Source organism: Neovison vison, chromosome 13 (assembly GCF_020171115.1).
Source record: "Neovison vison isolate M4711 chromosome 13, ASM_NN_V1, whole genome shotgun sequence".
Classification (NCBI taxonomy): Eukaryota; Metazoa; Chordata; class Mammalia; order Carnivora; family Mustelidae; genus Neogale; species Neogale vison.
Genome location: NC_058103.1, coordinates 30,680,492 through 30,906,835, shown reverse-complemented (window position 1 = coordinate 30,906,835; position 226,344 = coordinate 30,680,492). Strand labels below are relative to the sequence as shown.

At 49.6% G+C, this 226,344-nt stretch overlaps 1 protein-coding gene across 2 annotated transcripts; it reads right to left on the bottom strand.

Moving 5' to 3' along the window:
- Positions 1-35,633: 35,633 nt before the first annotated feature.
- On the bottom strand, positions 35,634-209,332 carry SLC24A4 (solute carrier family 24 member 4). 2 transcript variants are annotated; one of them, XM_044230999.1, is made up of 17 exons: positions 209,203-209,332; positions 207,189-207,299; positions 103,190-103,266; positions 99,806-99,880; positions 97,376-97,460; positions 96,731-96,834; positions 95,893-95,967; positions 93,056-93,081; positions 91,264-91,317; positions 89,592-89,734; positions 84,792-84,961; positions 80,230-80,434; positions 49,056-49,222; positions 45,154-45,268; positions 41,173-41,285; positions 40,680-40,745; positions 35,634-39,514 (listed from the first exon to the last, which is right to left on the bottom strand). In XM_044230999.1, the coding sequence occupies exons 1-17, from the start codon at positions 209,330-209,332 to the stop codon at positions 39,362-39,364; spliced, it is 1,869 nt and encodes a 622-aa protein (XP_044086934.1). In that variant the 3' UTR covers positions 35,634-39,361. The 2 variants fall into 2 exon arrangements, with proteins under 2 accessions (XP_044086934.1, XP_044086935.1); XM_044231000.1 differs by having other exon boundaries at positions 89,649-89,734.
- Positions 209,333-226,344: the final 17,012 nt, after the last annotated feature.

Here is a 226,344-nt window from a genome sequence, read left to right as displayed (position 1 = left end):
GCACCAGGAGGACAGGACGGACTACTTCATCTGGAGCTTAATGAGGGCTCGATGAACAGTCGCTGGTGACATTACTCATCCTGGACAGCCCAGTGGTGCAGAAAATGCTTTGCCCGGGAAAGGGAGATGGGGTCTGCTCTAGGCTCTCCTACAGGCTTGCTGTGTGACCTTGCACAAGTGTCTGTCCTTCTCTGGGCCTCCATTCACTCAGTAGTGCAATAAGTGGAAGACTATCCCTGCCCTACACTACTTCAGGGGGTTGCTGGAAGGGTGAGCCGTGATCACCCTTGAGGACGTGCTTCGACAAAGTGAACCCCATTTCTAAGCTGGAAGTGGGGTCTGGCATGGAGACAACCCAGGGCTCTGGGGCCAAATAGGGTGCCAATGGTCACCTTCCCTTGAGGCTCTGGCAAAGCAGGGGGCAGCTGTGGGCTGCGGACAACGGGCCCAGACAGCACCTTGCAGGAAACTCTGGCAGCCTCACACTCCTTCCACCCCTGGTGACACTGAGTCACCCTGCAACCCACCCAACAGTTGTCGTGACCACATTTCCTCTACTGGAGGATGAGCAAGTCATGTGAACAAGCCAGCCTCACTCGTCCTGGGGCTTCTTGGCACCTGCCGCCTCCTGGGCCTAGGCCCACCTTGCAACACAAATGGGAAGCCCGGCTCCCTGCCTGAAATCCCACCCTTCGGGCGGCACCTCACTTAGGCTTTTGTTCTCTGCAACCAACGAGGCCCACCTGTCCTCGTCAGACTTTACAGTGTGCACAATCCCCAATGTTTTAGCATGAGGGAAGTCATCAGCGCTGAGTCCTCTAGAGCAGGAGGCTGGGGGAAGCCCAGGACGCCGAGTCCTTGACTTCAGGGGCTGTGGGGTGCACAAGCCGTCCTGAGGCCTGACAGGCACCTGCCAACCCACCCAGGTTAGACTGTCTCTCCATGACTCCAGGATCGGGTCCCAGGGTGGGACTATGCCAGAGGACGACAAGGGAGACACTAGCCAGTGGGACCGGGCTTGCCTATGGGGACAGGGCCGAATCAGGGAGGGGGCAAGGAGGTCACCCTTCAGAGGGGCTCCAAAAGCAGGGGAGGGTCTACACCACACCTGGCTCTAGGAGATGCAGCAAGGTCCCGGAACCTTGGGATGCAAGGAGCTCAGGGGCTCAGGATGATGGCTCTGGACTCAGACAATGCTGGATCCAGATTTGGGATCTCCCACTGACTGCTGAGAGCTCTGATCAAGTCACATTATTCCTGAACACTGGGCACTGTAACCCCAGCTTCCTAGGGCTGTGATCAGGAACTCAAAACAACAAAAACAAAAACAAAAAAACTCTCAGCAAAGGGGCCTGATGTACGCCTTCCAGACATAATGGCTCTAATTATTAGGGACACATCTATGAATGCCAAGAATCCTCCCTTTTTACTTGCTTTGAATGATATGCTGCTCCCTGATAAGTTCCTTTTCTTTTACAAGATTGACTGATCTTAGAGAGACAGAGAGAGAGAGCAGGCATGCACGTGTGTGGGGAGGGGCAGAGGGAGAGGGAGAGAGAGAATCTCCAGCAGACTCCCCACTAAGCGCAGAGCCCACCACGAGGCTTCATCTCACAACCCTGAGATCATGACCCCAGTCAAAACCAAGAGTCAGACGCCCAAACGACTGAGCCACCCAGGCGCCTCTGCAAAGATTCTTCTATCCAAATCACAGGATATGAAACAGTAACACAGACCACTCCCCTTCCTGGAAAACTTCCAAGTCTTGAATTTTGTTGGAGGGGAGAGGACCAAGGGGGTGGGAGTGGACAGAAGGAGAGGGCCAATCCCAAGGACCTGTGCATTTGAAGGACAGACCATACACAAAATAGGGACTTGTTAATTCCACCGAGTGCCGACGGTCCAGGGGAAAGATGTGGGACCAATTTCTCTGCACAATGTAGCTATAATCAGTTCTCATTTTTTGTGGTCGTTCTGTTCTATAAAGTCACCAAGAGCACTGAGTTAGCGAATACCGAACCACTCTGTCCAGGGGAAACGCGGGGTTGGGTGAGGTTCCTGTGAGCCGCTGGTCACAACATTTTGTCAACTGATTAACATGTAACCTTCCTTTTTTTGTTTTGTTCTTATTAAAGATTTTACCATTTGTCTGACAGAGAGAGACAGCAAGAGAGGGAACACAAGCAGGGGCAGTGGGAGAGGAGGAAGCAGGCTTCCTGCTGAACTGAGAGTCCCAGGCAGGGCTCGATCGCAGATCCCTGCGATCATGACCAGGTCTAAAGGCAGATGCTTAACGACTGAGCTGCCCAGGCGCCCCGATACATAACCTTCCTTATGCGCCTTTCTTTTTAAAGACACTTCACTTAGTATATATTCTCGACGCACGAATATTGAACTCACAGCCAACAGCGCATATACTTCGCCTGAAAGAAGCTTCTCGAACACTCGCATTTTCTTGCAAGGCCCTCACGGTGTTCTTGCATTTCGGAGCGCTAGAAAGCACTTCAGCTCTGTGGTTGGGGGACACTGTAAACAGTGAAATCACCAACAAAATGCGCAGCAAATGGGAAAACCATGGCACCCAGCAGACCACAACAAGGGCCTCGTTAGAAGGGTAAGCACTGAAACAAGAAGGCAGCGTCTCACTTTATCCGGCCTCAGGTGGCAACGTGTGCATCAGGGGAATCCCAATTTATCGCCACTCTGAGCACGACTGCAAACGACTTCCGAGGTGCTACAATTTGAGGGTTATGAATAACTTTAAGTGGGAGAATGTACAAACAGGGACTCTGTGAGTCCTGACGGCTGACTGCAAATGCTCCTTCATTAGGCCCGGCACCGGTCATGACGTGGACGTGAACCCTGGTCTCAGAGCAAGGGTCTCCCACAGGCCCTGGGAGGCGTCTGAACAAGGACCCACCGCACCTCTCCCTGCGGAGCCCCAGCCAGGCACCCGCTCCCCTCCAACTGGACAGCCCACACGGCTGCCGGGTCAGCTCTTGTCAAAGGCGGAGGATGGGTCTGGGAGGACAACAGGAGGATGAGATTTGCGGCAACTACAGGGGAGCCTCTGCCAGCCCGCAATCCTGGGAAGGCCCCCAGAGTCACTCACCTGGGCCTTGTAGGTCACCTGCACATCTTTTTTTTTTTTTTTTTTAAAGAGAGGGAAGGGGGAGGGGCAGAGGGAGAGAGAGAACCTGAAGCAGGCTCCAGGCCCTGTGTCCAGCTCCACACAGGGCTTGATCCCATGACCCTGAGATCATGGCCTGAGCTGAAACCAAGAGTCAGATGCTTGACGGAGCCACCCAGGCACCCCTCACAGGCGTGTCTTTACGAAGTTCCTACTGTATGTGGCAGCCATGCTGCCGTCATTCTGCACAGAGCCCCACACACCATGGGGCTTTGCACCTCCACATGGGGTGAGCAGAGGTGGCGACACCCAGAGAGGTAAAGGAGGCAGCTCATGTTGTCCCAGCAAGTCAGGGCAGACCTGGAGCAGGCCCAGATGACAGGGTCATCCACGGCCTCACAGAGCCATTAGAGGCACCACAGACTGGCTTGTTGCCAAAGGGGTGAGTGAAGCAGACAAGAGGATGTGGAGCTGAGGCCCCTCAGAAGGCCAGTGACCAGGGTTCGGGTTTCTTGAACACTTTCTACGGGTCAGACTTGGTCCAAGCTCCTGACAGGTAGTAACTCACACAACCCAACAATGGGTCTGTGAACTGGGAGCCATTAGCATCCCCGTTCTACAGATGAGCAAACAGGCGGAGAGAACGTGAGTCCTGGCAGTTTGCTCCAGGGTCCACACCCCTCCCTACCCCGTTACACTAGTGCACCCCCCCACCCCCGTAAGCTCCTCAGGTCCAGACTGTCCCACGGAGCCTCAGCAGCTGTCCTGCCCCGGGGAAGGCAGAGGGCAGGCCTCCACACCGGCACAGTGGCCTCTACAACGGCACGGCACCCACCCTGGCCACCCCCAGGCCCCGTCCACTCTACTCTCCAGTAGGCCCACTTCTCCCCACCCCTGCTGCCAAGATACTTGTCCAGGCCACCATCACTGCTTGCCTAGACCTCTGCTGTCACCTCCTTTTGGTCTCCCCGCATGCTGTCTCCCCACCCCACGTCCTTCTTCACGTGGCAGCTGCCATATGCAAGCTGGCCCACGGAGTTCCCTACCCAAAACCTATACCCTTTATGCCTATGTTGGCAGGGGCTTTATGTGTCATTGCCCAAAACCGGAACGACCCAAATGTGCTGCTGTGGGTGAATGGATAAACAACGGGGACACGTCCAAAGCAATGAGATCCTCTCAGCAATGAAAACGAACACGATACTGAGACGCAGCCACAGCTGGATCGCAGACGCTTTCAGTTAAGTGAAAGAAGCCAGATTCACAGGGCAGCGTGCATGTGACATTCTCGAAAAGGCAGAACGTAAGGACCCAGGAGAAATGAGTGACTGGGGAGCAGGCTGACTACAAGAGGGCACCGAGGAATTTTAGACAGTGACAGCCCATTCCATATCGTGGTTGGGGTGGCAGTGACCCAGGCCACCTACGTGTGACAAAGCATATGGAAATGGACACAAAAGAAGGTGAATTTTACCCTACATAAATTTTAGTTCATTGTGGGTTGAACTGTGTCCCCGCAAAAGATATGCTGAAGTCCTTACCGCCAGCACCCCCAAGTGTGACCTTATTTGGAAAGAAGGTTGTTGGAGATGTAATGAGTTGAGATGAGGTCATCCTGGAGCAGGCTGGGCCCAAATCCAGTAGGACCGGTCTCCTTGGAAGAGGAGACTAGACAGGGACAGCCACACGGGGAGCAGAGGCTGGCGGGCAGCTTCTAAGCCCAGGACTCAACGGGAACTGCCTGGGGCCCCTGAAGCTGGGGAGAGCAAGAAGGGGTCTACCCAGTCTCAGAGGCAGTGTGGCCTGGCTGCCACCGTGAGGGAGGACTCCTGGCTTCCAGAATCATGAGAGAATCAATCTCTCTTGCTTTAAACCCCCTAGCCTGCACTACTTTGTTACAGCAGCCCTAGGAAATGAATACACAGTTCAGTTTTTTAAACAGGGAACACACTCATCTCTTCAGGATAAGCCAAAGGGCCCCTGCTGTCTGGTCCCTCTCCTGCATGCCTCCCCTCCATCTGGGCGGAGTGCAAATGGGGGTCACACTGAGCCTGTAGCACCCCCCCGCCCCCAGCCCGGACATGCTGGCTCCTTCCCTCCGTGTTTACCTGGGAAACTCCCACATATCGCTTAACGTGGCTCTGCCCTTCCCTGGGAAAGCTCTCCAGACACCCTTGTGTCTGAGCAGGACACCCCTCAGTCAGCAGGGGCCCCAGAGCTCTAGGTGACATCCCACATCCTGTAGGCACAGCCCCGCACATCCCTCCTGTGTCCCCACAAGACAGAGGGTCCTTGTGGCAAGGAGGAGCCATTGGGCCACTGCTGGACCAGCGCTGGGCTCCAGGACACGGTACTGGGTGGGCGTCAAAGGGCTCAGAGCAGTCCGGGCCCTGCAAAGGTGGGGTCAGGGGCTAAGCCGGGCATGCCTGTGGGCCTCTGGTTTCTCCAGCCCCAGCTCTGCTCTTCAGGCCTCCCACCCAAAGGGGGCCCCGATGGCTCGTCCAGTCACTCCCTTATAATACTGGTTCACCTCCCTCCCAAGCTGCTGGCCTCCTGGTGGCCCCCTTCCCTCTCCCAGATACCCTCTGTCCCGGTCAACCTCCCCTTACCTCTCTCCTTGTATTAACCTGCTGCATAGTCACTCAACAAACATTTCTCAATATACCCTGAGCTGGACACTCTTCCCCACTCTTGCTCAGCACTCGTGCTCTGGGAGCTGAGGACCAGCCAGCAGCGTGCTGGGCTGACAATGACACCTGCCAAGGGAAATCCCTCTTTCTGCCCTTGGTAGTTTATAGTTTACTGGGGCCACGGACTGAGAGCACACTGTGACAGGTGCAAGGAGCAAGACTTTGAGGGTGCTGACGGGTCTACTGCCATCCAGGGTCCTTGCCAGCCTGTGTGGTTCCTCTGTGCACATTAGAACGTGGTGTCATTCCTCCCCATGAATGCAGGCATGGTGGGCAAGAGAATGAAATTTCAGCCCCCATTGGTTTCTCTCTCAGCCAGGTGCCTCTGTGCAGTGAACAACCCGCACAACTGTATGCAACAGCCCTAGGGGCCGGACAGCCCGGGAGATTTCTTGCAGGAGCTGGAAGTGGGGCCTGTGTGCTCTGAGGCAGGAAAGGCCTCACATTTTCCAGAGGCTGGAGGGAGAGGCAGCCAGTGAAGACTGATGTGCCAGTCTCCCCTGCCCCCATCTCTGATGCCTCATGCAAAAGAGTGGCCTAGGAACCTTCACGGAGCCTCGGAAAGAGCCCAGGTCCAGCTGTAAGGCCTCAGGACCATCCCTGCCCCTCACTGTGCCACAGAATCATCTGTAAGCAGGGGCTGGATTGGGGAGGCGCCAGGGAAACACTGAGCTCTGACATTTGACCATGCTAGCGGCAGGGATGGGGGCTGCTCTGGCCTATAAAAAGAAGACCCAACGATCTTTCAAACCCTTTCCAGGACCACTTGCTTGCCTGTCAAGGCGGCCCACCACACTCCATCCCAGGCCACACGTAGGACCTCCCAGACCCAGCCCCGAGGGCCTCCTCGTGCCCAGCGGGCAGTCCTGGGTTGTGCAGGGCAGTTCAGAGCAGGCTCTTAGAGGCTGCGAATAATAAGCCTAGGGTATCCTCAGGAGGAGATGTCAAAACCAAGCCCTTTCAGGACAAACCTATCCCAAAGCCAGGCAGAGAGGTTAAGGTGATCACTCCAGGCCTCCAGTGACCAGTGTTCAGCACAAACCCAGCCTGGTGCCCAAGAAGTGCTCAATAAAGAGGCAGTGAGGAGGGCGCCTGCGTGGAGTCCAACTCTTGATCTCAGCTCAGGTCTTGATCTCAGGGTCCTGAATTCAAGCCCCAAGGCAGGCTCCACGCTGGCTGAGTGTGGAGCCTACTTAAAAAAAGAAAGAGGGGGTGGGGAGGTCCTGGGTGGCTCCGTTGGTTAAAAGTCTGACTCTTGATTTCGACTCAGGTCATGAATCTCAGGGTCCTGGGATGGAGCCCTGCGTCAGGTTCCCTGCTCAGCAGAAAATCTTCTTCCTCTGCCTCTGCCCCTCCCCCTGCTTGCACACACTCTCTACAGTGAATAAATAAATCTTGAAAAAAAAGAAGAGGTGGGGAATGGATGAATGGATGGATGGATGGACAGTGGCAGCCAGCAAGGTCACAGGCACTGCTCAGACTGGGCCCAGCCTTTCTGGTGCTGGAGTGACAGAAGACTCCTTCTCAGAAGGAGCTACAGAGGGTCAACACAGGGAGGGTTAACCTGCAAGAGGTTCTCTATGGCAGAGATGGGGAAACTGAGACTGGAAAAAGAGACGCGGTTGGTCAGCAAAGTTTTGCCCTATAACAAGTCTGCAGCTTCTGGTGAAATCTAAAGCTCACAAAACACCCAAGATGAAGAAAGTGTTTGCAATCTAGTCTTGCAAATAAGAGCCTGGGTGGACACAAAACTCTCTTTTCTCTCTCCTCCTTTCCCTCCTTCCAACCTCTATTAGGAATGAAGACCTACAGGCAGCCCTGCCAAGCAGCTTTATTACTGTTGACATAATCTGGTACTATGTGACAGGAAAGAAAACTTTTTATGTTAGTTGGGATTAAGTCTGTCCATGTCTGAAAATCTAAAAGAACAGTGATTTAAATAAGACAGATAGGTATTCCTCTGTCATATAAAAGTCCAAGTCAGTAGTCTGGGGTGGAATGATGCTCCAACATGTCTAGGAACCTCCATTCTCAGTTCACCTCAGAGTCCAAAATGACTGCTTCAACTCCAACCATCACATCTGCATTCCAACCAACAGGAAAGAGGAAAGGAGAGAAAGGCATGCCCCTTCTCTTTAAGAATATCTCCATGTAAATTAAGCTCCCCACTTAAATTTCTCCATCTTGAACTTAATCACGTGGCCACATGTAGCTTCAAGGAAACTGGGACGTGTTCAGCTAAAATTCTCACCCAATTAAAATTCAGGGGCCAATCAACAGGCTCTGCTTTACCCTTGAATTCGAGTACTCCAGGATAGTGATACTTCTCAAGGAAATGGTCCTCCAACTCTAGACCCTCCTCCAACTCAAGAACCACAGAAGTTTCCAGGAGCTTCATTTAAAACAGAGGGAATGAGAAAGAAGCTGACACAAGTCAACTCCAACAATAAAATGGTCATTATGTGATAAGGCCATCCAAGATGGTATGTGGGTAATGTATGTCCATAGCACAGCATATAAAAAGGCATATAAGGAACACTCAGTGTGAAAAGAGGCACACAGACTAAAACACACATACACACAGATTAAAACTGTGCCCACAGACCGAAATCAAGTAAACAGGCACTCAGACTGGGTGTAGCTTCAAAGATAGAAATATGTTTGATGCTTTAAATGTTGCTATTTTGGTGTGTTGGTGTGTGACCTTTTTTAGGTATATAACAGACTTTGGGAGGGAAATCAATAGTGCACAAGTGCACGCATGCACACACCCCCTCTATGGATAGGTGTAATAACTCCCAACTAATCTCAGCCCACATAGCTAAGAACCAACATCCTCTCATGGAATGGTGACAACAACACTGGGAGGCAGGGATCCCTCCCTGCTCTGTGTGGCACAGAAGAAGGAGAAAGATGTCCTGGCAGGTACAAGATTTGCCTAGAATTGCCCTGCTCTAAGTGGTGGTTTTCCCCACCATGGTTAAATCCAAACTCTTCCATCTGTTGCCAAGCGGGCCCCAAGTCTCTTTCTAGGTTCACTACACACAGAACTCCTTGCTGCCCCCAGATGAAGCTCTTGAGGGCTTCCCCACACAATTTGTCCTTTCCCACCTTCCCGCTTTGTGCTTTTGCTCGATCTGGGATGCCCTTCTCTGTAAGTGCCCTATTTCAACCGTTAAAATCCTATTCATCCTTCAAAACTCAGTCCAGATGCTGCCTTTGCCAGAAAGTCCTCCCTGTTCATCATAAGCCAGGTGTAACAGAACACAGGCATGATCTTATATAGTGCCCTGTGATTTAATTATGTGCATATTTCTCTTATTGTCTGTAACAGATAAACTGGAAACTCCTAGATGTTCAACAAATGGATAGATGGATAGATGGGCGGACAGATGGATGGGAGAATGAACTAGTGTTTGGACAGGAGGGTGGGAGGATGGATGGATGGATGGATGAATGGAGGATGGATGGATGGATGGATGGAGGATGGATGGATGGATGGATGGAGGGAGGATGGAGGATGGATGGATGGATGGATGGAGGATGGATGGATGGATGGAGGATGGATGGATGGAGGATGGATGGATGGATGGATGGATGGATGGAGGATGGATGGATGGCAGGATGGGAAGATGAATGGGTAGATGGGAGGTGGGGTGGATGAGTGTATGGATGGATGAATGGATGGATAGATGGGTGATGATGGATAAAGAAGCTATTAGCCCAGAAAAGAATTTCTGAATATATTTTAGATGGATCCTCCATCAAAAATGTCAAGAACAGAAAGAAGCAAGCATAATAAATGAATAAATGCTATCATCAGATGCCATCTGTAGGAAGCTAAGTCCTTGCTTAGAATTGCAATATCCCTAGAGAAATCTACAGTACCCATTGGATATTGATTGAGATTAAGGAAGCTGGAGACATGGAGGTTGGGGAGAAAAGTTCCTGGTGAATTTCTTCTTGAGAGCTTGCTCCTTTAACCAGAGATCATCAGACTGAATTTCAGATGCAGAGTCCTTTATTTCTTTAGTCTCCAGAGGTGGGTGAAAAAGCACACTTCAGGCCCAGGGAATAATTTAGCTCTGGGACAACCTGTGTGGAAGCAGAAGGCTTCTCTGCCACTGATGTGGTCCCTTTTCTTCCTCCTGGGCTATTCCTCCCCCTCCCCTTCTCGCCTCTATCCATCTTCAGAAAACAGGCTTTTTCATCAGCCCTGAGATCTCCTCTCAAATGTCAATCAAAGAGTTGGGTTGGTGTTGACAGCTCAGGTCCCATCTCTTAACTAGGGACAAAAAGTTCTTGGCTTTGACAAAGATCCCAGAGTCGGTGAGGAAATGGGGGCCACCTTCATGGGGGGAGATGGCCCACAGGACGAACTCCTCTAGGGCAGCCTCTCACGGATTGGCTCAAAGTCCCTGCTTTGGTCTCCCTCTCCTAGAATCCTTACCTCCCCTGGGCCCCAGGTTTGTGAGTAGAGCCAGGTTCTGTGGGAACTGTCACTCTGCCTGGCACCAGGATGGAGGGTGCAGGGGGGGCCCTGGCCCCTGGGCTGGTGCCCTTGGCCCGTAGGATGTGGCCTGAGTGTGCGCTCAGCCACGGTGCACACGGCAGCAACAGGCCTTGACCACAACCGCTCTCTAGGCTGTTGCTTTTAAAATGGAACCGACATTTCACAGCGGGCTGGTTCGTCTTTCAAACAAGTACCGATTGGGGTAGGAACACTCCCAGGAATTCCTGGCAAGATGGGGGCAAGGAGCTCTGTTGACCACCAGAGCTGGTTCTGACCAGCAGAAGTTTCGATCACCAGAGCTATTTTAGCCACTGGGGTAGTAGCCTCCTTAAGCTCCACTCCCTGTGAACAGGAGATGGGCTTGAGGGAGGAGAGGACGTACTGGCAGGTGGGGCGAGCCGGAGGTGGCGGCCATGTTGGTGGCTTCCAGATTCTTCTATCAGAGGCAGAGGCAGACAGCCACACAGGTACGGAGTTAGTAAGGCCCTCCCCACTGCTCTGTGGAACCTAAGCAGAGGGGAGGGTTCCTCTGTATCCACTCACCACTTATTCCTCCTTCTGGGCCCTGCTGACAAGAGGGAAAGGTCTGGGTTCACTGTATAACACAGTGTGTGTGTGGCGGGGGGCACACTCTGTCACCTGCAGCCCCACCTGCACAGGGACAAGCCTGCTACAGGGAGCCCCCCGACACACAACACCAGCCTGTCTGACATGGAGCCCCTTCTCTCGGGCCTCATCCCTGTCAAACCCTGACAGGACAGTCTTCCCACCAGGAGCTCTGTTTCCTGACGCTGCCCAGGACCTCCTCAGCATCTCCTCAGCTCGCACACAAAATGGCGAGAGCAGCCACCACCTCATGAATCCAGTCACACTCAGAGACGCCACTCCAGAACGACCTTCCCGACCCACCATACAGCCAGCAAGCTCTACGGGGTACCAGGCACTCAGGCCCCATGTAGGCTTCCAAAACCAACGCGCTTTTTTCAAAAATGGCTTTCCAAAAATAAACCCACAGAAGAGAAAAAGCATTTCCTTCCAGGCACTTGGTCAGGGTGACGACCCAGAGTCTCCTTTCGGGGTCTTTGTTCCTTATGAAAGTGTACCCCTGTTTTCTAGACTGTTCCACAGGCTGCCTGCCCTTCTAGCCATCAGAAGGAAAAAAGGTGAGGTCATCTCCAGCTGGCACATCAATCCTGTGAGCTCTAACATTACTCTAGGATACCAACTTCTGCTGCCTTTCAGCCAGGATTTGGGGAATCACTGAACATCAGACCAAGCAGGGACCTGGAGATCACTGGGTTCATTTCTCAGATGGGGAAAATGGGGCCCAGAGAGAGTCAGAGACTTGCTTCCTAGAGTATGCTCCCAAATCACCATGGGGTGGGACCCTAGAGACATCTGCCAGCCCTACTGATGTCCTCCAGCCAGCAAGGCCCCAAGCCTCTTCCAGATCAGCAAAGGACGATACAGTTAGCTGGGCTCTCTGATGGCCAGGTATGTGTTGGGGGAGGGGGGGAGTGGGTGTGAAGGGGGCACAAGAGGGATAAATCCCACTGAAACAGAGCAGCATTCCTCAGCCTCTCCTTCTGCAATCTTTTATTTTGCCGAAAAGACATGAAAGACTAACAACCACCATCCATTTACCCATCATTTCATAGAAGAAAGGAGGCTTCCCATGCCAAAAACAAACATGTAAACAAACCTGAGTCTCAGAATCAAAGACAGTTCTGCCCAAGAAGAGAGTGTTTGGTGATCTTGGCTGATACACACACACACACACACACACACACACCCCACCACCAGCTGATTTTCCTAGTCTCTCAGAGGACCACAGACCTGCACTTGGGACCCAGTGACCCAGCCTGGGCTCCCCCAGATGTTATCTACCCAGCTAACTCCACTCTTTCTGCTGAGGATGCACTATTGGGGGTCCAGAACAGGCCTCTTCCCCCACCCTCTCTCCCCAAGAAGCAAGGGAACCCAGCTAGAATTAGGGGAATCCAGCGAGTGAGGATAAAATCAAAGATCCTTTTATTTGGAAATTTGACATCTAAGCGAGATGTGACATTAAAGGAGTTTTGGTGTCTTGCTCGGTAAATAAGTAGTTGATGCCAAATGTGTTTTGAGTATTTAAAAAGGAACAATGTCCAAGAGCTGCGTGGATGGAAGGTTTCATGGGGGAGATGGCAGCATCCCGGTGGGAAGGAGCATTGTGGGCAAAGGCAGGAGCCTATGACAGCTGTCTCCATCAGGGAGGACAGAAAAAGTAAAGCTGTGCGTCGAATTCATGCAGACCTAGAAGAGTGGATGGAGGACGGTGGTGATTAACGGTTATGGGGGTTACGTTGTTTTTCCCATGCAGCCTGAGGGACCTCAACAGTGGCTGCATGGCTGTCTTCTGTCTCTAGCAGCAAAGAGCCATTCCCATTTGGTACCCCCCAAGTGGGGGGGGGAGGATGAGCTCAAAGGGAGATCAACAGTTTAGAAAAGTCACTGGGTGAACAGTTATACAGCCGAAAGTTCCAGAGCTGGCTGCCAGAGCAGCACTCACTCTCTCTAAGCCAGCTTGCCAAGAACAAGATAACTCCCAGGCCCTCACTCCCTTCTGAAAGGGTCTGAAAGGGGTCTGAAAGGGGGTGGGTTTCCCAGCAGAGTGCCAGCCAGGACCACCTGGCTGCCTTAGCCCCTGAAGGCAAGGAAACAAGGAAGCCCTGCTCAGTTCATCACTGCTGGGGGGGGGCAACCCAGAAGAGCCCCCAGTCTTAGAGCCTGGAGCACTTGAGGGACCCCTCTCAAGGGGTTCAGGAGGACACCTGCATTATGTCAGGCATGAGGCAGAAAGCCAGGGATCTCCCAAACCCCGGAGCTTGGCCCAGGCAACCCCTTGCAGGCGCAAGGCTCAAGAGACCCCATTTCTAGGCCCAGCTCCTAAGACCTTGGCTAAGTCACTTCCTCTTTCTGGGACTCCTTTCCCTGGTCGCCAAATTAGGGGATTGGATTAGATCCAAGAGTGGAATTCTTTTTCAAATAAAATCTTCAGCAGACTCTCAATTTATCAGACATATAAAAGTGTGGGCTCTGAGTGTCCACATCCTCCACGACCCCTGCACAGTGTGGCACCTGGCCTTTCAGCAGGTCACAGTTTCCCGTCACCCTCCATGCCTCTCCCGCTCCCCCACCCCCACCTCCAATTCATCCCCAGATCCTGTGGCTCCGGCTTCTCCCCTCACTGCCCAGCCCCCCAGCCCGCAGCCCTCTCCCTCTGAAGAGCTTCCTTCCCTACAGTTTCCCTGACTGTTCCCTCTACAGTCTGCCCACAGTCCGGCCCCAGCCCAAATCAGCTCACCTGTCTGTGCAAACCCCATCTGCGGCCCCCTGCACGCTCCAAAGCTGTTACCCGACCAGACCGCCTTCTGTCCTCCTCTCCCACACTCTACTCCAGGTTCCCCGGCCCCGAGGTTCCCAACACGCCAGGAGTATCCCCCAGGGACTTGCCTTACTTGCCCACTTCCTTTGGGTCTCTCCCAAACGCCACCCCCTTGGAGGAGCCTTCCCTGACCACCTGCTCCAGGACCACCTCCCTGGGGTCCCCACACCCCTTACCCTGATTGTCTGTTTCTTCTGGCAACATGAGCTGCAAGCAGGCCGGGGCTTGCTTTCATGCTCCCCACTCTCCCCCGCAATGCAGACACTATCTATCGAACAACAAGGACAAGAAGTGTCCGCACCAAAGTTACTGGGCAGCCCGTCTGCCTTTTCTTTTGCCCCAGCTGATATTTTCAACAAGAAGTAGATAGAGCTTGTGTGCCAAGATCCTCACACTCCTCTTCCAGGGGCTGATACCCAAGCGACACCATCCTAGCTCCCAGGGGGAGGACAGTGGGAGGCATTTCCCTGGCTGTCTGAACATCATCTCTGGCCAGCGAGAAGGAGGGGGCTTCCAAGAATCCTCAGCCTAGGACTCAGGTGCAGGGTCTGCAGGGGTGGCCTGGGGGTGAGGAGTCCTAGATGATTTCTCCTGGTCATCTTTGGGTGGGAAGGTGCCCGCCCAAAGCGTGGAGGTACGGCCCAGGGAACGGGGGATGTGTCGGGGTGCATCCAAGAACTGCCTTTTAGGACCTGAGAGTCAAGAAGGACTGGGCTCCTGAGGGGAGAGCAGGGTGTCATCATAAGGTAGAAGTTAGCAGGAGGCAGGCTGCCACTCAAGTTCGGGAATTCCTTTCTTAGGTTTGTGCCTGGCCCAGTCCCTGAAGGTATGTGAGTACCTTCGGGGAATGTTGTCAAAGGGATTCCTGTACCAGGTCCAAGGTTCAGTGAGATACTATTTAGGAACCCTTCCAACACAAGAGGTCCTCTTAAGTAAAATGTTTTTAGCAACAAACTGATATTCCTTGGAATGTGCCAGCACTGTTCTAAGCAGGACTGAGCTGGTATGTTAACCCTTAGCTGCCTCTAGGCAGCTGCTAAAATACTAAGTCATCCAAATCTCACAACAATCCCATGAAGTGGGTGTTACTATTATCCCAAACTTACAGATAAGGCAAAGGCCAGGTCTCTTGACCAAGGCTAAACAACTGGTAAACAGAGATAACTACTATTATCAAAAATAACTATTAAGAGTTTACAGGCGAGGGGTGCCTGGGTGGCTCAGTGGGTTAAAGCCTCTGCCTTTGGCTCAGGTTATGATCGTAGGGTCCTGAGATTGAGCCCCCCATCCAGCTCCCTGCTCAGCAGGGAGCCTGCTTCCCCCTCTCTCTGCTTCCCTCTCTGCCTATTTGTGATCTCTGTCTGTCAAATAAATAAATAAAATCTTTAAAAAAGAAAAGGGGGGGGAGTTTACAGGCAAATGTGCAAAACTCTATTTTTTTTTTTAAAGATTTATTTATTTTTAGGGAGAGAGAGCAAAAGAATGAGCAAGCAGGGGGAAGGGAAAAGGAAAATAATCTCAAGCAGACACCCCACTCAGCGGAGAGCCCCAGGTAGGGCTGACCCAGGGCTGCATCCTGGGACCCTGAGATCACGACCTGAGCCCAAATCAAGAATCAGGGACTCAAGCAAATGAGACACCCCGGTGCTCCAATGTGCAAAACTCTTCTATGCATTATCTCATTTAATCCTTGAAACAACTGTGTGAGGACGATTACTATTATTCATCTCCATTTCATAGAGTAAGTAAACTGAGGCGCAGAAAAGTTTAACCAAATAAACGCAAGAGGAAGTGGGTGAGGCCAGGTCATTCCTTTGGGGGTGGGAAAAGGGAAGCTGGAGAGGTCAGGACCCTGGCCCCCCACCACCCCTTCCTCCCTGGGAAACTCCTCCTAGCTCCACCCTGCAATACTGGGTGTGGTACATACTTGCCCCTAAGGGGCTCCTTCCCCAACATAATTTCCAGTTCTTCCCACCGGATGACATTTGTCTTTGCAGAGGTCACTTTCAAGGGAAAGCATCCAGAAACAGAATTTCCGGGGAGGGGCAGGGATGGGAGAAGAGGGAGGAGGGAGGCATTCAGATGCAAAGAGTTTAAGGGCCCCTCCGTGCCACCCCCCTTCCACCAGAGAGGGAACCAATCACCTCCAGTTGCTCCCCAATCCAGAACTGCACAAGATCAGCCCATTCCTCTTGCTTTACAGAGTAGAGAACTGAGGCCCTGGGAGCTGAGGTCAGGGAGCTAGGCCAGGGAGTATCTGGGTATCCATCACAGAAGTAGGCCCGGGATTTTTAGACCAAACAGCCAGGAATGGCAGCCCCGGGACGGGTGGGTGGGGGCGGGGGCGCCCATAAACCTTGACACCCAGAAGGTTCCAAGAGGCTTTCCCGGGAATCTGCCTCCGGAATCCGAGCCTCTTCGACCCCCTGAAGTTTCCCGAGACGCCCGCTGGGCTGGGCGGGACGAGGGAATCCTCCCCCCGGAGCGCATCCCTGAGCAACGTCCAGAAGCAACTTAGGGTTCTTAGGAGGTGGGGGGCCTAAAACGAGGCACCAGAGATCCCCGCCTGAAAGCCAGTTCCCAAACAAGTTCGGCTTCACGTCCGCCAAGCAGTGTGCCATCTCCCCGGGATCCCGCAGACCTCAGCGAAGCCTGTGCGTCTTAGGCCCTCCCCAAGCACCAGGCTCCACAAAGGCCGGTCCAAAGGTCACTGTTCCCGGACCCGCCTGAGGGACAGGGGAGGGGATCCCGGTGGGTCCGCGGTGTAGCGGACCTGTCAGCCGCTGGGCGACGGGCGCCCAAAGTTTCGGGGACCTTGGCCCCCCAGCCGGCGCCCTGCTGGGCGTCAGCCTCCGAGGACGCGCGCGGTGGCGCAGGCGGAGCGGCGGGTGCGAGAGGCCGGCGGGATCCGGACCCCCAAGTGATCGCTTCTGCAGTTCGGGTGGCACAGGAGCCGAGGGGAACGGGCCGCGTCCACGCAGTCCCTCCGCCCCGGCTCTGACAGGTAGAGACGCCCTTCTAGCACCCGCCCGCCCAAGGCGCCTGGGCGCCGAACACGCCGGTTGGTTTTGCAGCGAGCAGTGACGTCTGGGCTTCAAAGTTTAGCCAAGTCCCCGGGTCCCGCAGTCCCCAGCGCGGCACCGTTCCGCGCAGAACCGGAGTCCCGCCCTGGGGAGGCGCTCGGTGTCCCCCGACGCCCTGAGGCCGGGCAGCCGGGGCCGCTCCTGGAGCTCCGAGCACGCCCGGGGGCGGGGAAGCAGAGGGGCACTCGCCCCGGACTTACCCTGAGGGGTCCCCGCGCGCGGGCCCGCCGGCCCGTCGGATCATAACGCCGGCAGCTCCGGGACGGTGGACGGAGGGGCTCAGGCGCCAGGCGGCGCGGGCCGCGGTGCCCCAGGCGCCCGCATTGCCCTGGCGCTGGCCCTCGGGAAGGGCCCGGCCGGGCGCCGCCGCCAGCCCCGCGCCGAGTGGGAAGCCGCCGCCGCCGCCGCCGCGCTCTGGGCGCTTGCTCGCTTCCACTTCCTGTATCGGAGCGAGCGGGGCTTTCAGGAAGAGGCTGGCCTTGGTGGTCAAGTGGGTTTTGTCAGAAGCCTGGCGGCGGCGGCGCACGGCCCCGAGCCCCCCTGGGCCGCACGGAAGCCAGGCGGCCGCGCCCCCGGGGCCGGGCCTGGCGGCGGGCGTCCAGCGGCCCGGAGCCGCCTCCTCGGGCTGGGGCCGGGAGGAAAACTTAGGGACGAGTCTCCCACGGGGCGATGAGTCGCGTGGGAAGGAAGGCGCTCACCGCTCCCGCCCGCGCTGCCGCGGCCCGGCAGGTGGGGAAGCCAAAAGCTTTGGGCAAGGAGCACTCTGTCGCCGGGCAGGGAGCCACAGCCTTGCCTCCCGCTCGCAGGAGCCTGAGACTCACCCAGGAGCAGCCCCAGACTGGAGGCAGGTCGCCTCCTCCACCTCCCCGACAGGTGACCGGGGAGCTTCCTCTTGGATGCCTCCACGAACGATGAACTCACTACTTCACCAGGTAGTCTGTTCATCTACCAAGCCAGGCGTGCAATTCACCTATCTTGGCTACCACACTAGGTGGGATCAGAGTGGGAAAGCCCGTGAGCTCGCATAGATACAAGAGCCACAGCAACTGCGGAGGGACCAGGAGGCCTCACTTATAAGTGCCTGGGCACTCAAAAATGCCTCTTTAGCCCAAACTGCTCTCAGAGCATTTCACAGTGACTAGACAGACTGGACCGTACAGGGCCACCTCAGTCTAACAAGGGTTTCCCAGCCTTGGCGATGTTGACATATGGGGCCAGGTTGTTCTTTGTTATGGGGACTTCCCCGTGCACAGCAGGGTGTTTGGCAGTGTCCCTGACCACCAAACACTAGATACCCGGAGCATCCCTGGTACATCGTAACAACCAAAAGTGTCACCAGCCTTTGCCAGATGCCCCCAGTTAAGACCCACTAACACCTTCATTTTACGGATAAGGAAACTGAGCCCTGAAGAGTGGAGGAGACTCGCCCAAGGCCACACAGCAAGCTGGGAGCACTCGGGACTGAAGTCCAGGGCTCTGGGTACAAGCCACACAAAGACTCTTTGCGCTCCATGACTCTGCCCTGCTGCTCCCCTCACGCCCTCCTCCCCACCTTTCCGGACATTTCCACCAAATCAGCCTGGCAGAAACCAGAGAGGCAAGATTCTCTGCGCATGGATGGAAGTGCAGCCTTCTGGTGGGAACTGGCGGTGGGGCAGCCACTTTTGGAAAATCCTTCCGCAGTTCCTCAAAAGGTGAAACGTGCAGTTACCATATGACACAGCGGTTCCACGGAAACAAACATGTTGTCACAGAAGCTCATGCGTGAATGTTCATGGCAGTATTGCTCATGTCAGTGAAAAAGCGGAAAACAGTCCAACTGTCCAGCAGCTGATGAAGAGGTGAACAAAACACAGTGTATCCAGGCCATGGCATAATATTGGGCCATAAAAAGGAATTCAGTGCTGATACAGGTTTCAATGTGGATGCCCCCCCAACCCGGCTCCTGGAAGAAGCCAGTTCCAGAGGACTGGGTAAGGAAAGGGTTAGGGTGTAGGCCCCTGACTCCTCTGACTGGGCTCACAGGAGGTGGCTATGGGACCAGCCTCACAGAAACCCCAAATGTGGAGAAATGCTGAGGTGGACAAAACCAGAGATAAAGGGAACAAAACAGACCTCAGAGAAGTGAGCCTTTAAGGATATCATCAATAGTCTTTGCTCAACCCAAGATGGCGCCAGAATCTCAAGCTTCCTGGTCAGGCCTCACCAGAAGATTGCAGGAAAAGCCCCCAGGGGCAACCCATTCCTGGACCCCCTCACTCTAGAGAGCTTTTTTCCTTTCCTTTCTGTTCTCACCTTCCCCTAATAAACTTTCACTTCACTTTACCCTTTTGTGTCCATGAGATCCATTCTTTGACTCTGTGAGACAAAAATGCGGCAGCTCTTTATGGGGCCACATGGTGTAGGATTCCATTTATATAAAATGTCCAGAATAGGCAAATCCATAAGAGAGAAAGTAAACTGGTGGTTGCTAGAGGCTGGGGGGAGAGGCGAGTGGGAATGACTGCTAGTGGCTACAGGGGCTTCTTTGGGGCTGAGGTAGTGAAGACAATGTTCTAACATCGATTCTGGTGATAGATGCACAATTTTGTGGTCAAACTAAAAACCAGTGAATTATATACTTGAAGTGGGTGAATGATACGCTTTGTGAATTCTATTCTTAATTAAAGTTATTTTATTTAAAAATACAGCCTCCAGGAGGCTACACTGACTGCTCCAGCCATATTACTTCCTCCTCTGCCCAGATCCCTGCAGGCCTCCCTTGTTAGGTCATAACCATGCTCCTGCTGAGCTTTCTTCTCCTCCGGAGGCTCGACAGTCTCCTTCCTGGATGAGAATCCTTTCCACATCTCCTCGGATAGGACTACAGCTCCTGGTTGAAAACCTGAGCTTTGAGGGCAGACACCTGTTCAAGTCCAACCCCAGGACCTCTCAGCTGGGTAGGTCCTGGCAAACCACATCCTAGTGCCTCAGCTTGGTCATCTGTAAAAGTGACGAGTGCAAATGGACACCCACCCCAGGTGCCAGTATGAGTCATTTGCTGTTGCTAAAACAAGCTTGTGGGCTACTCTCAGGCCTCCCTGGGCCCCAGGGGAGAGGTCTATCCAACTATCACACCTTCAGACCCTACCATGCTGATCGGACTGCCAGTAACTCCGCGCTCCCATACCCCGCCCCTCAATAAAGGCTTTTGTCAGCTTCCTGCGCCACTGCTGAGAAACAGGATGAGCCCCTCAAGGCCTGGTTCCATGGGACCAGCCCCAAGGTTCTCACCACATCCCCAAAGAGGTCTCCACATGGCCCGTTGCTCGCCAGCTCTGTGAAGACAGAATTCCTCAGGTAGACACAAAAAGAGGTCCCACCTTGCCCATGTGGCTAGGAACTGACTGAAAAGGAAGTTGCCAAGATTCCAGAAATCTGAGCAGCTTCTGTCAGCTGTGGCCTCTGCCAAATGTGTCCTGAGTGTCCTTCCTGGGACCCCCTCTGACTCACTCAAGTCCTCACATCACAGCCCCCCCACTTAGACACAGATCTCAGGACTCCTGCTGGGGAGGGCACATCTGCTGCTCTTGCGCCCGCGTGCTCCTTCCCCCTACCCTAACCTGTGTTTGTTAATACCCCAGCACTTGGGTTCCCTTTAAGGAGCTACTCCTTGAGGTTGGGTTCAGGTTGACCTGACCACTTTCCATCCCCATTTGAGAGGGAACACATTCTAGGCTGGCCAATTAGAACCCTACACTAAACGGGCACAGTGGTTGGTTCATGGATGAACACATGACCCAAGTTGGGCCAATAGGATCCCGCCCTGGGAGTTTTTGTTGGCACTGTCAGGAAGAACCAGCGTTTTCCTCCAACCCCCACCCCAAGCTGGCTGAGCTAGGAAAGTATGAACTTGGGGTAGCAGAATAGCCATCTGGGCCATGGTGTGGCAAAGTGGTACTTGGGAAGAAAGCCAAGATGGAGAAAAGAAATGCAAGGAGAGACCATGCCCTAGTAACATCCCTTGAGGTCTAGATTCTGATGCACTTAAAGCCAGCTGCACCATTAAATATCACTGTTGCAAGAAGGAATACAGTCCTTTTTATTTTCCTTTCCTTTCTTTAAAGAAAAGATTTTATTTATATATTTGAGAGAGAGCAAGACAGAGAGAGTGCACATGCACATGAGCAGGAGGGAGGGGCAGAGGAAGAGGGAGAAGCAGACTCCCTGCTGAGCAGGGATTCCCGACCTGGAACTTGATCCCAGGACCCTGGGATCATGACCTGAGCAGAAGGCAGACACCCAGCTGACTGAGCCACCCAGACGCCCTTTCCTTTCCTTTCTGAAAAACTCAAACACAACTGGAGTCGGGCTTCTGCTGGTCATCACCCGAATATTTCAGGCCTCCGTGACTGCAGCCCTTCTCCGTCTTCACTCCTCACTGGGCCTGGAGGATGTTTGCTTGTGGCAGGGCTGTAGGAATGAACAGGTAAACTTTTCAACTTATTACCCCAAAATAGAAGAGGCTGACTTGCCTCTCTGGGATCCTCAAGGGGCAGCTCTCACCTCTGCCTCCCCACAGGTGAGGGCAAACAGACTCAGCCCCGAGGAGCCCCATGGGAATCAGGCTTCTGGAGTGTGGAGAAGGGCTTGGAACAGGGGCAAGGGCAGGAGAGCAAAGCTGAGGAATCAGACAAACTGGGTCAAATCCTACTCGGCCTCTAGCTGGGGACTCTGGCAAATCAGCCAAGGCACCAGACACGTGAACAAAGCCAATTTGGGTTCTCCAGACCAGCCCATCTGCTGGCCGAATGCCATGCAGCGACCTCGGTCAATGTCTCGTGGAACAGGAATGACCACCAGGCAGGCCCTGCCCAACCTCTGGACTGGTAAAACGGTGACATACAATGAAATAGTTGCTATTTGGGATATTTTGTTTTGCAAAAAAAAGCTCTTTCTGTGTTCTTTTCCATCCTCTGAGCCTCCAAAAAAACCCATCATCTCATACCCCATTACTTTGGAGAAAATTATTTTTAAAGAGGGGGAGAAAACACTTTATTCTTGCAAAATCAGTCTGTGTCCTCAGGGGTCAGCCAGGAAAAAACTGTCTGAACTTGGGGTAGCAGGATAGCCATCTGGGCCATGGGGCTGGGATGACCCGGGAGCAAGGCTCTGGGGAGAGCAGAGGCCTCTTCTCAGTTCTCGCCCCAGCTGCTGAGTGAGAAGGAGGGCCCAGGCACACAATACCTTACAGTACAATAAATAAATAAATAAATAAATAAATAGTGGAAATCTGGAATTCTCTAGGACCATCTCAGACTTCTAGCACCTCGCACTGGCTAAAGAAACACTTCTTAGGGCTGTGTCACCTCATGGGGCTGGTTTGGGATCTTCTGCCTGTCTTCCCTGAAATGCCATGTGCCAGAAAGGGGCAGTCCCCAAGGGTGGAGATGTGCTTCAGAAACTCAGGGGCACTCCGGGATTCCCCAGGCTCTAGAAAGGTTGGAGCCCTGACAGACATGTCCTGGACGTCTCACCTGAGACCACGCAGACTACCTTTGGCACTGGTCTCTGCAGAGAGAGGGTGCTCATGAGACCCTCACCCCCAAAGCTTTTAAAGCAGACCTCAACATGGATTTTTTTTTTTTAAGATTTTATTTATTTATTTGACAGAGATCACAAGTAGGCAGAGAGAGAGAGTGGGGGAAGCAGGCTCCCCGTTGAGCAGAGAGCCCGATTCTGGACTCGATCCCAGGACCCTGGGATCATGACCTGAGCTGAAGGCAGAGGCTTTAACCCACTGAGCCACCCAGGCACCCCTCAACATGGATTATTGAGTTGCTTTTTGTCCCCTATCCCACTCCCAGTCAGCCAGTTCCATTCATCACTGAGGCAGAAACTAGGGGCTTCGAAGATCTTCCTCAGGGAATCCCTCCTCTGCCCAGACAACAAGCTACCCGTGTTCATTTGACTCCAAGATCTTCCCTGAGCCTCTCTGCTCCCAGCTGAAGTGCCCTCTTCACCTGCACTTGTTACGTGTTTCTAGACACAGATGTTCTCACGCTTCAATTATCCTTAGTGCGAGTACAAGCTCCTTGGGAGTGGGGAGGACACTTTGTTTTAAAATTCTGTTCTAGGGCGCCTGGGTGGCTCAGTGGGTTAAAGCCTCTACCTTCGGCTCAGGTCATGATCCCAGGGTCCTGGGATCGAGCCCCACATCGGACTCTCTGCTCAGCCGGGAGCCTGCTTCCCCCTCTCTCTCTGCCTGCCTCTCTGTCTGCTTGTGATCTCCGTCTGTCAAATAAAAAAAAAAAATAATAATTTTTTTAAAAATAAATAAATAAATAAAATAAAATTCTGTTCTACAGCCCCCGCCCCACCAATATTCAGGGGAGGAGCCTGCAAACAGTTGGCCCTTAAGACCCTTATGGACTAAATGAAAGCAACTTGCTACCAGGGAGAAAGGGTTCTCCATTTCTCAGTTCTGTGCCATTGTGAGGATTCCTGTTCCATGCTGTCAGAAGATGGGCTAAAACTGGGGCCAAGAATGTCCTTAATTCATACAGTCTCCACAGTGATGACACCAGTGAGGTACTGGGAGGTTGTGGGAGCCCTGTGCTTGAGGACTTCTCACACTAGTGGGATGAGGCAAACCATAGGGGGATGCTCTTGGGTTTAACTGACAGAAAAACTCTGAATCTGAGTGGCCAGAGTACCCAGGAATGGATAGTCTCATATGAATTGAAGTGTGGAGAGAGGGACGTGTGTGAGATAGCTTGCTGTGTAACACATGACCCCCAAGTAGAGCAGCTTAAACAACACATGAATATCATCTCATGGACTCTATGGATTGGGAGACTCCACACAATTTTGATGGTTGATTCTGCCTCAGGGTCTCACAAGACTGCACTCAAGTTGTTGGCTTGGGCTGGGGACTCATCCGAAGGCTCGACTAAGGGGGAGTCTTATTCCAAACTCAGATGGCTGTTGGGATTCAGTTCCTTGAAGTGCCTCAGTTCCTTGACGGCTGTTAACTGGAAGCCATCTTCAGTGCCCTGTGGACTGAATGTGATCTCTGCTTCATTGAAGTGTGAAGCCGAGAAGACAGTAGAGCAAATGCGCTGGCCAGATGTAAGGAATCACAGTCTTACATAAAGTAGTCATGGAAATGGCATTCCAGCATTTTGGATCCATTCTATTAGGAAGAAAGGCACAGGTCCTGCCTATACTTGAGGGGAGGGGGATTCAACAGAAGGCAGGGATCACCGGGGCCATTTTAGAAGCTATGGACTATAGGCAGCTCCATGTGCAAAACAGTCAGGGACTCAGTGTTGCCGTCAGTCACTCAGCTCTCTTTCTCTGCTTTGACCTCCTCGGCCTTGACTTCATCCTTAGGCTGGTTCTCCTATGATTCCAAGACTGCTTTCAGTGACATTTGGGAACCCACTCTCTAGGTCCAACCTGCAGAAAAGGGGGAACTGCCTCTCTCCTAAGCCTAGAACAGAAGTCCATGTGGTGTGATTGGGCATCCCAGGCCCTATGCCTGCCCCAGTCACCTAAAGAATGTCATGCGCTGATTGGCTTAACTGGGATTCATGGTTGGTCCTGGGTTTAGAGGTGACTTTCCCCACATCATGGTGGGAAGGGGTTGGAACCTGATCAAAGTTAAGGTTCTGTGGGGAAGGAAGGAGAGAATGGATGTTGGGTAGATAACCAACATGGCCCACAACATCTATATAGAAATGACCAGAAAAACAAGACCATGTGTGAAGAAACACTTGGGGTTGATTGGTATATTCATTATATTGATTGTGGTGGATGTTTTGTGGATATTTACATATATAGAAACATCAGATTATCAACTTTATTTTTTTTAAGGTTTTATTTATTTATTTGACCCAGAGAGACACAGTGAGAGAGGGAACACAAGCAGGGGAAGTGGGAGAGGGAGAAGCAGGCTTCCCACTGAGCAGGGAGCCTGATGCGGGGCTTGATCCCAGGACTCTGGGATTGTGACCTGAGCCAAAGGCAGACACTTAACAACTGAGCCACCCAGGCGTCCCCAGATTATATACTTTAAATATGCTCCATTATTGTACATCAATTATACTTTAAAAAAGCTGTTTTAGAAAAACATGTTAGACCTTTAGTCATTATGTTGTGAAAAGCACAGAAAATCAAGCAAACGGTCTTCCAGTTTTCAAAAGCTATTGTTTGATTCTGCAGAGAAGTTATTCATGTCACTGACAAATGAGTAAAGTTCTGGCCTATGTCTTTATTGTTTCACTTTGGTTGTACCTGTTAGTGTAAACACAAATGGGGTAATTTACCACATTCTTGTCGTTGACCAGATGCAACCATAGGTGGGTTAGAGACCCAAGAGTCTGGCAGAAATTGGTGAAAACATTCCGTGAGAATCCATTGGCCATGTGGAATTTATGGTAGAGTATTCTATATTTTATCCCCTCCCTCCCCCCGCCAGTGATGGATGACCAGGGAGGCCTCAAGGAGGAGGTGGCCCTTGGTGGGTCTGGAAGGACTCAGCCTTCACACGTCTGCAGGCGGGGGGTGGGCGACTGCTCCAGAGAGACTCACTTCCTTGTTATCATGTCCCTCTTGGCAGCACCTGGAGTGTGGGAATGGAAAGCCTTTAAAACAGTGACTTCTGGGAAACAAATCCACATTTTTGACAAGAGGCCAGATGATAGAACACTAGCAGCTCATCAGATCTGAGATGGCTCATCTAGCGGAAGGCAAGACAGGAGGCCGAGGCTGTTCTTTGGGCAATGGAGTATGCCCTGTCCTGTGACCCTGTATGCCAAGGTGGGGAGAGAGCTCCAGGAGTGAGGATACCTACAACATGATTTCTGCCCCCTCCCCCGGGAACTCATCATGTTCTGGTAGGCCATCCTTGACCATGTCTGATTCATCCATGTGTGCCCAGGTTAAGGGTTCAGGACAGTTGAATAAATGAGACAAAACCTGTGTGCAGAGTATATTACCTATCCATTGATGTATAAAAAATTACCCCAAATTTAACAACCTTAAACACAATAAACACTTTTGTTTGTTTGTTTTTAATAATCTTACAGTTTCTATAACTCAGGAATCCTGGAGCAGCTTAACTGGTTGGGTCTGACTTGGGGTCTCTCATGAGGCTGCAATTGAGATGAAGGTAGGCAGCCATTTTGTACTCTGAGGCCATATGCTGAGGAAGACAGGGCAAAAATAGAGGAGGCTGGGTTTACCCCGGCCGTGGAGTGCTACACCAGTCTGGACTGAACACCTCTGTCTTCTCGTGAAAGAGAATAAAATCCTACCCTGTGCAAGCCACGGGATTCTTCTGGAGTAGGATCTCAACAGGTAGAAATAAAGGAAGGGCATCTCTTCCTGTGTGAATAAAGGCCTGGAGGGAGGACCCTATTTACCGCTCAAGACAGTGTTGAGGAAAAAATGAGTTACTGCCTCAGCAAGCTTACATGCCCATCTTTGAGAGGTGCTGTAATGTGGGTAATTACTAATCCTCCTTGTTTATCTCTGGCCTTGCAGACCAGGACTGTATCTTACACTTCTTTGTATGGTGCGTTTGGCAGAAAAAGATGTTCCTTAACTACTTGGCAGTAAGGCAGTGATTTATTTCTATCTCACTTCTCCCTTTAGGGGATGCTCACTTCCTCTGAAACTCAAGTGTGGTGTCCTCAAGCCTTCTTCCTTGTGAGTAAAACCAGGGTGGTTCATTTAAACTCATGGGTGGCAACAGGCTGGTCCATTTGAAAAGAAACCTGACCCAACACTGGTCTTCCAGTCTCAGCCTGGGCCTCTGCTGTCAACCCAGGAGAGAGTCCATGACCTGTGGGCACTTACCAGGAATCTCTTGGGACTTCAAGTAAGAACATCTCCAAACATGGACTCACTTCCTTGAAGAGTTGCTGTGAAGGTGCCTGGAGGCAGGGGTGGGACCTGGGAACTGCTGGCTACTTCAAACCAAACAGCCTGATTCCTGGGTCGTCAGCTCCACGCTTGCCTGCTATGTGACCTTGGACAAGTTTCTTAGCCTCTCTGGGCTAAACATCCCTCTTCGGAAAGATGGGTGGAGGCACACTTACCTCACCTCTGCTTTTGGAGATGAAGGAAGTTGGCTAACAGTGTCTGTTTAGTAGGCTTGTGACAAACGTCAGTTTCCCTCCACTGGTGTATTTTTTTTTTAAATTTTTTCCTTTATTGGCTTTATATAAAAGCAGAAAAGATGCCCAGCTCCATGGGCTCTGCAGCGGGCTCTGCAGAACCTTCCACCTTGAACCAGGCCCTGCCCCTGCCAGGGGTGCCAAGCGGTGTGTTTGGGAAACTTTGAGTTCAATTTTGCTGCCAGTAATTCTTGCTGCCTTAGCCAAGGTGATGTTGGGACCGGAAAGGAAGGAGTAGCATCTGTGTTCTCCAGGGGTCTCTCCACGGAAGCCCCAGAGGCTGACCCTGCCGGCTGTGGTCCTCACAGGGACCTTGGCCCAGGGCATGGCAGGCTACGTGATTTCTGCAAAATGAAAACATGAGATTCCTTGCTCAAAAGGTATTGCTGATTTCAAGGCAGCAAGAGCAGCAAGAGCAGCACGAGACCCTTCTATGTGTGGGACCCTCTGAGCATGGGCTCTGTGACTGCACGGGTGACGGAGGGTGGCCAGCATCCTAGTTTGTCACAGCCTGATGGGTTTCCCGGGACTTGGGGCTTTTGGTGCTGCTCTGGATGGTCCCAACGTGGTCCCAGCACTCTGGCTGGCTCAGCCCCTCAAGGAACCTCCATAGCTCTCGGATCCCTCAGCCTCCGCGGTGTCCAACTTCCTGGCCTCAATGTCCGGGTCAGCCCCGCGTGCAGGGCTCCTATGGGTCAGGAGCCCTGCGAGAGGCACTCTGGGTCCCCTGCCTGGGGACCAGCCTCCCTGCGTGCCTCGCTGTGCTGCCCGCCCTTGACCCTGTGGACTGGATCCTCAGACAACAGTGCACAGGGCCTCCTCCTCCCAGGGGCCCCAAGGGTGGAGGGTGTGGCAAGCATTTTTTTTTTTTTTTTTGGCATGCTTTAAAGAAAAAAATCATTCATGACACTTACTAAAGAACAAGGAAGACTTTATTCAGGGAGGGTCATTGCCATGGGTGCAGGGATCACTGCAGTGGGAGAGAGCGATGGGGCTTGAATCCGAAAACAGCAAGGAAACGTGGGGATTTATATCCAAGGAGCAGGGTGGGGTCAGTGGGTGGAAAATTACTGAGAGGACACATTAGGGGGACAGGGCTTCTGGCTAGACTGACCTAACAGGGCTCTTGCTAAAAGTGGGCCAGGGTAGTCAACATCACCTGGGCTTGGTGGGGGACAAGGAGCCTGCTCATAGGTGGAGGGTGACCAGTGTGGAGGATCCGGGGTTCTGGCTAGACTGACTTGTCAGGATTCCTCCTGAAGCTGGATGAGGTGGAGAGAAACATGGAGCCCCAAAGTTCAGGGCCTGGCGGTGAAGACAATTCAGAGGAGCCTGACCAAAGCTTGGCCAGGAAGAGGCTGTCACAAAAGCCTTTGGCTGTCTTGGTTCCCCTTAGCTTTTATCTCAGGTGCTCTCTCTCCCGGGACAGAGGTCCCCAAGGGAGAGAGAGCACCTGAGATAAAAGGTGCTCTCTCTCTCCCTCCCCAGAGGGAGGTGGGGCACAAAGTCCCCTGTGCCCCACCTCCCTCTCCCTGTCCTTCTCTTCCTGCCTTTCCCTAGTCCCAGGGCTGAGCCTCAAAACAACAGGCCATCTCCCCACTATGGGAGAAACCATCATTCCTGACTATAGGCTTGGTTCTTAATGTCCTAACTGAAGTCCCTCAAACCCTCAGCAGTCCCAACCCCATTGTTTCACCTTCAGGAGATCAAGGATGCGGCTTCCTCAGCCAGTCAGGATGGTGGGTTCCCCAAGCGAAGCAAGTTGTCTGTTCCTCCCGCACTCCCAGCTGCCTTTCCTGGGTGGGGCCTAGATTGGAGGCACTGGGTGTGGGCTGGGACCCACCATCTCTTAGTGGGCTCAGTAGCCCTGTGTGATAAGCTTCACTATCCCAGTGTGGCCTAAGAAGGGGCCATCTTCGGAGAGGCTAAGTCCCTTAGCCAAAGTCCCGGACTCCCACCTGCTCCTGCTCCCGGGGCTTCCTGCCTTCCTCTCTTGACTTTCTCCTTTCTCTGACAATCGGTTCCCAGGGCCTGCAGGTGACTTGAGCTGACAGATCACTCAGTAAGCATCGAGCACATGCGCTTAGCCATCCCCACCCCTGCCCCTCCCCCGCCCCCGTGCCCGGGATCCTCACTTCTCTGGGTTCCAGACTCCTGGCCAATGGCTCCTACTCTAGCCTTACCACCCCGCCCCAGGCCAGCACTTCTCCATCTGCAGAGAGAGGGTTCCGAGATTGGAAAGCAAGGCAGCCTCTGTCCTGTCAGGCAGGCTCCGGTGGTGCCCCAGTGCCTGACCCGCAGCGGCCCCAGCAGACTTGGCCTCCCTCAGCCTCCCCCTCCTTAATGTCATTCAGGCTTGGCACGGGTTTCCTATGGCTGCTGGAATGAGTGACCGTACAGCTAGTGGCTTTGAACGCCTCAGGTGTATTAGCCTGCAGTCCTAGAGGTCAGAAATCCAAAATGATGGGCTAAAACCAAGCTTAATTTTCCTTCTGGATGCCCGAGGAGGAAAATATGTCCTGTCTTTTTCAGCTTCTGGAGGCTGCTGGAATTCCCTGGCTCATGGCGCCACACCCCTCAGACCTCTGCTTCTATCATCACATCCCTGCTTCCCTCTGACCCTCCTGCTTCCCTCTGATGAGGACCCTTGTGAATATATCGGGGCCACATGGACAGTCCAGGAGAGTCTCCCGTCTCAGGACCCCCTAAATTCATCACTCTGCAAAGTCCCCTGTGCCACGTAAGGGGCCAGAGGCATAGGTTTCCGGCACTGGGACGTGGACTTCTTTGGGGGTTTTTGCTCTGCCTCCCACAGGCTCCATGCTTTTTCCAGCTTGAGTTATTTGAGCATATCTGAATTATCTCCAAGTCATATTTTTTCCTTCTTCATCGCCTCTTTTCAAATCGGAACTATCTGGTGTTAAATGTGTTTCCTTATGCATGGCTCATGCTGTGTACATCTACTATCTCCCACTGCCACTCCTGACTCCGTCCACTGAGCTGCACTGTGAGTTCTGTCTTCCCTGCCTGCCAGTATGATGGGGTGTCCTTCTCTGACCTCCCATCTCCTGAGCTTTCTCCCTCCCAGAACTTGGGGGCTCCTTGCACTGGTTGGGGGGTGAGCCTTCCATCTCTGCCACCTGCAGTTGGCTTGATGCTTGGCACAGAGCAGGCCTTCAACATGTGTCTGTTGGATAAATCTGTGAATGACAAAATGTGCTCTTTTTCACTTCCAGGGCCCATCTGAGACATACAGTTTAGAAAGCCCCAACTTGGTGCGCTTCTGTGGTTGGTGGGGGCCGTGGGTGAGTATATCTCAACTTGAGACTACTCTAGAAAACCCCAAATGCGTAATTGTCTAGGGAGACCTTGAAGGCAGAAGTGAAGCTTCTTCCGCTCCAGGACAAGGGCTGGGGGAACTCTTAGAGGCAGAGGAAACAGCACGAAGACAGGCAGATAAAGGGTCTGGAGGGACGGACACAGTCTGGAGTCCCTCAGTCCCTCCACAGTCTGGAGGGACTGAGCATCTTGGGGCTGGTGCTTTGGGGGACAGTTGTGAGGGTGCTTATCCTCGGTGCATCTGGGAAGGCTGAGCTAGATCAGTGGTGCCTGACCTAGGTTGTCCGTTAGAATCACCTGCGGGTTTTAAAACCCTGCCAGCTTGATCATTCTGAGGCAGGGCCCTGGGCAGCTGTGTGTTTTAAAGTTCTAAAGATGGCTCCAATGGGCAGCCAGGATTGAGAACCACCAGACAGAAGAAAGAGAGGCTCCAGAATGGAATGCAGGGAAACACCTTCATTTAAGGAACAGGTAGAGGAGAAGCCAGGAGACAAGATACAGAAATAAAGACATGGGGACAAAATTCACAGTATGCAAATCTGCAGAAAGACTGAGGACAATGACAACCCAGGGGTATTGTGGTCTGATGACACTCCAGGGCAGAAGGTGGGATGTGAGACCTCAGAGGTAGTGAGGGGAAGCACAGTCTCAGAAGAGAGTGCTTTTGGAGGGATGGAGAGAGATCAGAATCTATTCCTTCCTTCTGCACTGGCTGGTGGACCCCAGCTAGCAAAGACCGTATCAGTGGACCACCAGGCCACCTGCATCATGCCCACAGTGAACTTGGAACTGCCTGGGGCAACTTCTAAAAACATCAAAAGCAAGTTGATAGAGCCTGAGTTGTGAAATCAACTAGGAGGTGGGCCCCCAGGAGGGGACAGACTCAGCCAAACACCTGCTACCTGGTCTGGTGTGGGTAGCCACGGGCAGTGGAAGGAGACTTGGCTTCTAAGCCAGCTCTCCCAGTGAGTAGCTGAGTCCCCGTGCACAGCCAACACACTCTCTGTACCTCGTTTCCCCACCTGTGGCATGGAGGCAACACCTGCCCGTGTTTCACTGGCTTCCTAAGTCATGAAGCACCAGATGGGCTGAGGGATGCCGAAGTGCTCAAAAACAAGGGCACATGCCTGCTGGACCCACAGAGACTATTGGACTGGAATTACTAAGACACTCATGGATCAACTTTCAACAGGGAAGAGTTCAAACAAAAGGGGTTTCCGTCTCTCTTTTATAAGTAGAATTTCTACCGGTGGGAAAGATTTTTAAAGCATATTTTAAAATTACAATTCATGGTTGGTGCACACTTTATAAAGTGCAGTGAATAGAAAATGCAACGAGAAAGCAGATTGCGGCATAACATTATCCATTGTATTGCCATGAATATGTGTATGTGTATTCTGTTCCTGTTTTTGTCTTGTAGATCAGTACTAGTCGGTAAGCCGGCACAGGTGCCCCAGTCACACTCTGAGTAGGGCTGGTCTCCTCACTTCTCAAAGTAGACCAGTAGCCTTGGCATCATCTGGGAACTTTCTAGAAACATACCATCTTTGGCTCCATCCCCTGCCCCCTGAACCAGAATCTGCCTTTTAACAAAACTCCCAGGTGGTTCATGTGTGTGTTCAAGTTTGTGGCAGCCCCTGAGGCAGCTGGGTCTCGGGAAACTTGCAGAATGAAGGAATTAACCAGGACCTCCTCTCCTAATCTCAATTTCTCATAACACAGGAGCCGCTGGCCTAACCTAGTTCAGATGAGCAGGACCGGCTACACAATAAATTATTGAACACTACACTGGAAACTAATGATATACTATATCTTGGCTAATTGAATTTAAATAAAAAATTTAAAAAAATTTGCAGGGCTCAGTGCAAAAATGAGAACGTGGGGCCCCTTTTTAAAAAATCATTAAGTAATCCGAAATGGTGACAACCAAGCCTGGCGCCCTTCTGAGTGTGAGCCCTTTGTGACTGCGTGGGTCCCCTGCCCATCAAGCTGGCCTTGCTGATGAGATAGGGAATGGCTGAGGTCATTCGGGACTAGCCAAGATAAGTCACAACATTTCTGTCTTGTTTGGATTCATGCCCAAACATTATAATTAAAAAGCTCCAACCCTCATCCTTTTTGAAGTTCATTTTTTTCTCGATATGCCAATAGAAATGGTTTTAAGTGGCTGGTATTCCAATGGAAAGAATCCTTCCAAAAAGCAATTTTGTAAGCGTCTATTAAAACATGAATGGAAGCTCTATATAGGGAAAGCCAACTTGTGCTCATTTATTTTATTGACGGCGTACAGATTTGGATAATATTGCATTACAATACTGACTGCTAGATTTCTTATAAAGATTTAGTTCATATTTACTCTAGATTTTTTTCTTCACAATAAAAATAAACTCATGCCAGTGAGTAACCAATAATATCAATTCATTCAAATTTAATGACAGTTTTATTAAACTAAGAATCTCATATCACAGAGCATTCACAGTGCGGGAGGTCACAGTTATTGAAAAAATAAATAGTAAGATAAATATATTTAGTATTTACAACTTTTCAACTCATTGCTCCTGCTTTGCCTGTTAGAACGAACAAGGTTGGTGGTGTTCAGCCCAGCATGCCAGAAATGTCTGGGGGTGGGGGGCTCAAGTGACATATGAGAGCCCCAGAAGTTCTCAGTTTAGGTCATTTTTAAGGGGGCTCTTTCTGGACATGAGAGCCCCTGATTGTATCTACCTGCTGTTTGGTAGGACATGGCCGGACCCCAGGAAAGTCCCATGGTCCTGCAGAAACTGTGCCCAGCTTGCCTCTTGGGCATCTGGGATGTGCCCAGCCTCTCTCCTCGCTTATCCCTTTTCTTAGCACCACCTGCCTCTGCCCACAGGCCCCCCGCCATCTGGCAGCCTTCTCTCCACTCCAGGTCATCAAGGCTCTCTTTGTGTTCCCCAGCAACCACTCCTGGCTGGCAGCTGCTGGCCAGGAGACACAGGCAGAAGGTCCTTTGCTCTGAATGGGACATCCAGCCTGCTGGACTAGCAGCCCCCTGAGGAAGTCCCCAAGAGCTGGCCCCCAGAGGCTCAGCCACAGCTCTGTCTGCTGGGTCTCCAGAAATCCATGGGTCTAGGCCATGTGCAGGAAGCGCTCAGAAGCATTCTACAACTCTCAGAAGGGTACTTCTGTAGGTGAATACAGGGATGACCCGTGGCCAGAAAAAACAATAACCACCACGAGAACATTTGATTTGGAAAAATGGGAGCTGCCTGGCTCACAACACAGTCATTTTCAGTGTGAGGAAAGGCCTTGCTCCTTCTGTCAAAGGAGACTGTCCATCTGGATAATTGGGAATACTTATCTTGGGAATTCTGGGGGTGGGAGCAGGGAGAGTGCTGTTGTCTGGGACCCCCCTTTTCTGATCACACCAGACCACGCAACCAGAAACCCCAAACTGCCCATACTTTCTCTCGATAGCTTAAAAAAATTGTTTTCCAGCGGTGGGATAGGGAGGGTACATACCTTCTCCAGGATTAAGGCTTTTTTAAAAATTGGCCTTGACCATGGAAAAGTCCCAACCAACATGTTGCATAAAAAGCAACTGTTTAAATTCTGGCAATGGTGGGAATATGTGTCGATTATGCCCAAATTTGTCATCAGGCTTTTAACCAAGGAGCAACCAATCCCAGACCCACAAATCTAATGGTGGTTTGACCTTCACAGGGTGGTGGGGGCAGTGGGCATCTTCCACTCTCAGAGCTGCCCTCCATGACCCCCAGTCTGTCTCAGGCCACAGACATTTCCTCAGACTGGAAGGGGGCATGTTTTCAGCCCCTGCTGCAAAGCATGTGGAGGACACATGCCCTTGAGCCCTGGATACCCACACTCCTGTACAAAGTGAGGGACAACCCTGGAAACATGAAGATAAAAGATGAAACAAAGCAGGGCCACCAGCCCCTGGTGCATGTGTGAGGGTTTAGCAGAGAAAATGGGACCAGGGTGACATTGTCATTGAAAAATTAGAATTAAGAAAAAAATCTCCAGGGGCGCCTGGGTGGCTCAGGGGGTTAAGCCACTGCCTTCAGCTCGGGTCATGATCTCAGGGTCCTGGGATCGAGTCCCGCATCAGGCTCTCTGCTCAGCAGGGAGCCTGCTTCCCTCTCTCTCTCTGCCTGCCTCTCTGACTACTTGTGATTTCTCTCTCTCAAATAAATAAATAAAATCTTTAAAAAAAAAAAAAAAGAAAAGAAAAAAATCTCCATACAATATCAAAGCTCTAATACCAGCAAGCTGGCTTCCTTGTCTGATGGAAAAAGCCGCTCCACCCAGGTGGGCGAATAGGAGAAAAGCCCCTGTTCTCCTGATTTTATGCCGACACCTGCTTCCTCAGGGTTAGGCAGCATTGTAACAGGCTGGATGTTCTCCCGCCGGCACCCAGGCTTGAGGGATGGCCTGACACAAAGCTAGTCTCCCAGCCTGAGATTCCTCATTAAGAAGCAAATACAGCAACCTAAATGTCTTTGAAAACTCCATGCCCCTGTGGTCTGTGCCCTTTGGGGAACAATTTCTAGCGTGTTCTGCCTTGTAGGGATGGATCCATGGAAAGACCGCCTTGTTCTACCGCCCACATGACTGGTGCAGTGGGAAAGGCTCACCAGTGCTGGAGGGGCCCCTCTCTGTGCTTTGAGAAGGTCTGGAGGGAGCCTTGTCAGGTGATCAGCTGCAGCCACCAGAAGAGCCGGGCAGCACTTGTCCACACCTGGTGGGGGTGAGGGTCCAGCCACTCTGGATGAACCCACATAGAGAGGGCAGGAGTCAGGGAGGCAGCACTTTGGATGCATGTGGGGGAGAGTGGTGGGGGAAAATGATGGGTTTTCTGCCACCCAAGAGCTGCCCAGAGAGCATTTTCAGAAATTTCTGGAAGTTTCTATGAGCACAACGTGGCAACAAAGCTGCCAAGATGTGATCCCTCTCAGGTGCCCTGAACACATCTGCTAACTGCCCCAAGGGGAGAAAGACACCCAGAGATCATACCCCGATGGCATTAAACCTGGGAATATTTAAGTCACTGCATGTGGGAACAATCTCCTAAAGATTTTCACCCTAACTGGCAAGTTCCTAGTTTATTCCAGCAACAAGCGCTTGCTGAAAGCCTGTCACATATGCAGCCCAGCCATCTTTTCCAGTCAAGGAGGAACATGGCCTGTGAGGGAAGGAAAGGGTGGGGTGGGGAAGAGAAGGGGCCACCCCTACCCTCAATGTCCACTCAGGGTCAGGGTCATGGCCCCATCAGAACGCCACACCCACTGAGGAGCACTAGCCCCAGCTGTGGGGTCTCTGCTTCTGTCCTGCTGACCCACAGGAGAAAGTCTCCACGCATGGCAGGCAGCACTTGCACTGTTCCCGTGCCTGAACCCCACTGGCCCATCTCATGCCAGGGAAGGAGGGCAAGGCATGGAAGCAGCTTCAGCCACTGGGGCTGGGGCTCTCCTTCACTTCCCACCTCTGTACGGGGGGGAGGGGTACAGAACTGACCCTTCCCCAGGCCATCTCACCCATCTCACCTCTGTCTACCCCCACCTTAAGGAGAGGGCGGGGCCCTAGGACTCTGGCAGGAGAAATGCTAGGAGGACGGAAGGGCAGCAGGCAAGCAGCTGCCCTCACTCTTCCCAGATTCCCAGCCCGTGTATGGAGTCCGGCATTCCCTGAGGGCTAGGCTCCAGCTGATGTGGTCAGGCTTGCAATCCTCATCAAAAGGGAAGAGGAGGGTCAGTTTCTTTCTTGGGGACCTAGACTGCTGGGCAGTCCAGGAGGGGGTCTCTGGTTGGGGTCTGCAGGATTGCCCTAGAGTGACGTGCATGCTGGCCACCTGGTTTAACCTGGCTCGGGGGGGGGGGGGTTCTGCCTTCTCAACTGCTTGGGTCTGTAAAAGCAGGGGATTGCCAGGAAGAAGAAAGACGTAGCCCTAACAGATGTGTGTGGGGCGCAGACAATGAGCAGCGGGGTCTGTGCCCATGGGTGAGATTCAGAGACTAGCAGACGAGCAGGTTCTGGGAAGGATAATGACTCTGCCCTGCTCTGCTCGCCGTGCCCTTCACCATGAGTCTTCCCACCAGCTGACCCAGAACCTTCCTCCAGGGCCAGGCTTTTAGACACTGCACCCCTAACAACCCTGTCCCTACTCGAGCTGGTAAGGGCAAATTCCAGACTAGAAAAGGGCAGGAACTACCTGCTACTGATTCTACATGCATTTTCCATCTCAGTACCATGGTTCATTTTTTCTTTTCTGCTCCCAAGGAGAAGAGCTAAATTTATTTTTTTAATTGCCTTTTTTATTTTATTTTTTTTTTTGAAGCAGAGTCATTACCTCATGCTAATTAGCTTCGGGAATAAAATAAAGGATATAATCCTGCGTAGTGATAAAACTATCATTTGAAAATGAAGGCCTAATTAATTAAGCAATCCTTTAAACTTGTGATGGAAAAATATTTAGTTAAAAAAGAGAATTATTCATCTACAGTGTATATATAGTTTCCTAGATACAATAAATACATAGATCCTTTAAGGAAGTTACATTGGCACATTAGAGTCAAAAGAGAATTTCGCCAGCAGGAGTGCTCTAGGTCCTAGAAACACTATATATATATATATATATTTTTTTTTTAAACTCTCAAACTGCAACTGTAGGCTACTGTGTCATCTCAAAGGGACCCTACTGAAGGAAGAGGCAGGTAATTAGGATGCTTTTCTGAAAGCCACACAAGGATTCAGAGACGTGAACACCAGCACGGACATCATCAGGGTCCACGTGGCCTGTGCCTTGTAGTTAAAAATATCTTTTCGTCTTTATCAGGAAAAAAAACAGGGACAGCTATTAGGATCTATGCTGGGCCACCAGGAGTCAATTAAATATTTGCTGAAGTTTTAACTTAAACAATGAGAACTGAGCACAAGGGCAAGGCTATGTCTCTACCTGCCCCCCGCCAAGGATGGCCAACCCACTGGCTGCCCAGGGAGGGGTGATGCCTGGGAGCTTGGCTCCTGGTCTGCTACTTACTGAGAACTGGCCTAGAGTCATGTGATCTCTCCCAAGTCTGCATTCTCTGTGAAGCGGGGAGAATCATCCCTCCTTACAACAAACGGCAGTTCCGGCCACGTCCAGTTTATACCAATGATCCCACTGACTCCCTGGCCTCCCACTGAGCTAATTTCTTAGGAAAATCACCTTCAGCCTCAACTTGAAGACCACTGAGCCCGATCTAGGTAGAGAAACAATAGAGGAGCTTTAGTATGGTGTAGCTACTAACACTGATAGGATCCAGAACAGAAGCCTGGTGACCGAGTTCCCTCCTGTCTTAGGCTGTGCTCACTGAAAGAAGCCGTGAGCACCTCCTCCTTCTGAAATTCAGGAGGCCTTAGCAGGCGCAGCAATAAATTCCATCTCAGGTCACAACCTTTGGGTTTCAGGAAGGAATTAGCTATTGCATTTTCAGCTCATCACCCATGACTGATCCTTGGTGAGTCGCTAAAAACCTTCTTTCCTCACCCTGTCCGGGGCAGTTCCCAAACATTGTGCAAAATACCCCAGTTATTAAAAGTGCATCAACTCTGATAGACTTTTGCAATAGAAATATTAAAAAAATAAGAAAAAAACCCCTCTATATAAAATGAATTGTGCTTTCTTTTCAGAAACCACGAATGGTTTGTGTTCATAAATCTTTTTAATATAGATCTGAGAGCTACGAAGCAGGTGAAAACTGTTTAATATTTTTTCTATCTCTTCGTGATTCTGCCTCCCATCCTTGGCCCTTCACAGGCAGCCAACTCTAAGGCTCAAGAAACCGAGCCCGAAAAAATGCCAAGTTATGGTTTTCATACTTGCCTCCGGGAACTGAGAGCGATTCTTTGTGTTTTAGGCAATCTCTCTTCTTGCTCTTACCTATTACGTGTGGCATGCTCGTTCCAGCTCAGCAGGCTACGAAATTTGCTGGGCACAGAGACAATTGAGTCTTGCAACAGGGTAGCTTATGAGAGGAGAGCATTTAACAAAGGAACGACAACCCCACCTGGACGTCGCGCCGCATCACACGGAAGGTCTGGAATGTATGGGTCCAGGCAAGCATCTCTGCTGTGTCTCTGAATTAGCACCCAGATCGATGTGAGTCTTTCATGCTTTTCTACATTCCAAACCAAACGTCTCAGTGTCAGTGCAACACGGTACACATAGGGTTCGTTTTCCATGAACGGTTACCTTTTTGGTCCCCAGCATGACCTTTTTGTATGGAATGCGATTTTTTTTTTCAAGTATGATGATCTATAGGACATTTTATTTTTAATATTTCGTTGCTCAATCTCTGAACACCTCAATACAAGTGATAAGAAAAATTCACGCGTGTTTCCTCCTTCTGGCTGTGAGACGCTCTTTCCATGCTTCCGAGTTTTCCAGAGAAAGGGGCAGAATGTTTGTCCTTAGGGGCCCCCCAAAACCCTCAGCAGGGTAAGGCCCTGTCCCCTCAAACTGTGAGTGTTTCCAGCCGAGGTCAGAGGGCCTGAGGAGCATATGAGGCCGGAGGGACTCACTCCCTCTGGCCCAGAGGTGACACTGGAGAGTGACATTCCTGTTTTGCACTGGCCCCCAGGGACCTCATGTTCTCCCAGCCGCCTCACTTCTGAGGCCACCTGGCGACAGGAAGACACATTGCATACAGAAGTCCTCACTGAAGTGTCTGAGAGAGGCAAGGCACACGCCACATCCCTGTGGCTGCCCGCTCAGGGGTCTGCCAGGTGGCCCGGACGGTGCCCCCTGGATCTTGCCTCGTGTGTGGAGGGCAGAACTCCGAGGAGGAGGAGAAGGACACCCAGTGGCCTTGCTCGCGCCCGGACAAAGACCACGACGGCTCTTCCTTCCAGCATGTGGCAGAACAGACAGCGACCACCGAGGCAGGAGAGGTTCGCGGTGGGGGACAGGGAGAGAGCAGGGACACCGGTGCCAGAGTCCAGAACAGCTCCCGGGGCAGGGGATGGGGGGGCAGTGCCTTTAATCGTCTTCTCGGCACATGGGCAAGTTGACAAAGGTGAAGACGTTGAATTCTATCATTATGGAGAAGCACAAGAAGACGGCATAGAGGGCCAGCACGCAGATGCCCAGCTTCCGGTCCAGTCTCCACTTGTTGAGGTGGATGCCGAGGACCTGGAGGGACAGAGGATGGAATGCAGTTTCCCAGGCATTTTCCCTGGAAAACTAGACACACACTACAGACCCCAGAACTGTCTCCAAAATGTGCACAAGGGTAGAGCGGCGCTGCAAGGCACACCCATGGTCTGGTCAGATGGAGCCCCATGGGCTTGAAGACCTGTCTGACAGAAGGGCCAGCCCGTGACCCAGGCCCGCGGGCTCTGAGCAGGCACACTGCTTCCTTGGGACCCGAGTGTCCTCAAGGCCCCTTCTGCCAGCTAGAGCCTCCCTGCCCAGACCTTCTCTTGGGAGAACAAGGGACATTCTCGGAGTCCTCCCTTTGCTGCAGAACTTGCCTCCTCTTAGGCAAAAGTTCCAGTGCATCTGTTGGCTCACAGCCTGGCTAACTTGAGCTTGGTGTGTTAGCCAAGTGTGTGTGTGTGTGTGTGTGTGTGTGTGTGTGTGTGTAGACGGGCTTGGAGCACATCCTCATTCTACATTCCTTGTAGACTCTCCCACACTTCATGCCTTACTTTCTTGTCTCCTAATCCAGATTCCTAAGGGCTGGGTCACATTTACCCCATCAGAGCACAGCCATGGACTCTGTGGAGACAGAACAATCTGGGTTCAAATCCCAGCTTTGCCGTTTCCTACCCCTATGACCTTGGGCGAGGTACTTAATCTCTCGGCTTCGATTTCTTCTGCAAAATGGGGATGGTCTCATCAGGTGGCCATAAGGACTGAATAAAATAAGCAGAGGCAGAGTTATAGAATGTATAACTCAGGCCCAGGCGTGTGGAAGATGGTGGCCTCAGTAGTACTCTTGTGCCTGCCCTGAGGCCCAAGAGTCATGCCCCCTCCTCCACCGCCTTCTGTCAGCTCAGTTAGGCAGGGGGAAATTTCTCTCCTCCTGGCATGAATGAGGAGAGACGGAAGGGGCAGTGGGGACCCAGCGATGTTGTTTACTTTCTCTGGTGACTTCTTAGTCACTGAGGGAAAAATATAGTGGCGGATGCCAATATTCTTGGCACACACTGTGTCCGGAGGGATCTGTGAATTTGTGTTTTCTCATTGTCAGCCCTCACGGCCCAAGGGAAGTGAGGGGGGTTTCAGAGACTTTGCAAGTGGCGAGGCAGGATCAGATGGAACAAAGGGCAATTCCAGAACCAGAAAGACTCACTGTGAGAGCGACAGAGCCCAGCAACAGCACGACGGAATAGACCAGACCCCGGCTGTTGATCTTCACCTGAAAAAAACAAACACATGTGCCCTGAATATCGGGGCTGCTCAGGGCCCTGTCCTGAGAGCCTAGGGCACCCCAGTGTATTCCTTCTGGAAAGCATAGGTGGGTGTTCATGGGGGGCACATAGTGGGGGTCGGTTGGCTAACCGTGGATTTAAGTCTCCACTCCGTGTGAGGGAACACATGAGGAGTGGACGCGCATGCCCGTGAGCACAGGTGTGGGGAGGCTGCACGTGGGGCTTCCCTGGACAGGTGCCCCTCAGGCCGTTCCAGAGGCCCTCATGGAAAATGGGTGCCAGGGTGCCAAGGAGAGGGGGGCAGTGCGTTCCATGGGGGCTCTCTGCTGGGACAGGGCCAATGCCACTGTCCATTCCCATCAAGAGCTTGTGTCTGGTGTCCCTGTGGCTTATAAGGCGCGGGGAGGAGCTTACCGTGGACCCATAGTTAATGACCATGGTCTGCAGGCCCCACGGTATGCCGAGTCCCACTAGGATGTCAAACACGTTGCTTCCTATGGTGTTTGAGACTGCCATGTCACCAAGGCCTAGAGTAGATAATTGATGCGTGTCATTCATGGAGATAAGGTGGCCAGAGACCCCTATTCGGGTCCTAGTAGTGCTATTCTTCAAAGGAGTTCCTTCTTCATGGACCCCACATTTCAGAAGCTTCCTGTGAGGTCTAAGTCCACTCCATGAAGTCCAAGGGGGTCTCCTAGGGTGTGAATGGTGACTCTTAAGATTCATATGTTAGAGTCCTAACCTCCAATAGCTCAGAATGTGGCATTATTTGGAGATAGGGTCTTTGCAGGGATCATCAGCTTAGAAGGAGCCATTGGGGTAGACCCTAGTCCAATATGACTGCTGTTCTCAGAAGGGGACACCTGGACACGGCACAGAGGGAACATGAAGATGGCCATTTTTAAGCCAAGGAGAGAGGCCTGGAACAGATTCTCCCTCATGGTGTTCAGGAAGAGCCAACTCTGTCCCACCTTGACCTTGGGCTTCTAGCCTCAGAACTGTGAGCCCACACATCTCTGTTGTTTGTGCTACTTTGTTATGGCAGCCTTGGGAAAGGAACACAGGACCCTTCATCATTTCTCCTGCCCGGCCAGTCCGCTGATCTTCTCCGAGGATCCACTATGTGCTTCACCTCACTGAATCCTCCGAGGTATCGTCCTCATGCCAGATGATGGAACCAAGGCTTGGGGCATACCCAAGGTCACACAGTTTGGGAGGGGCCCAGCATCCTTCAAACCGAGCCAGGATGTGTCCTTGGGGCTCAGGTGATGGCCTCACCACCTGGGCTCAGAGGATGAGGCATCAGGTCTCATGCCCTAGAGCCTTCTGCAGGGTAAATAAACTCTTTTCTCCCAACTAGACTAGAAGCATCTTAGAGCCTAGGGCCTCACCATCCTCCTCTGCGTTCTGTCCAGTTGGCCGGGATCATGCTAGCCACACAGTCGAGGGACTTAACAGATCAAGGGGTATTATAAGTTAGAAAACAAACTTGCGAAGATAAGACTCCTGCTGGGTGCCATCTGCTTGAACCTGGCCACCCAGCTTTACGCTGACATGACCATCAGAACCCAGCACGAATACAAGTGCGTGTGCAATGAACGAGCTGGGAACAGCTTGCAGTCCTAAGACTGCTGGGTCCCTGAGAAGCTTGCAGCCGCTCAGCCTGGCACCTGGACAGCTGGTTTGAGGCCGCCTGAGCACGGGCCCGGCGGGGGTGGGGGTGGGGAGCTGGACCACCCCCTCCTCCTGTCCTGTTGCTGTCACCTACAGTCCTCCAGGACACAGTGCCTCCCTCAAGGACCTCACGTTCTTCCCCCTGTCTCAGCGCCGTGCTGAGTGCCTTTAACATCTCGGCACTGACCCTGGGGCATCACCCTCCCAGGGTCTCAGTCTCTGGAACAACATAGGGACATGCAACAGCTATTTTGGGGCAGTTACTCGCCTCTGGAGAGGACACAGCCCTGGCTCAGTGGGTCAGGAGGGATGCAGGTGACCCATGCTTGAGAGGAGAGGTGGAGACCTCCTAAGATTCCCCAGGCTTCCCGCCCTGCACAGGTGCACAGGTGCACAGGTGCACAGGTGCTGTGTATGGAGGAACCTCAGGGCAACCTTTCTCAAGAGCATGAGACTCACCTGGGGGCCTGGCTGAAATGCAGGTTCCAACTGAGTGGGTCTGGGGCAGGCCTGAGATGCTGTGTTTCCTTTTTCAAATTAATTCATCGATCAATTAATTAATTAATTTTAGCAGGAGAGAGAGCAAGAGTGGGGAGTGGGGCGGGGCAGAGGGAGAGTGAGAGTGAGAGAGAGAGAGAGAGAGAGAGAGACTCCTAAGCAGGTTCCATGCTCCGCTCACTGCGGAGCCCAACTTGGGACTCGATCTCACAACCCTGCGATCACGACCTGCACCCAAAACCGAGTCGGACGCTTAACCGACTGAGCCACGCAGGTGGCCTGAGATTCTGCATTTCGTACAAGCTCCCTGGTCGAGCTGCTGTGGCCACCAGCCCAGACCACACTTGGAGCTGGGAGGCGTTGGGGAGCCTAGGATGTGGGATCTCCGCGTTAGAGCACATGGCGTGGTCTGCTGGGGCAGCGGATTCTGTGCAGAGGTTTCTGGACCCTTTTCCAGGAAGACACTGTCCATGCTTTACCCCTGTCTGCTGGGTCCTCGGCCAGGGACCCCAGTGTCACCTTCATGAAGAGGCACTCCACCTGCATCTTGCCCTCGCTTACTTTCTGTGGCTCCACGTTCCACAGGAGTCACTCTGATAGGATGTCCTCCCTCACAACCCCACTTAGCCCAGGTTCCCCTTCTTGACTTCATCCCCCACCCCCAGCCCTTCACCTTCTAGCATCATGACCCCAGCCCCCAGCCAGCCAGGACTCCAGGGACGGTTGTTTCAACAGCCTGTTCTCTTGCCCCCTCTTGACCTTCCCTGCATCCACCCAGCAACCCCAGCTCTCGTGCATGTCATCTCTCGTGCATGTGTCCCTGGAGCTGGTGGGACGGAGTCCTGCCTAGCCAAGCTGATGTCACTGAACAACAACCAGGCCCTTGGTGCCCGGCAATGCTCCCATTCCTCACTGCACAGAGATGAAAGTTCGGATACAGACACACGCCAAGGGATAAAAACCATGTGCTTACGGAGGCAGAGATGATGGTGACGCAGCTCTAAGCTGTCCAGCCCCCACTGGAAGCTGGGGGACAGGCCTGGAACAGACCCTTCCCTACAGCCTTTGGAGGGAGTGTGGCCTGGCTGCTGCCTTGATTTTGGACTTTCAGCATCCAGAACTGTGCAACAGTCTCTTATTTTAAGCCACCCCATTGTGGTGTGGTTATGACAGCCCTAGGAAGTGAATACACTCACCTCAGAGGTCACTCCACTAAATCCCGTTCCCCTCAGCTGCTGTCCCCACCGTCCCCACTCTCTTCCGATCCAAGAGCATGGAATGGTCTTCCATCTTTTTGTGTCTTCTTCAATTTCTTTCATGAGTGTTCTGTAGTTTCTCGAGTACAGATCCTTTACCCACTCTCTGCAAGCCTCCAACCTATGACAACCACATTCCCACACTTCTCTCCCCGCATCACAGGTCTTCTCAGGACTGACCGACATCTGTCCCCAGCTCAGTCAACACTTTCTCCTAACCTGGGAGGAATAAAATGTCACTTTCCACGTTCCAGAGTCCACTTTCTCCTTGGGCACTTCTTTCCTCTCCTGTCTCCTTTGAAGTGTCACTATTATTGGCCCCCCATGCCTGCCCCCACCCCCATACTTTCACACTCACATCTGTGGAGGAAGATGTGTGGAGGTCCATGCTGGGTTGCAACCTCATCAGCAGAAACACCACAATCAACAAAGGTCAGCCCTTTACGGGGCTTTTGTTCTGCATTAAAGAGCACATAGGAACTCCTTCCCTTGCTTATTAACCCATGTCAGGTGGTGAGCCCCAAAGAAAACCACTAACCAGCCAACCAACCAGGTAACCAAACCTGTATCCATGTTCTAGAACCTTAAGAATAGGAAAACAGTTGGAGGTACAAGATGCTCCTCCCCCATTGCCTTCCTGGGACCAGAAGACGTCTCATTACTATTGTATTTTCTGGGGTTTGTTGGGGTTTCAGCACCGTTTAATGTCACACTAGTGATTCCAGAACAAGTTCTTTTGATCCTAGTCTGCACAAGCAAATGCTTCTAGAGATCCGGAGGTGTTCATCTTGGTCATGTTCTCTCCGTAGATGGGCTCTGATGCATGATGCTTTCCCCTCATCTGCTGGCTCCATAGCATGACGTAAGAGCTACCAGTCTGAAGGGCCATGAACTCTAACCCCAGTAGGGGCAGGAAGGGCCTGCCTGGTGGTGCTTGCAGCTAGGGGGGCCAGCGCATGGCCCTTACCTTGTCTTGCCACAATTAAGCTGGCCATGCAGTCTGGAACACTCGTGCCCGCTGCCAGGAAAGTAATGCCCATGATGACATCTGGGATCCCAAGCGTGTATCCAATAATAGTCACCTGCAGAAGAGCGGGGGAGGGGCCGTGAACTCCAGGAAGAACACCTAGGACCTTCGCTGACTCTGAGGGCTTTCAACTGGAACGTAGGACTGATGTTCCTGTTGCTGTTTTAAACCGATGCATAGGTTTCATGGGCATAGCTGTACGGCCCGTCTCTCACCCTCCCATAGCCATATGGTCTCTTTCTTTGCTCTCACGACCTCAGTGCATATAAGTAACATGTACTGAGCATTTACTGTATATAGGCACTCTACCAGGTATGTTGTGTACACAATCTCAGGTGCTCCTTTATCACCACCCACTGGTGAGGGGGCACTGCGGTTACACTCATTTTACGCCCAGGGAAACTGAGGCCCAGAGAGGTGATGGGGCATGGCCCATGGGCCAGAAGGTGGTGAGCAGTGGAGCAGGGATTCGGGACCAGGTCTTGCTGACTCTAAAGGCCATGTTCCTACCTCAGTGTCATGCATCTTGTGTATATGACTTGGGGTCCTTATCTTACTGACTTCTTAGCATAAGCTCCAAGAAATAGAATGGTCGGGTGGAAGGATCTTGATCTGCAGTCACACGCTCTACTGAGAAATGCCTGATGCTCCAGAGATGGCTGGAGCCCTGAGCAGCACCCAGATGGAAAGCCCTAGAAGCATTTGGATAACCCCATTCGTTCTGGCTTGCTCCCCACTTCTAAAATGGGAACTGTGGCACCTCTTGGGGTTGTTCACATTTCGATGGGTGGCTCCAATCCCAGTGAATGGTTGTGTGATTTAGGACAAGCTGGTGTCCTTTTCTGAGCCTCAGTTTCCTCACCTGTAAAATGGGTCTGCTAATAAAGATTGAGAAAATGTGAGGTGACAGTGCCTGTCCTGAGAAAGATGGTCACAGATGTAGGTTTCTTTTCTCTTTCAGACACCGAGGAGGGCAAAAATGAGCCACTTATCCATAGTGTTTAGTCCACGAACAAGAACTTCACAAGTCCAACCAGGCCGTGGCTGACATGCTTTCCACGGGGGATGCCAGACTTTGTACAGGAGCCTGGGTTGTTTTGGTATTGTGGAGGATGCCTCCATTTCCCCCACTTAAATCACTGAACTACCTGGCTAAGAAGCTGAAAGATGGAAGAACAGAAGGAAGGTCTGTGGGTGTGTGTGCGTGCATGTGTGTGTGCAAACGCACGCACTATCCAGGGTGCTTCAGACTAGAGATGCTGCCTGGGTGCTGCGTTGCCCCGGACTCCAGCCCTGGGCCCTCTGAGCCCAGCTGATACTTAGGCACCAGATAGGGGAGCAGACCTGAGTCCCAGCTCTGGGGCTGACTCTCTGTGCGACCTTGTGGAAGCCGTGGCCCTCTTCTTGGTCCTCAGTCTCCCCAAATGTGCAAAGGTGCTGGACAGGACCATCCCTTTCCAAGGTCCCTCCCTTTTCACAAGGACATTCAAGAATTAGTTTCTCTGAAGCCTTAGGGGTGAGAGATCCAAAAGGTGACAGGAGTAAGGGGTGGGCAGGTGGGACATCACTGCTGCCTGGTGGCCTCCACTGGGGCATAAGGAAAGCAGGCTCGTGGCCCCAAATGAGGGCTAACACGGGGTGCTATTGTCTTGATCAATTTCTACTATCAGGGTCATTCCATTTACCCCAAACTGAGGCGGGCTGAAGTTCAAAGCCACAAGTAGGGATGCCCTGGCCAAGCAGTTCCTGTGACCCCCACTAAGCTGCCCCCATGACTCTCTCTGCTTTAAGCAGCACAAGAGGGCTGAGTCAAGGTGTGGGGGGATGTGAGTGTTGCTAAACGTCCTCACAGAGAATGAGCAGAGCTGATTTCCTAATACTGCTGTTTCCAGTAACTGGAGGAAACGTTTCACCCATTCATTAATTTGATGTTTCCTAACTCCCATACCTACTCCTTCGATGTCAGGCAAATACTTTTTTTCCTCCTTGCAGTGTTGTTTTGGGCATGCACTTCAGTAAGAGAATTCCCTGGATCCTTTTATCACATATAAAGATGGGTTGGTATTTACCTTACTCAGAAAGATGTCAATTTACAAGTGCGATTCATGTAAGGCATCGTTTTTGTGATCCTTGATTGTCCTTCACTTGGGGGGTTGGAGAGTAGCTATTTTCTTTCTTTCTTTTTTTTTTTTTTAAAGATTTTGTTTATTTGACAGACAGAGATCGCAAGTAGGCAGAGAGGCAGGCAGAGAGAGAGGAGGAAGCAGGTTCCCTGCAGAGCAGAGAGCCCCATGTGGGACTCGATCCCAGGACCCTGAGATCATGACCTGAGCCGAAGGCAGAGGCTTTAACCCACTGAGCCACCCAGGCGCCCGAGAGTAGCTATTTTCAACTCTTCCCACACCCCAGTATGCACACACACGTGCACATGCCCCCCCCAACACACAGACACACATACACACATTGGCATGTGTAAGAATTTTAACCTTGATCTGAACAAAGCATGGATGTAGAACTGGCTACATCTCATGGTGAAAATAGTTGCTATCGACAGTTATTATCCATCTGTCATCCTGCCAGCTAGGGCCACAATGTCTGAGCAGAGACTTCTCTCCTCCCAGTGACCTTGTGAGACAGGGATGGCCATCCCTCTTCTGGAGAAGGGGTGACCGTGGCTCATGAAGGCTGAGCCACCTGCCGGCACTTCATGGCTGGCATGTGGGAGGTCTAGGATTCAAATGCATTTCCATGTGACCCTACGGCCCTTCCCTCCCCACAGGGTTGTACCCAGAGCAAAGGGAAAGGGCCTCCTGCTTACTGCTGCCCCACCCCCATGCCCTGGCCAATGAAAGGTTTGTATAGGAAGCTGTCACTTGTGGCCAGTACAGCTTACAAGGAGCTATGCCAAAGCCTCTTTGCCTGCAAAACTTGGGTGCAAATGGGGGTGCCTGGGTGGCTCAGTGGTTTAAGCCTCTGCCTTCAGCTCAGGTCATGATCTCAGGGTCCTGGGATCGAGCCCCACGTCGGGCTCTCTGCTCAGCAGGGAGCCTGCTTCCCCCTCTCTCTCTGCCTGCCTCTCTGCCTACTTGTGATCTCTCTCTGTCTATCAAATAAATAAATAGAAATCTATAAAAAACAAACAAACAAACAAACAAAACTTGGGTGCAAATGGCCTCTGAAAACTCCAGTAAGAAACTGAGGGACAGCTGAGGATAGCCATTGAGATCATGACTCAGGAGCCCAAGTTTAGAATTCACTGATTGTGGAACTAATCCCATAATAGTTGATAATTGTGCAGCCGGGCTAATTACTCAATCTGGATGCCTCACCTGTGAAATGGACAAAATAAAAACACCTATCCCACTGTTGTTGTTATGAAGGCTGAAAGAGTTTACTGGCAGGGGTTACAATGAAGGCTGCCTTGTGTTCATCTCCCACTGACTCCAGTCTCCCTCACATTCCCCCAGGGGTCCCAGAAAGGAAGGGGGACTAGGCCTAGCCCTCCAGAGATCTTCCCAGAGCATCCCCACTACCCTGCCGTATTCCTCTTCCCATTGCAGCAGCAGCGGGTCTCAGAATCTCATCTCCCGCCCCCAACTCTTGCCTTGAAGGCTGGCGCCATACTGTATCCATCCAGGAATCTGCAGTGCCCAGCACAGTCCCAGGCGCCTGTGATGAAACCCCTTCTACGGAGAAATAAGCCAACGTCTGCAAAGGGAGGTGGCTTGCCGAAGGTGGCACCACCGTGTCTGAGGTCGCTCTTGAACCCAGCTCTCCCATCTCCGGCAGGGGCTGGGCAGGGGCTGTCTGTGTGGCCCACCCCTACTTCCATAACCACTCACCAACCACACCATCAGGTAGGAGAAGACAGCGATCCACAACGTGGCCGTGATGAAGGTAACCATGAAGTACTTCTCCCAGCGGGGCTTGCTGCAGTTAGGGATGGTGACGCACAGGAGGAAGATGAGTGGCCAGGTAAATACCCACTTGGCCTTGTCCCCTCTTGCCTCTGCAGTGGGAGGGGGTGGAGCCCGAAGGGGGAGGAGAGAAACACATACCGGGTTACACATCTGCCAATCTACCTATCACCGCATTTTAGAAGTTTCTTCATCCATTAAATGGGAACATTTTCTCTTTCTTGGTTGGTGCAAGAATGACAAGATATAATATACATAAAATACGCAGCACACGCTGCAGCACATAGTTGGTACTCTGGAATTCTCAGCTCCTCCGTTCCAAGGTCATATACTCAGCTTGTTGTAGATACAAGACTAAAATGTAGGAGGGCTCGCCTGGCAGGTGCGATCTCACTGGCCCCTAGCAGCAGAATCCACAAACAATTCAACGAAGGAAAAGTGGCCTCACTATGTAAGGGCTTATTTAGCCAGAGTGATTCCAACTGGTTAAACAGTAATTTTGTTGTTTATGCAGTAAAACTTAAACTGACCCTGCCCCCCCCCGGGGAACTTACTTAAAAGCAAGTCTGGGAAACCAGTAAAATATGCTCAACTAGTCCCTGATAACAGAGCCCAAATACAAGGGCATGTCAGGTAAGGTGGAGATAACAGAGCCCGAATGCAGGAATGAGTCGGATCTGGTGGAGACATCCGATCAGTGGGGCACGCATACTGTCTCCCTAGCTACCAAGGAGTGTGGGCCCTACCTTTTGGGCACCAATTCCGACCAAGGTGATAGGCTAGTTCAAATAGCTACTATGGGGTGAATTGTAATTCAACTGGCCACCCATGTGTGACCTAGCATGACTGCGCAGCTTTCTCTGTGTGTTACAATCTCATTGGTCATCTACGTGTGGCCAGGCTCAACCACATGGCCTTTGCTCTATAAAAGTAGTCTGTGAGGCTGGGAGGGGTCGCCCTCTCTGTAAGAGGCGGCAGCGAACGGTCGGTTTGATTCTCGATGCTTGGAGCGAAATAAAGCTTTGCTTGACCTTCGCTTTGTATAAGTCTTGCTCCTTTGATCACAGACCTATCATTGGGGGACCTATCAACTAAGCCACTGAGTGCAAGCATAGTGTCCTTAATTAGCCACTAAGTATGGTGTACACATGCAGGCTCAAAATTAGCTTGTTGGCCACGCCAATAAAATAGTGGCAGACGGACTTCTGAGGATTCTCTCCTCCAGAAAAGCAATGAGAACATTGGCAAGAATGGTCAGAAGCAGCCTTTTTCAGAACTCTGGAAATTAACCAAAGGCGTATAGTAATTCCAGCGGAGTTTACTTTAGAAAACTGGCTGGATCTCAGTGAGAACAGTGAGCTTTGTGGAGTTTTAACTTGCTCTATTTTCCAGGTCCTTCCACCAGCTCTGGAGTCACCTTGAGAAACAGCATCCTGACATCCACCATAGTGGGGGAGGGCTGGAGCTCCTTCCAAGTCCATTTTTGGAGAACTGGCATTATTTGGCCTGTCCGGTGGTTTCCTGGAAGATCCCATTGTCAAGGCTATCTATTTTTCCTGAATCAGAGCTCAGCCAGTGTGAATAGCCTTTTCCTTGGGGGCATTTGTTGAAAACAATCAGAGGCAACTGTTGAACATCCCACTGTCCAAGGTGGTAGGTAACCATTGAAACAAACAATGCACTAGCCAAACAGCTTGAAAGGAAAAACTGGAGAAAGGGCTATCCACAGAGGGCTTTGCAAAGCTCCCACATATTTGGGAATCTAAAAGACCATGAGTATGCATCAGACTGTGCCCATAGATATTTGCATACTCAGTAAAGAGTTGAGGATGTCCTAAGCTTCCACCTTTGCCTGATGTTGAGGCTCTGAATAAGCAAGAAAATAAAAACTAAGATACATTTGTTAATTGTCTGCCTAAGTGTTGAAGGTGTGCCTCCAAACACATACAGAACTTATTGCAAAGACTGAAATACTTATTTGGTCCTGGATATCAAAGGAATTCTCTATGCAATCATTAGGTGGCCTTAAGAGAATCTAGCAGATATTTCAGGGGCCACACACAATGAAGACAGATTTTACAGAATTAGCTAAGAAAATTGACTAAACAAGCAATAATAATAAATAGCAATAACAAGAAGCCCAGTAAAGGGAGAAGAATCTGATTTGCAGCATTGTCAAATCTTATTATTTTAAATGCCCAGTTTCCAACAACAAAAAATTATGAGACATGCAAAGAAATAAGAAAGTATGTTCCAGGAGGAGTCAAGATGGCAGAGAAGTAGCAGGCTGAGACTACCTCAGCTAGCAGGAGATCAGCTAAAGAGCTTATCTAAAGATTGCAAACACCTGCAAATCCATCAGCAGATCGAAGAGAAGAACAGCAATTCTAGAAACAGAAAAACAACCACTTTCTGAAAGAAGAGATCCTAATCTCTTCAATCTTTTTTTTTCTTAATTCTTTTTTAAATTCTTGATTGAATTTTTAATTCAATCTCTTTTTTTTAATTCTTTTTTTATTTTTTTTCTTTCTTTCTTTTTGAACCTCTTTTTATCCCCAAATCAGAAGAGATCCCAATCAGAAGAGATTGGGAGATCCCAATCAAAGGAGATCCCAATCAGAGGAGATCCCTCACCCAATCGTGAGGGAGGAGAAATCCCCCCTCACGATTTGGGATCTCTTCTGATTTGGTTAAAGCATATTTTCCTGGGATTGTTGCCACCCTTTTAGTATTTTACTTGCTCCTTCATATACTCTTATCTGGACAAAATGACAAGGCAGAAAAATTCACAACAAAAAAAAGAACAAGAGGCAGTACCAAAGGCTAGGGACCTAATCAATACAGACATTGGTAATATGTCAGATCTAGAGTTCAAAATGACAGTTCTCAAGGTTATAGCCGGGCTTGAAAAAGGCATGGAAGATATTAGAGAAACCCTCTCCAGAGATATAAAAGCCCTTTCTGGAGAAATAAAAGAACTAAAATCCAACCAAGTTGAAATCAAAAAAGCTATTAATGAAGTTCAATCAAAAATGGAGGCTCTCACTGCTAGGATAAATGAGGCAGAAGAAAGAATTAGCGATATAGAAGACCAAATGACAGAGAATAAAGAAGCTGAGCAAAAGAGGGACAAACAGCTACTGGACCATGAGGAGAGAATTCGAGAGATAAGTGACACCATAAGACGAAACAACATTAGAATAATTGGGATTCCAGAAGAAGAAGAAAGAGAGAGGGGAGCAGAAGGTATATTGGAGAGAATTATTGGGGAGAATTTCCCCAATATGGCAAAGGGAACGAGCATCAAAATTCAGGAGGCTCAGAGAACGCCCCTCAAAATCAATAAGAATAGGCCCACACCCCGTCACCTAATAGTAAAATTTACAAGCCTTAGTGACAAAGAGAAAATCCTGAAAGCAGCCCGGGAAAAGAAGTCTGTAACATACAATGGTAAAAGTATTAGATTGGCAGCTGACTTATCCACAGAGACCTGGCAGGCCAGAAAGAGCTGGCATGACATTTTCAGAGCACTAAACGAGAAAAACATGCAGCCAAGAATACTATATCCAGCTAGGCTATCATTGAAAATAGAAGGAGAGATTAAAAGCTTCCAGGACAAACAAAAACTGAAAGAATTTGCAAACACCAAACCAGCTCTACAGGAAATACTGAAAGGGGTCCTCTAAGCAAAGAGAGAGCCTACAAGTGGTAGATCAGAAAGGAACAGAGACAATATACAGTAACAGTCACCTTACAGGCAATACAATGGCACTAAAATCATATCTCTCAATAGTTACCCTGAATGTTAATGGGCTAAATGCCCCAATCAAAAGACACAGGGTATCAGAATGGATAAAAACACAAAACCCATCTATATGTTGCCTCCAAGAAACCCATTTTAAACCCGAAGACACCTCCAGACTTAAAGTGAGGGGGTGGAAAAGAATTTACCATGCTAATGGACATCAGAAAAAAGCAGGAGTGGCAATCCTTATATCAGATCACTTAGATTTTAAGCCAAAGACTATAATAAGAGATGAGGAAGGACACTATATCATACTCAAAGGGTCTGTCCAACAAGAAGATCTAACAATTTTAAATATCTATGCCCCCAATGTGGGAGCAGCCAACTATATAAACCAATTAATAACAAAATCAAAGAAACACATCAACAATAATACAATAATAGTAGGGGACTTTAACACTCCCCTCACTGAAATGGACAGATCATCCAAGCAAAAGATCAACAGGGAAATAAAGGCCTTAAATGATACACTGGATGAGATGGACATCACAGATATATTCAGAACATTTCATCCCAAAGCAACAGAATACACATTCTTCTCTAGTGCACATGGAACATTCTCCAGAATAGATCACATCCTCGGTCCTAAATCAGGACTCAACCAGTATCAAAAGATTGGGATCATTCCCTGCATATTTTCAGACCACAATGCTCTGAAGCTAGAACTCAACCACAAGAGGAAGTCTGGAAAGAACACAAATACATGGAGACTAAACAGCATCCTTCTAAAGAATGAATGGGTCAACCGGGAAATTAAAGAAGAATTGAAAAAAATCATGGAAACAAATGATAATGAAAATACAACGGTTCAAAATCTGTGGGACACAACAAAGGCAGTCCTGAGAGGAAAATATATAGCGGTACAAGCTTTTCTCAAGAAACAAGAAAGGTCTCAGGTACACAACCTAACCCTACACCTAAAGGAGCTGGAAAAAGAACAAGAAAGAAACCCTAAGCCCAGCAGGAGAAGAGAAATCATAAAGATCAGAGCAGAAATCAATGAAATAGAAACCAAAAAAACAATAGAACAAATCAACCAAACTAGGAGCTGGTTCTTTGAAAGAATTAATAAAATTGATAAACCCTTGGCCAGACTTATCAAAAAGAAAAGAGAAAGGACCCAAATAAATAAAATCATGAATGAAAGAGGAGAGATCACAACTAACACCAAAGAAATACAAACTATTATAAGAACATACTATGAGCAACTCTACGCCAACAAATTTGACAATCTGGAAGAAATGGATGCATTCCTAGAAACATATAAACTACCAAAATTGAACCAGGAAGAAATAGAAAGCCTGAACAGACCCATAACCAGTAAGGAGATTGAAACAGTCATTAAAAATCTCCAAACAAACAAAAGCCCAGGGCCAGATGGCTTCCCGGGGGAATTCTACCAAACATTTAAAGAAGAACTAATTCCTATTCTCCTGAAACTGTTCCAAAAAATAGAAATGGAAGGAAAACTCCCAAACTCATTTTATGAGGCCAGCATCACCTTGATCCCAAAACCAGACAAGGATCCCATCAAAAAAGAGAGCTATAGACCAATATCCTTGATGAACACAGATGCAAAAATTCTCACCAAAGTACTAGCCAATAGGATTCAACAGTACATTAAAAGGATTATTCACCACGACCAAGTGGGATTTATCCCAGGGCTGCAAGGTTGGTTCAACATCCGCAAATCAGTCAATGTGATACAACACATCAATAAAAGAAAGAACAAGAACCATATGATACTCTCAATAGATGCGGAAAAAGCATTTGACAAAGTACAGCATCCCTTCCTGATCAAAACCCTTCAAAGTGTAGGGATAGAGGGCACATACCTCAATATCATCAAAGCCATCTATGAAAAACCAACTGCAAATATCATTCTCAATGGAGAAAAACTGAAAGCTTTTCCACTAAGGTCAGGAACACGGCAGGGATGTCCATTATCACCACTGCTATTCAACATAGTACTAGAAGTCCTAGCCTCAGCAATCAGAAAACAAAAGGAAATTAAAGGCATCCAAATCGGCAAAGAAGAAGTCAAATTATCACTCTTCGCAGATGATATGATACTCTATGTGGAAAACCCAAAAGACTCCACTCCAAAACTGCTAGAACTTATACAGGAATTCAGTAAAGTGTCAGGATATAAGATCAATGCACAGAAATCAGTTGCATTTCTCTACACCAACAACAAGACAGAAGAAAGAGAAATTAAGGAGTCAATCCCATTTACAATTGCACCCCAAACCATAAGATACCTAGGAATAAACCTAACCAAAGAGGCTAAGAATCTATACTCAGAAAACTATAAAGTACTCATGAAAGAAATTGAGGAAGACACAAAGAAATGGAAAAATGTTCCATGCTCCTGGATTGGAAGAATAAATATTGTGAAAATGTCTATGCTACCTAAAGCAATCTACACATTTAATGCAATTCCTATCAAAGTACCATCCATCTTTTTCAAAGAAATGGAACAAATAATTTTAAAATTTATATGGAACCAGAAAAGACCTCGAATAGCCAAAGGGATATTGAAAAACAAAGCCAAAGTTGGTGGCATCACAATTCCAGACTTCAAGCTTTATTACAAAGCTGTCATCATCAAGACAGCATGGTACTGGCACAAAAACAGACACATAGACCAATGGAACAGAATAGAGAGCCCAGAAATAGACCCTCAACTCTATGGTCAACTAATCTTCGACAAAGCAGGAAAGAATGTCCAATGGAAAAAAGACAGCCTCTTCAATAAATGGTGTTGGGAAAATTGGACAGCCACGTGCAGAAAAATGAAATTGGACCATTTCCTTACACCACACACAAAAATAGATTCAAAATGGATTAAGGACCTCAATGTGAGAAAGGAATCCATCAAAATCCTTGAGGAGAACACAGGCAGCAACCTCTTCGACCTCAGCCGCAGCAACATCTTCCTAGGAACATCGCCAAAGGCAAGGGAAGCAAGGGCAAAAATGAACTTTTGGGATTTCATCAAAATCAAAAGCTTTTGCACAGCAAAGGAAACAGTTAACAAAACCAAAAGACAACTGACAGAATGGGAGAAGATATTTGCAAATGACATATCAGATAAAGGACTAGTGTCCAAAATCTATAAAGAACTTAACAAACTCAACACCCAAAGAACAAATAATCCAATCAAGAAATGGGCAGAGGACATGAACAGACGTTTCTGCAAAGAAGACATCCAGATGGCCAACAGACACATGAAAAAGTGCTCCATATCACTCGGCATCAGGGAAATACAAATCAAAGCCACAATGAGATATCACCTCACACCAGTCAGAATGGCTAAAATCAACAAGTCAGGAAATGACAGATGCTGGCGAGGATGCGGAGAAAGGGGAACCCTCCTACACTGTTGGTGGGAATGCAAGCTGGTGCAACCCCTCTGGAAAACAGCATGGAGGTTCCTCAAAATGTTGAAAATAGAACTGCCCTATGACCCAGCAATTGCACTACTGGGAATTTACCCTAAAGATACAAACGTAGTGATCCAAAGGGGCACGTGCACCCGAATGTTTATAGCAGCAATGTCCACAATAGCCAAACTATGGAAAGAACCTAGATGTCCATCAATAGATGAATGGATCAAGAAGATGTGGTATATATACACAACGGAATACTATGCAGCCATCAAAAGAAACGAAATCTTGCCATTTGCGACAACATGGATGGAACTAGAGTGTATCATGCTTAGCGAAATAAGTCAAGCGGAGAAAGACAACTATCATATGATCTCCCTAATATGAGGGAGTGGTGATGCAACATGGGGGCTTAAGTGGGTAGGAGAAGAATCCATGAAACAAGATGGGATAGGGAGGGAGACAAACCATAAGTGACTCTTAATCTCACGAAACAAACTGTGGGTTGCTGGGGGGAGGGGGGTTGGGAGAAGGGGGGTAGGGTTATGGACATTGGGGAGGGTATGTGCTTTGGGGTAAATTGGAAGGGGAGATGAACCATGAGAGACTATGGACTCTGAAAAACAATCTGAGGGGTTTGAAGTGGTGGGGGGGTGGGAGGTTGGGGTACCAGGTGGTGGGTATTATAGAGGGCACAGCTTGCATGGAGCACTGGGTGTGGCGAAAAAATAATGAATACTGTTTTTCTGAAAATAAATAAATTGGAAAAAAAAAAAAAAGAAAGTATGTTCCATACACAGGAAAAAAACAATCAGTCTAAACTACCACTGAGGAATTCCAGACATTGTGTTAACTAGACAAAGACTTTAGTTTTTTATTAAAGTTTGTTTATTTATTTACTCATTTATTCATTCGTTTTAGTAATCTCTACACCCAACGTGGGGCTCAAACTCATGACCCTGAGATCAAGAGTAGCATGCTCTTCTGACGAAGCCAGCCAGGTGTCCCTATACAAAGACTTTATATCAGCTGTTTTAAACATATTCACAAAGGAGTTGTCAAAATGTCTAAAAAAACTAAAAAGAAGGAGGAGAATGAGTTCTCACCAGAGACTACCAATAAAGAACTAAAAACCATAAAAAAGAACCAAGAGAAATTCTGGAGTTGAAAAGTAAAATAACTGAGAAATTCACCTTTGGGGCTTAACAGCAGATTTGACTAGGAAGAAGAAATCAACCAATGACCTTGAAGATAGACCAGCTGAGATGATCTAGTCTCAGAAACAGAAAGAAAAAGGGAAAAAAGGCAGGAAGAGTACTTAAAGAACTCACATTCAAAAAGTTCCCAAACATTAACATGTGCATTCAAAAAGAATGCACATACTTCTCAAGCTCACATAAAATGTTCTCCAGGATCGACAACATGGTAGGTCATAAAACAAGCATCAGTACATTTGGAAGGATTTACATCATGTGAAGGATGTCTTACAACCACTCTGTAATGGAAAGAACTTAAAAAGCAGTAACAGGGGGCACCTGGGTGGCTCAGTGGGTTAAGCCTCTGCCTTCCGCTCAGGTCATGATCTCAGGGTCCTGGGATGGAGCCCCACATTGGGCTCTCTGCTCAGCGGGGAGCCTGCTTCCCCCTGTCTCTCTGCCTGCCTCCCTGCCCACTTGTGATCTCTGTCTGTCAAATAAATAAATAAAATATTAAAAAAAATCAGTAACAAAAGAAAAACTGGAAGTTCAAAATATGTGGAAATTAAGGAACACACCACTAATAGCCAGTAGGTCAAAAGAGAAATCACAAGGGAAATTAGAAAATACTTCAAAATGAATGAAAATGAAAACACAACATACAAGAACTTATGGGATGTAGGAAAAGCAGTGCTTAGACATTTATAGCTATAAATGACCATATTAAAGAAGAGGAAAGGTCTTAAATCAATGACCTAATCTTCCTCCTTAAGAAACAAAAAAGGAACAAATTAAGCCCAAGGAAAGCAGAGGAAAAGAAATAACCAAGATTAAAGTGGAATAAAATGGAAAATTTTTAAAAAAGAGAATCAATGAAACTAAAAGTTGGTTCTTTAAAAAGATCAATGAGGGACACCTGGGTGGCTCAGTTCATTAAGTGTCTGCCTTTGGCTCAGGTCATGTTCTCCAGGTCCTGAAGTCAAGCCCCAGGATGGTCTCCCTGTTCCTTGGGGAGTCTGTTTCACCCTCTCTCTCCATCCCTCCCTCCCTCATTCTCTCTCAATAAAATCTTTAAAAAGATAAAGAAGTTCAATGAAATTGACAAACTCTTAGCTAGACTATGACAAAAAAGAGAGCAGACTCAAATTATTAAAATCAGGAATCGAAGAGGTGATGGTTATATGCCTCACAGAAATTAAAAGAATTATTAAAGAAATACTACGAACAACAGTATGCCAACAAATTACATAACCTAGGTGAAACAGACAAAAGTCCTACAAAGACAGAAACACCAAACCTGGCTAAGAAAGAAAAAAAAAATCCAATAAGACTTATAACAAGAGATTGACATAGTAGACAGAAAGCCAAACAAAATAAACAAAAAAATTTTCTCTTAAAGTAAGGCCAGGATCATATTTCTACCAAATGTTTATAAAAGAATTAGCATGAATCTGTCACAACTCTTCCAAAAAGTATTAGAGAGCGGAACATCTTCCCGTTCACTCCATGAAGCCAGTATTATCCTGAGAGCAAAGCCAGACATCAAGAGAATGGAAACACGGACCAATATTCCTTATGAATATAGATACAGAAATCTTCAAAATTCTGGCAAACTGAATCAAGCAAACATGTAAAAAGGGACCATGGTACCATGACCAAGTGGGATATCCCAGGAATGCAGGTTTGGTTTGAATATGAAATTTAATCAATCCAGTATACCATGTCAATAGAATAAAGGAAAAAACAAACAAACAAACAAAAAACCAACCCTGCACAATCACGTCCACTCAGGCAAAAAGAAAAGGCAGACATTTAACAAACTCCAACACCTTTTCAAAACTCTCAACAAACTAGGAAGAGAAGAGAATTTCTTCATCTCGTTAAAGGGCATCTTTAAAAGCCTCAGCTAACATCATGGTTAACGGTGGAAGACTGAAAGCTTTCAACACAATGAAGATGTCTGCTCTGATCATTTCCATCCAACATTGTACTGCAGGTGTTATCCAGGAGCACTAGGCATGAAAAAGAAGTCATTAGGCTTGGAAAGAGAAAGTAAAACTATTCCTATTTGTATATGGCATGATCTCATAAAGAGAATATTCTAAAACTCCACACACACCAAAAAAACTATTATAGTAAATGAATTTAGCAAAGTTGCAAGATATAAGATCAATATACAAAAAAGGTTGTATTTCTATATGCTAACAATGAACGATCCATTATGAAATTAAATTTCTTAATTTCAAACGAAGGTAAGAAAACCAGTTCCATTTACGACAGCAGCAAACAAAACCAAAAACTTAGGAATAAATGTAACAAAAGTATAAGATTTATTGCTGAAAACTACCAAACAATATTGAAGGAAATTTAAAAAGCCTAAATAAATGGGAAAATCCCTATTAAATCCTGCAGACCTTTATTTTTCTTTAATAGAAATTGACCAGTGGTTTCTAATACTTACATGGAAATTCAAGAGACCTAGAATAGCCAAACTAATCTTGGAAGAACAAAGTTGGAGGGCTTACATGCCCTGATTTTAAAATTTACTTGAGAGGGGCGCCTGGGTGGCTCAGTGGGTTGAGCCGCTGCCTTCGGCTCAGGTCATGATCTCAGGGTCCTGGGATCGAGTCCCGCATCGGGCTCTGTGCTCAGCAGGGAGCCTGCTTCCTCCTCTCTCTTTCTCTGCCTGTCTCTCTGCCTACTTGTAATCTCTCTCTGTCAAATAAATAAAGAAAGAAAAATTTAAAAAAAAATCTTAAAATTTACTAGAGAGCTACAAGCCATCAAGAGAGTATGCTACTGGCATATGGATTTATAAATCAATGAAAGAGAATTTTGAGTCCAGAAATAAACTCATCCATTTAAAATGAACTGATATTTAAAAAGGGTGTCCAGGGGCACTTGGGTGGCTCAATGGGTTAAGCCTTTGCCTTCAACTCAGGTCATGATCTCAGGATCCTGGGATTGAGTCCCACATTGGGCTCTCTGTTGGGTGGGGAGCCTGCCTCCCCCTCTCTTTCTGCCTGCCTCTCTGCCTACTTGTGATCTGTCAAATAAATAAGATCTTTAAAAAGTAAATAAAAAAATTAAAAGGGTGTCAAGACTATTTAATAGGAAAAGGACAGTCTTTTTTAACAAATGGTGCTGGGACAACCTATCCACATGCAGAAGAATGAAATTAGACACCTCCCTCACACCACATACAAAAATTAACTCAAAACGGACTGAAGATCTAAATATGAGGTGAGACCATAAAGTTTAGATGAAAGCGAGGGCATAACTCTTCCTGATACTGGATCAGACAATGGTTTCTTAAAAGACACCAAAAAACACAAACAGAAGAAAAAAATAGATACACTGGATTTTACCAAGATTTAAAAGTTTTGAGCTTCAAAGGACACTATCAATGAAGTGAAAGACAATCCACCTGATAGGAGAACACATTCAGAAATCATATAAAGGTCTAGTTTACAGAATATATAAAGGACTCATCACTTGACAATAAAAAATCCCAAGTTGAAAAATAGACATAGGATTTGAATAGCCAGCTCTCCAAAGAAAATATAAAAATAGCCAATAAGTATATGAAAAGTTGCTCAACATCTTTAATCATTAGGAAATGACAAATAAAACTACTCTGTACCCACCAGTATGACTATACCAAAAAAGACAGATGATAATATGGGCAAAGATGTGGGGACAATGCGGACCCTCATACCCTCCTGGTGGGAATGCAAAGATGCACACACAGCCTCTTGGAAAAGAGTTTGGCAGTTCCTCAATATGCCCACACAAAAATCTGTACTCAAATGCTCCTAGCAGCGTTACTTATAATAGCCACAAAGTAGAAACCACCCAAATACCCATCAAGTAGTGAATGAACAAAATGCAGCATATAAACACAATGCAATGTTATCCGTCCGTAAAAAGGAATGAAATACTAACCCGTGCTACAGCACAGATGAACCTAGAAAACCTGCAAAATGCATGAGGTCAGACACTAAAGGCCACATGTTATGTGATTTTACTTATATGAAATGTCTAGAATAAGCAAATCCAACAGAGACAGAAAGACCAATGGTTGTGGAGGGGGATGGCAGAGATTGTTCATGGATGTGGGGTTTCTGGGGTGTAGAAATGAAAATTTTCTGGAATTGGAAGCCTGGGTGGTGAAGTCAGTTAAGAGTCTGACTCTGGGTCTCAGCTCAGGTCGTGATCTCGGGGTCGTGAGATTGAGCCGGGAGTCGGGCTCTGAGCTCAGCACAGAGTCTGTTTGGAATTATCTCTCCCTCTCCCTCTACCTCTCCCACTCGTGCATGCACACATGCTCTCTCTCTAAAAAGTAAATCTTAAAAAAAACCAAACAAACAACTTTCTGGAAATACATAGTGGTGATGGTTGAACAACTTTGTAAATATGTTAAAAACCACTGAACTAGACACTTCATAAGGGTGAATTTCATGATCTATGAATTATATCTCAATAAAAAAACTGCAAAGTAGGCTGGCAGGAGCTGTTTTAGCTCTGTACATCTGGGTTTGAATCTTCCTAAATCATTAAAAGTGTATTTACTAAGAAAAAAAAAAAACAACCCAGCCTGCTTGTAATAATGAACAGACTATGGTTAGCTCAAAAAATCAGCAAATCCATTCATGTATTCATCCTAGAAACTTCATCAGAAAGACATCTGTCTTCCCAAATCTTTCTCTACGTACCTTTCTGTGCCTTGTAATCCTTGCATAAAGAGCAGAAGGGTTTCCTGCTTGATTGCCCAAAATTCCTGGCTCTTCCCTTATCAGCGCACACCCTACCCCATCTAGGCAGTGAGGGCTCTCCACAATTGACCTAAAACTCCATATATGTGGGAAGAATCCACTTCAAGGAATCGCAACCCTGAACACTTAAATTCTCGGGAGCATCTTTGGAGATATATACAAACGCCACAGTGGGAAGATTGTTTCTTATTTTCAGATACAAACTTGTGTTGTTTTTGTCTGGTACAGGTTTCACATCTGGTTTGGACATCTCCCCAGGATCTGGCCCCACCCAGCTGGCAAGCCTCAGGGCCCACCGTTGTTCTCCATGAAACAGTGCTCTATCAGACCTGTGTTGCTGCTGTGATGTTCAACCCCTGGATGCCATCCATTAATGGACGGTGAGAGCAATTAAGCGGATGGCAACCAGCATTTCTTTAAAAGAAGTAAATAGCAGAGTTATGGTATACAGTAAGAATGAAATATCATCTTATGAGACTCCTGTTATATTTGACAGATATCTGTGTGTAAATTAGCTATTGCCGCAGGTCATGGTCAAAATAGGGCTCATGCTATGCCCCCCTCCCCCTATCTGCAGCCTCCCCATTGTTCTGACTCTTCCAGAAAGCTTTCCCTCATTAACTCAGTCCATGGTGATCTCTTTCTTCTGTAACTGCTTTGAATTGTAAGAGTATTTATGAACTATTGAAACCAGCGAAGCTGACCTATGGCTTCACTGCCCAAGTCCCCCACCTACACTTTTTGGGACAAGGTGCCAACGCAGCTGGTGACAGCTTCGGGTGACTTCTGCACTCGTCTGGAGCATATGATTAGCGGGAGGTGACACGCTGTCCTATTTGCTAACGGCCTGCACTGTGTAATTCAGCACTTTATTTACTGTTTTGTTCCCTGACAGCTGGGTAGGCTGAAATGCAGTGATTAAAGGCCAGAGACCAGACAGGCAGCGAGCAAAGCTCTGGCATCCGACACGGGGGTCCAATCCTGCTGGGTAACTCATGAGCTACGGGTCACAGGGCAAGCAGTCCCCCAAACCTCTTTTTCTTACCTTAGAATGGGGGTGATGATAGCAAATTGGGGGCTTGGGGACCAGATGCTTTCAGTGCACACCTCATCATTACTATTTGGGCAACTAATATGGAGCCAGTTCCGGATACTTTAGGGAGATATCAGACCATGGCTTTCGGTGTTAGCTTGGGTGGTACAGTCTCGTGGATGAGTGTTGAAGCCAGAATTTGAGCTGCTCATAGGCAGGGACCTGCTAGATCCTTACATGCTTATGCCCTCAGCAGAGCCCCAGTACATGTGAAATGAATGGGAGGCCAAGGACTAGGACAAGAATAGGAAAAGGCCATCAGAAATAAAAACGAATTTAAAAATACCTCACATAGCAGGAGTGAGAATTCCCACTTGAAAGCCTATTCCCAGGAGAGGATTTCTCTCGAGCACGCTCAGGAAATGAGAAATTTTCTGAACTTCTCCAAGAGAATAGAACACATCATGAGGACGTGTTATTGGAGTAGAAACAGAGAACCCAGTCGCACCTGCTTTGGGAAAGGAGGTGCCAATGTCCTGGAACCACCTCCCTAGGTCTTGCTGGGTGGCTGGGCATGGGAGTTCAGATTTGGTGAGATTCCTGAGACAACTGTGGCAGTGATCCCAATCACAGGGCTATTTTCTGCCAGCCATGTTTGTGCCCTGCCTATGACTGACCCAGCGGTGGTTCCAATCACACTGAGTTACCACAGTCTGTTTCTCAAGACACTGAACTTGGGACTGACGGCAATGAACATGGCGGAATTGTGAAGCGAGGATAGGACAGGCAGAGGAAGCGGGTCTGAGGGGCAAAGGTTTACATAGGGACGAGGAAGAGGACAGGGAGAGAGGGGGTCAGGCTGACCCTGTATTTCCTGGCTCTGCTTTGTCCTGAGACCCACCTGCACCAACTCCAGGAAACACCTGTGTACCTTTCTCATAAAATCTCCTTTCCTGCTCAACTGAACACTAGCTCACTCGTTACTTGCAACTGAAGTGTCCTAAGCAATAGAGTTACGAAGACAGGAACCACCCCGCCGTGGGAGGGGCTTCTCTTCAGGCCGTAAGCATCTCGCTCCCTGTTTTAATTCTGTGCTCATCACACAACCTCCTGCCCCAGGATGTGGTCTCCTGACATGTCCACCAGGCTGGGCCCCAGCCTTCTCATCTGCCAAGTGAGAGGATGAGACTAGATCATTGTTTCTGGGTTCTTCCTGACTATCCACATCACCTGGGGTGCGGGCAGGGGTGGGTGGAGTTGCTAACGGATTCCTGAGTCCTACCAAGATTCTTTAATGTCTCCAAGTTCTAATACATATTATCTTACCAAACCCACGCCTAGTGTGTTGTAAAAAGCATCTAACGTTGATTTTAATTAGGTATAGTAAGATACACAAAAGCAATAATCATGAAAAGAAGTTTCATAGTCACAGATCCCTAGAAACAAGGGGCAAGATATGTCATGCTGAGTCACAGGGAGAAGCACGAGGGTTGGTCAGGAAGCAGGAGGAGTAGGAGGAAAGCATGGGCAGGAACATTTATTGTGATTTCCATGGGAAAAGACAAGGCACAGCAGGAAGGCTTCAGATTGGCTAGTGTGAATCATTTCAGCAGGATCTGGGGTGTAGAGGCCATCTCTAGTTACCTGGTACTTGACCCAGCAGGAAGGCTTCAGATTGGCTAGTGTGAATCATTTCAGCAGGATCTGGGGTGTAGAGGCCATCTCTAGTTACCTGGTACTTGACTCAGCAGGAAGGCTTCAGATTGGCTAGTGTGAATCATTTCAGCAGGATCTGGGGTGTAGAGGCCATCTCTAGTTACCTGGTACTTGACCCTGGGGTGATTGCGGGGGGAGAGGAAAACTGCCTCCTGCAGCGGGAGAGGCAGACAGAGGAGGTGGCTCAGAGTACTGGCATCTGGACTGGTGAGTCTGCTTTGATTGGGTTGTGCTCCTGGATGAGTAGTTGGTGATCTCTAAAAGTTGGCAAATCTGAGCATGTCTGGGTTGTACTGGGCATGCGCTGCTCATTTTGGCCAGCATTCATTCACTCCTTTACTGGTAACAGCAAGCTAACGTTCCTTTCAGGAGCCAACCCTCCATCCCGCATCAGTCTACATGGTTTGAGGGCTGACTCCACCCCCTACTCTTTGGGTGTGGGTCGAGCACAACTAATCATGTATCCCGTAAATACTTGGTGTGTGCCTATTCTGGGCTAGGCACTATTCTAGGTACTGGGACTCCCAACAGTGAACAATGCTTGCCACTAGGAGGTTTACATAGGTTTGGGGCTGGGTGCATGACTAGAGTGTCAACCCTGGGAATTTTGCTGGTAATATCTTCCTCTAATATCCATTGTCCCTTTCTTATTAGAGGAACCTTATTTTGCTTGTAATAGTCCTTTTTCCAGCTAAAAATCTTAATTTCCTAGGCTTCCTTGCAGGTAGGAGTGGTCACAGCTCTTACAAAGAGATGTAATTGGAAGTCTATATGGTGGAGCTTCCAGGAAGGTGAATATTTTTGTGATAAGACACAAGTTTTAGGAGACACTGGGTAGCTCAGGTCATGACGCTTGGGTCCTGGAATTGAGCCCTGTGTTGGGCTCCCTGCTCATCGGGGAGCCTGTTCTCCCTCTCCCTCCCCGCTGCTCCTTCACTCCCTACTCAGGTTCCTTCTCTTGCTCTCTCAAATAAATGAAATCTTTAAAAAGAGGCAAGCTTTAGTGACATGTGTCTCTCGCCCTTTGCCCTTTCTCTCTGCTCCCGGCTGGAACACAGGCACACCAGAGGGGCAGGACCAACTGGCAACCTTGAAGACAAAAGCCACCCACTAAGGATGGAGGAACAGAAATGGATACTGGGTGAAGGATAGAGCTGCAAGACTCCCTGATTTCAGGACTCCTTATGAGGTAACAAAAAATTCCTCAAAGCAAATGTCCTGTCACTTGAATTTTCTGTCCCATGCAGCTTAATTCAATCCTCAACTCAGAGGCACCACCTGTGCTTTGAATTAACCCAATGGGATGGAAGTCTGGATGGCTGGTGGCCATCTTTGCAAGCCGTGCAAGGATAAAGCCAGCCCAGGGAAAGCACAGCTGAGAGACAGTATCTTGTAACCACTGGAGCCCCAGGTTCAGCTCTGCCTGAAGGTAGATTCTCCTAGGGAACTTGCCACAGTGGGCTTTTTTGGCTTAAACCAGCCTGAATTGGGTTTCTCTAACATTAAAAGAGTGTGGACTGGGCCACCTGGGTGGCTCAGTCAGTTGAGCATCCGACTCCTGATTTTGGCTCAGGTCACAATCTCAGGGTCATGGGATTGAGCCCCGCATCAGGCTCCAGGCAGGGTGTGGAGCCTGATTAAGATTCTCTTTTCCTCTCTCTCTGCTGCCCCCACACCCACAGCATGCATGTGCCCTCTTTAAAAAAAAAAAAAAAAGTCTGGACTAACTCATGGGTGAAAGGAGTTTGGGGGTGGGTGGGTAGCTACAAGGCTAATGAAAGTGTCTACACCCAAGGACATCTCCCCCACCACCAGAAGTCCCTGCTGGCCCCCACTGCCTTTCCTTCAAGTGTAATGTCAGGGACATCTGAGAGATGCTCCCCATGGACTCCAATCGATTTACAAACATAAGAAAGAGAAGGGCTGTGTCATTTGTGTCACTCAGCTCTCAGGTTTTCCTTTTGAATTCAGTAGAAAATTACAATATAATGATGTGGGGAAAAAACCTTTAAAACCAATGGTAACAAAACAGATGGCTAATCGTACTGGAGGCAAAAATTAAGAATGGATGCAGTTGTTGATGGAAAACTACAAACAAATGAATTGAGACAGTGTACTAGGCACTCCACCTAAGGGAGTGGTTAATTCGTGGGATGTGGGGCTGTGTCACTGTGTAATCAAGATATATACATGAACCCTGGAACGAGGAGTGTCTTCAAGATCTAGGGACTATAGCTCTAGACCAATGGTCCTCAAACGTGAGTTTAAATCTGAATTCCCTGAGGAGCTCATTAGGTGCCACCCTCCCCCACCTCCAGAGCTAATGGTTTGGCTGGTCTGGAATGGGAGCCCAAGAATTTCCATTTCTAACAAGATTCTACGTACTGCTGCTTGTGCTTGGACCACACTTTGGGCAGCACCCCTTCTGGTCGGTTCTATATGTAAAAGCAAGTGAGATACAGTTAACATTAAAAATTCACCCCCTTAAATGGATAATTAGTGGGTCTTCATATATTACAAAGCTGTGTAGCCCATCACCGCTATGTGATTCCTACGTGCTTTTCATCACCTCCAAAAGAAAATCTGTTCTCATGGGCAAGTCTTCCCCATTCCCCTCCTCTCTCAAACTCTGGCAACCACTAACCTGTATGTAGCAGATTTACCTATTTTAAACATTCCATATAAATGAAATTGTAGTACATAGGCTTCTGCATCTGCCTTTCACTTATGTATGTTTTCAAAGTTCATCCATGTGGCAGCAAAGGGAAGTATTTCTTTCCTTTGTAAGGATGAATAATGTTGCATTATATAGACACACCCATCAGTTTGCTTCCCTGTTCATCGTTTCATGGGATTTTGGATTATGCCTATTTCTTGGCTACAATTGATGCTATGAACATTCATATAAGTACCGCGCGCTAACCGATTGCGCCACTGGAGCTCCGATGCTATGAACATTCATGTGTGAGTTTTCATGTGGACATAGGTTTTCATTTCTCCTGGGCATATAGCTAGGGGTGGAATTGCTGCCTCATAGAGTGATTCTACATTTAACTCTTTGAGGAACCGACAGATTGTTTCCCAAGAAGCATACCATTTTACATTTCCAACAGCAACATTTGAAGTTTCCAAGAGGTCCAAATCCTGGCCAATACATTGCTGTCTTTTTCAAATCGAGCCATTCTAGTGAAGTGGTAGCTCACTGTGGTTTTGATTTGCATTTTCCTGATGACTAATAATGTTAAGGATCTTCTAACATGGACTTACTACTCATGTATCTTCTTTAGATAATGGTCTATTCAAATCTTCTACACATTTTTGAAATTAGTCTTTTCAGTGTTAAGTTCCAAGAGTTCTGTATGTATTCAGGAGACTAGATCCTTATCAGAAACACAATTTACAAATGGTTCATTTCATTCTATGAGTTGTCTTCTCACGTTCGATGTCCTATAAATCACAAAAGTTTTAATGAAGTGCAATTTACGCTTTCCTTATGGCTACTTATGATTTTGTTATATTTAAGACTCCATGGTCTAATCCAAACTCATGAATGTTTTCCTCTAAGAGTTTCACATTTTTAGCTAATACCTTTAGGTCTCTATTTTGTATTGAATTATCTTTTGTATACGGTGTGTTTGGGATCCAGATTTTTTTTTTTAATGTGGCAATCATTTTCCTAGCACCATTTGTTGAAAAGTCTGTTCTTTCCCCATCAAATGGTCTTGGTATCCTTGTCAAAAATTATTTGACCTTATGTGTATGGGTATACATCAAAAGTCTCAAAGTCTATTCCATTGATCCATAACTTCTACCCTTATTTCCAGTACAGTCTTGATTACATCTTTGTAGTAGGTTTAAAAGTCAGGAAGTGTGAGTCCTTCATCTTTGTTCTTTCTCAAGATTGTTTTGGCTATTCAGGGCCTCCCACATTTCCACATGTAGTAGGATTAGCACATCAATTCTTTAAAAAAAAAAAAAGCTAGTGATGATTTTGATTGCTGAGAATCTGAAGATCAATTTGGGGACTTGTGTCATTTAAAAGGTTTTTATGTCTTCCTATCCATATACATGGGATGACTTTCCATTTAGATCTTTACTATCTTTCAACAATATTTTGTAGCATCATCTTGTACTCCCTTTGATAAATTTATTCCTCGGTATTTTATTCTGTTTGATGCTATTATAAATGAAATTATTTTGATTTCGTTTTCAGGTTAATTGCTCATGTACCAAAATACAACTGAAATTTGTACATTGTTCTTGTATCCTGTAAGGTTAGTCTTACAGCTTTTTGTGGATTCCTTAGAATTTTCTATACGCAAGATGTTATTTATGCATAATTTTATATTTCCTTTCCAGTCTGGATGCTTTTATTTTTTCTCGCCTGTTGATCTTGCCTAAAGCCTTCAGCACAATGTTGAAAAGAAGTGGTGAGAGCGACATCTTTGTCCTGTTCCTGGTCTGAAGGGGAAAGCTTTCAGTCTTTAACCACAATGTAGGATATTAGATCTTTATGCCCTTTTTTCACATTAAGGAAGTTTGCTTCTATTTCCAAGTTTGTTGTGGGGTTTTTCATCCAGAAACAGTGTTGGATTTTGTTAGGTGCTTCTTCTCTACTGAGATAATCATGTGGTTTTATTAACAATGTGGTATTGTTTTTCATACATTGAACCAACCCTGCATTCCCAGCGTAAGTTTCACTTGGTTAACTACATTTCATAAAGAGGAAAACAAAGTCCCATGAAAGTTAATGAACTGTGCCAAATCTCACAGAAAATCAGAGGCAGAGCCACAAACAAACTCTGCTTCCCCAATTGGGGGGTGGGGTGGAGAGGAGGCTCCAGGCTGGCCTTTGTGGAGAGGCTGGGGGGCAGGGAAGGTTTGAAGAATGCAGGGGAAGGTGGAGTGTTGTCAAGGAGGGATTGATGACTGACTACCTCACCATTACCCAACATTCCTGCCGTACCTCACATCTTGGAGGTGATTTTCATGCTCTCTGTTCTTCATGTCAATTTTTAGGGCACATTGTCCCTATTTTATAGGTAGGAAAACTGAGGTTTGATGGAATTCAGGGACTTAAACATCTCAGAAAGTGAGAGATGGTGCCAAGACTTGAAGGCGGGTCTTTAAAGTTTAAAAATCCTCAGTCCATGGTGCTGTATTGCTTGCCTGCCCCCGAGTCCCATGATTTCAAGACCTGTGGAAGTCCTTTTGCTACCTGCCTCCTGGCGGAGGTGTCAACCATCCAACTAGGGCGTCCCGCCCTTAGCTCATGGCTCTGATAGAAACAGAAAAGTCCTCTTGAGAAAGGGAACCACTGAAGTTTTCTTATTCCTTGGGGCAAACAAACTTCCAAATAATTTTTAGTTTTTAGTACATTTTTGTTTTATCCTGAAATTTAGACTTATCATTAAATGGATTGCTTCCTGAAGGGCACAGCAGTTCCATGGTTAGCTGCAGCTAGATTGCCAGGTTCAAACCCCAGCTGTGGCTTATGCTACCTGTGTGAACTTGGGAAAGTACTGAGCCTCTCTGTATCTGTTTTCTCATCTGTAAAATGGACGAGAACAATGGTTTCTGCCTTGCAGGAACTGAAATAAAACTGAAAATGAGCCAACACACATGATGTGTTTATGATAAGACCTGGTACACAGTAAACACTAAATGTTAACTATTGTTGATGTTAATGACCACATTAACTTCCACTTCACAGGGACTCTTGTCAAGCACTGGCTTGGGGTTTTTAAAGGAACAGTCTCAGAGAGGTTAAGGCCGTGTGCCCAAAGTCACACAGCGAGGAACTGGCAGACCTAGAAGTCCAACACCAAAGCCTTGTAAGGACCCACTCCTGAATTCTGGGGGGTGGATTTTGATCCTGAGGGCACTAGAGGGGTAAGCAGAGGCCCCATGGGCAGCAGATGAGGTCAGGACTACAGTCATGCTGAGACGCCAGGCTGAGGCTTGGGAGGGAGGGGAAGAATGGAAGGAAGGATGAGAAAGCACAAACTAGGCTTCAGCCAAGTCAGAGGCAGGCCCCGCTCAAGGCTGACATGGAAATGCAGGCAGGGCTGGGCACACAGGGACTCAAGGTCCAGGGAAATGTATCTGGCAGTCTAGGGTAGAGGCCTGCAGGGCTCATGGGATCTGTGGGAGGCCTTCTGCAAGGGAGAGGCCTTGGTTTTGTCTCCCCTCCCTCAGACACTGGCACAGTCAGGGACCACAGTTTGGCCACTAGGACCCTATTCCTGCCCCCACCCCCACAGAAGGAGCTGCTTTTATGGGGAAGAGGGCACAGATCTGATCCACAGATCAAGAGTTCCCAGGCCATAGAGAAGTGGGGCTGAGCAATCTGGGCTGGTGCAGGTCCCTGGGTGATGGTCCTATGTCCCCCACAGAGCTCTGTGGAGGCTCCATGTCCAGCTCAGACCGGATGTAATGGGTCCCAAAGCTGGAAGGTCGTCTGGGGTTGGTGCGTCAATGCCCTCATTCTGAAGACCCCAAGTTACAGCCAGCTCTGGGCCTCACTTCGGGGATCTTAGGGCATCCAGCAGAAAGAGCTGTTCTCCCCGCCACTTGTCACTGTGTGTCAGTGGGTTGATGGTCAGCCTCTCTGAGCCTCTTCTGTGGGATGGTGGGGAACCGCACCCCCTCACCCACCTCCAGGAACTGTGGGGAGACCATAGGAAAGCAGAAAGTACAGAGCTTACTGCCCAGCTTATTGCTGAATTTGGAGGCCCTGGGGGGCGTGAAATTAGAGACTGCTAATCCCAGAAATACTGAGAAATAACACTCACTGGCTCTCACGCCCGCCGACATGCCCTCTAGCCTTAAACATTCCACAAAGCCTGCAATGACAGGGTGGGGTGGTTGGGTTCCTGCTGTCTGAAAACCATGCAGACCCAGCCACTGGCCACCTCCCTCCCCTTCCTTCCTGCCACCCCTGGCATCCTAGAGCCTACATGCTGGCTTACTGGAGGGCCCTCTCGGCCAAAGTCAACGGTGGCACCAAAGGACAGCACTTCGGAACTGGGCAGACTTGGAGCCAGCCCCAGCCATGGCACCTACCCACCTGAGTCTCAGTTTGTTCATTTGGGAAACGGGGACCAACACCAGCCACCCCGTAGGTCATGCTGAGCCGGCCCTCGGCTCCCATGCCAACCTCCCTCTTCTGGTGTCTGCAGACGCGTGTCCCAGGTTCCCTTGAAGCTCCAGGTCTGGACTCAAAAAAGTCCCCCTCAAATCTGAGAAGAATGGAGGTGGGGTGAAGTTGCCTTTCAGCTGTTCTAGATGACTCCTATCTAGCAGGGTCCCTGGATACTGGGATTTGCCACGGGGCGGGGGGTGGGTAGTCTGAGCCCAGACACTACCTGTGTGGATATCCAAAGGTCTGGCGACCATCCCTGTGCCCTGTTTGTGCTGCTGTGGGGGCTGAGACCCAGCTGTGGCAGCAGCCTCCTGGCCCCTGGATCACAGCTCTGACAGGGAGACCTGGGACTCATGGTTCCACGGTGTCCTGGTCCACACTGCCCTGATTCTGATGTGGCACCCGTAGAAGCAGGTATGGTGGGGAGGCTCTGGGGTCGCTCCTGGTGCCCAGACTAAATAAAGTGTCCTTCCCATAATCACATAAGGCACCTACATCTCTGTATTTTTGTTTTCCTGTGTCTCAGATGGGCTACACCCTGCATCTCCTGGTAACGCGAGAGGCAGCAGTCATGGGTCCTACAAGAGATGCAGGCGCGCATGTGCGCAGATGGTCCTCCCTCAGAGCTACCTTCTTAGGGGCCACCAATGCCTCGTTGGCTAGCACAGTGAACGGAATGGAGCCAGCCACCTGGCTTCTGGGCACATGGCATTCTCTCTTGCTCTCCAGACCCTGGAATTCAGATGCGGCACCAACGAGCTAAGGTAGGGGGGTTGGGACGGTCATAGGCCACTCTGGGGTCCACGCGAGGCCACAGTCTGCCATGTGGACTGACCAAATCTGCGAAAGCCAGTCTCACAGGCATCTGTGGAGAAATGAAGACAAGGACCAGGAAGAGTCCTGACACCCCCCCGAAACCCCACGTCCTGCCCCTGGAGGCCTCCAGCTGTTTCTGTGCCCTGGGATCCATGACACATCCCTATAGCCTTACTGTCAAAAAAGGTCCCCCTGTATCTTGTGGGAACTTGTGTGGTCTTTGTGTTACCAGCAAGTGAAGAGGCTCTGGGACCCCAGAACAGGACAGGTCTGGGTCCCCTCACCCCCACACTCCCAGCATGCACCATGCTGGCCTGGCGGCAGGGACCCCACAGAGCAGCATCTGGGGTGGATGGCCTGGATGCCTGGTTCTTTCTGGTCTAGGCTGCCCCTTGGGAAAGCCCATGCCCCCTCTCTGGGACTCAGCTTCCCACTCTGTAGAAGGAGGTGGCAGGTCTTTAATTCCCACCCTCGCTTCCGATCCATTTGTCACGAACCACAGGGACCTGGAGGAAAATGGTTTCCACTTAGATTAAAAAAAAAAAAAAAATTGAGCTTCTTTCTCCACTATGTTCTATTATGTTTTTTCTAAACCACCCATAGCCAGAAAGTGAAAATGATCCAAATGTCTAGCAACAGATGGGTATCCATACAAGGGATTAGTCAGCCACACAGAACAACGTACCGACACAGGCTACCACACAGATAAACCTTGAAACGATCGTGAGGAAAAGCAGCCAGTCACAAAAGGCCACCTACGACACGATTCCATTCCTACGAAATGTCCAGGCAGATAAATCCGAAGGGACAGAGCAACGGTTGCCAGGAGATGGGGGGATGTGGGGGAGGGATGGGGTTGGTTGCTCAGGGGGAGGGGTGGTAGAGAGCGGCTAGAGTTGATGTGATGGTTACACAGCTCTGGGCATCTCCTAAAACCCACCCATGGTATACTTTAAAGGCGCAAGCACTAGGGCAAGTGAATTCTAGATCAACAGTGCTGTTATAGGGTAGGAATCGTGTGCCTAGCACAACGAGCAACGTGCGGAATTGCTGAATCACCGTATGACACACCAGAAACAAACACCACATATTAATTACACTGGCGTTAAAATGCAAAAAAAAAAAGGTGTTACATGAAAAAAACAAACAAAGAAAAATGCTCTGCCAGTGTTCCTTCTGATCGGGCTGTGAACCAACAGCTCAGCAAGGACAAGGACGCTCCCTTGAAATCCTGACTTTGACCTATGAGACCTCTTCTCTGGTGGCTCCGGAGACAAGGCAAGAATGCGAAGCTTTCCGCCCTGTAGAGCCGCACGCCTCTGGGGGCCTGGGACAGACGGGCACCGTGTCTGGACCGTCACATGTACACGAGCCCACGGCACCTGGTTTCTCCGCCGCATTCACAGATGGGCTGAGGGGCTCCGAGGCGAGAATGTGCCCACTTTCTAGGGCTTTCTAGACTTTCTAGAGCTCTATTTTGGCAGCACACCCCCGCCCCCTCCGGGTTTAAAGAGGCCAAACAGACCACTCTCATCTCACCTGGGACAGCCTGCTCTGGTGCCACATAGAAGCAGGGAAGATGGCCTGGCATGGGGAGAATAAGCCCTAAAAACATCCCCAGATTTCCAGATTGCCTGTGCTGAATGTTATTCTGATAAAGGAAGAGAAGGTAGAGCCATGCCATCCAAGGCCCGAGGAGGGCACGTGTGAGGTCCCCAACACTTTACGCCCCCCACACACATCGTTTGGCAGTCCACTGGCTGGACTACAGTGCTGGCCCCTGAGCACGTCTGCCGTGAGAATGCCAGTGTGCAGATCGTGGTCTGCCCCTTCTGCCCGGATGCCCTCGGCAACTACACCTCTCTGTGCCTCAGTTCCTTCACATGGGAAATGGGGAGCATGGCACCCGCCTTCTAGGGTGTCATGTAGACTACGGTGGGTGGCTATGTGAAAAGCCCCCTGCCTGGCCCATAGTAGGTGATCGGTAAGTTTTACCTCCTGTTCAAGCCCCTCCAAGGGTGTAGACTTTGGAGAAATGCACATTCACGACAGTCTCTCCACTGACAGGAGCTGCACAGCCTCGCAGATCCCGGATGCATATACCTGAGGTCACCCGCCAGCTGCCGGACAGCCCGGCGGCTCACGGTCTGGGACTCTGCTCCCCAGTGGGCCAGCCTGTGATGGTGTTCACAGCTCGGGAGGCACAGGATGGAAGAGCGGATCCCCCCACTCAATGGCCGTGTGACTTAGGAAGTCACTCAGCCTCTCAAGGCCTCAGTTTCCCTCTGCAAAATGGAGATAAAGATGTGCCTCGTCTAAAGGGTGCTGTGAGGAAATATAAAATGCTCAGTGCACACAGGTGGGACAGCACAGTGGTGAGCAGGGCTGCACGCCCGGACCCCTCCCCTCCTCCTAGGAGCTGGGTGATGGCGTGAGTGGCTCAGCGTCTCTGCCCTCCCCTTCCTTCTCTGCAGAATGGAGAACATCATCCCCACCTCATGGGAGGATTCAACGAAAGCAAAAGCACATAAAGCTCTTAGGACAGGGCACAGCACCCGGAAGTCCCCAGAGAGCCCTATAAGGATTCCAGGCCTGACCTACAGCAAGTCCCCAGAGCCATCACGACAGTGGCAGACGTGAAGGCCAGCATCCCCGCACATGATGGGATTCCCTGACATGTCGGCAGGCAGACGAGAGGAGTCCCGTTGACCCCCTGGGCTAGTCAACCCACAAATCAGCCACAAAACAACCTGCACTATGGGTTTTTCCTGGCCAGGCTGGGACTCGGGGTTTCCAGCTGGCAACCTCAGAGCTCTTCCCTGGGGTTGCAGACCACAGTTTCCGTGGGAGAAAAAGCTTCTCCCCACTTGCTTCTTCCCTAGGCAATGGCTGGCCTGGGGAAGCCTAATTATCAGCCTCTGCGGCCCAGAGTGGGAAGAGCAGGCTGCCTTGGGTGTCCAGCAGGCCAGGTGAGTGCCAGGGCTGGGCTGCTGCTGAATGTCTCTGGGCTACAGTCCACATCCCCGTGATCCTGCATGCGGGTGACAGAGCCCAGGGGCCACAGGCTGGGGCCACCTCCTCCACCTGTCCGCTGTTTGGGAAAGGAAGACGAATCGTGACGTGCATCCTGTAGTGACCTGCCTGCATTTATCCAGCACATCTGCAAGCTGGCCAAGGATGGGGACCATGGCTGTCGTGTTCCCACCCATATTCCCAAAGCCCACAGTAGTCTCGTACCCAAGTAGTTCCTGAAAAGAGGGATCTTATTGGCAGAGTGCCCAGAGGTGGGTACCTGGCACACAGCAGATGCTCCTGGACCCTCAGGATGACCATGGCTCCAGGCCTCCAGGAATCCTGACCTCTGTGACCCTTCTAGAACATAGCTTGTGGTCCAAACAAGGAAAAAGGTGTGAAAAGCCAGATATAACAGAAACCATGTGATTCAAGCCCATAATACAAACAAGCATTTCCCGCACACCTACTATGCATCCGTTAGTGCCCAGAGATGGTGGTTAAGTACCTTACACACTACTTAGAGCAACCCTGGGGTATAAGCACTGTTGCCCCGATTGTGGGGCTGAGGCACTGGTTCAGGGACGTGAAGCTGTTTTCCCAGTGCTTCCTGCCGGGGAGGAGTAGAACCAAAACTTGAACTCAGGACTTCTGGACTCCAGAGCCTGCCTCCCAGGCTGCCCCCGACCCACAGAAGGACTGTGCACAGAACTGGCAGGCCCCGATTCATCCCGCCACAGCAGAAAGACTGGCTCCAAGCTGACCGGAGGAATGTCTCCCTCCCTCCTCCCATCCCCACCACTGCTACCACTTTCCTCACCCCTGGTGACTCCTTCCGGGGTCCAGCTTAGGGGATGGCTAGATCCCTCTGGCCCATAAGTGCCTCCGGAGCCATTGGCCAGCCTCAGATCATCGCGAGGCCCCCACCAGAGAGGTGGTCCAGGGCCTGGTGCCAGACTCACAGACTTTCTCACAGGTGCTGCATCCCACCATCTAAGTTCCTTTAAACCTCTATCCACACCGGTCTCACTTTTCCGTGCCCACTATGCGGGTCTAAATGGCAAGTCAGAAGAAGGCAAATCAAAAGCCTACAGCCACAGGGCCCCCTCTTCACACCCCAGTCCTTAAAGAAGGTGAGCAGAGGGAAGAGGAGGAGGAGCAGGAAATAACTCGCGGTTTCCAAGGGCAACTCCTGGACATGCATCCGCATCCGCAGGGACACAAAGGGAGAGGGAGCTTTCCATAGGGACGCAGGAAGCCCGGCCTGTTCCTGAGAGCAAGAGGCAGCAAGCTCGGGGCGGAAGCTCCCAGCATTTGGCTCTGCTCTGAGCTGAGCCCTGGGGAACGTCCTGGAGCCTCTGGCTGGACGGTGGACCAGCTGTTGCAGGAAGCGGGGGGCTGCCAGGCAGGGTCGTGCTCCGAGCCGGAGGACTCACAGGTCCACAGAGCCTGGGAGCTCCAAGGCCCAGCCCTGGCAAGAAAAGCAGCCTTTGAAGTCCCCCAACCCACCCCATCCCCAGGGGCTGAGCCCCCCAGACAGAGTCCTGCAGGGAGCTAGACCCCATTTCCCACGGCTACTTGTCTGAGAAGCGCCAGGTCCCCAGAACAAAACCAAGGGAGGGACGGCAGGCTTTGGGGTCCACCCAACCCAGTCCTGCTAAACTCAAGGGTGCGAAGAAACGCAGAGGTGAGCGGTCCTTACACGTGGCTGCCCAGAATGGCATGTCCCTTCTTTGGTCCAAACCCTGGACAATGGGCTGCACCTGTACAAGGGTCCACACAAAGTGGCCGGGGCAGGGTGGTGGCTGGGGCCCCATCAGGCCCCACACCTGCCAAGTGGGAACTCTGCCACGTACCTCCTGGGACTGGAGAAGACAGCTCACAGCACAGGAACTCCTCCCCAGAAAGTTTGGTGGGGCCACGGCCGCCTCTCCCTCCACATCCCAGCCCCCGCTGCATCTGGGCTTTGGCCCCTGAGGAACTGAAACCCCCGGGGAGCCCGCTGCCCTGAGTCCCCATGCTCACCCTGTGTGGACGCAGGAGAGGAAGTGGGCTGCTGGTGTTACAATGAATGGCTGGGGCGGGGATTCGGGGTTCCGGACTCCAGGTCTGTGTCTGGACTACTCATGAACACAGAAGTGAAAAATGCTAGGCAGGGCAGGGCCCTGTCCCTGCTTTTCAGACTTGGAGCAGGTTCTGCTCTGGGGGGACACACTGCCGTCCCGGGATCTGGCTGCACAGGAGAAGGACACCCGTTCTTTCAGTGGCCCAGACCTGGCCCAGGGGCCAAGCTCCCACCTAAATAGAGTGTGACCTTTAGCCTACAAGACAAGCTTCATGAGCATGACCTCTACTCCCCAAAGTCTTCCAGCAGGTGTGCTGATGTGTCAGGGATGTGTCCGACACAGCTTTCCTCGCCCCTCTGGTCGGCAGGGAGGTCCCGGGGGGTGGTGGTTGTTGGACCCCAGGGCTGGGCCCCTCTGTGACGTCAGTGAGGAGAAAAATGTCACTTTTCCGGTCTGCCCTTCATGTGAAAGAAAGCTGGGAGGTACTCACAGGGATCAGCACCTCCTAACCTAGCCAGTTCCCAGGAATCACCCAGAGAAGGTTAGAAAACGCTGATTCCTATGTCCTGTGCTAGTCTTTGAAATGTCCGTGTTTCAGAACCAAACCCTGAATTTTGGGAAGTGCCAGGTAGCTGGAAGCAGCGTGCCCCTGGAGATTCTGATCGAGGAACCTCGAGGCAGCCCTGTGTTCCCAGATGGAGCCTCTATATTCAGGATGAACCATAATGGCAGAGTATCCCAGCCTGGCTAGGCCCCCCGCCATCTACTTGGGGGCAGGAGTCTTCCCGTAACAGGGGGATAAGGGCCTGGACATCCTCTCTCCCCACAGAGCCATCTCTTAAATTATACGTTCTGTGATCCCAATGCTAAACACAGAATTCTTTTCAGAAAAACATCAAATTCCAGATGTGAAGATTCTGGAATTCTGCTCTCTCTCGGGATGGTAGGACACCGAGGTAAAAGCTCTGAGACCCGGACCTTCAGCTCCCACTGAGGACTCAAAGGCCCACACAGAAAGCTGGTTAAAGAGGAAGGTACACTGTGTGTGTCTGGGGTTCCTCTTGCATCTGAACTCGCTGCACAGATACCTGCTAATCCCCTCCCGTGTGTCAGGTAGGAGCGAAACAGACAAAGATCCCTGCACTTTGTGGAGGTGACATTTTAGCTGGGGGAGACACACAAGGGAAAAAAAAAATATATATATAAAATATTTCACTCTGCCTGCCTCTCTGCCTACTTGTGGTCTCTCTCACTCTCCATCAAATAAATAAAGAAAATCTTAAAAAAAAAAAATAAAAGAAAGAAAGGGCACCTGAGTGGCTCAGTGCGTTAAGCCTCTGCCTTTGGTGCAGGTCATGATCTCAGGGTCCTGGGATTGAGCCCTGCATCGGGCTCCCTGCTCAGCAGGGAGTCTGTTCCGCGCCCCCCCGCCCCCCCGCCTGCCTCTCTGCCTACTTGTGATCTCTCTCTCTGTCACATAAATAAATAAAATCTTTAAAAATAAATTTCAAACAGCATTGTCAGGGAAGGCCACCCCAAGAAGGTGACATTTAAGCAGGGATCTGAAGCAGGGGAGAGAGCAAGCCCTGTGGCCCATGGGGGAAAGTGCATTCCAGCAACAGGCAAGTGCAAAGGTCCTGAGGCAGGGCATACAAGTGTGTTCTAAGGAAAGGAAGGGGCCCAGTGTGGCTGGAGGAGAGGGTGCATGAAGGAGAAGAGCAGAAGCTGAGGTCAGCAAGGAGCTGGCAGTCAGAGGTCACTAAGCTTCAGAGGTCACACTCCAGTGAGATGGAGGAAGCTGAGGGCTTATGTACAGGTAGGAGATGCTGTCAAATGGAGAAGGTGTAACTGTCTGTGGGTAATTTCTGGCCTTAGAATATCCTGTCAGTGAATGTTGGGTGGGAGAATCAAACCAGGTCTGTGAAAATAACAGACTTACTACAAAAGAAAGACCAGTTGCCCTGGATATTTAAATGCAGTCACTAGGAGTTACTGGGGTTCCCTACGTCTCTAGCTGACCTGCTGTCTGGCACATGCCAGTGACCTAATGTCAACCCATTGCACAGCCTTCCCCAGCCCTTGTGGGTCCAGGTCTCTGACCGGAAGACCTCAGCTTAGCCCGAGGGCCCCGCACCCCTAGAACTCACCGGGCATGGAGAAGGGGGACAGGAAGGCAGACTCAATTGGCTCCGGCTCTGGAGGAGGCGGCGGTGGTGGGGGCTGCGGCTCCTGTTCCCGTGGTGGGTCGCTGGGGTTTTCCACGGGAACATTCCCATTCTCAATGTTTTCGTGTCTCCCGTTCTGAAGTGGCTTGCTGTTGGCACCGTTCGCTGAGTTGATCAGTCTCTGCCGCTGCGTGGATAGGAGGCAAGTCAGATGCCAAGACATGGGACGAAGTGTTCCATGGTGGTTTGTTCCTTACAGATGCATAGCCCTGAACGGCTTCTGGAATGCCATCCCTGTGCTCCCTGAGAAATGGCCCAAGAACCTCGGGCTCCATCTCAGTTTGCTCATTTCCGGGTGGACTGATACTGGGAAAGCCTTTGGGGCCTGGGCAGAACCTGGGCCTCCCCTTCTTAATGCCAACCAGACCACCTAGCCCCTGACTCTGGAAGACAGTGACCATTCCAGATCCTTCACTGGACATTTATAAGCTGCCTGAAGATAGCCACAGGAAACGTCCCACATCATTTTTTTTTAAATGTTTAATTTTTTTCAGGTCTGTTGTGCAAAAAGACACTCAAATGAAGCATATAGCTCAATGATGTTCTCCATCAAGGTGTGGACCATTTCCAGCCCCACAGAAGAGTCCCTCAGGCACCTCCCTGGTTTATACGCCCTTTCTCTCCAGAGGTAACCAAGGTAACTGCTATTCTGACTTTTATAAACATCAGTTTGCTTCTCCTGAACTTGAACTTCATATAAATGGCTTCAAATAATTCGTATTATTCTATGTGTGGCTTCTTTCCACTCAATATCTGTAAAATTCATTCGTGGTGTTGCCTGACTGAGTAGCTATTTTTCATGGCTGTCGACTATTCCACTGTATGAATAACCCATGATGCATTGCGCAGTTTCCCTTCTTTTGTTCTTATGTTCTTATGAAGAACATGGCTATGAACATTTGTGCACCAGTCTTTTTCTGGACAAAATGGACTTGTTTCTTTCGTGTATTTGGGAGTGCAATTTCTGGGTCACACAGTACCTGCATGCTGAATCACGGCACACTCGTATCAGCAATGCATTATAATTTCCTTTGTGTCCTGTTCTGGTCAGCACTTGACCCTGGCAGCCCTTTCCATGTGAACCATTCTGGTGGGTGTATGATGGTATCCAGCCATGGCTCGGCATTTCCCCACTGACCAACGGTGCTGAGCACCTTACTGGGTCGCTGGCCACTGGGATGGTCTCCGCTGTCGCAGTGCTTTGCCATGTCTAATGGGTAAGTCCTGAACCAAACTGTCCCCTTCCCGGCCCCATCTTGTAGTGACTGACAAAGGCTGCCTCCCTTCCACACGCGGAAGCTAATCTTCCTCAGTAATTCCATGGGCTTCTAGAAACCAGGGAAAGGCAGAAGCCACGTTTCTAGAAATCAACAGGTTTCCATTTTCCTTTGCCTTTGCCTTTGCCCAGCTCTCATTCATTTGGTTCTGATTTTAAATACCCATGTGTCAGCCTGAGTTAGGCCTTGGGGCTAAGGGCTGTCACACAATGGACAAATATAGATCCTCCCAATTCTTTGCTAGGAGACTAAGAATGCATGAATGTGTCCCCAAGTCACTATTCTTTCTACCTGTGTGTGCAATACCTATCCTCATGGTTACCTGGAAGTTAAAACATCATTATTAAAACACATGCTATTTCTCTTTAAAAACAACAAAAACAAAGGAACTGACCGTTTAACTGCCTTCATGTTGGTTTTAGGTAGGGACTCCTAAATCATGAAGCCTAGGGTGGGATGAAAATTTTAAAAAATTCTTTTTTTACAAGTGTGTTCACAACACTTAGCCTACCAAAAGAGCAAAGAGATCTGTGTCTGAGACAAAAGCTCAGATGTGGAGTCATAATAGTTTGCTACCCAAGTAGCAAACCTAAGTACTATTAAATGACAGGTGATTCCTATATTTAAACAAAAAACCTGGTTATGCAAGGACAGAATTGTAAGGAGGGAGGCATGACTTAATGGCAACATGAATGGTAGCAATGGAAAGGGGTCATGATTCTAGCTTAATAGGAAACAACAGAGCATTGTACCTAGAAAAATATCTAAAGTTACCTGAGGTTGTATTAAAAGAGGCATAGATTATAACACAAAGGAGGTGATGGATCCACATGCTGAGAGAGACAAGCTGGAAGATGGTAATGACAGGAACCCTGTTACATCAGGGAGGGTGGGAGGTTCTAAGGATATTTCAGTTCAAGGAGAAAATCAGGGGGTGGCGATGTTCAAAGAGTTACCACTTGGAAGAGGCAATTATAAGCAACTCAAGCAGGGGCTGAACATTATAGAGGGAATAAAGATATAGAAAGAAGGGGGGTGCCTGGGTGGCTCAGAGGGTTAAGCCACTGCCTTCAGTGAGCCACTGCTCAGGTCATGATCCCGGGGTTAGGGGATCCAGTCCCGCCTTGGGCTCCTTGCTTGGGCAGGGAACCTGCTTCTCTCGCTGTCTCTGCCTGCCTCTCTGCCTGCTTGTGTGTACTCACTTGCTCTCTCTCTCTCTCCGGCAAATAACTAAAATCTTAAAAAAAAAAAAAAAAAAAGATATAGAAAGAAGGGTCTGAGAAGGTGGACTCACTGACCCCTGATAATCTACGTAGTCCTATTTTTGCAGTCTAGATGCAAATTTGGGTGGGAATTCCTGTTCTGCGTTCACACTAGCTGTGTGGCTTTGGGCAAATTACTTTGCCTCTCTGAGAAACTGGAAATCTCATCATCTGTTGCAGAAGGTCATTAAGAGGTAAGATATCCTGCACCTGGCCAGGCCTCAGCAGTCGAATGGACCAGCTCAGAATGACCAGCACCCTGGTGTGAGATGCATGGAAACTGAAGGTGGGGGAGATTCGGAGCACCTCGGCAACTCACTGCAGGGGCTCTGAGCGAGGACAGCCAGGTGCAGCCTTGGAGTGCAGGAAAACCCCTCGCACGCCCTCTCCCATACACCTGCGCCCCCCCCCCGCCCCCCACAAACCCCTCTCAGCGGCTCTGTCCTCTCCGGTGAACAAACAAGGGCATCCGTACCACAAGCACTAGACTCTAACACGGCTTAATTGCGGCTTTACAAACATCTCTAACATTTTGGAATTAAAATGACTGAACATTCTAATGAGACCCAGGGTCTTAAGAAACAACTTTGAAACTGGGTATTTGGGTTGTTTTTTTTTTTCCTCCCCCCACTCCCATTCTCTGATGAAATTACCCCAAGACACAGCTTTGCTCCCACGCACAGTTTATCGGTTTTGTGCCACTGAATTTTTTAGTGCTGTTAGCATCTTCCCAAACATTCTCATTAAGAGAAACTGAGGCCCAGGAAGATCAAACCAGTTAGTGGCTAATGTGAGATTAAAAGCCCATCTCCTCTCCCAAGCCCAGCCTCTCTGTATCCCTATGCTCCCTGCCAGGGCACTCAATCCCAGCCTGGTGGGGGGGAGGGGTGGAGAGGACACAAGGTCTTCCCAGCAGCCTAAAACATCTGGGGTGGGTGACCATCAATATTTTACTAGCTCCTCAAAACCCCAATCATTTCCCTGGTGGGTCTGCCATGAGAAAGCTACCATGAACCCACTTCCTTCAGAGTTGTCCTCACCCCCTTCGGTGGGTACAATTATGCTCATGAAAGATAACCAGGATTCAGTAAAATTTCACCAGTTCCTATTTAACTGACCTGGGTCAAAAAGATTCAGAATGGTGCAACATTTGCAGTGTTTCTCTTTCTTTCCATATCTTCCACAGGGAAGATGTATTATACAAAAAAGCAGAAATGTTCAAAATACAGAACTTTTCAGCCCTGGGCGATATCATTTCTGCATACCTCTGATGTGCTAACCACGGATTATTAGTTCTCAAATTTCCAAGCTCTCTGAGAACTACCTGGGTGTGAGGGTAAGGACTTCAAACTCCCATATGCACATATGTGGCAAAGCCTGGAAGAAAGTTGGAAAGCCATTAGAGTGGGGGCATCTTTGCTATAGTTTCTGGACAGGAAATAGCACTAAAACTGATTTTTTCCCCCCAAGTGAGAAAGAAGGCACAGACTTCAAGCAGAACAGGAGGGTGCAGAGTGAAAGGGAAGTGCTCAGGGGTAAGTGACCTTCGCCAGCGTTCTTGGTTTTCTAGAGTTGTCTGTCTGTAGAGAACAAGTGTGTGCTCATCTTTTTTTTTTTTTTTTTTTTTTTTTACTAAAGAACACTTTAAAGAAACAAGCCATACTTCCAGCTGGCCTTTCTCCACTTAGCTTTCCTTTCGTGCCTGACAAAAGTCTTAGTGGCACATCTTAGAAATTGTACTTGATTGCTGCCTGCCTTGTGCCACACTTCTGGAGAGGATCGTGTGCTGCCCGCTGGTAACGTTTGGGCCTCCTTCCATAGCAGGGACAGCAATAAAGGCCAGCCTGGCTGAGGATATCCTGGTGGCTCAGCACCAGCCCGTGGCTTCAAAGCACAGCAACACACCCGAGGCTACTCTCTCTCAGTGCCCTTGACACAGACTGACCTCATTAATTATGATCCTGCTGGCCATCCGCAGTCGGGTCCTGGGCCCAAATTTGTTGGTGATCATGATGCGTAAGCCCGCCTCCGGGAAGCTGAACTTGGGAGGACTGGAGCTCATGACCTCGTCCACCATCACCACTGGGTTTTTGCTGTACTGAGGCTCCTCCTTCACTATATTGAGCACAACAGCATGATTAGTGCTGAGATCTCCCTTGGGAAGAACACCCCAGCACTGGGCTGGCTGACCTCCCCTCACACGGCAGACCACCTGGGGCTGTGGTCTGGGCAGCTGCCAGGGGACTGCCTGCCAACTGGGAGTGTTAGCCGAGGCCCCGTGGTCCCATGCTACAGGATGCCTCACGAGCAAACGCTTCACGTCTAGCCCCTCCGCCGGGTGATGCCCCTCTCTTTGGGGTCCGTCTTGACTAAGGCCTCTCTGTTCCTCGTCTGCACCTCACTGGGGGGCCCGGCTACAATTCAGACAGTGTCCCTGCCCCCTCCTAGCCCATGAAGGCGAGGGGACCTTTCTTCCTCTCTGTTGACAGAGGCTCAGATAAAACTCTGGAAATTGACAAAAGCCCTCCAGGATGGAAAATGCTAGAAAGTACCAGATAGCACGGGCTCTCAGCTTACTGTAAGGCCACCTGCTCCGTTTGAACAACCATCTCCGCCTGGCGGAGAAGGATAGGGGCCTGGCAGTGAGGGCAAGGATGAGGACCACAGGGGCTGGATGAGGCAAGAGAGACACCAGAGGAAAGCCTGCTCGCTAAAGGCTGCTGGCCACATCCCACGTCCGATAAAACACACACCCTCCAGCAGGGAGGCCATAGTCTCTGACCCTTTGCTTCCCACCTCCCTCCCAACCCGCACCACCCCAAGAGGCTGAAGAGTAAGTGTCTCCAGGCCTCAGGCCTCTTCCTTGCCACCTTCACAGGCTCGCTCAGGGCTGGCCTCCCGGGGGATCTGACATGTAACTCTGGAGCCCTGGGGAGGCCAGGAATGGAACTGCTCAGGAACACAGCACACAGAAGCAGGTGGTTTTTCCCTCTGGGGAGACTGTCGAAGCGGGTAGGCCTGTCCCTCTACACTGGTCACCGGCTCCTGGAGAGCGGCCTTTCCCGGCAGGAGTAGCCAAGAGCACACCCTCAAGAGTTAATGGCACCGACACGAGCAAATGCACACCCGACACGCACACCCTCACCAAACAAGCAGCAAGGCTCAGCAGACAGGAGGCGTGGAGGTTAGAAACGAAGCCAGGAGGACCCCGCATTTTTTGGGACAGACGCTAACCTCTAAGGAGGTGTGCGCGGGAGGTCCGGGTTTGTTTTGTAATGCGTGTGTTACCGCGTGGGTGAAAGCAGATTACTTACAGTTCAGAAGAGAAGAGTTAAGGAGACAAAGGCCAACAGAGATTGCCAGAGGTGATTAGCGTGCGGTGGGCGCAGAGAGCCTGGGCCAGCATTCTTGATGGTGGTCAAGATGCCAGGGGGTTATTTGAAGGAGGAGTTAGTAGAGGGGTTCCTGCTACAGGGGGCTTCAGTGCTCAGGGCTTTGGGAAGGGCCCCTCTCCTGGCCGATTTCTATGGCTCTGGCCCGCTTGGAGGAGCAGGACCCTTCACTGCTGAGAGCCTGAACCACTCCCTCCTAGGGAGGAGATCTGCCCAACCACCCGCAGGCTCCAGGCTCTGTCCTATTTGTAGAATCAGCCCTGATATGGGCATCCCCTGGGGGACCCCTGGGATCAAAAGGAGGGAGCCTCTGGAGCATCAGTTCATTGAGGCAAAAGCTGTGATAACTGGCTTCCCCAGCGTGCGGGGGTGGGGGGTAGGGGTGGGGTGGGGGATAGGGAGGACTCTTGTCATGGTGTCACCAAATGACAGCAGGAGGTGGTACGGCCCAGCCAAAGGGGGCTGCCCAGAAAATCACTCCATTAGAGAATGTCTTTCTGGCAGTTCTTCAGCCCCAGGCCAGGTGTCTACCTCCTTTCTCACTGCTGGAAGCCCAAGTCGGATCCAGGGCCAGGGCAGCCTAGAAAGTTCCACCGTGAGCCTAGCGGTTAGCCCCAGGAGCCCTGGCTGTGAGGCTGTGGCAACCAGCAGAGAAGGGGGACTCCTTCAGCAGCTGGAAACGGGGAACGGGGGGTACCCTCCTCCTCTGCCCTGGGGACCTTTTCTTGGACCTTTCTCTGCTTTCTTGAGCAGAACTGAAGTGTCATGTGAAAAATTTCTAAGAGTTTTAGAAAAACCTGAACATCTGAACAAAGAACAGAGCAGGAAGATATTATGTTCTGCCACCCCTCAAAATAAGAAAAAAAAAAAAAAAGCCCCAGAGGATTTGGTAAAAAGAACCTCATGACCTTTAAAGAACATTTAAGTACTTAAAGGCATTTTACAAGAGTGGTAGTAACAAGTCTAAACACCTGGGAAGGGGTCGGGTTGAACAGTTGGACTTGGCACAGGGAAACACCAAAACTGGTAACAGGAAAAACCAGAGCTGTGTGTGCCTGTGAGCTCTTGACCGAATCCACCAGGCAGCAGTCCTGGGCTTTCTCGGGTGGGTGGGTAGATGGGGACCTGCCCGTAGGCCAAGGAGCAGGGAGGGGGAGTTCTGCCTTAGAAAGACTGGTGACAACTACACCATTAAGAAAGGCAAACTCCTGGGCGCCTGGGTGGCTCAGTGGGTTAAAGCCTCTGCCTTTGGCTCAGGTCACGATCCCGGGGTCCTGGGATCGAGTCCCGCATCGGACTCTCTGCTCAGCAGGGAGCCTGCTTCCCCCCACCCCGCCTCTGCCTGCCTCTCTGCCTACTTGTGACTCTCTCTCTGTCAAATAAGTAAATAAAATTAAAAAAAAAAGAAAAGAAAAAAAGAAAGGCAAACCCCTGAGACCCCTTCTCAGTCCCTGTAGGGTTCCTGCAAACACCTTCCTCCTGCCTCAGTCTGTTTCTTGGGGGACGGTGCCCTGTGGTGACTTACACACAGGGTCCTCCACCAGCCTGAGCTACGAAATCCTGAAGCCTCCATCTCTGGGACTACCCTATCTCAGTTTTCAGCCCTGCAGCCTCCCCCTGCCCCCCCAACCCCCTGTCCAGACCTCTGTCTCCTTGGCCTTTATCCAAATGCCTCCTCCTTGATGAAACTTGGAGGGAGGCCCATCTGCCTCCTTTGCCTATGTTTGGGGGGAGGGGTCTAATCTTCCCATTTTCTAGACATTTTCCCAGACTTAGATATTTGGGGGAAAATAAGAGACTTGTGGGGGAGGTCCTACTGTCCTGGGTGTCAAAGGAATGGAGACAGTGGCAGGACAGAGCCCTAGGAGAGGCCCCACATGGGCTGTGGCTATTCTGCAAGTAAGAGATGCTTCCCATGGGACACTAGGGAGGGGCCTCCTGCACGGGCCACGCAGGTGGTAGGGAGCTCTCAGGGCTGGCACCAGAGGAATGAATGACCACCGCCACCACCACTTGGATCTTTCTTCTTTCCCGGAGCACTCATCTCGGTGTACAAGACTGGGCAGGAATCAGCCTCTGTCCTGAGACGCTGTGCTCAGGGATCTGCAGTTGGGACCTCGGGCCTGCTCTGTCTGTGGAGCAGCCACATCCGTCCCTCCCCTCTGCGGAGGTTGTCCTGGAAACCGGCTCTCTCCTGGGGGAGGCTGCCGGGCATTTTGGCGACAGGACACAAGGCTACAGCTTCAAGCTCTCCAAGCCTCCCCTCTCTGACCATCAGGGACCGGTGGCATCTGGCAGCCGGGCCGTAACCATGACTACACTGATCCTCCCCCAACCCCAGTGGGCTTCTTCCTTTTGGAAGGGCTTCTTTTTTTCCATATGGAGACATTCATTCCTCTGTCAAGCACCTGTGACAGGTGCCTCCATCGGGCGTTTGCCTGAGATGGAACAGAACAAACTTGCTGGACATCCGGGGCTTGGAGCCCCTACTCAGATCTGCCCCACTAGTGAAGACTAGTGAGGGGCCAAGGAGGACAGATTTCAGCCTCCACACGTCCCAGACATGAGCAAACCAGCCCCCGAGACCACCGGGGCTGTCACAGACCCCATGAAGGAGTGAAAGTGGCCTGAAAGAGGACACGGCTCGCCTGGGGCCACGGGGAACATGGAATAAAGACCCTCACGTGGCCTGTCTACCTGTCATGCTGGTGAAGAAGGCCTTTACCAACCCCGTGGGTGGGACAGGAGATGCCAGGCTCATCTGTTTTTCCATAATCCTCATTACAGAAACCTGTTCTGGCCTTACCACTCCCTGGGGGCCCAGAACCCCAGACAAGGGGGCCGCCCCTGGGGTCAGGGCTCCCAGGCAGGGCTCTCTGGGGCCGGTCTGGCTGTTCCTGCTCAGCTCTGTGGCTGCCCTCCCAGGCCTTGCCGTTCCTCTGGGTGACGAGACAGAGATCTCTCCAGAACAGAGTTCTCCACCTGAACTGGGCCTGGGATGTGAGAAATCACAGGGAGACCTGAGCCTGCTTTGCCACCCCAAGTCCTCCGCCTCCTGCCACTGGCCTTTTCCGAGGGTCAGACAGGTAATTTGCTGCATTTCACAGAAGCCCAGCAGGCCTGGAACGTTCCTCAGGAGGCTTGGGGGAAAGTCCCCTGGGCACGACTGTTGGCTCTCTTCATCCTTCTCCCCTTTACGCAAACACAAGTCTGAGCCACATCTCCTTGTTTAGGGCCTTAGTACCAAAGGTAAGAGAGTGACAATTTAGGTGGGGTGTGTGTGTGTGCAAGAGAGAGAACGGGCGATGGTTTCAGTGACACAGCATGGGCCGCTCCTGTCTGCTCAGCCTTACCTCGCCCCAGCAACGGCACGGAGGGGTCGTCAGAGCTACTATCACAGTAATCATTACCATCCTCCAGCTCACTGTTGACGGTATTGCCATTGGCAATGGTCTTTTGTTTGATGGTGAAAAAGGCCTGCATCTTCACATTGTACCTGGAAGTTAAGGCAGGAGGTCAGAGCCCGGGGAAATGCCTGGCATCCCACCCCCACCCCATGCACACACAGTCAGAAGGCCCTGGGAGTGGCCTGTGGAGGCGGCGAGGGGGAGTGGAGGGCGCTTAGCGGAGCTGACAGTCCCCTGGCAGGACCCCGAGAACATCGTGCTGTCAGAGGCCTGCCCCACTGTGCTGTTAGTGGCTTCCCTGGGCAGGGGGTGAGGAGGGGGGCATAAGGAACCTCTGGTCCAAGAGCATGACCCATGTCTACTCATGCCCGTCCCAAGCCTGTCCTAATAGAGGAAGTTCAGGCCAGTGTCAAAGGCAGGCTCGAAGGAAGTGTCACCAGATAGGTCTTCCCTCCCACAGCCATGAGTCCTGCTCCCATGGGCTGCCCGGCAGGCCAGCTTGCACCCCTCACAGCCAGGCACACCCCCCAGAGAAGACGCCATCTCCGGCTCGGACCCCAGGCCGCCTACCTCCCTGGAAGGTGCTCAGAGAGAGAGTGGTTCATGTGACGACAAGCCTCCCGCACTCGGACAGGTGATCACCCATTTGCACAAAATACCATAAACATCTGATATAAATGTGGGGACTCAGAGTCTCCTACAGTGTTGCTTTTAACCCTTTCTGGGGATGTGGACAAGACGGCAAAACCTGAAGGGGACTCAGCTCACAGAGAGGTTGTTTTTTAAAATGTGGAAAAATCTGCTATTTTAACTCTTTTTCGTTTTTAAGTGTCTAACTTGTTGGCACTCATCACAGTCCTAGGATGTGTCGGGTGACTGTCAGCATAATTTACTGTCAGGTTGCAGCATCCCAAACGAGTCTGTGTCTGTTCATCAGTTAGCCAGTAACCACCCCCCACTAACCTACTAGCTCTATGGATTGGGCTCTCCAGAGTCCCTTGCCCAAGCGGAACCATATTGTCTTTGTCCTTTTGTGACTGGCTGCTTTCCCTTAGCACGTTTACAAGGCTCATCCCAGTCTGATGTCCCTGCCTTGTTAGGGCTGAATGATATTCCTCACCAGCACTTTTGAGATCACGCTGAGCCAGGTGGTTTCTGGAGGCGGCAAGCGAGCCCAACTCTGACCCAGGGTCTGCACCTTCTTTCCCGAGTGGCGTGCCCTGGAGTTGCACCAGGCTTAGCCCCTGACAGGTGGCACCGTACAAAGCCTGGTGCGAAAGCCAGGCAGCCTGGCTCTTTGAGAAGAGGGGATTTACGGCGACAGTGAGAAAGGGTGGTGCCCCAGGGCAGCAAGGAGCCCCCCGGGAAAGAGTCTTGCCGGCCACCTGTCTTTGAACAGCCCCATCCTCTACCCACCAGCCCAGGCTCCCCTGGTCCAGGTGTGGACAGGAGCCCCCAGTGTCTGAGCACCCCAGTGGGTACCCCCAGCGAACCAGAGCTGGCTGGAAGTAGCTGGAAGGTCTGTCCTCAGTTCTGTCTGGGCTCTAAAGGAAGGCTAGAGCAGGGAGCGGAACAAGGCGTCGGACTGCCCAGCAGGGAGAAGAGAAAAGCTACTTACTTCATGATCAGAATGTAAAACGCGTACAAGATGATGAGAACCAGGCCTTCCCACCTCAAAGAGAGAAGAGAGATTGTGGTTAGGACAGGGTGCCTGTGGCCGTGGGGTGTGGGGCTGACGGCGAGGCCCTGGCGGAGCAGGGCAGAAGGTCCTTTGACCCTCCCCAGCCCTGGCCCTGGCAAACAGGGACGCCATCCTAGGCTGTGGCCAGCTGCCATCTGAAGCCCTCTTGGGGACAGAGAAGTTGAGGGTGGGTTCTTCTCAGCGATGGGGGTCCACGGGGATCAGGCAGCATTTCCATGGGTATCCAGAACATGGAGGGACCAGGGCTGCCCCATCCCAGGACCCACAGAAGGGAGCAGCCTGGAGTCCTACCCACTTGGTCCTAAGAGACCTGTGTGCTCACCTTAGATTCTGGCTGGGGACCAGAAAGGCTGTGGGTACAGGTGGGGAGGAGCCTGGACAACTGCAGGGAGAAAGAGGTGGGCACAGGAGCCCGCAGGGCGGGGTTCCAGAGGGGCGCAGGGGCGGGGCCTTCCTGGGACACTCACCCCACTGCCCAGCAGGTGCAGCGCCCAAACCCACCTGCCCGCGGGCACCACAAGCTTCTGAGGAGCCACCCAGCTTAATCTGTCTGGTCATCTGACAAATGCGTCCTGAAGGCCTACTATGCGCCAGGCATGAGCTATGGTTGTTTTCGGGAACTCTCCCTCTGCTGGCAGAGCCTGCAGCCCAGCAGAACTGCGGTGAGATGGCGAAGACCCCACTGTGGCCACCCCCAGTCCATCTAGGAGGAGACCCTGGATGTGGAGTGGCTGCCTGGCTCACAGGGTGGGTTAAGGGCCAGGTGGGGGCCGAGAGCAGGTTTCTCTGGGCCCAGAGCCCCCGGCTGCTCATGTCCTCAGCGGACTGAGCACAGTCCCACAGAAAGACACTGATGGGATGCCACTTTGGATCACCGTCATGAAGAGAACGTCTCTGTGGCTTATGGACGTATAACACTGACACAATGAAAATGCCAACCTTTCAAGTTTCTGCTTTATGTATCTTAATTAAGGCATCATTTTCTACCTGGAGGTCACTAAGGTGAGTTCCTACATTTTATTCTGTTTACCTTTGCTTTTTACAGTAAGATCTATATTGCTTTTAAGAAAACATTTTATTTCTTTGAGAGAGAGAGAGAACGAGCATGAGAGGGGGGCAGAGGGAGAGGGAGAAGCTGACTCCCTGCTCAGTAGGTAGCCCAACCTGGGGCCTCATCCCTGGGCCCTGAGATCATGACCTGAGCTGAAGGCCGATGCTTAACCAACTGAGCTACAAGGTGCCCCTACAGTGAGATCTTTAATTCACCTGGATTCTCCTCTTGCATAAGGTGTGAAGAAGGGATCTGATGTTATTTTGTTCTGCATAGCTCCCTAGCTTCCCCAGCAGCATCTGAGACTCTCTCCATAACTCACTGCCTGTTGTGACTCCTGTCATATCCCCCAGCCAAGAAATGGGCCCATGACTGGGTTCTTGGTTCCACAGTCCATTTTGGCCCATGCCAAAATGCCATACCGTTTTCATTATTTTAGCTTTATAATATGTTTCATTTGGCAGAGCAGGAACACTGAGGGAAACAATCTTTGTCGCTCTGAAAGTATAAAGACGTGATTGTTTAGAATGATGCCTTTTTACTTTCACAAGGGCATAAGTTCACGTCTGTAGTAGTAATCTCAAGAAAGATTCAACACACCCAACAAGGAAGGATAGGAACAAAAAAATGAACGATAAGCAAACATTTAAAACTTACCACACAATTTCTTCATCATATATGAACTGGAAAGCAAAAGAAACAAAGGATGGGGGACATTATTTATTCCAAAAGAGCACACACAGACCCTTAAACACTCGGAGCTCACCCACACTGCCTTGTTATTTTTACACAAAACTGGGCTCCTCTCTCCATCTCTGGGTTTCTCAGCTGCAGGTGACCTTTCCTTGGATGAAACCCCTCCCAGCAGATGCTACCATGTGTTAGCACGGCCTCCTGAGAGAAATGGCCTGCATTTCATTACACTGCAAGTCACAGGTGGCACCAGCCTGGCAGGGGTCTGCCATCAATAAGGGGACAGACTTGCTGAAATCAACACCCTGAAAAACTGAAAAGACCCCTACCTGTCTGTCTCCCTACAATTCCTACCTGTCTATGATACTCGTGTAGGTGGAAGGGAAGGGATATTATTTTCCTTTTTTTTTTTTTTTAAGTATTTATTTGAGAGAGAGAGAGAGAGTGAAAGCACAAGCCGGGCGGGTGGGGGGGGCAGAGAGTGAGGGAGAAGAAGACTCTTCGCGGAGCAGGGAGCACGACATGGGACTTTATTCCAGGACCCTGGGATCATGACCTGAGCTGAAGGCAGATGCTTAACCAACTGAGCCACCCAGGTGCTCCAAGGGATATTATTTTCTTAAAAAGAGAGAAAACTCTTGGGCGATTCTAAGAGCAAAGGACCCACTTGTACCATTTGAAGGGAGCCCCGGACTGATGGTGAGGGTGCCACGGTTTCTGCAGAGGGCACGGACATTGCCCCACAACCCCACCCAGCATCTTGGACACAGGCACAGATGAATGATGCCCCGAGGTCCAGGGGAGGAGGCCTGGGACCACCCCAGCCAGGCCCAGTGTGGATGGGAATTTGGAAGGGCTGCACCCACCCACTGGCCTTGGAGACAAAGAGGGCCTGCACAGGATGTGGGGAGAAGCCAGGGACCCACAGTGCTCCACTGTCCTGGCTGTCACGGCAGTCAGGCCACCAGATCTGCCATGGGGAGGCCACTTCCGAGGGGGGGGGGTCATCCTGACCGAGCATCCCTGTGAGGCTCCCCAAGCTCCAGGCTCTGAGGAAGTGGCACTGAACATAGCAGTGCCCAGTGCCCCCCTGGGGAACGTGAGGACATGTGTGGGGGATATTTTTAGTTTTTACAGCCCAGCGGAGGGCTGTTTAGGGACAGGGACAAGCAGGTGATGACCAGCCTAGAACATGTGACATAGTCTGTCAGAAGGTTTCCCCACACGTAAAGACCTCTTATTTAAATGTCTGGCTAAAATTCAGACATGTAGTGGCAGCGGGAGGTGGGGGGGGGAGAAAAACCTGAACCCAGAACTTAACTGTGTTGTAAAAATCAAAATACTTTTACACAGTTGTAATAAATATGTAATTTCCTAGTGTGGTAGCAAATGGAGAAACAGGTGGACTTGGCTCAGCCTAGGATTTTTATCAGGAGTCATTTATAATTTTGGAAAATTGGGTCTTCAATGTCGGCACCCCCCACGGGGCCCAAGGGGCCTACCCAGCACCCGGCCTCAGTCTGCACAGGTCAATTTCAGGCTCAGAGATTCTTCCATTCGGGGGTAATGATCATATCACCTGGGGTTCTAGCATCTTCTCGCCGAAGCACTTACCACGGAGAGTTGTAATCTCTCTTATTATCAAGGATTTCTGTCTTTGATAGTTTGGGCATCATTTGATTCTTTTTTTTTTTTGGAAACTGCATATAGGTATATTATTTTATCTATGACTTTCCTTTTTGGGATTGTGTAAACAGGGGTCCCTGTGGTCTCAAATGGTCCTAGTCATGCCCCGCCTGACATTCATGCTGCCGGGCCTGTCTCTATGGCCTGGGCAGCTCCTGACAAACAGAATGTGGCGAAAGCGATGGGTTACAGCCCCCATGATCAGGAGGTCACAGGCTCCCTTCCACAGTGGCACCTTCTCACCCCTGCTCTGAGGGCAGCCAGTCAGCATGGTGAGCACAGCATGGTGAGCCAGGCGGCCAGGAAGCCTCAGAGGAGGCCTATCTGCAGCCCTGCGAGGGGACCCCTCCCCCAGCAAAGCAGATTCTCACTGCGGGAGTCATGTACCCCGACCACCATCTGTGCGAAACCCTGAACTCTGATTCACAGACAACAAGAGCGAGAACTATTTGCTAGTTGAAGCTGCAGAGTTTGGGGGAAATTTGTTACCCGCAGATAATACAAGGGATGGGACTGTCCTGTACAGTTGGCTCTAGATCTTGTGAGGTCGGGAGCTCTCTGGGGCACATTCCAGAAAATCTGGGCACACCACAGTCCTCGGCCCTCATGCCACTGCCTGGACTGAAACGTCTCCTCTGGGGGTGGCATGCATCTCGGCAGTAGCCTGTGCCTAGTGCTTCAGTGTCATAGGCATGATGCCACACTAGCCCTCGGGGGACCATGGGGCTAATCTCTTGTCACTCTCCCCTACACTAACAGACCCAGAAACCCTGTTCCAGCTCTTCTGCCTTTCTCCGTGTTCCCTCAGCTGCCTGTTCTGCCTGCCTCCAGCCAGCCTCGGTCTCTCTCCTGCTCTGCGGGAAGCAGTGAACCCAGAAACTCCGATTCTCAGGCATCGGGCTCTAACGGAGGCTCTGAGGGCCCCTGAGGAGCAAAGGGCTTGAACTTAACTTCACGGACCATGGGACATGTGCTCTGACGTTTCCAAGGCCTTTTTGAATTCAAGGTGCTTGTTGGAGTTGCTCCATAACCAGGGTGTCAGGCACGAGGTTTTCAGGCGAGGGAGGCAGAGTGGAGAGGGGATGGGGACAGAAACGGGCAGGGAGGTAACTCACCGCAATGAGCACTATGACAGAGAGGGTGTAGTACACGGAGTCTCGGCACACAGCCCACCACGTCAGACGGACCACCTGCCAAGCAAAGGGCTGTCAGCTGCTGCTGGCTGGGGAGATGGGGGGTGGTGCGGGGACTAGCTTTCTCACCAGCCCTGAGCCCCGCAGGGGCAGGGATGCACCCACAGAGCTCCTGCTAACTATGTCACCGGAAACAAGCCTCTCCCGGCTGCTCGAGGCCACCCAGTGCTCTCCATTGTATTTCGGCAACAGGACAAAAGTACACAGTGTTTGTAAGTGAGGGCCTAGCTGTTCCCTCTCCTCTGAGGTAACAACCTGTCTCACAGCAGAAGCCCAGGGTCAAGGCAGAGCCAGATGCTGGAAGCTTCTGGTGGTAAACTACCTCGCTTGGCCAGGTAGGGCCGACTCATGAGCCTGCTTCTTGGTGGGCGAGTGTAATGCCCCCACAGCCCTGAGGACCAGGAAGATGGTCATGGGGGATCAGCAACAGGCCAGCTTCAACCTCCTTGCTAAGGAGGCCAAAGGCAGGCCTCAGATATTTCCAGAAAGGTTACAGGAGGGACCTCTCAAACATCTACTGCTGCTCAGTGAATGCTCACCCTTGGCCCAGACAAGAGAGCCAACCCTGTCCTGCCCTCGGATCCGATGGTGCTGGTCATGGACAGAACGTCAGATACCACTCGTACCTGGGAGGACCCAAGCCTGGAGGGGGAAGCTGACTTGCTCAGCCTCAGTCGGTCAAGGGCACACCCAAGGTGAGGTCCCAGGTTCCCCTGCTGCTGTCCCTATGTCACTCTACAAAGGGAGACAAACCACTGACCTGCCCCGCGAATAATCCACAAACGCCGATTATACACAGGATGTTGAACACCGCAGAGCCCACGATGGTCCCCACGCCTACGTCTCCATGGGTGATGAACACACCTATAACGGGAAAGGCAGAGACCTTCCTGTGCCAGTCCTGCCCCCGCCCGCCACGGGCTGCTGGGAGGGCTGTGTCCCCAACCCCATGGACGGAGGGAGTTGTTCTCCTCATCACATGCCTGGGGGGCTGAGGGGGATGGCAGAACCGGAGACGAGAAAGGGTCCTGGGCGACCAGCTAACTCCATTCCTCCCCCCCCCCCAACTTTTTTTAAACACAGCTTTATCAAGATCTGATTCATATGCCATAAAACTCACCCATTCAAAGTATATGATAATCCCGTTTTTTGGTATAGTCACAGAATTGTGCATCCATCACCACAATCTCATTCTAGAGCATTTTTATCCTGCTCCCACAAAAGGAGCCCTCTACCCACCCGCCCTTTGCTCTCCCACACGCCCCAGAGAACCCGACTTTACTTTCTGTCTCCCCAGCTCTCCCGCTCTACAGTTGAGAAAACAGAGGCTCAGAGCTGACAAATGCCCTCACTGGTCAGGGGTGGGGGTCGGGGTCCTGTGTCCCCCGCTGGGGGCCTTTCTTACCAATAACAGAGGCAAACAGCTCGGGCGTCGAGCTTCCTGCGGCCATGAAAGTGGCTCCCGCCACATCTTCACTCAGATGGAGCTTCTGAAACAGAAGTGACCACAGACACTCAAGCGGCGAGGTGGGGACAGCGGACACTGTCACCGGACACGTCCACGATCATGGCAAGCGTCGGGGACTGCTGTGGCCAGAATCGGGCACCTGGGCTGGCCGTGTCGTCTCCCGGCACCCTCAGCACATGCCTCCTGCTACTCTGTGGGCCTCCCCACCCGGAGTCCCCTGTCCCCTTCCCCTGTCACTTTCTGCTCAATCGCCAAGCCCCTAAATGAGGTCACCTCTCGAACTGTACCCCCAGAGTCAGCTGTTCCCCTTGGAAGAGTCTGGTCCTCCAATCAATGAAACACAAACCACCCAGTGAGGGTCTGAGGACTATGCTTGTGCCTTCCCCACTGGACACTGAAGGTTGGTCTTTTTCACCTCTGGATTGCCAGTGCCTAACTCAGAGTCTGGGACACAGTGGCGCTCAGCCAGCAGCCGCCTCCAGGGCCCATGTAGAACTTGGGTACCACGCAGACTTGCCCAATTCAGGGCTGTGGGACCTAGAGGTCCCAGAGGCATAATCTGGCCCTTGCATTCCAGAAGACCTTCTCCGTGGCAGCCCTGATGCCTGGCTGCTCACAGACCCAAAGACCCAGACAACCTAGTTCCGGGGATGAGGCTGGATCTCTGACAAGGCACACTCTCCTTAGCAAGGCCATGCTCCAGCCACAGAGGCCCATCCTCTGATCGAGAATATGCTGTTGGGGGCTTTGGATGCTGGGAGAAGCCACAAAGATTCTGGGTCCCCCTGAAACTGAACTTGAAGGCACTTACTCTGTGGTGCCCAGAAGGCACCTGGGCAGAGCTCAGTCTCCTCCTGCACCCACCCTCCCAAGTACCCTGGGCAGTCTAGGGTCAGCACAACCTCCCTGCTGACCTTGCTACAGGAAGCAGTCCCTCAGAGGAGTCGGAACTCTGGGCTTCTGTCAAGCACTGACCCCCCAGGGCAGAAGCCTGGCCACCCTGACCTCATCGATCAGGAGAGGGTTCCACAGAAAATGATCTGCCATCAGAGCATTTCTGGTATCTTCTAGCACATTACAAACCATTACAAACTCAGGTGAAGGCTCTGTCTTCACCTGAGCTATTCCTTCCTCCTAGAATGCCCTTCCTTGCCCTCTCTGCTTGGAGAAATCCTGACCACTTCAGAAGTTTAGATCAGATACCACTTCTTCATGAAGCCCTCCTAGGCTTCTCCCCAACAGACACATTGCATTCCTCCTTTTGGCTCTTCAGTCCTTTGATGACTCTTACTGAGCCCCTTCCAGGGGACTTGCCCATAGGGCCAGGACCATCCCCCTTTGCTCACATCTGTGTCCTTACAGAGATAGGTAACCTGGAGGGGCCTTTCCACTGGGTACTGTCCTGTACATTGGTCACCCATCCCCAGAGGCCATCTCCTGATTCTCTCCATACACTCTTTCTCTGGCTCAACTCGCTCATTGACCCACAGTTCAGTCTGAGTCGGGGGTGGGGGGGTTGGGGAGGGAGATGGAGAGGTGAGTGAGAGGAGACTGGGGGAGGGAAGGCCTTTGCACCTTGCTGCCACATTCCTCACTCCTCAGGAGGCCCTATTCTGTGCTCAGCAGCAAGGAAGCCCCTGCCCTAACAAGCTCTGCCCCCAGCTGCAAATGTCACAACAACGACAAGGCTTCAAACAGGTAGGAGATTTCATGGGGGACAAAGTGTGCCAAAGCCCAGACCGGTCTGCACATAGTAGGTGCTGGAAATGGAAGTAGTTATCCTTTCTTGGTTAGCGGCCAAGGGTAAGGCAGAACAGAGAGACACCCTAGAGCCTTTAAAAAATTTTTTTAAAAAATATTTTATTTTTAATCTCTACACTCCATGAGGGGCTCAAACTCACAACCCTGAGATCAAGAGTTACATGCTCTACTGACTGAGCCAGCCAGGCGCCCCAGCACTGGAGTCTTACATGTGAGAAGAGAGAAGACAAGAAAGTCAAAAGCTCACAGAACACTGAGGAGGAGAAAACTCACTGGACCAAAGGGCATTCTTTGCTCAGCCTCTGGATCCTCCCCCGAGACACGGATCCCCACCTGGTCCCCACCACCTGCAGCTTGTGGGAAATGCTCCCATGGCACATGGGAGACCAAATCAGGGAGAGAATGGCCCCTGCCGCCTCCGCTCTGGGGGTGTCAAAGCCAGGCTTTGCCACGGCCACAGTAAGTGCGTGGCCAGTTGTCACCACCAGAGTGCTCCCTGCTTGGTCCTTCTCCATCTGGCCCTGATGCGCCCCATGTCCTTGGTTGCCCCAGGCCCCCCAGCCCCAGCCTGGCTTTTCTGTGAGATCCCAAGTCCCCCCTACTTACCTCACAGATCTTCTCCAGAGACGGAACAAAAAAGTCATCACAGACTATGGCCAAGGCATAGAACATGTACAGAGCCTGAGGAGGAAATGGGGGAGATGGTCAGCAAACGCACCTGCTGCCGAGGAGGCATGGCTGGCCCGATGTCACGTCCTGAACCAGGCAGCTGTCGCACACTGCCAAGGCAGAGGCCGGGTGCACAGAGAGAGACACAGAGGAAAATTCCAACAGCACAGAGATCTGCTCCCTCACGAGCAGATGGGGAAACTGAGTCCCAGGGAGGGGAAATAATGTGCTGGCAACAAAGGGGATGAGAGCTCAGGTCACATGGTCTTGGGCTCCTTCTCCTCTTTGTAAAGCGCCAGCTCTCTCCCCAGCACCATTTCAGGCTGCTCTCAAAAGGCAAGCTCTAAGCCTTAGGGCTAAGAAGGAAAGCATTTAGAATCACCAGTTTAAGAGTTTAAAATAAGAACAATCCCGATCTTCCCCTTTCATTTTAGTGAAGGCACCATTTCCCTCTTACCACCCGGCCACCCGCTGCGGGAATGAATGGCAGTGAGCAGGCGAGCCAGCAGTTCCGGGGTTGCTACCTAATGGCGGCAGAAGTTAAAATACACAAGCCATTCACACACAGAGTTTCATGGAACAAAGCGTCCAGATGCTAATGCTGATTCTGGGACTGATTTGCCATGTGCCTTTGGATAAGTCGCATTTCCAGGGCTCAGTCCATTCATCTGTTTGATGACCGAGTGAGAACAGATCAGTAGTTTCCAAGTGGTTTTATATACATGGTTTTATATATCCCTGTCCTGTTCATCTTTCCACTCAACTCAACCTATGGGCCAGGCACTATTCTAGGCATCAGGGATCCATGGCTAACCTGCCAGGAAATGCCTCTGCCTCCTGTAACTGACCTTAGTGGGGCAAATAGACAAATAATGTGTAACTGTTGGAGGAAAGGCCAGTGCAAAGGCCCTGAGGTAGGAATGAGCTTGATGTCCATGAGGAATAGCAAGGTCACTTATGCAGGTAGACCAGAGTGATAGTGATGTGGAAGACAGAGGATGTGAGGTTGGAAGGACAGGCCATGTCCAGGGCCCATGGACAGATGGGACTTTGTGCTGAAGGCTGAGGGAACCATTTCTTTCTTCAAAGACAAAGGGCTTTGTGAACAGATGCTCTGTTCACAAAACTGGGAAAGGCTGGGCTGCTTCAGCAAAAACAACTGTGAAGTTGTTGGAGTAGCACACCAATGAATTGTGATTAAATAGACTGGAAGATCCATCAGCTGTGGCCAAGGCCTCTGAGGCAGGTGTCTTCTGCAGTCCAAGCATGGCTGTTCTTGGATCTGACTCATTACCTTTTGGTGTGGGGGGAGGGGAAGCAAAAAGAAACAAATAATGGGGGTTATAGGTGAAGGGAGAGAGAATGAAGGGAGAGAGATCCTGATGTGAAAATCTCAGGATACAGACTTGAGTTCATACCCCCAGGAATTTCCACAACATCCTCTACCAGGAGAAGGGGAGGCTGCATAGCTCTCCTGATGGCCTTGGAAACACATAAGAGAAAAGGAGGCCAAGTTGGTCCCCACCACTCTGGCTGGGCAGCTCTGAGAACGTTCCTAGCGCTGCAGAAAAAAACTGGCTCCAAAGCTTGCGCCTTGTCTTTCTCTTTTTTTTTTTTTAATAAAGATTTTATTTATTTATTTGACAGAGAGAGATCACAAGTAGGCAGAGAGGCAGGCAGAGAGAGAGGAAGGGAAGCAGGCTCCCCACTGAGCAGAGAGCCCAATGCGGGACTCGATCCCAGGACCCTGAGATCATGACCTGAGCCGAAGGCAGCGGCTTAACCCACTGAGCCACCCAGGCGCCCCTTGTCTTTCCCTTAAAGAAGGTGTCAGCAAGGTTTTTCTGAAACAGTCAGACAGTAAATATCTCGGTCTTGACAGGTCACACAGTCTCTGTCACAATGATTCTGCGGCTGTAGAATAGAACATGGTGTGTGTGTGGCTGGATTCCAATAAAACTTTATTTATAAAAATCAGGAGGTGGGCTAGATTTGGTCCTCTAACCATCTGTTTGGCTCATGTCTGCTCTAAAGGCTCCTGCAAAAACCCTGAGGTGTTTTCAGGTTCGGGAGAGAAGGTTTTGTCTTAGCAATGCCAAGACTTTCCTGAGGCAGAGCCCTAGAGCTATGGGATTAATTTGCCAAACCCACAGCCTCTCAGTGAAAGAGGAGGGCGTGGGAAAGCCAGGGGAACTAGAAAGATAATAACTCTCTTACGGAAATACACAGGCCTGTCATTCAATATTTGCCTACAACTTTCACTGTCATTAACGGTTTATCCTGTTAATTAAAACTTCACTCATTCATCATTCTCAGGGGGCTACTCTCTCCACAAGAATCCCAGCTTTCGCTTTCTGAATTCTCTCTTGCAAAGGCTAATACTGGTGGGGCTTATAGAAGCAAATAGTGCTGGATGGTCAGGGAACCTAATTAAAGGAAAATCTGCCGTGTCCCAAGTGGAAAAGCAAATCGCAAGCACTTTCGTTTCTCCACACCATACAAAAGGACTGGCGAACCTTTTCTGCAACGGGACAGATAGTAAATATTTTTGGCTTTGTGGACCACGTCACTGTATTATACCTACTTTGGGACTGAAGCACAAAAGCAGCCACAGAGAATACAGAAACGATGGGAAGGGCCATGTTCAAATAAAACTTCGATGGGAAGGGCCATGTTCAAATAAAACTTTATTTACAAACAACAGCCACGGCTTCAGGCTGCAGTTTGCTTACTCTTGTCAGAGAAGAGCAACTTGTGCCTGTACTTGAGGTTTGGACCTGCTAGTCCTTTTTAAATTGGTGTCTGAGGATTCCACCATTGTCATCAAGTCTCATCTGAAGACAGAGGGAAATTTGAGAAAGGGTGCGCCGAAGTTTTAAACTATGGTTACGTCAAGGTGGTGAGATGTGGAGTGGGAGTGGAGGATCATGGGAATTGTGGCAGCAAGTGTGCACAGAGCACTTCTTATCTGTTGTGCAATGTCTAGGGCACTTTACTCACACTCACGCATGGCTGGGAATGTTTTCGCATGGCTAGGAAAGATGCTGTCGCTCCCTTTTCAGGAAAGCAGAAAATGGGGCCCAGGAAGACTTGGGAGTCTTGTCTTGGCTCTGGGGTCACTTGCTGGGCAACACAGAGCCAGTCACCCGACATCTTTAAGACTCTGGTTTTTTGTGGTTAAAACGGGTCCAGCACCTGTTCTCCCAGATGTCATCTTACAAGGATGGGACATCTTTGACGTGCTATGGCTTGTCCGTGCTCTGCAGACACGCTCTGGCTGCCCGAGGTGTAGGAATAGCCTATCCCACCCAGGCCACTTACACCGAGGATATGCAGCAGGACGGCTCCGTGTTGTCGCTCCTTGTTGGAGAACAGGTCTGTGGGGAACTCGTGAATCGCTGGAAGACAAGAGGACACAGCAGGGGGTTAGTTATCAGTGGGTCCCGTGATGGCCTCACTGGCAGCGTGAGAGTCCCCTGTGAATCTGGAGAACCTGCTAGGCTTTCAGCTACCCAGGAGGGGGCCAGCCAGCTACAGCTCCCACGTCCACAGCACGCCCGCGCTTTTCAGAAAACATTGCTGAGTACCGAATTATCCACAGATGCTCTAGAAACTTGGAATTGACCTAATTTAACATATCCCTTGCAATTTTTTTAAAACATATGAAACACTTCCTACCCACTAGGATGGCCAAGAGAGATAATAACAAATATTAGCAAGGTCACAGAGTGGTTGGAACCCTCATAACTGGTCAGGGGGTACAGCCACTGTGGCAGGACAGTCTGGCAGCTCCTCAAAAGGTTGAATATCGAGTTACAACACCACACAGTGAGTCTCGTCCCCAGTATCTGCCCAAGAGAAGTGAGAACATGTCCACACAAAATTTGCACGGGGATGTTCATGGCAGTATTATTCATAAGCACCAAAATATGGAATCAACCCAAACACCCATCAGTGAATAAACGGGTAAATAAAATGTGGTCTATTCCAAATGTGGAATATTCCCATACAAGGGAATATTCAGCCATACAAAGACAAAGCACGGATGCATGGAACAACACAGAGGAACCCTCACAGAGGAAAACGTGATGCTGAGAGGACTCCATCCTGCGGGACCACATATTGTAAGATTCCATTAATAGAAAATTCCAGAAGAGGCAAATCTAGAGAAACTGAGGTAGATTAGTGGTTGCCTAGGGCTGGAAAGCAGAATGGTTTGGGGGATAACTGTTAAAGGGTGCAGGGTTTCTTCCGGGGTTTATGAAATCGTCCTAAAATTGTGGTGATGTTTGCCCAACTACCAACACCCTAAAAGTCACCCAATTATATACCTTAAATAGATAAACTGTATGGTATGGGAATTCTATCTCAATAAAGATGTTAGAGGAAAATGAAGTAGAAAAATGTCAAAATACACCAAAGAGAGAAATCAGGGGATGGTTCCTTGCTTTGTCTGAGGATTGTGATGACATTCCCAGCAGACAGCTGGATCCCAGTGGCTTCAACCCCCACTTGGATCTGCTACAAACACAGTCCCGTTGGCAGTCAGGCCGAGGCTGGAGACGGTCAGTCCCGCTCGGGAGGGCAGGCTCTCTGCACTCACACTGCCATGAGGTTCAGATCCTGCCTCAAATGTTCACAGCCGTGTCTACACGGACAGTTCCTTAACCTCCGTGTACCTCAGTTTCACCATCAGTAAAATGGTAAGATGGACCTTAATAATATGCCTCACTTTTTCAAACATTTCCAGCCTGTGGCGAATTTCAGATGTGCCCTCCCAGGATTCTGCAATATGATTCTCTGGCCACTGCCAAGTCAGAATTCCCTCACACTGGAGTCATTTCTGGTCCCGTCTATCCTCCCAGAGCTCAGGGACAGGTGTTCTCCCGCAAAGCACTTCTAGCTCCACCCAGGCCCACTGACTCCTCCTCTCAACCTCTTCTTCCACCCATGATGGAAGGAGATCCATCTCAAGATCCCCAAAGAGGTCAAGTGACATCGGCTGGGTTGGGGATGGCAGTGCTGGCACATCCATCCCCGCAGTTGGATATACTCGCAGCAGAACCACACACACAGGGAACATGATCAATGGGAGAGAGGCTACCACTGGCACACCGCCATCTTGGGTCATCGAGTTCCACGTCACAGTCCCTCCTTTGGCCCCAAGAATGCTCCTGTTGGGGTGGGTACCTGTTATGGGCTTTCATCATCCTAGACAGTGGGTGGCCCTGTGACGTGCAGAGCCTTCTGCATTAGGAATCACACACTCAGATTCTATGGTATCACCCCTAACACTCCCGAGGGATCTGAGCAACTTATTTGCTTCTTGACCTCAGGAAGTTCACGGGGAATGAAGGAGTAATTCCTTCTCACCCCACTCTCCCCTTCGAGATGACCGATGGATGAGATGACTGAAGTCATTTATGCAAGTCCTCAGTTGGACACTCCCATAGCCCCACGTCTTCATCCCATCAGCTAGAATGGAAGCTTCTGGAAGGCAGGGATCCACACTGCCCTGTATTATCACATCCTCTGTGCCTTAGCCAGGCATGACACTGCAGTGGGTTCCCAAAACACTTTAACAGTTGGTTGAACTAAAAAATGTTAAAATACGAATAAAAATGCCCGTCTATATCCTCTCATCCTATTAGGATGCTCTTATTACCCTCACAAACTGCTTAAACACCTAAAAGGACAACAGCTTCATGGTGGGTGCTCCATAAAGGCTCACAAAGAAACTTCCAGGACAAAAAAAAAAAAAAAAAAAAAAAAATAAATCCTTTCTCTGTAAATACAATTTGGCCTTCAGCTCTGAGAGTGATGATTTTCTCCCTTACGTGGAAAATCTTGTTTTCTAAGACTAGATTCTCCCGCAAGGCCTAGAAAACATCAGCTTCCCCAGACACCCAGAAAACGTTCCCACTTTAAAACAAGCAAATTTAATGAAATATGGATTCTTTCACTTATTTTTTTCCTGTAATCAAAATTCTTTAATAGAACCACTGCTGTCATTTCAAGAGCGGGGACCTGCTCCCAGGTCTGTGGGCTCAGAGATGCTCATTATAAAGGGGGGGGGATGCTTGGCATTCCTGGGGCCGGACATTTTTCCAGGAGAAATCCAACAGTTTGGGGTATTTCAAGGCAGATCAATAGATGCTTCTGCCCTGAAAATTCGAGATGGTTCCTGATTCTCCATGACAGTGTGCTGAGAGCTGCTGATTTATTCAATCCTGGGAATTCTTTTGAAAATTAGAAGAAAGTAATGTGCATTTCTGCTGTGAGGATGTATCATCTGGGCTCCAGCAGGGGGTAGATATGGATGATAAATGGCTTTGTCTTTGGTAGGAGCAGGCTTCTACTGGTTCAGCCACTGTACCAAGCTTGCTTTGCAACCCTGCATAGAAACTGGATGGTGGCAGAGGAGAGGGCAAGCCATCCAGGACTTAATTTTGCCAGCCAAGACAGAGTTACCAGCAAAGCTATCAGCGGCCCATGACCCATTGACCTCTGTACCCACCCGAGTCTTCTGGACATATCCTGAACCCATGAGGCAGGTCCTGCAGCCATAAACGTCCAACCCTGTAAGGCTCAGAGGGGAAAGCGACCAGCTCAGGGATCCCAGCTATAGAAGCCTGGACTCACCGTGGGACCCCATGTTCCTTGTTTGATATTAGGGGGTGTCTCTGACATCCCACGGCAAAGCGGGAAAGAAGACCTGAACTGGAGTCTTGGCACAATGACCCATAAGCTTTCGGGACCCTGGCTGAGTCTGTCCCTCCATTTCTTCAGTGGTACCCTGCTGCCACGCGAGCTGGTAGAATGGTCATTGTGTCTGTGTGGTTGCTACAGGTCATAATGGCCATACTGCCCTTCCCAGTTGGCAGCTGGTAGCGGAGACCAGTCCGCTTCCTGGTTCAGGAATCAAATCTTCTAGAAACTGACATCTGGGGTATAGGCCATGGAGCGCACCCAGCAGGAATGCTGTCCATCCCACCTCTGTCACCAACAGCAGCAACTTCAAAACCACACACAGTGTATGGAGCTGCTCAGTACACGGGTTCTGGAAGCAGCTGGCAGGGTCCAGGAAGGGCCTCTGCCCCTTGTGTGTTATTTGCAGGACCTTTGCAAGCCGCTTAACACCTCTGAGGCTGTCCTCTTGTCTCTAAGTGGGGATCACTGCAGAGCCTGCCTGCCCCCCCCCCCACCCGCCAACGCCAACCAGCTGCTGTAAGGGTTAAAGGACACTCAGCACTCAGCCCATTAGGCGGCTGTCCTACAGAGCCTACCCTTGATGCAAGGCTGTCGCCGTGGCTCCAGGGGCTGAGCCTTGGGTTTGTGAAAGCAAAAGGGGGAACCAAACCAGCTTAGTGGGGGAAGAGCAGGAGACGGCTACATGAGATCAGACCAGCCACATGAGGATCTGGATGCTGGGTCCGCTTAATCCCAGCTTCCTGAGAAAAACTCTCCTCCTGGGCTTGCTGGGATCAGGAACCCCTGGCCATGTTCAAGGGCACGATGCTTGCACGGCTGCAAGGGGCCGAGCCACTCGGTCTGCTCAAATCCTCACCAGAGGAATCAAGGGGCAGGCACACACGGCTTTTGAGGTCATGCCTAAGCCTTTAAGCTGCAGAAATCTGGCAGGTGTGGGTGTGGGGAAAGGGAAGAGATGCATCTGCAGGTGGAAACTAGGGATGATCCCAGCACCCTGATACTAGGGGATGGGTGTGGGGGGAGCCCAGGGAAGAGGAAGGGAAGGACAGTTGCCAAAGACTCAGCAGCCTCTGCCCACCTCCCTTTTAAGATTCTCTCCTTTGGACTTTGGTGCCTAGAACCAGCTTCTCCATTACTTGTGGTTCTAAACACATCCTTCTGCTTATACCTCACATGTCAGCCTCTCTCCCATTCACCCAACTCTACTGTGTGTGGGCAGGTGGGAGCTGTGTGTGCATGTATATATGTGGGTGTGGCGGGGTATCTTTCCCACCAGGTGCCTTCCTGGACATGGGAGGGGAAACTGTAAGGCCCATGAGAACAGAAGCACCTGCAACCCCCCTCTCCACCACCAGTTACCTGGCTAACACCCTATAAACGAGACCCCTGGGGCACACTTGACCTTTTCTTTTGACAAACTTACCCGGATGATGCCACTGTATTTCAGAATCCCTGAGTCAGTGTTGCCCTTTCAAGGCTCCGTACTTCTGCCAACATCGCTGCTCATTTTCAAAATGTATTAATTTGTTCAACAAGTATTTGCTAATAGGTGTTGGGCCTTCTGGGAAAGGGCAGACGGGAGCCTGAGGCACCTGTGGGCTTGGCGCTCTTCCTCTTGGAGGGTGACTTGACTTTCAGAGAAAGCCAAAGTCATCCAGAGAACAGCAGGATGTTGAGATGGCGAATACCCTGACCCTGAAAGCGTATAGATCAATACATACTTCCCGAACATCACCGTGCGCCAGGCACAGGCATTTACTATGAGTGTCGCAGATGGGCCACAAGGGGCTGAGGCAGTAGGACAAGTAAGTAAATGATTGAGAGACAGTGAGAAGCTTGCAGGGATGGTGGTGAGGGAAGCCAGCCAGGCGGGTTACAGACCCGAGGGGGCATGAGCAGGAAGCCCATGGAGAGTGGGGCACCCACATCAAGTCTTGAAGAAGGCATTACAAATCTTTCAAAGCCCTCCCGTCTGCCACATCAGTCCCACATTGCCATTCTCTTGAGGAGGAAATGGAGGACCTGAGAAGCTGGATTTGCCCAGCCAACGCCGGGCTCTTTATCTCAGAGCATTTTATCTGAAACAGAGACACATTGGGACAAATGCCTCCTTTACCCAAGGACAGGCTCTGTCCTCCTGAAGCTCTAAGGGCCAGGGCAAGACGTTGTGCCTTTGAAAAGAGGGCTGCAAGGGCGCCTGGGTGGCTCAGTGGGTTGGGCCGCAGACTTCGGCTCAGGTCATGATCTCAGGGTCCTGGGATCGAGTCCCACATCAGGTTCTCTGCTCAGAAGGGAGCCTGCTTCCTCCTCTCTCTCTCTGCCTGCCTCTCTGCCTACTTGTGATCTCTCTCTGTCAAATAAATAAATAAAATCTTCAAAAAAAAAAGAAAGAAAAAGAAAAGAGGGCTGCACACGCAGGCCATAGGCCAATTCTGCTGACAGTCCGTGGCCCAGCCTGGCAGAGGTCTTGTCCATTACTCCGTGGATCTAGGAAAACCTGTCACTCCTCTCCTCAACCTACCTGAAATATTTAATAAAACTGATCACTTCCTGTTTATGGATGTATGAACATATGAATGAATGAGCAATATATCCACCCATCCACTGACACAAGTTACATATAGAATTCATTCTTTGGGACATACACTCCCATGGGTCTTGAGAGCCACCCATCACATCCCAAGACAGAACATTCCATCACCCCCAAAATTCCCTTGTGCTTTCTGCAATCAATGCCCCTCTGCACCCCAACTCCTAGTCACCACTGGTGTGTTTCCTTTCCCTACAGCTTGCCTTTCCCAAAATGTCATATCAATGGAATCATACAAGATGCTGCCTTGCCTTCTGGTTTCTTCTGCCCCTTTTGGTCTGGCCTCTTTCACTGGACAAAACGCATCAGGATTCACCCATGTTGCTGTGTCAGACCCACCTCCACACGATGTTCTCTCTTAGTTTCTTGGACTCCCCCACTCTCCTCACTTGCCCCGTGACCTTTAGAGGCCCCTCCCTCATGGAACCCCAAATACTGTGATTCACAGAGCTCTTCCCCAAGCCCTCTTCTCTCCATCTATGCACCTTCCCCACATGATTGGTTTTGACTTCCTAATCTCTGCAGACTTCTTCCAAATCCCAATCTTTCCCAAGTTCAAGACCTAACCCACCCAGCTACCAACTAAACGTCACACCTTCGCCATCCTCGAAATACCTGAAACCTGTCCCCAGTGAGTGGTCCGCCATCCATGTTGGTTTGCATGAAAGAAATCCTGGTGTCTGTCCCTCCTCCTCCCCCATGCTCTGTGATGGATGGACAGGGCTAACTGGCACCCAGCTTCCATGAGCCTTTCCATCAGGGACGCCAGTACAGTGCACGAGGCTATGCGTTGCACGGTCACACATACCAGCTCTGTTCCCTGTTCTCTGGAGTCTGGACAACCTTGAAGCTGGGGCTCTGCATGAGAAGTAGGTTCTGCCAACCTAGGAGACTAGGAGGAAGGACAAGAGGCAGAGGAGTTCCTCCTCTGACAACCTTGGCTACAGAGGTATAAAAGTAGAGAGGCTTTCCTGGCAACAGGGCACATTTCCTTATTCCTGCCAAGGTTGTCTTTGAACTTGATCTTCCCCGTTCCAGATCCTGTTCCTTTAGCTCTTCTTACAATTTCATAAGCACATTGTTCCCTGAAATTCCTTTCTGTGTAAAATGTGGAGAAGGGCTTCTATTTCCTGTACGGAGCACTGACTGCTTTCAGCCCTCTGCCCGCCTTCAGCCATGCCCCACGCACGGGGTCCTGGCAACCTCACCTCCCATGTGGCTTGGGTCCACCCACCTCTCCAGCTCCATCAGCCTCTCCAGTGTGTGTCTTCTCTCGACCTGCCCCCTTCTGTGCTCCGCCCGCAGCCAGACCAGCTCCTTCCCAGGCACGGGGAGCTCAAAGCCCTTCAATGGTTCCCAGCTGCTCTGAGGATAAATGCCCACACCGGCGGCACAGGGCGGCCCCACCATCTCTCACCTCCTCCCACCACCACCTGCCACCTGCCACCTGCCCTCCCACGCTGGCTCCACGCGAGCCTGTGAGCCGCCAGGTGCTGGCACCAGCTGGGTGTTCGGGAAACATCCATGGGGTGAATGAGCATTTGGACTTCGACCTCCCTTCGGACACAAACCTGCTAGAATGAGCTCTGCCCAAGGGATGCCCCAGAGGTGGGCTGGCCAGCCCTGCTTCCTCGGCTCTGGTTTTCCAAGGTGCTGCCTGGATGCTAAGCTGTGACCTTTCCTAGGAGCAAAGGGTTTGACAGAAATGTGCCTCCATAAAAGGCAGATCTTTGAGAGACTCTAAATCTGACAAAACAGGGTGGCTGGGGGGAGGGGACGTGTTGGATAGGGTGGTTGTGTTATGGACATTGGGGAGGGTATGTGCTAGGGTGAGTGCTGTGAAGTGTGTAAGCCTGACGATTCACAGACCTGTACCCCAGAGGCAAATAATACATTATACGTTAATAAAAAAAATTTTTTTTTTAAAAAGGCGGATCTTTCTTCAACCTTTCAATCAGCTGACTCTCTTTGCGGAATATAAACTGTGAAATGAATTTTTCAAAACAGAAAAAAAATATCGCCTCAAAACACGCCATTCTCTTTCTCGCTCCCTCTCTGCTTTCTACCTCGGTTAAAAATAACCCCACGTTCTGAGCCCTGACGTTTATTCTGAAACGATGTAAGCTAGACTGTGAGGACGCGGAAGGAATTTAAATAGTTTCAAACTTCCATCATTTCAACTTATGTGTTTTAGAAACCACCCGAGTGCCAGAAACCAAAAGCAAAAAAAAAAAAAAAAAAAGAAAGAAAGAAAGAAAAAGAAAAAAATCGTGATCCCCCCCCCAATTCTATGATTTAAAATAACTTCGCAAAGAATTTTATACCTTTCATGGGCAAGAGCTGGGATGTCTAGGTTTTATACCATCACCCTCATATCTCCACCAGGAGCAAAAATAATTAAATCACTGGCCTAACCAGCATTAAAAGGAGTTTAAAAATCCTATCTTTTTTTTTTTTTTTCTCCCAGTACATTTAGAAAGAGATTAAGCACCGCAAAGAAATAAAGATATGACTGGAAGATCCAGCAGGAGGACTGCTCTCTCTGGAAGCAACCCCCGTGGGATTTTAGGGCTGGAAGAGGATCCAGATGCTACCTGGCCCCGGGGTCCTGCACCGAGGACAGGGCACAGGCTTACCAAAATCACAGGGGCAACATCGAATCCAACACTGCCGTCCCTCCCTCCCTCCCTGGCCTGACGCTGAGCATCCTTGTCCTGATCACGAGAAGCACCTGAGCCCCCATTTTAAAGGGAAGAAAAGGACACTGAAGTCCAGGGACATTAAGGGCTTTACTCAGCATCACAGCTACTTAGCAATGGGATTAAGAGCCCAGATGGACGCATGGACATGGCCACAGCATACAGGACAGCAGGACTCCGACTCATGTGTCTGGAAGCCCTAGAAGCCCAACCATGACAGGCCCAGATGGTCAGATCTTGGCCAGCAAGGGCCGGCTTCCCTGCTGCTCGTCCCCACTTCCAACCCAAGACCACCAGTGAAAGCTAAATATGTCCCCTAGAATGGGCTGAATAAAACTCATGTCCACCAGGAAACTTATTTAGAAATTAGATAAACAGATAAAGATGAAGAAATACACACACACACACACACACACACTGGAGTATTACTCAGCCATCGGAAACAATGAAATCTGGGCATTTGCAACAACGTGGATGGAACTAGAGCATCTTAGGCTAAGTGAGACAAGTCAGTCAGCGCAAGAAAAGTTCCGTATGATCTCGCTCATAGGTAGAATTTAAGAAACAAAGCAGATGAACATTGGGGAAGGGAAGGAAAAACAAAATAAGACAAAACCAGAGAGGGAGACAAACCATAAGAGGCTCTTAACCATAGGGAACAAACCAAGGGTCGTTGGAGGGGAGAGGGGTCGGGGGCTGGGGTAACTGACTGACAGGCATGAAGGAGGGCACGTGGTGTGAGGAGCGGGGTGTTCTACGCAACTGATGAATCCCCGAACTCTACCTCTGAAACTAATAATACACCATATGTTCATTAAATTGACTATTTTTAAAAAATATTTTATTTATTTATTTGACAGAGAGAAATCACAAGTAGGCAGAGAGGCAGTCAGAGAGAGAGAGAGGGAAGCAGGCTCCCTGCTGAGCAGAGAGCCCGACTCGGGACTCGATCCCAGGACTCTGAGATCATGACCCGAGCCGAAGGCAGCGGCTTAACCCACTGAGCCACCCAGGCGCCCCATTAAATTGACTTTAAATTAAAAAAAAAAAAAAAAAGAAATGAGGTATGTGAGCTCGCTAGGGTTGCCACAACAAAATACCATAGACGAGGGGGCCTAAACAGATAAATCTAATCATTAATGAAAAAAACACACAAAATCACACACAAAATTGCAGCTACGAACAAATAAGCCAAAGAAAAGATCCGGAAGAAATACACCAAAGCCAGTCCAGGGGGGTGCAGCAGGTGGAGGAATCCTAAATGGCTTTCTCATGTCTGGTCCCCTCCCCGCCCCACCCCAGTGTGACCTCCTTCTGACTATGCAAAGACCCTATTTCCAAAAAGGTCACATTCAGACATAACCAAGGATTAGGATCACAACCTATCTTTTGGCGGGGGCGGGGGGGAACCAATTCAACCAACAACAACCCTCATATTGTTGACTTGATTAACTCTCGTGGAACACAGACATAGAAAATAACTCCCCATAAAAGAGCTCTTAAGAAGACAAAGAACTGGGGGCACCTGGGTGGCTCAGTTAGTTGGGCGACTGCCTTTGGCTTAGATCATGATTCCGGAGTCCAGGGATCGAGTCCTGCATAGGGCTCCCTGTTCTGCAGAGAGTCTGTTTCTTCCTCTGACCCTCCCCCCATCTCATGCTTGCTCTCTCTCTCATCTTCTTTTTCTCTCTGGAATAAATAAATTTTTAAAAAATCTAAAAAAAAAAAAGATGCAGCAATGGCCATGATGAAGTCTTCTATATGCTCTGCTTTCCCCAGGACCGTCTGGATTCACATCTGCTGTCCAGAATGATTAACAGTGCCCCTCCACTCTCAAAAGTGTCCTAGTCTGGATGATAAATTTCATGGCCACTCTGCTCATTAGGAGTTCACTGACCTGGAGTAAAAATTAATATCAATTAGCTAAGAGAGTTCAAATTAATCTGTGCTGACGTGCCAGGAAGGACCTCTATCAGTTCCAATATGGACACTCAGTACATCCTTCTCCTTGTCAGCCTCAAGTTCAATGAGGTAAGTAAGTAGTTCTTGGGGAAAGGTAGTTGCTGGAACACCTCCCACCAAGGACACTCAGATCTAGGTGAGGTTGGATGACCTGCCAACAGTGAGTGGTCCAGTGTCCCCACTAACTAGCAATGGACCTAGAGGAAGGTGGGAATGCCCCCCGCCCTTACCTCTATCTGGTCCTGTGGTCCCTGCTGAGCTGCATGCTGGATGGAATGGTTAATTTTGTGAGGCAACTTGGCTAGGCTATAGTGCTCAGCCATTTAATCAAGCACAAATTCTAGGTACCAGCATGTGGATATTTTGTGAATGTGCTTAACATCTACCTTCAATATGACTTTAAGTAAAGGAGACTGCTTGAGTACATTGGAGGGCCTCATCTAATCAGTTGAAGAACTTTAGAGAAGAATTCTGCCTCAAGACTGAAGCATCAGCTCTTGCCTGGAGAGTTTCCAGCCTGCCTGGCCATTTTATAGATTTCAGACTTGCCAGTCCCTATAATCACATGAGCTAATTCTGTGACATAAATCCCTTTATGGGTGTATGTGTACATATGCCTCCTATTGGTTCTTTTTCTCTCAAGAATTCTGACTGAAACACTGGACCTTGGCCAACTAGGCTTGGGAAATAGAGAATGAGAAGCCATTCCTGTCCCCTAGATGAGGGAGAAGCGAGAGCCCAGGTGATGGAGGGACAAGCTCATAGAGTTCACAGAGGGACGTGCCAGGCTGCTCTATTTCATAACCCACCACTGTGGGTCAGGGTCAACCCTTTAGCACTCTTACTCTGCCTCCCCACCTCAACCCCTGGGGTCCCCTGTTTGGCCATCTTTCTCTTTGGCACCATTCTCTCTCTCTCCCAAGTGGCCTCAAGGCAAGAAGTGTCAGGTGGGGATTTAGCAGACAGGGACAAAGTTTATCAGTCCTATATGGGAAGGCACAGTGAGACCCTCCCAGGAGGAACAGAATGGCTTCTCCCCTCCTGATAAAGGCATGGAAGGTGGTCCCTCACTGAGCACTGGCTGAGGAAATATGTGGTCCTTGGAAATATTTACACTTCTTTTTCTTTCTTCAATTCAAGTTAGTTAACATAGAGTGTAGTATTGGTTTCAGGGGTAGAATTTCATGATTTAGCACTTACCTACAACACCCAGTATTCATCCCAACAAGCACCCGCCTTAATGCCTGTCCCCCATTTAGCCATCCCCCACCCATCTCCCCTCCCAGAAACCCTCAGGGTATTCTCTATATTCTCTTTTATGATTTGCTTCCCTCTCAGTTTTTCTTACTTTTCATTCCCTTCCCCTGTGTTCATCTGTTTTGTTTCCTAAATTCCACGTATGAGTGGAATCATATGGTAATTGTCTTTCTCTGACTGCCTTATTTTGCTCAGCATAATACCCTCTAGTTCTATGTATGTCATTGCAAATGGCAAGATTTCCTTCTTTTTGATGGCTGAGTAACATTCCAGGATGTGCAAGCACGTGCACACATGTGTGCGTGTGTGTGACATCTTGGACATTTGGGCTCTCTCCATATTTTGGCTATTGTGGACATTGCCACTATAAAATTGGGGTGCAAGTGTCCCTTTGAATTACAATTTTTGTACCCTTAGGATAAATACCCAGTAGTGCAATTGCTGGGTCATAGCGTAGCTCTATTTTTAGCTTTTTGAGGAACCTCCATGCTGGTTTCCAGAGTGGCTGCACCAGCTTGCATACTCATCAGCAGCACAAAAGGGTTCCCTTTTCTCCGCATCCTCGCTAACATCTGTCATTTCCTGGGTTGTTGATTTTAGCCATTCTGACTGGTGTGAGGTGGTATCTCACTGTGGTTTTGGTTTACATTTCCCTGATGATGAGTGATGTGGAGCATCTTTTCACGTGTCTGTTAGCCATCTGCTGTCTTCTTTGGAAAAGTATCCATTCACATCTTCTGCCCATTTCTTACCTGAATTATTTGTTACCCTTCTAAAGAGACCATCTAGTGCTTAACTAAATGGTGGTTGAATGACTAATAGGTAAGCTTTGGCCACAGAGCCTCCACTTTCCTAAGATCTCAGAACAAAACACTCTGCCTAATTCCTTCTAGGCTCTGTGCTTATTCTCATCCTTGGCTTCTGTCAAAACATTTCCAATAAAGAGTCACTAGGGTCTGAATTTTATTCTTGGCTTTCCTTTGTGAGCTGGTGGAAAATTACTTAGCTCCTTAGTTTCCACAAAACACCATGAGATTTGAGGAAGCTCTTAGCTTGTTATAAATGGGAGATTCATCCAAATCACAGAAGAAAATCTCTCCTTAGATGTTTTCCCAGGCCCATCCCTCCCTCTTCAAAACATCAACACAGGAGGCAGTCAAGAATGAGACTACGTACTCCGTACTGGGAGTCTAGAAAGTTCGATGCTGGCCTCAGGTAATGCAGACACTAACTTTGACAGACCTGACCTCAGTTTCCTCTTCAGGAGGGGGAGAGCTGAGGTCATTGGAGCCATGGACCATGATCATTTCTCAGCTCAGTGTCACTGGTGTTGAGTGCCCTTGCTAGAGAGGACCCCACACGAGGCAAGAGGAAAGCAATTTCTTAATGCAGGAGAGCAATGGCCCACTACCCCCCAGCCCCTCTCTTTCTCCACTTCACTGCCCAACACTTCAGACTTTTATCACAACTTGTGTTGAGGATAAAAAGTTAGAAATGTTGACTCTACACAGGTCACTGACCTTCCTCACTTCTCATGTGCCATGTTGTGCCACAAACAGACACACACAAATACTGAATACTTCTGTTTCCCAGAAAGGATGGCAGGATTTCTCTACATCTCCACAGACTTCAAGGCTTCCCATTTAAAACCCACACAGCCCTCAACCGCAACTTCCCCATTTACAAGCCTAGGCTGGGCCACAGGATGAAAGGCAGGGGCCTTGAATTTCCAGGCTGACCACCTAACACGGGAAGAAGCCACCCAGACTCTGGGCCAGAACTGGGAATGTAAGCGGCCTATTTGCAGGGAAAGCTGGACGGAGGAGCGTGTCAGCACAGGGTTTGGAAGATAGTCAGGGAGGGGAACGACTTATAAGACAGCAAGGGGAAAAGCAGGACTCCAGCCATTCCTCAGGAGAATTCTGAGCAATGCCGTTCCCACAGAGCTGCATTATTCAGGAAACAGCCAATGAGCTTGTTTCCACACGAGGTGAGCATCACCTTTCAAGGGGAGTCTGGCCAGCATCCTCCCGTGGGCTTTTCAGAGGGTCAGTCACTGCACAAGATGGTGAATAAATGTCCTACCAAGGGCCTACGAGTGACAAAGTCCCAGCACATGGTGAATTCTATACAAGCAGAGAATGTTTTCGGACACATTAGTGTTTTCAGTTTTGGGGAGTAGATACCCGTAGTGGAATGACTGGATCATATGGTAATTCGGTTTTTAACTTTTTTTTTTTTTAAGGATTTTATTTATTTGACAGACAGAGATCACAAGTAGGCAGAGAGGCAGGCAGAGAGAGAGGGGAAGCAGGCTCCCCGCTGAGCAGGGAGCCCGATGTGGGGCTCCATCCCAGAACCCTGGGATCATGACCTGAGCCAAAGGCAGCCGTTTTAACCCACTGAGCCACCCAGGTGCCCCTGTTTTTAACTTTTTGAGGAACCTCCATACTGTCTTCCACAGCAGCTACACGAGTTTGCGTTCCCACCAATGGCGCACAAGGGCTCCTTTCTTTCCTCATCCTCGACAGCACGGATCTTCCTATCATTTTGATTCTAGCCATTCTGACAGGTGTGAGGTGAAATCTCATTACAAGTTCGATTTGCATTTCCCTGATGAGGAGTGATGTTAAGCATCTTTCTGTGGGCCTGTTAGCCATCTATATGTCTTTGTATGTCTTTGGAAAAATGTCTTTTCAGATTGCCTGCCCATTTTTAATTGGTCAATTTGGGGGGTTTTTTGGTGTTGAATTATGTAAATTCTTTATAAGTGTTGGGTATTAACCCTTTATTGGATATATCATTTGCAAGTATTTTCTCCCATTCCGTTAGCTGTGTTTTCATTTTATTGGTAGTTTCCTTTGCTGTGCAAAAGCTTTTTATTTTGATATAGTTCTAATAATTTATTTTTGCTTTTGTTTCCCTTATCTCAGGAGACATATCTAGAAAAATGCCAGCAGCCCCCCATTTTAACTGATTTTCTCCCTTAGGTTAGTGTTTTTCAACCTGGACACTATTGGCATTTGGGGCTATGTGATTCTTTATTTGGGGGACAGTCTGACACATTGTAGGGTGTTCAGCATCCTTGGCCTCTACCCATTAGATGCTAGGGGCACCCAGACCCCCAGTTTTGCCAACCAAAAATGTCTCCAGGGGTCACCTAAGCAGGGTGCCTTTGAAGACAGCATCACCCCCCATTGGCAACCAGTTCCCCAGGTGACCACTTCTCACACTTTCTGTGGTAAAAAGCATGTTTCTTTATTTGACTGACCCTCTAATAAATACTATAAAAAGGAGTCCCTAGAAAAATGACCACATACTTGGCAGTCACAATGTCAAATCGCTTATAAATGTTCAAATACTTATTCTCACTCTTTCTGCTCCTGTCACGGATGGGTAACAGAAGTTCCCAGATCACATTCCAGAAGGTATGATGCTAAGTGAAATGAGTCAGACCCAGAAAGACAAAATACTATATGATTTCACTTGTCAGCAGACCCTAAAAACAAGACAAAGGAAGAAACAAACAAAAAGCAGATAAATTCAGAGAACCGATGGTTGCCAGAGGGGAAGGTGGCAGGGGGTGGGTGAAGGGGAAGGGGGTGGGTAGGGGTTACAGGCTTCCAGTCATGGAAATGAGTAAGTCCCAGGGATGAAAGCCACAGCCCAGGGAACGTGGACAGAGGAACGGTCACAGGCCTGGAGGGCGGCAGATGGGCGCTCCCCTGTGAACACAGGCAAATGCAGAGAGTTACACACAGAGTCGCTGAATCACTATGTCGTATCCTTGAAACTCACATAATATCACGCGTCAACTCTACTTCAGTTAAAAAAAAAAAAAGTGATAGCGGCTGCCTTTGTCCACTGAACACGGATGCCTGCTTCACTCTGCCTCCTTGTCACTAAGAGCTGCCCACGCTCTGCCTCTCCCACGTGGCGTTTCTCCACCAGCCCCCATGCTCCTAAGCACAGGTCCCCCCTGCTCCCCAAACTCTCCACCCAAACCGGGCGGCAAGAACATGCCTGAAAGCTCTAAGTCTCCCCCTCCCCCTCGCGCCCGCCACCTTCTCTCTCTAGTCTCATTAAGTCGACTCAAATCTGCACTTTTCAATAGTGGCACATCTCTTGCCTATTTCTACCCACAGACGGTACAGAATGACGCTGCTCATTCTCCTACCGCGGAGTATTTTTATTCTCCCAGCTGTGCCGCTCCTACATGTGGGCTCCTGTGCTGGAGCGGGTCTGTCCCTGGAACAGAAGCTGCTCCCAGCCCTGATTTTTGCCTTTTGCTCCTTTGGACCAGCGCAGAGTGTGTGTGCAGCGCCCCCCACCCCCCACCCCCGCAGGAGGATCTGCACCAGTGGCTACAAGGGAGTAAGGATGAGGCAGGCGGGGTTTGCAATCGACCGCAGAGGGCGAAGCAGATGGGGAGTCGATGGTGATTGGAACAAGACAATTGCCATGGGGAGAAGCTTAAACAGAGCTTCAGGGGGACACAGAAGAAGGAACAGTGAACTCTAACTCAGAAAAGGTGACTCAGAGAAGAGCCCGAGATGGAAGAGCTGCACTCTGGAGATTTCCAGGGACACCCCCAGGAAGGGGGGGAGGGGCTTTCCAGGCCAAAGAATGAACTGGACCCTGAAGCGGGAATGGGGAGGGAGCCCAGGAGGCCAAGAATTCTGTGCCATTGGGACTCGGGGTGTTCTGGGAGGTAAGGGACGTGACTGACGGAAGAGATACTGGGACACAGCGTTGGACCTGATCACAGGATAGGAACATAGCTGCGTCTCAACGACACCAGGGAACGCTAGATTTCACAAGCTCAGGAATGAAGGATTAGAGTATTTTAAACCCCAAACTGGCAAACCGGTTTCTGTAAAGGGCCAGATAGTATGTATTTTGGGCTTTGTGGGCCATATGGTCCATGTCGTAACCACTCAACTCTGTCATACAGGATGCATAAACAAATGAGCATGGCTGTATTCCAATAAAACTTTATTTATGGTCACCGAAATTGGAATATCACGTAATTTTCATATACCCTAGACTATTATTATTTTTACTTTTTCTCCAACCATTAAAAATGGAGACGCCATTTTAAGCCAATGGGCCACCTACAAACAGGCGATGGGCTGGACTCGGCCCGTGGGCTGCGGTTTGCGGACGGCTGTTTTAGAAACATCCCTCGGGGCGGGGGGGAGGGGAGGAACGGGGACCTCAAGCAGAAGCTGCTGGGGTAACATGGGGACAGCGAGAGAGGGCCGGCCGGGGTGCAGCGTGGACAGCTGAGTGGCACCAGGGTGGGGGGGGCGCACCCATGGTGTCCAGCTAGAGTGATGGGAGGGCACAGTGATGTCATCAGTCTAGGTGGGTGACAACGTGGGGATGGCGTGGGTCAGAAAGGCTTGTGGCTGTGGCCACACGTCTGGCCTAAATGCAGATCAGCGGGTCTCAGAGACAGCCTGGTCACATCAGAGTAGGCTACGCAGGGTGCCAGGCAGTGGATCGACTTGATGCTTGTGGTTTATCTGCCCAGCATCCTCTAACCCTCGTTCTCCCCGGGGGCCCATCCCCACGCTTATTTTTGTCCCTAAGATTGGAGTGGGGCTGGTTCCACCGCAGGATTGGTTCAGGGTAAGAGAATGGTCTCAGGACAGTCACTCTCAGGAACCTGGGAGAAGGAAAGGCTTTCTTTCTGCTGAACCTGAAAGTGATAAAAATGCAGGCCGGGACTTCCTAGGGCCTCTATGCAGAGAGATTTGCTGTGAAGGAGGCCACCACGGAAGGAGGCCATCCTGTTTGTCACTCACTGACCCCTAGATCCAGCCACACCTAAGGCCAGACCAGAACTCCCAGTTCAGGAGCCAATCATGCCAGTCCAGGATGGGTTTGGTCACTTGCAACCAAAGTCCTTAAACATCTCCCTGCTGTTAGAATGAAACCCCAGTGGGTAAAGGCCTTGATCTTGGAATCATGTGACAAAGCACCAGAGAGGATTGACACATGACCTTAACTAAAGCATTTGCATCTGTCGTGTTTATCTCTAGACAGTGCCTTTATACACAGTAGGTGCTCAATAGTTGCTGGTGTAGGAATGAAGGCACACAATCCCAAGGCACCAAACACAATGAATCAGTGGAAACTCTGAAAAGAAACGTCAGCGGGCAGGGTGGATTTCTTTTCCTTCTCCACTGGCTGAGGGTTCAGAGAACGCATAAGCTTCCGGGACCTGGTTCTGCCTCAGACAACCAACCAAGACAGGCCCAGCTGGGAGAGAAGAGGCTGGGGGCGGGGTGGGGGGGGGAGGGGGTGCCAGCTCTAAATGCATGCCTAAAGTGTAATAGCCTAAAGGCAGAAGGGAATTACCCAGTCTCAAGAAAGGGGCAGGCCTCCCACTGGGCACAGAACAAGTTGGCTATGAGTAGCAGCTCACCAGGCAAGGAGGGAACAGGGGTGCCGGAGCTCTGTGAAGCGTCTCAACCCCAATTCTACGGCTGGAGGAGGGGGCATGGGCGCTCAGCTGGGGAGGCCAGTTCTGGCCCTGTCCCTCCCCGTCCCTCCCCGCCCCCAGAGGATCCAGAATATTCCATTCAACAGTGTCTGTCCATGAAATTTGTGTAAGGAGAAGCTGATTAATGGGGGATGGCAGGGCGGAAATAAAAGAGCACTGTACAGTGAGTCTACACAGAGTCCCAGCCCTGATGCTGCTTGAAACCATGACCTATGGCATCAGTTCCATCCCTCAGCTGCACAAGAGAGAGCTGGGCCAGAGAAGTGATTCCCCAGCAGAGAGGAGAACTCCGAGCCCATCTAAGAGGTGTTTATAACCCCACAACTGAACGGGAAACGAACATGCCTTCCACATGCACAAGCGTGTGCGTACTTGCTGTTGGATGCCTTCTATTTTCCAAATCGAAGTACTAAACTTGACCTTGTTTTCTCAGTAGATAGTCCACTACGTCCAGATGACATGTGTCCCCACCTCCCCCCAGACGCGCATGGCAAGGACCTTCACTGCTTTCATTTTCTTGCCCCACCGCTTCCTGGTGGCCTGGCCTCGGCAAACAAGGTTGGTAACCTTGCAACGTCTCGGTTTCCTATTTGCCTCTCAGACCCGTCAGAGGACAGAGTGAGGGGATATACAGACATGGGTGGGAGAGGCCCCAGAGACAGCGAGGGCTCAGTCCACGTCTCCTAGTCCGTGCAATCAGCCATCCCAAAAGGACACTCTCTGGTGGGTGTCCATGGAATTTTTCCTCAAAAAAGCTGCCCTTATAAAATGAACCTTTGCTGTCACAAGTCAGGAGAGGGGTTCCCTTTTGAGGGGTTGGGGGTGGGATGACTGAAAGGGGACCAGGGGCCCTTCTGGGGCTGGTAATAGTCCGTGCCTTGATTGAGGTCGCTGGTGACATGGGGATATTCGGTTTGCAAAAATCTATGAAGTGCACTTTCCTGGACACATGTTATCCTTCAGTAAAAAGTTCTAAAATCAAGGCACCCTCAAACAAAAAAGATGGACGTCGGCAGCAGCTGCGAGCTCCCTGAAAGAGCACTGAATGCATTTCCAGCCCCATCCCTTTCTCGTCCGCCACATCTGTGCCTCATGGCCTCAGAAGGCTTCCGGTTTTGTCTGGCTCTGCACAGAACAGGCTGGCTGGGAGAGCACGCCAGCAAACCCCCGGCCGCTCCCCACCTCCAGGCCCTTTCTTCCACCCAGTTGTTCAGCATTGCCTCCTGCCAGAGCTGCTGACGTCAGCTTGCTGGACCTTCCCGAGTCGTAATGACCCAGAGCTGCTAAACCACAGAGATGGGAAGGGCCCAAGGGACTGGCCCCAGCATGGCCAAGAGGCTCTTTTCCACAAGCCATCCTGACCCAGCCCCGCCTCTGCCTGCAGCAACCCCAGCCAAAGCCATACTCACCCTCATCCCCACCATCCCCCCAACCCTTTACCCCAAGACCCAGCCAGGTGAAGCCAGGTGAATCCAGGGCCAGATTTCCTTTACCTGCAGCTTCTCTCTCCGAGAACTCCAGCCCCTTACCTGTCGGTTCAGTCCTGACAATTGTAACTTGTAATTCACTCGTACTGGAATCAAAGGTCCCAGCCCTCCAACACTGAGGAAAAAGCATGTGTACATCTGCGCTAACTAAATTTTCCTGCAGGAGAAGAGCTACGCATTGGGAGAACAGGCATAGCCGGACCTGCTTCAGGACTAGGGAAGAGAAAAACAAATCATGATTAACACCAGCAGAGAAAAGGAGGAACCAACTTTGTTAGTCACGATCTCACTTAATTCCTAATTACCACCTGAAGGGGAGGTCTCATTATCCCCATCTGGCAGATGAGAAGACTGAGGCCCAGGAAGGCTAAGGCACTGGTCTGAAGCCATCCAGCCCATAAGCAGGAGAGCGCGAGCTCATCCTGAACCAGATGCGCCTGGCTCCAAAGCCTAGGGTTTTTCCACCTTGGCTCCCTTCTCATGGCCACCATCTTGAAACAAAGGCTTCCAAGGTAACACAAACTCACACCCTCACAGAGAGCCAGAGAGCTTTAGCCCCGTTCAGGGCCCCAGCTCCCCTGACTTTCCCCACCGGCCTGCACACATCCGCAACCTATGTTTCCAACACGCGGGCACTGGCTGCTTGCTATTCTGGGATAATCCAGCCAATAATGAAGCAAGCTACTTCCTTAAACAAATAAACCCAGAAGACTCAATGGAACCACAACAGATACAATAATAGATTCGAATCCCAGGTCGATTTAGTCACCCCTTTTTTAAAAATTCCATCCTGACTCATCCCCCCTGGCGGATGTGAAAGATGACACACACACACACACACACCCCACAAGAGCGTCCCATGACAATTCAGCACTTTGGTTCATATGAAATCATTTCTAGCTGAATCCACGCTAGAAACAGGCCGGCCACCCCAACATACATGTACACACAGTCCCTGTATGTCGGCTGGATCGGATTGCCTGCTGGCTGGTTCTATTGCTGGAAGCCATCCTCAGCGCTGGACACCACTGGTGTGGGGTCCATGCTAAAAAGAACTCCTGACTCTCCAACCTCGACTACTCAGGAGCTGATGGAAAAGCTTCCGACTGAATGTTCAGACTTACCTCTCTGCTATAAACACAGTCCCTAAGCCCCACTCCTAAATCCTGTATCGCAGAAACATCTGCAACAAAGGACTTCAGGGCACAGAGAGGTTATGCAACTTGCCCACAGTCACACAGCAAGTGATAAAGTAGGGGTTTGTACCCAGATAGTTAGTACTTCATTGCTATACTATATTCGTCTCTGCTCAGAAGGATATGCCCAGGGCACACAGCAAAGGAATCAGTACTGGGTTTTTGTTTACTTCTATTTAAATTTACATGACTTGCTCTTTCTAATACAATCACTGAACCGAGGCTCTGGCAAACCTAGATCAAAACTTAATTCAAACATCTACATCTTTTTTTTTTTTTTAAACGCAATTATTTGCCAGAGAAAAAGAGCTGTCAGTCAACTACATGGTAGTATAAATTAGCCCTAGCAGCTTTACGTCTCAATACTGAGCATCAAGCAACACTGAAGGATTGAGTAGTTTGGATGAAAGAGAAGCTAGGCACATACTGTAGGAACAGAGCATATGTGGAGGGGGAGGGGGTGCGGCACCCAAATGGAAATTTTTAGCGGAGTCTGCAGAGGAAAGCATTAGAAGGATGTAGAAAAAAGGAGGAAGAGATGAGAGAAGATGCCTCCTTCAGAATTTGGCTAAAGGCTGGCCCTCATTGCATCCAGAACAGCTGGGGGGCAAATCTCCCTGACATGTAAGGTCCCGTTTCCAGAACCTTGAACCCCGGCCAGTACTCTTTGAGCTTCCGATAGTCTGCTGTTTTGAACCAACTCAGTGAGGGCAGGTGTTGGGGGGAATGTTGGGGGAGAAGAAGGGCTAACTTCTCACACTTGCCTGCTGACCAAGACAGCGGGATGGTGGTGGGGCGGGGGCAGAGGGCTTCCAAAAGATTCGTGCTTCCCTTCCAGGACAGAGCAGCTCCCACTGTAGAGAAACGGCTGCCCACCAGAGAACTTCATCACCCAGGCCACACACTATGTGTTCCCCAAAGAGCTTCAGAAATAGGCACGTCTTCCTGACCCTTCGTCACCTCCCACGAAGGGGGCGACCCAGGGGCCACCTGCTGATAGCAGCAGAGCAGGAAGAAGCCTGGGTCCCCTGGGTCGCCACTCAGGCAGTTTCCAGGCTGCACATACATCCTGGCTTGTGGTGGGAGTCAAAAGAGAACTTGTACCAGGGGAAGTTACTGAGATTTGGGGAGTTTTTCTGCTACTTTTGTGACTGTTATCCCAACTAGCCTCCAAAAGATTCACATTTTCTGATTTTTCAAGCATCTGTCTACATTGTCTGGTTGGGGGGGGTTGGATCACAGGATGGGGACCCTGCTAGGGAGACATGAAGGAGTGGGGGTGCTCTTTGGGGCTGTCACTGAGGCAATACCCCCAGACAAGGAAAAAGTTAAGACAATGGCTATAAAACTCAGTTTATTTCAGGACCATCACAATGAGGGAGCGAGTGGCCACACTAAACTATGATTACACTTAGCATGCAGTAATTCTGCCTGCCTCGTGGAGGTATTTTTAGAAGCCTGGGTAACCAATGTTATGTCTTGCTTTTGACATATGGTTTACTTATTCCAGCAAACATTAATCTTGTTCAGCTTTGCCCTTGTCCCTTGAAACAAGAGTATAAGTTGATAAATGCTATCTGAGGACCACAATCAGCAAACTATATAGTGCTTAAATGTTATGGAACCATATATCCCATTGCTTTTATGAGCCCATCATGAAAGAAATCAGGCAAAGGGCCGAGATTAATTTCAATTTATCTGTCCATATTTCTCTCTTACTTTTAGGGGCATTGCTGTTTAGAGGAAAACACAATACATCTTGTTATTAGCAGGTGTATTTGGCCTTGGTGTGGTCTGAACCCCAGGAAAAGCCTAGAGCATTTGGGGGGGGGTTGAAGTATGCAGGCATTGGTCCACATGGGCAGGGCTGAGACACCTCCTTGGCCCCAAGCTTCATTCCTGCTGAACCACTCCCGGGCTGGCTGGATACAAATCCTCGGGTATTGCAGAATTTGTGGCAACTCAGGTAGGGAACAGAGAAGATAGGTAACTTGCCCACAGTCACTCTGTAAGGGGCACATTTGGGATGTGAACCCAGGCAGTCTGGAGGTTGAACACAGTCTCTCTGCTGCTATATAACACAGCCTCTCTGCTCAGGGGGATGATCTTCCAGAGGACTGCCCTTTGCAAACCCTTCCAGGATTCCCTCAGACACACAGAGGACTCCTTTCATTAGGTTCTTCTGTCTTTTGCACACATGTCCACTCTGGCCACTGTTGCACTGTATTGTGATTGTTTCTCTGTGCCCACATCAAGCCGTATTAGCTCACAGGATAAGGTGTCCCTTCCTCAAGACACTTTGCTTCCATCTACTCGAAAACTGTTACAATAAAGAGACAAGTCAGCGATATTTAGGATTTGAATGGTACCCTTAGGGTTGTGCAGTGCACAACCTGTACAGCTGGAAAGAGTGATCCACCACCAGACCTTGGGCCTCAGTTCCTTGAAGATGTGTTCTTCCATTTGGTGCTGCCAGTTCCGAATATAGCACCAGGCACGCAAAAAGGTCAAATAGCTTTTTGCTGACTTAACTTGCAAGTGTTGCTGGCTAACTCAACTCTGAGAGGCAGGTAATTTCTGACTCTTCCTTATGAGATGAAGGATTGAGGCCACAGAATTTTCTCTTCATTATTTCCCCTCCCTCTACACCACTGGTGGAGAAGCAAGGTCTGTTAGTGTCTGGGTGCTTTGTAGGAGCTCCTCCCACTCTATGAGATGGAGATACTTTCAAAATAATCACTCCCACCTAGGTTCCCACTCCCATCTCTCAGTTTCACCTCCCAGGTGGGGACTGGCCAACGTACCAGTGAGATCTGAGGTTCGCTCCCGTCCTTTCATCAATAACTTTCAAACGTATTTGTTTATGTCAAGAATTAAGAATACTGAGAAAAGCAAAAGGTATTTGCAAAGTACCTATCTCCCACCAAACACCAGTGCTCAGAGGAAGAAGTGGGAAAGGACAGACAGCCGGGGACCCCATGTCCTCAGGTTGCTTTTAGGCCTATCAGAGGCAGTGAATGGAGTTAGCTTCACGGCCTCACAGTGGATTCTAATTGTATGCTCAGTTTATACTGGTCAATACTTGCCCAGGAAGGAAGGTGGTGGTGGGGGGTGCCCTTTATGAACCAGGATTCCAAGCTGAGAGTAGAAGAACCTGCAGTTCTGGATGGCCCAGAGGAGGCCACATTGGCCAGAGCTTCCTTGTCAAGCTCCATGGAATCTTCCCTCCCCTGGGCTGCCCACCCTTTGGTGGTGGATGCTTCTCCCAGCTCTAAGCCAACATTTTCAGGGTTTGCCCAGTTTATCTAGGTATCATAACTACAGATCATTAACAAAGCACCACCAGTTCCAAAATGGATTTTATTTAAAATTGCACCCTACCCACCTTCCACCACCCCTGCCCCCCATCCTCCAAGGCTCAGATGAGGAGGCAAGTTCTTCTCTGCAAAGCTTTTGTAGGCCATCTCTCTTCTCTAACTACCTTTGCAATTCATAAATTTTACTGTAATTGTCTTCATTAACTAATGTGATAAAAACTCTCACTGGGAGAATGTGCTGGAGGGTATCAGAGGAGGAAATGATTAGCTCAGTCACACTGCAAAGCCCCGGTAGGCAGCTGAGTTCTAGCCCAGTGGCTCACTGAAGGGATAGGGGGACAGAAGTAACTGAGGATGCCTCCAGATTTCACAGCTGCTCTCAGAAGGCAATAAAATGGTTTCATTGGAAACACAAGGCAGCATTTAAAAGCCAACACCATGAAATAAACATTAGTTTCATTCTTAGGTAGTACCTTGCTTGCGAAAAGCAACAGGGACATCAAGTTATTTTCCATCCAAAGTTTGTGAAAATCCAACGGCCTTTTCCAACTTTCTTTGAAACATATGTGTTTTACCCTTTCTTGGAGAAAAGAAGCATCAGCTCTGGAAGCTGTTAATCTGACCTGTTTGTATTCATCATGTCAAATGGGAAACCTTGACCCCTATCTAGTAGGTGTCAAAGTCAAGGTGAGCCCCAGCTGCATAAGTAAGTTTAGGGCAATTTGGACCCCATGGAAGGACATTCTTAACTCGGGGTGCATGAAATCAACAACGTGCTATTTTCTGAGAACCAGGGTCTAGCAACTCTGTATCCTACTGAAAATGCATTTTAAGATCAATTAAGGTCTGAATAATTTAGCAGGGCTCTCCCTAGGTATTTCATAAGAAAGCCAGAATTTAAATGTCATCAACAGAGCTGAGCAGGATTAGGTTGTTAAGATTAATTAAGGTCCTAAATCTTGCTGGAATCCCCCAGAAATAGGCCACTTGACGATCCTCAAACACTGCACAGGCACTGAGTGGTATTGTCAAATTCACATGGAATATAATCCTTGACCGAGAGGATCTCACCTTGGGAAAGAGGTGGAACTGCGTAAAGAAGCTGGGGCAGCAGGGACGGAGGCAAGTGTCCCTTATGAGGTTCCTCCACCTTCGCTCAGGGGTGATTCTGGGCGCCATGTGTGACCTGGTGTGCTAATTCCTCCTCTCACTCTGGCTTGTGTGGGGAGGGTTATGTTTGAACCCATGGTGGGGGGATGGGTGTGAGAAACCTATTCTAGCAGCCCAGTCAGGTTGGAGTTCTTGAGAAGCCAGGGGCTGAGGCTAACAGGCTTTGTTTCTGAGGACTGGGAAGGTTCTGGAAGGAGGAGGAGGTGTCCATAAAATCAGGTCCTGGAGGTGAGCTCACTTCACATTCTTTCCCCTGCCTCCTGCCTGGCTCAATCAGCTTTACCAGCCCTTCCTCCAAAACGGTTCATGCATGCTCTGCCCACTCCCACAACACTCTGTGTGGATGCCTGCTGCCGCTCTGACCCCTTCCTGGCCCCACTGAGGCTGTGCCAGGCCATTCTTCAGAGACACTCAGTGGTCCCCACTGTCCCAGGGACAAGGCCATCCTCCTTGGGGTCTAGCCCCAAGCCAGGGCCTGGGGTGAGGGTGGGGGCTGGGACAGAGGAGGCACAAATACAGCCCCTTATTCAGGGTTTGGCCCTGTGGGCCCCTATTTGGATTGTATGGCTTGTTCTCAAAAAGGATACTCTTTGAGCAAGGGTCAGCCTTGGGTCTTGCTGACCTGAGTCAAGTTTTCTGATTCAGGACCACTTTGAAGTCAAATCCAGCTTCTCTTATGGATCCTAAATCTATCACTTGTTTCTATTTTTAAGGTGAGGAAGAGAATATAAGTAGGAAAATCTTCTCTACCAGGCAGGCTCTTATTTCTATTAAATCCCAACTTGTCACAGTAGATAATCACAAACAGAACTTCCAGAAGCATCCTTTGTTCCTTACAGAACTTGGCTCTAGGCAACAATTTGAAACTAGTCAGACATTCTCCTTGGGAGGACCATCTCCCCCGCACCCCCGACTCTAGCCTGGATGCTGCCCCCCGTGCAATCTCTGGCCATTCAGACCTCTGTCCTTCTGCTCATGCATGCCCTCCCTGCACACTAAGCAGGCAGACAGAGCACCCCCTTCACCACCAGGTGGGGGCAACTATCCTCATGTAAAAAGCTCTTTACTCCTTCTGAAACAAGGGAAGGAGCACTGTGCTGAGTGGAGGAAGTGGCACTGGGCTCATCACAGACTTTCTTTCAAGCCAAAGCCAGACACCCAAATAGCTCCAGACCGTGATCACTCAGTCACAGATGGCTGCTCCACATGGACTCAGGGACTCCTCCCAATGTCACCCAGCTGGGAGAACCAGGCAGGAGCAGAAGGAGCTGGGCAAGAAGAGAGGCTAGTTCTCTGCAGGACTCAGAGAAAAGATACCGTTGCATTCCAAATGCAAATTTGGGATTATCCACTGTGATAGATTTCACACCATCCTCCAGCCTCAGAGCAACCACTGGTATGAAATGCCAACAGGAAAAGGGCCATAGCATGACCCTTGTCCCCATGACGCTTCTCTATAGAAAACTCTATACAGAATCCACCAAAACTTGGAGATCATTAAGAATATGTAGGATTTCCACCTCCAGTTTCTTACCAGACAAAGAGAAAATGTTATTAGTGCCAAGAACCAGAGGCTTGTCCCGGTCAGAGTCCCTGGGGGAACACAGTGTTGGCACTTTAAATGTTCCCTATAAGCCCATTATTATGGCATGTCCCCAAGTCTCATGGCCACACTGGTATCAAGTGGGTGTGTGTTGGGGGGGGTAGGTTTCACAAGCAGTGGGGGTGATGACAGATAGCAGAGGAAGCTGTTCAAATACCCCAAGCCATCAGCCAGTATGGCATCCTGACTCAATGGACCACGGCACCACCACATTAGAATTCTGAACACCAAAGAGACAGAGAACGCAACAGAGAAAATAATGAAGTGGAATGCCAAAGCATGCTCGCTGTGTAGGAAACCCACTCCATCACAGACAAAGAGCTACAGGTGACCTAGAAGTAAACACAATGAGGAAACTGGGGGATTTTCTTCAAATACAACCCAGAGGTGTTGAATGATGCAGAGCTCCCATTCCTGGTTTGGCCCCCATTCCTATCTGTGCCAATCGCTGCTCCTCAGTCTGATCACGAGTACAGGCTCCCCCACTGTTCACTTTGTATCTTTCTGCACCATGGCCCATGAAGATGGAAAGGAGTGCTCGAGGCTCCCCCAACCTCATCGATCCCCATGTCCCAGGGGACAAAGGACTGTGATGAGAGTGAAGCATCGCTCAACAGCAAAGGGAGGGCTGGGGAGGCAGGAGGATGATTTATTCAGATGAAAAACACACCACATGTCTCTTAAATAAGTCACAGGGATGAAAAGTCCAGCAGCAGGAATAAAGTCAGTATTATTGTAATAACTGTGTGGTGACAGATGGTGACTATATTTACAGAGGGGGAAGATACTGTAATGTACGGAAATGTCAAATCACAATGTGGTCCACTAGAAACTCATGTCAGAGGTCCACTATCCTTCAACTAAAAATTTTAAAAATGCTTAAAGAGTATACACATCTCAGTCTAAATATTGGCAAATGACAAGCCAAAATATGCAAATGGGGTTGACCTTCCCCTGTGTTGTAAGCAACTCATACCAATTAAATCAGTGACGAAGCCAACAGTGATTGACTTAGAGATGAAAAGAACATCAGTGATCAAAAAGTGGGACTATCTCAAGACAACCAACAGAAAGCCATCTCCTACAGCACCCTTCCTTTAAGTCAAAGGAATTCCGACTCCCCACGCATACTCATGTCTGTAAGAACTGGGCACTGTCGGCCATTGCTGTGTGGAATCCAAGCTTCTTGCAGAATCCCGAATTAGGGCACTCAAACTCTAGAAACTCGCTTATTTTAGTTTATAAATACAGTCTCATTACAGAAATCCTCAAAAGTGAGCTCAGGTAAGTCAACCCTTTGCAATTTCTGCATGTGGAAGGTTTTGGAGCTAGTCATAGAGACATCATTGCCCAGAAGACCCAGAGGTTTTGGGTTTTTTTTGCTATCCTGGCCTTGCAGGAGGGCCCCTAACTCATCTGGTCAAGTAGCAGATCCTGCTTGGAGAACTGCTAATCTAGAAAGATCTTTTGCATCACTGAACTATCACAGGCAGCGGGGCTTGGCTTCCTCTCATGCACTTGGAGGGTAGCCAAGGTCAACCCTTCATCCAAGACACCAGAGGTCCCTGCCTTCTAGGGAGGCAAAAACAGTGGGCTGTAAAAGTCAGGCAGAAATGACAGTTCTTTTAAAGAGAACAGGATACTGGGATGCCTCGGTGGCTCAGCTGGTTAGGCATGCAACTCTTGATCTTGGCTCAGGTCATGACCTCAGGGCCATGAGACTGAGCTCCACACATCAGGCTACACATGTGCAGCCTGCTTGAGATTCTCTTTTTCTCCTTCTCCCTCTGCCCCTTCCCCCTGCTCATGGTCTCACTCTCCCTAAAAATAAATAAATGAAATAAATAAAAATAAAGAGAAAAGGATAAAAATCCATAGGCCTGTGTGGGGTCAAGTTCATAACTATTATCCATCCTGGAGACCACTCAGACCCTTCCCCCACTTACCTGCATCCAGGTTCAAGTCCCACAGCATCTCTTAATTGGTACCTTACTTTCTTGGGTGGGAAAGGGGAGTCAGGAAGCTTGTCCTGAAGCAGAAGGACCTGGACTGATGGAGATTTACTTTCTTTCCCATTCTACCCATCATTTAAAGTAGAGCACCATCCACAGAGATCATGTAAGTGGAACTGTTGACATCCTGCCTGATGTATATGTTAAGTAGCTACTTAGGGTTCAGAGTAGTTTTTAAAAGTTATGGGAGGAACAATCTGAATTCCCCCTGAAGTAGCATCACCCAATTCCCATCTCCTTTATGACTGTTTTGAACAAAATTTATATTCTGATAAAAAACAGTAATATTATAATGGTAGTAATTTTCCATCTGGATGGCCACTTTTAATTGCTTATAGAAGTCTGCATTTCTGCACTTATAAGTCATTGCAAATGGATTCTTCCAAACCAAGAAAAACATCTAGAAATGACAAACATCAAAATGTGGGAATGATGAGAGAAAATGAGAGATGATGGCATTTTTCCTTTAAAAGCCTGTCTCGAGTGGAACTGGAAGCAATGACTGTCCCCACTGGGGTCTGACCCAACCTCTATTTCAGATGGTGGTCATCCATGGGGGCAGGGGAACAGGTGTCCACAGGGGGAGGGGACAGACGTCCACAGGGGCATCCATGGGGTGGGGCAATCCCCCTGTACCCTCAGTGCTGCTGGAGATAATTGAACCTCCAAACATCAACTGTTCCTTAGAAACTTCCAGAGGGGGAGCTGCTCCCTGCTAGTGTAGATCCTGTGAGTGATAGAGAAGGAAAATCAACCCTGATTGTTTCTCCCTATTACTCTTTGCCCTGAACTCAGAGTTTTGCAACTTTGTCGCTGAGGCATCTGGGTGCCCACCTCCCATTCCCCTTCCCAGGTGCCATTTGGTGGGTGGTCCTCAAAGGGAGCCCCTGCTTACCAGGAAGTCACACAAAGCAACCACCAAACCCTGACTGTCTCATTGCGGAACGTTCGTTGGAAACAAGGCCACTTCCAGCCACGGCCCAGAGAGGAAAGCTGGTGCCCGGATGCACAAACCAAGGTGTTGTTTGTGAGGATGGAAAAGTGGCCCAGCGGTCCAGAAGGGAAGTGGCAGGCAGAGAGCACATCGGCATGAAATCAAGCAAGACAAAATCCAGGGACGTGGGAGAAAAGGAAACACATCTGCTAATGTCTCTTCTTCTAGTGCTCTAAAGCTGTAAGATACCACCCCCCATGTATTTTTCAGATCCAGATGTGTTCACTTTCTATATGCTCATCCCTAAATCCAGAAATCCTCCCTTGCCTCTAGAAAATGACAGTTTCTGATCATGTTGAAAGGGGAAGGGGTCGATCAAATTGACAGAGTGCTGGGAGGGGGGTAAGAGCTGCTCGAGAAAGGGGCCTTCCTGAGTGTCCCGTATGCACCCAGAGCTGGCAGCCATGGTTCAAGTCTAGACTGGGGGCTCCATGGGAAGGGCAGGCAAAGGACGGAATGCAGAGCTGGGGTCAGGCAGGGAAGAGGTGTTCGCACTTGCCATCTCTCACGCAGTTGCAGTCAGATGTCAGCTGAAGCTGCCATCCTCTGAGGGCTCAGCGGGGCTGGGTGTCCACAGTGGCACCCTCACACACATGGCTCGGGGCTGACATGGGCAGCTTGCGGGGAACCCAGCTGGGGATGGGATGGGGAACCCCCCTAGTGTCACTTGGACTTCTCAGAACATGGCGGGTGTTCACACAGGAGCCCAAACCAGAGAGTCCCAGGAGACGCAGACAAAAGCTGCAAGGCCTCTTGTGATCAGGTCTCAAAAGTCTAGAATCTCCTCTGCCACACTCGGATGGTCAAGAAAGCCATTACGGCCAGCCCAGATTCAAGAAGAGGGGATGTGATTGATAAGCAACAAGGCCACATGGTAGGAGAGCCCATGGGACGGGAGATATGGCTTAACAAAGATGGCCACAACAATCAGTTACACCCACCAAGTACCACGTACCGTTCCAGGCACTTGGGTGGTTCAGACAGATGGTCAAGAGGAGCTAACTCCCAGGAGCAGCACGGTGAGGCGTCCCAAGCCAGACTTTGGGGAAACCAGCATTGCAGAGGGTAATGCTTCCCACCGAGACCTTGGCTCCTGATCACAGGGCAAAAGGGTTGGGTGGAGATGCAAAACCTGAAGGTCAAACTGAGTGAAAGACTTGACGCTTTTTTGGTGAAACTAAAAATGGGAAACAACCTGGGTCTCTTCTAATTCCTTCAGTCTCCCCTCCCGCTTCCCATTCCACTCCCATGTATGGCAGACACGGCTAGCTGTCCTCCAAAGACTGGGGCTCTCTCTTCCAGGGCAGGGCAGTTGCTGAGAAGTCACTGTCCAGCCAAGGACCCCTCCCAGGCTCCCCTGCATTAGGTGGGGCACGAAACCAGCCCTCTCTGATGGAAGTAATGCGTGCCCTCCCAGACCATGGTCGTCAAGCATCAGATGTGTTTATGACACCCCTCTCTTTCCCCATCCACTGGATGAATGTGTAAGACTCTGTGCCCTGGTGAGATGGGGCCAGAGACCACACAAAAGATGCTCACCCGCCAGGACCATAGCCCAGTGCATTACATAGTGAGAAGTAAACCTTCACTATGCTAAGAAGCTGAGTTAGGAGCATCTGGTACGCTCGCTAGCTGGCATCCTGATACCTCCTACCCCCAGCCACAGTCAACTCAAGCTTCCTGAAACAGGAACAGTTGTTTTCCCTGGCAGACCCAGTACCCGAACCACTTCTGTAAAAAAGCGCTGGCAGCCCGTTCAGCCAAGTTAGTGCAGTAACACACAGGTTCCAGAAGGTTCCTGGGGCTCACAGGGGAGCCCCTGGCCCCGTCAGGAACAGGGTACAGGATACAGCCATGGAGGAGGTTTTACGATTCTTGTGACTATTCTCAAGTTTACTGTGGCAAAGAGATAAAGGTTCAGAAAACACTTCCAGAAGATACACTGTCAGGTCTGAAGGGGAAAATGAACTCGAAGAAGAACCATGTTTTTAACCAGGGGAGGGGTTAAAATTAAGGCAAAAAGTGTTCAGAGTGTTTAAAAATATCTTCAACGTAATGAAGGCTGACAAGCTGATGAGACCGAGTGGGAGGCGGGGAACCGGGTCCCGTTCGACAGCACTGTGCCCTCTCCGCTCGGGGGAAGGCTGCCGCGGGCGAGATGGCGTGGGCACGCCTCGGCGGACCGAGAGAAATGTGGTCCCTTTGGTGGAAGGGGAGGCTGGGGTGGAGGGGTGGACTGCCATCCTGGGCTTGGAGACCAGCGGGGACAGCAGTGGGGACACCTGGCTGGGGAGATGGGGGCCCAAGGGAAGCAGAGGTGATGCGTGATTCTGCAGAGGGCATGGGAGGGACAGAACACTAAAATACCGTCTGCAGAGGGACCTGCTGGCCTCAGACCAACAGAGCAGAAGAGCGAGCTAAGAAACCAAGTAAACAAGCTGCAAGGACGTGTGGGACAGGCGGGAAGCAGGAGCCTGGGGGCGAGGGGAGTTGGAGCAGCAAGGTGCGGGAGCCCAGGGAAGACACAGGAAATGAAGGTGTGATGAGGCAGGGCACCCCTGGGGCAGGCAGGCGTCTGGGGGTTCAGCACAGGGGCGTGGTGCCTCCCACGAGCAGCAGCAGACCGGCCTGGGCTAGGTCATCACCCCTCCTGCCCTTCTGAATGCCAGTTTCCAGGTCCTCACAGGCAGGACTTTCTGGGGATAGGAGAGGGAGAAAGCCAAGCCATAGGGGGGTGCTCAGGGGTCTCCCTCCCCCATCCCAGGCGCTGGGTTTCCAGGAGCTGAGCCCCTGCTGGTGAGGCAGCGCTGGGATCTCGCTTTTGCGGCAGCAAGTCCAGGGGCAGAGCAACATTGGGAACCAGACCTGGTTCAGATCTTAGCTAAACCACTTATCAAGTGATACGCCAAAGTACCTCGGTTCGCCTCTAAAATGGGCCTCACAGTAGTCCCTGTGCTTGAGGTGAATGTTTCATAAGAGAACACAGGGGAAGGGCGCCTGGGTGGCTCAGTGGGTTAAGTCTCTGCCTTCAGCTCAGGTCATGGTCTCAGAGTCCTTGGATGGAGCCCTGCATCGGCTCTCTGCTCAGCGGGAAGCCTGCCTCTCTGTATACTTGTGATCTCTCTCTGTGTCAAATAAATAAAATCTTTAAAAAGAGAGAGAGAGAGAACACAGGGGAAATGTCCAAGTATAAGGCATGCTCCAGAAAGGTTTTCTTCCAGGAGTTGTGTAGAGAGAAAGGCTGGATTTTCCTTAACTTACAAGATTGGAAAGGACACAGGGACATAGGAATAGAGAGAATAGTACAGTGCGCGGTCGCGCAGCCAACCCCCCAACTTAACAGCTACCCACACCTCAGGACGATATAGTCTCATCTCCTGAGCCCCTCCCCCCCAGCCCTGCCGCCTCCCCAATTCCCCACCCAGTTTATTGTGAAGAAGATTCCAGTTAGTATCATACTTCTACCATAAATGTTCTAGTGCATAGATCTGAAATAAGTTGCTTTTTTAAAGGAAACTCAACAGAAAATCTGGATAGAGTCCCCAAGAGCCAGAAGACATTCCCTGCTCCAGGTACAGGCTGGCCAGAGGCAGGCAGGGAGGCTCCTGGGCCCCAGTTTTGGTCTGGGGTCACCATGGGTCTGAAACTCTTGCCCCAGATACCTGTGTATCGCCAGCCTGGAACTGGGACCAGCCACTCCCCATGAGCAGGTGGACAAGGACCCCTCTGATGTTCCCTTTTCCTTGGTACTGGAAGGGGAAGGGGAGGCACCCCATCCCTGCCCACCACTACAAGAGGGTGGGGCTTCCTGGACTACCAGCCCACGCCCAGTCCTGAGGGTAGGTGTCCCAGGTGGGGCCTTCTCCAGATGAAAGCGAAGTCAGAAACAGGCCATCAGAAGCTTCAAAGAACCCAGGAGGACATAGCGGGGAACGCTGCCTAGGGGACGGCAGCCGCCAAGCCACAGACCTCACCAGTGAGTCTGGGTTGGGGGGGGGACACCCAGCTCCCATGATGGGGACAACCTCCAGACCTAAACGTCTCACACACACACACAAGTCCTTCTGAGGCCTAAGTCTTTATCAAGCAACAGGAAAACGGTATAGGAATGGGGCACCAAAGGAGGGGAGGCAGGGCTGGGCATATCAACCTCAGGTGAGGGCAATAAAAGGGTGCATGGTCCATACAGTCTAAAAATAGTGATGGCAACTCTTCGAAAGAATTAAATATGGTATTAGCTATTGGCTCCTGCAATTTCACTTCTGGGCAAAAGAGAAAGCAGGGACTCAAGCGATATCGCACACCCCTGTCCAAGGCAGCACGATTCACAACCGTCAAGACAGAAGCCCCCGCCCCCGCCCTGTCCACCTACGAATGGGTAAACTCCATGCGGCGAAGGCACACAGCAGAATTCCACTCATTTCTTGAGAAGGGATGACGGGCTGATCCCTGCTATGACACAGACAAACCCTGACCTTGAGGACGCCACGCTCAGGGAAATAAAGCCGGTCCCCAAAAGACACATACTATGATTCCACAGCCATGAAGTATCTGGAGTCATCAAACTCAGACCGGGAGGAGAGCGGTAGTTGCCAGGGGCTGGCGTCAGGGGGACAGGGAGCTGGTGTTTACAGGGAACGGAACTTCAGTCTGGGAAGAGAAGTAGGTTCCAGAGATGGGAGGGGGCAGTGGATGCCCAGCAACGTCATCGTACTTAACACGGCAGAATTGTGCACTGAAAAATGGTCAAAATGGTAATTTTTAGGTTAGATGTATTTCCCAAGATAAGAAAAAAAATCATAGGGGGCGCCTGCGTGGCTCAGTGGGTTAAGCTGCTGCCTTCAACTCAGGTCATGATCCCAGGGTCCTGGGATCAAGTCCCGCATCCGGCTCTCTGCTCAGCAGGGAGCCTGCTTCCCTCTCTCTCTCTGCCTGCCTCTCTGCCTACTTGTAATCTGTCTGTTAAATAAACAAATAAAATCTTTAAAAAAAAATCATAGAAGTTGGACTATTCATGGTTCACACTGGTCAGCAGTTTTTTTTTTTTTTTTTAAGGATTCTATTTGTATGAGAAAGAGAAAGAGAGAGAGAGCATGTGTGCACAGGCAGGGGGAAGGGCAGAGGAAGGGGGAGAAGCAGACTCCCTGCCGAGCATGGAGCCTGACCCAGGACTCGATCCGAGGACCCTGAACACTACATCAAAAACTAATGATGTACTGTACATTGGCTAATTGAATGTAGTTTAAAAAATTAAAAATAAATAAAACATAAGAGTTTTCAAAAATCCCAGGACTCTGGAGTCATGACCTGAGCTGAAGGCAGATGCTTAACAGACTGAGCCACCCAGGCACCCCTCGGCCAGCAATTGAGAAAAGTGCTCAGTATAAAAGTGCATCAGTAATAAAAGTGCTCCTCTCCCGAGGCCTACCAACCCCCTGTGCCTGCCCGTTGCCTCAGAGCCCCTCAGCTCCTGCCGTCCTGTTTACTCCCTTCAACCCTGGAGGACAGTGGGAGGCTGGCAGAGGCAGGGTTCCCAGACGTGAGAGCAAAGTTTACTGCGGGAGCGTCTTTAATGTCAAGACGGAAGCACGTTTGTGCTCACAGACATCTTTGAGGACACAATTTTACAGTCCTAGAAGCCCCCTCCCCCTGCCTCCAGTTCTCTTCCAAGGACCACCCAGAATTTCAACACAAGGAACAGACAGAACCTCAGTGGCGATGTCACTGTCCAGCAGCCCAGGCTGGGAACAAGCCAATCATTCTGCACCAAAATCCTGGTTCTGCTCAGATAATCTGTTTATACGGTAAACAGGGATTAATGGAAATATCTAACAAACTCTTCCATAGGATGGGCACGTTGCTGAAGACTACGTTCTTCTGTTTTGCTAGTTAAACTGCCTTTCTCAGTGTGGGGGTGTCCAGTGGGGGGGTGCGGGGAGGGTGAGCGGAGAATGAGGTTGGCTGTAAATAACACTAACTCTGGTTAACAGCAGGTACCATGTAGCATTTGTGAACTCTGCGCTAAAAGCTACTCTGTCCCCCCAAGAAAGTAGACTCTGGGGGCAGAGTCTTTCTTGCTTACAGTTGGACCCCAAGTGTCCTGCTGGTTTTAGGCACTCAGGGAAATTGCAGAAGGGAGAGTGTTAAGTGTTTCATGTGCATTCAGTTCATCTGTACAATGCCCTGGGGACGTGTGTCTGTTATGATCCCATTTTACAGCAGAGAAAACGAAGGCACGGAGAGCTTAAGTGACTTGCCAGGGTGATAGGAATTGAGTCCAGGGCTACCTCTTCCCAGCGTCCTTCACTGACATTGCCACAATAGTCTACACAGAACATCACCTGGTGGGGGTCACCTTGCCTCCCAAAGCATTCCTTCCTGCTGGGCTAGAAACAGCTACTGGAAGGGAAAGACGAAACGGTTTTTGAGAAACATATCTACTTTTACGCTTCTAAGAATGGAGAGTTAGAGTCTGAAAATTCCCCTCCTGAGGGATCCCATAGCTCTTTTAGATGCCCATGCCCCCAAATCTAGGCAGGGCCCAGCACCCTCACTAGATGGGTAGCTGCCTTAAAGCCATGGAGCACATGGGATCCCAGCACCCAGAGCCCAGCCATCTGGAAGCTTCTCCTTTTCCTAAAGCAGAGGCAGATACCCAGCCCCTCTTCTCTCCCCAGGCATCCAGGGAGGTGGGACATCAAGTTCACCAAGAGCACAGAGGGCTGGGAGAAAGGGACGTGGGATCGGCAGGCACCATCCTGGACACATCCTAACTCAGGCTCAGCAGGAGCCGGATCCACACCCAGAGCGTGTGGTGTAAGCTCACTGGGAACCCGGGACAAGGGCCCATCCCTGTCGCTGAGCAGCCCTGAGAGCCCAGCCATGGTTAGAAGCCTCAGATGTGCATCTAAAGCACGACCTGCTGAGCTCCTCTCCCCTGTTTGGCGAAAGGAGCTCCCCGGCAGACCCCTCTGCGGATTTTATAAGACACAGTGCCTGGGAGCTGGAAGGCACCGTGTCTTAACAGAGATGCTAAGAGTGGAGGCACGCTCATCCCAGCAGGCAGGAGCAATCAGGGAGTAACTGGAGCAGAGAGGCGGCAGCCTGCACTTATTAAGCACCTGCTGGTTGTCAGGCACGGTTCTCAGTGTGGCTGGATGCTGCCTGGCCCAGGACACCTTAGCACGTAGGAGCTACCCCAGCTGCACTGGCCCCTTGCATCGGGGGGACAGAGGCTCAGAGAGGCTAAATCATGAAATCACACAGCCATCGCCAGCAAGAAGAGCTGGAATCCGGCTGCCACAGGCTAGCCCCACCACCCGCGGTCCCTTAAATGCTCCTCTTCTACACAGCTCAGTTGGAGTCAGTCTTTAAACATCACACAGGACTTGCGGGATGGAGATATACAGAGCCAGATGCCTTTTTTTTTTTTTTTGCATCCTGCCAATGGGACACTTAGTAATCAACCCTCATAAACTGCCTTCTGAGCTCAAGGAGGAGGAACGGTCACCTGCCACGCCCCAGCTGTCAGGTTCATGTCCACTGGTGTCCCCATGGCCCTAACAATGGAAAAGTGCCCCCCGTGATGATAGCTCTTCTACCCCAAGGGCAGCCATTGCTAGGAGAGTGGCTGCCAGCTCTCTATCACTTGAGCCCCAAACGGCTTGAACTCGCCTCCTTCCTTGGCCCCACTCTGGCCCAGTCTCTCTGCTATCTGAGCCTTTGTTCACCACAATCCCTCCTCCTGGGGTGCTCTTCTTGACCTCAGGAAACTCGCATTTAAAGCCTGTCTCCCAAGGCCTGCCTAAAACACCACTTCCTCCACGAAGCCACCCAGGATTGACCTGCAGGGGTGCTGATCTTGCTGCCCTTGTCTAGAGCCCTGAGACCATCCGACTTGCCCATCTACCTGATTTACAGCTGTCTGCTTGAAGGCAGGCTTCGCACCCAGTTTAACCTTACATCACCTTCCCATACGGCCTCCCCCTGACGCACAGGCACAGAACAGGCCCTCAACGCACAGGCTGATGACATTTTAAAAATCAGCATTGACCCGAAAACCCCCTCTCCATTCCGTTTCCCTGAAAAACACAGCAGCTTAAAACGTGATCCTGCTATAGTGTACAACCCTCTCTCCAGTCTTGATTAACACCGCCCTGAAATGCGAAGTAAATTTTAATTACAGGAGCAAGGCTAAAACCTCTGCCTGCCGAGGCCTGTCATTTTCCTTTCTTATGCTGATAATTTCCAGTGTTCCTTTCCCCCAGCGGCCCTGCCCCAGCCACCAGGCGCTTCTGAGGAAACGCAGGGTGTGTTTCATGCTTGAGTTGGGGGCAAACAAAACAAAACACCAGGCAAGTCAGACAGAAATATTCACAATGCCCAAGTGGAAATCAAAAATTCATTTTGCTCGGCGTTGCCTCGGTTCGTATCTCAACCAGAGTCAGGCTGGAGTCTTTGAGTGGTTTGCTCCTGACGAATTCTGGCTTACATTTCAGAGCTGCTCCCCGCCTGCCCCCTCCCCTGCAGTTGTGAGAAGGGGCTGGCCAGGCACAGCTCTGCCCCCCACCCCCCACCCCCGAAAATGTTCACATGGGCGTGGTTGAAGAGGGTGCAGCGGTAGACCCCCAGGGCACAAGCACTGGGCATCTGGGTGCCCGGGAAGTGGTCCTCATCTTCTGTATTTCCTTTATTCATTCACAAACACTGCTGTGTGTGCGGTGCCTTGCTGGGGTAGAGAAGCGCCTCTCACCGCTGATAGGGCCTCTGCCCTGGGGCGGCTCCCCAGGTCTATGGGCGGGGGGGGGGGGGGGGGGTGGGGGGGTAGGCAGGCAGGAAACACACAGTCCTGGGCAGGAGCCATGCAGCCCTCTGGGATTTCAGCAGAGCAGTCATGGGAGAGGAGAAGTCGGTTCTGCCACCTGGAGCGCTAATAGGCGATGCTGCCAAAGAGGGGAGATGGTACTGGGCCTCAGAGGCTATATGTGGGTGGGTGGGTGTCTGGAGAAGAAGGGCATTCCAGGAGCGGAATGGAGTATGCAAAGTCTCCCACACTCTGGACATTCTGTCTCACGTCCTGGCCCCCGTGTCACTTCCATAACCAAGTCCCATTTGCCCTGGTGCCCCCCAGGGTTGATGCAAGGAGGGTCATGGGAGAGGGGATACAGAATGAGGCTAGCAAGCAGGGTGAGGCGCAGAGGGTCTCACATGGCAAGCTTTCAGCTCGGGCCAGACCTTCAGTAAATGTGAGGTCTCTCTCCCTGCCATGAGGACCTGCAGGGTCTTTGCGGGTGAGAGTGACAAGACCTATCTGTTGGTTATCCAGATAACTGTGATGGCTTGTGGGAGGGAGGCAGGCAGAATCCTGCAACAGTCCGGACCAGGTGCAGGGTGGCAGGCTGCGGGGGAGGTCTAAGTCAGAGGTGTCAGGAAACCTGAGCTGAGAGACATGAATTATTGGCCTCTCACTGCTAGTGAATGAAGAGACTTTCTGATTGAGCTCGATGCCCTTTGTCCCCGCCTCCCCCGCACTCCCACAACCAGGCTCAGTGTCCTGGAAGAGAGGCACTTCCTGCGTCTGCCACTGGAGGGCAGAGCGCGCAAAGCAGGATCCTCAGAGTCAACAGCATCCAGAATCCCCAGGGCCACTTGGAGGGCACAGGGTTCTCTAAGAATTGCTCCAGGACTGATTTTATAGGACTGACCGATTCCTGTTTCCCCCTAGGGTCCGTGCATGACTTCCTGAGGAGGTAGCTCGAACCTGCGTCCCATACCTGCTATGACAACAATCGATGGCAAGTTGTGCTTTGCTTCTCTCATTTCTGTTTCTGTCTACCTGCTACGTTGTTCGGGGGATGAAAGGGTTGTGGGAGATGGTGATCTAAGAGAGCCTCACCTGGGGCCTTCGTAGTAGGAACAGATGGGGAAACAGAGGCTCAGAGAGGCTAATTTGGTAAGTTAGAGCTAGCAAGTTGTAGAGCCAAGTTGGTCTGGGTTTGGAACCAGAAGGTTTCTTTCTTTCTTCTTTCTTCCCTTCCTTCCTTCCTTTCCTCCTTTTCTTCCATCCATCTACTTACGTATCTACCTGCCTGCCTATCTATCACAAGTCAGAATATTTAAACCACTGTACCAGAAACATTGAAAAAAATATATATAAGTCTCCCCTTTAAAATTTAGTATTTCTGGTTACAGGAGAGGATGTGTTCACTATAGAAATTTTCAAACTATAAAACCACCATAAAGAAGAAAATGAACCTCCTGGCCATCCTTCAAGCCAGAGATTACCACTCAACTTTTGGCCTAGCTCTTCACACATTGTTATAGTAGACGCATTGGACCCCAAATTAAAATTGTGCATATCTATTTAGTAACTTACCTCACTTCTCTTTCCTTGTGGAATAATCCTAGAGCAAACGTGAAATCAGACTGAGAGGCTTGCCCCTGTAATAAGCTGATAGGTAGATCTCCGTACCAGCGCCATCTCTGCCTGTTCTCCTGTGTCAGGCCTTGCAAGAGGCCTCAGAGGGACACACAGTCCTCAGTCCTGTTCTCAGGGGGTTTACAAATGCCAAAGATGCGCATTCGACACCATTTATGTTCAGGAAGCCTTGGCGGGTGCTTCCCACCTGCCAGGCCTGGGGATCCAGCAGCGAACAGGATAATGAGACTCTCAGGGCTTACAGTTAAGAGCAGAGCGGCCCGGCACTAAGGAAACAGAGTAATTATAGCTGCTCCAGCTAGGAAGGTTGGTAGGATAGGGATTAGCTGGAGAGAGGGTGATCTGAGACCGGAAAAGTCTGAGGTGGCTTCTCAGAGGAGGTGACATTTTAGCTGAGTCCTGAATAGAGTCCAAAGGTCCCGCCCTATCAAGGCCCCAGTGGAGTGTTCCAGAAGAAGGAATAGTAAGTGGAAAGGTTCTGAAGCAGGAAGAGGTTTAGAGGGCTCGAAACCAGGGGAGAGTTTTAGCTAGGGAGTGACTGACACACTTCAAATACTAGACAAGATGGTAGCTCTAAATTGAGGTAGTAAGGCAAAACATTTTAAGAACTTCTGTGCATTTTCCAATAGCCTATTCTGGGTTCAGTATGGACTTCTGAGCGGTGGGGAACCACAGAATGCATGTGCTTGCCTAACCCAGGGGCTCTTGGCCTTAGAATCCATTGGGGAGGTGTAAAAATCTGGGTGCCCAGGCCACATGCCCGATGAGTACTTCAGAATTTGGGGGCATGTGGGCAATTTTTAATTTTTGAAAGCTCCCCAGGTGATTCCAATATGCAGGCCCTGTTGAGAGTCACTGGCCTAAAAGGTTAAAAACAGAGCAAAATCATGTTACGAAATAACTGAAGAACTTCCATGCCCCAGATACCCCAACTGAAAATTCTTCATGTGCCCATCAGGGCGTGTTTTGGGGCTCCAGTGGGCATCTCCTCCATCTCCATCTTGTGGGGCCACCCACCTTCTCCCTCCCCCATCCCACGGCTGCTGTTTTTGACTGAACCCTCACAACAGTCCCCAGAGAAAGGAACCACCCCCTTCTCCACAGTAGACACTGAGGCTGAGAAAGGCCACCTCTCTGGCAGCCCCCAGGCCAGTTACCGGCTCACCAGTGGCAGCACCTGCATGGAGCCCTGGGTCCCTGACACGCCTGCCACCAGGTCTCCAGGCCCAGCCTGGTGTCACATGGGAACAGCCCAGCCTACAAGCTGCCTTCCAGGTGACCTGTGTCCCTGGGTGGGAGCCCCAAGTTCCTTCCGTGGATAAGGAGATGCACTTGCCTCAAAAGCAGAGTTCCCCTCCCATCCCCCACCCCAAGCAGTGATCCACAGTGGTCCCCAAGGTGGCCAGGCTTTTAGCAAAGCAGTGCCTCCTGCTGACTTGTCCAGAGAGGTCCCATCGGTGCAGGGCAGGGCGTGAAAACAAAAACCACAGGTTCCTGGGATCCAGGCTGCTGACAACATCTGCCTGGATTCCCGAATGTCACTCTGCCACGACACCCATCCTGCCCCTAGCAGAGGGCCATCTTGCCTTTCTCGAAGCCACATGTGGCTCCAAGGAGGTGTGGAGGCAGAAAGCGGCCTTCTGTGCGCAGAGTACTGCCTGGGGCCAGGAAATGGGACCAAGGGCTGGCCCCCCTCCTCTGTAACTGACCAAGGCCCAGGAATTAGGAAGGATAAGCCGACATGGTTGGCCACTTCCTAGGAAACTCAGCCTGGCCCTTAGAGCTTAAAATTCCCCTTCGAGACCTCTTGCAAAGGGAGACAGAGGGCCACAGTGGAATTTAAGGTGCCCTGACCTCGGACTGTGGAATTTGCCCTGAGCTCCCAGTCGCTGCCAACCTATTCCACCTTCAGTAGCAGAGGACCCACGTTTTGGCAAGGGTTTGCGTCCCCCTGCCTCCAGGGTTTGTGAGCTCCCATCCCACGAGGGCACAATTTCAGGTCACGGGAATTCGGCAAAAGGGGGTAAGGGCCTCTCCCTCCAGCATTTGCTGGTGGGACCAAGGAGGAGCTGGACCCCAGTAGTGCCATGTGACCCAGCTTCCAGGGAGAGCTTCAGGGAATACACGGCAGGGCAAAGGTGGGCGGGGGGGAGGGGGGAAGCCCACCAGACAGAGCAGACAGTGCCGAAGGCTTGAGGTTGTGCAGACCGGGGGAGGAATCTTCAGCTGATGGGCTGGTTTGAGCACAAGCAGAAAGCTGCAAAGTGTTCCCAGAACAGAAAGGTCACTGTGGTTGAAGCATAGTGTGTGATGGGGATGTGGTGGGAAATGGGGTTGTGCAGTAGGAATGTGGGTTTCAAGCATGACTACTAGCCTGTGGGAATGAGCCCCAAGCCCTGTCCAACTAGGCAGCTACCAAGACGGCACAGGTGGCAGACAAGTCAGCCTCCCTCCAGAGCTCCTTTGCCATCAGGCAAAGGCTCACAGGTCTTGGATGGGAAGAGATGAGAAGGGGGAGACCCTAGGAAAGAGAAGAGAGTAGGGTGTCCCAGTTTCCCCAACCTGACCCAGACTCAGATTGACTCACTTCCTCCTAGATGATTCCAGCAGCCCCCACCATGCCCTTGTCCCCTGCCATGCCCCTGTCCTCCAGGCCTGTCCCCACAACCAGGGAGGGGAAGGGTCTGGGGCCTCCCCTTTACCTTCAGTCTCTGAACAGAACCTCTGAGAATAGTACCAACATTCCTCTTTGGAACATTCTCACCCAAATGAACTCAATGGGCCCTGTGGACCCCCCAATAGGCCAGGCTGACAGCCGCCCCTCTTTACAGACCAAGAACTGGGGACCTTCCCAAGAGAAGTTCTCAGATTCAAGATCCACTTCTGGCTGTTTCCCTTCTCCACTCATGAAACCAGAAGATTTTTAATTCCCTTAGAAATCACGCTAGCCGCAGTACTAGGCGTCCTCTCTCCAGGATATCACTTTGCTCTATTTTTAATAAAGTCATTTATTTCATTGCTTTCATTACTACAATTCATTAAAATTAAAATCTCCCATTCAAAACACACCAGTAAGAGGGAAAATGGAATACAGTTCATATCTGACAAAAGGACTTTTTTGGAAACAAATCAGAAAAGAATCTCATAGAAAACTAGACAAAGACACATCACGGGGCGGGGGGGAAAGGACATCCAAACAGCCATTATGTGTTTAATATAAGAAAGTGCTCAGAACCATTCATCTCCAGGGATGCAGGTGAAATTCACAAGATACTAGAACTGAAATGTTGGTCGAGACATGAAGTACCGAGAAGCCCTGTACATTCTGGAAGCCACATGAAGCGGTAGACTGGAAAACTATCCAGCCATAGATACAAAAGACATCCAAGCACATTCCCAGGACCCAGCAATTCTATCCCTTCATATGAACAAAAACAAAAGCCCGGTTCCCCCAAAAAGCAACTATGAGAAGCTCGCTGCAGCATTATTCCGAATAGCTCCTAACAACCTAAATGTTCATTGATGGCTGAATGGGTGAACCAAGGCATCACCTATCTGCTCATTCCATGGAATCTAACAAAGCAATGGGGAAAAAAAAATCAACTATTGCTCCCCACAATGACATGGAGGAATCTCAAACAGTGGTATGGGAAGTCTGCCAGGTGTGGGTCCCCCCACTCCCGAGATCACATTCAACTGTGTGTTGGATGGATCCCCCGCTGGTCCAGACTCAAACCTTTCACCCCAACTCTCCCCCCTTTTAAGTAGGACACTAATATTCCCCTTCCCCCAAGCTAGAGACCTGGGATAACCACAGATCCCCCCTCCCTTCTCCTCTTCCAGAAGGCAGACCAGCTACGAATTTACCTCCTTCCTCTAATCCATCTCCCTCCGCCCCCAAGCCTCACCATCCAGCCCCACCTCATGGCTTAAAGCAACGTGACAACTGGCCCATTGCCATACTGCTCTCCTGTCACCGTGGGCCCCCAAGTCAGCTAAGTGTCCAGCCCCGCCCCCTGCAACAGCTCTACACCACTTGACAGTCTCCCCCCTCCCCTGTGTTCATGCTGTTCCATCGACTAGGAACACCCTTCCAGTCTGTCTTCCACCTGCTGACTGCCACTTTCTTATCTCTGGACTCCATCTCAGGCAGCACCTTCCTCCAACACTTAGTCCTTAGAAAAGTGGATATAATTTCTGTTTTGAGGTCTGCCCCCTTGCCCACTACATTCTAGGTGCCTGGTGAGCAAGGACCACGGCACAAGGCTCCCAGACAAGAAGATGCCCTGGGTAATGTTGGTTCATCTAAATAAAATGTACTTGGTCCCCTTTGGCCTTCATCAGGAAGCCTAGACACATATTGCTATCTTGGTTGTTTATTGGATAGCAGTAAATAAACCGCTGGTTGACTGCAGTTTGTCAGTCAAACTGGTTTGACTGACAGGCAGTTAAGGAAACAGATTGTGGCGTGAGTCCCAAGTTCACATCTTTGGCAGTTGTGGGCCCCAGACAAGACCCTCATGGATCTCACTTGTTTCACGCATGAAGAGGGGAAATGCCTCCACGGCTGTTGTGATAATTCACGAGGTGCCCACAGCAGGCAGGGATGGTCCCCTGGTGGGGAATTTCTCAGGACATTATCAACCCATCCTTCTGACAGGTCAATTAGCGGAGGGATCTTCTCTGCGTGACTGATGTCCTGGGCCACCTTGTTCTTGTTCTCTAGGGATTCCTGGACATAGCAGGCTGCCATTGCTCCCCAGATGCCAGGAAGGTCTCTGAGCTTGCTACCAATCCTCTGGGAGGAAGCTGGGGACCACAGACATAGATTTTGATCCCAGGAACCCCCAGACTCTCCTGGCACCTGAGTCAAAGCAGGTTTACCAAGCTGATCCTGGTGCATCGCTTGGGAAATTCCCATGCCCAGTGTGGGTGGGGTATGCCTGACACCAATCAGCAGGAGCTGGACAGGTATGGGCCCACCCCACACCTCGCAAAGGGCTCTCAGGGTCTTGGTCGGCTCCAGCCCAGCCTCCTGATGCTCTGCACATCAACGGATCCCAGAGGAAAGGAAATCCAGGTGCCTTCTAAGTGCTCCCCAAGGATCTGAGTGGTCTGAGAGCATGGACAGAGACAGGGAGTTGCTCAAGCATACTTCTGCCTGTGATCTTGTCATCCATAAGACAAGACATCTTAGAGTTTGGGGAAGGGACACACTCCAGCTGGCAGCCTGAACCCGTTCATGACTGACCTTCAGAGCTCACTCTCCTCGGGGACCCTGTGAAGGAGGCACTCCTGCAGCTCTGTTTTACAGAAAGGGAAATAGGGCTCAGAGAGGTTAACTGACTTACCTGACATCACACAGCTTGGACAAGTCAGGGTTTGAATCTGAACCCCCCTGCCTCCAGAGCCTGTTCTCTTCCCCACTTCTCCAGACTGTCTTCTGCGCCACTCCACCTACAGAGCCTCCCGAACTCACTTGATCTCATGCCAAGGAGAATAGTAAGTACTTTACAAGAACCCAAACTGCCTCACTCTCTTCAAATGGAGCGAAACACAGAGACATAAAATTAGCCATTTTAAAGCACAATAATTTGCTGCCACTTGGCATATTTGCCACATTGTCAACCCCCCTCTATGGGTTTGCCTATCATGGACATTCTGCACGATGGAATCGTACAATACGGGCCTTTTCTCACTTGGCATCACATTTTCCAGGTTCCTCTATGGCATAGCATACCCTCTGTTCCTCTTCACGGTTGAGTAACCCTTCACTGTATGGACGTACCACAGTTCGCTCACCCCTTCATCAGGGCACGAGCGTGCTGGTGGTGTCCATCTTCCGGCTTTTATGAAGAGTATCATTTTGAATATTTGTGGACGAGTTTCTGTTTGTGCACTTGCGATCCATGACGTTGGGCAGCTACTGGGTTACATGATAATTCTAGGTTCACCTTAGGATCCTCCAAATGGTTCTCCACAGCAGCTGTGCCATTTTGGATTCCCATCAGCAGTGTACAAGGGTCCCATTTCTCTGCAGGTTCACCAGCACATTTTTTTTTAAAGTCCCAGCCATCCCAGGGGATTCAAAGTGGTGTCACCCACACTTTCTTTTGATCAAGTATGAACATACCGTATTCTAGTGCTTGGTAGACTGATGGCAGTCTGGGGCTGAAGGACATTTCATCCTACCAAATCCAATCCCTAGGAAAGACTTTGGTAAAAAGTTGTAACTCGTTGAGGAGAATGTAATCATTGGTTTCATTTCTCTCATTTCCGTGGCCTTATTCTCAGAAGATCTGGGGGAGGGGAGGAGGGGTCGTAATCTCATTTCTAATCAGATTTGGGTTGTTAGGAATCTACGGGCTGGCAGGCAACAAAAAAAAGTATTCTATAATCTGTTGACATTTTGTTACCCAGAGGACTCCAAAACACATGTGCATTTCAAAATTTAATAAAACCAAAAGATAGGAGCAAATGTTTAAAGAGAATTAAAGATCTATTAACAAAAATAGGGCAAGCCAGCAAATTGCAAAACATTGCATCCAATGTTTAAAGGTCCCCTAACTCTGGGTAATGGGATCTTGAGATGTCCTATTTTTTAAGGCTCGATATATTGAGAGCACAAATTTTAAAATTCAGACTCAACCTTCAAATGTTGAGCATAATGAGAAAATGTGGCCAGAGCCAGCGTTGCAGAGAGTCCTGGAATAGAAGGTGGAGCTGGGGGTTTGTTGCAGGAGACACCTCTGTCCAGAATGTCTGCGCCTTCTGCAACCTGAGAACAAGGTCCTTGGTGCCAACCCAATGGGCACCCACCTGTGAGGGTAGCCTTGTGGTTGGGAAGACACCTGCCCAAAAAAGCTTCCATCGATGGAGATTAGCTTGTGATTTGATGCCACCTTCCAAGAAACCCATGGCAGAGTCAGGTTCTTTAAGATGGTCATGGGTTTGCTCCCAGACGCTCATTCACTGCTTGATGAGCCTCTGAGCCTCCGTCTTCTCTGTTCAGCAGGAACCACACTGCTGGCTCTCCGGGAAGGGAATGGCACGTGGTGCTCCTCCCCTCAGAAGGGACCCAACTGGCACCAGCACTCCCTCCTGGCCTTCTGGGTGTAAGCCCAATGCTGACCAGGCGCAGCAGCCTTGCCTGGCTTGGGAAAGATGAGGTCAAAGTCATGCGTGGTCAAAAATCTTCCTGACCCTCCTTGAAACCACTCTTCAATCTTCAGGACTTGCACTCAGGGAAGAACAAAAGCAAAGAACTTTCTGGGCTTCTCTCTGCATTTTGTCTGGGGCCTTCTTTTCACAGTGGAGACTCCGGAGACCCAGGTCCAATATGAGCAAAGAATAAAATCAGATTATCTCTCAGGTGCAATAATGGTGGTTATGTCATTTAAAAAAAAATCTCTCAGAGACGCACGCTGAATTATTTATGAATGCTATCTCATATAAAGAATTTGCCTCAAGATAATGCTGTAGGAAGAGATGAAAGGAAGGGGTATTGATGATACTCCGGGACTGGCCATGAATCTGAGTGATGGATATGTTGAGATTTATACTATTATCTCTGATTTTTACATATTTTTGAAATTCTCCATAAATTAAAAAAAAAGAAAGAAAGAAATGGTTGGGGCACCTGGGTGTCTCAGTTGTTAAGCCTCTGCCTTCAGCTCAGGTCATGATCTCAGGGTTCTGAGATTGAGCCCCCCATCAGGCTCCCTGCTCAGTGGAGAGCCTGCTTCTCCCACTGCGTCTCCCCCTGCTCGTGCTCTCTCTCACTATCTCTGTCCCTCTCTCTCAAATAAATTAAATCTTTAAAAAGAAAATAAGAAAAGACTAAGCATGGTTAAACACATACAAACACAGAGCTAAGTGAAGGGTGTTTTTCAGAGTTCACTGTCCCCATCCTAAAAGTCCACTGGATATGGAGACAGATGTCTCTCCCACCTTGTTCTCAGGGGTGCATTTTTCTGATCTATGATAGAACGAGAGAAAGAATAGCTATCGCAGAGCCTAAGAACACTTGCTTTTGGGATTTGGTAAGTGACTGCAGAGCTTACCTGGAGGACAAATGAGGCAAGGTGGGGTGGGGGGGTGTCACAGGCGCTGGATGGAGGTCAGAGTACCTCTGGCACTCCTCCCCACTCACTGTATGGACCCCCACAAGGCATTTCTCCATTCAGGGCCTCATTCCCTGCCAACTGTCTATTTTTCTTAAAAACTACCATGACCCCCTCTTCCCTAGGACTTGACCAGGTACAAATGTGATGTGATGGGCGATGTGTCCCCACATCTCTGAAACCTGATAGTCAACATCATCCCTACTCTACAGATGGGAAAAGCAAGTTGAAAAAGGCTAAGAGCTTGATGAAGGTCTAAAAGACTGAGCCAGATCCTCCGATTCTGGAAGCCTGGGCACACTTCGCTGCAACATACAAACTCTAGGACACTTGATCTCAGGATACTGTTGCATCCCAGCTCAGCGAGAGGAAGTCTCCAACAGAGCCAAGTGTGCATGCCTGCAGCCCTCCTGTGCATGGGTCTTTCAATTTGTAAAAGAAATCCCTGCTCATTGGCTGCCTCTCCTACCCTCTCTCTCTCTTTCCCTCTCAGGTACACCCAGGACTGAGCACCATGGACCCTGTGCACTCCTCATTCTCCTGTGTCAGCCTCAGGTTGTTGGTCACAAATACCTGTGGGTAGTTGGCTGCTCAAGGTCAGAGCCAGCCAGGTCATTGGCTCCCTGAACTCTGCTGTTCTCATTTCTTCAGCGGTGGGAGGTGGGTCTGTCTGGTGAGATACACACACTCTGAAACAGGAAACCTACACATGCAGAGGAGGACCCCTTTCCATGTGATGACTCCCTCCTGCCCCCCACTACTGATTCATGCCAGCACACCTCTGCATATACCCCAAATCTTGCCTCCACATCAAGATACTGCTCAGAACCCTGAGAGCCTGCTCTGGCTGCCACAAGCTGGAACTTTTATTTTATTATTATCTTTTTATTTATAGAAACACCATTGCCTGTGTGTCCCTCCATGTCATCCTTATACCCCAGATCCTTGGATTCTGGAACTACTCTTTCTGTTATGGATTCACACAGCCCTGGACTGTGATGCCCTGGGGGGGGGTGTGGAGTGACCAGGACCCCTGAAATGCACACTTTATGAGACACAGTGTGGGTTCAGAGTGTGTGCCTGCAAATCCACTGAGACGGGGATGAAGAAGAGACCTTATAGGTCTGCAAATGTGTGTGTGTGTTTTTTTGTTTTTTGTTTTTTTTTTTGTTGTTTTTTTTTCCCAATTTATTTATTTTCAGAAAAACAGTATTCATTATTTTTTCACCACACCCAGTGCTCCATGCAAGCCGTGCCCTCTATAATACCCACCATCTGGTACCCCAACCTCCCACCCCCCTGCCACTTCAAACCCCTCAGACTGTTTTTCAGAGTCCATAGTCTCTCATGGTTCACCTCCCCTTCCAATTTACCCAAATTCCCTACTCCTCTCTAACACCCCTTGTCCTCCATGCTATTGGTTATGCTCCACAAATAAGTGAAACCATATGATAATTGACTCTCTCTGCTTGACTTATTTCACTCAGCATAATCTCTTCCAGTCCCGTCCATGTTGCTACAAAAGTTGGGTATTCATCCTTTCTGATGGAGGCATAATACTCCATAGTGTATATGGACCACATCTTCCTTATCCATTCATCCGTTGAAGGGCATCTTGGTTCTTTCCATAGTTTGGCGACTGTGGCCATTGCTGCTATAAACATTGGGGTACAGATGGCCCTTCTTTTCACGACATCTGTATCTTTGGGGCAAATACCCAGGAGTACAATTGCAGGGTCGTAGGGAAGCTCTATTTTTAATTTCTTGAGGAATCTCCACAGTGTTCTTCAAAGAGGCTGCACCAACTTGCATTCCCACCAACAGTGTAAGAGGGTTCCCCTTTCTCCACATCCTCTCCAACACATGTTGTTTCCTGTTTTGTTAATTTTGGCCATTCTAACTGGTGTAAGGTGATATCTCAATGTGGTTTTAATTTGAATCTCCCTGAGGGCTAATGATGATGAGCATTTTTTCATGTGTCTGATTCTAACTTCAAGTTTGATTAAACCACTCTGTAGGACAGAGAATTCCAGCCAGAATAACTTTCAGGATTTCCAGGACATTCCTCTGCGGCCTTCCAGCGTCCAGGGTTGTTGGCAAAACGTCAGAAGCCTCTCTGGGTCTCGGTCTTTTGTAAGTGACCTCTTTCTTCCTCATTTAGGAAACTTTTAGACATTTTTCCCAACACCAGGGACAAGTTCACAATGACAAGCCTTAGTGAGGCCCTTTTCATCCATTCTGCTGAAGACCTGAATGTACTTTTCATCTGGAAATTCAGTTCCAAGAAGTGCTCTTGAATTAATCCTCTCTTTCTAGAATGTTACTCTGATATTTGACCTTCTGATCTCATTCTCTAATTTTATTACTTTTTTTTCTGTTTTCTGTTTATAAGAAAAATCACATTTTATTCAGAGAAGTATTTTCAAACAATGTTTCTCAAACAAATAAGTGAATGAACATAATCAGAGCAATTAGTGCATGAACATCATTCACAGAAAAACAGGTGTATCTCAGAGAGTCAGAGAAATTCATACCACTGCAAAGATAGGAATTGCCTTCCTGCCTGTATGGTAATCAGGACAGAAATTAGGAGCTCCATCCTCCCAACAAAGAGACTGAAATCCACAGAGGTCAAAAGACTTCCAAAGTCACACAGCTAAGTCATGCGGCTGATTCAGGCATCTTCTGTCTAAAATTTCTTTTTGTTCTATATCTGGGAGACTTTCTCAATTTTCTCTGTTAACAATTTTCTGAGTTCTTCACCTCTCTTGTATGTAAATCTATGGGTTCTCTTTTTTAACTTACTTAGAGACTTTTCAAATCTAAAAAGAAGTTTAAAGAATACAATGATGGGACATTCTCCAGGACAGATCACATGCCACAGAACAAGTTTCAGTAAATTTAAGGAGATTTAACTGGGTGTCAGGCATCTCTTCTGACCACAAGGGTATGAAACTACAAGGAAAAAACTGGGAAAAGCACAAACATGGGGAGGCTAAATAACATGCTACTAAGAAATCAAGGGGTCAGCAACAACAACAAAACAATCAAAGAGGAAATTTAAAACTACCCAGAGAGAAATAAAAATAGAAATAATAGTTCAAAATCTTTGGGATGCCAGCAAAAGCAGTTCCAAGAGAAAAATTTATAAGAACATAGGCCCACCTCAAGAAACAAAGAAAAATCTCAAATCCACAATCTAAACATACACATAAAGGAACAAGGAAAATAAAAGTCCAAAGTCATGGAAGAAATAATAAATATTGGAGTAGAAAGAAATGAAAGACACTAAAAATACAATAGAAAAGATAAATGAAAACAAGAATTGGTTCTCGGAAAAGACAAACATTAATAAACTCATCAAGAGTTATAGACTCTACATAGAGTAACAGACTCATCAAGAAAGAAGGTCTCAAATAAAATGAGAAATGAAAGAGAAGTAACAATCGATACCACAAACTACAAAGGGTGACAAGAGACTACCATGAAAAAATTACATGCCAACAAATTGGATAAGCTAGAAGAAATGGGTACATTTCTAGAAACATACAATCTTCAAAGACTAAATCAGGAAAAAGTAGAAACTCTGAACAGACCAATTACTAGTAATGAAGTCGAATTGGTAATTGAAAAATTCCCAACAAACAGGTGTCCAGGACCAGATGGATTTACAGGTGAATCTTACCAAACATTTAATACCTATCCTTCTCAAACTATTCAAAACATGCAAGAGAATTGAAAACTTCCAAACTCATTCTACAAGGTCAGCATTATCCTGATACCAAAACCAGAAAAAGACACCACAAAAACAAAAACAAGTACAGGCCAATATCTCTAATGAACATAGTTGCAAAATCCTCAAAAAAATTTTTGGCAAATCATTTTCAACAACCCATTAAAAGAATCATTAACCATGATCAAGTAGGATTTATTCCAGGGATGCAAGGATGGTTTAATACTCACCAATCAATCACATTAACAAAATGACAGATAAAAACTACATGATCATCTCAGTTGATACAGAAAAAGCATTTAACAAAATTTAACATCCATTCATGATAAAAAAAAAAACTCTATGTGGGTTTAGAGGGAACATACCTCAATATAAATGAAGGTTATATAGGATAAACCCACAACTAACATCATACTCATTGCTAAACTAAAATCTTTCCTCTAAGATCAGGAACAAGACAAGAATGTCCACTCTTGCCACTTTTATTCAATATAGTACTGGAAGTCCTAGCCACAGCAATCACACAAGAAAGAAAAGGCATCTCAATTGGCAAGAAAGAAAGAAATCTGTCACTGTTTGCAGATGACATGATACTATATATAGAAAACTGAGAAAAATCTCTTAGAATATATGAATTCAGTAAAGTTGCAGGATATAAAAAATCTGTTATATTTCCATATGCTAATAATGGACAAAAAGAAAACATTCAAAAATCCCAATTGCATCAAGAATAAAAAGAATCTAATACCTAAGAATAAATTCAATCAAAGAATAAATTTAACTCTTAAAACTCTAAGACACTAATGAAAAAAATTGAAATACAAATAAATGGAAATAAATAAATAAATGGAAATACAAATAAATGGAAAGATATACCACACTCAGAGACTGGAAAAATGTTGTCAAAATGTCTGTACTACCCAAAGTAATCTGCATGTTCAATGCAATTCCTATCAAATTTGCAATAGCATTTTTCACAGAAATAGAACAGTCCTAGAATTTGTACAGAACCACAAAATACCCCAAATAGGGGCGCCTGGGTGGCTCAGTGGGTTAAAGCCTCTGCCTTCAGCTCAGGTCATGATCCCAGGATCCTGGGATCATGCATCGGGATGCATCGGGCTCTCTGCTCAGCAGGAAGCCTGCTTCCCTTCCTCTCTCTCTCTGCCTGCCTCTCTGCCTATTTGTGATCTTTGTCTGTCAAATAAATAAATTAAAAAAAAAAATACCCCAAATAGCCAAGTCAATCTTGAAGAGAACAAAGCTACAGTTATCACAATCCGAGATTTCAAGCAATGCTACAAAGCTATAGTAAAACAGTATGATATGGCACAAAAAGTTTATACACAATAGAACAGAATAAATAGCCCAGGAATAAATCCACACTTACATGGTCAATTAATCTATGGCAAAGGAGGCAAGAATATGCAATCAGGATAAGCACTTTCTTACACCATACAGAAATATAACTCTAAATTAATTCAAGACTTAGATGTAAGGCCAGAAACCATAAAACTCCTAGAAGCAAATATAGATAGTAATCCCTCAGACTTAAACCTTAGCAACTTTTTTCTGGATCTGTCTCCTCAGACAAGGAAAACAAATGCTAAAACAAACTATTGGGACTACATCAAACTGAAAAGCTTTTGCACAGTGAAAGAAACAATCAACAAAATGTAAAGGCAACCTACTGAATGGGAGAAGACATTTGCAAATGATACAACTGATAAGGGGGCTAACATCCAAAATACATAAAGAACTCACAAACTTGACACCAAATAGCGCCAAATTATCCAATTATAAAACTGCAGAGAACATGAATAGACATTTTTCCAATGAAGACTTATAGATAGCCAATAGATACATGGAAAGATGCTTAATATCACCCAAATGCAAATCAAAACAGCAATGAGATATCACCTTATACCAGTCAGAATAGCTAATACAAAAAAGACAGAAAATAATAAGGGTGAGCAAGGATGTAGAGAAAAAAGAACCCTCGTGCACTGTTGGTGGGAATGTAAGTTGGTGTAGCTACTATGAAGGTTCTTCAAAAAATTAAAAATAGAAATACCATATGATCTAGGAATTCTACTGCTGGGTATTTACTCAAAGAAAACAAGAACACTAATTTGGAAAGATATAAACACCCCTATGTTTACTGCAGCATTATTTACAATAGCCAAGACATGAAAGCAACCTAAGTGCCCACCAATAGATGAATGGATAAAAAAGATGTGGTATATACAAGCCATGAAATATTACTCAGCCATAAAAAAAGCAAAATCTTGCCATTCAGGACAATGTGCATGGACCTAGTAGGTAAATGCTAAATAAACCAGAAAAGGACGTATACGGTTTTGCTTATATGTGGAATCTAAAAAAACAAATGATCAAACAAATAACAGTCTCATAAATTCAAAGAGCTCATGGTTGCTGGGTGTGTGGGGAGAATGACTAAAAGAGGTGAAGGGGATTAAGAGGTACAAATGTCTAGTTATAAAATAAGTAAGTCATGGGGATGCAAAATACAGCACAGGGAATATAGTCGAGAGTAATGTAATAGCTAATATGGTAGCAGATGGTAACTACATTTACCATCCTGAGCACAGCACAATGTACAGAACTATGGAGTCCTTATGCTATATGTCTGAAACTAATAACCTTGTCAACTACACTTCAATAAGACAAAACATATAAGGAATCCCCATGTACTCTTCACACCTACTAACCAGTTCATATTTGCCATATTCACTTTCTCTAGATCACACATTTGTGTTGCTAAACCCATTTAAAAGTAAATTGCTGAGATCATAAAATTCTGCCCCAAATACTTCAGGGCCTTTTCTCCTAGAACAAGGATAGTTTCCTCTATTCCAATAGGTCTCACCAAGGGCGATGTCAGCCCCTCCCCACCAAAGACATTATTTGACAATGTCTGGAGACATTTTTGGTGGTCAGGGCTCACAGGGGAGCTACTGGTGTCTGAGGGGCAGAGACCAGGGAAGCTGCATAACATCCTACAATGCACAGGTCAACCTCCACCACAAATCATTATCTGGCCTAAAACATCAACGGGACCAAAGTTGAGAAACCCTGCTCCTACTCACAACATGACTATCAAGGAATTTCAACGTTTGATAGAACGTTATCTCACACATGGCTTACATCCAGATTTCTACAGCAGTCCTCAGAATGTGTTCTGCAAATATTTTTTTCCCCCAGTTCTAGATCCTACCACTGCATTTCGTGATCACATCTCCTTGGATCCAGGGGAGGATCAACTTTTTTCTTCTTCTCATTCACATCTTTGAAGTCTCCACATCAGTTTCTTATATGCCACTCTCCATATGATGTATTGGTTTCCTCATGCTTATACCCACACTCAACATTTTGGGAACAAAACCACATAGGTAATGCAGAGTCTACTTTCATTCAGGGAACATAGGCCAACTCCTTCCCTGCATAGGTGGTTCCCTCCAAATTGCTTTCCTTCTGTTTGGTTTGCAAACTCAGGGCTCTCCTGAGATGTTGGGGGACTCCTGGCTGAGGGCTTCAGTTATAGGGCTATTGGGCTGTTGACCTCTGGAGGCCAGGGTCTTTTTTCTTTTTTTTTTTTTGGAGTCTTGTTTTAATTCAAGTGAAATTAACATAGAATGTCTTATTAGTTTCAGGTGTACAATATGTGCAATTCTTTTTCTCAATGCTCCTCAAGGTAAATAGTACTCTTAATCCCCTTTATCAGTTTTATCCATCCCCTACCCCTCTCCCCTCTGGCAGCCACCTGTTCGTTCTCTGTATTTAAAACTCTGTTTTTTTGTCATTTTGTCCATTTGCTTTGGTTCTTAAATTTCACATACGACTGAAATTAACTGGTATATGTCCTTCTCTGACTAACTTATTTCACTTAACAGTATACTCTCTAGCTCCATCCATGTTGTTGCAAATGGCAAGATTTCAATCTTTTCTATGGCTACTCTTGAGTAATATTGTATTGTATATGCAATACTTAGGTGGGGTCCGATTCTTAGCTATTGTAAACAATGCTCCATTGTAAATGGGTGCATACATCTCTTCAAATTAGTGTTTTCATCTTCTTTGGGACTATACCAAGATAAAAAGGTTTTGCACAACAAAGGAAACCATTAACAAAATGAAAAGGCTACCTACTGAATGGGAGAAGATACTTATTTGCAAATCATATCTCCAAGAACGGGTTAATATCCAAAATATGGAGACAACTTCTAAACACCAAAAAAAAAAAAAAAAAAATCATTCCATTAAAAAATAGGCAAAGAACCCGAATAGGCATTTTTCCAAAGCAGACATCCAGATGGCCAGCAGACCCATGAAAACATGCTCAACATCGCTCATCATCAGGGAAATGCAAATTAAAACCACTATGACATATCACCTCACACCTGTCAGAATGGCTAAAATCAAAAGCACAAGAAACAACAAGTGCTGGCAAAGATGTGGAAAAAATAGAGGTCAGAGTCTTTAACGCTTCTTTTCAGGCTGATCAGAGTCTCCAGGGAAGAACTTTCCAGTCTCCTTTGAGTGGGTACAGAATCAGCCACCAGCTTTTGGGAAGCTGAGTTGGGGAGGACAGCTGTGGGTCTCCATCCAGCACACAAATCTCCTCTTAATCCCTCTTCTCCAAGGACCCGGTGTCACGCTTTCCAAAGAGGAAATTCTCATTTTTTGCCACAGTCGGAACAGGGTAGTCTGGCTCTGCTAAAATGGATGGGGGATGGGGGAGGTCACCAAACTGCTTCCTTGACTGCCCCAACCCTCCTGTTTTGGGTGGCATGTCTCACCAGCTTGCAAGACAACTTACTTACTGCTCACACTTCTGTTTTCCAGCTTCCAAAATGTTCATTTTCTCTTTCTTGTCTCTTGGGAGATAAGACCTTTGGTGAGACCTTTTTGGTGAACTCATAATGGCAAGGAGCCAAGGCCATGTGCATTTTCAATTCCTACCTTTAATGGTGAGTCTGCCTCCTTTAATATTTAAGTAAGAGGTAGAGTCCCCAAAACCTCTACCATGGGGGATTCAGAGGAACTTCTCCCCAGAGGTCTCCAAAGACAGGAAAAACCACCATCCAGAACTCCAAAGAAAGGCAGGTGGCTGTCAGCTGTCCTCTCCAGGTCACCCGGGAGCATCAGTGAACCTGCCCAGCAAAGGCGTAGAGTGTCTCTCCTGGGAATATCACGTTAATAATTCCCTCCCCATTGGGTCTCAGACTCTGTCAAGTTAGCGGTTACCTTGTCGACTGCCACTCGTTTCTGTCTTGGGGTAAGAGACAATCCCAAAGGTGGTGGCTTCCTCGCCCTGTGGAACGTTTGCATGTTCCGTATCTCACCCAGGAATCCGATTCCAGCATCCTTTCCCTAATAAGACAGCTCTCCTGGATCTTTCCTGGGGTGAGCTTTATCATGCTGCGGGTTCCCTCGTTAATGCGATAAATAAGTCTTCAACACATGCTTGCTGTCTCTTTGAGAATTAGATGTTTAAATTTTTCAAAAATACAATGGCAGCTTTCCCAGTGCCCAGCAAGCACTTGGTAGCTCCTGGATGTATAAATCCCCATCTCAAGCCACAAACAGCAGAGCGCCGGCAGAAACACTTGGTTGTACCCTGGATTTCTCATGATCAGCGTCAAAGGACAGACCTCCCAGCCTCTGACTCAGCAAGACCTGGGTGTGTCTTGTCCTTACTTCCGGTCACATCAGAAGGCGTGGAGGGGACACTTGAGGACTCCTCCCACATTTCCTGGATGGGATCCTATCCACCAGCTCCCTTGCCCCACTGCTGGGAATGTGTCACCTCAGAGCCTGATGGAAAAGTTCATTCCTCAACCAAAGTCAGGCAGAGGGTTTTTGCAGAGTGGGCAAGATGACCCTGAACCCAGAACAAGAGGTCTGAGTCTAGTCCCAGTGTGCTGCTCACCAGCTGTGTGACCCTGGGTCAGCTACTCGGGCTCTCTGAGCCTTGGTTTGAAAAAGAAGTGGAATTCATCACCCCTTCCTTATCTGCTCCAAGGTTGTTTACACTTGATCTTAGCCAAAAGGCCGAGAAGCGATCCCAAGGTTATTCTAAACACCTAAAAAGATGATGCTTCTGCAAGCTCACGGGAAAATATAAAGTGAGACTTATTATCACCAAGATCCTCCTAACCCAGCCAGCAGAGGGGTTATACTTGTTATGCCTAATGGTTTTGTTTTAATATTTTGTTTATTCACCTGAGAGAGCAAGAGTAGGAGAGCGAGCAAGCACACACAGAGGGAGCGGGAGCAGCAGACTCCCTGTTGAGCAACGAGCCCAACGTGGGGCTCGATCCCAGAACCCCGGGGTCATGACCTGAGCTGAAGGCAGACACTTAATCGAATGAGCCACCTAGATGCCCCTACTTAACTGTTTTAAAGAGTTTTTAATATTTAGATACTGAAGAAATAAAAGGAATAAAAATACCAGCTTTGGCTTTGAGGACCTTCACCTGACTCACCCACTGACACCTAAACCCAAGTCTGAAATCAGACAAGGTTTGGGGCTTGTTTTTTTTTTTTTTTTTCCAAGAGAGAGAACAGCAGGGTAGGGGGTAAAGGGAGTGGGAGAAAGAATCTTAAGCAGACTCCATGCCCAGTGCTAAACCCAAAGTGGGGCTCAATCTCCTGACCCTGAGATCATGACCTGAGCTGAAACCAGGAGTTGGGCACTTCACTGGCTGAGCCACTCAGGTGTCCTTAAATCACTTAAGTTTGAAAGAAAACAGTGCTGTGGCCTCCTTCCAGTTTGTTTTTTCACAGGAGTGACAGCAATAGGCAAACACAGGTGTGTCTGTGGAGGTGACATCCCTATACTTGAGCCGAGGCTGTGGGACAGGGACTGGAGGTGATGAGGGATGTAGAGACAGGCTCCCAGGAAGTGCCCTCCAGCTCCACGAAGTTCACCAAATGAACTCGGCCATCCCAGCAAGCCCCTGCCTTTGGCCGGAGATAGTGCTGGCCCGTTGTTTCAGTTCTAAGCTCTGAACCCCTGCTGGCAACATTCAAAGGGGAGGGCACCGTTCAGGCCAAGCAGATCCCACCCTGAGTGCTGAAGTCACGGGGTGGCCCCATAACCCTCACATTAGTCAGTGTATCTTTTGCTACAGGCCCAATGTGAACCCTGTTTCTGTACCTGCAGCTGCTCCCACCTGAACGAGGCTCCCGTGACCTTGTCCCTCTGGCCAGAACCAGAACGGCTTACCTTGAGCATCTGTGGGCAAACCAGTCATCCTGTGACCACCTGGCCACTAGAGAGGTGTGTGTGTGCCGGCAGGATGGAGTCCCCTGTACACTCTGCTGGCCCCACGATCGAATGCCCCCCAGGTGAAGGCCAAGGTGGCCAGCCCCACTTTAGTCAGTCTTGACTTGAACTACCTAAGCTTCTCAGGGCCTCCACCCCTCACCTGCTACAGGGGAATATCAGGGTGCCCATCCTACAAAAGCCTGGGCCAGGCAACCCAGTGTATGCGCATAAAGGCTTTATAATGCTGGTTGGCATGCAGGAAGTTCTCGAGCAAAGTTAGGACTGTGGGTCCCTGGGCCACTGTAGACACTCCGTGAATAGCTGCATGGCCTGTTGGTTGGAACATGGGATCTGACCCCAGACTTCCTGGTTCCAGCCCCACCTCTGCCTCACACCCTGTGTGACCTGGGACAAGTTTCCTCTCTCTGCTCCATCTTCCTCCGGGTCCCGGTATTAGGCTAGTTCCCACTGGAAACAGCCCAGATCGCCACAGACCAGTGTGGAGATTAACGAATGTGGTACAGCCACACCGTGGAATGCTGATCAGCAATGGAAAGGAAGGCACAGGGGCACCTGGGGTTGGGGGGCTCAGTTGGTTCAGTGTCTGGCTCTTGGTTTCTGCTCAGGGCATGATCTTAGGGTCCCGGGATCGAGCCCCGGGTCAGGCTCTGTGCTCCATGGGGAGTCTGCTTGCGAATTCTCCCTCCCTCTGCTTGTTCTCACTCTCTAAAATCAATCTTAAAATCCTAAAAGAAAAAAACAAGAAAGCAGGCACACATCATCAGTGGCGGATCTTTAAAACTTCATGCTGAATAAAGGAAATCAAAGAGGAAGGCTACATACTATAGGGTTCCATTACCTGAAATTCTAAACAAGGCAAAATTGTAAGGACAGAAAGCAGATCAGTGATTGCCTGGGACAAGGGAGGGATCAGGGAGAGCCTGAACACAGGGACAGCAGGAGGAAATTTCGGGGGTCAAGGAAACGGCTCCCTCTCGAGCACAGTGTGGTTCCGCAATCACCACACATAGTTACCAACGTTCTCAGACTGTGCGCTCAAAATGGGTGATTTTACAATATAATAAAGCTAAACAGTAAAAATAATGAAGAGACAGGAAATTCTCAGAACAGTGGCTAATACACAGCAAGGGACCAATGAACATGAGCTGTAGCATAAGCCTCTCCAACCTCCTGGGGACCTCACATCGCCCCACCTCCCAGCCCAGGGACTGTGAGACCCAGGGAAGGGAGGTTGGCTCCACTCTTTACAGAGTGCTCCCTCTGAGCTTCAGGCCCTGGGAGCTGAGGGCTGGGCAGCTACAGCCCCACAGTGAGAAGGAGGCAGTCACCAGCGCATCTCACAGTAAGATACGCTAGATGGGGGAGCACAGGGGAAGAGTCGAGGAGCGGAGGAAAAGCACGAACCCATACCCAGAGGCCCCAGTTCAACCTCATAAAGGCCAGTGCTCAGGGGAGTGGGGAGCACCAACCCAAGTCCTCTTGGGCTGGCCCAGCTAGACATGAAGGCTTTGAGTGTGAGCTACAAGCCAGTGCAGAAGCTTGCTCCAAATGGCGATCATAAGGACGGAAGCAAGTCTTGGTTCTTGATAGATGCTTGAGGGTCAACCTGAATTACAGAACCCCTCTCATCAACGTTCCAACAGCCCGGTGATGTGAACGGAGATGGATACAAACCTCTTCCCAGTAAGCGCCGGCAGGGGCCCTTGCCCTTGGGGGTCTCCAACATAGGCGTGGTGATAGACCATGGAAAGACCACAACTTGGCCCATGCTTGGCCGCCAGGCCATGCCAAGGAAGGCAGCCCCCAGTTCAGGCCAGGCTTCCTATGAGCCCCATAGACAAAGCTGGAAGGATCAGGCACAGGGGAGGGCAAGAGCAAGGCAGGAAAAGAGAGACCCGTAGGGCATGTGAGTGGGCTGCCTGGCCCCACTGGAGGAGGAGGGCAGGAGATGAACTTCATCTTATATTTACTGGGCATTCACCTGATAACCTTGAGATTCTGCTAAATGACTGGTCAAGAGGACCATCTTGGTCACCAGTTTGTTACTGGTGAGGGCAGATGGAGAGGCTCTGAGTTCTTCTAGGAGATTAGGGACAGGAGACTTTTTTTTTTTTTTTTAAGATTTTATTTATTTATTTGACAGAGAGAGATCACAAGTAGGCAGAGAGGCTGGCAGAGAGAGAGGAAGGGAAGCAGGCTCCCCGCTGAGCAGAGAGCCCGATGTGGGGCTCGATCCCAGGACCCCGGGACCATGACCTGAGCCGAAGGCAGAGGCCTTAACCCATTGAGCCACCCAGGCACCCCAGGGGCAGGAGACTTAAGGAGGAGGAGCTATATAAAGCCCAGGGGAAATCGTGCCTGGTCAAGGGAACAGAACACACACATTCGAGTCCTTCCCTCCTTCTCCAGTTCCAGCCTCCAGTGATGGCGGGAGGGGGACTCTGGGAGTGAGGAGAAAGCCATTCTACCTTGGGCTGTGGCTCCAATGTCACCTCCTCCTGCCCACTGCCATTGTCACCCTGTCTCCACCCTAAACCCTCACAGGTGTTCCCTATACACCTGTTTCCTGCCATGTGTTTACAGATAACTATTGGCGCTTTCCCTGCCTCTCCCTTTTTCCTCCCCAAGGGCAGTGATCTGACCCTCCTTACTTTGTAGCTCTTCCTCTGCCACTCACCCTTGTCCTTCCACCCTTCTCTGGCCCCAAGAACCTAACATAGGGCTCTGCCTGGGGCGGGGGTGGGGTCACCCAAGGAGGTACCCATGACGGTCACAGATCCAATCCTTTCTGTGAAAGTATGGGACCGCCACATGCCAACCACTGGCTGGGGGCTAGGCGGAGAGGAGTGGAGCTCACAACGCATCCAGAAGGGCAGCTATTAGGCTAACATCTATGTGACACATTAATAATGACAATTATGTCGTGAAAAAACAGAAAGAGTAACTCTGCCCAGGGGCATTGGGAGTATTGTGGGGGTGGGGGGAGCGCAGTTTAAACTGGAGGTTGACTTGGGGTGCCCGGGTGGCTCAGTGGGTTAAAGCCTCTGCCTTCGGCTCAGGTCATGATCCCAGGGTCCTGGGATCGAGCCCCGCATCAGACTCTCTGCTTAGCAGAGAAGTCTGCTTCCCTTTCTCTCTGCATACCTCTCTGCCTACTTGTGATCTCTGTCAAATAAATAAAAATCTTTTAAAAAAATAAATAAATAAACTGGAGGTTGACAAATGAGGTTGCCAGAGGATGCCAGGAAGGACCCCGCACAGGAGAGGCGAGAAGGCAGGGTGACATGGAAGCATTTGAGGGTGACGCCGTCGGGCTTCAGGTGGCCATGACCCCATGCAGTGAGCTACCGATGCCCCAACTCCAGGTTCAGCCTCGAGCTGGCCTGCTCGATCTTCACGCCCTGTCCCTGCCACCACCACCACTCAGACGGGGACAGGCTCATCTAGAGCTGAGCTGGTTCACGCTCCTGCAGCACCTGCCCCAGAGGGAGAATGGTGGGGGACCAAAAAAAAAAAAAAAAAAAAATCTAACTTTCCCCTTCCTGATTTATCCTCCTGCCTTCCTCTTTGTTATTCGTTTTTAAAAACCAACTCCTTCCGAATTTCATTAGCTTGGCCAAGACAAATCCGGCTAGGCTGATGGCTTCTTCTTGTGCGCTCCTTGAAGAGCAATGAACCCCGAGGACCGCATCGGGTATACAGTAGGTATCCAATGGTTGCTGACCAAACAGCATTGTGGGTTCAGCCTGGAGCTGCTGCCTTTCTTTGCACATTCGTTCCACACAAGCTTCTGAGTAGAACGTGCTGACCCTAGCACAGACGCCCATGCTGCATGAGGCTTGCCATGGGGACAATATCAACAACTTTAGAAAACGGCTTCCTGATTTCTAAGATAGAACTTCCATCTACCTGGAAGCTAGAAGCCATCTCTACCAGAAGTCCCCAAGGCCTTTTTACGGGTGCCCCTCGTGTAGGGGCTGTATGCATATATTGGCTCATTGACTTGATAACTACATGTCAAGGGAGGCCATTGCACCTGCCGGACCCAAAGGATGGTTTAGTGAACCCAGAGGTCCCTGAGGTCAGACACCAGGGCCACCTAAATCAGGCTGGCATTGGACAGGGAAGCTGAGGCCCTGGGGTTTCTATTTTAGCCCAACCACACAAGGACAGGAAAGTCCCAGGCCTCGTGCCCAAATTGTACTCAGGAAACTGCACCTGTTCTAACATCCCCATATTCTAGGCCATTACCAGCACTCATTACTTCAACAAAAGTTTCCTGAGCACCTGTGATCCAGCAATTACACGGGGTTCTCTTTCCCCTGGAATAACAAGCTTCCCAAGGCTACAGTCTTTGCCTGTCCCAACACACACTCTCCACTCCCCCCACCGCCACACCTCCCAAAGATCCTCCACTCAGCCCCCATTTCTCTAGGCTCCATGTCTAATAAACCAGCTGGGCACCTGTTCCTACTTGGAGGACCCATGGAAACCTCAAGTTAATATTGAGTGAAGCCCACCCCCACACCAGACACCCCGACTCGGGGTTCATTGTGAATCCCCCCCCCCAATTATCACCCTGCTTCACTTTCCCACCAAACACCATGTTTGTCGAGGATTTCTCTCCCCCTGCATTCTAGAGTATAGCGTCGTGAGGACAAGGGCTTTGTTTGAGCATATCACTGTCCCCAGCACCCAGCAAAGACCAAACTTGTTGATTGAATGAATCTGTGTTCCCCTTGCCTCTGGAAGGTCCCTCTCCCCATTCTTTTCTAATTCAGTCTCCACTTGCTTTATTTTTACAAAGTGACCTCACAGCCAGAAATTCCTACAGCTGAGATCTCAAGGTTTTAAGAAAATTAAGCTGTGCCCCCTTCTCCCTTCCTAAGCCGCCTCCCTCCCCAGCTCTGCTCCTCTACCCCTGTGACATTTTCCAAGGAGAATGCCCAAAGCCGAAGGTTGGGTTTGTTTGTGTTTTTTTTTTTTTTAATACTTTTTAGCTAGCACAGGCAACATTTTTGCAGTTTCAAATGCAATCTTCAGCAAAAAATGTTCTATTACATAATCCGTCAACATCCCCAAGATGAGAAACGTGTGGGGAAGGATGCCAACTGTAGGAAAACCTGAGCCACTCAACAGCCATGGGCAGATTCTGGCCACGAACACTTGTGGATTTTTCCATCCTGACACGTCCTATCTGAAAGCTGGGGCCGGCACCTCCTGGGAGCATGGCAACGTCACATTTATTTTTGTTTATTCTATTTTATTATTATTATTTTTTAAGATTTCATGTATTTATTTGACAAAGAAAAACAGAGAGAGAGAGAGAACACAAGCATGAAGAGTAGGAGAAGGAGAAGCAGACTCCCCACTGAGCAGGGAGCCCGATGCGGAACTCGATCCCAGGATCCTGGGATCATGATCTCAGCCGAAGGCAGATGCATAACTGACTAAGCCACCCAGGCACCAAAACACGTCTTTTTACAAGAGGAAAATGTTCCCGTTCACTTCAGCTATGTACTGAAAAGTCTGGACTCTGGATTCTAATTACTTTCACAGGCAGAACGGCTGGTTCCCTGAAATGCAAGAAGATACCGTGTGGCTGTGTCAGGCACTGGTGACCTTTGGGCCACAGAAACAGAGAGGGCCATGGGGACCTGGGAGCATGGCAGGTGCCAAGGGAGGGATGGCGGAGCCAGGGGCCAAGCTCGCCACTCACTAGCTGGTCACCATGGCCAACGACATGAACCCCACAGTTGGGCAGTGTGCCGGGGTCACACAGATCAAAGGATGGGCGTTCTTGAAAGGTCACTGATCTAATGACAGTGAACGAGTCCAGAACGCGAGCACTCCACTTCTCCACACGCCACTTCCCACCTGTCCTACGAGGCATCCCTTTATCTGTGAACAGAGACAGAGATAATATTCTCCCTCACAGGGCTTCGGTGAGGATAAAATGATGAGAGTAACTGTGTCAGATAGGGTTTGGGGAAGGGGTCCTCAAGACACTGTTAAAAAATAGAGGCCTTGGAGCAAATAAACTCATATTCTCATCAGCTCAACTGTGAGCAGGAAAAGCAGCTATGTACAGACCCTCATGGGGGACCTCAGATGCTGGATTGGGGCTTGGCCCGGGAGGGGTACACCCCCATACCAAAGGTCCAGCTCTCACGTGCTCCCACCCTGAGCCAGCCCCCCTTCCCCAGCAGCCGTGCTCAATCTCAGCATCTGGTCAGGCCTTTCTGTAATCTGTAATCTGTTTAAGTACACAATACATATTTGTTGTAGAAGCACAATATCTCCAGACAGATAAAGAATAAGTAGATCAGTTAAAAGAGAAGTTACAAAACTTGAAATGAGAAATAATATTTTTTTTAGCTTTCTTTATTTGAGGGAGAGCGAGAGTACACAGGGGACCAGGGGTGGGTGGGTAGAGGGCAGAGGAGAATGGGGAGGGAAAGCCATCCCGCAGGATGCAGAGCTCCTGCTCACAACTCTGAGATCGTGACCTGAGCCGAAATCAAGAGTTGGACAGTTAACCGACTGAACCACCCAGAGGCCCCGAGAATGGTTTTTAAACAGTAGTTTTACACATGGGAAATGTGGACACCTGGGAAACGAGTTTAATGCTAAGGATATAAAACATTCATCGTACCAATTAGTCACCTTGTAATAGAATTTTCTAATTAACAAAGGGTCACCAAGGTTTGTTTAAAAACAAAGAATTTTATATCCTGCAGATGGCAAACGAGCATCTTGTGGAAAACAGTTTGAGAGATCAAAGTCTTAAAAATGTGTGTACTCAGCCCAAGTAATTCTGTTTTCAGGAGATTATCTTAAGGGACAATTGTAAATATTTTCTTAAAATCATTTTCGCAGAAGACATTTACGTCCACACTTTATTTAGGACAGCAAATGTTAGAAACCACCTAGAAATCTAACAACTGAAGTCAATAGTTTAGTTTACTTAATGGTGTAGTCACTTTTCAGGACATAATGCAATTATACAAAGCAATCTTGGCATAAAAACAGACACACAGATCAACTGAGTGGAACAGAGAGCCCAGAAATAAACCCACGCATAGGGCCAATTAATTTATGACAAATGAGCCAATGGGGAAAGGACATTCTCTTCAATGACTGGTGTCGGGGGAAACTGGACAGCCAGTTGCAAAAGAATGAAGCTAGACCACTGTCTTACATCGTGCACAAAAATTAATTCAAAATGAAAGACCTGAATTTAAGACTGGAAACCATGAAAGCCCTACAAGAAAACATAAATGGTGAGCTCTGTGGCATTGGTCTTGGGGATGATTTTTTGTGTCTGACACCCAAAGCAAAGGGAACAAAAGCAAAAACAAGTGGGACTATCTCAGCCTACCAAGCTTTTACACAGCAAAGGAAACCAGCAACAAAATGAAAAGGTAGCCTAGCAAATGGGAGAAAGAATTTGCAAATCACCTATCTGATTAGGGGTTAATATTCAAAATATATAAAGAATTCGTACAGCTCAACAGAAAAAAAAATCTGATTAAAAAATGGGCAGAGGACCTGAATAGACAATTTTCCAAAGAAGACAACAGATGGCCAACAGACACATGAAAAGATGCTCAGCATCACTCATCATCAGGGAAATGCAAATCAAAACCACAGTGAGATACCACCTCCCATCCATGAGAATGGTTAGTATAAAAAAGACAAGAAATAAGTGTTGGCAAGGACAGAGAGAAAAGAGAACCCTCGTGCATGATAAATTGGCACAACCACTCTCAATAACAATATGGAGGCCCTTAAATAATTAAAAATAGAACTACCATATAATTCAGCAATTCTGCTTCTGGATATTTATGTAAAGAAAATAAAAACACAAATTTAAAAGATATCAGCACCCCTATGCCCACTGCAGTATTATCTACAATAGCCAAGACATGGAGACAACATCTCCATTGATGGATAAGAAAATGTAGTATATATACAATGGAATATTACTCAGCCATAAAAAAGAATGAAATCCTACCATTTGTGATAACACAGATCTGTTCATAGTTACACTGGTGGGGGAGAGGGCTTGTACTTAGAGATGGTGAGTTCAACAGGACAGTTCCTGCTGGATTTCTTTCTACCTTGTGAAGATGGGCTATGACTCCTCAAAGGACAAAAGATACACCTTTCCTGGGGCCCCTGGGTGGCACAGTTGGTTAAGCATCCAACTCTTGGTTTGGGCACTGGTTGGTCATGGTCTCAAGGTTCCTGAGATCGGGCCCCATCTCAGGCTCCAAGCACAGCAGAGAATCTGCTTAACTTTCTCTCTCCCTCTCTCCACATGCACTTGTTCTAGCTCTTTCTCTCAAATAAATAAATCTTTAAAAAAAACACCAAAAACCAAAAACAAAACCAAGATAACATATTTTCCAATGTCCTTTACCACCAGATCATATTCAGGGCTTATCTTCAGGGTTCCGAGGGAACATCTTGAAAGATGTTACAGACAACTATGCTGTTTATCAGGGACACCTGCGAATCTCTGGAGAGATCTGGTACTTACTCCCTTCACACTCTTCCTTGGTTGCATTTTCAATATTATCTCTCATTTCACATGGATACTGCCTGGGTTTGAATCCCAGTCCCTCAACATCCTACTCAGAGGATCTTGGGTATTTAAAATCTCTTCCAGGTGCCTGGGTGGTGGGTTAAGCCTCTGCCTTCAGCTCGGGTCATGATCTCAGGGTCTGGGATCGAGCCCCGCATCGGGCTCTCTGCTCAGTGGGGAGTCTGCTTCCCTGACCCCCCGCCTGCTTCTCTGCCTACTTGCAATCTCTGTCAAATAAATAAGTAAATAAAGTCTTTTTTTAAAGATTTTATTTAATTATTTGACAGAGATCACAAATAGGCAGAGAGGCAGGCAGAGAGAGAGAGGAGGAAGCAGGCTCCCCACTGAGCAGAAAGCCCGATGCAGGGCTCGATCCCAGGACCCTGAGACCATGACCTGAGCCAAAGGCAGAGGCTTAACCCACTGAGCCACCCAGGCGCCCCAAGTAAATAAAATCTTAAAAAACACAACACTTTTCTTTGTTTTCCTCTTCAGCAACAATTTTCCTCTTTGGGGACAATAAGAATACCTATTTCAAAGGGTGGGATCCCACTTTCTGTGTAAGATAATAACAGTATGACTTAGCCAATAAAGAGGAAGAGAGGATTGTTTTTATATTCAATATCCATGTGGTTATAATGAAATTACATTTTAAAAGATTTAAATAAGTTCATATTTTGTAAGAAATTCAGAATAGTGCCTACTAAATGTAAGCACGACATACATGTTAAATAAAGAAAATCCTTACAACACACATCAAGAACCTTTTCAACTTGCTAAAGTCCTTTATGGCCTTTGACAGTCATTTTTCACAGAATTTCTCATTTCGCAAAATTCTGATTGATTTATCCAATCATTCAACAGTGAATGAGTATCTACTGTTAGCTGGGCTTTGTTTTGAGACCAGGAATGCAACAGAGAACAAGGCACATGTACGTGCCATTTAAAGAATATTCTAATGGGGAGGGGAGTAAAGAAATTAAAGAAAAAAATTAAGATAGTGTCCGATACTTTTAATATAAGAGAGAATAATGGGTGGAGGGACTCTGTAGGGTAAACAGAGAAGGCATTCTGAGGGAGTGATAGTGATATTAAATATACAAAGGAAACAACAGGTAAAACTCTGGCAAAAAGGGATACCTGGGTGTCTCAGTCGTTAAACACCTGCTTCAGCTCAGGCGGGTTCTGAGATAGAGGCCCACATTGGGTTCCCTGTTCAGTGGGGAGACTGCTTCTCCCTCTCCCACTCCCCCTACTTGTGTTCCCTTTCTCACTGTCTCTCTCTCTCTAATAAATAAATAAAATCTAAAAACAAAAACAAAACCTCTGAGGAAAAGAACGCGACCAGCAAGTGCAAAGGCCCTGAGGCAGGAATCAGTTTGGTCCATTTGAAAAACAGTACTAAAGCCAAGATGGCTATAGAGTGGGGAGACCAAGAGGTAAGGAGTTTGGAAGCCACTTGAAGGTTTAATATGGTTGGTGAAAGTGGAATGTTTACATTTGTAAAAGATCACCCCACATTAATAAGATAATTGGGTTTATCTACAGAAAAGGTGACACTGGATTCCTCCCTTACAACAGTCACAGAAATCTATACCAGGCAACTTACACATTTGAATGTGAAATGAGAAAATATAAAGCTTTGAGAAGATAAAGTAGAAGGATATCTCTGTGACCTTGAGGTGGGGAAAATCAACCTTTAACAAAACACAAGGAATATTAACTATATAGACTGAAATATTTGGCTCTATTACAATTTGACCTCTCTTTATCAAAAGACACCCTTAACAGAAAGATGGCAAGACACAGCCTGGGGATATTTGTAGCAAAAAACAAAGAACTCAGATCCAAAATACAGATAGCTTCTACAAATCAGTAAGGCAGAGCACCTGAAGATAAACGGGCATTTCACCCAGAGAATACCAAGTAGCCATTAGACTGATGAAAATCAGTCTCAGATCAGTAGAGTATAACCCCAAGGATATACCACAGACACACACACAAACACACACACACACACACACACACACCTAAGAAAGCTGTAACTAACAAAGGCCACCAAGATTAAGCGTTGACTAGGGTATGGAGTAACCAGAACTCACAGGTACCACCAGGAAAATACCAGGCACAATAAACGGATACGAATACCTTGGCAAACCACTTGGACGTACAGTCCAGTAATCCTATTTCTAGGTATTTCTAGAAACTGCCCTAGAAATAAGGGTAACCATACATACCAGGTGACCTGAACAAAGTTGTATTAAGAACATTATGTGTATCTGCCCCATACAGAAACAAACCAAAGATCTAACAAGTACAAATGGATAAACTGTTTAGTATTCCATTGTGTAAGATAGTCACAGTGACCGCAATGAACTACAGCTACAAGGAACCCAGGGGAAAAACTAGTAACTGGGTAGAAGCAGACAGACTCGGCGAGCATTTTAGTGTAACTTCCTTAATATAAAGGGTTTTGTTGTGTGCTTTTTAAGACAAAATTTATTGGTTTTACCTACTTCGGAAACACAAGACAGTGATTACATGTAGGTCAAGATGCTAGTTACTGGAGGAGAGTGTGGCTGGCAGGAAGCATGCTGGGAGTTTCCGGGGGTCCTGGTGATGTTCTATGGCTGGACCTGAGTGAGCTTTACAAGGATGGCCACTTTCTTCGTTCCACTTACATTTTTGTTTTATGCACATTTCTGTGAGTGTTAATATCAGATTGTTTTGAGGGGGTCTTAACAAAGCATCCTGGTTGCGTTTCGAGTGGACTATCAGGGAAAGCAGAGTGCGGAGTGCGGTGTCCTTCCTCTGTTCTAGAGGAGCCCAACAGGTGAGGTTAGAGGAGGTCAGACACTTCCAAGGCTAGGCTAAGGCTAGAACAGTCTAGATCCCTAGACAAGACAGAACGAGTGCTCTAAGCTTTTAGCTTCCTACACCAGATCATGTAGATCATTGCTGCACTCTGTGAGAGAGGATGGTGGCTGGAACTGGGATATCCCAGTTGAACGCATTTCACGGACTTCTCTGAACACTATTTCCCGCCCCCCCCCCCAGTTCTTACGTAGTATTTCCTCCTTATGTCCCCTCCACACAGAACAGGAACAAGCAAGTTTAGGAAGAGGAGAATTTGAGTAGAGAAGAGCCCACTTTAGTTTCTCTCGCTGCTCCGCACTTTTTTGCCCAAGCAGCCTCAAACAGCAGACCTTGCAGAATCTCCACAGGTATCGCACTGAAAGCACACAGTCCTCAAACTTCCCTTTGGGCTTGAAGGAGCTCTACATAGGTGACTTCTCCGTTTATTTCATTCCCCCAAAAGCAGTCTAAGATGGATTGAAACAAAGTGCCTTCCCCCATCACCAGTTCCAAATGCGACACTTGTTGGTCACAAAAATGTTTCTTGTTGTCGTAAAATCCACAGGACATGAGATCATCCATATTCACCAGCTTCAAGTGTTTGGGTCAGTGGATGAAGTATGGTCACGTGGACTTCGACACCATCCATTTCCAGATCGCTTTCCATTTCGGAAGACTCAAACTCCACCCCTGCTATGCACAGCAACATCCCATCCCCCCTTCCCTCTAGCCCCTGGCACCCCCCCCCATTCTGCTCCTATCCTTATGAATTTGACTGTTCTACATAATGGACACAAATGAAATCACACAGTAACCATGTTTTTGTGACAGGCTTCTTTTCATTAACCAAATGTCCTCAAGATTCATCCATGTTGACGTGTTTGTCAGAATGGCCTTTCTCTTTGGGGCTAAATAATATTCCCTTGAATGGACATACCACTTTGAACCCATTCATCCACTGAAGGATGCGGGCTGCATTCACCTTTTGGCTGTGGTAAATAACATCTCTCAGAACAGGGATGTCTCTTAGAGGCGTGAAATGCAGCATGGATTCTTCCTCATTTCCTAAGTGAAATTTAATTGAGCTGACCCATTTCCGGCTTTAAACCAGGATTTCCTATTCCTTCTTACAACCAAGTTTTCCAGACAGGTCTTTACTGAGTTTAAGAAGAACTCTCTGGAGTTCAATGGTCCCAAGTCCTCTCAGAGATGATCTTCTTCTTTCCCTTCCAAGACTGTAACATTCAATTGACCTTTGTCAAGGAGAGCCCTAATGAGTCTCAGAGAAGTGTACTTTCAATACTGAAGGGACAATGTAATTATCCAACAAACACTCACCAGAGCTAGAAACAAGACAGAGTAAACTACAAAAGAAAAAATGCCACTCTGCCCCAACACAAAGAAATGCCCCACCTCCAGTTACTGGAGACACCCGATCTGCCCCAGATGGCCTCTGGAAGGTTCATTCAGCACTGAGAGTATATTCTCTGTACTGTGTGATTCGAGAGGTGCTTTTTTTTTTTTTTTTTCTGCTTCGTGTTCAATCATCAAGGACAAATAGCCATAATGTGTGACAGTGACAAGCACACTGGGGTTATCAGGGAGGCAGTGGTCATGAAGGGAGAAGAGCCCAATCCCAGAAGGAACCGAAATGTGACCTGCTGCAAAGTCTGGACTTCATCCCATATCCCTGGAACACGCTGAAGCTTCATCGAGGAGGAGGACACGGCCAGTGCTGTGACAATTTCCCGAGCATGTCCTATGTTCCTGACACTGTGCCATGTGATGCACATTCTATTAATTCTATTCTACTAATTCCTATAATCCTCACAACCCAGGCACTGCCATCTCCACATCACCATTGGAGGAACGAAGAGACACAGAGAAGTCAAACGGCTCAGCCAAGGTAACACAGCAAGGAAGTAAAGGATCTGGGCTACACATTCAGCTGTTCCGGCTTCAGAGCCTGTGTTCTTACAAAGCTTTACTACCTTGTAACAGTTTGCAGAGACTGTTAGAAGCATACAGATATGTGCATTCTGGCACCGAAGAGAGAAAAGCATGGAAAAGGTCACATCCGAGCTCCACGTTTCCTGTTTGGGCTAAGCGTGGGTAAGGCAAGGACCCAGTGTGGGTCATTCCCTCCTCTTCCTATAGCATGTGCACACCTTCAAGCACACGTGATGCCCGATAGTCGGGGAATGGGAGAAGGTGAGCTCCACACGAACCCAGAAGTGGAAAGGCTTCCCCCACACTCAGAACATCTCACCCGACCTGCTTGCCTGGCCAGTGCCACTCATAACTGCTTTGGGTGACCTCTGGCTCCAGCATAGAGACAGGTCCTCCAAAGCATGGGAACTGGGCATGGCCAGATGCCCCTGAACCTGAGGTAGCAGGGCTCCTAGGCCCAGCAAACCTGAGCTTCCCCCTCTGTCTCTTATTCCTTTCCCAGCCCGGTCCTGGCTGCTAGAATTTGGGCAAAAAAATATATTAAGATACTAGACCCATTTCTGCAGGAACTGAAGTTCCCCACCCTGCAGGTCTGTATCTCCTTGTACAAAACCAGGAGTCCGAGAACCCCAATGTAGGGCTAGCTGTCAGCAAGTGGTCAAATCTCTCCAGCCCCAGCTTGCACCTAAGAGTGAGTGCCCCCCAGCAGACTGTCTTGTCGTCAGCAGTCAGATGAAATGTCCCTTGAGTGTCCGTGGCTCACCAGACCCTGTGTCCCGTCTGCTCTCTCCCCCCATATCTACACCTCCCTGACTCCCTGCTACCATACTCCAGCCATGCCCGCCTCCTTGCTGCTCCCCAGACCAACCATGCCCTCCCCTGCTGCCTACATGCTGATGGCCCCTCCATGTCTGCAAGCCTGTCCCCTGCCTCCTTCCCACAGATGCCTCACATATCATGTTCTCAATGCGGTCGTGACTTTGGCTGTCTGTAGCGTATGCCAACTGCCCCACCCCCAAAACATCTAGTGGGAGTTCCCTTGACCTGCTCTTTGTCCCCCCAGTTGCCGCTAGCACCTTCTAGGGCCTTGCTACTCAAAGCGTCATGTAGGGACCCATAATAACAGCAGCTTCTGGGAGCCTGGGAGAAATGCAGAATCCCAGGCCCCACCCCAGACCACTGGATCAGAGTCTGCATTTCCACAAGGTGCCCCACAGGATGTGTGTGCATGCTCGGGTGTGAGAAACTCTGTCCTAGCTCTGCTTCGTGTGCTTTATTTCTTTATTGTGCCTCTTTCCTCCCCATCAGATTATGAAGCTCCGCGAGGGTGGTCCCTTCTAATCTCTACTGCGTCCCCAAACTACAAAGGTAGCGGCCACGTTGCTGATGTGCAACTTTCAGACAATGAAGAAATGAATAATGCAAGGACAGTGAAGGTCAGGATAATGCAAAGTAGGACTCGTGGTGGGGTTTGCCGGGGAAGGGTGAGCTCATGGAGGCGGGAGACCCAGTCTTGGGTTTCAGACAGCCAAAACCCCAGGATCAAGCCCCCTGGCAGAGCTAGGGAAAACCAGGAGGTGACTTGGCTCTATTTCCTCAGCAGCAGGGACTGGTTAACTCCAGTGCTGCACAGGCCCATTGGAGTGACCCCCTGTCTCTGGGCCAGCTGTGCAGAAGACTCGCATGAAGGCTGTCACATACACAGGTAGGACAGGTGATATCAGAGCACTGATCTTTTCTGAGGGCACTGTAGGGTCACAGCACCCTCAGAAAACAGTGCTCAGGACCTCCCTCCAGTTGTGCGGGACCAGGCTCTGCCACCCTGAGCTTCTCTAAGCTTATTTGCAGGAAATCTGAGGGTGACAATTCCCCTTCCGACAGCACAGCCCAAGGAATGTGCAAGAGAGCTCCCGGGGGACCCCCTGTTTAAGGGCAAGAATCCCATTTGGGAGAGCTCCACAAGGTCTAGTGTCTGCACAGAAAGGACATGAGCAACAGCAAGCAGGAAGGGGACACAAATGTGTCAAAGAGGAAAAGGGGCTCCGCCTCACTTGGGAGTAGAACAGAAATCAAAACACCATCGAGATACTAGGACTCTCCCTCCGCACTGGCAAGCACAGGTCTGACAACACCGTAGGGAGTCTCATCCCTGGCTTGCAGGACAGAGGTTGTCACCTGGTATGAAGCTCAGTAGAAGGTCACGTGACACCATTTCTCAAAACCATAAATTCACATACCCTCCGGCCCAGGAGCTCCCCGTTTCAGCTACTCATCTCAACACTGGTTCTGCCTTCTTCCGCTTTGACGGTCTACGTGGGCACGTGGTAGGGAGCGAGTTAGCGAGATCACAGCCCATCCTACAATGGGATACTATAGGATACAACACTATAGGAAGACAGAGGTATAGTTACGCATGATCTGGGTTGACCTCCACAGCAAGGAAATGTGCAGAGTAGTATGTATGCTGGTAATGGGGCACCTTTGGGGAAGGGATCTGGGTTACTGTGGGATAGAGCTGGCAGGGAGAATTCTTACCCTAAACTCTTTTGTCCTTTTTGAATTTGAATCCTATGATTCAAATGATCGTAGGATTACTTATTTACTCAATGAGTAAGTTTTTTAAAAATTTCCCTATCCTGAACTGAAGTTACTCTCCCGGTCATCTTAAAAGCACTATCGGGGGGCGCCTGGGTGGCTCAGTGGGTTAAGGCTTTGCCTTCGGCTTGGGTCATGATCTCAGGGTCCTGGGATCGAGCCCTGCATGGGACTCTCTGCTCAGCAGGGAACCTGCTTCCCCCCTCTCTCTCTCTGCCTGCCTCTCTGCCTGCTTGTAATCTCTGTTTGTCAAATAAATAAATAAAAATTTTAAAAAAGCACTATTGGGTTATCCTTATCAGAATTCTGAGGGATTCTAATTCACAACTTCCCAACCTTTCCAGAATCACATTCTCAGACAGTGGGACGATTGTGGACTAAATGTTCAGATCCCACCCTGAGTACTGAAATCCTAGCCCAGGACAATGGTATTAGGAGGTGGGACCTTTAGGAGGTGATTAGATCATGTTGGGGGGGCTCACAAAGGAGATTCTTGGCCTTATACAAGGATCTGCAGAGCACTCTCTTGCCCTCTTGCTGCCATATGAGGCCACAATGAAAAGTCAGTGGTCGGCAGCCTAGAAGAGGACCCTCATTGCAATTCAACCATGCTGGCCCCCGAGCCTGGAACCCCAGCATCTGCAACTGTGAGGAAGAAACTTCCATTGCTCATAAGCACCCAGACTACGGTATTCTGTTAGAGCAGCCTGAAAAGGCTAAGATAGGGACTTATTTCCACAGATCGCTGATCGCATTTCCTCAGTGCAGATTTCATTTTTCCTTGGCAGGCAGCCTCGATTTCCAACAGGTGCCTTGGTCTCACCATCATCACTTCACCCTCACCCCGTGGAAGTCCCCTTGCAAGTCCAGCTCACTCTAACTGAGCTGGAATGCACCTCAGATGTCAGCTACAACCTCCTCTTGGGCAGATGGAGACACAAGGCCCAGGGAATGAATGAGTCTTGGGACAGCTCTCCGGCTCCAAAGTGCTTAACCTCCTGGGCCTCGACTCATCAGCAAACGGAAGCTGCCACACATCTGACACCGTCTTCTGAAGTCAGGATCTGGGCTAATGACAGTGAAAAGCCCTAGAAGGGGAAAGTCTTCCATCAAAGTCCAAATTCAGTCCCCTGGCCCATAAGGTCCTGGTCACCATGGTTCCTGCAAACTTACAGCCTCACCTCCCCCCTCCTTCCCGCATCACTCCACTCCAAACACATCAAACGCAGCTGTGTTGTAACATACCACATTCCTCCATGGCCTAGGGACTTTGCACCTGCCATTCTCCTCTTCTATCACTCTCCACCAAGGTAACTCCTACTTGTCTAGCGTGTCTCAAGTTGAACATCCCTACTTTGGGGTAGCTTTCTCTTGTTAGGCCAAAACCCCATCTAGGCTCTGATTGTCTCCTGCCTTGTTCGTAGCTCATCTGAATGTTGGCTCATTCAAGGTCTATCTTCCCCCATAAACCCTCTGCTTCCCTAGGGGTTCAGGACTGCTGCTTCTTGCCACCTGCAACAGTGCTGATCAAATAGCAGGGGCTCACATATGAATTGCCTTCCTCCTTTCTGCCCCCTGCCCCCTTCAACTAAATGAAGAGGGTAATTTTCCAGGAAGAGAAAGAACATCCAAGAAGGACTCCAAAGGACTTCTGTTTTACTCATTCCAGCGGAGGCAGAAGAAAGCTAAGAGGCATTTTTCCCCCCACTTAACAAGAGCAGCTAACATTTATTGAACTCAAACGGCAGCTCTCTGACCCTCTGAGGTAGGTCTTACTATCCCCATTCCATGGAAGGGGAAACAGAAGAGTTAAAAAAAAAAAAAATCCCAGAGCCACACAATGTTTTAAGTGTTAGAGACTGGCATTCTGGAAGCCAGTGTGTCATGCTAACCAATTCTAGGATGGTTATAATTCATCCTGAGTTTTCACGTGGACAGCGTGATGGGGGTGTGGATGTGTGGGGCTTCAGCTAAGCCCGAGGGGAGGTCAGTTACTGAAACACAAATTCCTATCACAGAGGCGCTAAGTTAACATGATGATTGGCAAGATTCCAAAATCCGTCAGCTGCCTCTGTTCCCATCAACATCAGGGACTCTGCTAACCTGCAAAATAAGTCAGGTTCACTGGTAACTTAATGATCTTGTAATTAGCACGCTGGATGTCGGATACGGACACTCACTGATGAATTCCATGGCCTTTGAGATGAGCGGAAAAGAGGAGGGATCCCAGAGGTCACTCCAACCACCCCATCCCCCATCCCGGGTGACTAGGGAAAGAAGCCCTTAGGGATGGTGCCAACACCTGATCCCCAAATGGTCCCGAGTCTGGCCACTGGCTTGTGTGGTGTCTGGCTGTCTGATCCTGACCTTAAGATTAGCTGAATGATACAGATTCTACCTTGAGCCAATCCTTCCTGAGCAAATTGTGCTCAGAATACCCAAAAAGAGCGTGCTGTCACTTCATTCCACTTACTGAAGGTTAGACATGTGGCAGAAGGTATTAATGTCACTTTTTTTATAACGTGGTTGCAAGAGTGCTAAGGAGCGACGGGCTCCCATCCACCACTGTTGGCTCTGACAAAGGAATGCATGTAATGAAACTGGTGGGGTCAGCTACTACTCTATGTTGTCTTTCTAGATACAAAGAGATTTTAATATTTTATTTATTTGACACAGAAAGAAAGAGCAGAAGCAGAGGGAGCAGCAGGCAGAGGGAGAAGCAGACACTCCACTGAGCACAGAGCCTGATGCGGGACTCGAACCCAGAACCCTGGGATCATGACCGGGCCCAAAGGCAGCTGCTTAACCGGCTGAACCACCCAGGTGCCCCGAGACCCAGAGACTTTAATAGGGTCCAATGCAGCCAGCATTCGTAAATGCATTATTCTGAGCCTGGACACTTCTTGCCTCAACAATGAGCCCTAAATGATCCCTTTTGGCCGAATGTCTGCTGGGTGGAGTGGCAAGCGGCTGACCTGTGGGACCAGTACAGTCACACATCCTCCAACCCTTGCGAGCTGCCTCTTAGGAAGACAATCGATGACACCACTCCTTTACCCGCCATTCAGAAAGGAAACATTCTGCCTTTGGAAATAAGCCTCTCTGCCACAGAGCATATTTGAAAAAACAAGTCATTAAAACAATGACTGGTATGCCATCCAATCTGAATGCCTCCAAATTCAACAAAAGCTTAGATTTTAAAACACCCCGCAGCAACACAAGGGATTCTCGTGGGGACAGAAACACTCTGTATCTTGACTGTATCCATGTCAATTTCCTGGCTGTGATACAGTTTCTCAAAATATTTCCATTAGGGAAAACAAGGTAAAGCGTACAAGGAAGCGCCCCATACTGTTTCTTACAATGTCATGGGATTCTACAGTTCTCAAAAAGCTAACTTTAAAAAAACTGAAAAAGAATATGACTTCTATGCTCAAAAAAAAAAAAAAAAAAAAAAGTCTTCTAGTCACTTTCATTATTCAGGACACTGAAAATCATCAAGTAGGGGATTCACAGCGAACACTCCACTAGTCTTCTTACTTAGAATTCGGGGGGGGGGTGTCCTTATTCTTTCCCTTTTGTTTTGTGATGGTTCATTGTCTGAGCCTCCTGGAGCCTGCAGCAGGATTTGCTACCCCCCACCCCCACAGCTGGGAGCCCCAGATCAGAAGCCATGGTCAGTGGCTAAACCCTCTGCAAAGTTGAAGCTCCCTCCCAGTTGAGGCTGTCACTTCTGTGTGACATTCTCGGTAATCGCTGCTCCCACGTTCACAGGGGCCTGGCTCCACACTTTGGTGGTCCCAGGCACCAAAAGCCTTCACCAAAGGGGGCCCTTTGAACACTGATCTTCTGAAGGATTCTCCTCACACACATCAGAGAAAGCACCCAGAGGAAATACACAGGTTTGCTGAGCCCATTTTGGAGTTCTCTAGATGAAATTCTGCCTTAGTACAAATCTTGGGGAAAAGTTCACCCAGGACACTAAGCCACAGACAACAGAAAACTAAATACTGAATACATTTCTCAGGTGGCCAGTTCTGGGCTCCTGGGGCTGGGAATCAGAAAACCACCCACTGGCTTTGTGACCCAGAGTAGGGGCCAGCAAGCACAGGGCCAGCAAGTAGGGTTAATAAAGTTAACTTGAAAGTGGAGAAGCCACAACTTAAATTCTAGTGCATCTTATAACTGAGTGCCTGCCTCCAGCCATCACATCACCTCCTGAGCTAGCCCTCCCCTTCTGGACTAAGGCCTCATCTAGAAGGACGGCAGGGTCACAAAAGAAGCTCAAACACCCCAACTACTCCTTTAAACTTATATGAGAACAACTCTTTCCCAGTCAGGAATCAACAACCAGGCTATGCCCCAAATGGTCAACACTTATATCAGTTTCTTTACAAGTCCTTTCTGTACACCTAAAACCAATGGAACACTGTGTGTCAACTCTGCTTCAATTAAACAAAGAAAAGGGAATGAGTATAATGAAAGAAAAACCATCTCCAAGAACCCAAAGGCCATTTTTTATTAGAAAACCATGTTACTTTGGAGAAAATTAAATTGGATGAAAGAGGTTTCCTCACCTTTATAAGAATTTTCACAGTTGTGACACTTTGGATATTTTAGTCTAGTTCTTTGCATTTTATCTGGTGTATATATTCTGTATCACAAGATAAAATTTCTGCTTTGTATTATCATTTTCTTAAAAAAAAAAAAAAAACCACCACCACTGACAAAAAACAAACAGGCATTACAGAAGTAATGACAAAGACAGACTAGATCATGACCAAAAAAAAAAAAAAATATTAAGGGAATCCAAGACAAGTGAGCATAAAATAATTTTAAGTTTCCTGGCAGCCAAAGCAATAAAGGAAACAAGATAAACAATGAGGATGTCACTACCTAATGAGACAACTCATTCCTTCCTGGATGCCAGTTTAGTTGAAGATTTGGTGTCCCCAATTCTGCCTTCTGCCATCAGTGACATCTTATATCACAAAGTGATAGACCTGGGCCTTGGGTCACCTTTGGCTACTCAAAAGACCTGAAGCATTCCAGCATGAACAAGGCTCAAAGAGACCAGTATGGGACACCAAGTGGGACCAGGAATGCACCCCATCATTTGCTATCACTACACTGGCTCCCAAGGAGGAAGAAATAGACCGACAGTGTCAATTGTAAAGCATTCTCATTTTTTATGAATGTTTAGGAAGTTAAACATAGAGTGATGTCCAACCACATAAATGAACCATACTAGCAGTGGGGGTTACAAAAGTAGCAGCTTGGTAGGACCCTGACTCTTGAAGTTCTTATTCCAACACCAACCTGCAACCCCTCTACCCCAGTCCCAAATGACAGGGGCCCCCGAGTCTCCCTGCAGAATCTTCCAGAGCCAAGGATGTCGCATCTGACCCAGCTATCATTTTTAACGGTGGCTACACATTTGAATCACTGGGGTTTTTACCACTAGGTTTTTACTAGTAGACTACGTCCACACCCAGGGATTCGGACTTGACTTGTCTGGGCTCTGGCCTCGGCATCAGCATTTTTAAATCTCCCCCAGATGATTCTAATGAGCAACCGAAGTTGAAAACCACAGCCCTAGCTCAATGCCAATCCACGATGTCATGCTCATTTTCCTCTTTCACGAGGAAAATTACCCCTGCAAGCAGCCATTAGGACAATATGAGTAACAGCCTGGACATAAGACCCCTTTAATTTTTTTAAGTGGACGGTCACGACGATGATCCATCGCTCCCTCATGACTGCAAATGTCGGCCCAACGTGTTATATTCCAGAAAGCCTTTCATCCTTGCCCTCAGATCATGCTCTCCCGTAATTTGTGTTTACTGAGCACCCCCTGCCCACAGAGATGGGGACACATGGCCTCAGGTGCTCCCCATGACTGTCCACAGAGGCAGGAAAGACAAGCCCCATTTTATAGATGGAAAAAGTGAGGCTCCAAAAAGTGTAAGGTTAGAGAACGGCATCCCATTTGCTCTAAAATCTTAGCTAGTAAGAGAAGGAGAAAACTTCAATTTGCCTTCAAAAGAAGGAGAAATATTCAACCAGTGCCCTCTGTTCCAGTCATACAGCCCCCTTGCTATCTCAGAAACAGCCTCCTAGGGCCCTTTGCACCTCCTGTTCCCTTGGCCAGAAACACAGTTCCCAGTACTTCCTGTCCTCTGCCAGAGAGATCCCCGGGCCCTCCCCGTACCACCTGCAGGACTCGTCCCCTAAGAGGCCTTCCCTGGGCTCCATTTTAGATCCTCCTGATCACTACCTTTCTTATCCTCATTTCTTTTTCCTCGTGGTTTTTGTCACCTCACACTCTATGTCTACGTCCTCCCAAAATTACTTTCTGCCTCCTGCACTGAAGGAAACTCTGTGAGGGGAGGGGCTTTTCTTTCCCTGCCGCATGCACACTGAGGGGCATGCACGTATCAGGAGCTCGATGCCCACCACCGTGACAGCCCTGTCATGTATCAAATCCTGTTCCTGTTGCTCTATTTCTGCTAGCATGCTGTTCATGAAGACTACTCACCTCAGGCTTGTCAGCACCACTCTACAGATGAGGAAACTGAGGCATGGAGTATTAATAAGTCACTTGCCCAAGGTCAATGCCAGGAAGTGGCAGACTTAGGATGCAAACCTCGGTAGTCCAGCTTCAGAGTCTGCCCTCTTAACCACTTGTGCTGACTGAATGATTAACGAATCAACAAATGAAGCAGGCCATTCATGGGGCAGCCCAGAAGCTTGCTCCGGGGTCCAGTGTACCCTGATCAGACCTCGGCCCCCAGCACTCAGTGTCCTCAGTCAGAGGCCATCAGACCTTCACATACGTCTACACCAAAGTTTGGGCAGGTGCAGATTTTAGGACAACTCAAGCCAGGAGAGAGAACTGAAAGTCCACCCAATGCCTGGCATGTCCCACCAGACAGCTCATGGTGACACAGCCAAGCACAGCATTTGGAAGCAGACCACCCAGGGCAGTGGTCAGATGTTAGACACATGTTAAGTCAGCCCAGTTCTCCTCACTTGTGGGGGGCCTAACAAGACAGAGTTCTCCCTCCCTGGCAAGAACCCAGCCCCTCTGCCTCCCTCATTCACCTTCAGGCAACTGCCATAAAAATCTCCATGGGACCATGAGCCACTCTCTGAACTGGACCGTGTCTCCACAGACGCTGCCCTCTTCTCCCTGGGCGTGCACCCTCCACAGAGTCAAGCATCAGCCCGGAACCAGCTCCACCCCGAGACTAGAGTCCCCTTCCCAAAGCACGTGTCTCACTGGATCAATCTCTGGCTTAGATTTCTTCTCCAACTCCCACTACCTTGTGGGAAACCCAAACTTCTTGGCTGGACAGTAGACGCTTGCTGTCATCTGGTTCTGAGCTGATCTCTCTTCCCCCGATCACCCCCTTCACTGAACACGACTCATGAGCAAACCACACTATTCTCCTTCTCAGACCGTATCCGTCAGCCTTCACCAGCGAACTGTGGGTTATGGCAACCACCACAAGCAGCACCCACAACCCACACCCAGCTCTTACTCACGTCGCGTTTGGCGGCTACAGCTTAGCTTCTTGTGTCTTCCCAGTCTAGAATCCAAGCAGAGGCGGAGTCCCATCCAGGACACTCCATCCTCATGGGAAAGGGGGGAAGAAGAACAAGCAATGGAAGAAGCACACATGAACTTAATGCTTCAGCTTAGACTTGGTCTGAGCCACGTCTGCCCACCCTTAACTAAAGTGCGTCTCATGTCCGAGTCCAATGTCAACGGACTGAACACCCTATCATGCGAGTCACACTCCCACCTCTTCAGGAAGGTCTAGTGGTGGGTCAATGCAGTCACACAAGCCATTAGGGAAAGCCCCGCCTGGAGACCTTGGTCCATGTGGTCCCTCCAACCACGGGGTCAAAGGCTATGAATATCCTCAAGGCCAACCCTCTGTGAAGACCCAGAAGTTAACACCCATTGCTTCTCTGAGCCCTGAGCCCCTGAGTGCATGGAGATGTGAATGTCTTTCAAGCCCCAGAGAGCATTTCCATTAGTGGCCGTTCACAATTCACCTTCCCTGTTAGAAAACACTTTAGGATCCTTGGAAGTGGTGTCCACCTTTTGAACCGGGCTGTCCCGCACAGAGACATTTAAGACATGTGTCCTCAGTGAGTGAGTTTATGGAACCAGATTCCCATTTGGTTTTAGAGGTTTGTGTTTGGGGGTTTTGTTTTGTGTTTGGGGGCTTTTCTGGCAGAAAGAGTTCCTCTCCTCACAACAACCTGCTGGTGTTTGGACTCCTGTCGCCTCCTCCCTCCCTTTAGGGTGACCCCTGTTTGAGTTGTCTACACTTGCCAAAGCGCTTCCCACATCAGAGGTTCTTGAAAATCTTGGATAGATGAACAAATGGATAAGTAAGTGCGTGGGCAGAGGGCCTGAGCGGACACCAAGCCCAGAGCTGGCGGAGATGGGAGTGGAGATTAGAATCAGCTTAACTCCGGATAACGTGCACTCCGTGAAATGGACTGACTGAATTTCTGATACGTCTGTAAACTGCTTTCTACCTTGTCTGCCAACTACCCCCGGAAAAAGACAGCCGGGTACTACAATTTAAGACATGGGACTGCATCCAAAGACTACTCCTAAGATACGATTCTAGAACAGAAAAAGAGGCAAGTGAACAGATGAGCCGCGACAAACCCTATCAAGCAAAGCCCCGCATCGTACGTTCCTGGAAGGAGAGGAGCGAGCCAGACAGAAGACTGAACCTGGAGTAAAAATGAACTTGCGGCTTGTTTGGCCAGGCCCATAATAGACTTTGAAAATAATGATGTCAGTGTCTTAACGTCTTTCCTTCACATGACTGCACATCAGACCCAAGCGAGATCGGGCAATCGAGACTGCCAAGCCCTGGAAATTAAACAGGGACAGCAGGCCACCGAGCAGTAGCTCCTGAGGTCAAGTCCTGCAGAGACAAATCCTGGTCTCAGGGAGGGGCAGCATTTACAAGCCAGGCCATCTGGCTGATAACCTCAAGGCCAGAAACTCCCTCTCTCCATCTCCAGGTGACAAGGAGAATCAACTGTGTGATCTCCCTAGATCAGAAATATTTGGATCGGGTGCTCTTCACACCCTCTATAAACAAAACCTCAAAATCAGAAATGCCCCATCTGACCTGTCTTCAGCTCTGCATACTGTGCTCAGGCAAGTCCACGGCTGGGCACTCGGGGGTCTCATGGGTGATTTCATGCCCCTGAGAGCCTGCCTGACTTTTAATCAGGTCTGCTCCTGGAGGATGGGACCTTTGTCACCTCCCAAGCAGAGGAGGACAATGGACGCTTGTCACCATAGGCGGGATTTACAGGAGCCTGAGGCCGAAGGGCTGCTAACCACAAGGTCATGCCCTTGCTCCTGGACCTACTGCCCTCACTCCTGGACCTACTGCCCTCACCACCCTGTGCCCTGCAGGCCCGTGGCAGGATCTCCAGTGGAGATGCCTGATCTGGGTGAGGAAGAATCCTGGCAGACTGTAGCAGGTGAGGTCGTGGGGCTTGCCAGGGCTCGGTTCTCGTCCTGGGGACGCAGTGCAGCTGGGACAGAAGTTCTTCATGGCTCCCTACTCCCACTGCTCCTTAACACCACCTTGAAGCTTCGAGAATACCTCAGCCCAAGTCCCAGCCTTATGGATTCTGATTTAATTGGTCCAGAGTGGAGGCCAGGCATGAGTAAAGAAAAAAAATAATTTTTTTTTAAATCTCCCTAGGTGAGTCCAAAGCACAGCCAGGATTGAACCCCTCGGCTACAGACCTGAGAGCTCCCCTTACGCTGTAACACACACGGGTGGGGATACTGGGCAGGATTGTTGAGCATTTCTCCATCCACGCCCACCCACCCCCAGTATTTGGGAAATGCTGGGGTTAAAGACTTTAAAGCCCAGAAACTTGCACACCCATGTCCGAAGCAACATTATTTACTATAGTAAAAAGGGGGAAAGGACCCAATGTCCACTGATGAATGGATAAACACCATACGGTATATACACCAAATGCAGTATTACTCGACCTTAAAGAGGAGTGAGATTCTGACGTGTGCTACAACAGAGCTGAACCAGAAGGACGTTACACTAAGTGAAACAAGCCAGTCACAACAGAGCAGATGCCCCCTGATTGCGCTTACAGTGGGGCAACTGGGGTCATGGGAATCAGAGACCCAAAGGTGGTTGGCAGGGGCTAGGGAGATGAGAAAACGGGGAGTCATTGTCTAATGGGTATAGAGCTTCAGTTTGGGAATAAAAAAGTCTAGAGATGGATGGTGGTAATGGTTGCCCCACAGTGTGGATGTCTTTAGTTCCACCCAACTCCAGGGACATTTAACTTTTAAAAGGTTAAAATTGTAACTTACATTCTGTGCATTTTACTGCAATAGAATGCTTGTAAGCATAATTCGTTCTTTACTACAGAATATTCCAGAATCTTGAACGTGCTACCACAGCCCAGTCCATCCTCGCCAGAGGCTGACTTTACTAGTCTTCCCCAGACTTCTTTGATCATGGAAGTTTTCTTGAGCAGGAGATGGAGAGAGGGGGCAGACCAGCTGTCGACCAGGGCCCCTCGAAGCAGCATCGGGAATGCCGAATCAAGCTCTGAGCACGAGCCTTGCATCACCAGGCTCTGGCCGTCGTGGCACCAAACAAAGCGGCCGACAGGCACAGTCTCTTATTTCTGCCAAGACTCCTGCCCGGTAAAGACTTGGACCCCCCATTTCACTGATGGGGAAAGCAAAGGCTCAGAAAGGCCAAGCAACCTGCCCGAGACCACACAGCTCACTGGCAGGGCTGGAACCCAAAGCCAGGTGAGGCAGACTCCAGGCTTTCACTGCTCCAAGTGTGGTCTCTGGAGAAACAGCACTGACATCCCCCTCCCCAAGCTTGTCAGAAATGCACAGCCTCGGGACTCCACCAGCATGCTAACTAGGCCCCCAGGTGCTCCCCAGCACAAGGGAGACGCAGGAGCAGCAGCCGGGGCTCAAAACCTGCTGCCTTCCCCTTCCTCTGGAGTCCCTTTTGATTGGATTGTGTGATTCTAAGCATTCATTGTGAGCTTGGAGCCTGGGGTGGGGGGGTGCTGCGGAAGCAGAGGCAACACCCTCCCAGGGCACGTGGTCTGCGCCCCTTCCCCCTTTCCTTTCTTCCTGCTCATGCATTTGGGTCACCCAAAGCCCACAAGTCTCTTAGTCACACCACACTACAGTGGGATTTTTGCCAGCTCAGGAAAAACAAGCCTGGTTTAAATGATTTCAAAGCACTTCTTTCAAGGGTTTGCCCTCTCCACAGCCCACAGAATTATCCAGAAATGAAAGAGGAAAGACGCAAAGGCACAGCCGGGGGCCCCTGCCCCCTGCAGAGGGTGTCTCTCTCTCCAGCCTCCTGCCCAATGGGAGTCCCCTCCCCCCATCTTCTTGGGGAGGCTGTCTGAGGAGCTAATTTTCCTTTAAGAGGCACTTAGGGGAGGCGAGCTGCCCCCGTCCTCCCCTCCCTGGTCTGCAGATTCCCTAGGTGCAGCCCCCACCACCCGGTGAATCACGGCAAAACCATGGCGGGGCCCCTTCCCACAGCGCTCTTTGGCTGAGGCTTAGCTAATTGGCCAGAGCCACTTAGCTTCCCTAATCTTCACTTGTAAATCGTTCTATCTACTCCATTAACCGCCTTGATCAACACTCCCGCACGCCTCTGGAGGCACTTCCCCCTCTTTCGGGTACTGGGTTTCTGCACATCACCTCTTGGCAGGGCCGAACTCTGTCTCTTCCCATCCTTCCTGCCCTGCAGGTCCCAGTGTCCTGTCCACACCCTCATCAGCCGCCACAGGGAGGCTCCCTCTGAACCAGGGGGCACGCCACATGCACCTTAATGGTCCTCGGGCCCCGGGGTTCACCTCCAAATAAGGTGACACACAAAGGCCACCAGGATGCACCGAGAGGCTGGGCTGCCTCCACTCGGCCAAGGGCCCACCTGGTGACAGGAATCCTCTTTCAGCTGGAGCCCTCAGCACCCCCATCCTGCTCATCAGAGGGGGTGGAAAGAGACAGGAATGGAAACCAAGATGAGGCCCTGAGTGGCAGATGTCCCCAAGAGAGAGGACCCCAGAGCCTTCCCTTTCATCGGTAGGGACCACGCTCTGCATTTGAGAAACTCTTGCCTGCGGTTTTGTTTGCTTATAGCAAAAGCCCACCACGAAGTCCTACTGGGATGAAGCCAGACTGACACAGAGGGTCATACACCGGGTGTCCCAACACTCGAGGTGATGTGTAGAAGGAGTGTGAGGGCTTGAGCAGCCTGTGTTCCTCTCAGCCCTGCCCCCTGAGGACATTACCCACAGCTTTGCATCCCTTCAGGATCCAGCCCAGCAGGTGCCCAGTGTCCTCAAGCCAGGATGGAAAGAAGAATGAGCAGCTACTAGAGAGGGAAGAGTACAGCCTTCCTACTTCTCAAACCCTATGTGAGCCAGAGGGGGTCCAGACACCGGAGCCGTGCCCCTCAGCCTTGGCACCATGCTGCCCCAGGACCCACCATGTCCCCTTGAGGACCCAAACCTAAGGCCAGCTGAGAATGTCTGCCCCATCCCTGCTCTGGCCGGGCTCTGTCCTACCACTCTATTTCTGCAGTCACCATATCCATCACCAGGAGCATCGCATGCTCCCATCTTTCTAGCAAATACCAATTTGCTTCAAAGTCCGGCTCAAACACTGCAGGCTTCGGGAGGCCTTCCAGCCACGCAGGGCACTCTAGGGGGTCACTCCAGGTCACACGTGGCGATTACAAGTCCACCTTCTCCTCCCAACCTGGGGGCTCCCCAAGGACAGGAGTGCTCTCCCCAGTGCCAAAATCCAAGCAGCGCTCCATGCACACATGCCCCAGGAGCGTCTGAGGTGTACTTGGGAATAATGAAGTACAGGACACAAACCAGTCATTGTGCTTGGTATAAGGCTCTTCCTGGACAAGGGTCCCCAGAGAAGGGTCTGAATCTAAAGAAGGAAGGAGTGCTTCCCATCCCCTCATCTTCACCCCTGTACTGGGGACCATCCATCTGCACCTGGGACCTGCGTTGACTCCCACTTTCCAGCTTGCAAAGCCAACAGCTACTGAGAGCTGTAGACTGTGCCTCCTAGCCTAGTCCTCAACCTCCCCCAGAAGACTAATAGTTTTGCCTGTATCTTGCCTAAATATTGGAGCAATACCTCCAATGGTTCTCTCGGTCTTCATTTTTAGGGGGGGCCCAAAACTTATCAAGCATAAGCCAACAACGTTCACACATAGCTCATTGAAGCTATGTGCCCCCCATGTTGCCATCAGAGTCATCTTCCTAGAACACAGAGCTGCTCAGAAACACCAGCCCCCACTGCTTCCAGGAGCACAAGGAAGGGCCTTCCAGTGGTTAAGGCTCGTGGTCCCACATGTGCTCACTGCAGGAAGACTTGCCTCCCATAGCGGCCCACATGCCTTGTGCACAAGCTTACCCGGCACCTACCTGACCCTTCATCTTCTTCCCCCAAAGAGCACAGGCTCTGGGACCAGGCTGCCTGAGTTCAAATCCCTGCTATTCACATCTTTTGTAAAACGGGTTACCTACCCCCCTGGGCCTGCTACAAGGGCAAGGGGGGTGCGCAGAAGGCACAGAAACCAGCGCCACCCATGTGTCAAGGCCATGATTATCCTTCAAAAGCCAACTTGCCCATCTTCAGTGACCCCTTGATGTGGTGGTTCTTGATCCTGGCACACGGGACTTACTATCCCTCCTCTGATCTTAGGGATACAAGCACTTAACCTTCCTCCTCTTATTCCGGGTTAGCGTTCCCAATTTTGATCCTCTCAACGAGAATGGAAGCTCCCTGAAGGCAGACTCCACATCTGGGTTGGGTTTTATCCCCACGGGTCCAGTGCACAGGGATACTCGGTCAGCACTCACTCAGCCACCGGGTATCAAAGCCAAGGATGGCTTCCTACCTGAGCTCTAAGCAAGCGCCCTCAGGAGGCCTATTCCATTTTTCCATATGTGTGATTATTTTAACATGCCTTAGCAAAAGATCTGGCTGAGGTCAACCCAGCTAAGAAGGTGGCCCCTGAAGTTGACATGTGTAATAGGATCCAGTTAGACATTTCTAGCGTAAAATGAGAAAAAGCGACAGTGGCGTCCTGCAAGCTGCCACGTGTTGGAAGGAACAAAACCACCTCTACCTTCCCATTCCGGCCAGACCCTCCCCCAACAGGCCCTTCACCATACCCAAGACCAACCAACGCTTTCGACAAATCCTATGTGTGGTTTTACAGATCCACGCTGAAAAACCCTGAATAAGTGATTTTCTCCATTCCACAAGGAAGGGACATTCTTCAAACGGTCACGCGCCCACCAGTTGTGCCAACGGTGGTAATGATACTTGCACAGCACTTTGCACTGAATCCTAAAAAGCTCAAGTCATCAAGAGCGTCACCCTCTGCCCATCTCACAGGCAGGACACAAAGGCTCCCACAGCAAAGTGGCTTATGCAAAACACGCACAGGCTGGAGCAGGGCGGGAACACAAACTGGTCTCCCAATGCCTCATCCATCACATGCCCCATCACCAATGGTGCGGACCAGATTTAGAATACACTCAGGGAGGCCCGTCGTGGCCATGCATGGGCTGGGCAGTCTCTCAGCATCAGCTGTGAAAAAGTCAGTAACTTCTTATCTTCAGAGAATTAACAACAAGCAAACATTAAGCGCAGATGCCCATTTTTAAATTTTTATTTATTTTTTTAAAAGATTTATTTATTTATTTGACAGAGATCACAAGTAGGCAGAGAGGCAGGCAGAGAGAGAGAGAGGAGGAAGCAGGCTCCCCGCTGAGCAGAGAGCCCGACGTGGGACTCGATCCCAGGACCCTGAGATCATGACCTGAGCCGAAGGCAGCGGCTTAACCCACTGAGCCATCCAGGCGCCCCAACAGATGCCCATTTTTAACTTGAACTTGAAATAAAATGCTGGGGCACCTGGGTGGCTCAGTGGGTGAAGCATCTGCCTTCAGCTCAGGTCATGATCCCAGGGTCCCAGGATCAAGTCCCGCACTGGGCTCCCTGCTCGGTGGGGAGCCTGCTGCTTGCTCTGCCTGCCATGGCCCCTGCTTGCGCGTTCTCTCTGTAACAATAAAATCTTTAATAATAATAATAATAAAAAGAAATAAAGCAAGTACTGCATTTACAAAAGTCACCCTCACTCCATCGTCAGAGGTCGGTTCTAAAAATTTATCCTGTAAAGCTATAGTTCAATGCAAGGTATTTTTCAGAGATAATTTCAACAGCAAAACTTAGTATAGCACTTGCTCTGTGCCAGGCAGTCTATTGGGCAGTTTACATAAACTAACAACACATTTAGGGCACTGTATGGCCGTGCGCACGCTCTCTCTCGCGCGCGCGCACACACACACATACACACACACACACACTGTTCTAGAGCGTGGGCTACATCCGTGGACAAAACAAAGCCGGCTGCTTCCCTGAAGTTAGAAAACGAAGGCAAAGTCACTTGTTCAAGGTCACCTAACTAGGAAGGACACACGCAGGACTGGAAACCAGGCAGTTTGGCTCCAGAGTCTGCATTCTTAACCCTTAAACCCTCTTGGCTGCATGTTCTGATCTGTCCCAAGACATTGGGCTAGAAGGGACAGCCAGGGAGACAGAAGCCACATGTGTTGGGCACAGCTCCTTGACAGGTAGATGGAGAGGGTCTGTCCCTCTAGACACTGTTTGGACACCAAACTCCGGTCTCATCCCAAGAGCCAACAATGCCAGGGACAAAGCCCTGCCCTCCAGCAGCTCACAGGCTAGTGGGAAAAGACCAGCAGATATCTCCCTTAGTAGGACTGCCGTCTGTCCTGAGTCATCACAGAGCCCGGCGCCTGGGAACTGGGTGACTGTCCTATCTGCAGCTCAGCGGGGCCACTGTGAACCAGTCTGCCAACTTCACCAGGGGCCCCAGTATATTTCCCAGCCCCCCTCCTTCCACTTAAAAAAAAAAAAGTAATCTGATTCAGCCCTAGCCCTGCCTGAGCACTGACTCCTGCTAAATCCCCAAAGCCTAATTACTTACTATTCTGCATGGTGATCTTAGGAGGTGTTCCTTCTCGCTCTCCCCTCGGATAGCCAGTGAGCAAGACACTGCCGTTGCTAGCAAGCACAGCTCCAGGTACAGACAGGATGCGGCCATCTCCCAGGCAGCATTTTTCAAATACACCCTGCCTTCTGCTTAGAATGTCCTTCGACTGCCGCCTCCTCCCCTTCAAGGCTGGGATCAGAGGTCATCTCCCGGGAGGACTCCGTGCCCCAGAACCAGGGCACTCTTTCCCCGCTTCCCTACCTCCCTGCCTCCCCTAACTGCTGCAGGTGGCTCTGTGTTATCTGAGTCCCCTAGCCTGACCCCCCCCCATTCTGCTGCACACTCCCTGACAACAGGGCCCTGGGGCCCTTCCAGCTCCAGAGCCCAGCGGGGTACAGAGAGTGTAGACACTCAGAAAGGCATGTTGCCTGGATTCCTCAGGCAATTACCAGGAGACCCAGGGCTGGAGCCCTGCATTGTGCTGCTGCGCCTGCAAAGGACACGGCAGGCCCACAGACAGAGTGGCTGTGTGGCCCCATGCAGGTGGGGACGACCCATTGAGCAGGGAGCACCTTGGCTTCTCAGCCACATAGGGACTCCTGTTCCTCTCCCAAGGGGCACATCCATTGTCCTTTCAGGAGAAACTTCGGTAAATTCTTCCAGCACATTCTCTATCTCTCTCTCTCTCTCTTCTTTTTTTCAGTAAAATGCTATGCTCCAATGTCCTCTTCAACTGTGGACAATGTTTAATTAAAAAAAAAAAAGTTTTTAAACCTTTTCTGTTGAGTGGAAGGACTGTCTCTCTTCCACCCAAGGCAACACATGGCAATGCTTAATGATTTCCATTTTTAGCTTAGGGAGGAACGTTTCTCAGAGTTCAAGAGGAAGCCGAGTGGGCGCGCTCTGGATTGCGGGAGGCCCGCGTGGCGTCAAGAGCAGAGAATCTGGAAGTCAGGGGTAGCAGATGGCCCAGTAGGGAGGAGAGATTGCTAGCAGATGGCCCCAATAGTTTGGATAAAGGGGGGAAAAAAGACTTTTAATAGCCAAAGAATTCCTGAGAAAGAAGGATAAAGCAGGAGACAACATTCTTTCTGATTTCAAGCTAAACTGTAAAGCTGTAGTCATCAAAACAGTATGGTCTGGGCGTAGAAACAGACAAATAAACCAATAGAAGAGAACCAAGAGTGCAGAAGTAAATCACACTAGACAGTCGACTAGTCCTTGACAAGGGAGCCAAGAATACCCAATGGTGGGGGGCGGGGGATGCCTGGGCAGCTCAGTTGGTTAAACATCTGCTTTTGTCTCAGGGCATGATCTCAGGGTCCTGGGATCGGGTCCCACATGGTCAGGTTTCCTGCTCAGCAGGGAATCTGCTTCTCCATCTCCCCCTCCTCCCTCTCTCTCTCACACTCTCTCTCAGAGCTCCAATATATAAATAAAAGACTTTTGTGACCAAAAAAAATACTCGATGGGGAAAAGAGTGTCTTTAAAAAAAAAAAAAATTAGCAAACTCAACACCCAAAGAACAAATAATCCAATCAAGAAATGGGCAGAGGACATGAACAGACGTTTCTGCAAAGAAGACATCCAGATGGCCAACAGACACATGAAAAAGTGTTCCAAATCACTCGGCATCAGGGAAATACAAATCAAAACCACAATGAGGTATCACCTCACACCAGTCAGAATGGCTAAAATCAACAAGTCAGGAAATGACAGATGCTGGCGAGGATGCGGAGAAAGGGGAACCCTCCTACACTGTTGGTAGGAATGCAAGCTGGTGCAACCACTCTAGAAAACAGCATGGAGGTTCCTCAAAATGTTGAAAATAGAACTGCCCTATGACCCAGCAATTGCACTACTGGGTATTTACCCTAAAGATACAAACGTAGGGATCTGAAGGGGCATGTGCACCTGAATATTTATAGTAGTGATGTCCACAATAGCCAAACTATGGAAAGAACCTAGATGTCCATCCACAGATGAATGGATAAAGAAGATGTGGTATATATACACAATGGAATACTATGCAGCCATCAAAAGAAACGAAATCTTGCCATTTGCGACAACGTGGATGGAACTAGAGCGTATCATGCTTAGCGAAATAAGTCAAGCAGAGAAAGACAACTATCATATGATCTCCCTGATATGAGGAAGTGCTGATGCAACATGGGGGCTTAAGTGGGTAGGAGAAGAATCCATGAAACAAGATGGGATAGGGAGGGAGACAAACCATAAGTGACTCTTAATCTCACGAAACAAACTGTGGGTTGCTGGGGGGAGGGGGGTTGGGAGAAGGGGGTAGGGTTATGGACATTGGGGAGGGTATGTGCTTTTGGGTAAATTGGAAGGGGAGGTGAACCATGAGAGACTATGGACTCTGAAAAACAATCTGAGGGGTTTGAAGTGGCGGGGGGGTGGGAGGTTGGGGTACCAGGTGGTGGGTATTATAGAGGGCACAGCTTGCATGGAGCACTGGGTGTGGTGAAAAAATAATGAATACTGTTTTTCTGAAAATAAATAAATTGGAAAAAAAATAAAACAAAATAAAATGGGAGTTTTTACCATATAGTGGAGAAAAAAAAAAAAAAGCACTTCAGTAAGGTGGGAATAATTGGATATTCATATGTAAACAGACAAAACTGGACCTGAATCTTACACCACTCACAAAAATTAAATCAAAATGGATTAAAAACTTTAAAGGTATGACCCAAAACCATGAAGTTCCAAGAAAACACAGGAGTAGACATGGGTCTTGGCAATGATATTTTTGGATAGGACACCTAAAGCACAAGCAACAAAAGCAGACAAAGGAGAGGGACTACAGCAAACTAAACAGCTTCAGCACAGCCGAAGAAACGATGAACAAAGTCAAAAGACAATCTACAGAATGGAAAAAATAATATTTGCAAACTATACCGCTCATAAGGGTTTACTACCCAAAATACATTTTAAAAATATATAAAGAAAAAAAATACCTAAAGAACTCAGACAACTCAACAGTAAAAAAAATAATCCAATGAGAAAAATGGACAAAGGACCTGAATAGACATGACATTTCTACAAGGAAAGTAAACGAAAGCCCAGCAAGTATATGACAAGACGCTTAACATCACTAGTCATTGGGGAAACGCAAATTAAAACCACAGTGAGAGACCATTTCACACCTGTTAGAATGGCTAGTAGCCAAAAGACAAGAGGTAACAGGTGTCTGTGAGGATGTGGAGAAAGGGGACCCAGGCAACTGGTGCAGCCACTGTGGAAAACAGTACAGAGAATCCTCAGAAAATTAAACATGGTACTCCCATATGATCCAGCAATCCCACTTCTGGGAATAGATCCACAGGAAATGAAAACATTAACTCAAAAAGGTAGCTGTGCCCCCATGTTCACAGCAGCCCATTCACGATAGCCTAGACCTGGAAACAACCTAGGCATCTGTCCACGGCTGAATGGATAAAGAATTGTACATATAGGTATATATGTGGAATATATCTGGCAGAAAATAATTCAGCCACCAAAAAGGGAGGCAATCCTACCACTTGAGATAATGTAGATGGACCTTGAAGGCACAGTGCTAAACGAAATAAGTCGAATATTCAAATATCATATGATCCCACTTAGAGCCAGGGGGAGGAGACAATCCAACTCACAGAAAAAGAGACCAGACTTGTGGTTACCAGAAGTGGAGGGTGGGGGCTGCAGATAGCAGAGACAGGTGGTCAAAAGGTACAAACTTCCAGTTATTAGAGAATTGAGTCCTAGAGATGGAGCGTACAACAAGAGGACTATAGCAAACGCTGCTGCATGACTTACAAGAAGGCTGGGAAAGAGTCAATCCTATGTGTGCTCATCCCAAGAACAAAAAAATTTTCTTTTCATTTATCTGTAGAAGATGGGTGTTAGCTGAACGTACTACAGTAATCATTTCACAATGTATGCAGATCAGACCATCATGCGGAAGCCTTAAACTTTTACAGTGATATACATCAATTATTTCTCAATAAAAGGTCGGGGGGAGCTTTGATTGCAAACAAATCTGTATTAGAATCAGACCAAGAAGTAGGGCCCACCCTGATGCTTGCTATTGCAATGAACAGGAGTTCCCATTTCTCAGAGGGGTACCCAGAGAGTAGAGTACCCAGACAGAGACTAGAAGTTACAATGGGAGGTCTCATCTCCAAGTTGTCTCTTTCCACCCATCCATTGATAGCTATAGGCTCATAATTCAGGCCATTCAAGTTCAAAGGCTCCACAGAGAACATTTAGGGCAGTGAAACCATTCTGTAGGATACTGTAATGGTAGACACAGGTCATTGTACATTTATCAAAACTCATTGAGAGTATAACACAAAGCGAATTTTGATGTAAATTATGGATGTTAATTAATATCAATATCAATACTGGCTTATCAATTGCAATAATTGTACCGTATTAATGTAAGATAGGGGAAGCTGGAGCGGGAGGGATTCATGTAGGAACTGTATTTTCCACTCAATTTTTCTGTAAACCTAACACTGCTCCAAAATGTAGTCTGTTAATGAAACGTACATACACACACACACACACACACACACCCCTGGCCTTTCTTCTTGTTGCCCAGGTGACATTGGGCTATTACTTACTCTCTCTGGGTCTCTTGTCCTCATCTGCCAAATGAGGATACTAAGAGCACACACCTAAAGGGCTGTTATGAGGAGCAGGGAAAGCACTTAGCACAGCACCCAGTATGGGGTATGCTTGGGGTAGCCATGGCAACGAACGCCAGTGCTCCTGTACTAGGTATACCTTACATACTCAATACCTCCACACATCATGTGGTTTCAGTCCTGCAGCAGCCCGGTGAGGCAGGTAAGGACTGTTGCTATCCTCAATTTACAAAAGAGAAAACCTGCAGCTTAGAGAGTTTATATAACAGGCCCAAGGTCACACAGCCGGCCGGCAGGGTGAGCTGAGACTCACACCCACGCACCTGCCTTCACCACGTCGAATTCTCTTCTCCAAGAAAGTGCCGGTGCTTGCTGGAAGAGGAGTCCTTGCTGGCTGCTGCAGGTAAAGCCAACACTAGAACCCAGACCTCTGGTCACTAAGCTATGCGATCCCCTGTAGAGCACCCCTGCCCCTCACCCCCGCAAAGCCACCCAAAAGCAAAGAGCGATCCCACAGATGACAGGCTGCCATCTTCCTTGGCCTCCCTCTGGGATCCAGCTTGGGGCTCATGCAGGCTTATCTATCACTGTCCCAAGGTGGTTGGTGGCACTTTCCCCAAGAAGCCACCTGGCATTCTGGAGGTTGTCCCACCCAGAAAACACCCTCCTAGAGCTGAAACTCCTCTCCCCACACACTGCCCCACCCCGCAACACACACACTCCTGGACCGTAACTAGACAGTGAGCTCACTGCCCACAGTAGCAAGTTCAATTCTCACTTCTCCCAGTTGTGGTTTGCTTTTACATAAAGACTTGAAAACTTCCGATGTGCCACTTATCTCTGGAGCCTGAGCCTGCTGAAGCAGCAAACAGACACCCGTTCAGAGACACTGCATCGTGTCCCTGGGAGCACCGCCCCTCCACACCCACCTCCTCATGTACTTTTCGCAGCTCTAGGTCCGCTCCTCCTACCCCTGCTTTCTCATGCTTTCTGCACCTCTGCTCCCCACACATGGGCACCTACAGAGACCCACTGAGGCACCCACCTGCTCAGTAACCTCATCTCCTCTGGACCCAGCCTCCCCGCCAACTCCTGTGCCACGGCCCGCCCCCCCGCTGCCTCCACCTCCCCCCTCTCCTCCCACTGTGGCCGCGTATCAGCCTTGGTGCAGAACAAAAGGTGACGGGAGATCAGACCCAGGCTGACCACAGAAGAGGCTCCATCTAGTGCCCACATCCACTCCTCTGCTCTCCTGAAAGACTAGGAACCACCTCCATCTTCAGATCCCTCTGAAGCGCCCGCTCTCCCCGAAGCCTTCTCTTCCCAGCCTTCCTTCTGTGGACTCCCTGAATGCCTATGCTGAAGTCCTAAGCCCCACCGAAATGCTATTTGAAGGTGAAGTCTTTGGGAGGGCATCTGGGCTAGACCAGGGCATGAAGATGGGGCTCTGGTCTGAAGGGATCAGAGGCCTTACAGGAAGGGACCCCTGAAAGCTGACTCTCACTAGCCCTCCCTCCTGGCCACAGGAGGACACAGCAAAATGAGGGCAGAGTCCCCAGGCCAGTAAGAGTTCCCATCAGAACCTGATCAGGCAGGGACCGTGACCTTAGACTACCAGCCTCCGGAACCGTGAGCGGCGACATTTCTGCTGTTTAAGCCGTCTGGGCAAAGGCAGACACATGGCCAGCAGGCATTTCCAAAGGCATATGTGAAAAGCAGAAAACAAAATGTGACAAAGCAAATCCCTCCAACATCGATGGGGGGTGGGGGGAGGGGGCCAAGCTCCCCTCTCTTTTTCCAAATAGGAGCACAGGAGCTTGAGAACCCAAATGAAGAAATGTGGCTTCGTGGAGGACAGGTCACTGATTCAGTGGGGGGAAAGGCAGCATGAGAAGGAGGAGGCGTAGCCACCCAGCTTCACAGCCAACCTGTAAAGTAATGCCTCATTGTCAAGAGGGAAAAAAACAAACCAAAACAACTAACAGTTTTTCCATGTAGCGGCATGTTCTGCAAGGTGGGCCAGCCTCCAACATCCAAATCCTCAAAATATTAAAAAACAAAAAATTTGTTTCCAGAAGAGAGAGAGAAAAAACCCACATTTGGCAAGATGCTTACTTCTTACCTTGTCCTCATAAAATTCAAGTAACAAATAGTTTTCCAGCACCTACCATTCAGAGGCCTTGTATCATGTCTGGGGTAAGCAGATAAGAAAAAAAAAAGTGAAAACAGAAGCTCACGTCTGAGCACGTGTGTAAGGGCTTCACGGGTATTGACTCATTTATTTCTAACAACCCTCTGAGGTTCAGGCAATCACCGCCCCCTTCACTACCCTAGAAGGAGAAAGCGAAGCAGACGCTGGTTTAAGAAGCAAACACCGCTCACCTTTTATCTTCTAGTTGGGACGTAAACCAACACTAGAACCATGCACAACTGTGCCTGCCCAGAGCTAGAAGGAGAGAACCAGTGACCAGAAGGCTACTGTGGGTTGGGTGATCAGAGAAGGCCCTGTGGGATGTGCCAATGACAAGCATCTTGGAAGGACTTGGGGGGGTGGGTAGGCGCAGGGAAACAGCTTGGTTCCCAGAAGCCCCCAAAGTTGGCTCCACAATGTGCTCACCACCAGCTCTGATCTCACAGCTCAGAGCTGGGCCCCAGCATCTGCATTTTTCAGAGCCTCCAGTGGTTTGTCACCTGCAAACTCCCCTGTTCCTCCCCCGGTGGCCTCCCTACATCCTAGGGGCCACCACCAGAGGTGCACAGAAACTCTTCAGTTCCTGAAGGTTTGTGTCTCCCCCAAATTCCTGTGTGGAAGCCTTCCTCTCCTAAGGTGGTGGGACCTGGAGGTGCGGCCTTGGAGAGGTCATTAGGTTTGGAAGGGGATCATGAGGGTGGGTGTCCCCATGATGGGAATTGTGCCCTCGTGAGAAGGGGAAGAGAAACCAGAGCTCAGAGCCTCTTGCTCTCTCTACCCGGTGAGCACACAATGAGGCGGGGAGACATCTGCCAACCAGCAACCACCTCCCAGACCCCTCAGCCTCCAGAACTGTGAGAAATATGGGTCTGTCATTTAAGACCCCCCCCCCACCATCTCTAGTATTTTGTTATGGCGGCCTGAGCGGACACCAATCCCAAAGACTCAAGCTCGCAGCCTCTCACTGTTTCATTCATTTCGCGTGGAGGGACCCACTTCTGCCTTGTAGTGCTTGCTCCTCACAGACCAGGAAATAAAAATCTAAATCCTAGAGACCTAGATCTCTGGGACGGGAAGATAAATTAACGACTTTCCCACAGACCTCAGTAGTCAAAAACAGAGATTTTTTTTAAAAGTTTCTCTATATTCAAAAACGCCCCCAAACTGGTTTTCAAGAAAATCTCTGTGTCACACCAAGTCTTAGCCTTTGTTCGACACCCAGATGCCTAGTGGGGTCCTCCAAAGGGTCAGGCAGCCTGGCAGCCCGGTGCTTCTCTGCGTGTGGTTGCACGTGCGTCGCCCCGGGATCTGTTTAGGGTGATTCTGAGGCAGAAGGCCTGGGGTGGGCCTGACACTCTGCATTCCTAGCAAGCTGCCAGGTGACGCCAGCCACCCTGGACAGCAGGACTCTCGCCCAGCGAGCATCACCCCTGGCTTCATCTGGACTCACCTGGGAGCTCTTAAGAAGTACAGATTCCTGGGCCCCAGCCCAGACCAGTGACATCAGCCACTCCAGGGCTGGGGCCTGGGCATTTTGGAAGCTCTTCCCTGACTGAAAGCTGTGGGCAGGGTTAGGGAATCACTCTTCTGGGCAGTGAGCGAGGGAGCCCTCAAGGGGAACGGGTGACAAGCCAGTGACTTTAGATGGTGATACAGGCCATCAACACAGAGGACAACGTGATGGGGGAGGCCCTTAAGCTACAACACAGAGCACGGGATGGGAACACCAACCAGCAAGACCTGGGGATGGGACCCCAGGCAGAGCGGAGAGCCCATTTTCCACACTGAGCCTTCCGGGATGACGAGCACAAGGTGTCCCACAGGTTTCCACAGGAGAAGCCATTCCTCTCACGGGAGAGGAGGAATAGTCAGAGGCTACAGAAAATAAGACACAGTCTCCACCCCAGATGTTCTTATAGAAACATGAATGGACTTGAATGCTGACTGTGGCAGGGGATGGGGGCACTTCAGGCCGCAGTGCTCTGACACCCCAGGAAATTCTTAAAGCTCCATCTTCTCACGTCCCTTGAAGACCTCATCTACTAGACCAGGACCGGGGACCCTCAGGTGGGACGGATACAGAGCAGAACCCTGAGAGGACATAAGAAACCACCTACGGTTCTTCATGGGCAACTCCTTGACCCATGTAAAGAAAAGGACAGCCAGTGGGGGTCACCCTCCGTCCCACCCCGAAACTCTAAGTGGGAGGAAGCTCTGGTCCACATTTACTGAAGCAGCAACCCTAGGACGGGACTCTCTAGGTGAACAGTGAGAAAGAACCAAGTGCCGGCACCTTCCAGAGGTAAAACCTGAGACTCAGGTCTCAGCCGGCCCACACCCAGCCCTCCCCCAGCACCAGCAAGTAGCTGAGAGGGGGCAGGCATGGGTCCCAAGCCAACAGGACTTTGGAATTCCTCCAGAAGCTTCTCAGCCATTGGCACACATTCTGAGGTCTGGGAGGCCAGAAAGCTGGAACTGTGGAGAGCGTGGTAACCTTCCCACACTGGGGGACTTCGGAGGCCAGAGACAGAGGGAAACTGAGTCATGACACTTAACTTCGGTCTCACACCTTTGGTGACTGACCCCATAAATTTCCCCTTTTCACTAAACCCACTCTGGGGAAGTTTTCCATCTTTGCCATTGAGGCCTGCCTCTCCTAAACCCCAAGACCCCACAGAGTGCACCAGACCCCAGTCACCCTCCTCTGAGCCCCTGAGGTGGCCCCCAGGGGCTGTTGACTACGGGACCTCTGCCATCCTCCTTCCTCATCAAGTTTTCCCTGCATCAGGAGCTAGGCTTCTCCATAACTGTAAGCTACTTGATGACAAGGGCCATCTCTCATGCTGGTTTATACTCACCCCCCTTACCCGCTGCTGCCACCACGTGCCCACCACAGGGCAGGAGGCACAACAGCAAGTGTGCACTGTGTACATGCTTGTAAACTGGAAAGGGGGCCCAAGGACCAGATGGTTGGAAGGGAGTCGGGTCTTAGCCCCGCCCGGGCGGGAAGGAAGGCTAGGGCAGGTGCAACAAAGTGGGGAGGCTGTGGGAGCTGGACCCGGGTGAACCAGGGATGAACCTGCCTGCCAAGAGGTCCTGGGGAGTCACTGAACTTCTGAGCCCCACATCCCTTTTCTTTGCAAAAACACTGAAAGGATAAAAGTGCTTCATATTCAAAATGCACTTTCATTCCATCATTCGACCCAACTTTAGGGAGTTCCTTCTATAGGCAGGGCCCTATCCCGAAACAGTTGACAGAAACCCTAACCCAGAGACACCCGGGTGGCTCAGTCCGTGATGGGCCTGCCTTCGGCTCAGGTCATGACCTCAAGGACCTGGGATGGACCCCTTTCATCTGGTTCCCTGCTCAGTGGGGAGTCTGCTTCTCCCTCTCCCCTCCTCCCTGCTTATGCTCTCTCACGCATGCTCTCTAATGAATAATCTTCAAAAAATTTAAAAAAAAAACATAATTTAAGTGTTCACTATTGCTAAAGATAGTGCAAATTTCCCTCTGTTTCCCTCTCTGTAAGGGGACAAGGCCAGGTCTTTCTGCCCAATAGGACTGACTGCTCCACAGTCAGTGGGATAATTTTTGATGAGAAAATGCACTGACAATATGGGACAACGAGGGAGCACACAAGAATTTATCCCAAGAAACAGGGCCCTAAGCCAATGCGGCCAGACTGCAGGTGAGAGCAGTTACAGGAGGAAGGCAGGGCCTGCCTAAGGTGAGGGCACCAGTGAGCCAGAAACCAAAGCTACACTACCCCAGATTCTTGACCCAGTGTAGCAAAGCATCCCCAGAGCCCCCACCCCAGATGGTGCTGATCCTCTGGGGTCATGGAACCCAATGTCAGCCTCTGGCCTTGCACAGGTCCCGTCAGTCCAGCCATGCCTCCACCACTTCCAGTAACAAAAGGTGTCCGAGGGAGGTTAAAGGACGGGGTGAGCACACTGCCTATCAGGTCACTCACCAGGAGTCTCTCGGGAACAGATGGTCCAAGTTCAAAAGGAATCCGGCAGCTTCTCTGCCAGCCTGGACTCACCTACCCTCCATGTCCCACAAGGCCTTCTCAGAAGGCATCCTGAGGGCAGGGGGAGTTGATGGTGTGGCAGACAAGCTTTGAGGGAGAGCCCTGTCCTCCTTACGCCTGCAGAACCAACCAAACATTTAATCACACAGGCTGCGGTTCCAGTGCTTCACCACTTACAAGACAATGACTTTGAGCAGCTCATGTCTTCCCCTGGAGGTCTCCTGACCTACAGAATGCTGAGAAGACTCGCCTATGAACACAAGTGAAGAAGGCCATCAAAACTGGGGTTTCCAAACCCATTCACACCCAGCCCCATACAGGGCCTTAGCAGACTTCCCCCAAAAACCCCAGAAGAGGAAGTACTATTCTGCCCATTCCACAGGTGGGAAAACAGACCCAGAAAGACGCTGTGACTTGCTAGGCAATGCAGTAGAAGAGCCAAGTGGTACCCATCTACAGTAAAACCTCAAAGTTCTCAGGGGCTTTCTGAATGCTTCCTCCCACTGGATCCTTCCCACAAAGACCTCCAGGTGCTGGGATCAGAGCTCCAGTCTAGGACTGCCCTAAGGCCTGGGCAGCTTCCATTTGCCTCGCCGCTCCCTGACACAGTCCTGAGAATCTTCTACAGATAAGAGGTCATCTCTGGGTCCCTACAGCCTCCAATCCTCTTAGCGAATTCTGAAGGGGAAGAGCAAGGTCACCTCCCATGGCAAGCAGAATCCATTCTGGGAACTCCCATGGCAGAGAGAGGACCCTCGAACTCCCCAGCACCCTACCTCTGCAGGTACCCTGACCTGTTGTGACCCTGGTGGTTGGGTCATCCCAAAGGGCCATCTGTGAAAGCAGCTGGGCTTGCTGTCCCTCAAGTTCCATCAGATGGAGACCGTGACCAAAAAGGAAAGAAAACAGACACCCAGACGAGCCAAATCAAGACAGCAGGAGGAAAGGTGGAGCCTTAAGGAGCATTGTGAGAACAAAAAAATGAAATTTTAAAACTCACCAATGTGACCTTTTCCGTTGCTGGGTAAAGAAAGTACTTGAGTTGCTTAGCAGCACAACTGATTAATGCCTGTGAGTTACCTGTCTACGCCTTACAGCTATCCTTCCCCACTCAGGTTCATCAAACCACCTTTCTCAGCTCTGGCTGTAATGTCCACAGACACAGCATCTCTAGGCCAAATGCCTTGAGGCAAGGAGTGGGGGGGGATCGATTTCTTACCAGGATCTGTGCAATTCTTTGCTGTCTGAGTCCCATTCACGGATGCCATCAGCTTTCTACTTCTCCATGTGTCTGGCAGAACCCGTTGGCTAGCAGAAGCTGTTTTATGCCCTGTATTGGGAAATAAGTCACAAATACCATTAGGGCCATACAGTGCCTGCATTCTTCTAATGACCTTACACTTCTGTATCTGGCTACCCCAGCCAACAGCCCTGTGTGACGATTCAGAGCCACCTGTTGGGAGCGATGCAATGATTGGAAGCACAGTATCACCTGCTTCACACACAGTGATTGATTTCCTCGATCTGGTCCATTGTTTCTAGTCCCAGATGCATCAGCCCATGACCTTGGCCAAGTGCGCTCAGCCCCTCACAGGTACAACAAGGGTTTAGATAGGTCACCATGAAGTTCTTGTCCAGTAAACATGCTCTGATGTCCCTGCCCCCAGGGCACTACATATAGATGGTTATCAGCTCAGCGAATAGTTGGAGAAAGCTGACGGTGAGGCCCAGAGCTTCTCACCCTTGAATGTGCACAGAAATCACCTGGGGACCTTGTCAAAATGCAGATTCTGTTTCAGTAGGTCTGGGCTGGGGCCTGGGATTCCGTCCTCACAAGCTCCCAGGTGATGCTAATTCTGCTGGTCCAAGGGCCACAGAGCAACGAGGGAGAGCAGAGATGTGGATGCCAATGACCGCACACAGTTCAACTCCTAATAACTCCTGATCCAGCCAATACGAACGAGTCTCCCTTTAAGAGCTTCACAGTATTCATTTACCCCTCTTGATGTGCACACAGCTTCTGCTGGGTAATAATACCTCTTCTGTAATGCTGACACTGAAGAGCCTCTAAGTATTTTGTTATTTCTGGTGTGTAACTGAGGGGAAAAAATACCCTGGCTTGCCCAGTTGCAAAACTCCAGGTTAAGATGTTCAAATAACCTTTCTGGGTTTCTGTTTTAAAGAGCCATGCTTTGACCTTCTAGCCTCAAATCACAAGTTGGGGTCTTGAAATGCAGTTAGCTTTATTTTTAAGAGTTGAATCAAGTTCCACCTGATTTTATCAACACACACAAAAAATCTTCAGATTGTCCCTAATTGCTCAGAAAGTCACCCCCTGCTTTATTTCCATGTCCAGATTGCTAAATCGCCTGGATTTCTTCCATTTTTTTAAATGTGAAGAAGTAAAAGGTCCACAGTGTCCAGCTAAAAATGGGAGTGTTAGCCAAGTGAAGGTCTTCTGCACATTCCACATGGGCTCACATCCCCCACTCCACCCCCAAACAGATTTTTCCCCTAAGTTTCTTTCTCTCTCCACCTCAAATCTGCATATCCTAAGGGACTCCCAAATCCCTGGGTCTTGGATGAAGGAGTGTGAATTGTGGTTCCAGACACCAGAGCTCTCCTACCTTGGGGATTAAGAGCAGTTCAGCGATGCTGAAACCTGGCAGCAACCTCCCGAGGGGTCTGGCCCCCGGGCGTTTTTAGGGTTTGGAGAGGATGCATCCGGACACCCAGGACACTCCTTTGGCAGGGGCGAGGGGAAGACTGAGACCAGTTCCCAGCCTCGGTACCTGGGTTTTCTAGAAACGCGGCGCACCAAGTCTCGACTCCGCAAAATTGGAAAGCGGACCACTCAGTTCGATCCGACCCAGGCTACGAGAATTCACACCTGCACCCCGCCTCTGCGCCGCCCGTTCCCCCACACACTCTGGGGACAGAACTCTGGCATGGAGGGGCCCGATGTTCAGGCTTTCATCTTGGTAACACAGACCTGCAGCCGCGTCCTGAGCCCCCAGGGGCCGCGCGCAGCTCAGGGAAACGAGCGCCACAGCTCGAAGCGTCGATGTCGTCCCTCCCGGGTGCGCTCTACCTGCCCGCTGGGGAGGGGACCTGGCTGGATGAACCCTTGGGACCAGTCTGACGGGGAAGGAAGGGGAGACATCTCGGAGCTACCCGGCGGCTTCCCAGCCGAAGCCCCTCAACTCCCGGGGCGGGCCCGCACTGACACCTACCCAAGCTGCCAAGGAGGCCGGACGCACAGCACACCAGGGCCAGCACCGCGCACACGAAGCCAACTTGCTGCGGCAGCATCTCTCGCCTCCTGCGAACTTTGCGCGGCCGGAGCGACCCGCGGAGGGCCATCCTGGAGCGCCTGGGCGCCGTCCCTGGGAGAGGATGGGGAGCTTCGGCGGCCGGAGTGCTAGCTGCGGCGGAGGGGCGCTGGGACTGGAGCGGGCGACGCGACGCTCAGAGGCGAGAGGCTCCCGGCCAAAGCTTCATGGCCCGCGGGCAAGGTCGGCAGGGAAAGGCCCGGGGAAGGGACGTGGGGGCGTACGGCGCAGCCCGAGCTCAGAGTCCCGCGCGCGACGCGCGCGCTCCGCGCACCATGGCTCCGGGGCGAGGAGGCAACGCCGGCACGGTGGCGCTGGCGGCCCTAGCTCGGAGGGCTGGCGCAGTCCCGGCGCCGGAGCCGCTACCTGCCCGCTCAGCCTCTGCGCGCTCGTCCGTCCGCAGCCCTGGCAGCAGTTTCCGGGGGCGCCCGCGGGGAGCACTCAGTGCGCCCCCACGCCCCGAGCCGCCGCTCCCACTCGCAGCATTCTCCCCCTCCAAGTTTGGCGGCGGCCGCCCAACAGCACCGCTCCCCTGCTTCCCGGCGAGCCAAGCCCGGGCGGCCCGGCGCGCGCGGGGAGAAGGCAGGCTGGCCCCCACGGGACCTGCGACCCTCGCGGCTCCAAGGGCCTCGACGTCAGCCCTCCCGGGGGCGAGCTCTCCCCGGGAACTTTCTCTCCGGCTGCCGGCGCCTGCGTCTGCGAGGCCGTGGCGCCTCCCGCCCGCTGCTCTCGCCTCCCTTTTCCTCCCCTCTCGCCCGCCTCTCACCCCCCTCCTCAGCACGTGTACTCCTCCCCGAGGGCGCACTCGCCAGTGCGCTCCTCCCTTCCCCCCGTGAGGCTCAACTACTGACCAATATAATCGCCCTCCTCCCTCCCCTATGGAGCCCAAACAATCCCTTCTCTACCCTCCGAGGCCGCTGCAGCGAGGAACGGGTTCTGGCAACGCAGGGACTCTCGGAACAAGGGTTTCTGTCGCGCGGCCGCTCCTGTGCAGGCTCCCCACGACCCCCGAGGCGACCCGAGCACCCCCCCCCGCCCCGCCTCCCCTCCACCCGGGGCGGGCGATGCACTAGAAGATTAATTGCTCGAGCAGAGCTAACAAACAGGCTTGCACCAAGCCAACAGGCGCCCGCGCCCGCCGGGACCCGCTCCTGCAGGGCTCTCGGGGCGGGGGGGGGGGGGGGGGAGCCGGCGGTTGGGGCGCAACGCCGACGTGCAAAACGCTCCAGATCTGGCAGAGGGAGAAACCCTAGAGTTCCGCGGCCCCGTCGCCCAGAGTTGAGCTTTTGGTGTTCTGAAGCCTTACTGCTTCGCAGGGCACTCTGATTTGTTTTGGCTTTGTTTGGTTTTTCCTCCTTGTTTCTCTGATCGACTCTCTGATGTAAACTGCTTTAAAAATCGGGCAGAAGGGAGAATTACAGAAGAGGAGCAGCTGTAGAGGAATCCAGGTGCAATGAGGGGCCTCAGCCCAGACGATCTGTGACTGCACCCTAGGACTGCCTTCCCCTCCCAGGCCAGTTCAGCACGCACCTAGTTAGGACCTGCTAGGGGTTAAGTCCACCGAAAATCCTTTTTGGAACAAGGCCAGATCTGTTTAATTAAATAAATACACACCCACCGTGAGCAGGGACCCGTGCCAAGTGCCATCCAGAGAACAAAACAAAACAAGCAAAAAAAAAAAAAAAAGGTAAGATCCAGTCCCTGCTTTCAAGGAACCTTAAATCAAAGGAGAGCCAGGCCCTCCACTAAACCTCTATTTAATAGATCAGTTCTAAAAGTCACTGTTCTGCAGAATGTGCGTTATTCCCTCACTACTCAGTATGTGGCCCATCAGGGCATGAATGGTGCCTGGGAATTTGCAAGAAACGCAGGCTCTGAGGTTCCAGGCCAGACCTACTGAGTCAGAATGTGCATTTTTTCACAAGACCTCCTGCAGATTTGTGTGCACGTTCCAGTGTGAGAAGTGTGGCCCTTTTGAGCCTGTCCCAGTACCTCGGTGCCTCGAGCTGGTCACCATCGGCATGATTCATCTTGGTCTAAGCAGGGATAACGGTGTGTGTGTTAGTCTAGGGTAGTAGCACACAAGAAAGAGGTACCTAGAGGGCCAGGAAAGGGAGAAATTGCACTAATTATTTTTCCAGCAGCCCCGTTTCAGTGCTTACAAAGATAGTGAAGGCATGAACATAAGACTAATTGCAGTGGAAACCCCTTGAGGAAATGAAATGGAAAAGGCCAGTGTTGGTCTCCTATAGAACAGCACAGGGCTCCCTCCATGTGGTCCGTAGAGATGTTTTACCTGCCATTAAGGTCTCTGCTCCATATGGGTGACTGTTACTAAGCTTGCCTGCCAGGGATAAAAAGAATTTTCCTTTCATTGACTTGACTGTACACAGATGCATTTCAATAGCAAATAGAAAACCCTAGAATGGGTGAAATGCATCCTTTAGAAAGCTAGCCAAGAGCCTTCAATCACATGGAAGCTGAAGGAAAAAGTTAAAATGTTAATATGCTATTGTTCCATCCATAAGACAGGGTCACATTGATTAAAAACAACTCCAAGAAACAAAATGGCATCTGCTTACTAGGATTTAATATTTTCCTAAAACTTCCCTCTGTGGAGCCCACCTAGGGCGGTTTAAAACAAGTGTCTGGATCTGAAACAGGCCAAAGGAGTCATCAGGTGTCTGCCTTTAAACATTCAGCGGGCTCTTTTCTAGAACATTAGTTTTCTTTGACAGCTTCCACCTGCTTTCAGTTAATAGTTAGAATGCTTGGAATAATTCCACATGCACAAATGGGTTCTTCTTCTTTGACAGTTTAAAAAGCAATTCATTTGAATTGTACTTTTTGCTTCATTTAAATAGTCCCCATTATCAAATAGCCTCCACTCCAGCCCTAATGACTCACCCCTCAGAAGAGAGAATTGGGTTTTATGTACCTTTCAGATTCAAAGCATTCAGGAGCATTTTCTAAGTCAGCAGGGCCACGGGAACGAATGGGAAATGCACGTCTGGGTTTATCTCAGGCCCTTGGTCTGCCTTCAATGCCGCCAGATTCAGAGTATCCCCTCTGCGACGCTGCTTTCCTCTGATGGGACATAGTTGGGAGACTCTTCATAATGCCAAATGGTTGTGGCTCTTTTGATAGGAAGGGAAGAGAAGGGAAGATAGGAAGGGAAGAAAGAATTTTCTTAAAAATTCTTTCCTGTGGTGGGGAGAACTTCACCATTTAGTTCTTCTTACTTGGTTTTGTTTTCTTTTGTTTTTTTTTCCAAGTTTACTAGAATGACCTTCTCTATAGATTCTAATTCCTCTTGCTTTGCCTTTCAGATGGCTGGGGGCAGTCAGCACCAGCCAAGGCAGCGGTTCTCAATCCTGACCATGCCTCAGAATCTCCTGGAAGGCGTATTAAAACTCATCTGGCTGAGCCCCATCCCAGGGAGTCAGGTTCGATAAGTTCAAGGTGGTGCCCCATAATTTGTATTTCTAACAAGTTGCCAGGAGATACTCAGGTCCAGGGAACCCACTTTGAGAACCACTGGACTAGTTTATGCAACGGTGACTGTAGCAAACAACAAAAGTTTGCTTCTGGGTGGCAAAATATGCAAGCTCCAAATATGCCACTTTGGCGTAAAGATTATTTTGAGCTGAAGGCAAATGAGAAGAAGCAGATACATGAAAAACCCTCTGCCCTTCCCCTATTTATGTAAAAGCAGGACATAAATTTGTAAAGATGCCCCCCCACCCGACCCCTACCAGGCCTTCCTGGTTAATCATGATGACAACTCTAGAGCCTTATCAGCCCAGAGACAGACCCAGAGGGATCTCTCTAACAAATATGGCTAAAACTAGCCCTTATCTATCTCTATGTATCTGCCTTTTCACAATTTGCCACCCCTAGAAGCTCCGTCTTTTCTCCTTTGTCTTGTCACTTCGCTAAAAAAAAAAGTATTGTTCTTTTGTTCATATGCGATAGCCAGAGTTCTCATCATCCCTTTGAGTTACCCATTACCAAGGGCTCCTGTGTATACTCACGACGCATGTGTTCATAAACTTCTGCTTGTTTTCCTCTTGTTAATCTGTCTTTTGTTGATCTAATTTATAGGACTCCAGCCAAGGAACCTAAGATGCATAAAGGTTAAACAGTTTTTCTTACCTGTATGCTGTCATGGGGCAGCTACACAGGTACGTGGGAGCAACCACAGTCTGAAACCTGGCAGTTCGCCAAACCAGAGGGAGCCTTCTGGAGGATCTTGCACTGGCAAGGGAATATGCATGCTGGCCACCACTACCCACATGCTCACCGTTACCCACCACTCATTGGCCAAAGCCAGTCCCAGGGTCCCACCAACCCCCCAGGATGTCCTATAGTTCCATTTTTCCTCTGCTGGCTGAGATCTGAGCTTCTGCAGTGGACAGCCCCAGTGAGAACCACCGTACAGACCTCACATCCCTCTCCCGTGTTTGTTAGGACCTTTCCTGCCTGCCTCTCCCTGCTCCCTGGTCCTGCATGTTGCAAAGCCGCTGCTGTGCATTGCCATGACATAGCCTATGATATGAATGAGAATATCTGTCTCCTGCTGGCGAGCAAGAGCCTCAAGGACTTGTTGTCTTATCCACAGCTCTGAACACACTGCCCAGCACATTAGGTGCTTAATAAATATTTAGGGAATGAATAAATAAACACATTTTGGCTACAATGTGAAGAAGATGAAGTATAGTTGTTGCCTCTGTTCGGTGGTGCCTGCTCTCAAGATCCCTTTTGTGCCACCCTAAGTTTCCATTCATCTTCACTGCCAAGGTCACCAGTGACCTGTGACCATATCTCAGTAGAATTAGACATGCTTGAATGCACCTTTCTATGGATAGTCACATCCATAACTTTCTGGATGGTGCGTGCTTCTGGGTTTTCTCTTCCTTCTCTGACTAGCTCTTCCCTCAGCCCTCTGGGCTTCTGTCCTGGGCTTGTCTTCCTCACTCTTTTCTCTCTTGCCTGGGAGAGCTCGTCAGTTCCCTGGATGGCAGGATTTGCTCTCTGCTGCTGATTCAGAAGTCCAGAGCTGGAGCCTTCCCAGGAATGTAGACCTGCGTGTTCAGGGGATTGCCCACATCAAAAACCTGGGCTTCATCCTGATCCTCCAAGCTCTTTCTCTCCTGCCTCAGGCTGTCCCCACTAGGACCTCAAATGGGTCCACTTCTTGCCATCGCCGTGGACACCATGGGCTCTGTGTCTCTCCCGATCTTAACCAGTATCTCGAAGGCTAGCCTATCCATCACATTCTTGTCTCCACTCAGCAACTAGAGTATTCTTGCCAAAGAAGGAAAATCCGATTATGTCCCTTTCTTCCATGAAACCCTCAGAGACTCCCCATTGCTCTCAGCATAGACTTCCAGCTCTTTAGCCTGATATAGGATCCTGCATGATCTAATTGGGGTTTTCCACATTGGCCGCACATTCAATTCACCTGGGGAGCTTTTTGGCCCTGGGGAGCGGGTGCTGGGCCACAACCAGGGTGGTGAACCCTGCTCCAGACTCTCATGGCCCCTTAAACCCCATCCTTCATTACTCCTTTCCTTTCACTCCAGGCTCTAGCTATTCATAATCCCTTTCTTGTTCTTCAGGGGTAACCCTTGTCCCATCTTTCTGGAACATGCCTTCCTACCTCCAAAGCCCCCTTCACCTGGCACTATGGATTGAATGTTTGTGTTCCCCCCCAAATGCATATGTGATTGGAAGCGGGGCCTTATTAATAGGATCAGTGCCCTTATAAAAGGGGCTCAGAGAGGTCCCTCTCCCCTTTTGCCACATGGGGACACAGCAAAAAGATGGCTGTCTAGGAACTGGGAAATGGACCTCTTCAGACACAAAATCTGCTGGCACCAGGATCCTGGACATTCCAGGTTCCAGAACTGTGAGAAATAAATGTCTGTTGATAAGCCACTTGTTCTATGGCATTATTGTTAGAACAACCTGAACTAAGACACCTGGCTAACTCTTCTGCTTCCAATCTTGAGGAAGGTATCATGACCTCCAAGAAACCTTGCAGGACCACTGAAGTCTGAGTTAAGACCCTCCACCTTCTGTGCTTTTATGGTATCCAGTAGTTCATCAGACCATATTGTAATGACCTCTTTCCTTATATATAGTTTCCCCAGACTCTAAGCTCTGTGGAGACAGGAACCACACATACCATGCTCACGACCTGGATATAGTGGGTGTTCAATAAATGCTCGTGGAAGGAAAGGAAAGCATACCCGGCCCTCACTCAGCACATGTGACTCGACCCATCGTGTTGCTCCTACCAGCATCCGTCATATACGGGGTTTTCACCCTCGCTGCATCTTTTGATTCCCATAATAGCCTCGAGGAGGAGGCAGAACAAGAACTAGAGTCCCCCCTTCATACTGGAGTGGCCTGCTCAAGCTCGCACAAGGAGTTAGAGGAGCAGCTGGAATCTGAACTGGGTCTTCTCCCCATTAGCCAGACCATTCTCCCATGACAGCATGTCACAGAGACTCGTCCTGAAGGGCGTGCCAACTAGCTTGTTGAATAAATTAGCTTTAACTGGAGACAGAAGGCTACACGTCATGGCGCTATGTCCTGCCTGGGCCATCTCCTGGTGACTGGCTAATAGTGGGGACTCCCAGTGCAAGCTGGTCAGAGAAGGAGACACACTTACCTAGACCAGACCTAGGGTTTCCTAATGCAACCCATACAGCTGCTCCATGCTTTGCAAGCCTGATTCTCAGTGTCTTTGGATTGAAATATGAAAATAACCAAATTGCTTTGTTCACCACTCGGAAAACATTTACTGAGCACCTAACTGCATATCGCTTTAAGCTTCAATATTTTCCCACGCCACAGCGTCTGAAGCATACATCAGTGAGAGTGCAGAGGAAGCTACTGTGTCCAGGAAGTCCATCACTAGCATGACTTAAAGGCCGAGCAGTTTCTTTTTTATGAGTCCGCATAGAGCTGTCCAGGTTGGTAAGGTGGCTTGGCACCTCATCACCACACAGGGACCCAGGCTCTTGCCACTTTGGGGCTCTGCCATCCCCTAGGGTATGATCCTCTGCTACATGGTTGAAGCTGATTGACCATTGCTCCTGGTTACAGCCAACAGGAAGGAGGAGGAGCACCTGGTGTCGGAAGCCCCAGGCTGTATCACTCACTTCTCAGATTCTGTGGGTGGAGGCTTCGTCACAGGACCATATCTAACCCAGGAAGACTAGAAAATGCTCAGGTGGGCAGCAGACCCCCAGGACAAGTCTGTGATGGTGGGAGCAGAGGAGGGGGTTTCAGTGGACAGCTGCAGGCCCCCACCACCAATGGGGAGTGGGGACTCAAGGAAAATAAGAGTTGTCCAAGATGCCCCAGGTAGTAACTCACAGATCCAAGCCTCCTCTCCAGGGCACGGATTACTGAGTACCCTCTACTCATCACCCCTCGGGTCACTCAGCTCTTGTCGGTCTGAGAGCAGAGGTAAGGCAGAGAGAGCTTGCCCCCAGGGACAGGAGGAAGGGCTATTTGGCAAGGGACATGGCTCAAAAGTGCCTCTGGTTTAGACCCTTGCTAATTGTCTGCTGTTGGATTGGCCCTCTCTGTGCTCAGTAGGAGCCATGACATTGCACAAAAGCCAGATTTTCCTTTACAATCAGCGGACTGCACAGCTAAAGGCAAGAGCAGCGTGGGTTTTTGTTTTCCTGGGAATGTGCCCTATTTTCATATTTTTTATTTCTCTCTAATGGCTCGAGCCTCAGAAGCCCCAGCCTCTCTGCATCTCGTGAAGGGCCTGAATACATGGGAAGAAATGACAATTATGCCAGAAGTAAGACGATAAGTGCCGAGAGAGAGAAGGACAGATAGAGTGCCAGAGATTTTCGTCAAAGGCGGTGTGGCTTTGCCTCAAGGGGAACCACTAAATGCTGCTGGGACCACCTGCAGGGACAGGTGCATCTCCCACCCAGGCGTGTTCCCGAAAGTACCCCCCACCCCAGACCAGAAGTCAATTCCACATGATAAGCATCCTTCTAGCCTGTGCTTAGGGGTTTTAATGAGGGAAAAGTTTCACTTTGCACACTTTGGAGGCTCCTGTACAAACATTCCTGCTAATTCCCATGGCTTGGAAAGACGGGAGAAGACACCAAGATCTAAGGACCGAAATGGTGTACATCTTGGCGAATGGGAAGAGATCCCTGCGGTGTCTGGGCAGAAACGCATGGTCTAGAAAGCAAGAGTAGTGAGCCCAGGCGGCCAGCCAGGGCAGCTGTCTGCAGGGAACTTGCCAGATACCGGGCCAACCCCTGCTGGACATGCAAGCTCTCGTCCCCAGCCAGAGAACTGGACGTCCTTTGGTTCGGTTACCCAGATAACATCAGAAACTCGGAGTCAAACAACTAAATACTCACAACAAGGCTCAGCCCCTCAGGAGAGACATCTAGGTCTTCACCACATTCCAAACCTAGCCCAGGGCCTTGCACTAGGAACTCAGCTGCCCTCAGAAGGCACTGCTTAGCACTTCTGAAGTTTATTTTTTGCTCAGACAACGTCCAAATTGGGTGTGGGGACAGGCAGCCCTTCTTCATGTGGTTGGCCGGGCATCATGGTCCCCTCCACCTCGTGGCCATGCCCTCTTCACATGTGGCTTCCGGGGGGTGGTGCAGTGGGACAAGCTGATCTGCACTGAGATAACCCGGGGCCAGTGGGGAGAGGTGGAGATTTCCAAGTGGAAGGTTTTCCTAGGTCAGACTTGGAGCTGGCAACTCCAACTGCCCCATATCCTAATGGGTTAGAACTCAGCCAGGTGGCCAGGGCCGCAGGGGAGGCTGGAATGTGTGGGTAAATAGTCTGGGCCATGCACAAGCAAGCAGTCATCAACAAACACAATCCTAACCATGTATCGTCTTCACCTACCCTTGGTCAGGGCCAGGCAGTCTTCCAAGTACATTGTATCTACTGAGTCATTTAATCCTGCCAACAGCTCAGGAGGTAAATACCATTATCCTCTTCCGTTTTCAGGTGAAGGAGCCAAAGGGTTCTGAGTGGTTAGTAACTTGCCAGAAGTCACACAGCTACTAAGTGACCAAGCTGGGACCCAGAACCAGGCAGTCTGGGTCCAGGATACCCTGCACATGCCTCAAGAATGAGCCATCCTGGGGCACTTGGGTGGCTCAGTGGGGGAGCTCAGGTCATGATCTCAGGGTCTTGGATCAAGCCCGGCATCAGGCTCTCTGCTCAGTCTGCCTGCCTCTCTGCCTACTTGGGATCTCTCTGTCAAATAAATAAAATCTCAAAAAAAAAAAAAAAGGATGAGCCTTCCTATTTTACACACGAGGAAAATTTATATCCACCCCCCACTTTTACCCAGAAAAGACAATACAGAGCTTACTCTCAGTAAACCCTTGTTAAATGAATGGATTGGTGGTTCTGTTTTCGGACATGATTCAAAGTGTTTTTAAAATATCAAGCAGGGTTTTAATGTTAGATACTAACTTTCATGAGGGGAAAGGCTGAATAGGAGGCCGGAACAACAGACTCAACCCATTTGAAAATAAATTTGCAAACGGCAAGTCTTTTGGGGAATTAAAAAAAAAAAAAAGGGGCCCAGAGGAGATTTACCACAGCGTTGCATAATAAAGTGCCCCCCAAAGTAATACTAATACTTTAATGGCTGTTATGTAATGTTGATGGGCCTGTATGACTCAGCATTTTAAATTAATTTAAAGGATTCCTGATGAATGTTGTTAGCTGGCTTTGGGGCCTCTCCTTTCTCTCTCCCCCTTTTAACCAGGTTCTGAAAGCAAACTCCCTGGCAAATTCTTACCTGCAGGGTGGAGACACGCATATACTTCAGAAGATATCCGAGAAAGGAAAGAAAAGAGCTTTTGTGACCAGCACACAGTTCTGCTCTCCCCTCTGACAACCTCCAAAACCGCTCTCCTCGGGGTCATGCATGTGAGCATGACCATAGGAGGCCCTACCAGCCCAGAGAATTCTAATCCCTCAGACGGCCGGTAAATAATAATGTATAGACTTATGATTAGTATTCTGTTTCAAAGGCCAGTGATCAAAGGACAGCAGCCGGCCAGAACGGCGAACTTTAGAATTCAGCTTCTGAGTGAACTCCACAGGCTCCCTCCGTGGGTCCAGACTTCACACCTCCGGGTCCTGGTTCCATCAGAACCTTCTCTCGGTCACCTCAAGAATGCCCCCATGGCCTCGGGGCACAGCCGAGTGTACAGACTACACTTCTGTCATGAGGAGGTGGTTTCTTGCAACCATTTCTCAGCTTCCCAACATCCTTCTCTGGTTTGTGTGGAAAGAGTCCAGGACAGAAGCCCTGGTGTCTCTGAGGAAGTGAGAGAAAGTGTCTGGCCTTGAAGAGACCCATACTTTCAGGACATCGGTGCCCTGAAGCAACAATTTCATAAATGGAGCCCTGTTGACCTGTGAGAGATGAAGCCTTTCTGAGACAGCCGTGGTTTTGTCCCTGCCACAAACATGAATATTCAGGAGCTATGTTGCATACCTAAGAACGAGGAGATGAGTTTCAGGAGCCCTCATAGACCAGGAAAGATGTTGGGGGGGGGGGTGCCAAGACCTGCTCAGGATGGAGGGGATGCTTATGTCTCTCCTTGTCCCCAACCTCTGCCCACCTCCCTGTCATTTCTGTTTCCTGTTCCCACTGCCCTGACTCCCAGTAGGATAACAAAGTCCCTCCTGGTTTGTTTCACATCCAGACTCCTACGTAGTCAAGCTTCCTTTCTACCAAGGTAAGAGTCTAAAGGCAGTGGGTCACCATCTTTGGGGTACAAATACCTTCAAAAATTCACAGAATGCTCTAGACCCTATGCCCCCCGCCAGCCCAGAAAGTATACTAACTATACACATGGGAATTTGAATGCAAATTCTGAAGGACTGGAACCCTTCCCCCCAAATCCTTCTTCTAAGGACTGTCAAAACCCTTAAGGTGCCCCTCATCCTACTCCCGAGACCTTACCAGGACTATTCGTAGTTTAGGAAAAAACTGAAAGACTAAAAAGCTGTAAATGCTCGAAGAAGTGGTGATCAATTTCTCCTTGCCTCTCCAAGGACAGAAGGAGAATTATAATGTTCATGCTGAAAAGACTGAGATGTTCGAAATTTCTAAAATTCCTTATGCTACCATCCCCATTTGGAAATCTACGAGGTTTATTAAAGGTTCTGAGAAGATCTGCAATGATGGGGCATCTTTCATTTTGCCGAATCCAGCATTTCCCAAACTTATCTGGTCCTGGAGCTCTTTTTGTTCCTATCTACAGTTAGGTTCCCATAGAACTGGTGTTTTGAGGAATACTGATGTAGACTAATCCTTACATTTTATGGACGGGGAGACTGAGGCCCAGAAAAGGGGCAAGACATTCCCAGGGTCACAGTGAGACAGTGGTGGAGCCAGGCCTTGGTCTCCTGGCTTGTGGCTGTCTTTGTGTGGCAAACTGCTGTAGTCAAGAGGTCTCTTCCGAGGACTGGAAGCACAGTACCGTTCCTTTCCTCTGAGGAGACTGCCCCAGAAGACAGAACAACTATATCCAAGTCGCTGAGGGTGAAGAGGGGGCAGGGGTCAGAGAGAAAGTCATTGTCCGGGTCCCAGGTTTATAGCCCAGAGCCCGAAAGTGTGTGTGGATTTGCTTCATGGCAATACTCTGAGAGCCCAGAGCGCTCCCCACAAGGGCCCCAAGCCAGACCAGCTCAGCACAGGCTGCAAAACTGGACCTGGAGGCCAGCCCTGGCTCTCAGGGCACTCTTACAGATCTGGTGAGCCTGTTGGCATCACCAGGGGAACCTGATGGGCCACCCTAAGAGTAGAGACAGCAGGCAAAGCCCCACCTTTGCAACACACCTTGGTAACAGGTGAAAGCAAAATCAAAGGAGCAGCCAGGGCTCTGAGGGCTGAGTGGAGGTGCTCTGGGCCCCCTCTGGGATGTGGGTGGAAAGGCAGAAACTCTACACCGACTGTGCTAGGAATGAGCCTCCCTTTCTGTTTGCTTGTTTAAAACCTACAAATGATGAACTGCTTACCAACACCCCCCACCCCCAAAATCTCCAAAGCCTGCTTGGCAGCTAAACAGAGAGCCCTCCCCTATCACTTTCCAAAATCTTAAAACCCTTAGAACAGCAGCCTACCCTCCATAGGGCACCCACAGGTGACATTTTCCCAAACATGCCCTCTGAGTCTCTCTTCATCCTCCTGATGCCAAGAGTGTCCTCTGGTTCATTGCTAAAAACACAGCAGTCCTGTGATCATTGGCGCTGATGTCAAAAGATGCTAAGGGTTGCTAGAAAGTTGACAGGAAAGGGTCTGAGATTTTTCTATTAAAAAAAACAAGAACAAACCAATAATCCTCCTTGTCATGCTTATACCTATGTAGGCAATGTGTGCATTAATATGTGTGGGCAGACACTGGAAATAAAAATACCTCCTTTGATAAAAAGAAAGATCAAAAACTTCCCTGGGGTTCTGCGCTATTTGTTGGACAGCAGGCTGCGCCCCGGTTTTCTTGAGTAGAGACAACTTGTCTGATGGAACCCGTGGAGGCCCTAGAAGCACCTGTCGATGGTGGCCCTCTGGGTTGGCAGGACACATGGGGGATAAGGGGCTGGAGGTGTCCCTTTTCTGCAGGCAGACCTCCTGGATGGAGGCAGATGTACCAGTCTGGGCTGCCTCAGTGACCAGCCCTACAACCAGCAAGGCAAGAGGAGGCAATTCTCAAAATGAAAGACACAGAGACTGTCGCTGCCACCTGCAGAAGAAGTCCCACGTCAGGCAGCCCTGGACAATCGCTATGACCCTGGCATGAGATCCCTGGAGAAAAGAGGGCTCCCTGGCCAGGCTCTGGCCTCCTCAGGGTCCCTCCACTCCACCGCACCCCTCCCCACTTTTGCTTGCCCTCTGTACTTCTCCCCAGACCCTATATCCCAGGTACTGTCCATGCTGTCGCCTCCCTCCTAGTTTTTTTTTTTTTTTATGACTTTGAAGTGGAAGAGGCAGTGATTCGTAAGACAATGAACAGGGTCTGGGATCTGCAGCCCGGTGCCCCGGTCACACGTGGGCCTCACAGGTTGGGTGGCTTCTGAAAGTGTCAATTCATCTTTTCGTGCCTCAGTCTCCTATCTGTGAACAATGGGGCGGGTCTTTCCTTAAAGCTTGGTCGCCATCCACTGAGCTGTGAACATCCTGTAGGAGCCTCCGTCTTACGGACGCGCCCCAAAGCCTGTGAGAATGAGCTACGCATACTGCCACCCGCTCTCACGATGCAGCCCCGGAGTGCGCCGACTGATCCCAAACTTGCACTCCCTCTCCTGCCGCGCTCAGCTCTCAACACAGGGCTTGGGTGCCCGCTGCCATCCTTCAGGTTCATCAGTGGACCTTGCCCCACCCCCTCACAGCCCACTCCCTGGAGCACCTTAAGGACTTGTTCTGACGGATGCCTCTGGCTCTGTCACACTTAGTGTCTCTTAAACATGCTCCACCCGGCTCTGCCCCTCGGTCTGATTTTTGTCTGGACCTGAGCCCGCTCCTGACTCCCCCTGAATGGGGATCTGGTGAGTTTCAAAGTGGGAGACAAGGTCATGCATACGGAAGCACTAACCTCCGTCGTGTCTGGCACGCAGACGATGCTCCCTGAGTCGCCTTCCTCCTGCTCGGTCTTCCTAGTTCTTGGATCCTCTGGCTTCTGGAACCTATGAGTGACCCACGCTCAGGCCATTCCTTGTGCAGGACTGGATCTAGCACTGGTTCCGTGGGAAAGGCAACAGAACTTCATCTGACACGCCATTCCCGACCAGCTGGCAGTGACTTCCCTGTGCGCCATGCTACGATGGAGCAGAGTGAGAGTAGGCTTGAGGTGGAAGAAGACCAGGACGGGCCAACAGTGTCTGCCAAGAGCACGCGGGGGAGCGCATTTGCGGTTCCCGGACACGCCCTTGCTCTGGCTCAGGCTCTCTCACAAACCACATGGCACGAAGAAAGTCGCTTCTCTTCTCCGAGCCTCCGGTCCTTCAACTCTAAGTGAGGGAAGAGTCCCAGCCAGCTCCTGGCACCTTCCTGGGGTTGGTGCTCACCTTTATCCCTAATGGCAGGCCTGCTGGCTCTGGCTCCAAACCCCTAAATTGGGAAATGTTCAACTGCAGATTGTTTACATTGTGTATTCAGAGTACGAAGTGGTGTTTGAGAAGGGTTGCCATGGAAACGGTGAAGTGAGGAGGCAGCTAACTATGAAGAGAAATAATCCAATATTAACACGCACAAGCTACGCTCTTGGGCTGCTGTAAATTAAATATCATGTTAGCGGGCGGGCAGCCACTGTCCGTGTGCCCAGCCTTGGTCTCCAAAATTGGAAGAAACTACCTCTTGGGTCTAGCTTGTTAAAGGAACCATAGCAAATTCTGAGGCTCCCTGATTTGGGGCCAAGATTCCTCCCAGCTCAAAGAGCTGGTGCCCCCAGGCCAGTGGCTCTCAAACTGTCGACTGGGGACCTGGTTGGATGAAAGATTCTGGGGTCCGCCTGCCACAACCCGTCCTGATTTCCAGCGGGAAAGGAACTGTGGGCTAACTTGCCCCACCACCATCCCAGCAAACTGGGGGATAGCCAGAGGGGCTTGTACCCGCCTGCCTTTGTGCTGGGGATGTGCACGATTTGTAAATGAATGATAACAGCTGAAATGTTAGCATCCAGTTATTGGAAAATTATAGACTCCCCAAACGGGTCCTGCAAATGGGCATCGCTGCACATTGCCGGGCTAACCACACGGACTGCCACCAGCTCCATGGATACTGGTGAGGCCGGAAAGCACAGCCAACACGAGGCAGCACCGACGGGACGCCGGCAGCCGGTATCCTTCCCTGAAGTTGCAGGAATCCCAGCCATTTCTGTTGCCAAGAGCTGGGTGGCAGCCAGACTCCTTAGTAGAATGCAGAATTAGATTCCTCAGTAAATGCTAGTGACAGGCTCCTTTTACCTTATAAACACTAAGTATTAGGAATCCTCCGTGTTTGTTTATTAGGTCACCTAGATGGTCTGTAACAAGGAAAGGCTTCCAGAAGGAGTGCCCTTTGCCTGGGGCAAGGGTTTGTGTGTTTGTTTCAGGAGGGTCCCCGAGACGTCCTGAGACTCACTAGCTGACCAAGCCAAGCAGGTGTGTTTGCCACTCCATGGCTCTGTCCCCCACTTCCAACCACGGAACGAGAGTCCCCCAGCCCGGGCTGTGGGGCCAGCTACATCAGGATTGCCAGGAGACTGGGGAAAAAAATGCCTTCCGGGGCCACAGCTCTGGAAATTCAGATCTACAAGGTCAGGGATAAAGCTCAGGCATCTACGTTTTCAAAAATGCAGCCAGACATGGGAGCCTAGGCTCTGTCCTGGCAGGGGCCTGGGGCTGGTTGGAAAAGCCCCAACACCTCAGCTTCTCTGTCTGTACCCTGAGGATGAAGGGCCCAACCCCATCCGCCAGGGACGGCAAGGATCACAGGACAGAAGACTGGAAAGCTCTGGGCTCAGCATGGCTCCTAGGGGATCCCACCGTGTTCATCTAGAAGCAGTGTGACCCACAGAGAGCCCCAGGGAGCCTTCACAGAGGGACAGAGGGACACTATTGTTATGCTTTACAACCTACATATACATTGTATATATTCTTTTATATGTACCAAATACTTCCTCACTGTTCAGTCTGTAAGAGGATGGGAGAAGTTTCGATTTGGAGTCAAAATGACCTGTGTTGTCACCTATCCTGCCATGAGCTGTGCCCACTAGCCGCGAGGTCCCCTCTCTCAGCTGCCATTCACCGTCTTTAAAATAGAAATAATACTCGTTACAGCCCAGGGTTTTTGTGAGGGCTGGAAAACACGTTTACCTTAAAATCTTTTTGAGGAGAATCCATAGAACTATATGAAGAGAATAAACAGCAGGATCAAAAGGGGAGGCAGGACAGGGAGCATTAGCATAATGCCTGGGGGGCAGAAGGGGTGTGCCACAGGGACCCCTCTCCTGGCTGGTCCCAACAGGTGCCCCAGCAAGCCAGCATGGGGAACTTGTGCTCAGGCAAGCCACAGATGCTCCGGGGAGGACAGAAGAGGAACTGACAGCTGACATTCTGCTGGACAGAAAAGGAACAGCAGCTCCCCCACCAAGGTCAGGGTGGCCGGCACCCCATGTCCAGGGGGAGACTCCCGGAGGTCCCATCAGATGAGCAGAACTCAGTTTCAGAGAACTGAAAAGAACCAAATTGTGGGTTGGGGGCAGGTCCCGCCTCACAGGCTCTGGGCTGCAGGAAAGTGTCCCCACACAGCAAGGGCCAGAGCACAGCTCACACTTCTCCATGCCAACACAGGACGACGTGCCAACAGGCCAACTTGACAGCAGGCCCAGGCTTTTGTCCTCACCCCTGCCCTGCTAGGCTCAGGACTCCCTCAGAGGTGACTCTCTGTGCGCAAGCCCGAGTCCCAGCCCTAGCTGTGCTCATCAGATGGCCGTACATCCAGGCAGCCCCTCAAGGCAGGCAGAGCCCATGGCGCTGCTGGGGCCACCGAGGGGTTCCGGAAGCCGCACTGTGACAGGTTCCACTCAGCCTACTGTAGCTCCTCAGGGAGTCAGGTGGGGACATTCTCCCTGCAGGGTGACTGCAAATTGGGCCTCGGCTCCCTGCAGTCTGGTCCTGCAAAGCCACCTTGACAGCCACTTGCCTGGGACACCAACCTTCTACAGTCTGACCGGGACAATGGGCCCATTGAGCTTGAACCTCTATTAACCTTTGGCCTCTGGCCCTCACCAAGGGTCAACCTGTTGATACCATCTCCACCCCCCCTCCTGGAGAATTTGATGGCAGAGGCTAAAGTGCCACCTGAGCAGAGTCACCCCCCCAAGGGGAGGGTTCAGGATTTGGCCCTTTTCCTCGAAGGGGGTGCCTCTGCTCCTTGCCCTGCTACCCCAGGCAAACTCCCAGGTTGGCATGAGATGGCGGTGTCAGGGGCCATGGCAGAGTAATTCCACCTGCTCCTGGAGTCCCAAC

Bases quoted from the DNA above. Each gene is read 5' to 3' on its own strand.
- SLC24A4 (XM_044230999.1), bottom strand. From the start codon at position 209,332: ATGGCCCTCCGCGGGTCGCTCCGGCCGCGCAAAGTTCGCAGGAGGCGA. The intron at 99,881-103,189 runs GTAAGTGGCCTG...TTTCCTCCTCAG, and splicing joins TCCTGCTGCATATCCTCGGT to GCTCTGTACATGTTCTATGC. The intron at 84,962-89,591 runs GTAAGGCTGAGC...TGCTCAATATAG, and splicing joins CGTGCCGTTGCTGGGGCGAG to TGAAGGAGGAGCCTCAGTAC.